The following is a 252632-nucleotide window of genomic DNA, read 5'->3' as shown; positions in this document are numbered from 1 at the left end:
CTGCTCTAAAGACTCTCAGTGTCTCTCAAAAGCAGACACAGAGAGAAGCTGCAGGAGCCACAGCTACCTCACCAACACCTCGTTGTGCTCAGTTCACAGAATTTACAGAAACATTTATGTCCCAGCCTCTCCTTTCTGTGTCCCAGCTGCCTTGGGACAGTCCCCTGCAGGTCATTGCCCAGCCCTCCCGGGAAGTTTGGAATGAGAAGGAAATCTCTGCATTGCCCCTGATTTTCCCCACTTGCCTGGGATGAGTTTCATCCCAACATTCCCCATCCTGGGGGCACAGCACAGAGCCACATCCCTGCGTGTCTGGGGAGCTCCTGCCTTGTCCAGCAGGGTCCTGGTGCTGCTGTCACCCTGGGGTACCCTCAGCCCCCCATCCTGGCCCGTTACCTCCACCTGTGTGTGCCTGTCTCAGCCCCAGGGCAGCCTTCACATCCTCAGGGCTCCCTGAGTCCTGTTCCCTGCCCCAGCCCAGCCCTGGGGAGCAGAGGTGTCCACAGACCCCCCTGTCATGCCCTGAACAGCCTTTGATGCTTCCCTGCTGCTGGGGGTGCATCCCCAGGGGGTGCCCTGGCCCTCCTGCTTGCCCCTGTAACTGTACAAGAGGTGTGCAAGGTATTTTGAACATCCCAGGAGAGGGATGTTGAAGATATCTCAGGGAAAAGGGCAGAACAAAAGGATGAGCGCTCATAAAGATTCTGACAACCAATTCTTGGTCTCCATGCCATGGAAGCTGCTGCTGCTGCTGCTGAGTTTATGCAGCAGCACCTCAGGGCTCCCCTTGTCTCCCATTGTTGTCTTCCCTCCTGCCTAACTGAGCTCTGCTCACTCATAAATTCCATCCAACTTGGAAAAGGGGTCAGATATGAGCTTAAAAAGAAAGTGTTAGACTGAGACACAGCCTGGCCAGGGAGTGGTTTAGTTTCCAGCAATGGATGGGTAAAGTCACCTCCTGGGGATGTCAGCACTTCAGGTCTGCTCTGCTTGTGCCACTCCTGGATTCTGATCCCCCTTTGCCCTTTGTGTCCCCTCTCTGCTCCCTGCAGGGTGAGGGGGTCACCATCAGCCCCCCTTGCAGGGAGCAGCTGTGCAGGTCAGATGGGACGTGGCTCTGAGCAGCCTGGTTCAGCTGGAGATGCTCCTGCTTGTGGCAGGAGGGTTGGACTAGATGGGCTTTAAAACTCCTTCCCAACCCCAGCTATTTCAGGATTCTGTGCTTTTCTGCTGTTCCCAATTACATTCCTAATTATTCTTGAAGGAGGGCTATTATACCTGAAAGCTCATCCACTTTTTTCCAGCTGTATCAACTCATCTAATAGAAATTATTATTGTTCTCCACGGGCCTTGCTTTTTTATCCCCTTAGATCCTGCCTACAAAAGGATCTAACATTAATGCTAATTATCCTTAGCATGCATTTGTCTGGTGGAACAGTGAGCAGATGCAGGCACGGAACAAGTGGAGGAAGGCTCAGATCTCTTTCCAAGCACCAGTTAACAGCCAGGGCTCTCCTGACAGGCACTCAGAGCTGTGCAGGGCTCCTTCTGCAGGGGCTCACAGACTCTGTGCTCCCACAAGTGCCCAGAACTGCCTCGGGGCCCTGGGGCTCTTTAAGTCCCCTGTGATTTACTCACTACCAGTGCTACTTGTTTTCTGTAAAAGAAATAAACTAATTATATGGGAAAATTATAAATAAAAATTACAATGAAAAAAAATCTGGCTGTTTGTGCTCTGATACTCACCTGCAACATTTCTCAGTATTTCCTAGGGCAGAATACTCTCCTCCCAAGTGGAGAGACATCAGATATATATATACAACCAGAGCAAAAACCAACCTCTGGCTCTGGTGGCTCCAGGCTGCAAAGGCTGGAGTTAAGAGCAGCACTCAGGAGTCCTGGGTAAAGTTTTTCGGCAGCCCAGAAAGGGTCTGGCCACAGGAACAGTTTCTCATCTTGAGGGCAGAAGAGCTCCAGGCTCATTTCTGAAGGTGAGACCTTCTTGGAGTCAAAGCACCTTGAACTGGCAGGGCTGCTCCTGGGATATACAGCTGGGACCCCCGGGCTGCTCCTCTGTGCTCCCCCTGCTCCTGCTGAGCCCACAGCACCTCCCACACACAGGAACACTTTCCCTGCCTTCCCCCTTCTGTCCTGAAACTCAGCTCAGCTGCAGGGCTGGCTCAGAGACACAGGAAATGCTTCGGAGTGAGCAGGTGATCCCTGGTGCCCCCACTGCTGCCTGCAGATGTGGGAGAACCTTCCAGAAGGGCTGGGAGATCTCCAGCACTGGGGTAGCACAGCTCATTTCTCAAATAATCCTTCCTAGGCTTGAAGGCTGGGAAGGTTTCCAGGGGCTCCTTTTCTTGGCCCAGACCACTCCAATCAAGGGAAGTGGTTTTGGAGGGAGAGCTCACACGGTGTCATTTGTCACCAGGGTGGCTGCCTGACAACGTGTGCTGAGCTCAGCTCCCAGTTTGGTGTCCCTCATTTCTCACTGTCTCAGCTGCAAGTGACAGCAGCCACTGCAACAATGTGAGCTCACAGGGAATGAGCTCTGAATGCCAATGTGCATCACCTGAAGTGTGGAAGGGACAACCTGGCCCTGGCCTCAGTGGCCACAGCTGTGAGCAGCCCCCAGGAGCTCCTGTCCACCTGGCACAGTGTGGCCCCTCAGGAGGAGCTGAGGGGAGGCTGAGGCAGCCATCCAGATGTGGCAGGAGCACAGCTGGCTGCAGCAGAGCTGTGCACTGCCATGGCCCAGGTGCTGCCTGTCCCTGTTCGATCAGGTCAGTGCTCAGCTAGGGTGGAACAGGAGGATCCCAGAACCAAGCAGGGACAGATCCCAGTGGGGCAAACTTCACATTTCCCCAGGGAGCACCAGGAGTCAGGCCCAGCTAATGGGGAAAAGCAACCCAGTCTGGAGCTGGGGCCTTCCCTTCACCTCCCCAGAAAACTCCTTTTTGCCCAGGAGTGTCGCTGCTCTGGATCCCTGCCCTGGCTGGCCCTGCCCGAGGCAGGGATTTGCTGCCGAGTTACAGCCTCAGAGACTCTTGGGGCTCAAGAGCAAAGCGATGAAGGGCTCCTCCTTCTGCCTCCCCTTTCCAGAGATTCCTGGGCTGTGGGAGCCCGTGGCTCTCCTCTGCCCCTCCAGGCTTGGGGAAGGAATGGAGATTTCTCTAAATGCTCTTCTCTCTAAGAGAGACTTAGGGAGTGTCTCTCCCTCAGCAGGGGAAACATTCTAAACCTTTCAACATTTTTGTGAAGGTGGCTTTTATCCTGCAGCCAAAACAGGATTCAGGAGCTCAAAACCCGGGGCTCCCACAATGGTTTGGAGATGACGGTGAGAAATTATTCCCTGTCTGGACCGAGGTGATGCCTCTCATCTCGGGTGTTTCTGTGCTCCAGCAGCCTCTGTGGGACCCTCCGAGCGGCTCGGGCTGACACGGGGTGTGACAGGCCGGGTCTGCTCCGGGATGGCCTCTAAAGCTGATCCTGTGGCCAGCAAAGCCCGGGCACCTTCAGCAGCGCCAGCCCAGACTGGTGTGCTCAAAACACACAAAACACACTTTCTGCAGCCAGTGAACAGCTCCTGCCCACAGCCCGCCAGGGAACTGCTGCCCGCTGTCCCTTCTGCCCCTCCCGTCCCTGCTGTCCCCGCCGGCTCTGGCAGCTGCCTGGTGCCATCTCGTGGTTAAATCCCTGTTCCAGCGCTGCCTCCTGTCCCCTCGAGAGGAAGGAGCCGCTCCGGCCCCACTTCCAGCGGAATTACCGGGTCCTTCCCAGGCTGTGGCGGGCCCAGCTCGGTGCTGCCCGCGCGGAGGAGCCGAGCAGGGAGCGGCCTCCCCGGCCCTGCTGCCCGGGGTGAGGCCTCACACCGGCACCACCTCCCGTTCCCTCAGGAGAAATCTCCCGTTCCCGCAGGAGGACACCTCCTGTTCCCTCAGGAGAAATCTCCCGTTCCCTCAGGAGAACGCCTCCCGTTTTCTCAGGAGAAATCTCCCGTTCCCTCAGGGGAAATCTCTCGTTCCCGCAGGAGAAATCTCCCGTTCACTCAGGAGAACACCTCCCGTTTTCTCAGGAGAAATCTCCCGTTCCCTCGGGGGAAATCTCTCGTTCCCGCAGGAGAAATCACCTGTTCCCCCAGGAGAACACCTCCCGTTCCTGCAGGAAAACACCTCCCGTTCCTGGAGGAGAACACCTCCCCTTCCCTCAGGAGAAATCTCCCGTTCCCGCAGGAGGACACCTCCCGTTCCCTCAGGAGAAATCTTCCGTTCCTGCAGGAAAACACCTCCCGTTCCCTCAGGAGAAATCTCCTGTTCCCTCAAGAGAACATCTCCCGTTCTCCCTCGGGAAAACCTCTCTCTGTGCTTCGCTCCCAGCTGGACCATCTTGCCCTGACCCGGGTCAGCTCCACCTTGCCGGGCAGCTCCGAGGAGGGGATGGGAAATGCAGCAGCGTTCCATGAACTGGGAAAGGTGAACGTTCCCAGATCCACGGAGGACAGACGCAGGCAGAGGAGGGCCCTGTGTGTCCCCATTAAAAGTGACTAAGGGAAAGTTGTCCTGTAATAATCTCCCCTTGCCCCCTCCCCTGTTTCATGCAGAGCCCGGATTTTCATCCTGGGTTTCCCGGTCCCAGTGTTCCACAGGAGCTGGAACCCAGGGTTCCAGTGCCCTTTTCTGGGTCAGATGTTGACTGGGACTGCAGTTATCTAAACAGTGGGTGTATGTGAGGAGCTTTTCTGAATCCCAACCAAAAGTTCCCTTCAAGCCTTAAAAGGAGAGAACATTCCCAGTGAGCCCCTGTTGTGTTAACCCCTCTCAGCTCTGGCAGTCCCACATCCCTGCACTCCCAGGCAGGGTCACAAAGCAGATTTTTCACTCTGAGCCATCCCCTACATCCCTCGGGGTGGATCCCGAGGAGCTCTGCAGAGACAGCTGACAGCACATCAGTGCTGAAATGTGCCTCATGAGCAGAGCAGGTTCTCAGTGGGAATTTTATTGTCCTTTTAAGGCTGAAAGGGAACTTCTGGTTGTAATTCAGGAAAGCTCCTCACACCTCCTCGCTGTTTAGAGAGGGTTTGCATTACTGTGTAGGAGAGCACCCTAAAGTTCACATGGAGCAATTAATTACTTGATCTGCCTGCACTAATGAGCTTAAATCACCAACCCATTTACCCTGAGTTTTGTTTTGGCTTGTGTTTCTTAGCGATTGTCCTGGGAAGTTCAACTCCAGTGGATTTGGATCGATGGACAGCAATGAAACATTCATTGAGTGGCAGCACAGATCAGTCTTAGTACTGAACAATCTGTTTCTCCCAAAGTGAAAAAACCATTCCATCTTTATGGGTAAGAAAAACAATGTAGAGATCTCACCAAACTGCAATTTCTTTTTCTCTCTCTGTGTTATTAAAAAAAAAATTACTGTATTTTCCCCCCATAGTCAGGAGCTGCATTCAAATGGAATTTTGGTTCAAGTACTGAGCAATGATGTCATTCACCAGAAAATGAGAGAGAATATTCTGGACATACGCAAGCACTTGCCAAGATTTGGGATTTCATCTGAAATGGCTGAATTCTGAGTTCTTGCTATCCAGAGGTATTAAAAAGTCAAAACTGCAGCCACCTGCCCTAGTCCCCCCCACCCAAAGGGCTCAGGGTGATTTCAAAGCCCCCTATGCTCTTTGTTGGAGAGGGATCTGGGGGCAGCTGGGATGGGCAGCACGTCCAGCACCCTTTGCAGGAACCCAGAGCCCAGAGAGGGGCTGGAGGGGGCTGGGGAGGGGCTGGAGCCCCAGGAGGGGCTGAGGGAGCTGGGAAGGGGCTCAGGCTGGAGCAAAGGAGGCTCAGGGGGGCCTTGTGGCTCTGCACAGCTCCTGACAGGAGGGGACAGCCGGGGGTGTCGGGCTCTGCCCTCAGGAACAGGGACAGGAGCAGAGGGAACGGCCAGGGGAGGTTCAGGGTGGACACTGGGGAAAATTTCTTTATTGGGAGGGTGGCCATGGCCTGGCACAGCTGCCCGGGGCAGGGGGTCCCTATCCCCCGAGGAATTTCAAAGCCAGGTGGATGCAGCACTGGGCACAGGGGGCAGCGGTGCCCGGGCGGTGCTGCTCGGACCCGATGGCTTTAAAGGTTTGCTCCCACCTGAGGGACTCAGACCCTCCCTGTGGGTGCGGGCGCACAGGGAGCCCTCTGAGATCCAATGAGAGCCATCCCACCCGAGGCCCAGGCTCTGTCACCGGGGATGGGCTCCTCCTGCCCCCTCGGCTCTTCATTGACTGAAGGAGAAACTTCGCTTCCCCCACTCCCACCTCCCACACAGCAGCTGAGGCTGGGCAGGAGCGAATCGCTCTCCTTGGTGCTGTTTCCACATTAGGAAAGAAAAAGTGACGAAGGCAACAGCCTTCCAATCCTGCAGGAGATGCATTTTCTGATACTGGGTAAGTGTAAATGCCAAAATTAATTTCTCTGGAAAGAATGAGCAGCACACGATCCTACAATGTTACAACAGAGAATGACTTGATCTTGCCCTCGCATCTAGAACTAAAAGCAGCTCCTTTTAGCTCATTGAACATGGAGGAGGATCCATCGATGCAGCAGCGTTCAGCTGTTTGAAGGTTAAAGAGGCAGCAGGGCAACCAAGCCACACAAAACTCATGCAAAACACCTGATTGAAATAAATCCGATTGGAACAAACTCTGCTGTGCCCTTTGTAGCTGCTGTTGTCCTTCAGCACTCTGAAAGCTGGAAAAGTGCCACCATGTGTTTGTGCCAGAGGGATCTCTCCCACAAGGATGGTTCAGGATTGTAGTGGTGTTTGCAGTGGTCTTAGGATGAGGGAAGAGACGAGAATGTTGACTCCATGTTTCAGAAGGCTTGATTTATTATTTTATGATATATATTATATTAAAACTATACTAAAAGAAGAAAGGATTTCATCAGAAGGCTAGCTAAGAATAGAAAAGGAATTATAACAAAGGTTTGTGACTGAGATAGTCCAGACAGCTGACTGTGATTGGCCATTAATTAGAAACAACCACATGAGACCAATCCCAGATGCACCTGTTGCATTCCACAGCAGCAGATAATCAATGTTTGCATTTTGTTCCTGAGGCCTCCCAGCTTCTCAGGAGAAAAAATCCTAAGGAAAGGATTTTACAGAAAATATCATGGCTACATAGGATGGGCTGACTCTTGAAGATGAGGTGACCCTTGGTGCCAGTGCCACCCTTGGAGCTGCCTCTTTTCACGGGTTCCCCTGCCCTTGGCCATCTGGGGGTGAATGGGCTGCTCTGCTCTGGTACCACTGCATGGGGGGTCCCTCCTCATGTGGGCAGTGCCCAGCAGTGCCAGAGCACCAGGAGGGGTGTTTGAGTGTCCCTTGGGCAAACAGAGCTCTCAGTGAGCAACCTGGGGGCTTCCTTCTGCTGGAGCACATCCGACATCCACCATCCATGCCTGGGTGCTCTCCTGCAGCACAGCTCAGGGACATTTCCCCCACTTAACCCATTCAGGGCTATTTCCCCTAATTAACTCGTTCAGAGCCATTTCCCCTAATTAACTCATTCAGAGCCATTCCCCCAGTTCAACCATTCAGGGCCATTTCCCCTAATTAAGTCATTCAGAACCTTTTCCCCCAGTTAACTCATTCAGGGCCATTTCCCCTAATTAACTCATTCAGACCCATTTCCCCCAGTTAACTCATTCAGAGCCATTTCCCCCATTTAACTCATTCAGAGCCGTTTCCCCCCAGTTCACCCAGTCCCAGCAGTGTCCCCAGTGCTGCTGGCACAGCTCTGACCCAGGAGCACCCCTGTGTGAACACAGCACTTGTTCCTCCAACACAGATTTTCTCTCCTCGAGGAGAACAGATGTTCTGGGTACTTAAAAAGGATCTGTTCATTTGCTGTGACTTACAACCCGTGCAATTTAAAACCAGCTTTCCTAGAGCTGCAGCACTCAGCCTCAGGAGCTTTCAGCTCATCGATCACCCCAGGGGAAATGTGCAGTTATTTGGCTGTTCATCTTCATAGCCACATCCCAGGCTGACAAATGTGCCACGGAGAGTGAACAACTGCTGCCTCCATCACCTCTCTGGAAATGAATCTGGGACCTGTTTGTGGCACCAGACAGGAGGGAGCTTGGCCCCGGCCCTGGGGGAGCAGGGGCAGCCACGGGCAGGGGCTCCTCCAGGAGAGCAATGGGAGGCTCCAGCAGGTTTGGAAGTGGGGGATGCTGGAGGTCCTTGGGAGATTTGTCTGTGCTTGGTGCTGAGCAGGCACTTCTGGCTGCAAAATTCCCAGACAAAAAAACCCTAAATCCAAGTGCAGAGGCAGCACCTGCCTGACTGCATCCCAGCGGGGGAGAGGGAGGAACAGAATTATTAGAAGACACAAAAGCACAGGAGATGCAGCTCTAGAAGTGTGCAGAGGACTTGTGAGAATCTGGGAGATTGATGGTTTAGTAATTTTTATTTCATGTTTATTTTCCAGTGCAAACCACTTCACACCAGTCTGTTCTGTCAATATTTCACTATTAAATGTCCTTTAAAATGATTCTCATTCCCTGTTTGTTCTTCTTCGCTGTTTTGTGGGGTGTTCTTGCCATGAGAAGGGATCCTGGAACTGGTCCGTGCTCTCCTTCCTGAGGAGCCAGGGGAGGAACTTGACGGGGAGCAGGAGCTTGCAGCAGGAGCATTGCCCAGCTCACAGCTCAGCCTCTCAGGGACCCAGAGCTCTGGCCCTGCCCAGCCTCACCTGGGGCATTCCCCCCTCCTGCAGCCCCAGCTCAGCTCTGGCCCTCAGCCCTGTCCTGAGTGATGCTGCTCCCCTGGCTGCCCTGGGCTCTGCCTGCCCGCCCAGCTGCAGCTCCCCTGCCCCATCCCCACGGAGCTGCTGGGCTCTGTCTGACCCTGCATCCCCTCTCCAAATCCGGGCTCTGAGCTGCAGATTGATTCCCTCAGGACCTCAGCCCTGCCTGGTTGGGAAGGATGAAAGTTTGACAAGAAAGTCTCACAGATATGTATGCTTGGCAGAAAGATTTTTAAATGTAGAATCTGAAGAAGGAATAGAAATGACAAGAAATATTGATATAGAAGAAAAGAACCAAGGAGGCAAGGGGTATGTTAGTTAGCAGGGGTTTTTACGGCTTAGAGCAAAGGATAAATCCACCTCAAACAAGAAGATGTTTTTACCAAGCAGAAAGCACAGGGAAACAAGCCTGCTGATGTAGCAAGTAGAAAAAAGTTCTCAGAATTTTCCACTGCAAGAAAACTGAAAAACAACTTCTAGCTTAAACTGTAATGTACTGACTTTGAGTGATTGGAGAACAGTAACATGAATATGGTAATTACAGTAGTTATGATAGACTATAGGTAATAGTTAAGGTATAGATTGGTTCTACTGTATTCAGATGCTCAGCAAAGAAAAGTCTATAATGCATTGTAACCAAAACCAAAGGGTCTCCAGGCCTGCCGGCAGCTGGAGCTGACAGCTGTGGGCACAGCTCTGTCACCCAGGACCCTGGACTGCTGTAACCTCTTGGATGGAATAAACTGCATTTTGTATACAATAAACTGCATTTTGGAGAGCTGCCTGGAGTCCTGCATCTCTCATTCAGGCTCTTACACTGCCCCTCATGAAAATCTCCATGAGCTTGCCCAGGGATCTGACTCCTGGCTGAGCCTGCCCTGCCCATCCCGGGAGCAGCGAGGCCCCCTGAGCCCCCAGCGCCTTCCTTGGCAGAGATGGTGATGGAGAAAGAGCAGAGGCAGCTCCAGGGCAGAGCTGTTCCCTGGTGGGGGTGGCTCGGGGGGCGCTGCTCACCCAAACTCCAGGGGCACAGGGGCCACCCCAAGCCCAGAGCCACAAACACACCCGGGCTGCTGCTCGCTGCTGCTTCCCACCCTGGTCCCACACAGCACCTCGGGATGAGCAAACTTCCATCAGAGAAAACTCTGGGTACCTCGAGCAGAGCCTGAACTCAGAGCTACCAGTTCCTTTATTGCTAAAGCTAAAGGAGTTTTCTCCTGTTAGGGTAGAAATCAGGGAATCAGGAAACACAGCAGGATTAGCTTAAGCCTCTTCCACTCCCATTAGCAATCTTATTTATCCTTTTAAATGGCTCCAGCAAAAGGAACAGTTGAGTGCTGGGAGCTGCTGGCATGCCAGGGATCCCATCTTCTGGGCCTGTTGGCTTTAAATTATCCACTTTACACATTTAGATCTTCAAACAAATCCCAACTCTTATCTAGTAGCACCTGAGGGCATCTGATCTGTTCACCGAAACCTCTGCTACAGCAAATCCCCAGCAAAGTCTCAGCCATTCTCACCATCAGATACTGATAGCTCTGTTTCTTATTTTGGTTTATCTTCACATTTTACCACTAGACAAGAATTTATCCAATGGCCAGACCCATTGTCATTCCATGTCTTTGGCTTTTGCTTTTTCCCAAGGCACAAATTCACTACAAATTCACTAATTCTCCAGCAAAGTTTTTCTGATTTTTTTTTTTTTTTACTTGTGAGTGAAGGGTGGGTGCAAGGTTAGAAAACTCCAAAGGACATCAAAGCAGGCCAAAGAAAAGGACACATGGAGGGTGTGGGAAAATGGGATTTTCCAGTGTGAGGCCTGGCCTCATCCTGGTCTCTGTGCTTGTTTCCCTTGGGACAATTCCTGGTGGTCTCTGGTTGGTTTGGAGGTGGGTTGGAGCTCCAGAGAGCACCAGCAGGTCCCAGTCCCAGCTGTCAGTGTCCCCTCAGCAGCACATCCCTGTGACACCAGTCCCTGGTGCCCCTTTGGGCCCTCACCATGGGCACTGCCAAGGGCTGGTCCTGGGAGGAGCCCAGTGCCCACCCAGCCCCCAAAGCCCCTTCCCCCAGGAGAAACCAATCCCAGCTGGAGCTGCTGGCACAGGTGGGATCCCTGAGCAGAACCTGGTGCTGGCATTGAGGCTGCTGGCACAAACACCCTGAGCTGGGCTGCACCTCCTGGTGGGGGAACCCCAACCCCAAGGGACAGCTGGGGGCCTCTGTGCCGCACAAAAACAGAGACAGGAGCAGTTCATAGCCCTGGCAACTGAGTGTGGGCACAGGATGCTCTAGGAAATGCTCTGGGGGGATCTGAGTGCCCCAAGGATGTGGGATGTGGAGCTGTCCTGCTGCCCAGTTCATATGGTTGAGGGCAGGGATGGATGGGATATTGGGAATTAGGAATTGTTCCCTGGGAGGCTGTGGCTGCCCCTGGATCCCTGGCAGTGCCCAAGGCCAGGCTGGACAGGGCTGGGAGCAGCCTGGGACAGTGGCAGGAGTGGCACTGGATGTCCCCTCCAACCCAAACCATTCCATGATTCTGTGGGATCCATCAGACACCCCTGCTGGGATCAGGTCACTTCCATGGATGTTTCCCCCCCTCACAAAGGCACTGGGGATGTCCCAGTCACAAGGCTGAGATACAGGAAACACAGAAAAGCCCAGACACTTTTTTTTTCCCTAAAGGTTGTTTTATTGTAAAACCATAAATACAACACTGACATGAAAATCCTCAAGCAACGGATGCTTTCTTACAGTTACAGTTTGTCTTCTGCCTTGGCATCAATTCTGAAAAGAATGTTGCAGAAACATGTCTCTAAGGTATTTCCAAATAACCGAACTCTGGCCTGGAGCTCGGCCCCTTTGGAAGCTAAGTGGAACTATTCCTCCTCTCGTGGAATATTTCCATTCAGACAGCAACAGACTTGTAAAAACAGCAACATTTAAACACCTTGATATTTTTTTTCTTTAATAATCCTTTTCATTTGACGTCAGTCTAAGTTTCAAACAGCACTGAATTTATTTAGCTGAAAAAAAAACCCAAAACAAAACAAAAACAAAACAAAATCCTAAAAAGAAAAAAAAAAAACCTCAGAACTTGAGTTGGCCTCAAGCGTTCGCATATCACAATGAAAATCAGCAACTCAACCCCGTGCAATATTGCTCTCTAGTGAGTCATTTGATCCACACCAACAATACATGAGACTTCAAACAGGTTTTGTTTTGTTTATTAACACAGCAAGTGTGACATTAGATAACCTTTTAAATACAGTACATGGTACAGCGCGGGGCCAGCTGCCCGCACGTTTCCCGTTATGAAGACAAAGCCAGCGGTGGCGGTTTATAAAAATATTGTGTTGCTACAAAAGTATAAATTAATGCTACCGGTATTAAGAAATATTAAACACATAAAACTTATAAGGATTAAGAAAAATATTCATTAATACCTGTAGAAAACTCTGGCCTAAAAAAGATATTTTTTGTATATTTTTTGTATATTTTTTTTTGTATTTTTTAAGATGACATGGTCGCACTCGCAGCGCGGGTGCTCTGTGGTATTGCCTAGAACATCTGCATCTACAGAAAGGAAGGAAATGCACACGAGTTACTGAGGGCAGGGAGGGCCAGGAGGGGCAGGAGAACATTAAATCCTTTGCTTGATGCAACGAGTTCAGCTCCCAGGAGGAGGTTTGGGAAATGGAACTCACGAGTGAGGAACAGCTTCTCTTTTCAGACTGGCTGCAAACAAGGATCTCCTGATGGTTGGCTGTCACCATGACACTGTCTGGCTACGGCGTGGACCACAGTCCTCACGGCCTGGGCAGAGTGTCCCCCCACCGACAGCCTGGGCTGCCGCCTGCCACTGCTGGGCAGGTCATCCACTACCAGCTTTCCTTCAAACAATTCACAAAAAGGAGTATTAAAGTACCAGCAAGCTTCAAGGGACCATGGAAAACAGCTCCTAAATCTGCTGCTCCTTCCAGAACACATCTCCTTCCTTGAGGGGGAAGGTCCTTCTACACAGCAAGGGGAAAAGTTATCCCTTCTCCCACACCCCCAGCCCACTGAAGAAACAATCCCAGCCTATCCACAGACACTGCAGGGACTGCCACCCCTGGGAGGTGAGAACAAGGATTTGAGGCCAGTGAGGCTGGAAGTGCCTTTTTAAGGAGCTTTGGTTGTAAAAAGCAAGGGCTGGACGTGTCATCAACAATATTCCTACAATATTCCCATCATTAAGCCTGAGTTGCTCATCTGGGTCCCACTGTCAGGGATGCTACATAAAATCCTGCCAGTCATCATTCCTTGTTTCAGGAGCCAAAAATCCCAACTCAGCTGCCTATGGATAAAGAACCCCTCAGGATCTATGGATACACCGTTGTCTGTGTGAGCAAAACTCTCCTGTCGAGTTACAAAGGACTCAGAACAGGAAAAAACCTCAACTAAGCAGCCAAACTAAACCTGAAATTAAACAGAAATCCCACAAACATTCAATAGATACAATTAAATTTCAGGGCAACCCACTGTCATTGGTTCACCATTTCTGGCCTAGCATAAGCAGACTGTCCCAGGAGCTCAGCTGGCCTCAGGGTTTGCTCAGGGACACTTCCAGAAGCGCCAGGAGGTGACAGAGCAGTGAGGGGACAGGTCCCACACACAGGGAGTTCTTATTGCTACAGAGCGACAGCATCAGGTCTGACATGGGCACGGGGCTCAGCTGGAGGCTCTGGGCATTCCCAGGGGATCCCAGGCCATGGAGCAGCAGAGGAAGCTCAGCAGGAGCAGCAGACACTGAACACCCTCCCCACACTGATCCCACAGGACATTTGCTCCTCCACTGGCAGCTTCCCCTCTGCCGCCTCCCTCCCTGCAGGAACTGGCTGAGGGAGGCACTGAGAGCTGGCAAGGCCTTGCTGCTGGTGATGAGTGGGAGGATGGGGAGGAAAAGGCTCTGTGAACCCTCCAGGAGGGCTCTGGGCAGGAACCTGGCACTTCCCACCCCTACACCCAGCTCCTTTTCTCTTGGCAAGGTCCAGCCAAGTGTTTACAGAGCGAGCTCCACTCTGCAGCCTCTCAGCAACAGGGCTCAAAACCCCTTCCCCTGACAGACCCCTCCCAGAGGAACAGAGCTCTCCTCCCTGAAGAGATTTCCCAGAATCTGCCTTCAGTATCTTTTTATTTTCCCATTACTCCTAATTACTCCACAGGGAACAGCTTGTCCCTCCCTGTGTGAATACTCACAGGACCCCTGCCTCTCCCTCAGCCAAGAGGTGCCATCAGCAATCCAAGCCTCTCCTCAGCACAGAGCAGCACTCCCAGCCTTGGAGCACCTTCCTGGCTGCTCTTTTAATGCATTTTGATTCACCAGTAACATGGTGCTGCCTGGAAATGCCCAGGGCACTGTGGGAGCAGCAGGAGGTTCCAGTCCCCTGTCCTGTGCTCACCATGGCCAGAGTGGAACTGGTTCCTCTGAGCAGACTCAGCCACCAATACAAACATATTTGGTAATTCCTTCCCATGCTAAACCTTCTGGGTTATTGCAGACAGTTGGAGAAAAACCACCCAACCCACCTGAGCCATCTCACTGGACACTCCAATGCCACCATTTAGAGCTCAAGTCATTTCCAGAAGTGTCTCCCCTCTATTTTCAGTCATTGCCAGGTTCTGAGAGCATCTGCTGCAAATTCATTTGCAAAAGTCACATAAAGGTCATGACTCCCTGAGCTGCTGCTGGACATCCTGTCTGCCCAGCAAGCACAGATAAACCAGTGCAGGTGGTTTGGACACTTAAACCAGTCCAGCTCAAGTTAAACTGGCTTAACCAGCAATGAAGGAACAACTGAGTTAGACAAAACCTGAGCCCACAGTCAGCTGTCACAGAAAGTTTTACAGATTGCACCAGTTCAAACCCACCCACAGCAGTTTCCTCAGCACAGACAGAGAGCTTGGGCAGAAAGGGAAGTTCACCTCCATCTCAACTCAACCCAGGTGCAGGACAGCAAGCCCATCCTGCAGGCCAAACACAACCACTGCCTACTGAGAGGCAGGAGAGCTCCTTCCTGACCTCCTGGCTGCTGCTCCACACAGAACAACCTCCTCAAGAGCTCTGCCTCTGTCCCACCCTCTTCGCTAACAAGGATGTTCAGACAGGCCCTTCCCTCTTGGGGCTCACCTGGTGGTGCTTGTTCCCCACCTGAAGGTCAGAATGATCCCAAAGCAAACTGTGAAGCCAGGAAGAGTCTGCAAGGTCAGGCACAGTCAGCAGCAGGAACAGGTGGATGCCTGGAGGCCACACACCATTCCTGCACCCTGACACTTTTCACAAGGGAGATTAAAGACAACCAACAAGCAGAAGGCAAGTTCTCAACATGACCAACCAGAGGATGATCCCAGTTCTGAGGACCTCTCCTCCCAGCTCAAAGGGAGCAGAACCTCACAACAGCCCTGGCCAAACTCAGAGCCTCTCCTGAGCAGTCTCCCAGCCCAGGACCAGCAGAGCTCCCTACAACACCCTGGCTGCTCCTCACCTCTGGGGCACCACAGAGCAGGAACTGAGAACTTCCAAATTTCGGACATTGGTAAAGCACCTTTGCTCCTCAAAATGTGAATTCAAGCCTAGAAGAAGGAAGAAGAGCAAAAGCTTGGCATTTAAGGTAATTGCATGTGCTCCAGATGTGCTCCTCTGCTTTTACTGAGGCCCAAGTGACCCAGAGAGAGCCTGGAGCAGGCCCAGCACAAGCAGCTCCTCTGAGCTGGGCACCCTGCAGCCATGTGCAAGTCAGGAAAAGCTGCACCTTCCTGCACTGAGTCTCTGGAGAAGGGGCCAAGCAGCCCCTCTCCTCACCACCTCTGAGAAGGCTCCACTTTAGGCCCTTAGGTTTTCTCTTGCTTTTGCAGCTGTTGAGTTTTTAAGTCTTTGGGAGAATCTCATCTGCCTGACATCACTGCTTAACACCCATCATTAGTGCAACTCCAAGTGAAGTTGCCTCAGAGGGGCAGTTTTTGGGATGGGGGAGAGGGCCAGTCCATCCCTCTCTTTGGTCAGCACCACCAGAAAACGCCAGCTCTGGTGCCAAACCCACAGTGTGAGAAGGGAAAGGGGAGGTGGGATGGGAGGTAGGGGTGGCTGTGGCCTTCCTGCATGCAGGCCCTCAGTCTGCACCACTGCTGGGCACAAATCCCTGCACTTTGCCCAACTCAGCTCCAGGGATTTACAGCTGTGCTAGCTCTGCCCACTTCTCACCAGACAACGTGAGCCCGAGTTCACAAATTCCACAGAAATCATCTACATGTCCCTTAGTAAAGGAGGGCTGGGAGCTGGAGCTGTCTTTCCAAAGGAATCCAAGGGCTCTGCATGTTCCCCTGAGCACCAAAGAGCTCTCAGGGTCTCAGGTGAGCCACACAAAAAGGTGTAACGTGCCATTAGGAGAAGGAGCTGCCAATCCTGATCCCTGTGCCATCAGCTGAGCTGTGTGGTACCTTCTGTGCCCACAGCTAATCTTGCCTGGGGACATGCACCAGCCAAGTTTTCCTGCTGTCAGGTACCAGTGGGCCTGGCACACATCTCACTCACTCAGGGTTCATTTCTGTCTGCCACAGGTTTCTCCTGCCCTGCAAACTGATGTGCTACCACTGCTGGCTGGGCATGCAGGATTGGTACAGGAGAAAACAAAAGCAGCAAGAAGGAAAGCTGGCCCTACAGCAACCCCTCCATCAGCCACTGACAGGGAAATCAGGAGTCCAGGAGCCTCTGCCTTGGCAGCTCCTGTTCATGTGGCAGGCCGTGTGCTTTAGGCAAAAACTTAACATTTTAGGAGACAATGGTTTTGGTCTGATGGCAGTAACAGTGCTGAGAGGTCAACCCAAACACCAGCCTCAAGGCAATGGAAGGCTGAAAGGGCTGGAAAGGGCAAGACAGCTGGTGCCAAGGTCTGTCCTCGTGAGCCTGGCGTGGGGAAGGGTCCAGTGTGCAAACTGTGCCCCTGAGTCCTGTGGCAGTGCAGTGTCAGGGAGTGCCTGTGAGGTTCAAGGCATCTGCACACAAAGCCTGAGAGATTGGGTTTGCTATTTCTCACGTCTTGCAACTTGCAACTTCTCTTACAGCCAGAGCTGGGCAGGTGGGATCCTGGTTTAACATCTGCTCAACAGCAGCACTGCAGAGAGGGTCTCCAGTTTCCCCCTGCATTGCCAGCCAGCAGCAAACTCCCCGTGCTGCTGAAGGGCTCCAGCCTGCTCTCAGCAGGGCCAGTCCCTCCTCCTGACCCTCCCACACCACTGGGACCGCAGCTCCAGAGCTCCTGGAAGCCCAAGAGACTGCTGAAAAAAGAATTTGCTTCAGTTTTCCTCCAGGAGACAAGTCCCAGCAGTGAAAAACGCACAGTTTGGCACCACAGGTTGGGAATTGCCCAAGAGGCACCAAAGCTGGCAGAGCCTGTCCAGCAGCCCAGGAGCTGTGCCTGCAGGAGCTCTGGCCTTGGGGACAGCAGAGTGACCAGATGGTTTGGGGTTATGGGGATCTCTAATTGCATTTGGGGTGAGCCAGTTACGTGTGAACGTTTCGGGGCCCGTGGCCTTCCTGGCCAGAACAGGTCAGCAACAGAACAAGTAGTGTAATGCACTGTAGGTATCAAAAAGACATTCGTGCCACTAGAGGAAACCATTCCAAACAAAAAGGGGAAGATATTCTTTGCACTCAATCAGGAGCACTTACATTCAGAAGGATCTTTGAGCCCATGCACTTCTCTAAGCTTCCTTCAAACCCCAGTTTGACAAAACTGGTGAGCTTTGTTCCCCTGAAAAATCATACACCTTGGTTTGTCCTTGGCCTTGGGAAGGGTGGTTTGTGTGTCACTGAGACACCTCTAAACAAAAATCTTTAGGTACAAGGGTTCTCTGGCAGACCTGGCAAGCTCACTGGTGGCCCACAGCCACCTGTGCTGTCACCATTTGCTTTTCTTGGTTTCTAGGCTTTGCCACATAAACAACTGCTGAGGTTCCCATAAGAACATCATTTAATTGCAAATGGACTACTCTAGAACAAGTCTGAGAACACTTGATGTACAAAATTCACAGAAAAGATAATTAACACCAGGAGTTCAGAAAAGAAGTTCTGCTGTAAAAAAATATAAAGCCAAGAAACGTAACAACTTCTGACAGTTTCTGCCATGAACCATTTCTCTTAGTTTGAAATCAAACTTATAATCACTTGCTGCCATGTTAAACTCAAAACTGGGAGTAGAGACAGAGGAGTAACTTTTGTTTTTTGGAAAAAAAAAGGATATGGAAAGGTTAAAAATAAAATCAAGAGTCAGAAACCTTAAAGCCTCCCTTCCTGATTTCTAAAGATGCCGGTGTTGGTGGAACACAGCTGCCCTGATTCACGCACCATGCCAAGAAGGCTGTAGCCAAGTGCCCTCAAGGTGTACAGTTATTCAAAGGAGCAAAGTCCAGTGCAGAACTGGTCTGGTCAATGGAGTCTGATTATCCATGGCAAGATGGCCCAGGGGACAAGAGGAAAGGTGGGGTGGAGGAGAAACAAAAGAAACTTCAAGTCACTTTAGATCTCAGCTGCCTGAAGACTTTAGAACATCAGCCTCCCATTCGTCTGCCCACTTGAAAACATTAGAAAGTCTGTCAAGTCCACACACTATCTATGGAAAGCAGCACATTCCTGGCAGAGGGCTGTCTCTCTCCTGTGCTCAGCTTTCCTTTCAAACTTAATTTTATATATATTTATATTTTTATATATATATAAAAAAGCACTTGGTTTCCAGGGGCATTCATAATGAGGTCCACAGTGTTTAGAACTTAAATTTCTTTTTCTTTGTTTGGAACAGTGTTTTAAAGTTTTGTTAATTAAAGTCTTAAAGCATGTTGGACTTCAAAAACATGAGTTTGTTCATGTCTTCTGGACTGAGTAGCCGCCTCCTTTTGATCAAGAGTGCCTGCTCACACATATTTACACATTCGCTCCTGGCACCCACAGCAGGCACTGCTAAGAGCCAAAAGGCCAGCTTGGCTAGTTTTGTATGCTTTTGGGTAACACACGACCAGTACTGAAACAGGTCAGGGGTGGCCTGGAAGAGAGGTTCTTGCAAATAATCATAGACTTCACTTTTCCCAAACCAATCTTCTTCCTGAGCTGCTGTGGCCTCCCCTGCTGCACGAGGCTTCTTGGTTGAAGGTTCAAATTCTGCTTCTTCTGCCCAGGACTCTTTCACCTCATTGATGAGCTCGCAGACCTTGCCAATGATCTCTTCGTGCTGGTAGGGCGGGACGGGCCGCAGCTTCTGCTGAGGGTCCAAGATCATGGCTACCTTGTGTGCCGAGTGAACTTTGAAGTTCTCCTTCAGCGCCTCCAAGAAGAGGTGACAGAGTTTGCTGACCACGCCAGCATCGTTGGCTTTGGAAGTGAACAGTTTCTCCAGTTTGACGTAGGTGGGCAGCACCAGCTGCAGCGTGGGCCGGCTCTCGTTGCTCAGCTCGATCACAGCCTGTTTCACCGGCGCCAGGATGGCTGCCAGGTTGCTGAGCAGGTGTTTGTTCAGGTTTTGGATGAGGTTCATCTTCTTGGCCCTGCTGTAGAACTCGCAGATCTGCTCGTAGCGCTCGTGGACGAGCAGCAGGGAGTCGGTGACCGAGTTCCAGCAGGGCGGCGGGGAGGTCTCTTCCAGGGAGCCAAAGGTCTCCTTTGAGAGGCCCGTGGACCCCGCCAGGTCTTCACAGACATTCAGGAGCTCGATCACCTCGTGCATGTTGCGAGCCTGCAGCGTTCTCTTGTTGAGCACGCTCTGCACCACCGAGTTCAAGGCACAGGCCGAGCAGCGCAGGCACATGCCCGCCTTGGAGAACGCCGAGGAGTTGACCTTGCAGTCGGTCACGTACACCGTCCTGATCTCCGACATCACAAACTCCGACAGCACGTTCTGCACCCAGTGGTGGATGAAATCACCGTTGTCTCGAAGGTCCACGCCCTTAATGCCCAGGACGTAGCTCTTGATGTGGTTGCCCTCCACCTGGTAGGCGGTGAGGATGTAGCAGGAGTCGGGGCCGACGCTCTGCGAGTGGCAGGTGACCCCGATGCCGAGGCAGGCGTTGCTGCCCAGGGCGCAGGTGACTTTCACCTTCACCTGGTTGTACATCCGAGGCAGGTGCTTCAGAGCCAGGGTGTTGAAGTTGCCCAGGATCTCGGTGACGGAGAAGGCACCGTAGCGAGCCCCGCTGTCCACCAGCGTCTGCGCCAGCTTGATGAACTCCTTGCCGCTGAGCACGCTGAGCGCGCCCAGGTCGGTGCACATGACCCGCAGCAGGCGCTCGGCGATGTTCTGCCGCTCCTTCTCCGGGATGGCGCTGTTCCCCAGAGAGCCGCTCGCCGGCGCTGCAGGGAAACACAGCGGGCACAGAAAGGGCCAGGTCAGCAACACCGCGGCAGGACAGAGCACAAGGCACAGAACAATTGTCAGAGCCCCCAGAGAGGAGGGACATGCCCAGATGATGGAAGAGACATCTCCAACCTTGGGTTTGTTCCCCCAGGGTTTCTGGACTGAGGAACCTCCAGAGACAGGCCCTGCTCCTGTCACAGCAGCAGGGAGGAGATCTGCATCCTGTCCCTGCTGTGGGGATGGTCACAACTCAGCCCAGATGGAAAGATGGACATCAAATCACAGATTCCCAGACTGGTTTGGGTTGGAAGGGGCATTAAAATCCATCCATTCCCACCCCTGCCATGGCAGGGACACCTCCCACTGTCCCAGGGTGCTCCAAGCCCTGTCCAACCTGGCCTTGGGCACTGCCAGGGATGCAGGGGCAGCACAGCTGCTCTGGGCACCTGTGCCTATGTCACACCATGATGACTGGATTAATTTTTAACTCCAGGCCAGAAAGTCTGACCTTGGATCAGAAGTTACCTTCTTCCAGGAGCTACCAAATGCTTCTTCCTCACAAACCTTTCCAACCACCCCAGGGTTCTTTGTTGCACTCCTGTAGTGGGAAAGGGTGCTCTGCTCTGCCAAGCAGGACATGATTTAAGGTGAAATCAAATACAGTTTGGTGAGGGCAAGGGCTTTGTGCAGTGTCCATCACTGCTGCTCCCCTGAGGCTCCTGTTGGACAGGGACAAAGTGAGAAGCTGCTACGTACTGTTGTTGGCGTTATTTCTTTGGAGCTGTGGCTTCCACTTCTCTTCAACCACGGGGAGAGGTGACCTGGGCTGCTGGCTGGAGGCAATGTTGTTCTCATTGTCAGCTGCGAGGCAAGAGACAGAGAGGGGTTAAAAGCACAAAATAATGCTTAAAGCGCAAAGAAGAGGAAACCACTCAACTGCTCAGCATTTATGTAGGGCTCCTCTAACTAAGGGGACAACAACCCACTACACTCTCTGTGGCTTTTAGGCAGCTTTCAGTGAGCTCACACAGCCCCCTCAGGCTGGACTCACAACCTATCGCTCCCCAAAACGTGGCTGAAATGTGCCACATCCTGCCACATCTCTTCCTGTGCACCAGGGACGTTGATGCCATCAGCACACCCTGGGGAATGTCTCCTCAGGAGCTGAAGCTGCAGACCAGGAGCAATGGAAGCTCAGCCTGACTTGGGCCATTCATTTGATTCCAAAATGAGGTGGAACAGACACTGACCCATCTGTCCCCTCCCTGCCTCTTCCTGCACTGCAGGTGGCTGCCCTGTTCTCTCTGGGAAGCACTTTGGTTTGCAAGCTGTGCTCAGCTCTTCTGGATCCAAGGGTCTCACTGCAAACTTCAGGTCTGGTTTCTTCCCCATGAGGCAAGGGCCCATCTCCTCTGGGGCTCTCCCTGCTGCAAACACAAAGCCAAAGTCTCTGGAGTGTGGGCCAAAGACCATCCCACCCTGAGGCTGCAGACACCAAGTGCCCCCAAAGTCTTTGTGTTTGTGCTCCCACTTCTGTGTGTGTAACTGGGCTAAACATTCTGGCTGCCAGTCTGATGGGATCTTACAAGAAAATGCAAGCAAGATCAGTCAAGTCTGTATTGTATCAGTGTTTTCCTCTCCTGTGCCCCAAGAATTTCTCCCCACCCTCCAGAGGAAATTCTCTAGTTCTTAGTGTGCTTCAGTATGAAATGGTGCTGTGAAACAGGCTGTGAAGGAACAGTGCACAGTGAAATGGGCTGGAAGAGGAAGCAGGAAGACGGAGAGACTGATGACCAGGCTGAGCAGAAGGATGGAAATAAAACCAAGGAAAAGAGAACAGGCCATTTGCTCATCACAGCTGGACTCATCACACTAATTCTGGACACCTGTCAGACACACCTCTCTTTGAGGTGGCCCATTAGGGCTCCTTTTACACTCAGGGGTGCCACTCATTCACCCAGGCAGAACTGGATCCTCTCCTAGAGTGAGAACCACCTGAACTCACCTGGAGTCACTGAGTCTCCAGTGATTTTACAGGGAGTGCAGACTGCCAGCTCAGGTGGCAGCCCCTGCAGCCTGGGGACAGCAGCACAGAGTGCAGTGACCCTGCCCTGTGCCCTGGGCACAGAAACACGAGCTGGAGCAGTGCCTTGAGGCACCCACAGCTCTGCCAGGCTGCTCTGGGGGCAGCAGGACACACAGGACAGGGCAGAGCTGCCCTTGCTCTCCTCCATGTGTGCCAGCAGCCTGGGGGAGCAGGGACAGCAGCAGGGCTGTGATGGAGCTCCAGGGCTGGGCTCCTCTCCAGGTGAGCAGCTCTGCCCTTCACTGCAGGCACTGCAGAGTGCCCAGCACCTGGCACAGGCTGCTCAGTGGGCACTGCACTGGCACAGGCTGGGCAGTCCCCCAGTGACAGGACATGGCCCAGGACAGCCTCTGGCCCTGCCTGGGCCTGTGTGTGCCCGGGGAGCTCCCTGGCCAGGCTGGGCACCCAGGGAGTGCTGCCAGGCCCAGCTGCAGCCACAGGCTGAACTTTGCAGGTGTGCAGAGATTGAAGAGCACGAGGGGCCTCAGAGGGCACCAGTGACCACGTGGGACACATCACCTTTCCCCCAGCATCTGCCACACTAATTGCTCTTGAGCCAATGTCACCATTGTCCTCAACTCCAAACATCTGTGCGTGGGCAAAGGAAAATGCTCGATAACTTTGCCTGCTAACTTTGCTCATGGTTCAGGCCCTCCTTGTCTTGGTGAGGGATGGGTAGGGGGAGAAACCCTCTGTATTTCCTCACCATAACTCTTTTATCTATTTCCTAATAATAGGGGATTTATTATATACAAATATCTGCTGGCATTCAGAGTGGCATTAATGAGATTTGTACATTTCAGCCTCATCTTCCTTATCAGGCAGTCTGTGAACTACACAGATCATGGTTCTTAATTTTTCTTCATGCCTCCAATCCTTTAATCCAGGTTCAGCCTAGTCCTCCTTTTGTTTTTTCAGGCCTAGATTGTAGGAAGGGCATTATATGGCAGCACTCGACCTGAACAAAGTACTCTAAAGGGAGTCAAAGCTGTATATTGTTCAGTGTAATTACAGAACAAATTCCTCTGCCTGGTGTTCTGCTGTTCTATTTCTGCCTTTCAGCACCCAATTTACATTCTAATTGCTTCTCCTCACTGTGTAGCTGCTTTATGAAGCTATAATCTCTCCTTATTACCTTCCAGCCTCTGGGCTCAGCCCTCTGAATCACTCAAGAGCCAGAATGTGCCTGATTTTGCTTCTGGAGGCCAGCAGCACGTTCCCTGCCTTCTGTCCCTCGTGAGAAGGGCCCAGGGGAGGCAGCACAGCCACTGGAAGAGATCAGCCCTTTGCATTAGACAGGACAAAGCAACCTGGGCTGCTGAACATGTGAACTGAGGGAGCATTTGACCCATAGTGGCCTCTCTGCATCCAGAAATGAAACATTCCCTGAGCAGGGACAAACCACTGCCATGCCTGAGTCCCCAGACCCTGCACCCTGTGCCACCAGCTCTGCTGACCACTGCAAGGCTCCTGCACTCCCACACTTCAGAGATGTTGGGGCAATGCTGCTTCTTGGATATGGAAACCCCAGAATCCCAGACTTGTTTAGGCTGGAAAAGACCTCTAAGATCATCCAGTCCAACCATCAGCCCAGCCCAGCAGCACATTCACCACTGATGCCACATCCAGGTGTTCTCTGAGCACTCCAGGGATGGTGACCCCACCCCTGCCCTGGCCTCAGGCTGCTTGAGAACCCTTCCAGTCTAAACCTCCCCTGGAACAACCTGAGGCCATTTCCTCTTGCCCTTCTCAGTTGTTCCCTGGGAAAAGAGACCGACCCTCACCTCACTACAGCCCCTGTCAGCCTGAAGGCACAAAGTGCTGCCAGGGCACCTGCAGGCCCTGTGTGCCCTCAGTGCTGTCTGCAGACACAGCTCACCCAGAGCTGGGCACCCACCAACGCTGCCCACAGGCTCCTGCCTCTGCTTTGGCTCTGCCCTCATCCCAGAGCTGGACACGGGGAGAGCTGTGAGCACAGGGCTGCCAGGCACCACCCCCGAGGCCAGGGAGGGGACAGCGAGAGGCACTGTGAGGCACAGAGGGGACAGTGCCTGACACGGGCACAGCCTTGGGGGCGCTGCAGGAAGGAGCTGAAGGAGACACGGACACCTCGGACACCTCCCTGTCACTGCACCAGTGAGACTTCAGCAGGAGGAGCCAGGCACAGGAGGGGACTTGCAAACAGAGCAGGGAGCAAGGAGAAAACAGAGTTTACAAAGAGAATTCTGAGCTAGACAGAGGGGATTTACCCATTCAGAGCTGTGATGTGACAGGAGCCTATCACAGATACTGCTCCCTCCACCCTGTTCTGTGGCCAGAGTAACCCAGGTGAACAACCACAGGATCCCAGACTGGTTTGGGTGGAAGGAACCTCAAAGCCCATCCAGTGCCAGCCCTGCCATGGCAGGGACACCTCCCACTGTCCCAGGCTGCTCCCAGCCCTGCCCAGCCTGGCCTTGGGCACTGCCAGGGATCCAGGGGCAGCCACAGCTGCTCTGGGCACCCTGTGCCAGGGCCTGCCCACCCTGCCAGGGAGCCCTCAGCACCACCCCCATGGGTCACTTGTAAAGAAGAGACAAGGAGGAAGCTGCAGGTAGCACCAGCTTAAAATGTGCAACAGCTCAGCCCTCAGTGAGCTGCCCCTGTCCCCTCCTGTGCTCGGTGTCACCCAGAGCTGTGACTCCACATGCTCCATCTCAGTGCCAGAGCCCAGAGCAAGAACAGCATGGTCAGAACAGTGTGGAGGCAGCAGAACTACCATGGACAGCAAGGACAGAGGCACAGGCAGGAGTGAGGGCAGCCCTGCCCTGAGCAGAGCCCACTGCTCCTCAGGGAACACAGAGTCCCAGTACTGCACAGAACCCCAGTGCTCTACCAGAAACACAAACTCACACCTTCTGCTCACAAAGCCTCGTGTAAATCACACAGATGATAAATAAAGTAGCTGCTGAACAACACACAAAGCCTGCACTAAGATTTGCCAGCAGGAACTAAGATGGAATAGAGGAACCTCATGGATGAAGAACTCAAGTGACACTATGAAAATTAGAACTAAAACTAAAATAAAGAGCAAGATAAGAACTTTGATTAACATTATTACAGAAAGGAAAATATGCTTTTCCTCAAGCCTCTTGTCCTCCCATGCCACTTTCCTCAGGGCCTGCATCTACATCTCAACAGAGCAGCTGTCTGTTGGAGAACACAGGTCTGTCAAAGGATTTAATTGTTCTTATAACCATGTTAGTTCAATTGAATTCAAGAGGGAAAAAAAAAGAAAATAAATCTGCCAATATAAAATGAATTCTGTTTCTACATGTTTGAATATGCTGAGTGCTGTCTTTGAAACAGGTTTGGCTTTGAAATTTTAAAACCATCTCTTATGTATCAAGACAGGAAACAAAAGCAGTGACTTAGAAACAAAGCACTGGAATGACTCTTAAGAATTCTCATTTGTAGGTAGCTGAGAGGGAACTGAACACAGCTGCTGAAATGGCAAATTCTTCTTCTGAGAACACATCTCAGTCCTTTGCAGAACTCCAGGAGACACAGGCACAGGACAGGACTTGTGTGGGCAAAGGCTCTGCTGCCCTGCTCCATGAGAGCCTCCCCTTTGGCATGAGCGGGATTTAACCTGCTGGAGGAGGTTACACAGTGAGGATTCTCTGCTGGCTCTGGATAAAGGCAATGAGCAGTGATGGACTCTGAGCTAGTGTGGCACACTCCCTCTGTCCCTATGGAAAGGAGCAAAATGTACAACAGACCCTGAGCCTCTGCTCCAGCCTTTGAGGGATGACTGTGTTTGTTGCAGTGAAATGAGGGGGCTGTGGGAATGGGGAGCACTGAGAGCCCTACAGACACACATTGGGGTCAGCACCAGGCAGCAGCACAGAATTTATTCTCTGCTTGCAGCGAGTCCAAGTGCCCAGCTTACCTGCATGGGACTGCATGTGCTCCAGGAGATTGTTATAAAACTGGAACTGGATTCCACAAGCTCCACAGGTGTAAGGCTCTGTTTGGGAGAAATCAGTTCAGAAGAATTACACAGAGTCTGCAGGAAGCAGCACAGGTGCATACCTCAGTGTGTAAGCTGTGGGCACAGCGAGCGGGGCAGGGCCCGGGCACGGCTGGGCTGGGCTGGGCTGGGCAGCTCCTCCTGCTGCACTTCACTGCCAGGGCACGGGCAGGGCACTACAGGAAGCCCCTGGGGCCATGGTGGGCATCTCAGGGTCCTGCACAGGTTTCTCCTGGAGGCTGCCCACTGGCCAGGGCGTGCTGGCCCAGGCTGCTGCAGCCTGCCTTGAGCGTGTCCCTGCTGCTTTGTGCTGGGAGTAAAGCCTGCTGGGCTCATCTTCCATCCAGTTCTGTCCACTCCAGTGTCTGCTGCCTGTCCTGAGTGAGACAAGGAGCACTGGGCTGTGACAAATGCTGCAGTCAGAGGCTGGGGGTGGAGCAGTGCCATGGGGGAACTCAGCTGGGGCTCTGTGGCTGTCACCAAGTGCAGTGACACCAGGGACTGGGTGGCAGCAGGATGCCAGGGAAGCAGAGGTGGAGGGCAGGAGCACAGGAACCAGGCCTGTGCCCGAAGGCTGAGAGCAGAGCAGGAGAGCCATGTGCCAGAGCAATATGGACGAGCTGGAGTGAGGAAAGAGCTGGGTGCAGAGCTCCCTGGTGAGCTGGAAGATGCATTTAACCCTGTTCTATGTTGAAAGTGCATTTCTTCCACTGAATTAACCTAAAAGCAAATGTTTGCAGTTGCCTGTCTAAACAGCATCAGTAGAGTGCATTGGTTGACAGATGTGATCCCAAACTACAGTGCTGCAATTTGGGAACAGGGCAGTTTGCCTCTGTCCCTGCAGCCACAGCAGCACTGCCATCTCTCACTGGGGCATTTTGTCCCGGAGCAGCAGAATGGACACACATGTGGCATATGAACAACTGTGGATACAAATGCTGGGCACACACATGGAGCAGAGTCTATTGCTACAATATTTCAGGAGTCTAGATCTGAGTTTGAAGAGAAAAACATATTCTGAATCAATGAATAAGCAGAAGTACCAGCACCCAGGACAGAAGAACCAAAGCCCAGGGAAGCACAAGGCTGCCTATAGCTTGTGGGAAGTCTGTCTCAGAGAGAAAACCCCAGAATTCACCTCAAGGCTATAGGAATCCGTGAGGAAAAACATAAAAGAGAGCATGAGCAAGTCTGATAAGCTGTACTTTTATGCTGTGAGAACCTAGAGCCTCTGGAATGATGGAGCCAGCTCTGCCTGGAGTTGTGCTCAATGCTTTAACACACTGTGTCTGCTTGTGATGCTGCTCCTGGGCTTGCTGCAGCATGGAAGTTTGGAAATTTGGTACTTAGTAACTGTGCTTGTGGAAAAAAGAGAAGATTTGAACAACTGAGTGGCACATGGGGATTTCAGTCCTTGGGAATTAGCAGGGACTGGCTGTGTCTGCTGAAATCATCAGCAGTGAGGCAGTTGTGGTACAGTGCCACAAGAGGTACAATGCAATCCAATTGTTTCCACTTGTTTTTAATTGTCAGAGAGGAGAAGGCTCCCTGTGGGTGCAAACCATCCCTCTTGGGCTTGTATTTCAATGCCAAAGAGCTGTGTTACAGACACACCTGTGTGCCTGTGCTGCTCACGGAGCCCACACTGCTCAAATGGGAATGCCTCAAACCCAGGGGGCCCAAGGGTCAAAATTAACCTGTGAATATTTCAATGAAAGCAGCCACACTTGTGAGAGCCTGCTGCCTGCTGCTGACAGGCCCCTGGCTGTGTGCCCCTCTCTCCCTGCCCCTCAGCAGAGGGCAGAGCAGGCCCTGCTGTACCCGTCAGTGCTGCCAGCCCAGGTGTCACCCCACGGTCCCCTGGGCACTGGCAGCTCTCCTGTGCCATGGACACCTCAGCACTCACTGCTCTCCCTGCTGCCCCCCTGCCTGCAGTGCAGAGGGGAGGCAGGGCAGGGCCAGGGCCCTTCTGTGCCCACACAGCCCCAGCTGCCCTGGGAGCAGAATCCAGCACAGCTCAGTCACAGCCCCAGCTGCTCTGGGAGCAGAATCCAGCTCAGCTCAGCTCAGTCACAGCCCCAGCTGCCCTGGGAGCAGCTCCAGCACAGCTCAGTCACAGCCCCAGCAGCAGGCAAACCCCCATCAGCCAGCACTCTCCAAGCTGCACATCTCCCACACTCATTTTGCTCTCCTGCTGCACTCACATTTCCTTCTCAGCTCACTTTGTCTCCCTGAGCTGCTTCACCTCCATCCTGCTGTATTCTCAGGTATTGTATCAGCACAAACCTGAGATATCATTCTAGCTCTCTCCTTGCCTGGCTCCCCCTCACCCCTGCCCAGTCTCTTCTGGGTTCTCCCATCTGCAAAACCAAGTGCCAATATTAAAATCTGAGCACTCACTAGCCTAACTACAGCATCTCAGAAAACATATTTCCTGTCAAACCACCACAATCCAGCAGGCTGTGACCACCAAGGTCTCCACAGCTCTTCATCTCAAACTCCTCCCTTTGGCACCACAAATCTCTGGCTACCCAGTGAACTGGTAAAATCTCTCATTTGTGATTCTTCTCAGAAAAATTGTGTTGATTTTCATCTCAGTTCCAAAAGATACCCCTTCTGTTCTACTCCAGAAATGTCCAAATTTGGAAACAAAATCACCACCTATTTCAAAAGCTAATGTCATATTCTGAAAATGCCAAAGCATTTTCTAAATAATTCTGACACAAAGACATACAGAAGTCTAAGTTTACCACAAATAAAACTGAGCTACATTAAAAATAAGCATAACATTTAAATTCACCCAACAATTCCAAAGTATTTCCTGGGAGCAGGGGAAGGGATGCTTGGGAGGATGTGCAGAATCCCCAGGGCAATGAATGAACTCACTTCACTTCCCAGAGCTCTCTGAGCCCCTCATGCTCCAGATGCAGAGCTGGAACAGTCAGGCTGGCTGCAGGGAGGGTGGGATGTGCCAGGGCTACAAGAGCAAGAGGGATCTGGAAGGTGGAGAGAAGAAAGAGGCAATCTGTATCCCAAACCAGGGAAAAGTCTGCTCACCTGGGCTGCTAATCCAGTCAATCCTCCTCCCTTTGATTTCTCTTGACCATGAACTGGAAAAGTTGCCCAAACTGCTTTGCACACCCACCTGAGCCACAGCTGTGCCCCATTCTCCCTCTCTCCCACCACTGCTGGCCCTCTGCTTGTCCTTCCCCTGGGAATTTCAGCTCTTCCTTACTCAGCCTTAGGGATCTGCCCTCCCTTTGCTGAGCTCAGCAAAGGGCCCCAGCTCTCCCCTTTTGTCCTCTGTCCTTCTGCTCCCAGCTGCTGGTGGCACAAGGGAAGCCCCCTGTGCTTGTGGAGGGGTTTTCTGGGAGCAGTTTCAACCAGCAGCTGTTAAACCTCTTCAGTGTCCTGAGCCACACAGAACTGACACTCACATCTGGCTGCACAATTTAAAACATCTTTCCCCAAGGCTATAATTAGAGCCTTTTAGCAGTGCTTTACCCAGTGAGCAAGGCCCCAGCTGTGTGAGGCAAGGCAGAGCAAAAGCAGTGCCTGTGCTTGGGTTAAATAAATCACTCTAATTGCCATGTTAACTCTCACTGCCACATCTAAGCCAGGGAAAACAGCAGAGCCTGGTCTGAAGCCAGGAGTGAGCAGGAGTTGAGAGCTTTAACAGAAAGTTTCAGCAAGTGCCCTGAGGTGCTTGTGCAGTGACAGACACCCAGCAGGGTGTCACCACGGCTGCTCTTCCCTCAGCACTGAAAACCCACATTTCAACACTTCTGTCCACATCTTGGTGAAAAACAAATGCAGAACAACTGTGAGGAAAACTTCTCAGCATTTCCACCCAATATTTCCATTGGCTTTAGCTTTACTAGCAGTGAATTGCACCTTCCCTTTGACACAAACCCACGAGACAAGGCAGGAGAACCAGCAGCAGGCTCCTACAAGAACACCAGCACACCCCAAAATCAGTGGAAGCTTCTTGAAAACAGACCTTCTGTCATTTCCAGCCAGCTCAAACAGCAAGAGGTAACAAGGTGCTCTGGAGTATGCTTGCAAAAGAGGAGTCCCAAATTCACCACCCTTGTCAAATATCTGGGCATTAATTGGATTTCTCTTCCTGCATGAACTCATGTTCTCAATAAAGCCCTTGCTTCTCTCTCAGGTTTGTAAGAGGAGGAAGAACAGCATCCTCCTCCTCAGGGTGTGGCACTCAGGGCTGGCCCACACCACCAGGCTGGCACAAATCACCCCAAAGCCAGTGCCAGCAACCAAACACACTGCAAGGCAAGGGAAGAAGCTCCACCTGCTGAAACATCAAGGCCACAGGGCAGAATCTGCAGCAGACACCCCCTGTCCACCCATCCCAGCCCTGCTCACTCCCAGGGTCCAATGCCAGGCCACTGGAACTTTACTGAGCTGAGCCCTCACCACAAGTTTTTCTGTGTGCAAATGTAACTCAAATATGGGGCCATTTTCAAATCTTGACCTCAAAACACGCTCACAAAAAACTCCCTGAAGACTGAACATGAAGTGATTTGGCAGCCCCAGACTGCACAGAAACACCCTGGAGGATTTCTGTTGCATTTAAATCTGACATCAGAGCCACAGAAGCGAGGCATTTTATTCTCTGACACCTGGACTCATAATAAAAAAGCATTTATTAATGAAAATTGCTCAGAGGGCAGGGCAGCAGGGCTGCAGGAGGGCAGTCCCTGCCTCTTGCACCACAGACATCCATCACACTTACTTCGTAAAAGCGGGAAAGGATTTGAAATCAGGGGACTTGCGGTTTCTGCAAAAAAGAAAGAGATTTAAATATTGAGACTGGCAGAGACTGCATTCTACACAGCTCTGCCCATCTGCTCCCTGCTCCTTATCCCTACTCCACACTTCCAGAGTTATCCAGGGCAGGGCAGGATGGGAGATCCATTCAACACAAAATCCAACAAGTCCAACATGTCCATTTTCTCTCCCTTGCCCAATTTCTCATGGCCAGGGTTCTGCATCTTTCCTGTCCAATTTAAAATGTCCAGAGATTTTAACACACACTCAATGCTACAGCAATGGAAACAAGGGGAGAGGCCAGCAAAGAAAAGCCATGGGGCAAGAAACCCTTTACAAAGTCTTTCTTTGGTGCTCCAGATGCAAATTCCCAGTTTCAACATGCAGCTTCTTTAAACTAAAGCTGGCAGGGAAAACCAGGGTGTTTCACTCTCCCTGGATACCAAAGGAGAGTTCCTAAGCTGTGCAGTTACTTCAGGCTGAGAATGCACATTTCCTATGCAGCACACCTTGCAGGCTGCCTTTCTGTAAAGTGTGACTGAAAGCTGGGTGCTGGCTGCCCCCTGAGCAACCAGGGTTTGTCTGCATCCAGCCCCAGTGCCCTGGAGCAGAAGCTGTGATCCCAGCACCTCAGACCATGTGTGCTTTCCTACAGTCCCCAGGTGAGGTCCTTTAGGGTCAGACCCTTGCAGAGGGGCAGGAATCATTAATTACTAATGTTAAATATTCAGTCACAGAGCCAGAGCATTTCCAGAAGGGTCCCAGTCCAAGGCTGTGAGCTGGCACATCCCTGACTGAGGCTCTCAGGGCTCTCTGACACACCTGGCCTGGTTTCCTTGGAAGGAACACCACCCTCAGGAACTGCATGGGTCAAGCACAGTGAGCCTTCCTGCTAAACATCCCCTGATGCTGAGGGGATCACAACATCACCTAAACACCACCTGAGCTGCTGGAAAGGGCTCCAGGTGGCAGGGCCAGCCCCTAAGGAATGGAGATGAAGGCATGGATGATGCTGGGCAGAGACATGACTGGGATGCATGGGGGACACCAGCTCACAGGGAATGATCACTGCACACTCTGTGCTCAGCCTGCAGGGCTCCAGCTGCTCCTGAGCTCTGCACCTGGGGCAAGATCTTCACTGAAACAGGTCCCAAACCTGGTCCTGCTGGCAGCTGAGCAGGGCAGGCTCCCCCAGGCACCCTCCTCTCTGTGCTGGCTCCCTGCCCTGGAGGTGCCCTGCTCCCTCAGGGCACACACTGTGCCCATGGCACTGCCCAGGGCCCCAGGCACTGCAGGGCTCCTGCAGCAGCCCCTCAGCCTTTGAGGGACAAACCCCAGCTTCACTGTCCCCAGAGGAGAAGCTGACCTGGAGCAGGCACAGAGCCCAGCAGGGGCACAGAGCACTCAAAGCAGCCCAAGGAATTCTCAGCACCACCTCTGGCTGCTCTCCAGCCACAAGTGCTGACACAGTGTCCTTGTTCTGCTTGGCTTCCTACTCACATGGAGAGCACTGTCAGTATGGAACAGCACCTCAGGTACGCAATACAACACTGGTGTATGTGAAGGAAGACTCTTAAGATTTTTCTGGTCTTCATATTTATAATTGGACAATTTTTTTATCCATGCATTGCCAGATCCCTGCTACAGCACAATCACTTCCACTAAAGCTACCTATCCAGGTAACAGCCATAGAAATGCCAGAGTGTGACTGATTAATGATAAATCACCTGCACTGGGGCTTTGTAGCCTTTCCCTGCACAGATTCTCCAGGCCAAATGAGAGTTCAGGATTTCCTGCCCACACTTTGCTCTCCCAGGGACTGTCCTGGCCCTGCCCAGCCCCAGCCCAGTACCTGTGCTTGCAGACTGCAATCCTCAGCCCTGGCCCTGGCTGGGTCCCAGTTCTGCTGAGTGCTCCTTGCCTCAATGCTTTCACAGGCATTGCCTCAGCTCCTCCCCACGTCCCAGGGCTCTGGAGCAATTGGCAGGATATCACCCACAGAGGCTGGCTGCTGAGTGCTTCTTTTAACCCAGATATATTTCTTCCTGTCTGCAAGCTGCCTGTTGAACATGAGAAGTCTGGAACAGCTTAAATGAATGTGGCACCAGAAATAAACAGTTCATTCCTAGAAACCTCAATTCCACACAAATGCCCAGTGGACACAGTGACTTATTTATGCAACCAAGCAAAGTGACACTTTCTCAGCTGAACCCTCCCTGTGTGACTCTCATTCTCCTGCTGGGAACTGCACTCAGCTCCTGCCCCTCCTTCTGGGCACAGCACCTCAGGCTGCTGTGAGAATGCAGCTCTGGCTATTTGTGCAATTGTACCACCCCATCACCAGCACTGCCTGTGCTGTGCACAGACTGAAGCTCACAGAAAACTCCCCCTTCCCCTTTCCTCACTCCGCAGATTTGGCTCTCCCAGCTCCATGGAGACATGCAGCAGCCACAAACCAACCACAGATGAGGAAGAGAACTGCCAGATGAATGTTAATGGAAGTTGTATTTGTGCTGACAGAGCCTAGAGGCAGCTGGGTGCACCTCAGGAGGCAGAGGCACGAGGGCTGGCTGTGCTAATGTCACACTGCAATCAGTAATCAAGAATGATTATGCCCCAAACACTAAAGCTGCACTCACCCACCAAAAATGGCATCCTAGAAGTGCTGTCTTTGCAGCAGAACCCCCCACAGATGGGCTGGGCAATGGCTGGACCACAGGGGCTGAGCAGAAGGGGATGTATGGCCACACCAGGGAAGAAAGTGGTTTCTGAAATCCATGTTTAAAATCTAGTCCTGACAACAGGAGATTTTCAGGCTTTTCCAAGAATTTTAACTCTATATCAAATGCAGAAAATCATATCTTTCCGGTCTCAACCTTGATCTCAGCTTGGCACAAACTGCTTCAAAAAAAGAAGACATTTCCATTGACCCTCTCCCCAGTCTGGAATAAACAGTGTTGGAAAGCAAAGCTTCCCTGTGCAAATAGGAATGAAAAGTGTTGACATTTTAAAAACTCTAAATGCTAAAATTTGTTGCACTGGAGGTTCTTACAGTGGTAGTTCCCTAAAGCGGCAGATGAAATGAAGACATATTTATACAGCTTAAATCAACCTTGAAAGTTCAAAATATTTCCCAATTCCCTACATAATTTTAACTGTTCTCTTTCACACCTGCAACATTGAGCCAATTCAGACTTCAACAAACACTGACAATTTCAATTAGATTTCCCCTTTGATAGCTGTATTTGAAGGTGTTGAAACTAAAGAGCTTTTTTCTCCTTTTTTGCTTTTCTTTTACTTCTTGGATTCTCACAATTCCCTTAATCCCTCTCAGCCTTTATTTCACAAAGGAGTCATCCACATGCCCCAAACAAGGGCTCAAGCTGCATTAGGCTGTGCACACTTGAGTTAGAGATGGTTCTTGTCCCTGAGGAAGGTCCCTGTCCCTGCCTGGGAGCCCTGAGGTGACCGAGGGCACCAGAGCAGGGCCCAGCCCCAGCCAAGGCTCCTCTCAACCACACATGGATGGAAAGGAAGGCAGTGATTTCACTGTGGACACAACACTCAGCTCAGCCCCTTCCTGGGGGTTTCCCTGCCCATGCCCAGGCTGGTCATCACTGCCTTTTACATTGCACAAGCTGGCCTTGAAATATTGCTTGGTCTCTTGAGAATGTAAAACCCCAGCATGTGCCAAGAGTTGGCAGAATGGCCCTCATCAGGGAGGGTTCCCTTGAAAGCAGCTTTATGGCACCCTAAGGAATAACAGCTTTTGCTGTTCATCCCAGTGAGCCAATTCCATGCTTCAGGATCAGGTCATGGCACTGCTTTCTGGCCTCCCTCAGCTCAGCAGTGAATGAACAGAAGCTCTGTGTGACTTGGGACTCTGCTGCTCCCCAGGCTGCAAAGGGAGCAATTGGAACACTTCAGCAGGATGCTATTTTTGAAGCACTGTGGATCTTTCAGGTTTCATCAAAAAGCAAGTTCAAGTGGCTGTGGAGGCCCTTTCCATGAGCACAAAGAGCACTCTCCAATCATAACATGGGTGACAGCTCAAGACCTTCCCCAGTCCCTGCCTCCAGCCCACCCTGCTGGGAGACAGAGCTGGGACTCACCTCAGGCCCAAAGCAGAGTTGGCACCAGCTCAGAGCTCTGCTTTATGGGCAGCCAATGCCAGCTCACACTGTAAGGGTGCCAGGTGCCTGCACTCACTGTGACAAGGACTGGGGTTGTGTGCACAGGGAAGTGACATCTGAAATCCAACATTTTCCATTCCTATTCCCACCCAGGACTCCCTACAGCATTGCACCCCTGAGTATTTTAGGTGGTTTTAGTTACTGACCTCCCTGTTCTGCTTGTCCTGCCCCTCACTCCACACACCAAGGGATCTGTGCCACTGCAGTCAGAATGGTGGCACAGGGAAAAAGCAGAATGTCCCCAGATGGGTGGCCTAAAAATCTCTCTGGTATCTCTGTATCCAAGCCTGTGACACAAAGCTCACACCCACAGAGAACAAGAGCCATCAGGCATTTAACAAGGCCAAGCCCCACAGCTCTTGGCTGCTCAGCTGGGACCTACATTTACCTCCCAAACCTGGTGACTGTTCCTTACAGCAGCAGTTTGGTGACAAGCAAACAGCAGATGGGAGTGGGAGGACAGAAGTGTCCATCCTTCTGTCATTGCCCACCACATTACCACCACCTGCTTCCCTGCCTGGGAGGAATCTGCTGGCTGGAGCAAAGAGAGGACAAGCCAACGGTGCCAGAATCACCCCAGAGCTCCCATCCCACGTGTGACACTGAGCCCCACGGGGTTTGTCACACCCACTGAGACACAGCCATGGGAAGAAGGAAAAGGAGGAGGCAAGGACATGGCAGCTCTTCCTTCCAAAAGGCAGCTGCAGGGAGCTCTGCCTGGACAGCTGAGCACACAGAGCCCTCCAGGCCTCTCTGACCACCAGGCACACACAGGGTGACTGGTGGTGCTCACCCAGGCTGCTGTCAGTGAGGCCACTGGGACTCCTGAGAACTGGAAGGAATAAGAGGAAAATGGCTTGGTGGTGCAAGGGCTGGAAAAGAGCACTGAATGGGAAGCAGCACAAAAACTGAGCCAAAGGGGGAAAACATGGCTGGGGAAGAAAAGAGGATGCAGGACAGATAAAGGAAGGAAAAAGGGAAATGTTTATACATCCCCATGCACCAGCCTGGCTTTCAGGAGCATGTCAGCTCCTTAATGCAGAAAGCAACTACTTCCACCAGAGCCCAACTGCCCTCAGAGCAGTCCTGGGCAGCTCACTGGAGTTCCTCAGGTTTCCTGCTCAATCAAAGGTCCAGGTGAGTGCCTTGCAACCCCTCTGCAGCCTGCCAGGCCCTCGACTGAGCCACTAAAATAAACTGACACTACACATGGTGCAGACAGAAACACTCCTTACAGGGAAACAAACTGAGCAAATCACATGAAACTTGCTACTCAACTTGTAAGAATTTCTGGTTTTGCTTTGGTTTTTGCTGTGAACTTTCACTCATGTGCTTTAAATGTGGCAGTCCAGAAAGAAACAGATTGAGGAGGATAAGTGTGATGTGAGCTGGTACAAGGAGAGTTTGGGAGATGTGTCACAGCAACAGTGGGTCAGTATTTAATAGTTCAGGAAGAACTGAAGGTTTGCACTGTTCAGCACAGCCACTGTTCGTGTTTCTTGTCAGTGCCTCCTGGGCAGGTTCATCCCCCCTCCTGCAAAACTTGACAAGAGCAGCCAGCAGGTTTGCAATGCAGCTTTCTTGGCTTCAGGAATGAGCTGTCTGATGGGAAGGAAGATATTTCTGCCCTTCCTTTGTTGGCTGTACAAGGTTTGACAGGAATAAAGTAGGTACAATCTCAGGCTGCTACTTTCCAATGGCTCCAGAGGAGTCAGGGCCCCAAGTGGTGTGTTGGCATTTACAAATGTGCACTTTAAAGGCTTTGAAACCCTTCAAACACTGACAGCACCCCCAGAAGACAAGACAGGAGCTGCTGAGAGGCCAGGGCCACGTCCAGAGCTGCAGCCAGGCTGGGAACTCTGCAACTCAGAGCCTGCACTGCCCTGAGTCATGTCTGCCAGCCAGGCTGGGCTTACTGACCAGGGCCTGGGCAGCCCCAAGGACTCTGAGTGTCCAGCAGGACCAGGGCTAAGGGCCTGAAACAGAGACAAGCTCACCTGATGGGTTCTGCTTACACCTCTTTTCTTTAGGTTTCTCTGTCCCCGAATGACCAGCTGCAATTGTGGTGAATGATGGATTAGTACAGGATTTTCCCCCAAAACACAACACACAGTATTTTAGCAACAAACAACCTTTTTCCCCATTTCCCATCACCCACCCTGCTACCACACATGGGTTTTCCAACACCACATCCCTGCTTTTCAACATGGCTCCAGAAAGCCCCTGACTTGCTTCTGAGGCAGGTCTAACCCCCAACAGACACTGTGTGACCTGCTCCAGGGAGATATCCCACCATTGCCAGCCCCACATATTCTGCTTCTCTTGGATGGGGAATGGAGGGAGGCCAGGCTTTTCTGCTGCCATGTTATTTATCTCTGCAGCAAGATGCTAAATTGATGTTTCATCTGGTCTGTCACTTTTGCTCCAGTTAGGAGAATGGTAGTGGCCCACTGGAAGGCTGGGCAATACACAGGCAGGATAAAAACCTTGCACAGAAAACTCTGTAGGTGGTGGATCTGAACAAAATTGTCTAGGCCACTGGTTATGTTCAGTTACTACCACATGGACTTAACACTGCAAGGAAACTGCACAAGTGGAGGGGAATTTCATTTCTTCTAGCACACATATTTTGGTCTCACATCTGATTCACTGTGACCTCCACAGTGACTGCAGAAACAGCTGGACTTTGGTTACAGCGACATTTAAATAAACTGTCATGCTCAGCATCACTGTAACCTGCAAACTGCTCTTCTATCCACAGTCCTCAAACTTCTGCTGCTTGCAAATGGCTTTGCTCCAGCAGGACTGCACTGATAGACACAGCACAAGTGCTGCTTGATCTCCATCCATCCTTTTTCCACATCTTGGCTCCCCTCTGAAAAATCTATGCTCAAGTGCCTGGTCCTTGGCAGCAGGAATCCCCCATGGCCTGTGTGCCAGGGCTGGGGTGCCAGGAGCCTGGGGAGGAGGGAGGATAAGGCACTACCCCAGGAGGGCTGGCTGCCTGTGAGCCTAAACAAGGTACCCCACAATACATCCACATCCACTGACACAGCTGGGTCCTGCTTGGAGAGGAACATGGAAGCAGCAGGAAAGGGTGACCACACTTACCACTGGAGTTCTGGGAATTGCTGTTTGTTTCTTCAAAGTTGTTTTGCACTTTGCCTTCCACTCTTCTGCTGAAAGCACTTTCTGCTGGGTGGAGAACAAAGCAGGAATGGTGACTGGTCAACACTGATGCAGAACCAGGCAGACAGGAGGCAAGACATGCTCCTGTGCCACACAATCACAGACCCTGAGTACAGCACAAAGGTCAAATACCTCATTTTGGAGGCAAATGGGCCAGATTCAGTGAAGGGATAACAGGTGGGGATTTTTCTTGAATGCCTTCTGGTTGAGGGGCCTGGATTGGCTCTTAGGGAGCCCATGAACACCAGTCCTGACTGAACCAGAAAGGTCTGAAAAAAAACCCAACCCTTATCTTACTGTTCCTTAAGGCAACAAGCAGCCCTTAACTCCTGTGACCAGTCTGAGACTGAGCTTGGGGCCTCACACCACACCAAAGTGTCACCTACAGAAGCCCTGTGCCAGCTTTCCCTGTGCTTCCCAGCCACCTGCACTCCCTAAACACCCTCCTGGAAATGCTGAAGCAGAGGCCTGAAGGGTTGTCTCAGAGCCTGCCCACCATATCTGGAAAAGCTGTGGAAGATCCTCTGGCTCTGGGCTTCCCAACAGTGCCCTTGTGTTCCCTGAGCCCCCCTGAGCTCCTGTCAGGGCCCTCTCCAGCCACAGCACAGGGCAGGTCCCAGTGACTGCACTGGGAGGCTCCTCCAGGGCACCCAGGTGCTTCCTGCCCCTGGCAGTGGCCACAAGCCCCGAATCATCCCTGAATCATCCCTGAACAGCACAGCTCGGGGTTCCCACCCTGCTCAAGCTGCTGTCCCTCAGCACCAGCTCAACAGTGCAAGGAGGTCCTGTCTCACTTCACTGGGCCTGCAATACCCAGGCAAATGGATTTGCTGTGGTGGCTCAAAGGATAAGCTAGAGATTAAACAAAAATGAACTGGCCAGAGCAATGTGTATGTGCTTTGCTGCTCAGGCCCTTGGCCTGCACTCTCATTCTGGAGCCCACTGTCACCCAAGGGTTTCACAGGGACACGGCCTGGCTCTGCTGGGCACAGCCTGCAGACTGGGCAGGGCTGGGGACACAATTCTTTCACTCAGGAGTGATGGGGACTCCTGAAAAGTGCTGCCACACCATGATTTTATTCCTGCAGACCACTGGAGTGGTCAGAACTGCTGTCAGGACTTGTCAGAGGCCCCGGGTTCCTGCAGCTCCCAGGGCTGAGGTGGCTCACACACGGGGACTTTGGGGCTACCAGAGACCTGAAGTGAAGGAAGAGCCCAGCCCGTGGAGTTTGGCCCAGCCAGTCCTCAGTGGACCCTTCCATGTCCTGAGCAGGCTTCTCAAACTCTCAATCAACTACACTCCTGACTCTCAAAATTCAGGAGAACAAGCAAACTTGGGAACCAAATCAACTGAAACAGAAACACATCAAACAGGGCTGAAAAGGAACTGGAAACATTATCTACCTAGGCCACTTGATAGATAAATAATAGAAACAAGAGGCCTTAAATAACAGAAAATCAGACAGTGACAAAATGGTTTGGGTCAACCCACCCCTCCCAAGAGACCCAGGTTCAAGTCCTGGCTTATGTCACAAGTGGAAGGGAGGTGCAGATCTCCAAAAACCTTTGTAAAGAATTTGCATGGTGGTTTTGCCTTCATCCCTTAGCTTCCCCCCCAAAACTTCCCCCAGGTCTGGCAGCAAGAAAAATCTGGTTTAATGCACCTGCTTGGTCCTACTGTCCCCCTCCCACACTGAGAGGGCAGCTCACTCTGTTCTCTCTCCTTCTATTGGAACCTTTTGAAAGTGAAGTAAAATTCTCTGTATGGAGCAAGTCCTTGGCAGCTGTGGGTATGTGTTATCCAACAAAACCCATCCTTGTTCAGCATCCATGGCCTCTCTCACCACAGCCACCTCTCAGATGCTCTCATACTCAGCATCTGTCCATGCCAGACATTCTAGGGGTGTTTAAACACCAACTGACTGACCAGCCCTTCTTCTGCACCCAGATGGGATCTCTACCCATCAATCCCACAGTGGACTGCACATGGCACACTATGTTTCACACCCTATTTATTAACTGTTATTTTTCAGTAGTCTTTGCTTTCTTTCTTCTACTTTTTTTTTAGGCTTGATCTTGTTTGGAAGGAGGAAATTGAGACAGTGAGAGGATCAACCCTAACTTGCATTTTCTAACTCCTCAGTAATGGTTCTGTAATACTGATTTTTCTGTTTATCTCTGAGGTTCTTATGGGGAATGGAGCACTGTGAAAACACCTGTACTCCATTGCACTTCCAAAGGCACAGACCAAGCCCTGAGAAAAACAAACACTAAATGCCAAACAGTGCTGAAATACAAGCAAATATCCCCATTCCTGACAAGTCATTACATGAATCCTTGTCAGGAAGCTCTTCTCAGTTTGTGACACCAGGATTTGAAACAGGGTCTTTTGCACCTTGTGGTTACCACGATGTTTAACAAAACAACTTGTCACTGGGAAGGGATTATAAAGGATCAACTGCTCCTGGGAGCAGCTTCTGTGGGCCAGCCATGGATGGAGCAGACTGAGGCCAGGAAGGGTGAAATGGCAGGCCAGTGAGGAGCTGAGCAGGCTGAAGGGCAGCTGGTACCTGTGATGGCCTTGCTTCCTGGGGATGCGGAGTTGGGAGCGCGGAACATCTGGGCCTGGGAGGCGGGCGGGACGCCGGAGGGCGCGCGGTGCAGGAGGCTGGAGCAGCGGTTTATGGACGCCGGGGACTTTTTGCTGGACTGGCTCGTCTGTGTCTTCACTGCCACGAAGAGTGGAGATCGAGAGAACTCTGGATATGAACACTCAGAACTAGTGCCTGCACAGCCAGGGAGCTCCCAGAGCGGGGCCTGCTGGAGCTGCTGATGCACCGAGCCCCTGGGCAGAGCTGGGCTCCCCCTGGGGAAGCTCCTTTGTTCCCCTGCACACCTCTAAGTGCCACAGGACCAACCCATTCCTGCTCCTGCAGGAATCACCCCATCCATCCAGGAGCACTGTGTGATTGCCATGGCCTGGCTGGGGGCACCTGAAGCTCTGGCCTCCATTTCTATGGACTGAGTTTTGGGAACAGGTTTCTAAAGTACTCAGATCTCTGAGTAGGGACAAGCTTTGTTTCTTGAGCCTCGAATAAATCCTAGTGATCTCCAGCAACATTCCTTGTCTCTTTGACCAAATACAAAAGAAAGGGCAGTGGTGGGAATGGAATGGGATGGAATGGAATTAGGAGGCAGAGTGAGTAAAGGCTTTTGGTCCCATCTCCAGACTGGTGACATGTGAAGAAATTCGGAACATTACTGGGGTATGCTCTTTGAATGCATCGATATTTTGGTCTCTGCAGCACACAGTGAGGATCACCAGGAATTGTCAATGCCAAAAGTCATCTGAAACACCTCCAGGAGGACAGCCCTTTGTCTGGGCCACATGGATTAAATGAACCATTACAAAAATGGAGAAACTGTCTAAGAAGCCCCTTCACTCATAAGGGGCCTCTTCTATGGAAATTTGGATATGAGTCCTGAAGCACCAACCCCACTCCAACCACCTGTCATGAAAAATCACTAACAAAGAAGGTTCAACCAACCCACAGTCCCAGCTCCCTGCCAGTGATTTCTACAGTGATTCTGTGGGATACCTAAAGGTGGAGGGACAACAGCAGCCCCTGCACATCCTACCCAGTGTGAGTGAGAAATACTCATCCACACTGAGCAGCTCTCAGGGGAATGCCATGGCAGCACCACAGCCTAACTCCGAAACAGGGGAGAAGTCCCCTAGGCTGGGATGGGACACTCATTTCCAAAATCCCAGGAGACTTCACAGACCTTGGCTGTGACTGGCTCTCCCCTTCAGCAGCAGCACTGGGGACTGGGAGTGTGTACATTCACAGGGCATTGCAGTTCCAGGGGTTTTGATTCACTTGCTCTGACACACAGCCCCAAGCTGACATTTCCTCACATGTCAGGGTAGTTCTGCAGGAAATTATGCACTGGTTTTCTCAGTTTAGTCAGGATACTTCTCTGCTTGGTCTCCAGCCAGATAAATAGGCAGAAGGCTTGTTTTGCTCTCTATGCTTCCTTTCACTCTCCATGGATAATCCTCCTCCAGCTGCTGCCAAACTGCCAGCAAAAATGTAGCCAGATATGAAAATTTCCAGCTTGTGGATTGTCTGCTTTCCATGAGGATCATTCCCACCAATGTCTGCTTTACCTCCCATCCATGCCATGAGAAACAGCCATCAGCAACTCTTCAGTGCCAGACACAGGGAGCATCACTGCACATCCTCTGCAGCCCAGATACTGCCCTGGGATGTGACAACAAAAATCTCAATGCTATGATGACCTCCAAAATGTCTTCTTCTTCCTCCCAATTGAAACAAACAGTATGTCTTCAAACTGAGAGCCCACAGAGAAGGCTGCTTCAGCTGACACTAGGCAGAGAAAGTTTTGAGCAGCAATGCAAGACAAGGGAATATCAGTTCTAGCAGTCTGGAGGAAGCTCACAGTTCATTGGGAATAAAATGTTCAGTCTGTATTTCATCAGATGCCAAATTCCTTCTGAAGGCTGAGCAACACAGGTAGAGAGCATCATATGGCTCCTCTGCTCTGCTCTGGAAAAGTCACCTTCACTGTGGAACTCACGGCCTCAGGCTGATGAAAAGGCCAAGATGTTTCTAAAAATGAAAATCCTGAGTTGCTGAATGGCCACAAAAACCTCCTGCCTCAAAATCTGCAGCAAGACTGGGGACAGCACCATGGGAGCTGACCTCATAACTGCTGCTGTGGAGCTTTTCAGACCCTCTCAGAAGGCAGCAGACCAGCCCCAGTGGGAGCTGCAGAGATGTGGAGGGTGATTCTCCCTGCAGGGTCTGGGTCACAGCTTTGTGCTGCAGCCCTGCAGTGTGGCCCAGCCTGTGCTGAAGGACACAGCTGGTGCAGGAGGTGCTGAGGACACTGGGGAAAGCCTGGTCACTGCTGTGCTTGGCTGCAGAGGAGCTCCCAGGGGGATGCTGAAGAGGCTGAGGTGCTCCTGGGGGAGCAATCAGGAATTTCCAAGGGGATCAGGAAGGCAGTGCCAGCTCTCAGATCCTTCCTGAGCCAGGGCTGGTGCCTGCCCTGCCCAAGGGTGGACAACAGACTGGAGAACTCAGAGGAGGAGACAAAAGGATGACCAAGGGCCAAGAACAGCAGAACTTACAATGGAAACACAACTCCTGTGATTTAACCAGGGTCTGGAGAGCAGGCTAGGCCAGGTCTGGAAAGGACAGAAGCTCAGTAACTTAGTCCTTCTTCACTGAGCACACAAGGTTATAAATAGGACAGTGCTCAAAGCTACAGCTGGCTAATTTTAGTCTTAATTTAGTGGAGGCAATAATTCATCAAAATAATTACCTTATGTGATTGCTGCATTTTCTGTCACTCAAAAGCAAGATTAGATGTCTCTCTAAAGCATATCTTTGTGCAATTCAATCATGGCAATCCTACAGAATGTGCTTCTCCAGGCAGTCCAGAGATCACAGTGGTCCTTCCTGGCTTTTCTGGTTTTGGGAAGACCTTAAAGTTCTGTGATTGACAAGCTGTGGCAGCAAGGAGAAAATCTGGCACACAAATCCACACACTATCACAATGCACCCCCACAACAGGGACCAGATTGTCTCAGCAACATGACTTTTTCCAGGTAAAAATTCTGGTTAATAATTTGTGTATGGTGTTTGTTTAGAAAGATCTAGCCAGGATGGGTAGGGAACCATTTTGAAGGTTCAGATGGAATTATATCATCACCTATGGAGAAAAAACTGACTTTACTGAACGTGTTGGAAAATGATTCCTTAACAATGGCCTGAAATTCCATACTCTGAGCAAACACCTTGGCTATGGCAAACAGATCTCTCCACAGGAAAACCCCTCTGCTCAAACCTATCAAATTTTTAATGTGTGTCTTTATACACATGAACAGGTGGAGCCTGTTGCTAAAACACTGTGGGATCAGACTGGGAAAAGCACCTGAACTCACAGATTTCCCTCACTGAACTGGTGGAAGCAAAGACACACCATCCAACTGGAATCTGGAGCTGTTTTTTCCCTGGCTAGGCAGGGTCTGTGTGGAAAGCAGCTACCAAAATGGCAGCTGCCTCAATGAAACACTGCTTTTAAGCACTTTGGAGGAATAAATTGTATCCAGTGTGCATCCAAAGCTCCAGAAAGGAGCTGAGCAGCAAGCCTTGGTGAACTTCCTTGAGCATCTCAGGTGTCAGGGTGGGTGTAGGTCTGTCTGTCCCCTGGAGAGCCAAGAATGATCCCAGGTATGGAAAGGGCCATCCCACAGACCCTGAGAGGAGGGAGCAAGGCCCAGAGGTGACAGCCAGCTTCCATCATGAAGGTCACAGGGGAGTTCATGGCAATGAGACAAGTCAATCCACAGGCCAGCAGCAGGATCAGCTCTGCTGAGGTTAAGCAGGACCAGTGATCCCAGCGAGGTCCAGGGTGCCCAGACAGGGTTGACATCAAGGTAGGAATGCAGTTGTGGGTTGGGTACAAACCCATGGGACCCACAGCCAGGCATGGGCACGTTCACAGCTGAACTGAGACCAACTTCTACAGAGCAGCTCAGGAGCGTGTGTGGCTCAGAGCTGGGCTGGAGCAGGAGTGTGGCTGTGGGCACAGCCCCTTGTGGGGCTGCTCAGGGCCTTGCAGAGCTCTGAGTACTTTCAGGGTCCTGACATGACCTTAGATTTCCATGCTGGAAGCAGAGCCATGGAGGGCTGTGCTGGTTTTAGGGCTCTCTCCCCACACTTCCATGACCCAGGAGTCTGAGGCTCCATCTGCAGGCTCCAGGTGAGTGCACACTCCTGAGCCCGACTCACCAAGCTCAATCCCACTCCTGGGGCATTCACAGCCAGTTCACATCCCAGGTGCCCCAGGTTCCCTCTGCACTGCAAACTCATCACAGAGTCACAGAATGCCAGATTGTTTTGGGTTGGAACGGACCTGGAAGATCCCCTTGTCAACCCCCCTGCCATGGCAGGGACACCTCCCACTGTCCCAGGTGCTCCCAGCCCTGCCCAGCCTGGCCTTGGGCACTGCCAGGGATCCAGGGGCAGCCACAGCTGCTCTGGGCACCCTGTGCCAGGGCCTGCCCACCCAATTCCTAACTGGATACTCAGAATTTCTTCCCAAAATCCCATCCAACCCCGTCCTCTAACAGTGTGAAGCCATTTCCCCTTCCCTTGTTCTGCCACTTCATGCCCTGAACAGTCTCTCTCCATCCTTCTAAACAATCCCAACAGCCCAGCCCCAGCAAACATGGTTCCATCAGCTCAATCTAACAGAGCAGCCAGAGCCTGAAGGACGACAGGAACATCTCTGAACCCTTCCCCATGAATCTCCATTCAGAAATGTTTCTAAAACTGGGACAATGAATGTGCCTAAAATCCACTTTTATTTTTTGAAAACAGCCTCTGACAGCCTTCTTCGAAAGAGTGAATACGTTGACAGAAAGAGCGTAAGAGTATTATTTTTAAAGAGTCATAACCCAGTTCTGATCTTATGAAAAAGCCCCTACTCCTCACTCAGAAAAGGGAACTTTGGAAGGAGACATTTGGCATTAACAATTCCAGGGAAGCCCACAGTAGAGCTCTTTTCCAGACAGCAGCTATCCAGCAGCTCTGACCAGAAATTATCCTGCAAGATGCTATAGAAGCTGCAGGATATAATTCTTTCTTTTACCCATTTTCAATGACTTTCCATTCATTATGACAGAAAACCAGAAACACAGGCTCTGGAAGGGAAGCTTGCACTCCAGCAGAGACCCAGACAGCTGAACTGGTGATGCTGAAGGGCTTTCCTCACTAGTCCCACTGTGACTGAATTTTCAGCATTTGTCTTACACCAGAAGAATGAGACCAGGGTAAAGACACAGTCTCAGCTTTAGTTAATCTGACTGCAAGGACTCAAGAAGAGCCAGCTGTGCTTTCCAAAAGTCAGGTGTTAACAGCTGCCCCCAGGACCTTGGATTTTGGGAGGAACAGTCTGGGCAGCAGAAATGTGTGAGATGCACTGGCCTTGGGAGCTCATCATGCCCTCTCCTATATCCTCATCAGGGTTAGTGGCTTGTCACTGTAAATCATAAATCTTACTGGTCATGGGAACTAGGAGAGGAAAAAAGAGGTTAAAAAAAAAGGAAAAAGAAAAGTTTATGAAAATTCTGATCTTGAGTGTCCTCATAGCTAAAGATACTTGAAAGGACTGGAAACCCACCTGCACAGCTCAGGGGCTGCTGAACTAGCCTGCAGCAGGGGCAGTTTCTTTTCTTTTGCTGCAGAAATGATGGTGCAAGAATGGCCTCAAGCCCAGCACTCAGAACATGCCTCCTCCTCCAGAACTGGGGCAGAGCCTTGGGGGGCCACTGGAACTGTAGGGACCCCAGGGAAACACAGCTGGGGTTTCTTTTATCCTGGAGAGCCTGGGCTGGAACCAGCAGCTCAGCTATTACTATGGCTGGTTGGGAAGGTGAAGACATCAGTGGCAATAAATCACCTTGAAGTGGGAAGCACTGGGAAGGTAAGGATGAGCTAGAGCTGAGCAAAGCCCAGTGCTCACTGCACCCTGCTCCTGAGCTCTCTGCAGGGCACAGAGACCCCAGAGCCCTGCTGTGGCAGCACATGGACCCACTGCTGCTCAGCAATGTTTGCAGCCTGAGGGCTGACAACACCTCAGTGAAGAGGTGGAGCTTGCATGGGCAGGCAACCACAGAATAACTGCAATGTGTGCAATCAGAAGCAATGGGGCAGGTCCTTCAGCAGATGGCAAATAACAAGATTAGCTTTGTGATGTTGATGTATTTGATGCCCTGCACCTTCTACCATGGTCCATATCCAAGAGAACCTGCTTGGCACCTGTCAAGAGCCACCAACGCTTGAAAGCGACAGTCGGGTGGAGCATGTTCCCATAAAGCCAAGGGTACCTCACTAGAATCCCTTAAAAACCCGAATCCCGGGGATTTTGGGGCGGACGCGCCCCCTGCCGGCTGCAGCTGCTGAGCTCGGCTCGTCCCTCATCCCATCCCTCATCCCATCCCTCATCCTCCTCTCCATCACCCCAAGCCCCGGAGCAGCACAGCCCGGGCACCCAGCAAAGCTCAGGGCAGCGCTGGGAAGGGAGCAGGAAATTCAGCTGTAAAGAACTTCTCTGCAGACTTTGAAAGTATTCAAATCCAGCAGGTAGCAAAAATTTCTCTCAACATGTTTAGTCAAATTTTGCACTGAATTACACTGAACTGCTTGCTAAAGCCTCCTCCCCTCTGTGTGGGGAGTGCAGACCACAGTGCTGTGCAGTTTGCTGACAACTGCCTTGTTCTGAGCTCCCTGAAATAAATCATTTATTGAATGTGATTCAGTAGCAAGCTGCTGAGGTCATTTAAGTGATTTTGAAACCAGTTTTATCTCACTGCTTGAAGTAATTCCCCAGAAGCTCATAGAAAGATGCTTCTTCTCTAACATGTATGTTCATTTATTATTTAGGGGAGTATAAAAATGATGTGCATCTCTTCAGTTAAAAAAGAGCCAAAACCATCAACCCCACAAGGAACATGTGTAGAATTCCATGGGCTGGGGTAGGAGCCCAGAGACATTCCAGACCTAACAGCGTCCCTGTGAGAGGAGATCCCAGCTCAGCTTTACAGTGCCTGGTGCTGCCCAGAGCCCTGAGGTGCCAGCCTGCAGAGGGGCAGCCCTGTCCTGGCAGCCTGGTGCTGCCCAGTGCCCTGAGGTGCCAGCCTGCAGAGGGGCAGCCCTGCAGCAATACTCACTGATGGGGGCGTGCAGAGCCACGTGCTCTTGGTAGGGAGTGTAGTACTTGTACTGCTTGCCACAGAACTCACAGGTGTAATTGCCAGTTTCTGTAAAAGGAACAAGGACAAAGGTCAGGAAGGAGGCCAGGCCTCTTACACAACTCCCAGTTTCTTTTTACAGAGAAACTGGTCAGTCACACAAACATTCCTCCTGCATGTGGAACTTGCCTGCCCTGTAATCCACACATCCTTTTCCCAAGAAAGGAAACAGTTCAAAACAGAGGGATGGACCATGCACAAAAAGGCCAGTAGAACTGAAAAAGCTTCAGAAGATTACCCCAAAATTACAACAAGTAAGTGTGCAAAACAAGGGAGAAAATCCAGTTCTAAAGTCTGTATTACAGGTGACACAGTTCTGTCCCCTGGTTACAGAAGGTCTGGGATGTGTGGACAACAGGAACAGTCAAACCAGGAAACAAACAGGTACAAGTATTAGAGAACTTTTATTTGGGATTGTGGAGCTCTCTTGCAGGAGAAGGGGCTCTTCTGGAGTAATGTGCTCATCCCTGCTTTGGGGATACTGGAAATAATGGAGTGTAACCACACACTGACACTTCCTCCTCTTGCCAGTGCTGGGAGTACAGAACTGGCAGCAAGCTGCAAGATGAAGGAAAATCCATGGATAATCAAATGTTTCCAAAACGGAAAATGCAGGGAAATGCTTTGGCAAAACCTGGTGTTCTCTCTGTTTCTCTCTGCTCTGTTTGGGGACCCACCACAAAGACAGTGAGAATGAATCACCTGCCAGCTCTCAGTGCACCTTCAAGCCCTCTCTCATCCCTGCCAGATTGCTTCTCCCTGAACTCCCCTCCCCTTCTCTTTGCAGAGCTCTTGAGCAGAGCACATCACACAGCTGCAGTTCTTAGGGCCAGGGCTGTTGGTGTTTGATGCTCCTTTGAGGCTGAACACACCTGTGAGCACGCAAACCCCAACCCTGCTGTGTAACAGTGCTTCCTGCTTTCTCTGGAGGTGCTGCAGCCAAAGGCAGTGAACCCCTGAGCTCTCCTTTTTATTTGACACAATAATAACTCTTACTTGGCCCAATCTTCTGGAAGGGTTCGGGCTCCTCCTCCTTCACCTCGTCGGCGGCGATGACGGCCTGGTCATAGGGGTCTGCAAGAGAACAGAGCCACAGGACAGCTGACAACACCTCAGCTTTGCCTTCTACAGCTGCATGGGCACTGAATGCTCCTGCACCTGTAATCACATTTCCATCTGTAACAGGACTGGAAAACAGGAATGATAAACCAGTGACCCTCTGTCTGACCTGTCCCTCCTCCTCTGCCTCAGGTGCCCCAGGATTACCCCTGCTCCCAGCCCACTAACAGGCCTTGTAGGAATTAATGCTTAAAAAATGCAGAGAAAAACTGAATGAACACATTGCAAAGTCTGATCCATATTTCCTGATTGTCTTCCAGGGAATCTCCCCTCTAATGCTGCTGAACTGGCTGACAGCAGGCACAGCAATGCAGTCTGCAGGCACATCACCTACCAAATACCAACCTGGGACTTCTACCAGCTAACAGCACAGCTAGCAACAAATCACAACCCAACCCACCTTAGAGAGGAATTTGGTGTATGCCTTGAACAATTTACAAGATCACCACAGACATGAAACACCTGCTTCTTTGCTTGTCTGAAGCCTGACCAAGTGAATGTACAACAAAAGCCTGGTATCTGCTAGGGCTGGGCATCAACCTACTGGCTGTAGACACTGGGGAGGGAGAGAGGATGCTCCCTGTCCCACTGCAATCCCTGACAAAACTCCTTTGACTCTAACCAGTTCAGAATCAACCTGCTGTGTCTGAACTACTGAATGCTTGAAAAGGTTTGTGAAATAAAGCACACAAAGGAGCTCGGCTTACCTGCCCGGTTTTCTGGGGCCCCTTCCACACTAAAAACTAACACAGAATAGAAGAAGGAGGGGAAGAAACAAAACAGAAATTAAATCCTCTTAAATGGTCTTGTTTTCCTCCTGCAATTCACACACTGCTGCAGCACATTTGAGCCCCACTGAACAAACCAGGCTTTGTGCCCCAGTCCCTCCTGTTCCCAGCAGCATCCTCACAGGACCTGGTTGAGCATGCCCAGCCCTAATTCACACAGATGCTCAAGGCCTTTGTTCTGACCCTGACACAGCCCCAGGTGGAGTTCAGGTGCACAGCAGCCCCAGGGAGGAGCTGGGACAGTCCTTGCACACTCATGGAGCCCTTCCCAAGCTCTCTTGTGGCCCCTGGCAGAGCTCCCTGAGACATTTCTGACCGAGGCAGCCACATTCCCCTCACACTGACTGCCAGTGCCACTAATTTTCTTCTGGCTCCCCACAGGAGGAAGGGAGCTGGCAGTGGTGCCCTGCAGGAGAACACTGGCTGTCCTTAGAGCACATTCAGATGTCCACACTTTCCAGGTAAACATAAGCCTTTTTTTGGATAATCAATCATGTATTGTGAAAAAACACTTGCTTTTCTGAGACAGCCCAGCCATTCAAAACCTGCTGCTCTCCAGCAGCCTCCTTCTAGAACTCTCCTTGGCCAAGTGAGGAGCAGTACTGCCAGGCTTGCAGAACACACAGGGAAGGTCTGGAGTATCTGTGGGCTCCCAGGTGAGGAGCTTTAGATGTTCAGTAAGCAGGGGGCAAGCCAGCACGTTGATACTTCATTTTCCCCAATGCAGAATAAAGAAACACTGCTTCTGGCAGTGGGTGTCTGCTTCTGTCCAGGTGTCACCAGCCTAGGCCACATCTACAGTCACCCTTTAAGGGCCACTGACAACTTCACCAGCTCACTACCACAGTCATAAACAAAAATGAAAGTTCCTAACTCTGAAATCTGGAATGCTTCACAGAGAAGTATGTTGGGAACAATCCTGTAAGTTCAGAAACCAAAAAGCAACCAACTTCTTCCCAGCAAATAATCAGGCTGACCATTTACCCTGAGGTACTCAGTCCCAGGCTCTCCATCCTAACCATGGACCTCCCTGCAGACACACTGCAAGGTCCTGGTCCCAGCACAGGTGTTGTTTTATGCACACAGAGAGAATCAGGCACAGCAACTCCTCCCTGCAATGCCTGTAGACTGAGCCTCCATGGCAAAGAGAGGTGACCCCTGCAGTGCCATGTCCTGCACAGCACAGGCCACATGCTCCTGCAGAGCCACACTTTGCTTCCCCAAAGACTTCTCAGCCTAGTTCAGGTGTCTGAGTGTCAAAACATTACTCACCATCCACGGCATGTAGGTCTCTGTGCTCTTGGAAGCAGCTATAGTATTTATATTTTTTCCCACAAATGTCACACGTGTACCTAAAATTGTCTGTAGGAAGAAGAAAACAGACCAGTTTAGAAACTCTGAGGTGAAAGGAAAGCACTGTAATCACACTGGTCAATCAGACACCCCTATGCACTGACACATCCCACGTGCTCTGTCGGGTCTCTAAGGCACACAGCCAGCCACTGCCTCACACTGTTCCCCCCTGCCCCACACTATATGGCTTGGGCCATATTCTGATTTATTTCCTCTTCACACAGCTCTGCTCTCCAGGGCAGACCCCACAGACCTCACAGCAATGAGGATGCAGGGCAGCAGGCCCTGCTGGCATCTCCTTTGGAAGTTCAGGGAGAATCAGCTCTTGGTCAGGATGGGGACAAAGGGGCAGAACTAAGCACAGAGCAATGTATGAGCACACACCTGCTTCTCACTGTTTACTGATTCCCAGCTGCACCCAGGATCTGTCAGAACCAACAAACCCAGGAGACCCAACAGCCCAAGGCAAGCAGGACAGTAAGGAGGGCTTGGTGAAGCTTGGTTTCATATCCATTTGTTCCCTACACCCCATCCCTTCATCCCAGCATCAACCAACCCCTCACCACAGCTGTGTGGGGCAGACAGATGTAAAACAGCTCCAAGTGTTTATGGATCTGGTTTGTTCTGAATAGGATCAGTGTCCTTAGCTCAGCTACCACATCAGTGCATGAGCAGGATTTCCTGGCCAGCCTGGTGGGGTTTCCCCTCTCTGCTGCCTGACACACCCTGGGGTGCCTTTCCTGAGCAGTCACCCCACCTGTCAGACAACCCCAGGCCCATGGCTTGGTGCTATGAGCCCACAGCAAAGTGGCAAACATTGTAAAGTCCATGGCAAACACAGTGAAACACATCATTTGTACAGCCACAAGGGATCCTGAAACCTGTGTGTTTCCTTCCCAGCAGGAGCAGGGAGTGCAGGCAGCAGCTGCCAGGGCTCACAAGGACCTGCCATTCAGGGAGCTCCCCTGCAGCAGTGCAGTTGTGTCCATGTATTCCCACTAGCAGCAAAGTTAAAGCCTTGTTTTTACCTCTTCCATCCTGTACTCCAACACACCAGACTGTGCACATTAAGTAAGCTCTCATTTTACTTCTCCATCACTTTACTTTTAAAACCACTCCCTATTTTAAGCTACGATATATTGGTACAGTGTAATCACTCACTTGGGCTCACTGCTCATTCCAGCAGCACTTGGGGTTCAGCACTAAATAAAGGATCACTGTCACCCTTTATTCAGAGTGACTGGAGGAGCTATGATGATCTAGCAGAGAAAACTGCCAAATCTAAATGGTGTTAAACACCTGGGCACTGGAACTTTACCTTTGTGACTAAAAACTATTTGTATTTTAATCAGAGCACAGCAGGGCTAAACTAGAGTTAAGGGGGTTTTAGAAGTCTAGGTTGGACAAGCAGGGAGAAAAGGACTCTCTGCACAGACAGCATGGCTTGAGGGAGAGGATGAGGAGCAGCAGAACACACCTGTAAGAACACTTCAGTGGCAAAAGCACTGGCAAGGCACATTTAACTGTGTCTGTTCCATTATGTGATCTTGTGCAGGCTCCTTGTGTGGTCAAAAAACGGGGCTGAGGGCTTCCCTCTTCCCTGGGCCCTCTCCCACAATGAAGAGGATCAATGATTGCTGCTGAGTATCTGTGTAGCTGTTGCAAAACCCCCCCAGACAATTAGCACAGTCAAGTAGCAGAGAAACTCCTAACTTGGCATCAGTCCCACCTCAATGGGTGTCCCCAAACCAAGGAGCCAACCTCCTTTTTGAAGTGCAATGAGCTCTACAGGACCAAGTGAAGATTAACTCTCCAAAGCAGTCCCAAAGACCGGGCACTTTCATGTTCACAGAACAAAAACTATCATGACCTTACTTTGGAAGAAAGGAGCTCAGTAAATAACAAGACTTGTTAGAACAGAAGAAAACTAACACACCATTTCACAGGGCCAGGCATGGCTACCTGTGGACCTGTCACACACAGGGATCTTACTGTCCCCAGCAGAGCCCATGCTGGGTATGGGCACTTCTCCCCTTGGCAGTGCAGGGAGCATGGAACATGTAACAAGTGCCACCAGCACAGCCCAGAGCACAGGGGTTTGCTGGTGTTGTTAGGGGACTGTCCCCACAGCAGAAGGATCTCCAGGGATTACAAAGAAGCAAGAATTTGTTCCAGCTGGTCCAGCTTGGCACTGATCTCCTGGGCTCTGTAGGACAGAACACCCAGCAAGCAGTGCCCAGCCTCAGGGACAGGAGCTTTACAGAGAATTCCCAAAGAGCTGCCCATGTGCAGCCAAGCTTTACCTCTCTGAACAGCAGTCCCTGCTGAGGCTGCTCCCCAGAGCCAGGATTTCTCCTCCTCATCAGTACAGCCATCTCTGCTGACAGCCTCCCAGCACTGACCCAGCAGACACTGCTTTCCCAGCCAGAACCTCCCTGGGCAGAACTCCCTGCAGCACCACTTGGAATCACAGGATCTCCTGGGCTGGAAGGGACCCACAAGGATCAGACACCCCAACAATCTCAGAGCATTGTCCAAATGCTTCTTGAGCTCTGCCAGGCTGTGCTCACAGGAAAGCTGTTCCAGGGCAGTTTTCCTAACTCCTACCCCAAGGTGTCCAGCTGGGGCACAATATCCAGTGCCTGTAACACAGCTTGCCATGGGAAGAGCTGCAAGGGGCTTCAGGGGCTCAGGTGTGGCTGCAAACCAACACTGAAACCATCCTTAAACCTCTGCAGAGCTGGATCCAGACAGCCAATGCTACCTAGGCAAGTTTGCTCAGATTCAAAGTCTCTGCTGTCATCAGGGGCTGCACCTTAAGGCTCCACCCAAAGCACAGCCACAGCAGCAGGCACTGTTAGGGCAGGGAAGGACACTCCTCAGCCCCCAGAACATGCTGGTTCTTACTGGTATTCAAATCCTTGCTGCCAGCTGAGCAATGACCCTGCTGCAAACACAGACCTTCAAAATGCTCCAAAGACATCTGCTCAAACCCAGACTCAAGTATCATTCTCCTTCATGCTCAGGAGCCTTTTCAACAGCAGCAGGGATTCCAGAGAGAGGTCTAGTGAGTACCAGCTGTACTTATTTAGTCAGCTCACAATTCATCTTTAACACACAGGCCAAAATAGAGCACCTTATCTTGCTGGTAGTAGAAAAGGGAAGGCACAGCCTCATTACAAGGCAGCTCCTCAGCTGTGAAGGACTGGCACACTCAGATGCCAAATGAGCAGGTTTTTCAAGTACCCCAAGAAATAACTGCAAGGGGACTGAAAGAAGTTTTGACCACTCTGCTTGCAAGTGGATCCCAATAAAAGAATGAGCTGCTCTTCTCTCCCATCTCCAGGAGCTGCTGCCAGCTGGCTCTGGTGGTGTGTCCAGCACTCACTGGGACTGGCTGAACTCCCTGCCCCAAGGCTGAGCTCAGCTCTCTTCCCAGCAGACCCTGCATTCAAGATTTGAAGAATTTTTGTTGGTTTGATTCACATATTCCCCAGAGAAGGAAGCACATATTTCATTTTGGCAGGAAAGAGAAGGCAGAGAACACATGCCCAGCAGTGGCAGCCAAAACAAGACACTTCTTTCCTTAGGACACTTGGCCTCTGTGGATTTTGCTTTAGAAATCCAGGAAGGGAATAAGAGCAATCAGAAATGTGTTGAAAGGTCAGGAGCTCTGTATCACTAAGAATACAGCTAGAAATACAGATCACCCTCCTAAGTGCAGGAATACCACAAAAGCTGGGTACACACTGAGCCCACTGGGCTCCAAGAGCTCTGCACAGCATCCCAGGAACCCACACTGGAAACACCCATCCAGCTGGCATCCCTGCCAGCACAGCCCATGCAGGGTCCCAAACCATGGGCTCTCCCCACAGCACCTGCAGGAGCTCCTCAAGGACCTGTCCAAGGTGAAGAACAATTTCCACCTGGCCCAGAATTCACCCAGAGCTTTCAAATGGCAGAAATCACAAAAGGTACTTGATAGAGGAGCTCTCAGCAACTGGCACCCTGCAGACACCCTGAATCCTATTGATCTCCTCTGGCAGAGCACTGCAGGAACAGCAGTCTAGCAGGGACATTCTCCACATGTGGAAGGGCAAAACTGCTGAATGTAAACAGATCACAACAGCTTGATGAATTCTTCCTAACATCCAGAAATGCTACAGGTCCCAGTCAGGAGAAAAGCAGGAAGATTAGAAGAGGGCAGTCTGGACAGCACTGCTTGTCCTGCTCCATGAGCAGGGCGTCTCCTTTGCACCAGCAGGTTTGGGAATGGCAAAGGAAGCACCCAAGGAATTCTATTCTAAATCCTAAAGGAATCCTAAGGATTCTAAATCTAAATCCATAAGGAATTCTATTCTAAATCCTACATTCTATGACAATTCCACATAACTCATTCACCTTGACAAACAAGGTTTCCCAAACATAAAGTCCAGGAGCAGCTCTTAAAGGGGAGGGGCTGGATTTCTTGCAGCTGCATTACATTTATGTCACAGCTTCTGTCTTTGAGGCTGTGATGTTTCTGGCCCCAAAAAGGCCTTCTGAGTGGGGTTTAAGTGACCACAAAGGATCAGCATCATCCCTCCAGCTTTGGCCAGTGGATCACAAGTCAATGACTTGCTCTGATCCTTGGTTTCACATTCCTTGTTTCCTGAAAATCTGCTGGCAGATGCTCAAGTCCTGCTGATGACAAACCCAGAGGGCTGGAGCTGGGGAATGGCTCTGTGGCAGTACCTGGAAAAAACATCACCTTTCCTGGGATATCTGCCTCACTGGAAGGAACCATGAGCAACACCAGCACTCTTCAGGAAGAGCCAGTCCCCATGACTAATGCACCTGATGCACAGAAACAGGAAAGGATGGCATTTTCTGAGGACCATGCTGCATGCTTCCCACGGGGAAACACCTCTCCAAGCTGTGTCCAGGGCACACTCCACCTGAGCAGCCTCCCTGGAAGACCCAGGGTGCAGCTAATGCTTCCTTACAACACATCAGGGAAAAAACAAAACATCTGGGACCCTCACTTGTTTCTGTGGATTCCACCCAGGGCAGCACAAAGACAGCTCTGGAGAGAGGCTTCTTCTCCCTTTCCGCAGCCAGAGGGGCACCTAGATGGAAAGGAACACATTTATGGCTTCCTAAGCTGGCAGAACATTCCCCGCGCAGGCTCACAGACAATTCCTTTGCCCTGAGCCTTTGGCATCTTCTGAGGATTCCTTGCAGACTGGCAGTGAGGAGAGGCAGGGTCAGGGCTGCAGGCAGGAGCACAGACCCCCCTCTCCTCCCCACTGGAACTGTGCCTTGCACACAGGTTACAGCTTTACAGAGGCATTTCACAGCCAGGGACAGAGCTGCCAGTAAAATCAGCTTCAATTTACATCAGAACTCTACTTAAAGGTGTCTAATGGCAAAATTCCTTGAAAAGGGAGCAGGACTGAGCCCAAAGTCAGCAGCAAACCCTTAAGAGGATTAAAGTACCCAGAGTTACATTAGTAAGGATTAAATAATAATAAAATCCAGAATTCTGGAAAGGACAGAAATTCTCTCACACAAAGGCACAAGCCAGATCCTAAATGGGGGTAAGGAAAAAAAAATTCCCTGTGGGCAAACTATTCCAAGATCACTCAGTTGACAATAATTTACTTCCTTCCCACAAACATTTGGCCTCTGTCAGGAACACAGGAGACAATGAGGAACACACTGGGTTAACACTGTGCTTGCCATGCTTCACACAAGGGCATCCTTGGGATGCAAGCTGCCAAGCCAGGAATAATCCCAAACCCTCACAGGGAAGGGTCAAATCCCCTGAAATGACCCAAAAATTGGTGCAAGGTGCTGGCTCACCTTCCAGCTGGAAGGGGCCCCGTGCCAGGTGAAGGGCATGGAGCCACAGGCTCGTGCTTGCCTTCTCCATGAAGGATTCCAGGGCCATTCCAGCTCCTGAGAAAAGCTGCTGCAGGTGCAGTCAGCAGCTACAGGGCTGAATTACCCACAGCAATTTTTAAGCTTTCAAGTGGGTGGCCAGAGGAATCTATAAATTCTGTGATACTTTATTGAAACCATGTGTCAGCTGAATGGATCACAATGGAGATTTCAATGCACAGCATCCAGGCCTGGATGTAATCCTACCAGGTTTGGAAACTTGATGCCAGACTACCAGGAATTTCCCTACAGAGGGGAATATCCTGGTTTAATTTCTGAGAGAATGAACCCTGGTTCAGAATAGTCTGATGGTCACAAACTCTATTATTAATTTTTAAAATGTTTTTGGGAAAAGGTGTTTTGGACACTACTTACTGAATGCTGAGAGACACTCTCAGGATGTTACACATCAAAGAATTTCCCTCTCCCTCAATTAAAAGTATGCTCAGGTTGAATCCAAACAGACAGCAAGTATCAGCCATTTAAAGAAAAAATATTAATATTTTACAATTATCCCCCAAATCAGCATCATGGAGTAGGATATTGAGGATCCAAGGTAGAATTCAGACACATGAGACAAGGTCACAACATGAGCAGATCCTGCCTGATTCTGGTGTCACTTCAGGGCAGGGCAGGGCTCTTTTCTTGTAAATTCAAAGTGTGAATAAGGGTAAGACAAAGAATGGTCTAATCAGTGTCTAAAGGTGTTACTCCCAGCAATCTGGCAATGAACTACCTCAATTTGCACAATTAAAAAAATAGGTCTACTTGAACCTACACAACCTGTAAATGAGGAAAGATTTATCTTCCTATCAATAAGGATCTGAAGTTCCATCTCAAGTGGAAAAGTCCATTAAGCTCACACTGTGGAGTTCTGCATAACACACAATAAAGACAATTTTATTTTAAAGCCCCTTCTGGAGTAAAAATGGCTTGGCTGGGAACACACCATTCATCTATTTCACAACTGCTTGGATTAAATGATGTAGCACTGAGAGTTTCATAAAAGAAAAGCAAACCTCTCTTGACTTTTTCCTACTCATTTGTCCAGGACTAGAAATTCTGCTCTTACTGTGATTTCCAGATGGGAATTCAGATGGATTATCACTGCCTGGTTTCCAAAGTGAAAAGAAGAAGTGCTACTTAAATGACTGAGCAGCATTAAAGAAGAGATCTTGACTCCATAAAACCTCTTAATGAACAAAATGAAATTAAATTAAGCCAGGGGGATGCAGGACCCTGCTCCCCAGAATCACCTGAGGCAATCAAGAACACCAACCCTGCTTAGACTGAAAGGAAAAGGTGTCAGGAAGGTGATCCCTGGATTCCTCTGCCTTCCTGGTTAGGAAGATCCTCAGGAGGGAAGCTACTGAGAATTAAAATACAGAAGGTGTATGGGTTTGTTTGCTATTCAGGTTCAACACTGCTGAGATGCCAACAAGCAGCTGAACAGAAAAAGGTCAGGCTGAAAGAAGAATTTGGAATAATCTCTGGTATGGCTGTTGCACACCTTTTCTATTGCTAAATTCCAACCCACATGGGAAGGTGCAAAGTGCATCACTCACTGGATACCACCAGGGATATATTTCTGCCTTCACTAAAACTCTCCTGGCATCTTGAGGACAAACTGAGGGATGACCAGAACAGTCTGGGATTACTAAAATTCTTATCCTCTTTTTATTGAAATAAATATATTTTTCTATAATTTTCCTGCCTAGGAACTCTAAGAGATTTGTTTCCAAATATTAACATCCAGATTTCTGTAAGGATGGTCTATTTGGGCAGCAATCTGAGAAAGAATTGAGAAAGAAATATTAGCAATTTTCTACATAATATCATCTGAAGATCACAGAATTTTAGGCAACATGAAAGCCTCCTCTTGTAAAATCTCTGATTAAAACTACCCAGAGAGACACTGCTCCTCTCCAGAGCTATGGAACTGCAGGGCTTGCAGCACATCAAAGCCTCCAGTGTGTGTCCTGTTCCTGAGTGTATCTTTAGGACTTGGATGGAAACACACTGGATATCCAGGAGCTGTTCCCAATTTCACCCACCTCAGACAGAGGACAGGTCACAGAACTACAAAATGTTCTGGGTTGGAAGGGACCCACAGGATCCCCCAGCCCAGCCCCTGTCCCTGCCCAGCCCCCCCAGCCTGGGCACCCCTGGCAGCGCTGCCCAAAGGCTCCTGGAGCTCTGGCAGCCTCGGGGCCGTGCCCATTCCCTGGGCAGCCTGGGCAGTGCCAGCACCCTCTGGGGGCAGAGCCTTGCCCTGAGCTCCAGCCTGACCATCCCCATATCTTGGGATAACTACCTCCAATACCTTGGATTTAAAACTCAAAATTTGTCCACACTGCAAATTCCTGAACTAAATTTCTTATTATTTTCTTAATTCTTCCTCCTCCACTGAAATTTATCATCCTTGGTCTCAGCCCATTGGTCACTTACATGTGCAGATCTTGTTTGGCAAATGGGAATCTAAAGAGACTTTGCTTACTTAAAATGCAAACACATTAGGAAAATAAAATCCATTTTTACAGTTTTCCCCAAGGAGCAGGAGAATTATTAAATAAGAGCACTGGGAAAATGAATCAGGCAGTTGTAAATGATTCACAGGTCACCATGGTGGCTGCACGTGGGTGTGCACACACACAGCACTCACTGTATCACACTTTTCTCTGGGGAAGTGGCAATGAGCACAACAAAGCAACTTCCTGGGCTTTGCTCTGCTACCCCCCAGAAAAGTAAAAGAATTCAAAAGTTAATTTACTTTAAGGAAACATTTATGTTGCAAATTAATCAAGAAGCAGAGATGCTAAAGGTTCTTCCTCAACCATAAATTAACACCAGCAAACCACCTCCACATCTTCCCATCCCTGTCAGAACTTTACAAACACCATATCCTGTATGAGTAAGGTGTGGGCAAGAAAACCTTAATTTTGACGATATTAATTTCATGGTTTAAATTCACAACCCTCCAAATGTTTTTGCACATGCAAGGCGTTAGCACTGTGCCTCCACAGTTAACATTTGCAAGGCATATTCCAGCCCACATCCCTGCTTCTAACCTTTCACTGCTTTTCCAAATAAATTCCTTCTCAGGCTGAACTTTCTCACACTTAGTCAGAGCCCAAAGGGGAATATGTTTTTAAAAGATCAGATCAATCTTTTTTATTTATGGAGTTCTGAAATATTTACTCTGTATTCCATCTTGGAAAAAAAAAATAATGCCACTTCCTTTTTTTTCCTCACAGTAACTGCAGTGGAAACACAGATAAACATGGATGTACATCTGTGCCCAGCTGGTGAGTTTGAGGGCATCTGGCTGAGAAACTGGAAAAGAAAATGTTCTGTTTGCTGCCTGCATCATCCTCAGACCCAGTGAACATTAGTGACCCCCTCCCACCAGCTGTCCTGTCTTAGCCCAGCACCCAGCTACACACAGTAAGTAAGAGCAGCTACAAATGGGGAAGAATAAAGTAAATTCAGGATGTATTGATTTAAATATATATATAAAATCAAATTTTCAAAAGTACTTCTTCTGAAGATCACTTTGGCACCTCTTGCCACCCTATTTATCCTTAAAAGCAGTTCTTTTTAACCCTGTGACACTGCAGCAGGTGCTGTGCCATCCCTGCCTTCCTTGGGATTTGCTCCTCAGCTGCTCATCAGGCTGTGTGGTGGCATTGTGTGACAAATTCCCACATTTTGCTTCTCCTGCAGCCTGAGGGTGGTCTGAAACACCCAGATATCCTCACCTGTGAGATGGTATTTGTGATTTTCAAAAATTACTGCTAAGCAAGGAAAAGGGGCCTAAAACAGAAAAGCCAAGAGACACAAAGAAAAATCAGGTTGTGTTATTTGGGATCAGTGGGGGTTTTGTGGGATGTGGCCCGGGAGTTTGCAGTCTGTGGGGCTGGTCACAGTGAGCAGGAATGTTCTCTGACAGCTGCTCCTGTTTATGCCAGGATTTCAGGCACAAGAGAAAGAGGCTGTCAGGGATGCTCTGGGCTTACACACAGGATCTGTAGGCTGGGCTCTGAAGCATCTCCCAAAATGGGGAGGTCACTGGAGAGCTGGGCAGGATTCACCTGCTGCCAGGCTCAGCACTGGGATCTGCTTTTGAGGAGCAGCACAAAATCCAGCTGTGCCTCTTGAACAGAGCTGCAGGTACACAGGAACAGGAAATGGAGACAGAGGGGCTGGGATCTACCAGCAAACCACCATGAGTGGAATTCCAGCAAACCACCATGAGTGGAATTCCAGCCTCCAGCAAATGCACCTGGATTGCTATAGGAAGAACTGCAGCAGCCCAGGCATGGAAGCAAGCAGAGCAGTAGAACTGATTGCAGTGGAGCTCTTTTTGTAGTGGAGCTCTTTTTTAGTGGAGCTCTTTTTTAGTGGAGCTCTTTTTCCACGCTGTGTTCCTGCCCATCCCCTGTATGGTGTCACAGTACAGCCTGGGAGCACAGCCTGCTTTAAACTGCACCTTGCTTGTGATGGCCCTCAAAAAAGGTGTCACCAGGGAAAAATCACACTCAACCCCCACTGTCAGCAAGCTGTCCTGATTCAGCCAGCCTGACTGACATGCTGGAGATCAAGGCTCCTGAAAGCACCACATCCTGATTTTTCCCACTTTTAACAGTGCTTTATTTAAAGAACTCAGGCATGGCAGGGCTCTCCCCTAGAATATCAATCAGCACTGCTCCCCGAGTCTCTGGAATTCTCCCCTGGAAGAAGAACACTCATGAAGTTGCAGACCCTAACCAGACATACCTGAAGTTAATACATCAGCTGTATTTTGAGGTACCTTCAGCTTTTAGCAGTCCTTCCCTGCCCACTTCCCTGTGCATTTTCTGGTTTCTTTCCCAGGGCACAGAACTGTAATCCAAGCGTTGTGCCCAGCACTAACTGGGCTGCAAGCCCAGGGACCTGCACTTTATTCCACTGACACTCACCCATTTGTTGCCTCTGGCAAATCACTTTCTTTCTGTCCTTCTGCTTCCTGCCTGCCTACAGAATTCCAAAGTCCTCTGGGGAGTGACCCCAGGCTCAGCCAGGCAAAGGGCTTAGAACTGCCATGGACTGGGAGCACTACCTGCTGTCTCTGTTAACATTTGGTATTTTGGTATTGAAAGGCCTTTGCTGAGGTGAAATGAGGCAAGTGTCATATAAACATTTGCCAGAGCAACCTGAGTTCTGCCCTGGGCTGGTCTGAAGAGGGAGAGCACTGTAAGAAAGAGCAGCAGGGAGCAGGCAGAGCAAAGCTCCAGTACCTACACACACTCAGGGGAACTTCATGGGCAACCCTAAAACTCAGCTCCCCTTCAAGCTCTGCAAGCCAGTTATGGTTACTCTGAGGATGCTCCTGTACATAAGCTCCTCTTTTCTGCAGAAAAGGATGGCACCACTCTCCAACAGGCTGAATGTTGCAGCCACAGAATCACAGTCCCAGATGGGTTAGGGTTGGAAGGGACCTCTAAAGATCACCTTGCCATGGGCAGGGACACCTCCCACTGTCCCAGGCTGCTCCCAGCCCCAGTGTCCATCCTGGCCTTGGCATCCAGGGGCAGCCACAGCTGCTCTGGGCACCCTGTGCCAGGGCCTGCCCACCCTGCCAGGGAACAATTCCCAATTCCCAAGATCCCATCCAGCCCTGCCCTCTGTGATTCTGTGCTTCTGTAGCTGTGTCCCCAACCTGGGACATGTCACTGGACACCACCCACTGAACACAGCCCACCCCAGAGCCTGGCACAGTGCAAACACCTGATCAGGTGAGAGGAGCTGCTGCCTCTGCCCTGTCCCTGCCCCCACAGGGCTCTGGCCCCCCTCTTACCCTGGGTTTATTCAGGACCTGTCCTGGTGCCAAGAATGTCCTATGGAATGTGAGCAGCAGGAGGGAGACTGTTTGTTCCAGTTTGTAACTCCCCTAAACATGACTGGAATTCTCATGGAGAATGAGAGCACAGACCCAGCCCAAACACCTTCCCTGAGCACTTCCCAGAGCCCAGAGCAAACCACACAGGCATATGAGCATCTCAGAAAAGATTTCCAGACTCTTCTATGGGAACAGTCAGTGACCAGGTGTCAAACTAGCCACACCTGTCTGGAAAAAGATATTAAATTGAATTTTTTTTTCAAAATCACCCTCTTCTCTTCCTTGTCCCTGCCAGTTAAAGTTGGTAGCAGTCAGACAAGTCTCTTTAACGCATTAGCACTGTGGGTTGCATTGTTTTATTCTCTCTCATGTGGGAATTGTGGTCTTGGACCATGAGCCAAGGCTCAAAAAGGAGCTCCCAAAGCCATGCAGCCATGTCCCTGTGAGCACATCCTCTCCTCACCACCACAGAGCTGTGGCTCTTCAAGAATGCATCCAAAAAAATAAAGGGAGTCCCAGAGACACCATCTATTGACTATAACTCCCAAAGACTGAAAATAACCAACTAAATGCAGCAGTTTTTCCTCAAGTGAGTTTTCAAAGTGCTTTCCCAGCTGGAAAGTCTAAACACCACTGTCTCCTCTTTAGGCAGGCAGTGAACAAACAACAGCTCTCAGCTGAGTCCCAGCTGGCCCCACAGCTCCCTTCCTCCCTGGAAGAAAAGGGCAGGATGGGCCCTCCCCAGGAGCCCCTCAGAGCTGAAGGCCAGGGCACATTCCAGCACAGCCTCACCTCCAACAGTCCCTCATCCTCCCACAGCCCAGGCTCACTCACACACCCAGACTTTGCTTCCCAGCACAGCTCCAGGGCAGCCCAGGGAGCACAGCACAGCAACTGAGCCACAGCCCAGGTGCTCTGCACAGGCAGCAGCTGAGATGTCACCTGGCACTTCACCAACACTTCCCGGGTGACCACTGGTGCCTGTGAGTAAGAGCTGCCTCTACCAAGTGACCATGGAGAAAACCTGATCAGCTTTTCCATCCCTGCAGTTTGTGATGTGCACACACATCACAAATGTGTGTAATGTGCTGTAATGTCGTACAATGTAGTTATTGTGTGAACTAATCCAGGGCCCCACTGCTGGGCAAGGGACTCCTCACTCACAGGTTCAGGATGGATGTAATCCATGCCCCACAGAGAAGCACAGGAGAGAAAACAACACCTTCCTGTATCCCTTAAATACTGAGAAATTTTGGGAGAGGGCAGCAAACCATGCCTGCAGAGACCATGAATATAGAGGTTCCCAATGAGATAGAAATAGCAGAGGAAGATTGGAACAATGCAGACATCTGTAAGGGAGAGGGTGTAAACAGCCAGACTGGGTCACAGAGAAACAGCAGTGCAGCAGTGGGCAAAGCAAAAATAGCAGGAAAGCAAAGATAAATAAGAAATTCCTAAAATATAATGAGGAGCAAACAGACTGACAAGGAAACAAGAGAGCCATTGAGTGGAAAAATGAGAAGAGACATGCAGAAGCAACGAGGGTAGGCCAGGGATTTAACCCAGCCTCAGAGGGGAAGGCACAGGGAGAAAAGAAGAGAGCTGAGTTGTTTCACTGCAGCATGAGGAGGGAAGAGGAAGATGGCTCTGTCAGGAAATTACAACCATGTGCACTTAGGCACAGCAGCACTGGCCCAGCAGTCCCACATCCACTCTGCAGGACAGGGGACATGTCCAGGCTGTCCCTCCAGCAGGGCATGGCCATGGTGGATCCTTCTTCCCCTTTCCCTACCCCACCATTCACCAGCTCCCAATTCTGCTGCCTGGGTTTTGCCTCCATCTCTTTCAACTACATGTGACTATTTTGGGATATGAGTGTGGCAGGTAAAAAGTAATTCCTGCACAAAGATGGAAGCATTTCCTGCCCCTCCTACTGCTCCATCTCCAGTGCCACCACAGCATCTCCTTGGGAGCTAGGAGTAGGGAGCAGCTGCTTCTTGCTTTTCTCTCCCAGACTTCTGTCCATGATGTTCCCTTCTCCCCCTCTCTCCAGGACCCAGACACCACAGAAGAGGCATTTACATCCACAGAAATCCTTCTATAGCTCCAACAACATCGAGTCTGCCCACACAGCAAAGGTGTGAGCCCTCATGTCTTTTTCTCTCTTCATGCCTCACTCTGCCCTATCTTTTCCAGCCAAAAAAGTTCCCACAACAGGTGGGAAGGGGAGAAGCTGACTTACAGAAAAAACCCAAATCTCTCTTTGCACAAGGTGGTTCCCAAGCTCTGTCAAAACTACCCAACACTCAATCAGCAAGCCCAGGATGCACACAGCCTAGCCCAGAACATAGCCATGGCTGCCAGCAAAATTCAGAGCAAGGGAGCCAGGAGATGAGCCTGGAAAGCCTCAAAGTAAGTAAAACACCAACAGGCAGCTGAGCAATGACTGCAAGAGAGACATCAAAGGAGGTGACAGGAGCCTGGGAAGGAGTTTCCATGCACAGAGCTGGACTCTGTCAAGGGAATGGAGAGCCCAGCCTCCCCTGTGAGCAGTACACTGTGTGTACACACTGATGTGGGATGGCTGCTTGCTACTGAGATGTTTCAGCTCAGGGCTGAGGATCTCCATTCCCCACCTGCAGTGAAGTCAGTCCTGCTTCCTTTTGCAGACAGAAAGCCAAGACCCCCCTATGCTAATGCCAACTGTTCACCTATCACAGAATACAGTGAAGAAAGAGTTCAGAAAAGGTAGTCTGGTTGTACTTTTTATTTTTCTTTACTATTTATCTAACATTTCTGTACCCACCCAATGTAAGTTTGGTGCTTCCAAGCTGCTGTCTGCAACCACCAATGTTGGGAACTTACCTTTCCAGTGGGAACCATGGCTCTCACCTAACACATAGCAAAACCCAGGTGGGCAGAGGCCTCGGGAGATCTCTGGTGTGACCTCCTGCTCAAAGCTGAGTCTGCTCCAAGCTCAGTCCTGGTCACCTGGGACTTTACCCAAACAGCTCCAACCTCTCTTCTCTCCATTCATGCCCACTATCTCTCAGTTCTCCTGTCATCGGGATCTGCCCGGCTCCACCATCCCACCCCTCACGGCGGCCATGAGCGTGTCCCAGCTCCCTCTGGTGCCACCTCTGCCCCGGCCCTTTCAGCCCCGGGCCGGCTCTGGCTCTCCCTCCCCGGGACTGGGGCACGCACCCCAAACTGCAGGTTTAGGGTTTAAGAACCATACAGGGCTGGACGCCGCTAGAGGCTGGCGGTGCCCTGCCCTCCCCGGCAAAGGAGGCAGAGGGAGCTCCGCTCATGGTCCCCTCACAGCGCTCACCGGGCAGCTCCCGGGGCACCGCACCCCCCTCGCGGGCGGGACAGCGACAACCGTCTGAGCTGGGCCGTGAGGGGCGCTCCCGTGCTTGACAGACCCCCAGGCCGTGAGGAGCGGCCCCGCCGTGCCGTGAGAGACCCTGAGCCGTGCCCGCAGCCCCGCCGTGCCCGCCCGCTCTGCCCCGCCGCCTCCCAGCGCCGCCATCTCCGCGGCGGCGCCGCCCCCTGCCGGCCGCCTGCGGTACGGCCCCGCCGCAGCCCCGGCCCCGCGGGGCCCTCGGGGAGTGGGACCCTCGCCCGGCCCACCCGCGTCCCGCTGTACTTACTGCCTTGTGAGGCTCCTTCCCCTGAGGCAGCTTCGGTGTCTGCAAAAAGAAAAAGCAGCGCTTAGATCCGCCGGCCGCGCTGCCCGGCCCCCACCGCCGCCCCGCTCGCTCCCTCGCTCTCCGCTCCGCCGCTCTGCCCGGCCCCTCACGGGACGGAGCGGGCCCTGAGGGGCTCACCGGGACCGCGAGGGCAGACATGGCCAACAAGGGCTCGTGGTCATATAATGCTCTGGGCTGGAAGGGACATTAAAGCCCATCTCGTTCCACCCCTGCCATGGGCAGGGGCACCTTCCACTGTCCCATGCTGCTCCAAGCCCCAGTGTCCAGCCTGGCCTTGGGCACTGCCAGGGATCCAGGGGCAGCCACAGCTGCTCTGGGCCTGCTCACCCTGCCAGAGAACAATTCCCAATTCCCAATTCCCAATATCCCATCCAGCTCTGCCCTCTGGCAGTGGGAGCCATTCCCTGGGTCCTGTCCCTCCATCCCTTGTCCCCAGTCCCTCTCCAGCTCTCCTGGAGCCCCTTCAGGCCCTGGCAGGGGCTCTGAGCTCTCCCTGGAGCTTCTCCTCTCCAGGTGAGCACCCCCAGCTCTCCCAGCCTGGCTCCAGCCCTGGAGCAGCTCCGTGGCCTCCTCTGGACACAATTTTTTAACAGGCAAGTGCTGTGAACCAGGAAAGCGAACAGTGGACAGTGCCCCCGGCTCAGCTCCCGTTGGATTTGGCACAGCCGGCTCCACCACCGTGCCTGCCCTCCACAGGCAGTGATGGCAAAGACTCCACGAGAGATGGGCCACAAGAATTCCCCCAGGGTAATTCTATCCTGAAGGCAGGCTGATTCTATCCTGAAGATTCTATTGCTGAAGGCAGATGGGAAAAGAAGGGAGAGAAAGCTCCCTCCACTGTCGTGTGTGGGACTGCAAGAAGCACGCAGCAGAGATCATGTTCAAGCCCTAAATGAATGCAACAGGCAAAGCTGCGAGCTGGAAAACAAACCCCAAAGTTACAAGTCAAGTATCATAAACAATTAGGATTTCCAAGCCAGTTTGAAGTGTTTCATATTCATCCTAAATTACATATACTGTATGTCACATTATCTAATAACTGCGTTGCAAAATATTCCATATGTCTGTTGGAATGATGCTTGCACTGCACTGGAAACCACAGCTGCAGAATGGCACAGCATTTTTGAATTAAAAATTTTCAACCTTAAGTAATGAGCACTGTTTGCATTTAATTTCCTTATTTCTTCAAAATAATAAAAACAAATGATTGTGAGTTTGTGAATTTGTACATTTCTACTTGATTAACCTGCCTGATTAGATCATTCTTCTAGGCAATGGTATTAATTTGGCACGACTTCATAAACTCAGGGGCCAGATCAGAAACCCTCAGTGATACTGCAGAACCTCGAGAGCAAAGCCCAGGATTTTTCCACAGTTGCTACTTGTTTGAATTCTCACCCACCATTCAAGGAAAAGCAGCTATGGCACAGTAGATTTATGCAAAATGCTGTCCTGGCGTTCACAAGCAACACCAGGACAAATCATAAAAGATATGCACTATTTAAATAGCTTTAAAAAGTACTTTAGTCAAATTTAACAAGAATCAGGCAAGACACAAAATTTGAGGAACAGCCATTTCTGAACTGTGTCAAGAAATGTTGTTACTCTTAGTCATAGATAGACTAAAGTATTCATGAATTTAAAAATTACCAACTAAAAATCCCCTTACAGCCCACTCTATATCACCTTTGAGGTCAGACCAAGTAATTCCAGTTGTGAAACAAAAGACAAATTTCTGAGAAAGTTGCAAAAGTCAGTAAGAATAGGGAGGTGGGAAGGGAAGCTGGAAAATGGGCCAGTTAACTCCTCTGTCCCAAGAAGCTTTCTTCATTTCATTTGAGTATCTGCTGCAGACTGGGAAATGTGCACAGGAAAATGGCTCTTGGGATGCAGGGCAGAGGGCAAAAAACCTCCCCAAAATAATCTGATATTCTCAGCAACAAATAAACAAATGAACCTCAACTTTCCATGGCTCAGGAACACCATCTCTCCTCTAGTTTTCTAGTCCTCACCTCAAAATCCTTTCAGTGACAGAACCACTTTAACTCAGACTCCAAAAAATGTGCGCTTTGGAAAAAAGCGTTTTTCCATATTCACCATTTGAATGAGTCATCTTCCTTTTCATATTTTTTGAATTGAGCAGAACCCATTCTTGGAAAACATTAATCTGAAACTTGAAAAGCTTTGAGAAGTTTTTTAACTGGTGAAACTCAAAACTTGGCCTGAAGAATCCAGCCCTGCTCAGAGCATCCAGGATCTGTTCTGGTGAGGGCAGCTCAGCCCTCGGCTGGCACAGCCCTGTGGGGAGGACATGGAGAGCTGAGGGGCTTGGAGGGAGGCAATCCAACAACTTATAATGTAAATAAGTAATAATGGAAAACAACTTGAGCAAAATCATCAGTCAGCCCAGAAAAGCTTATCTGGAAACAGAGAACTTCCACCAATTCTTGGGTTAGAGGCGATATATCCTGCGAGGGTTAAACTTGAGCCTTGCTCTTTTCTTTCTTTGCTTTTGGAAGAATTCTCCTTTGGGTACAAATCTCCCTTGCTTGGCCTCAGCCCAGAGGTTTATAAATTTGCTGTTTGAAAGTCTAATAAAGCAATTTCAGCCTTTTTTTTTTTTTTGGTAGTTATCTAAAAGTGAAATAATTTTCCTGACTCAAAACATGCAGATGCTTTGCTGCTCATGTTGCTTAAACACCACCCAACTGTACAAAGCAGAACTTTCTAGCTGACTAACTCCTGAAGGCAATCCAAACCTTTTAATGACCTGAAAAACCCCACACAGCTAAAATAAAAGCACCGTAAGCAAAACATTTTGAAGCCCTGGGTTGCGTGTAGGCGAAGCAGTAACATTTGGGACAGAGCCTTCCATCGGCACCGGGAACGCGCGGCCCCTCCGCTCCAGCTGAACTCCAGCAGGAGAAGGAGCCGGGATCCTGCAGGGCTGCACAGCAGCTCACAAAGGAGCCTTTCAGCTCCACGACATAACTTTTTTGTTGGGTTCCTTCTTTATTTCATTTGTGAGTTTTGGGGAGGCAAAGGGGAAGGAACACAACCTTTTCCTTTGTTCCTCGATGAAACATAGCGGGGAAGTTTCTTACCTACATTTCTGGTTCTTTGCAGAACCCTTACACGGGGATTTCTGTGCCTGGATCTCGGCTTTTGGGGGAAAGCAGAATGGGAACTTGTTCCTGCAGGGCAGCACGTCCTGAAGCAGAGCTGCCTCAGAATTCTGCAAACTGCCAGAGCACTCGCTGCCTGAATTCTCCAGCCAATGCTCAGCACCACAGGGAAGGCTCAATAAACAAAGAAAATGCTCTGTTTTATAACATAAACTCCCCTGCTTCTGAAGGCAGACAAGAAAAGAAATCAGCCTCAAGAACACGGGTCACCTCCAACGCAGCTTGTCTGCCACAGGGAGCTGGAGTGGAGGCAGGTGCAGCTATAAAAAAATCCAGAAAATTTCTCAAAAAAATGCTCATTGCAAAGAAGAATGTGATGTTGCCAGGGCGAAACTCTTCATGTGGAACTGAACAGCTCAAAGGATGAGAAGACAGTAAGTTCTGCACAGGGCAAAACAAGCAGTGGATAAGGACAGATTGACTGCACGAGCAGAGAGGGTGACAGACCTTCCCCCTGCTGTAAGGCTCAGGTGGGCCCTGGACACAAAAAACAGCTCAGAAATAACCCAGATCAAAGCAAGGACAACTAGAGGCCCCCAAATGTTGCATTTTGTGGCACTGAGTGGTGACAGACAGGCTGATGACACAAATGTTTTGTTCTGCCACAAAGGTCCAAAGCAGATCAACACCAGTTTCTCTGCTCTCTCCTGGCCTGAGCCTTTTCTGTCTCCTGCTCTGTCACCTGCAGCACCACCCCAGGGCCCATTAGTGACACAGGAACCACACAGACAAGCAGAGAGCAGAGGGGTTGGGGTGTATCCTTCAGCAAATCACAAACAGCAGCTATTGCTGCTGGAATGGCCAAAAAACCTAAAGAGAAGAAAGGAGCCTCAGTTTGTTCTAGCTCCTGTGATGCTGAGCTGGGGAGTCTCCCAGGACTGGGAAAGATGTTACGTGACTGACGGGTGGCCAGACCTTGGGAAAACCATGGCTGGCACCATCCTGCCAAGAGGGAATCCAGGTTCTGCCACTGCAGTCCAGCTCCCCCCTTTCTGCCCAGCCAGAAAGAAATGACTGAAAGATTCAGGACTGGAGTTTCTGGCAGCTGAGAACTGCACGGGCTGGGCCAAGGGAGCTCACATTGCAGTGCTTCGAGGAAAGCAGCCCTGGGAGAGCTGGCTGCCAGTGCCCTGGCACTGGATCTGAGACACAGACTGGAGATCACTGGAGAACAGCAACGTGCAGGGTACATCCTCAGTGCAGCCATCCCACCATGTTATCCCACGTTTGTCCCCTGGGGCAGCACCAGCCCCTTCTCTCTGTGAAGCCTTGGGGCAATAAAAGCATCTTTCACAAAAATCCCCTTCACTCCCGCAGTCTTCTGCCATCCCAGCACCATTCCTGGTCCAGTCCATGCACAGCTCACACTGGATAATACCACACAGGGCTTCCCTCCAAAAAATCCTTCCTTCTTTTTCCTACCCGTCCTTAACCTTTCACTGCAGGTTATTCCTCTGCAGCCAGGCACACTCTGCCCACTGCCTCAGCTCCCCACTGCCAGAGCTGCATCATGTTTGCAGTTTCCTTCCTTGCTGAAGAGTGTAGATGAACAAATAACTCATTTGTATTTTTATTGTCTTAAAGCAATTTGAATGCACTTTAAATGTAACTACTACATGAATCCACTTACAGTAACATAAACCAACACTTTCTGAGTATCACAGATATAAATTCTGCTTCTCCATCACTGATGTGAGAATTAGTGATAAATTTCCACATTCAGAATTCTGAAAATTTTCATCTTCTGCAACTACACATGACAAAGACCTTGGAAGCAAAAGGTAAAGTCATGTCTCCACTGAGTTCATGTCAAAACTATGGATATCAAATGTACAGGTCTATGATGATGCACCCATATAATTTAATATATTGCTTAATTTTATTATCAAAATATAAATGAATACAAATTAATTAGATCACACACTAGGAGGTGACATCATACTAACAGAGTTCCTAAAATTCCAGCTGAATTAAAGATCCCATGGTGCTTGGGGAAGAGAAGTAAAATAAAAGCAACCCTTGTCCCACATTTAAATACTACAATTATTATTGCAAAATTGTTGCAATGCTGTGATGTAATGGTGAAGCATATCCCTGTTATTTTAGGTTTTTTTCCTTAAGCCTCAGAGTGAAGCTACTTGAACTACATTTAAAGGACTTTAAGGAATTTTGTTGGTATTTGGAAAAGAAATACCAGCATGGAAAAACAATTCTGTGTATCCTGAAGTACAGAAGCAGCTCTGTGATATTAAACAGCACACAAGGAATATGCAGCCATGCAATTAAGGATGTGTTATGAGACTGTGACAAACTCTGAACACTTCTCCGCTGTGCATGTGCTGACTTTTGAGAGTTTGAGCATTTAAAACTTGATATTAGCCTTCATTATTCCTGGATTTTCAACCACTGGTTACACCTGAGGAGCTAAAGCAGGTGCTCCTGCCAGCCTGGCACAGTGACTCCAGTGCTCACCTCAGGGACAGGAGACAAACCCAGAGAAAGGCTCAGGAGAAGCTGGTTTGCAGTCCCTGCTGTTCTGGTATTTCAGAGCTCCAAATCCTGCAAACTACACTTTGATTGAATAAACCACCTCAAACTTTCACATTTCTGCAATTAAGCAACATTGGATTGCTCAGTCTTACAGAAACCCCAGATCAAGCCACTCCTGACCAAGCACGAGACCTTTCACACACACAGTGCATTTGGGAAGTGACCTCAGCTGACAGCAGGGGCACAGGGGCAGCTCAAGGAGCATTTTGATTTGAACATAAAAATACAGCAGTCACAATGCCCATATCTGATTTATATCCTACCAGGCTGACTTCTCAGGGCTGGATGGAACTCCCAGCTGGGCAGGAGTACAGAGCACCTCAGGGAGATGCCACCACACTGCTGGCACTGGGACCTGCCAAGCAAAACTCTGTGATCTGAGCACACAGAGATGCCCCTCAACAGCCCTGGGCAGTAAATACTGCCCTGAACACAGGAGCTGCTCCTGACCTGGGGAGAAATATTGCTGGAGTTAAGAGCCACAAAGCTGAGACAGCCCCAACGTTTATCACTGGGCCCCTCTCAGTGGGAAGCCCAGAGAAGAATTACTGGTGGCCAGGGAAGCACCAGAGCAACCTTCAGGACCTTCCTGAAAATAGACCTAAAAACACAGAATATCCTGGAGGGGACTCTCCAGGACCATCCAGGTGTCCAGCCCCTGTCCCTGCCCAGACCCCAGCCTGGGCACCCCTGGCAGCGCTGCCCAAAGGCTCCTGGAGCTCTGGCAGCCTCGGGGCCGTGCCCATTCCCTGGGCAGCCTGGGCAGTGCCAGCACCCTCTGGGGGCAGAGCCTTGCCCTGAGCTCCAGCCTGACCATCCCCTGAACCTGCATTATCCCAGGATTCCCGAGATTGCAGCAGGACTGAGATACCTCTGTGTGCTCGCACGTGGGTCTGGAAACAGTTGTAATACTTGTACTTCTTCCCACATATTCCACACTCGTAAGACCCTGAAAAACAAGAGAGAGAAGCACACATCACCATGAGAGATCAGGGAAAACAGCCTCCCTGCACACTGGTCCATAAACTGCGAGCAAAAGGGTGCACTTGACAGCAAAGTCATTTTTGGACTGTTCATGGAGATAAATGCAGGAAATCACTCTCCCAGACACTATTCTGTCTGTCAGCCTTATTTAAGATTCCTTGGCATATTACCCTGAACTTACATTTTCAGTGTATCTTTTTAACTTTGCTAACGTGAAAGGGCCCCTCTCAAAATAGCCTGACTTATAATTTTATAATAATGACTAATGTTTCCTATGGACAGAAATAACCTTGAATTACTTTTCAGTAAGTTCCTAGTAGCTGGGAAAAAATCCTTTTCAACTGAAAAAAGAAGGCAATATGTTATCATGAGGCCTGGAGTTTTCAAAATTTCTCAAGAAATGCACAATGTACAAATTTCCCAAGAAACCCACAGAGATTTGGTAAATATCCACCCCGAGGAAACCAAATAGATACAAATAGAACTTTTGCCCTTTTTAAGGAAAAGCACATGACCACAGTAGTCCCTCTTCTCAATTTGTGTCTCTAATTCCAGAAAACACACATCTGCAAACAGTCATTTGAAATGAAACCAGAGGAAAAGAGCTGGGAGAACCATTTGTAATGATGAAGTTATGCCATGAATTTAGACTCTTTTGTTATTGAACAGGCAGACAGAAATTTCCTTAGATTTGTTACTTGAGTTGATTCAATCTCTTTTTTTTCCTACTGGACTTTGCTGCACAGTCTATAAATTCACTTTCCAGGCTCTTATTTGCAGAATGCACTGCATTTCTTAACCGTCCACCAGAGCTGTGGGACTGGGATCCCCTTGGTGCTCTTTGGAGAGGGTGAGAGCATCACTTGACTGAAGAGGAGGTGGGAGAAAAAAGGGCTGAATTAATTTGGTATGAATGCAGAATTTCATTTCCATGCACTTTTCCTCACACGACCTTGAAACAATCTTTTCCTGACCATGCCAAACAGCAAAACTCAGGGAGGAGCCCCAAACAAGAACAAAACCATTGACACACACCCAGATAAACATTCCCAAATGCATTTCACGGCAATACTCACCTGGAGCTACTCAAAGTGAGCTCTAGCCAGGAACTAGCCAGGATGCTGTCTGAACACACAATGCTCATTGTCCTTTTTCCCCTTCCCATGTCCCATTCTTACATTTTGGGAAGAAAACACCCCCCTGAGAGTGTCAGAGCCCTGAACTCCCTGCCCATCACTGATAGCACCACCTGGGGCTGTGTCCTGGGCTGGGGAGGCTCCTTTGTCACTGATGCTGAAAGAGGCCACTCGTCACAGTCCGATACACCGGAGTACCCAGCTGAAAAAATGCTCCCATACTCTGATAGCGCAGGCACTTGGCTGTATCTGATCTGCTCCAGAGCATTTTTATTATCACAGCTCACTGTATTTTATAAAGATATCAGCTGTGGGACAGTCACCACCTGTGGTCACTCCTCACAGGCTGCCTGGTGAAACCTGGGCTGTCAGCAGGTCAGCAGCGTCTGCCAGCCCTCACTCACTCCCATGCTCAAGGACTGATTCTTTTCACCACCAAACTCCACAATTCTCTTATGAAACTCTTGGAGCTGGAGCCCCAAAGCAGCAGATGAGAGCACTCACCATGCCCTGGGCCCTGCAAACAGGAGCCCTGAGCACAGCTGAGGTTCAGCTGAACCAACAGCAGGATGTCACTGATGCCCACCCACATCCCAGCAGTGCTGGCTGCACATGGAGCACTGGGAAGAGTGGGAATGGCTCCAGAGGAGGCCACTGAGTTAATCACAGGGCTGGAGCCCTCAGAGCCCCTGCCAGGGCCTGAAGGGGCTCCAGGAGAGCTGGAGAGGGACTGGGGACAAGGGATGGAGGGACAGGACACAGGGAATGGCTCCCACTGCCAGAGGGCAGGGATGGATGGGATATTGGGAATTGTTCCCTGTGAGGGTGGGCAGGCCCTGGCACAGGGTGCCCAGAGCAGCTGGGGCTGCCCCTGGATCCCTGGCAGTGCCCAAGGCCAGGCTGGGCAGGGCTGGGAGCAGCCTGGGACAGTGGGAGGTGTCCCTGCCATGGCAGGTCCCTTCCAGCCCAAAGCATTCTGTGATTCTGTGAGTTGGTGCAAACAGGTCAAAAACAGTGAGGGGCTCTAGGCTGAATTTTCTTTTCCATTTTTATTGTATTTCCTACTTCCTCTGGAGACAGTCTATGGCACAGAAATGCACTGTGCAGCTCTCCAAGAAGGTCAGCTGTGCAGGTAACTGTGCAGTGCCTTCCCTCTGCACTGTGAACCCAAGCAGGGGCTGCAGCCCTCGTGCAGGGGCTGTGCTGGACACCAGGGGCAGGAGCTGAGGGACCATGTGTGCCAGGCCAGGGCTTCTGTGCAGGTGTCCTGGGGCTGCCAGGTGTCAAGTGGAACCCAGGGAAGGTTGGATTCAACTTTAAGGGGGACACCTGCACTAACCCTCTTCCCACAGGTGGTAGAGCAGTGGCCCAGGAGCACAGGGACTTGGGGAGGGTGTGAGGGAGCTGTGTTACAGACCTGAGGCAGAGACACAGCTCAGCAGCCACAGCTGTGTGCTCAGCTCACCACAGGCCCTTATGTTAGAGAAAGGAGGGGTGACTTGCCAAAAAAAATGGGTTGTTAGAGGGGAGGAAAGGTGAAGAGGAGGAAGAAGGACATCACTGTGTGTTAAGGCCTTGCAGAGAACATGCCCAGGTGGCCTTGGACACCAGCAGTGAGGTCCTTGTCACTCAGGGTGTGTCATGCAGGTGGGGAAGGTTTGGGGTTAGTTGGTGCACTCGGGTGGGCCAGGCTTTTCCTGAGCCTTGCACCTGGAATCTGGGCAATGCACCCATTGCTTCCAGAGCTTCCTTTGCTCCCTGAGCCCTGGTTAGACTTTCACACCCTTCCATCACATACCGGACGTGTATCTCAATGCATGGTCAAAAATCCAGGTCCCTGAATATCGATTTCGTGTATATCCAACGGAAGAGTCACGTTCCACTGCTTTTCCATCTAAATTGTGCAAAAAGAAATCAGAAAAAAGCCCTTAAAGTGGATGCATTTCCAAGGAATAATGATGGCTGAAGCCTATTAAAAATTTCCAAGACCCATCTGTCCCTGTGGCTTCCTGACAAGATGTCAGAGGTCTCACAGAATTTCTTAAGGCTTCTGCAGTACTATTTTACCTCACCAGGGAGAATCCAAAGTGCTCTTGAATTTCATATGCTGAGCAGCTCAGCAAGTGAAATATCAGCACCATGGCATGAACCCAATGTGTGCATGGGAGGTGGACAGAGAGGCTCAGAGTAGAAGGATTCTCTCTTCACTCTGTCTCAGAAACATTTCTGATTTAATGCATTACTGGAAAAGTCCTCTCCAAAATGTTCCTTGTAAAGCACCAGATTGGGAGAGCAGATTGAGAGCTTAAGGAGTCTTGTATCAAACTTCTGATCAGCTCACAGATAACTCAGCCTTCCAGGACACAAATACTGATCTGATGCTATTCCCAACAGGAGGAAATGATCCACATGTGATAAACAGTCTCCCCCTCTTTTTCCCCAGTTACAACACAAGTGCCTTTGCTTTTCCTCTCCTCTCCAGAAAGCTCCATGGGACTTCTGTGCCTGTCTGCCCTGACTTCCCTGCCCTGATAAGTATCCTTGTGCTGGGGCTCTTTAAGTGCCCCTGGCCTGAGGTCAGCACGTGAATCTTGCCAGAAGAAAGAAGTGAAGAACAGGGAATGTGGCACCCCTGAGCTGTGCAGGGCAGGAACCCCCACCCCAGGGCTGGGACACCCGGGGTACCCTGGGGGTGCAGGGGATCCACAGCAGCTGCAGCTGACAGGAGCCAGCTGAGAGCCAACCTCTCCTCTTGGGATGCCAGAGAGGGACCCCACAGGACTGAAAGACTTCTGTGGAAAAGCAGCTGAAAGGAAAATGGCCCAAACCCACCAACAGCTCTTTGGCTGGGGACTGTGGCCACTGTCCCCAACCATCCCACCCAGTACAGCCCCTTCCATCCCCCACAGGGTTTGGGATGCTCCACATGGATGGAGGCAAAGTCTGGAGTGCTGGGAAAGACAGGAGCTGGTGCAAACAGGAGGCAAAAAACACAAGGCCTGGTTTGATGTAAACACTGCAAGGGAATAGCAGCAACTGAGCTGGGAATCCCTTTTATAAATTGCTCCAAGTAACAACTAAAATATAAATAGAGCAGATGTGTGACTCAGAAAAGAGACGTAAATCTTGTAATGTGCATTTCAGCCACGTCCCAAGGCTGAGCCCTGCAGGAAAACTGTCACTTGGAGCCACATGTGCCCCTCAGCACCCTGGTCCCAGCTCAGACACATCCCCCGTTTAACCAACTGTCCCCAGCACCCCCTGAAGGGAGACAGGCTGGGGGTTGGCAATTCCACACAGGAGAGGGGTTCATTCACTCCTCCGTCACCACTTCATCAGGATTTGCTATTAAAACAACCCTTTTCAACACCTCCAGTCTCAGCTGCCCCAATGAAGGTGAATAAAATCCTACCAAAGCCTTGCCTGTCTGCATGGAGGAGGGGATTCAGATCCAGGGCAAGGACAGCTCCTGGAAGTGCTGGGAGCAGCAGCAGAGTCACAAAGCCTTTGCTCCAGAGGCAGGAGGCACCAGCAGCATCAGCAGGTCACACTTCTGGGCTGCAGCAGCTGGAATGGCCAGTGGGGCAGCTGGAATGGCCAGTGAAGAGCTGGAATGGCCAGTGAAGAGCTGGAATGGCCAGTGAAGAGCTGGAATGGCCAGTGAAGAGCTGGAATGGCCAGTGAAGAGCTGGAATGGCCAGTGGAGCAGCTGGAATGGTCAGTGGGGCAGTGGCACATGAGGCACATTCCTGGTGTGAGGTAGCCTGGGGTGTGCAGAGATGGGCACAGTGCCTGTGTGTGATGCCACAGGGGACAGAGCTCAGCAAACACAAGGAGCTGGGCACCACGGGCTGGGCACACAGCACAGGACCCAATGGCCAGACAGAAGTTACTCAGAGCCACTTCCCCAAAAACGAGGGCCAGGTCAATGGCAGACAGGGGCACCTCCAGGGCTCTGTTCACAAAGGAATTGGCACCAACCCCATCACCTCCACACCAAACTGCCTTCAAAGAAGCCCAGGCTTTACAATGACCAATACAACGTGTGTTCCACTAGAAAATGCCCTTCCAGACAGAAGCTCTCCAGTTTATCTAGCCTTCAACCACCACTTGTGACTGGTCAGTGAATCTGTCCGTCTCCCCACAGTGTCCATATATTGTGAGTGTCCCTTCACACCAGTCTGTCCCCAACACTCCACAGGGAAAACACAGAATCACAGAATCATGGAACAGCCCGAACTAAAGGGACCCACCAGGATCCCCCAGCCCAGCCCCTGTCCCTGCCCAGCCCCCCCAGCAGCCCCAGCCTGGGCACCCCTGGCAGCGCTGCCCAAAGGCTCCTGGAGCTCTGGCAGCCTCGGGGCCGTGCCCATTCCCTGGGCAGCCTGGGCAGTGCCAGCACCCTCTGGGGGCAGAGCCTTGCCCTGAGCTCCAGCCTGAGCTGCCCTGGCCCAGCCCCAGCCGTGCCCTGGCTGCTGTCACAGAGCAGAGATCAGAGCTGCCCCTTGCAAGGAGCTGCAATCCTGCTGAGCTCTGCCCTCGCTGCTCTGCTGCAGCTGAACAATCCCAGTGCCTTCAGCAGCTCCTCACTGCCTTCCCCTCCAGTCCACCCAAGTCAGCCAAGAGCAAAAGCCCCCTCCCCACTGCACAGCCAAGCTCAGCTGGAAACCAGCACTGCCAGGGGACACTGACTGCAGAGCAGCTGCTGCTGCCCAGCCAGGAGCTGTGGGGAGAAGAGGGTCCTGTGGGACAGACACCCAAGCTGCAGATGCTTTCTCCAAGGGCTGGTGGCCTTGGCTGGAGGAGAAGCTCCCATTGCTGCCTATCAGTCATAGCCCCACCTCTCCCTCCCAGGGCAGCAGCAATCAAGCTTTGCCCATGTAAGGATCAAGAGTTGCAGAAGCACAAAAACTCTGAAAATACACAGAGTATTTCTTCCAAATTGTAAAGTCTTCATGTCAGAAATAGTTCTGGACTTCTTAGGCTTTCCCTAGACCTGCACAGACAGCACTGACCTCCTGCCCTGCTGTTCTTAGTGGCTGTCCTGTGGTGGAAAGGAGGACAGGAAGAACAACGATGCTTCTGAGACCATCACCAGCTAAGGACATCTCCTGGGTTTCCTTCCAGCAGTAATGATAATGTTGATAATGATCAACAAAACCCAGGAGGAAATCCAACATCAATTCCTCTTTTCTCTCCTCCTGCAGGACAAACCAACCCCAAGTGCAATGCTGGCAGCTCAAATCAGCCTTCTCCTGAGTCCCTTAAAGGAAACCTGGTCCAATTGCTCTTCCTTTTTATTCGCAAGTGTCTTTGGATCTCAGAGACACTGCAGGGACCTGCTCCAGGCCAGGGACAACAGAGACAGGGCAAGAGCAGTGCCTTGCCAGGTTCCCACAGGAAGCCCCTTCCCTGGAGCAGGAGGAGAGGACAGTTTGATGTTCACAGAAAAAAGCAAAAGCTTCTTCTCATCACAGCAGGAGGTGGGGTGGGGACAGGAAGCACTGTTTTGAACAGGGCACACCACAGCCAGCCCAGAGTCAAAAGTATTCCCACAACTGAGAAGTGATCAGGAAAACAAACAAACAGCAATCTGTAAAACCTGCTCTTGAGCTCAGACTCATTTACTGAAAGCATCCACACTCCTCAGAGCAACCTTCCTCAAAACATGCCGTCAGGTTCTCAGGCTTTCCTTTCCAAGTTCCTCATCTGTGTCACACACACCCCCAGCTCACCAGGTGCTGCAGGTGACTGATGGGCAAGTCCCTGAACATGCCAAAAGAAGAGAGGGAGCTTTTTGTTTCAGATCTTGGCTGAGCCTTTAGGGGCAGCCAGATGCAAACAGACACAGAAGGTCAATAATCCTGAGCCAGGACCCAAGACTGATGTTCACCCTGGAGCTGAGTGTCCAGAGCCTCCCCCTGTCCCCAGAGCCCCTGAGGGATGGTGGCCCGAGCCTCACCGAGCGTCTGCTGGTTGCGCACGCCGCCGATGACCACGCAGATCTCCGCAGGCACGTCCCCCGGCCCGTCCTTGATGTTCTTCTTGGAATCTTTGGTGTCATCCTGCCAGATCACCTCCTCGATGTAGTCATCTGGTACCTCTGTCTTCACTTTCACCTCAGTCATCATTCCAGCCTCTTCACTGGGGGAGGACTGAGATGTCACCGAGTCGGAGCCCTCGGCTTTGGGGCTCTGCGGGCTCCTCTTCAAACACTCCCTGAGGGGGAAAGAGAGGAGACAATGTGAATCCTCAATGGCAAATGCTCTTTTTGTCATCACCAGGACCTAATTCAAGGTGCTCTGGTTTATGCAGGTTACTTAAAAAGAAGTATATTAATGTATGTCTGCCATACATGATAAGTAATTAAAATTTAACTGGACAAAAGCGGTAAAATTATTTGCTAGTAATGAAAATAACCTTAATCATCACAAACAACAGTAGTGCTCATAAACACACTGGACCCCTAAAGAAGAGCACAGAACTTGCCCTGGTTGCCAGCAGGCCACGGGCACAGGTCCAGCAGTTCTGCCTGCAGGTGTTTTGCCAACACAAGTCCATACACACAAAGCCATATTCTCTGTGGCACTTGGGGACATGGGTCACTGCTGGACCTGGCACTGCTGAATTCAGTTTGATTTGATGATCTCCAAGATCTTTTCCAACCTAAACTAGTCTATGATTCCCTGACATTTTTAATTTGGAGCAATCTCCACCCTCCATCGCATCCTCTCTTTTATCCCTTCAAGCAACCTGACATGCCCTGGTATTCAGAGGCTTTACTGAACATACACAGTGCTGATCAAAGGGGATCATCTGGAGGATGAGGATATTTAGGGAAACTACCACATTATGGACAGATACAATTGTTTGGGATGACAGGGAGAGCCTGATAGAGGGGGAAAGGCAGAGGGGCTCCACTCTGCTCAGACCAGGTTAAAGAGCATGTGTTTTCATCTGGAAAGAAGAGCTGGGAATTTCTGGGAGAAAACAATCTAAAATATTCAAAACTCTTTAAGAAAAGGAAACTGGACACCTCAAGGCTGTAAAACAACATTATCAGGTGCTGTGTTGGGAAAAGGCAAAGGGGGCGTGAGCCCACTAGAGAAGGATGTGGAAATAAGCCAGTGGAGCTCCTTTAGCAGCACTCATTATGGACCCCCAATTTTTTATACTGGTTATTAATACACTCCACCATGCAATACAAAGATAAAATAATTGCTGGTTCAGTTTGTACAGAAATCAGAACTAAATATATAATGGCTCAGACTAGCTAGAAACAGAAACCACTGTGACATATTTAGAGTCATGTAAACACTGGGAACAGCCAAAGGCATTTGAAAATGTTTTAAGCAGAAGTAACAAAATAAAATGAAAAATAGGCTGAACTTATAGATGATCATTAGATTGTGCAACAGTGACAGTGAAAAAAACCATTTTTTGGAACATCATAAAGTTTGTCAGGGCAAAGTATGAATTACAGTGTTAGAGAATTACACAACTGTCAGTGGGTTCTGACACAGATCATGGAGCTTGCAGAGGAACCAGGATGGTGCAACTGCAGGTGAAAGTGTGGAGCTCCTGGGAGGTCAGGGATGAGGGGAGCAGAGGAACAGAGAGAACAATCCTCCAGTAATTACTGCCCAACCTCCCACACGGACATGGAGTCACTATTTCAAACTGGGTCAGGCACATCCTATTGCCAGAGATTTTATTATTCATCCCTTCATTCTCATTATGGAATGAAATGTACAATTAATAGCCCCAAACAGAGAGAATTAGCCTTGACCTGCCTTCCCACTCATTTCCTGCCTTCTCACATATACTCCCCCCTGCCATGCTCCCAAAATCATACAGGGCTCTTACAAGTGAGAAAGATGGATTGAGACAGAGAAGATGTGGTTGAGATCCAGACAGGCTTTATGGTAATATTATTGGGTGTGCCACAGGCCCATCCATCTCAGCCACCAGGGCATGGCTCAGCACCCTTCCAAGGGAAGGCAGTGAGCACAGAATACTCAGGGATCAGCAAAGCGTGGGATTGATTGCAGATCAATCAAACCCAGAGGGTGTGAAATGCAAAACACTGATAAAGGCAACAGTAAGGTAGATAGGAAAATGTTTCCTTCCTCATTGAGGGCTGTGGAGGAAGATCAAAGGCAGCCAGGGCAGTTCCCTGGGAGGCTGGAGGTGGGAGAGGCAGTGAGAGCTCAGTTATCCATGGCACAGCCAGGGACCTGCCAGTCCTGGGCAAAGCAACAGGAAAATCCAGGCATGAGCCAAGTGATCTGGGATTAGAGCTGATACCAGCGAGACTGAGGCTAGAGCCCTCTGAGGAGATTATAAAAGGGGCGAGGATACAAGGACTTTCTGATGATGCCAGCTTTGCATGGGTCACATTCAAACACAAACCAAATCAGCAACAGGCCCTATGCTGCAAGGCAAAGCTGTTCTCCATGTGCACTGCTCCTGAATAGAGAGGCATTTCCACAGGACTCCTGGAATGGTTGATGTGGTATAGATTTATTCATGCTCTGGAATTAAATTAACCACCACTGTAGCTAAAAATGATGGGTGGAGCCATGGATGGTTGGTTGGAGAGCAAAGCTGTGAACAGGACACTCCACCAGTGGATCCCTCTCTCCACAGCTGGCTGTGCCCAAGACCAGAGGCTGCAGCACAGTCAGACAAGTCCAGGACTGGGGATGCACCCCCATGGTACTGCAGCCACAGAGAGCCACGCTCTGAGCTGAAGGAATGACCACATTTTCAGTTCAGGTGCCCAAGATGGAAGGAAGAGATCATTTTCTCCCTGTCTGAAGCTGTGGTGAAGTCACTGCCCATGTGCTGCAGACACAGTGAGCAGCTTCAGGTTTCAGAGGTGATCAGGAAAGCTGAAGAGGTTCCAAAATGCAGCACTGAACTGGTTCAAGACTGGGAAAAGACACTTTATGACTCTGTGAGACCAAACTGCTCCAGTCTGTTTCTCACACCAAAAGGAAAACTAGAAGATTATTTGATTGCATCATCTTCATAGGGAGAAAATACTGTCTTGTCTTGGCAGGGAAGAGCTGAGTGCAAACTCATTGCTGGAAGCTGGAACCAGCTGAAATGAGGTCCCTGGGCTCAGTACAGACGTGCACTGGCCACACTTGGTCTGGAGCTGAGGAATATATAAATTATCAGACCAGACCAATGGACCCTCAGAACCTTTTCCCCTCATGCACGCTGATTTTGTGGATCCAGCTCTGCCAAGAAAGGAACTTCCCAGCTGGAATGTCTGCTCCTGGGTGGGACCTAACCCTGCAAATACTAACTGACAGCAATTCATTGCCCCATATGTTCTAACTCTGAGCAGATACCTGATGTGCAGAAGGACACAGCCCCAAATACTTCAGCACCTTTCTTCTACATGATTCCACGGCTCACAAGCCATGAGAGGAGCCTGCTGTTCCCCTCAAACACAAGTGAAACCATAAAACCAGCAGCACTGACACTCCTGGGAGCAGGGCTGAGCTCTCCAAAAGCCACTTGGTGCCTTAGCTGGGGCTGCACAGCTTTGCAGAGGAGGAGGAGGAGGCAGCAGTGGTGGAATCCAGCTCTCCCAGCAGGAGCAAGCATCACTTTCTTGTGGTCCCTGTGAAATCCAGGTCGTGCTTCTGTGGCTAGAGCAGAACCAGGACCAGTCAGCTCAGTTGCTAAATGGGATATAAATGTTCCCAAGGGTCCAGAGGAGAGCTGGGCTCAGGGATTGATCCTCATGGCACAGCAGGTCGAGTCTGAAGCCTCCTGGTTAGGCTGGGGAAAGAGTACCAACATCCCAGAGCAAAGCAGGAAGGAAAAGGAAGCCACTGACACTGGAAAGCTTCAGGCAGGGTGGAAAGGGGGACGTGCACAGCCCCAGCAGGACTGGTTTTCCTTGGAAGAGAGGAGCCATCACAGCCTCCCCCACACACAGCCTCAACCCACACATGCACTGAGCCAGGGGAGGCGACCCAGGGAAGCTTTAAGCTTCATTTCATTCCCACTCCTTTGGTCCTTGCATCAGCCCTTGCAAGCCCATGATGCTGCACTTGCTCAGTGTTGTGCTGAATTTTTACCTCCCCTGCTACTGAGCAGCACAAAGAACCTCCACTTGGAGATGAGGATAAAGCAGCAGGAGATCTGGGACATTCTTGTTCTCCAGAAATTCCCCAAGAGACACAGGGGGGAGAGGGAACATCCTGCCTGGGGGAGGGAAGACATCAGGCCTGGTTCTGCCACTCCTGTGCCATGGCAGCTCTTCTGGAGCTGACGCACAACTGCTGGGAAGGCTCAGAAAGGGGATGAGCAACACCAGGAGTGAATTTTCAGTTTTGCAGCTCCCAAGGCTCCAAGCAGGTGTCACAGGTTTGGGTGAGGGCACGGAGGGAAAAGAACTCAAAGCTTTCAGGGTGTCAGGTAAGTTCAGTGTCAGTCCTGGGGGCAGAAGGACTCCCCAGTGTGACCCAGGCAGTGCCCACGTCCCTGTGCCCACACAGAGACCTGTGCCAGCTGCCAGATCCCTGCAGGGCACTGCTGGGGCCACACTGGGACCAGTGATGGCCAGAGCCTCCACTTGGTGGAGACAGCAGCGCACAGGAGCCAAGGGAGAACCTGCCAGAGTCACCTCCCACTGCCAGGTCCCCAGGCCACCCTCTCCTGGTGGCTCTGAGCTCCGTCCCCAGCCTCATGCCACCACCCTTCTGCAGGAAACAATGCAGGTTTAGTGTTCAGTGTGGCCTTCCACCTCCCTCTGCAGGTCCAACCTGCATTCAAACATCCATGGGCTGCTGTTCCCTGGGAAGAGAATATTCCTGCTCTCCAAACACAGCACAAAAACTGCTTGGAGCCATCAGAGGAGCAGAGTGCCCAGGCAGAGCTGGCTTAAACCCCATCTCCTTCCACAGGGGGATCTAACTTCTTCTCCAGGGCTTTGCCCCTTCCTGGGAAATACCAACCTCCTTCACTGTTCCATGCCCTGTTTTTACTGAGCTGTGGGCCCTGGCAATCCAAGAGGCTCTTCCATGCTGAGGAGAGGAGGCAGAAGCCTTGGGATCCCAGTGCTCACTCCGTGCCTGGCTGCTCCTACAGGTGAGGTCCTGTTCCACTTCCCAGAACAGACTCTGTGATTTCCAACATGAAAGAGGCAAACAGACATTGCACTTGCATGTATCACTGCTCTCACTAAGTAGGCCACACAGCCAATTACTGTAATACCAGCTCTGCCATCTCACAATGCTCATTTCAACATTGCTGCCTGCTTTGATCATCAGACTTTCATCTTCCGATGACGTTACGGCCACTTTCATGTCAGACACAAGTGTGTGAAGGCAGGAGAGATTTCAGAATGCCTTAATGAAGCCTCAGCATGAGGAACTGGAAAGGCAGGGGTAAAAGTGGGTTCTTGGACCCATTTGGGTACAGCTTCCTTGGCCCTACACTGTGGCAGCTCCTGAAGGCCTCAGGCTTTGGCAGAGCTCAATGATGCAACACAAGAACGTGGGCCAGAGCAGCTCTGGGTGTGAAGCCTCACCAGCATCAACACAGGGAGCAACATGAGGGCAGTACCATGAGGGCAATGCCAGGAGGGCAGTGCCAGGAGGGCAATGCCAGGAGGGCAATGCCAGGAGTTCCTCCCAAGGGAAGCACAGAAAGGAAAGGCTGGGTGCTGACACCAGTCCCCTCTGCACGGTGACACCAGCCACAGATCCAGCAGCCCCTTCCAGCTGATCTCCTGTGGCAGGAGGGGGAGAAGGGATGAAGGCTGCAGCGTGGGGCTGTGCTGGTCCCTGCAGGGTCTCCCTGGCTGTGATGAGCAGAACTGCAATGAGTGAAAGCAAACAGGGCCCGTCAGCTGCTGCAGCCACAAGGAGCTCGCGCTTGCAGTTTGCTGTTTCTGATCTGGAGTAGCATCCTCATAAATAATGAAAGTGACTAAAAGCTACTTAAAAAACACACACTCCTCCCTTCTGAAAGAATGAGAAAAAAACCCCAATTATAAAAGGACATTTCTTCCAGCTAGGAATAATTTGTCATGTAATTCTCTGAAGACAGCAACAGAAACATGCGTGCTCCGTGCTCCCTTTGAGTCATCTGTGATTGCACATGTACTCAGATGGCTTCTAATGAGGCTATTTTTACAGCACACATCCTGCTGAGATTTTGGGGAGGGGCAGAGTGAGATCAGTGAAGTATCAGTCTTCAACATCAGCTCCTCAAAAGGAGAGGAAAAGGAAACATGTGGAGGAGGATGCACCACTCTGAACCAACACCTACAAACAGCTCTCCTGCCCCAGCAGCGAATGTGGAGCATCTTTTGGTTTTTTCTAAACAACACTCAGGCTGGAAAACCCAGAGATCATTAGTGCCTTGATGATATCAATGATGGCCAGGGCTCTCTATGGTGGAAGCTGTCCCTGCTCATGGCAGGGCTGGAACAGGATGGGTCTTCAGGGTCCCCCCAGCCCAACCCATTCTGTGATTCCATGGTGACACCTTTGGCAGAGCACAGGGTGGGCCCAGGTAAACTGAAACACAGTTTGGGCACTCCTTGGAAGGCTCTTCTGGTCTGCAGCACCAAAGAGATTCAGTCAGGACCCCAAACCACTCATGGGCACCAAGCAATGGGCTCCTCTGCAGAGGCCAGCAGGACACCAGCACCAGTGGGATGTCCCAACTTGTCTTCTGGAAACCAATGTGCAGTTGGCTCATCCAAGGCTAAATCAAAAGGCCTCAGCTGTCAGAAAGTAAAGGAAGCAAAAAATGGGGGAAGCTGAAACTGGGCTCAATTTACAGATGTCTGCCATGGTTTTACAAGAACCAGAAGGTTCCTGTCATGACTGGAGCTATGGGAAGTGGAATAGACAGAACAGATGTAAATGAATTCTCATTTTACATGGAGATGATGAAAGAAGAGACAAGAAAAAGAAGGATGTAAGTTGAAAATCTGCTTGTCTGATAAATTAGCTGTGGTGGCCTTCCCACCCCTCTCCATGGGTCCCATCTGCTTCCTGGGGCAGCCCAGGGGTTGGGCCCTGTGCCTTACACCAGGAAGAGGTGGAGAAGATCAGGAAGCAGAGGAGCTGCCTGGTGTCCTTCACTGGGGACATCTTCTGCAGACAGCACCAGAAAATCTGACAACAAGATTTTCAAGTGCAGAGTTAAAAGACAGAAAAGCAGGAGCTGTTTTCCCAGCATTACAACTGAGCTCCTGACTCCTGGCTCCAGCCCCAGCTTCAGATGTTCCCTCACACCCTGAAAGGCAAAGACACCACCCCAAGCTCCTGTGTCACAGTGTCCAGAACTGCTCCTCTCCAGGAGACTCAACCCCCCCTCCCTGCCACAGCTCCCAGAGCCTCTGCCAAAGGCCCTCTGCAGCCTGAGCCTGCATCCTTCAGAGGGGATGTCCTGCTGCTGATGTGTGAGGGGCTGCAACAACCACCCCATCCCAGATTCCTCCTCTGAGGGATTATTTTCTGGAACAGGCACTGTACTTCCAGTGTAGACTGCTGCCTCTGGTCATTGGGAAAGGAGATTCTCTTACTGACAATCTCCCCTCCACAGGAGAAAACCTCCTCTGCTGTCTCTGAAGCAAACACTTCCTTAATGTACACCGTGTGCACACCAAAAATATCCCTTCTGATCCTTGACTCTTTCCATCTGGGAGTCTGTCCATATTCCAGAGCATGGATACCCAAGGGTGCCACCAGCACTGTGGGTGACACACAGAGCCATGTGCTGGTTCAAACTCCTGAAACCCAAATTTTCCCTTGGTCACAGAGGTGTTCATGGTCATCCATGTTCCACCAGGAGGTTTCAGTTCTCTTCACAATCTTCTCCAATTCCACTGTGAATTCCCAAAGTGTGCACTTTAATTCCGAAAGGTTCCAGGAAAACCTGCTCTCTCCTGTGCTGATGGTATTTTAGGCGATGGGAAGTCCCTCCCCCCTCAGCAGTACAGAAGACTTTGCTGAAGAACAGAAAAAAAGCAAAAGCTGGTCAGAGCTTCTGGGCATTTTCCACATGCAACCTGCTCTTGAGAACCTCAGGATTCACAGGCTCCAAGGTCCCTGCAAGGTCACACGTGCTCCTGTGATCTCTGTGCTGGTTCTGCCCATGGCCAGGAGCTGCATCCTTGTGCTTGGCTGGGTTCCTTCACGAGGCTGCTGGGTCCCCTACTGGCATCCACCACCCTGAACATGCTGCTCCCTCCCACTCTGACCAGGGATGAAGCTGCAGCTCCTGGAGGCTCTGAGGCCCTCGGGGACATGAGTTGGACCTGGGGACATCAAACTAACTGGGCACACAAAGGAAATCCCTGAGGCAGGAGAAGCAGCCCAAACCCTGCCCCTACCTGGGACATATTTACATCCTCTGCTTTCTCCCTCCAAAATAAACTGAAATCAGAACACGAGGCCATGTCCTTCTGCAGGCAGAAATGTGATAGTAGCTGCCATTCAGGCTTTCCTGGGAGAAACTTGCCCAATAAATACCAATATTATTTAGGAGTTCATAAATTTAAAGACATGAAGGTTTTGTAGAAGAGAGATGCCTCAGGGAAGTTCACCCCCTGCCTCTGAGGGCAGCCAGCACTTGAAAACAGAGGTAGCAGCTTTCAAAAACCCCAAAATACATAATGCAGCACTCGGTGGTGTGTGTGGTGTCAGTGCTCAAATCTAGGGAAAACAAACAAACAAAGCAGAATACTTAATTTTTGCAGCTATCTGGGTCTAGTAAAACACACAACCTTTCCTGACAGCAAACTCTGCTTCAGGAAGTCCAAGAGGAATTTAATCGTGCGTTCATTCCTCAAGGGACACTCGGCAGCCCCGAATCCTTCAGAGAAGGTAAACTCCAGCACCAATCAGCCTGCCTCTCCTCTGGAAATTAAACATTCAAATACAAACCAGAACAATAGTCAAGAGCCACAAAGAATTCCTAAGGTATTAGCAAAACAAATTCCCTTCAGTCCTTATTAGGAATATCTTGAGGATGGTTTGAAGAGGAAAGTCTAACCAAATATAAAAAAAATTTGGCTTATCCAACAAAAAACAACCGCGCGCTCTTTGCCAAAAGCAAAAGAATTCAGTCAGATAAAAACGGCGACACACAAATGATGCAGGTTAAAAACTGAATTTAAGATGATAATGGAATAGCTGCCAGCGTCTTTAAATTTTCAAGCGTGGAAATGTCAACAGAGACAAAGAAATTCAGGGAAAAACAAAGAGAATAGATTAAGGATTTATTTATATCAGTGAAAGAGCTCTGTGTTCCTTGACTAAGAAATAACTGAGGGGGTGAGAACTGAAATGGCCACAGGTCTCCAACATGCCATGAGGAGCGAGGGGGTGACCCAGGGATCTCCTGGTGGCTCAGCTCTCCTGAAGGCTTTAGAACTGCCACATCTGGTACTTTATGGCTCCAGAAAGGGACGTTTCTCCACCTCACACCACCCAAAGCTCTCCAGGACTGGGCAAACTGGTGTGGTTTACACAGAAAACACTCCTGTCCCTCGGAGCTGGGATGTGTCTGAGAGCTCACATCTCCTTGTACATGGACATTTGATCTTCTTTTGGGTTTCAAGGAAACCTGCCTGGGCTCCCTACAGCTTCTGTCCTGGTTGTTGTATAGAACTGAACTATCCACAGCTCTAGAACTGGCCAGAGGGCACTTCTGAGGGGTTTTGTGCTGGTTGGTTGGTTTGTTTCTTTTTGAAGATGGCTGGAGAGAGCCCTTTGGTGGGCACCAAGGCTTATTAAATTCCTTGCCTAATTAGTAAGAGTTTTCTCATTTTCTGATGCTGGATGAGTTGGAAGCTTCTTGGTGCTCTGGGACTGAAAATCCCACAGGTTGCCTCTTCAAGAAAGGGAAGACAATTCAAATAATTTTCTTTGGAAAAAATTCCTGGAAATACCCAGTCCAGGCCTGTCCCTCCACAGGGTGTAGAGTTTTCTCCCGAGCTTCAGAGGACCACAGCCTCAGGAATTGTCCTTCCCCAGTGCTGGGGGCCCAGAGCTGGAAGAGGAGACTGGAGGAAAGCTGGTGCCATCCCAGGGCACTCCCTTGGGTGACAGGAGCTGCTGGGGAGGATGTGTTCACACAGGACAGAGCAAGGAATGCAGGGAAGAGAGGGGAAGGTGCCACCAGAGAGGCTGGAGAAAGGTGAACTGAGAAGGAGCAAAGTGGGTGCAACCCTTTCTCAACAGCTTCTCTGCCACAGTGATTACAAGGGTCTTCAGGGTGAGAGAGAGACGAGAATGTTGACTTCATGTTCAGAAGGCTTGATTTATTATTTTATTATACATATTACATTATGACTGTACTAAAAAGAAATAGAAGGAAAAGTTCTCAGAAGGCTAGCTAAGCTAAGAATAGAAAACAATGAATAACAAAGGTCTGTGTCTCAGCAGAGAGCGAGACCCAGCTCTGCCATGAGTGGTCAGTAAATCCAAACATCCACAGGAGACCAATCACAGATGCACCTGTTGCATTCCACAGCAGCAAATAATCATTGTTTACACTTTGTTGCTGAAACCTCTCAGCTTCAGCAGGAAAAATCCTAACGAAAAGATTTTAATGAAAAGATGTCTGTGACACTTCTCCTCCCAGGGCTCCCCAGGAATGGTCCCAGCCCCAAGAGCTCCAGGAACATTTGGACACTGCTCCCAGGAATGCCCAGGGTGGGATGTTGGGGTGTCTGTGCAGGGACAGGCTCAGTGATCCTGGTGGATCCTTCCAGCTCAGGGATTGTGTGATTCCATGGGCATCACATCTTCTATGGCACAGACTGAAGCACTGAGACCCCTGAGGCACCACGGCTTGGTCTGAAGTACCTGGGAAAACTGCACCATGGCAGAGCTGGGAACCCCCAGGCCAACCCAAGGCACCCCTGGGAACTCCTGCCCTGCTCCAGCTGGGCCAGCACCCAGAGCCTGCTCTGGACCTGCAGCTTCCTGAGCCCTTGTGGGAGCTGCAGCCCAGCGCTGTCAGCACTGCCCTAAAGGAGAGGCAGCCCTGCCCTGGGTGCAGCTGCAGCCCTGGACTGCCCCAGCTCCAGGAGCAGAGCTCGGAGCTCCTCCACAGCTACATCTGTGCTGCCGAGAGCCCCGGGCTGAGCTCCCAGCTGGCTCCGATCCCTCCAAACAGATGCAGCTCCTAGAGCAGGGCCTGATTTATTCAGCAGGAGTCTCGCACATTAAGTGTAGTTAAGTCTGAAAACAAATCTAATGACTTTAAAATAAATAGCCAACAGAGGACTCCAAACTGAAATTCCTCCTTCCTCTGACACCCGCCATATAAACAATAATAATTATATAAAACCGTGTCTAACACATGACTACACAAGGCTCTGGTGACCAAGAAAAGCACACGCTGCTTGTCAGACATAATTGCACATTTGGTTTTTCAATTATTTCTTGTCAGGATCCAGAGCCCACCATCTGAACGCTGACATTAATTATTGGGAAGTTGTTAGTGCTCCAATAGTCCTATGGAGACTCCCAGTGCTCACCCTGAGCCCAGAGCTGCCAGTGCTGCTCCCACACTGCCCTCCTGTCCCACCAAGCCTGGGACTGTCACACACCACACAGGACACCCGCCCTGTGCACAAGGGGCTTCAGAAGAAGCTTAAAGCAAGTCTCCAGTGGACACCAGCAAGGAACTGATCCCCGCCATGTGCTCACCCACAGGATGGGACCAGACCATGTCCAGCACTGGGGCCTCCAACACAAGACCTGGAGCTGCTGGATGAGTCCAGAGGAGGCCATGGAGCTGCTCCAAGGGATGGAGCCTCTGCTCTGGAGCCAGGCTGGCAGAGCTGGGGGTGCTCACCTGGAGAGGAGAAGCTCCAGGGAGAGCTCAGAGCCCCTGCCAGGGCCTGAAGGGGCTCCAGGAGAGCTGCAGAGGGACTGGGGACAGGGGATGGAGGGACAGGACACAGGGAATGGCTCCCACTGCCAGAGGGCAGGGCTGGATGGGATATTGGGAATTGGGAATTGTTCCCTGGCAGGGTGGGCAGGCCCTGGCACAGGGTGCCCAGAGCAGCTGTGGCTGCCCCTGGATCCCTGGCAGTGCCCAAGGCCAGGCTGGGCAGGGCTGGGAGCAGCCTGGGACAGTGGGAGGTGTCCCTGCCATGGCAGGGCTGGCACTGGATGATCCCTAAGGTCCCTCCTAACCCAAGGCAGTGTGGGATCCTGTGAATCCAGCCCCTGTCACCCCTGTCACCATGTTCCTGCTGATTCCATTCCCAGCCCCTCTGAGCAGCTCCTGCCATCACACTCCCATCACATTGCTGCCCATCATGCAGGAAAACATCCTGCCTTTTACTGGCTTTTAATTTGCTGCTTTTTAATTTTGTTGACTGTCTCTTTTTTCCTTGCAAAAGGAAGAAAGAAGCCTCTGATCTACCTTTTCTGGAGTGTTCAAAAACAAGCACAGCTTTGTCAGGTTGTCTCTTAGTTGTCATCTTCCCCAAGGCAAGCAGCCATCTCTCTTCTGGCTGCCTTCTAGGAAGAGGGCTTTTTGTGCTCCTAAGAATTGTCTTCACCTTTTAAAATCTCCCATTGCTGAGCACTCAGTGAGGGGCAGCAAGCACACAGGAGTCAATGGGGGAGGAGAACAGGGAGTGCTCTCTGCCACCAGGAGCTGCCAGCTGCACACCCTGGCCCCTGCTCTTCCAAAGGCAGCAACAGGCCTGGGGCTGGGGGTGAGGGGAGCACAAACCCCTGGGCCTCCAGAGCTTCCAGGCTTTGCTTGAAACAGAATAAAATCAATTCACTGCAGTAAAAAAAGAAAAATAGGATTGACCCAATATCACAGTCATCACCTTAGAGCAAGCCTGCTACTGTGAAAAAAAAAATATTGCAGGAAGATAAAATCCAGGAAACTTATATTATATTATATTAATTACATTAGACTATATTATATTATACTATATTCTATTATATATTATTTTTGCTTGTATTTTTACTGATACAAATTAATTGCTAAAAGCTTCCTCGATAGTTTGCAATTAGTGAGGGTTTTAAGCAGCAATGGCTTTGAGAAACATCCATCTTGTGTCTCCATCCACTGATGACCTCACAGATTCAGTCAGAGCCACATTTCCACCTTCAATCACTGACACAGCTTTCTTGAAATATTACATTTTGATTCTGTTTTATTATTTTTAAATGGACTTGGTCATTCTCCATTTTTTGATCACGTTTTGTTCAGTCAGGTAGATGACAAAGTGGGTTTTGTTTCACCTTTTCTACAAGGAAAAAAGCAACAGCCAGCCTCACACTCCTCTGGACACACAAAGGAACAGGGAGGGAAGTTCTCCCACCTCGCCTGGAGCTCCATCCCTGCCCTGGAAAGGGCCATTGCTCACTCCTGGGAGGATGTTCAGCCCCAAGGGCAGCCCAGGCAGGTGGGATGGACACCCCAAAGGTGAGATGGATACTCCAGAGGTGAGATGGACACCCCAAAGGTGAGATGGACTCCCCAAAGGTGACATAGACACTCCAGAGGTGAAATGGACACTCCAAAGGTGAGATGGATACTCCAAAGGTGAGATGGACATGGACACCCCAAAGGTAAGATGGGCCCTCCAAAGATGAGATGGACACTGCAAAAATGAGATGGATGCCCCAAAGGTGACACAGACACCCCAAAGGTGACATGGACACCCCAAAGTTGAGATGGACACTCCAAAGGTGAGATGGATACTCCAAAGGTGAGATGGACATGGACACCCCAAAGGTAAGATGGGCCCTCCAAAGATGAGATGGACACTGCAAAAATGAGATGGATGCCCCAAAGGTGACACGGACACCCCAAAGGTGACATGGACCCTCCAAAGGTCAGCTCCCACATGGAGGATGCACTTGCCCACCTGCTGTGGGAAACCCTCCAGTGAGAGCTGCAAAACTGAATTAAAGATTGGAATAAAGAATCCAGGGGAAGGAAGTGATGCCTGGCTCCTCTCCCCTTGCTCCTCAGCTTGTGCTTTCTTTCCAAGACTTCCTTCAGGCTGACTCTCAGTGAGCCAGCACTGCTGGGCCACAGGGGAGCCACCCCAAAGTGAGACAGAGAAGTCTCCTGTGACAGACACCCAGTGTTCCTCTCTGCCCAGCTCAGGGGCACCCCAGACGTGTTCAATGCCAAGCAGTGCCAACTGGACAAAAAGCTGCCAGGAATGAGGGGATTGTGTCCTGAAATGCCATTGGCAGAGCTGGGGCACTGGGCAGGGACCAGCCAGCATGGTGGGACCATCAGACCCAGCAGGGGCTGCACGGTCAGCAGGGGGAGGCAGGGAGGGCATCAGCACCACAGCGGTTCCCAGATCTCTCTGGATGTGCTTTCACACAGCAGGATCAGTTTTATCTAAGGAATGAAACTTTCACAGGGCTTTCAGGGCCCTGGAGGGACAGGAGGAGTCCCCATCCCTGGGTGTGTTTAACAAAGCCTGGATGTGGCACTGGGTGCCAGGGTTGAGTTGAGGTGTTGGGGCTGGGATGGACTCGATGATCCTGAAGGTCTCTTCCAACCCAGTGACTCTGTGAGGCCACAGCCCAGGGCAGACCCACCTCAGCGTGTCCCTCTCCAGAGTGGGAGCAGCAGAGACATCTCTCAGTGGGACCACAGGGGAAGGGGGTGGTGGGACACCTCTGTCCTCTCCTTCTGAAGGACAGAAGGGTCTGCCCAGCCCAAGGGGGCACTCAGCTGGAACTCCCCACAGCACACACAAACCACCTCTGCTTTCAGTCCCCAGTGCCAGGATGAGGCCAGCCTCCCACACCATCCTTCCAGCCATATCCAGAGAGGGCTGCATGGACACAGCTCTGACACCCATCCCACCTTTGGCCACCCCATCTCCAGGGTGGAGAGCACAACTGAGCAGAGCTGACCCACCCAGCACATCCCAGCCCTACCTGCTGGAAGAGCTCCTCCGCCCGCTGCTGTTGCTCTCCTCGGCCTAGGAGATGAAAACAGAAGAGCTGGTTAGGTTCAGAAGGATGAGGCTGCTCTCCAGCCCAAACCTGGGGTACCCCAGAGCTGCACACACACCCCAGGCCCAGCTCTGAGCAGGCTCTGAGCCTCCCCAGCCCATCCCCACCAAGTCTCCAGCAGTGATCCCTGGCATGCAGAGCCAGGTGGGAAATCAGGAATGGCCAAATTGTCCCAATGCCATGCAGGAATGGCCCCTCCAGGCCCAACACCTCCCCTCATTAGCCCTGTGCCCTAATTAGCCCCTGCAGGCCCTGGCAGGGCTGAGCAGGGAGGGCCCAGGGTCTCCTCTTGCTCCTTTCCCAGCTCACTGATGAGAGCCTTCCTTGGAAAGACAATATTATTCCAATCCCAGAAATTTTATTTCTGAATTTGTGCAAATACAAGTTAAAAGATATTAGCTGCATTTCACATTTTGTGCAAATGGCAGAAACAGGCAATTCATGTGCAGCAGGATGGGGGCCAGCCAACGATTTCGATAAAATAAACCCTTTTTTAATTTAAATGCTAATGCACTGAATTAAAATTTAATAACTGAGGAAATTGAAAAGCCGAGCAGGAATATTGGAAATAAATCCAAGCAGAAACAGCTGAAATTAAAAATTCTAGAGAGTGGGAGGATAGCAGCTAAGCTGTCTTATATGATTACATTTTTTTTATATTTTTTTTTTTCAGAACGAAGGGGGGAAGGAAAAAAATCCTATCTTTGGCTGGCTGTAGGGCAGTAAATCGAGAGTGCTGTGATTTATTGCTCAATTTTCCTGAGGGAAAAAGGCTTTCTTTCATGCTGAAATATTTCATAAATTTCAAGCCAGCATAAATTCTTAATTTAAAAGTTATGGAGGTCACATTTAGTGCACTGGTGCAATTCTGAAATCTTAAAGGAATAGCAACAAAAAAAAATTGCAATTTGGTTTTATTTTTTTTAATTCTTCATGTAAAATTTTCTTCAAAGGGATTGTCCAAGTTACACAAAGCAGAAACGCAACCTGGTTTCTGAAGGGATATAAAATCCACTGGAAATGAAGAGATAAAAATCTAATTCAATTACAAAAAGGTATTTTGTTATGATGATTATGATGATGATGATTATTATTATTATTATTATTATTGTGAGCCACTTGAGGAATTTCTGTTAAAAAATTTCTTCTCTCCATTGCCTGGGAAAAGCCAGAAGGGAGGAGCTGACAATGTAATTGCTTCTGTTAGATCTCCAATCTTTTGTGAGCACTGATATGTTCATTTGTTATACAGCTGTTCAGCTACAGAAAGGATGTCAGAGCACCCATAATTCAAAGCAATCAATCAAAAATTAATGATTTGTCATGCTTACACAATGGAAAAAAAAAGGAAAAAAAAAAGCTTTATGGGTTCCTGCAACTGGTAGATTGCTCAAACCTTTGGGGCATTTTCTAGAAGATTAGATCTGTGTACAAGGAAAAGGGGGGAAAGGGGAAAAAGGAGATTTAATATAGAACCAGGGCAGAAACCTTGTTGGGGTGCTGGGGATCCCAGAGATGGGAATCTCACAATTCCTGCCTGTACAAAGGGGTTTGTGCACAACCCAAGCTCACACAAGCCAAGAGCCACATCTTGGATCACAGGGACCTTGTGAGGCTCCTGCCATGAGAATTCCATGGGAAAAGCACCTACTGAATCATGGAACCATGGAATATCCAGAGCTGGAAGGATATTCTGAGCCATGAGGGTGATGGAAGCCAGCCCTGGCCCTGCAGACACCCCAACAATCCCTAGTGCTGGGGAGTTTCCTTATTTTGAAAGAAAAAATGAGGAAAAAAGGGAACCACAGCAGGTAAGGGCTCTCATCTCAATGGCTTCACCAGGCAGGTTGCTCCTGGAGATGATCCATTAGACAAAAACACCAAACTAAGCCTGAATGAGATCAGATCAAGCTGCCTTAAATGTTTCTGGATGCTGAAATAAACAAATCCACAGAATCCCAGACTGCTTTGGGGTGGGAGGGACCTTAAATCCCTTCCCACCCCTGCCATGGCAGGGACACCTCCCACTGTCCCAGGTGCTCCCAGCCCTGCCCAGCCTGGCCTTGGGCACTGCCAGGGATCCAGGGGCAGCCACAGCTGCTCTGGGCACCCTGTGCCAGGGCCTGCCCACCCTCACAGGGAACAATTCCCAATTCCCAATATCCCATCCAGCCCTGCCCTCTGGCAGTGGGAGCCATTCCCTGGGTCCTGTCCCTCCATCCCCTGTCCCCAGTCCCTCTCCAGCTCTCCTGGAGCCCCTTCAGGCCCTGGCAGGGGCTCTGAGCTCTCCCTGGAGCTTCTCCTCTCCAGGTGAGCACCCTCAGCTCTCCCAGCCTGTTCCTTCAAAAATAAAATCCATTTAAACTAAAATATTCCACCTAAATTCTAAAAAGTGGCATTTGAGGAATAAAATACCAGAGGAATTGGAAGAGTGAAAGGCTGGAAATCACTGTTTAACCAGAATGTGCCAAAATGGGTCAGAGCAGCCCCAACAAAGCAACACCTTTGTGGAGGGGAACAGAAATCTCCTGTGCTCCTTTAGAATCTCCTGCACTCCCATTTTCCCAAAGAATTGATTTTGGTGATTTCCTAATTTCTGATTAAAAAAGGAGAGGAGCAGAATTTTCATCTGCTGATGCCAGGGAGGCCGGATGTGGGGTGCTGGAACAGGCTGGAGAATGACACACAATCTGCCCCATAAAATCATTTACAATTCAAAGTGTTACTCCCTGAAGTTGCTTTTCTACATATTGGGTGCGTTTAGGGGAGTTTTGTTTAACTAATGCTAATAAATATCCTTTAAATGAAAATGCACACAAGCAGAATGTGGTTTCAGGCCATATGCTCCTCAGCTCGAGTTGTAAGCAAAAAGTAAATCATGTGATAATTAAGAAATGTATCAGTCAACATCTCCTAACAGGATAACATGTCAAAAAATAGGAGACCAAGCAGATGTAAAACTGACCTGAGAAATCCATGTTTATCAAGAGGGCTACACTATATTGGGAAAAAACCCCAACATTTTAACAGTTACAGCAAAACTAAAAAATAAGTTAAAGCAATAAAAATGTGAGATGATATTTCAGACGATTTAAGCACAGGCTTTTTTGCCTGATCACTTAAATTCTGATTAGAAACAATCATTCCAATCCCTTGGAATTGCATCCATGCTTGGATCAGCTCCCATGGATGGGATGGGGGCACTGGGACACTCCCAAGCACTGCCACAGCCCTTCCAGGGGGAAAAGGGGCTCAATCCGTGCATTTATTTATTTATTCAGACACAGCCACCCCTGTGATTTGCCTCTGAACCCCATCCCAAAGGGAGAGGTCGCTGATTCTGCCTGGGGGTTGCAGAAGGAGCAGACCCCACTTGCCCCTCTCCCACAGCACCTTCCCTCTGCAGAGGGAAAAGGGCAGAGTTGTTTGTTTACCTGAGGAAAAAAAAAAGGAAAAAAACCCAAAACCCCCACCCTGCTTCCCCCAAATGCCTTCCCAGGGACAGCCGAGTAATTTTTGTCCAAACACAAACCACAGATTCAATTTTGGAAGGAGCCAGCAGCACCCAGCATGGAAAATTTCACCCCAAATAATTAAAATTTGGCAAAGGAGAAGCAACTGAAAACAGGTCTGACACAGGAATGTGCCATAAAAATAACTGCAGGCCTGCTACCTGTGCTGTCTGGGGTTATTAACTTCAGAGCCACAGAAAATGCAGGAAGTGCTTTTTTTTTTTTTCCCTTTTTTCTCTTCTTTAAACAAAGGGCAAGACACCGGCAGTTTCCTATTTAATTTTTATTAAATAGGAGGAGGAAAAACAGCAGAGCAGCTCCACATCACACCAAAACATCTGCAGAGCACAAGGACCCATAAATGTGCCCGTGCCCCTTTTTAATCTGGATTTTGGCTCCCTCCTGCAGCACAGAGGATGCTGAGGAACCCCAAAGAGGGAAACAAGGCTGAGCCAGGGCTGGCCCAGGCAGAGCCGTGCTCCCAGAACCATGGGATCCTTGGGGTTGGAAAAGCCCTCTGAGATCAGAGTCCAGCTATTCCCCAGCACTGCCAAGGGCAGCACTAACCCCACATCCACACTGGAACCTTCCCTGTCCCCACGTGCCACATCCACACTGGGACCTTCCCCTGTCCCCATGTGCCACATCCACACTGGAACCTTCCCTGTCCCCAAGTGCCACATCCACACTGGAACATCTCCCTGTCCCCATGTGCCACATCCACACTGGAACCTTCCCCTGTCCCCACGTGCCACATCCACACTGGAACCTTTCCCTGTCCCCATGTGCCACATCCACACTGGAACCTTCCCTGTCCCCATGTGCCACATCCACACTGGGACCTTTCCCTCTCCCCATGTGCCACATCCACACTGGAACCTTCCCTGTCCCCAAGTGCCACATCCACACTGGAACATCTTCCTGTCCCCATGTGCCACATTCACACTGGAACCTTTCCCTGTCCCCACGTGCCACATCCACACTGGAACCTTCCCCTGTCCCCATGTGCCACATCCACACTGGAACCTTCCCCTGTCCCCACGTGCCACATCCACACTGGGACATTTCCAGGGACAGTGACTCCACCACTGCCCCACGCAGCTGTTCCCATGCCTGACCACCCCATTTCATGAGGAAATTCTTCCTAATATCAAACCTACACCTTCTCTAGAGCAATGTTTCTTCTGGTTCTCAGAGCCAGGGCAGCCCCTGCCTGAGGGACAAAGATCTCCTCTGCCTTAGGCTGCTGTGGCTCACCCCCTCCTCATCCTTTGCCTTTGCCAATCCATCAGGGCAGCCTCCAAAAGGGATGAATTTTCCACTCGGGAACAAGACAGTTCTTGGAGCTGGAGGAATGTGCTGCCTATTTCCTCAGCTGCAGCTTCCCCTCAAGAAACAACCAAAATAATAATAATAATTAAAAAATATCTGCAAGGAGGAAATGGGAGCTCTCCCGGAGGCATCTGCCCGGTCCCACAGCTGAGCCAAGCCCCAGAGTGAGGGTTCCCCAACCCCCAAAATCCACTGTGGGGTCTGCAGCCCCCCCATGCTGGCCATGGGGCAACACCTGGGGTGGGGACACTGGTGGCAGCCTCAGAGTCAGAATTCCTTGGGAGCAGCCAGGGGAATCTCAGCCTTGTGCTCAGCTGCAGCCTTGTCCTGGGAAAAGCCAGCGCTGTTCCCTGTTCCACCACGAGAGCCCAGCAGGAAACAGCAACATCTGAAAGTTCTGGACCCCTCTGAGATGAGCCCATGGAGGGTTTGCTGCTTGAGGGCAGCAGAAGGCAAAGGCAGAGACTCCCATGGCAAGCACTGAGGCTTTGCTGCCAGAGCCAGGGGACATCTGGAACAGGATGGTCCCAAATACCCAGGGACATCCCTGTGTGACTGCTGCCCACACCTGGGCTCCAGCACAGCTCCAAGGGCCATCCCTGTGTGACTGCTGCCCACACCTGAGCTCCAGGGACCATCCCTGTGTGACTGGTGCCCACACCTAGGCTGTAGAACAGCTCCAGGGACCATCCCTGTGTGACTGGTGCCCATACCTGGGCTCCAGCACAGCTCCAGGAGGGTCTGCAGTGCCAGAGGAAGGTGCTCACTACTCCTGGCTATGCCCATCACTTAGACCAAGCTTCAGAAGAGTAAAAATCCATGGGATGCTACAGAAGAGTTGCTGTGAGACCTCCAGGCAAGTCCATCCATGGAAGGCACCAAGGTGACTGTGACCTGCAGGGACACAATCTGTCCCCAGCACCCCGGTGGTGACACACAGAGCATCCCAGTGCTGGAGCCTGGGGACACGGGGAGCCCGGCACGTCCCACGTGGTGCCTCTGACATTTTGTGTCTGGGGAGTGTCTGAGCACACCAAAATCCAGGTTTGGACTGAGGTTTCTGAGCATCCACCTCACCCCTATGAGCAGCTCCACCACATGCAAACAAACAGCTGCTGGAGATGTGGCTGAGGCTGAAACAAATCAGAGCAGGTTCTGGCTGGGAGCACAGCTCAGCCCATGGCCCTGGCCACATCCTCCTCCTGTGGGTGGCCACCACCCCCAGGGGGACACGTGTCCAGGGGGACCCAGAGCCAGGGAACACCAGGGAACACCACAGAGCTGTGGCACTGCAGGATCAGCACTGGGCAGGGCCACCCAGCACCTTCCCCTGCAGCCCTGGGCAGGCACCCCAGGGTAGGCAGGGCTGGCCCCAGCCCCAGCTGGGCTGTGCAGTGCCCCTGCTGCAGTGCCATCCCTGTGCTAATTATCCCTGGGGATCATTAACAGCTGCTCCTGAAGCCACAAGGTGCCCCCAATTACTAATTAAAAAGAAACACTAATGACAAAGCCAGTGAGGGGGTGGATTAGCCCAACACAAAGGTCAGCTGGGAGCAGAGGGTTCCACTGGGGAAGCCAGGATGGGAATGATCCCCTCTGCTCTGGCTGTGACACTTCAGACCCAGCCCAGGGGCCCTTGCTCTGGTGATTTCAATTCTCTTTGTATTGGCAGGAGAATTATTTTTCTTTTAAATTTTTCTTCTTGCTTTGCTTTGTTTTTCTGTTTTTGTTTTGGGTTTTGTTTTGTTTTGGTTTGGTTTTGGTTGGGTTTTTTTGTTTGGTCTTGCAAACTGGGTTCCCTCAGGCTTCTCCCCACATTCTGCTCTGGGACAGAACAAGTTGCACTGTGCATGTTAAAACTATAGGTAGGCAAACAATACTAATAAAAAATCACAAAGTCTAGAAATTCTTCTCATTCAGCTTCACTGGATTTGCTTCTTGTCTACTGTTTATTATCTCCCCATTTTATAACCTTCATTTCCTACCCTGGGTGTGCTGCCTGCATCCACCTCATTTCTGAGCTGCCTCTGTAACCCAGAATTAAAAGGTCTTCTGGAGAGTTTTTAACAGAAAAGGTCAAATTTCTGCTGGAAAAGGGGCTGGAACTTGGGGGGAACACCAAAATCAGCAAGGCAGGGAAGAATCCCAGCAGGATGGCCTGGCCTGGGTGGGTGCTGAGCCCCAGGGAATGGCACAGTCCCACCCCAGAGCACCCAGGTGTCCCTGTCACCCACTCCCACACTCCAGAGAGCCCCAGAAAGGTTTAAGGGCTGTGAGCAGTCACCTCTGAGTCGAGGGAATATTCATATGAGTAATTTTATGAAATTGTTGAAAGTACTGGCAGAATTTGTGCTTTGAATTTCAGTTTTTCTCCCCTGGCAGCCCGGGGAGATTCAAGCAGCACATGCCAGCAGAAGTAAGCGAAGAAAGGGAACATTAAATAAATTTTAACCTAAAACTACAAATGTTTAAACCAGTATTAAAAAGCTTCAACCTCGTGTACTTTTGTTTTTCCCTGCAACAGTCATGAAATTAAAATTATGAATAAATCAATGCAGCAAATTGGTCTGGATTTAAAGAGTTACTCCTTGATTATAAGCAACTGAAAAGTAATCAAAATATTTTTTCCATCTCCTGTTGCTCAGTGCTCTCCTTACTCTGTTCTTTATGAGAAAAATAATCAAATTGAGGGTGAAGAGGAGAAAAGGCATTACTGATTACTCTGAACTCTCATATTATAAAAGCTGGAAAATAAGAGTGACCGGGCAAAACAACAGAATTATGTGCATTGAGCAGTTGTTTACAGATGGTATGAGTTTCCCAGCTAAAGAAACAGCTGGAAATATTTTTAAAGAATAAATGTATATGGAATGAAACCTTGGGGGGGAGGAAGGTATTGTTGTTTTTAATTTGGGGGGAGAAAAAAGGGACGAAGGAGCCATGAGATAGCATTTCAGAAATCCACCCGTTTTTCCAGGCTTCCAATTTCACAGGAAACTCTCAGGAAATCAATTTTTTAAAAAATCCCGGGCACTTCTCCAAGCTGATAAAACAAACATATCTAGCAAGCTATGAATGCACATGGGGGGAAAATATTAAAATAGGACTTATTTATCCAGGGAATCCCAGTCTTGTTCATCACATTTTGTTTGCGAGTTCTGCACCTCCGGCCTCTGCCATGGAACATCTGACAGGGCTGTGAGGGCTCCACTGCACACAGGGACTGCCAGGAACCTTCCCCTGGCAGCTCCAGCCCTTCCCAGCTCCAGGATGAAGGGATGGGTGGGAAAGGGCTGGAAATTGGGTTTGGGGGAGCCACATCCCCAGCAGAGCGGGCTGGGAGCACAGGCACAGGCTCTGCCTGTGGCCAAGGTAGGGATTAGTTCTCCTCATTCCTCCCACCTTCCTGACACCCCACCTGGAGCTCTGTGCCCATCTCTGGGGGCCCTGCCACAGGGAAGTCCTGAATCCAGTCCAGAGGCCATCATGGAGCTGCTCCAGGGCTGGAGCCAGGCTGGGAGAGCTGGGGGTGCTCACCTGGAGAGGAGAAGCTCCAGGGAGAGCTCAGAGCCCCTGCCAGGGCCTGAAGGGGCTCCAGGAGAGCTGGAGAGGGACTGGGGACAAGGGATGGAGGGACAGGACCCAGGGAATGGCTCCCACTGCCAGAGGGCAGGGCTGGATGGGATATTGGGAATTGTTCCCTGTGAGGGTGGGCAGGCCCTGGCACAGGGTGCCCAGAGCAGCTGTGCTATAGTGAGGGTGTCCCCACAGGAGGTTGGAAGGAGGTGATCCCTAAGGTCCCTCCCAATCCAAAGCAGTCTGGGATTCAATTATTCCCTCAGCACAGCTCAGCTGAGGGGAGGCAGGCCAAGGAGCCCCCTTCTCTTCATGACCAGTTCCATGTACACAGAGTGAGTCTGGGCAGGGCAGGGCTGGGACGGGCAGGGCCCTCAGGCAGGGCTGGGGACGGGCAGAGCCCCCAGGCAGGGCTGGGACGGGCAGAGCCCTCAGGCAGGGCTGGGGATGGGCTGGGGACGGGCAGGGCCCCCTCAGGCAGGGCCCCCAGGCAGAGCCCTCAGGCAGGGCTGGGATAGGCAGAGCCCCCTCAGGCAGGGCTGGGATGGGCAGCGCCCCCTCAGGCAGGGCTGGGGATGGGCAGAGCCCCTCAGGCAGGGCTGGGATGGGCAGCGCCCCCTCAGGCAGGGCTGGGGATGGGCAGAGCCCTCAGGCAGGGCTGGGGACGGGCAGAGCCCCCAGGCAGGGCCCCCAGACAGAGCCCTCAGGCAGAGCTGGGGATGGGCAGGGCCCCCTCAGGCAGGGCTGGGGACGGGCAGAGCCCCCTCAGGCAGGGCTGGGGACGGGCAGGGCCCCCTCAGGCAGGGCTGGGGACGGGCAGAGCCCCCTCAGGCAGGGCTGGGGATGGGCAGAGCCCTCAGGCAGGGCTGGGGACGGGCAGAGCCCTCAGGCAGAGCTGGGGACGGGCAGGGCCCCCTCAGGCAGGGCTGGGGACGGGCAGAGCCCTCAGGCAGGGCTGGGGATGGGCAGGGGACAGGCAGAGCCCTCAGGCAGGGCTGGGGGAAGGGAGGTGGCAGCCCTGGAGCTCAGGGGGTTTTCCTGAGGTGCAGCCCAGCCAGGAGAGCCTGCAGCTCTCACAGAGGGGTGGCCAAAGCCCAGCACAGGCAAGGAGGACACAACCCAGAGCAGCCATGCCCTCAGCAGCTGACACACCTGGGAGCTGGACAAGTTCTGCCAGCAGCACTGCCCAGCACAGCCGAGCCCAGCTGGACCTTGAGCTCCTGCAGAGGCTCCAGTCCCTCTCCCTGAGCCTTACAAAGGATCCTGAGAAAAAGCCAGGCAAGCTTGTGTGTAGAAAATGCAGAGGCACCTCCCCTCTGCTCAGGGAAGTGCCCTGGGTGCTCCCAGCAGCACAGACACAGACACTGGGATGGGTCTCTGGGAACAGACCCAGCACAGGAGGAAAACTGAGAGCCTGCCCCAGGTGGTGCCCAGCTGATGCTCAGAGGGCAGGCACTGGGGACATGCCCATGGTGGATCTCAGAGCCACGAGGGGCTGCTGGCGAAGAAGCTTTGATAAGGTTGGGACTCTGCCCCTCAAACCTGCAGAGGCTGTGGAGTGTCCCCCAGGGAGCTGCTCCAGCTCCAAGCTCAGCCATTTGGGTGTCAGTGGGAGCCATGGCACACCTGGGCAGAATTGCACCTTTTGAGGTTGGTTTTATCTCTTTTTTTTGGTCAATTGTGAAGAACGCTTTAGGTCCCTCTGTAGCAAACAGCACTGCAGAGATGTGTTGCAAATGTTCAGCTTCAGTCTGAGGTAAGCAATGAAAATTTAAACACTTGAAAATTACAATTCAAGGCAGAAAATCTGATCTAGAATAGAAAAAGAAATGCATAATTTGATAAATATTGCAGTGAGAAGGTGTCAGGAACAGCACCATGAGGAGGTCCAGCTTCAGCCAAGGATCCCCTCCAGGGCTGGCACAGATCTCCTTCCAATGCTTGTGGGAAAGGCTTTGCATTTGCAAAACATCAATTTTAACCTTGTAAAATATAAATTTTATCCTAATTAAAAAAAAAATTCCTATGTAGCATTTATAGACAGCTGTGAGGTTGAAACTAAAACATTCTCCACTGGATGGGCAACTGTGGGACTTCACCTTCTCTCCCAGTTTTGTATGGCTGGTTTGTTGAAATAGCATGAAATGGTGGTAATTTTACTTTGGAAAGGGAAAAAAAAAAAGTCAAACCACATTGGTCTAAAAGTAAAAAAGGGGGAAGGCACACAAAGCTGGGTAATTTCTTCAAACTTAAAAAAGAGCAGTAATTACAGGGGGGAAATTCAGAAAGGGTTTAGTCTGCCCGGCTCCATCAAAAACCAAAAAAATAAGAAAAAAAACCAAGTAAAAAATAGTAAAAAGAGAAAAAAGAGATGGAAGGGGAGGAAATGAAGTTGGAGAAAAAGCAGGCTGAAAGTAGAATTCTTAGAAATTCTGCTTGCAAAATAACTCCCATCAGCCAACCACAAATCCTATAAATATCACCAGATCCACTTCCCGAGCAGATCTAAATCAACAAATAAACAAACAAACCTCCAAGATTTAAAAAAAGTTTGAAAAAAAAAAAAAAAAGAAATCTAAATAAAAACTACCAAAAACCCCAGTAAGGCCAAGCTGGTGTCTCCAGGGGAGGGTGGCTTTGCTGGCTTCCCAAGAATGATGGTGGTTTGGAAAGTAAAGAAGGAAAACAACATTTCCTGGTCCATTTGAGCTGTGAAAGCTGCAGCATCATCTCCCCCTGCCCAGACACCCCAAACACTGCCCCAGGCACAGGGATGGGACCCTCAGCCCTCCCCCAGAACCCTCCACACAAGCATGGCACTGGGAAGAGCAGGAGGTCACCAGGCACCATCGACCTGCACCTTCTCACTCCCAAATCTCCACCTCTGAGCAATTGTTTGGGCTAAGGAAAGGGATTTTCAAGCAGTTTGTGGGGGACAAACATCAGTGGGACCAACAAGGGTGACCTTCCACTCTCCATCATTCCTGGAGCTGAAACAAATGAGGGCACAGAGCTGCTGGGAAATTATTTCCAGCCCAAAGTGGAGCTGCAGTGAGATCATGGCATGGGTTGGTAGAATTTCTGCTGCACCATTCACACAGCAGAGTAAGACACTGATTTTAAAAAACTGGAAGTGACACAGTCCCTGACATTTAAAATTTTCTGATTCATACAGGCAAAATACATCCTATATGTATTTTTAAAGCAAGAACTGTAAGATGTGCTCAAAATCTAAATGAAGCACTTACAAGCCCCAGATTCTGTTTGACTTGAGCCTATGAAACCCAAATAGATATTCCTTATTTCCTGGGCAATAAAAAAAATTCAAATCAATTTATTTTTCTTCCGGCTCAGTCTGAAAAAGAATTTTTCAATTTTTCAGAGCTTCAGGAAAACCAAGAATATCAATTATTTGCACAGCCCTGCAGAGTGGACAGATTTGTCTTGGAAAACCTCCAATGAGATGCAAAAAAAGACACAAATGTTCCTACAGGATCCCTTTTGGGGCTGAATTTTGCAGGCAGCACTATGAGCCCTCTGCCCATCTGTGGGCCAGCAGCTGCTGCAAACCCTGAGGAAGAAAGCCAGAAAGTGAAATTGGATCCCCAGAATTCTGGTGCAGCCCAGGGTTGGGTCAAAGGATGACAGAGAAATCCCCAAGGCCACCATTAATGCCCAACTCTCAAATGGAATCTGGGGTTAGGCAGCACAGGCTGGTGCTGCCAGAGCTGGGCAGGGCTGGTTGGGTTTCCAAGCTGAGAAAGGAGCAATGAACTCATGGATCTCACAAACAAATATCAGGCCAAGGGCTGTTCCATCCCCCAGATGCCCCCAGAGCGCCTCTGGACACCAGCCTGCTCCAGTGCCCTGGGAGCACCAACTGCAGCTGGGCTGGCAGAAGATAAATGTGTGCCACATTCCACAGGCTCTTCTCAGGAAAGAACTGATGCTCACCCACACTTCATTGCAGACACCTTGGTGCTTTATCTGCCACCCAGCTCATGGATAACCTCAGCAGCCATGGATATTTTCTAGATGCATGTTTGTACCCAAGGACCATGGTGTATCACTGATTGTGGGACTGGCTGAGAGCATCTCCACTGAATTACTCAAACGTGTGAGAATTTCACCTAAGAATTGTTTCTGCACATAACACTCCTAGAGTGGATTCAGTGTATGGGAAGCTGTGACAGTTCAAAGTATCTGTATAAAACAGAATACTGGGGACTGTTCCCCAATCCCCAAATTCCACAGTTCCACCCTGGGTAAGGGATCTCTGCTTTGATGCACTTTGCCTCCACATGGTCCTAAATACAAAGGAGGGCACAGGATGTTCCTGAGTTATGGAGAAAGCCTCTGGAGGGAGCCTGGAGCACAGTCCCAGGCCCAGGGAGGATGGGGAGCCTGGGAGAGCTGCACCATTGCAAACCTCCAAAGCATCTGCTTGTGTTGAAATAAAAACTGAACTGGGGCATCTCCAGCTCCTCACAAATGCCATGAATCACCTCACCCACTGTGCCACACCTCTGTGGGGTGAGCTGGAGCCAGGCTGGAGCCAGGACCGCGTTTAGAGCTGCTCTGAGGTCCTGGCAAAGCACCAGAGTACGGGGCTTTGGTGGAGAGGGAAGAAGCAGGAAACCTATGACCAGGCTGCACAGGTCAGATTGCTCCAGCCTGTTTGGGCACAGGCTCAAGAGCCCAGCAGTGTCCCATGGACAAGCTTTACCCTGCCAGGACCCTGACTGAGCTGGGACTGGGGATAACTCAGGGTGTGACACTGGAAACAGTCCCTGCTCTCCCACCATGGGGCAGTGTTGGCTGGGCAGTGCTGGCTCCATAGCTGGACTTGGAGATCTTAGGGGGCTTTTCCAATCAAAATGATTCCATGGTTCTGTGGTGTTTAACAGACATGCAATAGATGCTGCTCAAACAATAGCAACATCCATCCATCCATCCATCCATCCATCCATCCATCCATCCATCATCCATCCATCCATCCATCCATCCATCCATCCATCCATCCATCCATCATCCATCCATCCATCCATCCATCCATCATCCATCCATCCATCATCCATCCATCCATCATCCATCGATCCATCATCATCCATCCATCCATCCATCCATCATCCATCCATCCATCCATCCATCCATCCATCCATCCATCCATTCATCCATCCCTCAATCCATCCATCCATCCATCCATCATCCATCCATCATCCATCCATCCACCCTCCATCCATCATCCATCCATCCATCATCATCCATCATCCATCCATTCATCCATCCATCCATCATCCATCCATCATCCATCCATCATCATCCATCCATCCATCCATCCATCCATCCATCCATCCATCATCCATCACCATCCATCATCCATCCATCCATCCATCCATCCATCCATCTATCCATCCATTCATCCATCCATCCATCATCCATCCATCATCCATCCATCATCCATCCATCCATCATCCATCCATCATCCATCCATCCATCCATCTGTCCGTCAATCCATCCATCTGTCCGTCAATCCATCCATCCATCCATCCATCCATCCATCCATCCATCCATCCATCATCCATCCATCATCCATCCATCATCCATCCATCCATCCATCCACCCATCATCCATCCTTCCATCATCCATCCATCAATCCATCCATCCATCCATCAGTCCATCATCCATCCATCCATCCATCCATCCATCCATCCATCCATCCATCCATCCATCCATCCATCCATTTCCTTATCTAGCAGTTATTCCACAGATAAAAGGCCAGTAGCCAATGAATCACACGGTATTCTTCTGCCAACAGCAACCCTCCAAGCCCGTTCCTGGGAAGGGACCATGATGAAGCTGCTGCTCCTCACCAGAGCCAGGTGGGTTCTGTCACAGGGGACAGGAGCCCCCAGCTCTGAGCCCCCGTCCCAGGAGCCCCAAACTCAGGCCAGGCTGCTTGGAGGCTCCTGCACTGTGAGGGAAAACAAAGGACAGGGGAGGTGAACACACAGCCCAGAAGCCAAACACATCCTGGGCTGATCCCCAGCACTGTGGGCAGCAGGGCAGGGGGGGTTCTGCCCCTGTGCCCTGTGCTCAGGTGAGACCCCACTGCAGAGCTGCCCCAGCCCTGGCCCAGCACAGGGAGGAGCTGGAGCTGCTGCAGAGATCCAGAGGAGCTGCTCCAAGAGCTGGAGCCCCTCTGCTCTGGAGCTACGCTGGGGGAGCTGGGGGTGCCCACCTGGAGAGCAGGAGGCTCCAGGGACATCTTACTGTGGCTTTTCAGTACTTAATGGGGGTTTATAAGGAAAAATGGGGACAGAGTTTTTAGCAGTGCAGGGGGGATAGGACAAGAGGAGATGGTTTTAAACTAAAAGAGTGGAGATTTAGATTAGATATAATGGAGATGTTTTTTACAATGCGGGTGGCAAAACACTGGCAGAGGCTGCCCAGAGAAGCTGTGGCTGACCCTGGATCCTTGGAAGTGTCCAAGGCCAGGTTGGACAGAGCTTAAAGCACCCTGGGATAGTGGAAGGTGTCCCTGCTCAATGCAGGGACATTGGAATGAGATGGGCTTTAAAGGCTCCTTCCCAAACTATTCTATTCTATTCTATTCTATTCTATTCTATTCTATTCTATTCTATTCTATTCTATTCTATTCTATTCTATTCTATTCTATTCCATTCCATTCCATTCCATTCCATTCCATTCCATTCCATTCCATTCCATTCCATAAAGGACAGCAGAGTCCACAGCTCTTTGGGCCTGTGCTGCATCCTCAGCCTTTCACCAGCTCAGCTCAGAAAGGCTCCAGCCAAGCACTTGGCTGCCCCAGCAAGATGCCAAAGCAGCTCCTTGGCTCCAAGCTCCGAGGGGCTTCACAACACTTTGTGCCTTGCAGACAGATTTTTGTGGATGTTGTGTGCTCTGCACAAAACCACAGCAGTTCCCCAGCCCCACAGCAGTTCCCCAGCCCCACAGCAGTTCCCCAGCCCCACAGCAGTTCTCCTGCTCGCTGCCATGAGGGTACAGCCACCCTTGTGCTCCTGGAGGAGCCTGGCAGCCTTGCCTCAGCCCCACTGCAGTAATTCCATTGGTGCCCCTTCCCAGAGCTCGCTCATGGTGAGCAGCACCACACAGCCTCACACTCGGCCTCTGTGAGTAATTGCAGAGGGAATAAAAAAGAGAAAACTCTGTCAGGCCACAGCTACACAGCCAAATATGAAGTGGACACACTCTGGAGTCCCCTGGGATGCCCCAAAATTTGTAGGGTTCAGAAAAAGGACATTCAGAAGGTAAAAGCCCACAGTGCCCATGAGGCTCTTAAATGTGACCTCCAGGCTTCCCAACAGCCTCTAATGGGCCAACTCTGCACTCTGCACAAATTATCACGAGTATCAAAAATATCTTTACAACAGAGCTTTTATTTCCCTATATTTGAAGCTGCTTTCCCCTTTTGTTTCTTCTCTAAACCGGTTAAAATGAGCATTAAGGGATATAATTATGTTGTTAGCTTAATTGCCTACTTAAAGCAGAATCTACAGGGGTTTAATGCAAGATTTGAAAAGGGGGGGAAAAGGAAATTGGGATATTAATGGATACAATTTTTAAAAGGAACCTCTTCTGGGGAAAAGTCAGTTTGGGGCATGGGACAAAGTGTGAGGAGGGAGGAGGTGGAATCAGGCCCCATCAGTTTCTGCCATAAGGTTTTGTCAAAATGCAAAGTGCTGGCTCATTCCTTCTCCAGCAGTCTAATTTTGGAGAATTTGACCTAATTAATCATTAACCACTACACACAAAAAAAGTATCCCTCCTTCAGTTTGAAACCTTAATTCTATTCCTGGAGTGACACACTTCAGGCCACGACAGGGGTTGGCATCTGGAACGTGCCCCACACTGAAAGACCAGTCCAGCTGGGAAAACTCTTGGTCCCAAATCCCCAGCAGAAAAACAACCACTCCCACAGGCAGAGGAGCACAGATGGGAGAAAACAATTAGTGCCCAAGCCTTGCTGAGGTAACTGCTGTCTGGAAAAGCCATGGGTGTCCGTAGGGATGCTCACTGTCCCTATGTGCCACAGCTCCTGCACAGCCCTGCTTTTGGATCTGTGCAGAAACCACAGCTTGTATGCCAGAAACAAGCACAGGGCAAAGCCTGCAGAGCAGAGCAGGGCAGAGCAGGGCACTCTCAGAGGCTGCAGCACCACCCCATGTTGTCAGTGGTGCCACCACTTCCCTGCTGTTCCCAATGGCACCACATGGCTCTGGATGTGGAGAGACTGGAGGCATCAGCCAAAGTCTGTTTGGTGCCCTAAATGCCTCCAATTTCCACAGCTTCTCTTGTATTCCCACAGAGTCCCCATGGCTGGTGCTGTCTCTGGTGTCCCAGCATCCTTTGGTCTCCTCTAACCAAACCCCAGAGATTTATCCTCAGCAGCAACAGGGCTTGTCAGACCTGGAATTAACCCAGCTTCCTGTCCCTTGATCTGCTGCTCTGAATCATGTACAGATCCAACCAGAGCTACATCCCACACCTGGAACCTCCAGTTTGACTCACAAATTTGCTTTCTGCAGGTTTTTGATGACCTTCCCCTTGTCCAGTGTTCACCACAGAACTGAGGTGTACAGGGAACACAAAATTTGGGGGAAACCCCCACTATCACCCCTTTCCAAGGTTTCCCTTGCTGGCCTGTATGACCCAGCAAGGGAAAACAGACACAAAAATCAAATAAATACAGGTGGGAAACAGTTTTCTGTTCCTGCAGAGATGGAGCAAAGCTTCATCCAGAGCATTTGCTCCAATACACCCATGCAGCAAAACCCTGCACCACCAAGGTCCCATTTCTCCAGGAGGAGAAACAAAATGCTGATCACAAAAGAGATGCTTCCCACCCAAAACAAGAGCCCTCCCAGGCTCCTCTCCCTTACCTGCCTCCTAAAACCTGATTTAAATAAAATTTTAAATCTCTAAGAAATTTTTTGTGTATTTATTATATTAACCAGATATTAAATATCCAGTGTGCTATTTCAACTACATTATATACTGTATTATATAATATATAACACATATAATAAAACATTTCTATAAAATATATGTATTTGAAATCTTTAAGAGAACTAGTTCCTGTGAAAAGCAGCTGTTTGCCTCCAGCCCTTTTGCCAGGCCTGCACAAAGACCATGCCTGGGATTTCAGAGGCTGCTGGTGTTTGATGTGTCCACACAAGGGAACATCTCACAATCCCTGATAAATTATTGGTGTACTTGAAAAAAATCAGAGAATTAATGTATTTCAGGGTCTCCTTGGAAACCCAGAGGAAACGTGCATTGTTACAAAGTTGGATGTTATTAGCAGGAATATGTATGGCACAAATTAAGGACTTCAGAGGAGAAGCCACCTTGGATCGTTTGATTAATACAGTAAGTACTTCCTATACCAACATAAGTGGATTTCAAACAACTTGAACTCAACATAATTAGATAGATTAATAAAGCACCAGAATTAAGGCATTAGGTTGAAAGGAAAAACGTGAAAGAATCTGGAAATTAGCAGATAAAGTGAGAGAAAGTAAACAAGAGAAGGCATCAGCCCACAGCTCATAAATCCCAGGGAGTCTGACAGACCATGGTCAGCACCATCAGGTGATGCCAGGATTAAAAACCCATCTTGGAAACAGAACCTTATGCAAGGTTACATTAAAATCAACACTGAAAAATTAACACTATTGCAAAATCAGAAAGTCAGAAACTGCCAAAAAATTTGTGTGGAATGCACCCTGTGTGACATGCCAGCAGCCCTGAGGTGCCACCAGCCCTGAGGTGCCACCAGCTCTGACCCTGAGGTGGTGAACACACATCACTCCTTCCATGGGACCCTCAATGTGTCAAGCATTCCATCTGATTTAGATAAAAATTAAAATAAGGGGGAAAAAAATTAAATTTCTAGCAGCCAGACTGACTTGGCTGAGTTCTATCAGGCCCCCATTTTATTTTTTTTTATTTTGAATTTTTAGAATATTTTCTAGAAATTATTATTATTTTCTCTTTTTTTTTCTGGTTGGGTTTTTTCCCCTCCCATATTTGTACTTTCCTTGCTCCCTGTGTTTGGGCAGGGATGATCTGCTCAACACCTCAGCCAACACTCCTTCACTAAAGCAAAGAGCTCAGTGATGGTGCCAGCCCCAAACCCCTGGGACATTTAACCACATTTAGGAGGGAAGGACTCAAACCCACAACAATTCCCAAAGATCAGGAAAATGCAGGAAATCCCCTCTAAGGGCTCAGAAAAGCTGAGTTCCTCCCCATCCCCATCAATTTTTGGGCTCACTGTGGGCAAACCCTCCTTCCTCTGAGCCCATTCAGCAGCCAGGCCAGTGAGAGGTTTTGTGCAGCTTCTCCAAACAAATTTCTTCCTTGGGCAGACACCTGGTTTGGAAAATTTCAGTCCAAACACTTTAAAAAGTTTTGGCAGAGTTAGAAAGAGTCAGAGGCAGGGGCTGGTTTGAGCTGGGCAATCCTCACTGCTGCCAGCACCACCCCACTGAGGCACAGGCCAAAATGAAAATAAATTTAAAAAACAGTAAAAAAAATAGGAAAAAACCCCATCTGAATGAGTCATTGTTCGTCAGAGGAGAGGAGGAATTGGGATTTTTTGTGTTTGTTTGGGAGGGGGTGGTGCAATGGAGATACTGAAGGAAGAAAGGTTGTTTTGTTTTGCTTTGTTTTACAGCAATATCACAGGAAAAGTCTTGTTGGGAGATTAAGTTGTGCTATTAATGACAAGTAAAATGGCTGTCAGCTCCTGCTTGGGGTGGGAACACACCAGGAGCTTTATTATCCACAAAAATAGAGCAGGGCCTCCCTCCCAGCAGAGCCAGCCCAGGGCTCTCTGCAGCCTCACTGAGCAGGACACAGGGCTGGAGAGAGGATCCAGGGATGGAGAGGGCACCCAGGGATGGAGAGAGGATCCAGGGATGGAGAGGGGATCCAGGGATGGAGAGAGGATCCAGGGATGGAGAGAGGATCCAGGGATGGAGAGGACACCCAGGGCTGGAGAGAGGATCCAGGGATGGAGAGGGGATCCAGGGATGGAGAGAGGATCCAGGGATGGAGAGGACACCCAGGGATGGAGTGGGGATCTAGGGCTGGAGAGGGCACCAAGGGCTGGAGAGAGCACCCAGGGTTGGGGAGGGCACCCAGGGCTGGCATAGGAACCCAGGGCTGGAATGGGAACCCAGGGCTGGAATAGGAACCCAGGGCTGGAGAGGGCACCCAAAGCTGGAACAGGAACCCTGGCCTGGCACAGGAACCCTGGCCTGACACAGGAACCCAGGGCTGGCACAGGAGCCCAGGGCTGGCACATCCCTGAGCCCTGGAGCAGGTGCCCAGCACAGAGGGGGCACCCAGCAGCACCCAGCAGTGGGTCAGACCCCCATCCCCATGTCCTGCCCCTGCCATGCCCTCAGCCAAAGGGGCTGCACAGGTGAGGGGTTAATCCCAGCTGAGGTGCTGAGGATGGCACAGCCAGTGCTGCTGGCGTGGATGGCACAAACCAACTCCAAATGGGCCTTTCTCCTGCTGTTCATAGGAAGTTTCATCCTTTTTTGATGAAATGAAGAAGAAATAACATCAATGAATCCTGCCCATATCACGTGCCTGGTGGTCTTGTGGAGTCCCAGCAACTCCCACACATTTCTTTTCAAACAGAACTAGGAAATAAGTATAAAGCAGCACTAAGCCATGTCCTCCTCAACACTGCTGTCAGCAGGACACAAAGCAAAGGCTTTGGGACAATGAGGAAGTTGGGAACAATTTTAACAACCAGCCCCAGTCAAACCCATGTCCCAGCAAGCTCCAGCCCCAGGCAGCCACCACACAGTGCTGCCAAATCCCATCCCAAGGCCAGCACATCTGAAATTTTGGGAAAACCATCAATACCTCATGCTCATAAAGACTTGCACTAAAAAAAGTTCAAGAAAACACTTAGGGGCTCTTTTAGGGCTTTTTCGGGTAGCTCCTATTAATGTTTTAGCAAATACACCAAAATAGGAGACCTGGAGCTTCAGCTCTGTGGAATCTCCATGCATGGATCCAGGGATGTGTGCACTCCCTGACTGACACCTGAGCAGAAGTGCAGGGCTGCTGGAGGAGAACTCCTGCCCTGCCTGATGGAGAGAGGAGAGCCCTGTCCCTGCCCAGGGCCCTGCATGCCCCATCCTGTGCAGGCCAGCTTTGGGGACCCCCGAGCATGCCAAGAGTGGATCATTTTCCAGCAGCCCTTGCCAGTACCACAGGCATGCCAATGTCATGAATCGTGCCCTTCCTTATAATAAAAGAATTAAACATAAAAGTTTAACAGTGAATTTCTTGACCTACACAAGGAGAACTCCCCATGGCAGACAATGCTGTTAAAAAGGCTGTGGAGCCAGCACCACTCATCATGATATTATTTTAAATTTCCTCTTGCATTGCCACCAATAACCTGAATATTAAGGTGACCTTCCAGCAGTTTTTGAATCAAAATGGCACAGAAATGGCATCAAAATTGTTTTCCTTTTTTTTTTATTTTTCACAAAACATTTTCGTGGTGCATCATGGGCTTGATTTTGTTTTGGTTTTTTTTTGTTTTCAAGAGGAACTAATCCATGGAGCCTCCCTCCCAAGGCAGCAATAGTTAAGCCCGTGCTAATAGAAGTGCAAATCAAGACTGGGCCAAGCAACATAATTGCTTTCCAGACGGGTGAGCTGCCTCCGATGGAGCAGCCCATCTGCTGAGAAAACGACTGCAACAACTGCTCCAATTTTTTTTTTTTTTTTTTTCCAAGCAAAGGTGCAGCAACAAACCCACAAAATAGGTTTTGCTTCCAGCAGCCAGCACCTCGGAGCCATTTTTATAATCCTTGTTTTTCTTAGATTATCCCAGTGTGGTTTTGCCCGTTTCCTTGTTGAGCACTATTTAACCAGCACTAAAGTCTGCAATCATTAAACCACGACACGGAGCCGGCTGGGCAGCAGGAAGGGCCAGAGCAGCAGCCAGGCAGTGCTGCAATAACTGAATTCTTGGCAAATCCACACAAATAAAGGGCCTTTGGGGGTGTCAGCTGAAGGTGCTGCTGGCTGGGTGCCCCAGGGGTGGCTCCTGCATGGGAAGGTGGCTGAGCTGCACTGGGTCCCCACCTCAGGCTCCTGCACCCTCCAAGAGCATCAAGAAGATGTAGATATATAAGAAATAAATAATTATAAGCATCTTTTAGCAACAATCAATTTATTTAATAAATAAAAAACATCTGCTTGGAGGCCTGGGCCTGTGAGCTGGGGTTGCTCTTCCTTGTGAAAAGCAGACATGCAAGGAGCAAAGTCTGGCTTTAAATGAAATCCTACAAGTGAAGGCACCCAGGCCTTGCCCTCCATCCACCTGCTGCTGTGCCACCCCAGGTGCCACCACCTGGGCTCAGCTCCCCAGTTCCTCCAATTCCTGTCCCAGTCAGACTCTGTGAATCTGCACAGAGGACCAGGGCCCACCCTGCTGCTTTGGGGAGCAAGGTGGGTCAGCCCCAAGGCCTGGAGCTGCCCCAGGGCTGCTCCCTGTGCTGGGATGTGGGATGAGCTCCAGGACAGGGTCCCTTGCCCAGGTTCAGCTCTGTGCTCACTCAGGCATCCACTGAGCCCAGCCAGGAGCAGTCCCAGGCAATCATTAACCAGCACCCACCTGCCTTGCCAAAATCAGGTGAAAGAACACCCTTGAGGAGCCTGCACCAGCCCAGAGAGGCTCTGATTTACTGATAAAGGGCCCATTCCCATGGAAAAACCCAAGCACAAACATTGCCTGCTCCTGAATTTAAAAGATGTGCTGGAGGCAAGAGGTGAGAGCTGCCACAGCTGGGACTGCTGCCCTGGTGAATGTCCCTGTGCCACCCTGCCATGGTGACTGTCCCTGTGCCACCCCTGCCATGACTGTCCCTGTGCCACCCTGCCCTGGTGACTGTCCCTGTGCTGTGGCTCACCCACAGGGAGCAGAGCATTCCTCAGCCATGGGTTCCTGGGCACCTCCCCTTTCATCAACTCATCCTTGCTCTGCACTGGTATTTGCACACCACAGCTCCAAGACTGGAAGGTCAGAAACCCCTTGGCTTTTACTAAAGAAAACATCATGGAATCACAGAGTGTTTTGGTTTGGAAGGGGCATCAAATATCATCCAGTGCCACCCCTGCCATGGCAGGGACACCTCCCACTGTCCCAGGCTGCTCCCAGCCCTGCCCAGCCTGGCCTTGGGCACTGCCAGGGATCCAGGGGCAGCCACAGCTGCTCTGGGCACCCTGTGCCAGGGCCTGCCCACCCTCACAGGGAACAATTCCCAATTCCCAATATCCCATCCAGCCCTGCCCTCTGGCAGTGGGAGCCATTCCCTGTGTCCTGTCCCTCCATCCCCTGTCCCCGGGCTCTGAGCTCTCCCTGGAGCTTCTCCTCTCCAGGTGAGCACCCCCAGCTCTCCCAGCCTGGCTCCAGCCCTGCACTCAGGTATTTCATTTTTAGAACTTTTCATCATCACTCTGCATGCCTGCACAGAAACCAGTTTTGAAATGCAGTGGAAAATACAACTACCATGAAATCACCAATTTTGTTGTCTTGCTTTCAGTGGAACAACGCCCAAAATGGAGGCTTTGCAATTTCTCAAATACAGAATTTCAGTTCCCAAGAGATTTTTAATTTTTGTTATTAAAAATAAAAATGTATCAGAGTTATTTTGTAATGAAAATATTGAACATCCAAACTAAGTCAAAAGTTAAACATGCCACTGCCAAACTGCTGCAAGGCTCAAGTGCTATTTAAAGAAAAGAGTTCATAAACCAAACAAAACTCCAAACAACCTAAGGGCCATGATAACCAACATCCAACAGCAAGACTTCTTTTGCTATGTGTAAATTTCTAATTATAACCACACACAAAAAAATTCCTTCCAAATCCAGTCAGAATCTTTCCCACCTTGTCCCTAGAGACCAGATTTACCCAATCCAGTTTTTAAGAATTGTTTCCATATGTTAATTATTTCCTGTAAAATATTAACTCCTTTCTCTTTTGTGTTAAATCTGTATGAAGGCCTCAAGTTCAGCCTCAGCTGAACACCAAATTATGGGACTTTTCCATGTTTCAGGCCCAAAATAGAGGCTCAAAAGCAAAACATAACCTTGAGCAAACTCCTACCCAGCCAGGGCTGTCCCCATCAGACGATGGAGCCAAAGTCTGTTTAAATGTTCAGCTGGGACAAGGAGGAACGTTCAAGTGTTCATTGATGCTCACAAAGAGGAGGATGTGAGAACCTTACTCCAAAAAGCAAATAGTCTCTTTAATTTAGTTCCAATTGCAGCCCAGGCTGTTCAGGCACTTTCTGGAGGATTCATCTCATTCCCACCTCTCGTGCCTTGCCCTTCACTCCATGAAGCTGCTCTGCAAACCCAAGCACTCCCTCCAAGCTGGTGTTGCTCTTTGAAACGTGTCCTCCAGCACCCTGACCAAACCAGCTGGGTTTTCCTCGCCCACCCAACTGGGTATTCATGTCTTTCTTTCATTTCATTTTTTTTGGTGGTCTTTCACCTCCATCCTGAAGAGTAAAAGTGACCTCAAGTCCTCCTGCCTACTGAGAGATGGGGACTGGAGAGGGGCATGGCTGGATTCTGCTCCCAGCAGTGGGGAAGGGCTCAGCTGCCCCCATAAACTCCAAGCAATCCATAAGAGTGTTTGCTTTGTCAGTATGAAAGTGCAGCATAAAGCCTTCAGGCACCAGTTAAATCTCGACATCGCTGTATTTATAGTTATGAATAATAAGAGCTTTTCCCCAGCACTACAGCAGCAAGGCATAATTCAACAGAAATTCAATTTTTAAAGGATGATGAATTGTGATACACTGAGATTTTTATGCTCCTATGACTATTAAGAAGTCCATGATATTCATTTTAGTAAAAGAAGTAAAAATTGAATAGGGCAAAGTATTGTTCACGGCTCAGGTAAGAGCACCAGTCCCAGCATCTGTGCTGATCTCCAGCAGCACTGCAGGGGATGGGGCAGCTCAGATCCCTCCTGGGCTCCTCCATCCTTGGCGTTGAGCTCCTTCAGAGCCTGGGAATGCCAGAGCAGCAGCACCTTCCTGAGAGCTCCCACGAGAGGCCCCCGCCGCTCTCCTGCGTCACTCCACACCACACTGATGTTGCAACTCTCCTTTTCCTGGATTCTTCTGCATTTCTCCCTCTGATTCATCCAAAAAACGCTCAAAGCCTGGTTTTGAAGCCTTCTCCAAGCTCCTAGTCACCTATCCCATCTTGCTGGCAATGTCCCAAGGAGCCTGACAGTAACTCCCACACAGACTGAGCTGCTGGACACGGATCTGAGCTGTGACCTGCTGCTCCTGGAGAGCCACACCCAATTTCTGCCATGAGGGTTTTGTGTTTGCTCACTCTGGGTGCCTGATGTGCCTCTCCTCAAACCAAGCACTGCTGCTCCTCTGCAGCCCCAAACATCTCCCTTTGGTTCTGTCTCTCCAGCCCACGAGCCAACCATCTCCTCCTTTAAAGCATCACCAGAATATCCACTGGTGACACTTTGTCCCCTGGGGACAGAGGGACAGTGGGGACACCTGGCAGCAGCAGAGATGATGCCCTGACTGTGGCAGTGCTGTCCTGAAAGGCAGAGGGAGGCAGAGAAATTCTGAAGTGAGCGATTACAGCCCATCCCGTGCGTGAGGATGCTTCTGCTTAATTTGATCAGCTGGGGCCTGGCTTTTCCCCTAAACTACAGGGGTTTCTCTCTAATAAAAACCTTCTACCCGAGCTCTATTAACCACAGAGGCTTTCAGCATCCAAATAAAGATGTTTTAAATTTCTGATGCTCTTACCATCACTGATCTCGAGCAGCAGGCTCCAGATCTACAGCACTGTATGTGATTTTAAAGGGGCTGATTCACCAAGTTTCATCTTACCCATAAAGGCAACAAAAGATTTCAGCCCAATGCAGGGAAAACAAATGCTTATTCACAGACCCTCACACACACTGGCTTGTACTTCAGCCTGGCCCCCCACTGCCAAGCTCTTTGGTGCCTTAGGTCTGACTTAAACCTAGAATCAGGCCCTGGACTGACTCCTGGAACATTCACAGCCTGGCTTAGGGGCAGGGGCTCACCATGGGCCTACAAGGACACACACACAGCCCCTGCAGGACCTGGACCCCAGCACGGGAACTGTCACACCTCACTCTGCAGCCCCCAGCACACCCGGCCCTCCGGCCCCTCCACAGCTCAGTATTTGCCAGGGGCAGCAAACACAGACAGGACACACCCAAAATACCCTCAGGGCAACACTAAACAGGCTAAATGAGAAGCCTGATGAGATATGGCCCCTCCACTCTCCAGCTTCTCATCTTCCTCCCAGCCACAGCCATGGGGTGTCCCCTGGCACCCTCTCCTCCTCCTGCCCCAGAGCTCAGGGCACACACAGGTGTCTCTGCCTCCAGCACCCCCTGACCCCCAAACCCATTCAGACACTCTGAGTCTCCTATTCCCCTCTAAATCTCATCTTGAGGCTTTTCAGCTTATCAAGTTTGCCATTTAACTTCAGTGGTCTTTGGAAAAGCTCCTGGACCCCTTAAGGATGCTCCAAGGCAGAGGCAGCTCTGGGCTAACACAAACTTTTGTAGGATCTGCTGGTGTGACCACAGCATGCCCTGGGACCAGTGACACCCAGGGGATGTGGGACTGTCCCTGTGGGTCAGACATCAGCCAGCTCTGACACGTCCTTCTCCCCAGGAAAGCACTGCAAGGGCTGCAAGAGAGGCCACTGACTGCTGATTGCCAGAGCCAGAGGGGAAATCCACTGAGGGGGGATGGTCCGTGACTGCCAGGCACACACTGATGGGCGCTGCCAGCACGGCTGCAGGGGGCGCCTCATTCCTGGGCACCCCATCCTGACACACCACAGTGACAGCACAGTGACAGTGCAGTGACATCACAGTGATATCACAATAACATCACAGTGACAACACAGTGACAGTGTAGTGACACCGCAGTGACACCACAGTGACAGTGCAGTGACATCATGGTGACATCACAGTGATATCTCAGTGACACACAGTGTCATTGCAGTGACACCACAGTGACTTGCAGTGACATCATGGTGACATCACAGTCACACAACAGTGACATTGCAGTGACACCACAGTGACACCACAGTGACATTACAGTGACACCACAGTGACACACAGTGACATTGCAGTGGCACCACAGTGACATTGCAGTGGCATTGCAGTGACAGCACACTGACACCACAGTGACACCACAGTGACATCACTGAGACATCACAGTGACACTACAATGACAGCATGGTGACACCGTGGTGACATTGCAGTGTCACCACAGTGACATCACAGTGACATTGTAGTGACATTGCAGTGATGACAGAGTGACACCACAGTGACACTACAGTGACACCACGGCGTCACCACAGTGACACCATTGCAGTGACACCACAGTGACATTGCAGTGACATCACAGTGCCACCACAGTGCCACCATCACAGGAGCCCATTCCACAGCCATGGAGCAGGGGCCGATCCCTCTGTGGCACAGCCTGGAGCACCTGGGGGACCCCACCCCTCCCCTGGCCCTGAGCGATTCCCATCCAGGTCCCCCTCCCCAGGGCCCTGTGACACTCCCAAACCATGTGACATTTCCTCCCTACCAGCAAACACAGCCATGAGGAGATGGCACTCACTGGGTGACACTGCCAGACAGGAGACAGAAGCTCCCATGCTCGTGGCAGATACAACCACTCACCTCACACACAGAAACACAGGGAAAGGTTTCAAATGAATTTTCCTGCAGGTGGGAACCCCTAAGTAAACCTGGATGAAAATGGTGTGGCAAGAAATTCATCCTGGATGTCTTTATGTGGGAAAGAAGAAAGAAAATCAGCCCTGTCAAACAGACTTTGAGTTACTTCCTGATAAGATTTATGGGTTTGGTTGAGAAAGATAACTGCTTTAGCATAAGAGACTTAGATTTCTGCACGGCTTACTATTGCACAAGATGTTGAGTCAAAAAAATAAATTAAAAAAAACCCAGCTCTAAAAAAGAAATCAATGTAAACACATACTAAGTGGATTAAAAAACAGCTATCTGATAAATTTTGAAAACCAGCTGTAATGAGAGAATCCTCATTTCTTCCAAGAGAAAGCAGTCTCTGAAAGGATTCAATATCTATCACTGATTTACAAGCAGCTAGAAAATCATTCGCAGTCATGTTTGCACAGAACATAAAATTAAAAATTAGTTGCACATAATTAAAGAGGACAGGTCACTAATACAATGCCATCTGGATCGATGGGTGTGCTGCATTCATTTAAACAAGATGCATTTTTAAGCAGCCAAACTGTGCAAGTAGGAAATAACCAAACCCCAAACTAACGAGCAGCAGAAGGACATTAGCCTGGAAAAAGGGCTGGAAGACACTTATGCCACTGAGGAGGGGCACTCCTGCTGCACCTGAGGGGCCACAGAGGAGGCCAGGGGGGTTCCCTGAGGATGAGGAGGCTGTTCAGTGTGCTGACACCACCAGTGACATCTTCACTTTGTGCTGGTTCCATTTTATGTGCAACAAATGCACCCAGGATGCTGAAGGAAGAGGCTCCTCATGTCCCACAGCAGGAATGTGAGATGTGCCCATCCCTCCTCACAGGCTGTGACAGGCCTGGGTGATGAGGAGCCCTCCCAGGCTGGACAGGTGGACAGAGCATGGTCAGGACTCCCTGGTGCTGCTCAGGCTCTGAAGTCAGCCCCAATTTCCTCCCTGCCTGGCCTGGGTGACTGCGCCAAGAGCCTCTGTTTATTTTTGCTGAATTAGTCAGATGGGTTCCTGTCAAAAACAAAGCTCACTCTCCAGCAAATCTGATCACATCTAACAAAAATCTGCATAGCTTGGACCCAGAGATCCTGACTTACAGCTGCAAAACCCAAAGAAAGAAACAAGGAATGAGGCAGCAATTATTTTCTTCCCACTTTACGTCTTATAAACCCCTTTTCCTCCTTGGCTGCCCAATTTATTTTTGATGACTGCCCTCGATGGCAGCTCCAGAAATCAAACACTTAACCTCTGCAAGTTGCTTCCCTTAATGAATACACAGCAGTTTGCTATTCATTACAGGCAGAAGGAAAAGCCAAATGTGTTTGTGCTGCATTAGCCAGCAGGGCTGTTAAAGCCAGCATGGACAGTAGCCATGGCGACCCCCTCGGCAAGGAACACCCCACTTTCCAAAGCCTATTGTCAGGGCTCAAAACATTAAACAGAAGCAACTTTTTATTATTACTGTTAGTATTATTTATTGCTAGTTGGGAAGAGAATTCACCATCTGTGAAAGATGGCAGCCTGGCAGCACTACAGGAGTTCACCCACAGACTGAGGGTTAAAATAATAATAAAATACTCAAGGTGTTCAGAGTTTATGTAGGGTACCTGAGCTCTGACCTTATAAAGGTGCAAATGGGCACCTTTATAATGGCACAGCAATTGATCTCCAGGCACACCAAACCCCTGGCACTCTGCTAAGGGCACTGCCTGATGCTCCACTGCTTATCCCCAGCACACAAAACCCCACTGAGGTCTGCCAGGACAAAGCCATCCTGGAGCAGACACAGTGATGTATTTCTGTCTCTGAACAGGAGAAGGACAAGGCAAAGGATGAGAGCTTCTATGGCAAGGCAGCTCCAGAGACTCAAGCAAACCTCCCTCAGTCACTGTAAACACTCAAAGCTATGAGAAACGCCATCCAAAATGTCTAAAACATCATGCTGTGTCCCAAACACCAGTTAGCATTGACAATTTTCATGTGAGCTGATAAGTAATTTCTCTTCATTTCTTGAGCTGGAAAATCTGAGACAGATCATATAACCTGCCCAGAGCCACAGGAGAAGATTTTGTGAGAACCAGGCACTTATGTATTGAATTTCAGTCTTGTTTTTTATTCAGAAAATCATTCCTTTGTTTTGGAGAGGATATCCAAGTGCCAAGGGTCATCCCCAGACTCTTCTGGATAGTCAAAACATCAGAAAGCAGATAGAGACAACCTGGGCAGTGAAAGGAACAATGTTAAGGGCTCTTCAAACCACTTACTGCCAGTGCACTTATGATTAAAGGAAAGCAGGGTCATTTGATTGCTTTTCAAAGCTAAGAAGGTTATTCCAGCATGGAGGGATGCAGGCAGTGAGCTCCCACTATCCAGGGAGTGTTTATACAGACTGACACACAAATAACCAGGGACTGCAGCAAATAACCAGGGACTGCTCTCTGGGGTCTGTTCAGTGCTGTCCCTGAAAACGCTGCAGCTCCCATGGGCAGGGGACACTCTGGGACACGGATCTGTGAGCAGAAACACAAACCCAACAGCAAACCCTCCATCAGAAAGCTGCCACAGCTGCCTGCTCCTGCCAAAGGGGATCTGGTGAAAATCCACCAAAGCTCAAGGGCCAGCAGCCTCTTGTGGTCTCTCTGCCAAGGATGCAGAGCCCAGGGCTGGCCCTGTCCCCCAGCCCAGCCCTGTGCTCCCACCCAGCTCTGCTCTGCCAACAGCCCCAGACCAGGCTCCAGGCACTGCCAGCCCTGGCACAGCAGCCTCTGGGGACACAGGGACACGGCCCACCCCACTCCAGCCATCACTCAGTGCCTTTGCTGTGCAGGCACTCCCTGTGAGGATTCCCCAGCTCCAGCCCAACCACACAGAGCAGCTCTGAGCCCTTGTGGCCACAGTGCCAGCAGGCAGTGGCACTTGCAGAGGTGGCTGGGCAGCCCAGCACATGCCAGGCACCAGTGCTGGCCACCACACACAGTCTGGCCTCTGAACTGCCAGATCTGCTTCTAATCTATGTCCTTGCAAGGCCAGTGCAACTACTGCCCCTCTCCAGCAATAAAACGTGGGCTCAGCTGAAGTCTCAACCCCACCTGTGCTGGGTGGATACAAGATTTACTTTTCTCCAACCATCTTCCACAGCTTTGAGCTAGATGGACACTGCTGAAGGCTCTAACATTTCCTATTCTCTATGGCTAATACAATTTTGAGGGGCTACAACTCTGGGAGTCATTCATTAAGGTCAGTATGAATGAGCATTAACTTGGTTTTTAATGAAGTGTAGAACATACCAAACAGAAAATAAACTGATTCAAAGGGCAACTAAAAATGTCCCAAGACCTTCACTCTTCCACATCTTACCCACAAACTGATTTTCAGAGTCAAGCACTTACTCCATGTTGCATTTTTATGTATTTAAATTAGAATATAGAACACAATCAGCAAGGTTGGACCTGTAAGATCACCTGGGATAATAAAAGGTGTCCCTGCCCATGGCAGAGGAATGGGATGAGTTTTAAGGTCTCTTCCAACCCAAACCCATCTAGGATTCAATGACTGAATCCATAACCAACCTTTCTCTCCTGACTGAGGTGATTGGAGACATCTGTGCAGAATGAAAGCTGCTGGGTCCAGCTGTGGACACAACATCAGCCCCTGTTACTCCTCCTGGACACAGAGGGAGGCTTGGGCTCTTCACCTGACCCCAGCAATGCTCTCCAGGGGCTGTGAGCAGAGCAAGGGAAGGCATGAGGAGCTGCACAGCCCAGCACAGTGGAATGGAAAACACCTCCCTGGCTGTTCCAGCAGTCCTTGGAAGAAAAGAGCCCTTCTCAGAACAGGGAGCACCATCACTGCTCCATGGCACAGGTAGAAGGCTGGTTCAGGCTGTCTGGCAGCAGTCCTGGCCTGGCTCCAGACCCATCAGTCCTCACCCACTGAGTGTGAAACGCTCTGGCTCCTGCATCCTGTGTTTATCACTCAGCTTCATGCAGGATCAAGCCCTTGCAAAAATGGAAAGCAGCTGGTCCACTCCTGTCAGAGTGAAAGCTCAGCAGGCTCAGACCATGGGTCCACAGAAGGGTTAGAAAAGTGTATAAAACCAGGAAAAGTCTAAGTGCAACATCATCATCCTAAGTGCAACACCTCCAGAATCATCCCCCATCCTTCACTGAGCCACTGAGGGGCTTCACAGGAGAGAGGGGTTGTCTTTGTGCTTGGCTGTTGGCAGAAACTTCTTTCATTAATTTATCCAGTTGCTGCTTTTTTACTATTCTATAAACATAAAAGATAAGACCAGGCTCTCACACCAACCAGGATGGAAGACACCAAGCATTCCTACCAAACCCATGCCAAATGCTGAAGTGTCTCACATCACACACAAAACAAACAGAGCAGCTACTGGAAGGCAACTTGGAGAGAGCACAGAACCAGATTCAGTATGTCACAGAATCATTAAGGTTGGGAAAGACCTCCAAGATCATCAAGTCCAACCTTCAACCAAACACCATGTCTCAGGCTGCAAGGTGCAGCTGGGTGTGTGTTCTATCCCCATCTGTCAGAGCTGGGGCAGTTCTCTGCTGTCCATGGGCAGTTGTTTCTTTCTCTCTCCCACACCAACCCTCCCTCCAGGAGATCTCTGCTGTCCATGGCCACTGAGTGTCCCTGCAGGGCTGATCCCATTCCAGCATCCCATGGGGAGATGCTGCGCCCAGGGGAGGAGCCAAGCATTCCTACCCGGATCCAACCTGAGCCTGGCACAGCACAGCAGCCTTTGCCCCCTGCATTGCCAGAGGAGCAGCTTTCTGCTGCCCTGCACGGCCAGAGGGAGCCCAGGCCCATCTGCAGCAGCCCTGGAGCTGCAGAGGAAAACTCCCCCCTTGTGCAGGATCCCTGCTGCAGCAGAGCCACAGCTGGCACTGCAGGAGGGCTGAGCCCCCATGGGATGGGGCTGGGACACCCCCTGGCACACAGGGGGCAGGGACTGCTCTCACTCTGGCAGTGGGGTTTTTTTTGTACTATTGCATTTGTATTTTTAATCTCCCTAGTAAAGAACTGTTATTCCCATTCCCATATCTTTACCTGAGAGCCCCTTAATTTCAAGATTATAACAATTCAGAGGGACGGGGTTTGCATTTTCCATTCAAGGAAGGCTCCTGCCTTCCTTAGCAGACAGCTGTCTGTTCAAACCAAGACACACCACCATTCCCACCAAACCCTACCACAAAGTGGATCTCAGAGCAGAGCCAGCACAACACATTTCTGAGCACCTAAATGATAAATCCTGCCCACACCCAACCCCCAGGTCCCTGGCTGGGGGCATCAGCAGCAGCATGAGCTGATTCTCCAGGAGCAGCTCCATGAGGAGGCCCTTGGGTGGCTATGGGTGAGCAGCCCCAGGCAGGGCTGCTGCAAGGATGATGTGCAGCCCTTCCCTGCCTGCTAAAGTCACCCTCAGCCCAGAACCAGGCTGAAGGCATCTTCCCCCTGCCTTCTGCACTGCTCCCAAGCCACACATGTGGCTCTGCCACCTCCCGGCACAGCTGGGGATTCCTCAGTGTGCCCCACTGTGAGAGGGGCGTGGATTTTGAAAAACAAACCCAAAACTTTGTGGCGCCCTCGACTGTTCCCAGATCCTGGGGACGTGTGGGAAGTGTGCTGAGCAATGTTTCTGAAGCAAAGGTTCAGCTTCCAGAGACCATTCCCAGCTGGATGGGAGCCACCAGCACAAGCCAAGGCATGGAGCAGCCTCAGCCCCGGAGTGTGCTGTTAAGTACCACAACTTACAGTAGGCTCCAAAAGCCAAAAATTAGGAAATTTAATTTTTTTTTGAGTTTTAAATTAACAATACAAACTCAATGACATGAAACTTTCTGCCCTTTATTTATTTACTATTATTTTTTAAGGCTCAGTGTGATAGCACTGCACTGAGCAAAGTGTTTGCTGAACATCTCATGGCCTGACTGAGAGAAGAGCTGAACAGACCAACAGGAGAGCAGGGTTTAACCCACTATCCAGCATTTGGGCACTTCAGAAACAGTGCCAAAGAATTTAACACTGCACATTTCTTATTTTAGAGTAGCTGGCGGTGCAATTTGCAAAATCTATTTCAAAATCTATTTCTCCTAGAAATATTTTCATAATTTAATAAAATTAAAAGGAAAACTGGGTATAAGTTTAAGTATTGCTTTCACATTGCAGCCTCCAAAATTTTATTGTGCTGCGGTGTGGAGGAGAACCAGACAATGAAAAGGAGAAGTGATCTCACCCTGGTTTCATTTGTGAAAGAGCCACAAGTGAGATGTTTATAGGATGGATGTGTTGTATCACTTGGTTTTAGGAACCTCTGTCTCTGCCAGCAAGGTAAGGAAGGAGCCCAGAGCACTTGAGAGTTGGCTTTTCTTCAAATAAATCTGCATCTCTGAAAGGGTCGGTGATGGCCAACCATGACTGTCCCTGCCCCATGTTCCAGCTGCTCCCCATGGCCTGGAGAGCTTGGGGTGCCTGGGAAGGGCTTGGGGTGCCCATGAAGGGCCTGGAGGGCTCGGGGTGCCCGGGAAGGGCCCAAGTCCTGGAGGGCTCGAGGTGCCCAGGAAGGGCCTGGAGGGCTCAGGGTGTCACAAAAGGCTTGGGGTGCCCAGGAAGGGCTCAGGGTGCCAGGAAGTGCCCGGAGGGCTCGGGGTGTCCACCAGGAAGGACTTGGGGTGCCAGGAAGGGCTCGGGGTGCCCAGGAAGGGCTTGGGGTGCCCGGGAAGGGCCTGGAGGGCTCAAGGTGCCCACGAAGGGCCCAAGGCCTGGAGGGCTCGGGGTGTCAGAAGGACTTGGGGTGCCCAGGAAAGGCCTGGAGGGCTTGAGGTGCCCAGGAAGGGCTCGGGGTGCCGGGAAGGGCCTGGAGGGCTCGGGGTGTCAGGAAGGGCCTGGAGGGCTCGGGGTGCCCAGGAAGGACCCAGGGCCCCAGCGCTGCCCGACCCCACCCAGCCCTGCAAGGTTTGGTGGCCACCAGTGCTGAAATGCAGGGCCCGGTGCCAGCAGGGCTGGGCCTTTCACAACAGCAGGGACTTTCATGAAACTTCTCTCCAGAATTTGTCCACTCATTATCTATTACAAAATATGTTCCTGTAGCTAAAGGGAAGCCCCTTTAGGGGCACAGACAGAGGAACAAGCTATGGAGGCCAAGCATGTGTGATTCCTTGTCTGCTCACCATGGAAGCCCAGGCAGGACTGGCTGGGAGGGACCTCCAAGCCCATCCAGTGCCACCCCTGCCATGGCAGGGACACCTCCCACTGTCCCAGGTGCTCCAGCCCTGTCCAGCCTGGCCTTGGGCACTGCCAGGGAACAATTCCTAATTCCCAATATCCCATCCAGCCCTGCCCTCTGGCAGCTTAAAAATATTCCCCCATGTTGTGTCACTGTCTGCATATGTGAAAAGTTCCTCTCTCTCCTTTTCACAAGCCTCCTTGAGCTCTCCCTGGAACCTTCTCCTCTCCAGGTGAGCACCCCCAGCTCTCCCAGGCTGGGTCCAGAGCAGAGGGGCTCCAGCCCTGGAGCAGCTTCATGGCCTCATTCCAAAAGTAACAGATCTTGTGCTGAGGAACCCAGAGCTGGAGGCAGAATCATTCTATGATTCTATGAAAAAATCCCATAACCAGAAGCATTTAAACCCTCATGTGCTGGCCCTGTGCTAATCCACATCAGATAAACACCTTTTGCAATCCCAGACCTCTGTCCAGCAGCTCCTGAGCAAAATCAGGTCCACATCATTGGCAGTATCTTGTGGGGAACACAGATTTATTGCTCCTTGTACACCTCCAAGTCCTGTGGACATTCCTGCACGTCCCAACATCACCAAAACTGCAGCAGGGCCTCAGAGCAGCCAAGGAAATGTAGGAGATGACAAATAATCAATTCCCCCTGGAGCAGGAGGGGAATCATTTATTTCACAGCTGCTTTGTACCTGTAGAGAAGTCTTGGCACAGCATCTTAACTGCACCTTGAATGCTCCTTTGAGGCACTGAAGGTGCTCTGGGGGATCATGCAGTGTTAATATAAATATATTAAGGAAATAAATGAGGAGCTGCTCCTGCAAGCTGCAGTAACATCTCATGCAGTCCATTACAGACTGCTAAATTCAGGAAAAATCTTGAATTTTCATCAGAGACAACCAAAAGGTCAGTCTTTCTTATGGGATTTCAGCCATTTGAGTGCCCTTTTGAGCTACAATCTTGAAATTAGGAATAATTCATTCATTACAGACTGCTGATTACAGGAGGGGGGGAAGGAAACAGAAATTTGACATTTCTTTCCAGTTCACCAAAAGGTCAGTCTACTGATTTACAAAATTTATATTAATTTTAACTCTGAGTCTGTCACACTGGGCACGAAGCATCCAATTTGGGGAAATTAAGGTCATTTAAGGTCTCCAGTTGCATTTATCATTTAGAATGCAAAAAAAGTTATCAAAGGCAAAGCTGAGGGAGACAATGGCCAAAGTCACCCAAATTTGGAACAGCTGCCAATTTCAAAACACTAAAATGCATTTCAAAGCAGAATTAAAAAGAAATTAAAAAGATTTTAAGTGTCTTCTTGCCACATACTGCCAGACACCAGCTGCCATTACTACAAGACAGAAAGAAGCTAAAATTCGGGAACCATCTCTCATGGCAAACCCATCTGTCCTCAAGCCACACTGGACTCATCTGGGCTCACACCATCACCAGCACTAAGGCCAGCAGGGTCCCTTGCCACCAGCAGCCTGCTCACATCCTGGAAATCCTCCTCTGAGAGCTTGAAAACACTGAGAGAGGAGGAGGAGGAGGAGGAGGCAGCATGGAAGTCATCTCCTGGAGTGGCTGGAGCAGAGGAAGGAATGCTTCAGAACTGACTCAAAGGTCATGGGGAGGAGGGTGGGAGGGGTCTCCCACAAATTTGGAAAATGTTGCCCAGCTGCAGAGCAGGACCCAGCCTGGGAGGGCCCTGCTGGGGCTCCCCAGCCCTCAGGACAGCCCCTGCACAAAGCTGTGCCATGGCAGAACCAGAGAAAAGACACAGTCAAGAGACCCCTGCCCACAACCCCAAACACTGTGAGCCCCTTGCTGAGCTCCAGGAGTGCTGTTATTGGCAAATAAGTCACTGGGGAGACCCCCAGCCCTGTGCAATGGCAGGGCTCAGGCTCCCTCCCTGCCTCCCAGGGAAGTTCTGCTCAGCAGCTCTGCATCCCAGGGCATGGAAAAGCATCCCAAGGTTTGTGTGGAGCAGCAAGGACACAGAGCAATCCCAATGCCTGCTTTCCTGCCCTGACCAGCCCAGCCCTTCCCTCAATGGCTCTCAGGGCAGGGCTGAACCCTCGGCTGCTCTAAACCAGCCAGCACTGCTGCCCTCCATTCTTTTTTTCATGGAAATTTCACTCTTTTTAACAATTCTTTATAAAAATTGCAAGGAGGTCTGTCCAGGCAGGAGGGTGCTCCTGCTGTCACAAACAGGACCTGTGTGCACTCAGGCTCTGCCACTTCACACTGACTGTCTATGCAGCAGCCTGACAGGACCTTCTTCTTCAGACACGAAAAATTAAGGAAACCATCTTGGCATTGAGGTAATTTTGTGCTCCAGCCATAACCTCTGCCCATCAAGCCTTTGTTCACTCTACCCATGTTTATGCTGTAAGGAGATTTACCTTTTCGAGCTTCTTAAACACAGAAAGTTGGATTTGACCACTTTCCCTCTGAGAAAAAAAAATAAAAATCCGTGCTTGGTTCTGTTTTAAAAATTGGCCTTGGTACAAGATTTTAAAATAAATTGCTACTTTCTAAACTATTTGCAAACACTAGTTCCTCTTTGTGTTTCATTTCTTCAGGGGGAAAAAAAAATCTAAATCTAATCCACAATCAGACATTTTCCTTTTTTTTCCTCCTTTTTAATTTAGTAACTTGTGAATTCATGCATTGACCCAGCTGAACAAAGGGCAAAGACTGTTAAATTCCAGAGCCCAGGAGATATTCGGTTACTCATTCAAGGCCTTCCACAGAGTTTAAAAATAAATAAAAATGAGCCTTAGCGAGGAGGAGTGGCATATTTGGAAATGACACTTTTAAATTAACAACTGAAAAGGGGAGAAAGGTAAACTGGGAAGAGATTAGCTGCTCGCTGTGCTGTGAGGGAAAGATGGAGTGGGTTGGAACTCATTAGCCCAATTACATAATAGATTGTTTTGGCCAAATTCAAAGGCAATAAAAGCAGAGAGAAATGAACATTAGGTACCAGCAAAGATGGAGGAGGTGGGGGAAAGAACAAGAAAAGGCTTTTTATGATTTTATTCGTGAAGCTTCTTTCAAAGGTTCCATTTCAGCAGGGAAGCACCAAGCAGAGGCAGGAATTTGGTAAATAACCAAAATCAGGCTGGGGGTGCCCAACGCCAACACTACAGTGGTGGGGAGGGAGTGCTGGAACACCAACCAAGGGAGAAAACAGAACTTGAAATTTCCCCGTCTTCCCTTCCTCCTGGCCCTGAAAAATCACATTTCATTGAATTCAAAAGCATTCTGAAATTTTACTAGTTTAGGAAAGATTGAATAAGCATGTAATTAAATTAATTACAGAATCACTGCTCTGCATCCTACTGCAGGAATAGCAGTGAATCAACCAAATGGATTCAAAATCACTTCCTAAATGCTTTCCAGTCAAATAAAACTTCAAGTGCAGCTTCAAACCACTCACAGCACAGTCCACAAAAGCCCAACCTCTCCATCAGTTTGCTCCAGCCATACAGGACACGCTCCTAAAGAGCACGACCCGAGCTGGAGGATTTCCTTTCCCAAATAAACAGCAGCTGCTCAGAGCTGGATGCCTCCTGTCCTGCCTGCATTCCCTGCCTGCATCCCCTGCCCCACATCCCCAGTTCCCATGGACAGCCACCACACCCTGTGCAGGATCACAGAATCATTTAGGTTGGAAAAGATCTCCAAGATCAAGTCCAGCCTTTGACTGATGCCCACCTCATCAACCAAACCAACTTCTTTTTCCAGCTTCTCACCAGTCCTGAGCACAAGGAGGAGATGGAGAAAATCCCTCTGCATGTTCATGGCTAAAGGATGCACACAAAGTGCGTGCACTAATTGAGGATGAGAGCCTGGTTCCCACCAGGAAAGTGCCACCACCATCCCCACAGCCTCTGCAGGCCCAGAGCTGAGACTCCAGGGCCTCAAATGAGGGTTCTGTGTGGCTCACTCCTGGATGGACTAAGACATCCAGTGCTGGCCTACAGAAGAGCATCATTCCCTTTGCTGGGGCTGTCTGAGATCAGAGGAGCCCCATTCCCCCTGTGGGAAAGCAGAGGAGCACAGCCAGAGGTGGATTAGCTACAAAAGGCATGAGCTGCACCCCAGCTCTGGCAAACAGGAGCCCAGGAGCAGCAGCACGAGCACAGCAGTGCAGGAGCAGGCACAGGCTCCAGGAACACGGGCACAGCCTCAGCCATCACCCACACAGCTGGGGGCAAGGCTGTTAATGCTTAATGGGCAGCCTGGGCCGGCAGGGCTGGAGGCTGCCAGCAGCCCTGGCTGCAGAGGGACCGTGCTGGGGCACCACAGAATCACAGAATCATGAGGTTGGAAAAGACCTCTAAGATCATCAAGTTCAACCTATGCCCTAACACCTCAACTAGACTATAGCACCAAGTGCCATGGCCAGTCGTTTTTTAAACACCGAGATGGTGACTCTACCACCTCCCTGGGAAGAGTATAAAAGAAGGAGGGGAGAGCACAAACACAGTCCCCCACTACCACAAATGATGCAGTTGAGTTCCCCACATTTGGGGAAATCGCAGGGGTCAGCATACCCAGAGTGCCAGGGATGAGCCTGGCCCTGGGAAACCCACCTGCCTGACTGTGGTGTCTCCCCTGCCAGGTAAGTATGGGGCTGCCTCCCCCCGGCAGGGAGGAGGCCCATGGGTTTCTGGGGGAGCAGTTTGATGGCCTGGGGGGAGCTCTCTCTCTCTGGATATTCCTCCCCTTTCACACAGGAGAATCTGCAGCTCCTGCTCCCACTGCACCAGCACCGACCCAGCCACCTCAGCCCTGCATCACACACACACAGTGTCCCCCTCCAGGAGGGCCTTCCAAAGGCACACACCAGCACAGGGGACCTGTCACACTGCCCTGAGCACAGCAGCACACACACTGCTCCAGGGAAACCAAGTGCAACTGCTGACACAGCAAGCAAACACCAACGCTGACCTGGGGGACTTGGCACAAATGAAATGAAGGAAGTTCCTCCACCAGCAGTGCTGCTTCCAAAGGCATGTTCATGCACACTCTGCATGGCTCCAGCAGCAAAGGCAGCAGCCAAAGGCAGCTTGCATTCCCCACCCTATGGGAGACACAGCTCAAAATCCCTCAAGTGGTGCCAAAGGTGGAAACAGCCAAGCAGGAAACCCATAGAAGGGTGCTCAGGCAGCAGGACACCAACACCACCTCCTGCTTGCCCAGACAGAAACACTTACTAAAAAATCCAAATAAGAACTCCAGGCCCCACACCATGTTCAACAAGCTGATGGTCCTTTTGTCCAGAGAGAATCTCACCAGGTTCCCCCAGGCCTGATGGGATCATACAGGATCCTCACCTCAAAGCAGAGTGACCACCTGGTAAAGCCAGCTCCAGCTTACTGTGTATGCAGGGTTGGGCAGGAGCAAATACAGGCAGGGGTTTTCTCAGACTCTTGTCACTCAGGAGGACCTGCAATGTCCCCAAAAATGCTTTAATGCAGACTTTCTCAGAGCTTCTCACACTCTTGTCACTCAGGAGGACCTGTTATGTGTCTCAGCTGCTCTTGTGTCTCAGACATCTTTTTGTGAAAATCTTTTCTTTAAGACTTTCCTGCTGAAGCTGAGAAGTTTCAGCAACAAACATAAACAATGGTTATCTGCTGCTGTGGAATGCAACAGGTGCACCTGTGATTGGCCCATCTTGGATGTGTATAATTAATGGCCAATCAAGAACTGAGCTATCTCAGTCTGAGAAAGCTCCTTTGTTATCATTCTTGCTATTCTATCCTTAGCATAGCCAGCCTTCTGAGAACTTTTCTTTCTATTCCTTTCAGTATAGTTATAATGTAATATATATATCATAAAATAATAAATCAAGCCTTCTAATCATAGAGTCAACATTCTCATCTCTTGCTTCACCTGAAAACCCCTGTGACCACTGTCACAATAATGTCCCCAAAAACTGCTTTGGCTGCTGAAGTACCTGCCAGCATGTGCAGCCACACGTGCTGCCTGACCTGGGCAAGGCCAGCCCAGAACCAAGAGCTCAGTGATGGGATGGGTTCCAACTCCTCAGCTGACCTTCCCTGACCCAGCCAGGGCTGCAGGAGCAGCAGGAGCTCCAGCAGCACCCTGGACAGGCTCAGAGCTGGTGCTCTCCCAGCTGGCAGGGGCGTGGGGCACCCAGTGGGCACCGAGCTGTGCCCTGACACTGCATGGACACCTCAGCCCCCCAAAGGCATTTCAATTACTGCATTAAAAGGTGTGAAACGCTTCCTTCCCACACACTCTTGGCCATCTCCAGGGGCTGGGAGCCAAACCTCTCCTTGGCAGAACTAAAGCAGGCTCCAGAGCTCCCTGGGCAGTGATGGTCTGGGGCTCTCTGGGGCTGGTGCTCCCCTGGCTCGTCCCTGCTCTGCCCCCTCACACCCACACACATCAACCATGAAAACATCACCACAGATCTCTGCAACACAGCTTCAGAGGGACTTGGATAAACTGAGCAGTAAAAACCTGCCAAGAGCAGCTGGGACTGAACAAAACCTCCCAGAGAAAGCAAAGCTGAAATGGGTGAGGACCCCTGTGCTGACCACGCTCTGAGGAGGGGCCTCCCAAGGAGCCTCTCACAGCTCTGCAGGGGGAAATGTGCAGAAACCACTAAAATCAAGGAAACCACTCAAATCAGAGTAGAATTATAAAAAAGATCCAATAGACCCATGCTCTGTGTAAGGAAGGGGCTGAACCTGATCTCAGCTGCCCTTTACATGCAGGGAAAACATCAGCACAGTACAAGTAACCAGCAGGAGAAGAAAGGGAAGGGAAGGAATTGTTTAAAAAGGCAAAATAAACAGAAATCACAATTGTGCCATGAACCCATTCCCACCACAGTTTGCAGGCTTGGCCATCCTGTCCCAAAACTACTCTGGGAGCAGTGAGGAAGAAATGGAAATCCACCAAGTTTCATTTCACTACTACTTCACTCCAGCAGCACCAGATGTGGTGCCAAGATTTGTGCCAGGACTGGGGCAGAGGCAGGGAAGCACATGGCAGTGGCATTTCAGGCAGAAGCTTAAGGTAACTTGGGAAATGGGGTACAGAGGTACCAAATGTGTTTTCTTAAATATTCGTATTGTTTATTTAACTTTTTTATTATTTAACTTTTAAAAAAATTATTTAACTTTGAAAAAAGCAATCTTTACATAGTAGTACTTCAAGCCACTAATATCAACTTACTTATTTTTCAGTTGAGCTCCAAAGAATCCCAGCAACAGGGTAAACTCCTCATGGAAATTAAAATGGCTGAAATTGTCTCAAACCATCAGAAATAATAGCAATGGACCAGCCACATGTAACTCCGGGCACCAACATTTTATGAGAAAAAAAATTGAGTGTGCTTTATTTCAGAATTCAAGGAGGCCAAAGGTCCTTTACCTCCACATCCAGTGCTCAGGGCCAGCAGTCCCTGTCCCATGGACCAGGGAAAAGGAAAGGCAGATCCAGACTCTGCCAGGCTGAGAACACACTGTCATAAATTCTCACTGTAACAGAAAACCCAGCTGGTTCATTCACAGCAGTCCCCACAGCAAACAGAGCAGTTTGCTCACAAATGACTGTGGTCCCTGGTGGAATTAGGTGCTGCCCTCCATTGCCACTCTGCTGATCAAGGAGTTTCACGTAAAGAAAAACAGAATCACAGGGAAGCTGCACATTTGCCTAATTCTGGGATTTTACCCTTTTTCCTGAGGTGGTGTGCTGACCAATTTCCTGTCACCAACCCTTTGTACCCCATGGTGAGCTGCACCTTGGGAAACCTCTGCAAATTTTGGAAGGAATGGAGCATGAGAGGGGGAGCTGCTCAGTGCATCCCTTGTTCCAGCCCCTTGGGACAGGACAGGTCAGACCACAGGACATCAGTGCCCCCTCATGCCATGGCTCTGGATTCCTGCTGGCACTGCAGGACAGGGCTGCTGGGATTCTCCTGCCTGTGGGGTCAGGCTGCCCAACCCGAGCCCTGCTGGACCCCAGAGCTCTGTCTGAGCCACACTGGCCAGGCACTCAGGGAACTGCTCAGGAACCACACCTGTGAGCAAACAATCACCCAAAGCCAACATCCAAAGGGTGCAGCAGGGCTGCAAGGCTCCTGGAGAGGGCAGAAGGCTGGAAAGGGCTAAGGGAGGGAGCCTGAAGGTTTCCATGTGTCTTCTCAGGAGCCTTCTAGGACTGCCCTGGAGCTCAGACCTGGCACACACTGCAGGGGGAAGCACTAAGATGAGACACAAGTATTTTTATATAGCATGTCCTAAAACAGAATTCTCCATTTGGCTTCATCCTAAGAGGAAGGTCCACCTGCTTCTTGGAAAGGAAGGGCTCCCATGGCCACTGCATGGCTCCAGCTGCAAGGCAGCAGCTCCCCAAGTCTTCAGGCATTAAATACAGTTATAGAGACAAAAATGCAGGGGAGGCCTGGCAGCAGCTGGAAGGGTGGGAGCACTGCTCAGGGGTGTTTTTGTTCCAGGGCTCAGAGCCATGGTGGGAGCTGGTGTGGGGTCTGGTCCCAGCCCAGTGGAGGCAGGGCATGGCAGGGGGGCATGGCTCTGCTCCAGGGCTCAAACCCAGCTCCTGCTCCTGTCCCTGGCTCTGCCACCCTGGGAATGGTTTATTCTTCAGCTACTCATAACCAGGCTAGACACTGACTCACAGTGCCCAGCTCCACCAGGGCTGACCTCAGCCAGCAGTGCTGAAGAGCTGATGCCACACAAGCCAGAGCCACTGCTATCAAGGCATGTGAGAAAGCCTGGTCAGACCCCAGAGTGAGCACAGGGAGATGACAGCTCCAGATTTGGGGCTGAGCTGGAATCACACCATGCCTTAAAGCATGAGGGGAGCAGAGCTGAACCCTGAAGGGAGCTGATGCTGCAGCCACATCCCCACCCAGGTCACAGCAACCCCACTGCAGTTCAACCACGTCCCCGTGAGCTGCTGCTCACACCGCAGGGAGAGCTATTGAAGGGAACTTCTCCCTTCACACCCACACCACTGCTGAACTCCAGTGCTCTGGTTCAGTGTCACAGTTCCCATCCCCTTATACCACAAGAGAGGTGAGCACCTGAGTGGCTGCAGTGGTCTGATGGCACCGTGTGCTGCCTTCCTCCTCACACCCATCCAGCTCCTCTTTCTGTTTCCTGCTCCCCACTCACTGCTCCCCTCCACAAGCCAAGTTACTCACCAACCTGGCACAAAGCCCTGCTTTTTTTTTAATTTTTTCATGTTCTTTTCCAAGGTTAGGGACATAAATCTACCCCCAGAAGGCTCCAGCTAACACGAGCCCGTGAGATCGGCAGCAGATGACCACAGGCAGAAGGCAGAGGACCAGCACTTTGGTCTTTTGGCAACAGCGTGTTCTTGGCCAGGCTCCCTTTCCCATCTCTCAGGCTCTGCTTGCCACCCACTCCTCCCTTCCCCAGGATGACTCTCAGTGTCGTTAACATCCAACAAACGAGGGCTGAGGGAGTTCACACCTCCAGTTATTCAGTAACGCCGCCGGCAAACCCGACACTGTAACGTGCTGCTCTGCCTCCAGCCTGCGCTCGGAAAATCCTCCTCATAAAAAGCACAGAGCTATTTTTAAAGGAAATCCTGGATGCCTCTGAACGTGCAGGCAGCAGCAGCCACAGAGGTACAACAAGCCAAGGAGTCTCTGGGCTGGGGCTGCAGTCTGACACCACATCTGCAGCGCGGCCAAGCAGGGAGCGAGGCTGCAGCGCCGGCCAAAGCCACGGCGCTGCCCTGGGTGCCAAGAGACACAAGAGTGAGCCAGGAGCATGGCAGGAGGATCTCGGGGGATGCAGCAGCTGCTGGTGGTGGTCAGTGCTCCCTGCCAGGCCCAGCACGGCGCTGGCTGTGGTTACACCCCACACACACCACGTCCAGCAGCGCACCTGAGGGCAGGTGTGGCTCCAGCGCTTGTTTCATCAGAGTTGATGCAACCAGGTCATCCAGTGAAGGCTCACTGGAGGGAGAATTTTACTGAAAATTGCATTACTCAGCCTTTAAAGACTCCAAATGATCCTTTCAAGGAAGTGAAGAAAAAAGTGAAGGAAAAGGATTAATTTCTCAAAGTTCAAAGGACAGAATTTATTTTTGGAAATAACGTTTCACTACAAATCCTGCAACTGAGACAAATCAAAACCAGCAACACCACAAACTAAATCTGAAGGACAGGACTGTTGGAAAATCTCTCTCCAACAAAACAGAGGAGTGACACAACAATTCATGGAGGCCACCTTAGGGAACATCTTGGTCTCATCCACCACTGCTCCTACAGGCAGCAGGTCCACACAGCTACCTCTCTGCCAGGACCTGAGCTCCAGGGACACATTGTCCCAGAGCAAGGGCTCCTGACTGCAGTGAGTCCCAACAGTGTCCTGCATCCCATTCCCACCTGCCATGTTCCCAAAGGCTCATTAAGAGATGCCATTCAGCCCCCCTTTCCTTCCCCCTTCATTTTGAGCTGATGCCACCCAACCACAGCATGGGGGAACAGAGAAGCCAGGATTTGAGAGAAGCTCCAGCACAGCTCAGTGCAGTAACATCTCACCAGCAAACCCTTCCCTCCACCAGGATTTCCTACTTTTATCTCCTCTTTCTCTGGGCTACTGGCTCCAGGACTCCATAAACCTCTTTTTCTTTTCCAGTACAAGATGAAACTTCTTTTGCTGCCAATTAAATTTGCTGATGTACAAAGGTTCTCAAGATCTATGCAACTTCTGCACAAATATCTCCCACACATTGGTTTTGGACTTTAATTAAACTTTTCTCCCCTTGAATCAAACTACCATTTTCCTCTGATCATAATTTGGTTGGATGAGATACAAAGTTGGAGGATATCAGATTTGAGGGAAGAGGAAAGCAGAGCACAACACAGACGGGGTGTGCTTGTCTTGCTTTATCTATTTCCCATTCAGCCCCACAGACACCCTGCTCTCATTAGCACTTAAAGCAGGTGAAAATAAAGAGGTTTAATATTAAAACAGCATGGGCAGATGGAAAAACATCCACCTGGACCTGTTGGAACTTGCCCAATATCATTCCCAAGCTCTTTCTCTACACAAGGAGCTTTTTCACTCCTACAACTGTAACTCCTTATGTGGGCTAATAACATTTAGTATGAAACCTCTCAAATCCCATTTGAAAAAGAGAAAACTTAAGTATTCAATAATTAAGACATTTCTCCACTCCAACAAAAACCTAACAGCTCAAAGACCATCCTGCTGCCATCATGGAACCAGGCTAACCAGGTCTGCTGCTTCCACCTGAGCCCCAAGGTGTGAATCCAGGGGCTCCTGCTCTCCCACCCTACAATCTCTTTTATGCCAAGGAAGGGATTTGCTACCTCACTGCCTGCAAAGAAAGGAAGGGCTGTGCAAGAACAACCAGGAGTCCCTCTCTGAGATAAGGACATGGCCTGTGGGGCTGTGCAGAGAGTGGCACCAACGCTGGGCACAGCTGGGCACCTCATTCAGGCCGATGGAGTTGGCAGCCCCCAGCTCAGCACACGGGCAGGGCTGTGGGTCTGAAACGCTCTGTGCAACTGGTGTGATGCTTCAAGGGACAAGTCCTAATCCAGGAACAATGGCTCTGGTGGCATTCCCAGCAGGCGAATTCCATCCTGCAGCGAGGATGTGACACCAGGCACGCGGCGCTCGCTGACACAGAACCGGCCCTTGGCGAGGCACTGCCCGTGCAACCACAGCTCCCCGGGAGCAGCCTGCACAGCCACACTGCAGCCCCTGGGTCACTGCTCATTTCCCTCCAAACCTGTTGAAATCCTCACTGTGGTGGTGGCTGCGTGAAGAGCATGGAGGGATTCAAGCTCCAGCAATGTCTGTGAGCAGACAGCGATGAGGCGTTGGTGGAACCAGGAGGAAGTGCCCACTGCTGGGAAAACCTCCCTGCCCCAGGCTGTGACAGCTGATCTGGTGTGGGAACACACAGAATCCAACCTTACAAACACAAAATCCAGAACCAAACAAGGTCTCCTGGCATTGCTGATCCTCCCCTCTAAACCAGGGTAAGCAGGTGGAGAGGAGCCCACTGCATCAGCCACCAGAAGAATCCCCAGTTTTCCCAGCCTGTAAAGTCAACCCATTTTTCTTAAGGAAACATTAACCACAGTGGGATATCAAGATACAAGACTGCTTTTAATTACATATACAAAGGAGTCCCTAACACTCCAGCTCTCCACAAGGGCAGCTTGCTGAGAAAAGCAACTCTGATCAAAGCAGGAAAATCTAAATCGGGTGAGCTTAGCAAGAAACTGCATAAATTGTCCCCAGGTTTTTATGCACAAGACTCATGGACTTCCAGCCAGAATGTGTTTCAGTTGTGGCATTATCTGAGTGCCTGCTGAACATAGAGAGGGATTTGTCCCTCTGTGTTCTGCACTCGTGAGGCCACAGCCCGAGTCCTGTGTCCTGTTCTGGGTTCCTCACATCAAGAAGGACATTGAGGGGCTGGAGCGTGTCCACGGCAGGGAATGGAGCTGGAGCCCCAGGAGGGGCTGAGGGAGCTGGAAAGGGGCTCAGCCTGGAGCAAAGGAGGCTCAGGGGGGTCCTTGTGGCTCTGCACAGCTCCTGACAGGAGGGCACAGCCAGGGGGGTCGGGCTGTGCTCCAGGGAACAGGGACAGGAGCAGAGGGAATGGCTCAGGGTGGGCCAGGGGAGGCTCAGGATGGACATCAGGATGAATGTCATCATGGAAACGGTGGTCAAGCATAGGGACAGGCAGCCCAGGCAAGTGGTAGAGTCCCCATCCCTGGAGGTGCTCAAGAAATGACTGGACAGGGCACTCAGCGCTCTGCTCTGGTTGAACTGGTTAAAGATCTTCTTCTGGAAAATGTACCTTCAACTGAGAGGTCTTCTCCAACCTGACAGTCATGAAGGTCCTCAGAGAAATCTTCAGGCCTGGCTGTGGCACAGGGTCACCCCCACATTCACAGGTTTTTAGCTGTGTAACCAAAGACCTCAAGACTTTGTTTAGAAACAGCATCCCCACAAGGTGAAGGAGCCCAAGGGTTCTGCAGCTCCCTGTGCTGATCAGGGCTCCCAGCACAGGACACAGGCTGGGTCTGACACGGGCACAGCCCCAGCCAGGGGCACCCCACAGCTCATTCACAAACACTCTTCTCACATCTCCTGCTCCAATCCCTGGCATCTCTTCAGTGGACAAGTTTCCTCTGCTAGCTTCTGTCTGCTCTGAATATATCTAAGGAACTCTTTGAAGTCAAAATATTCTTAGCAATTAGATCTTCTCTACTTCTTTTTGCCTTCCTAATTATCCTTTTAACTGCCTTCTGCTTATTTTAATAGATCTTCCTATCCTCCTCCTTACCAGACTGTTTATACTTTTTAAAAGCCTACTGCTTACTGCTCCTAATACTGTTTACATCTTCACTCAGCCACCTCAGCTCAGTTGCTGCTTTTTTTGCCTGATTTCAGAGTCAACCAGGGGAAATTTCCTCTCTGATCTCTGCAGCAGTTTGTAAATATCTCCCATTTTGTCTACAAGAGCTTTTCTACAATAGGTTCTCTTTTCAACAACAGGTTTCCTCTTGGGAGAGGGAATGGAGTCTCCTCTAGACCACAAGTGCTTCCATAAAAATCCATATTCTTCTATATTGCTCTAAGCACTCTTCTCTCTGCTCTCAGCCCATTGCTTTTGCATTAAAAATATAAAGCAGATTGTTTAATGACTGAGCTCCATGTGTTCCCTAACTACCTTATTCATTATCATTTCCTGCCTCAAAAAGTAAACAAATATCCTTTTGTGTTCAATGTTACAGGAGATTACATATGAATTTCTTTAGTTATATCTATTCTAGGGGGAAAAAAGCCACCTGGAAATACTTTGACTTCATGCAAGGGCTTGCACCAGGGTGTGGGTGATGGTCTGGAGGGTTTGGAGCATCCTGTAGGGTTTGGAAGTGAGAATAATTTAGGGTCCATTTGGTGGAACCTAGAGAGTAAATTAAAGGGAAGCTGACTCAATATTTCCTCTGTTCCTTACAATCCTTCCCCAACCATCTGCTTTCAGACACTGGGAAACAGGACACCAAAGCAGAGGCAGAAAGTGGGATCTTTTGTGAGGCACAGAATGGCCATTCTATACACCATAGCACAGCTCTGCCCTGGCTCTCTGCTCTGAGCCCTATTCCACAGACAGAGAACAAGCACCAGCACCAGCATGCTGCACCCACAGCTCCCCTTGGCAGCTTGTTCTGACAGCCAATCTGCCCTGCTGCTCAACATTTCCACCTCCTACTTTTAGAAATGCTTTTTGCGTCTTCATTTTGTCATCTCAGTGTTTGGATCCTGCTTCCAGGTATTGTTTCTTGCTGTGCACTTTGCTAAAACCAAGGGCTCTGCTACCTGCTTTTTTAATTTTCTGCTTTTTAAACCCATGGAGAACTGGCTCCATGAAGATAAAAATCAACGAGTGAGGTTTTTTTTTGGCAGAGAGTTTCCCAAAATACAGTGCACGTCCCCAAATGTTTAACAACAAACACTAAGGAGTATTTTCTTTGACTCCTCAAACTGCTTCACTCCACTCACATGTTCTGTGTCTTCTCCAACTTTTCAACATCTCTGAAGGAAATGAGGGAGCTGAGAATGGGGATGCTGTATTAAAGCACAGGAGCTGTTCACACACGGCTCCCTCACTCTGCACACCATGGCTGGCATCCCACACTCATTGCCACTGCTCACTCTGCAGCATTTGCCCCTTTCCCACCCCACAGTCTGGTTTGGCACCTCTGCTCCTCTCTGCTCTCCCCACACCAAGAGCAGATGCAGCCCCATCCCTCCAGGTGCCCAATCCTGAGATCCAAATCAAAATTCACTTGATGAAGATGAGTCCATGACCCAAATCCCTGTGGGCAGCTGCAGTCCCTCCTTCCTTTCTCCCTCCTTCCTCACCACCACTGTCAATGCCTGTGGCCATGCCAGACCCTGTTTGCAGCCTGCTTCACACCAGTTTTTTGGGGAATGACCCAAAACCAGCCCTTTTGGCCAGCTCAGGACACACGCCCTCCATCCTTTTGCTGGAGAGCAAACCCAGCCTGACATTGCCACCAGCTCCTCCCCTGTGCTCCCTCCCCACCCTGGCCAGGCCAAGGCAGCACAACAGCAGCACCACCAAACCTTCTGCAATATCCTCACTGTATCCATCCAAACCCTACAGGAGCCCAATATCTCAATATCCAAATCCTACAGGAGCCCAGTATCTCAATATCCAAATCCTACAGGAGCCCAATATCTCAGTATCCAAATCCTACAGGAGCCCAATATCCTCATTGTATCCAAACCCTACAGGAGCCCAAAATCTCACTGTATCCAAATCTTACAGGAGCCCAATATCTCAATATCCAAACAGGAGCCCAATATCCCAATATCCAAACCCTACAGGAGCCCAATATCCTCAATGTATCCAAATCCTACAGGAGCCCAATATCCTCAATGTATCCAAATCCTACAGGAGCCCAATATCTCAATATCCAAACAGGAGCCCAATATCTCACTACCCAAACCCTACAGGAGCCCAATATCCTCCATGTATCCAAATCCTACAGGAGCCCAATATCTCACTACCCAAACCCTACAGGAGCCCAAGGGCAGAGCCAGCAGGAGTGCCCAGGGAACATCACCCCAAGGAGCAGGGGAAAGCCCTGCCCTGCTCAGCCCCTGTGCACATGGGCTGAGAGTGGATCATTCCTCCTCCTTACAAATAGGGAACAGCAATATTTATTAAACATGTCTAGTTTTTCTGCTTTATTATGCATTTTACCTCTCCTCAGCCGTGATAAGTCTACACAAACCATTATTAGAATTTCTTTTGTTCCTAATACAAATACTTTCTTACTGTTCCTTGCACTGACAGTCACAGATTTTTTTTCCCTTGTGTTTTTAACTTCCTTTATCCATTTTCTGCACTTGATAACTTCTAACTCAAGGATAACTGTCACCTCTTCCTCTTAATATTCCTTTTTTTCCCTTTTATTCTGTTTTATTTCTACCCTGCTCACAGGAGCTCAGGCTGCAAGGAAGGGAGGGGAGGCAGGGAAAGGGGGCTCAGGTCCTGCCGCACACCAGCTGCACCCTACATGGAGACCAATTTTAAGCCCAGACTATGGGGCAGTGACCACACTTTGGTAAAAATGCCTGCAAATGGCACAGAGGACAGCAAAGACCCAAAAAGTGAAACTCAGGACCTTCCTGTGAAATCCCACCTGTAACCAGGCAGCAGGGTGGGAGCTGAGGAGGGCCTGAGCCAAAGGGAGCCCCTCTGAGTAAGCCAGACACCATCAAAACCAAAGTGAAAACAGATGCCAGCATATAAAACCTATTTAAACTAAAGCCTGAGAAAATCAAAGTTACAGGAACATCCAGTGTAAGTGAAGCATTTTCTATTGATGAGGTCATAAATGTTCTGTATCCCTGAAGAGCCTCATAAAATTTCAGGTAGGAGACAAAAGACTCAAGGCATTGCATTGCAGATCCAAATTACATGGGAATGATGGAGCTGTGTTGACAGAGAAGCAAAGTGCAGCCCAAGAACTGAAACAAGATTATTATGACAGAAGGTAGCAGAGAACCCTGATGGACTGGGAGCCCATCCCAGAACAGCAGAGCACAGAGGGATGCTCAAAATGCCAAGGAACACCAGAGAGGCTGCAGCTCTCTGCCAAGGCAGGAAACACAATTTCAGTCAGAGGAGAATTCAGACAATTCCACAGAGACTTGCAAATGTGAAAGGCAGTTTGATGCAAAATGGTGCTCAAGGTCCCACACACAGCACTTCTGTCCCCACACTGTGTCCCCACACATGGCACATCAGGGAATCCCTGACTAGTTTGGGTTAAAAGGGACATTAAAGCCCACCCAGTACCAGCCCTGCCATGGCAGGGACACCTCCCACTGTCCCAGGCTGCTCCAGCCCTGCCCAGCCTGGCCTTGGGCACTGCCAGGGATCCAGGGGCAGCCACAGCTGCTCTGGGCACCCTGTGCCAGGGCCTGCCCACCCTCACAGGGAACAATTCCCAATTCCCAATATCCCATCCAGCCCTGCCCTCTGGCAGTGGGAGCCATTCCCTGTGTCCTGTCCCTCCATCCTTTGTAAAGAATCTCTCTCCATGTTTCTTGCAGGCTCCCACAGTGAGGTCACCCCAAAGCCTTCTCTTTTCCAGGCTGAACAATCCCAATTCTCTCAGCTTTTCCTCACAGGGGGAACCATTCTGTGATTCTATAAACAGGAAAATTTGTTAAGAGTGTTAATGGAGCAGCTAAAAGGCCTTGCAGGTGAGGTGGAAAACTTGGAGATGATTATCACCTACCAAAGGGGGTTTGTTAAACAAAAATCATAGTTTAACAGCAGAGTGGAAAAGGCCATTAGAAATAAAAAGTCACCCTCAGAAAGAAATCCAAATTAGGAAATTATAAACTCAAGGAAGCTACACTTTAAGCCATAAAAAAGTCAATCCAGAAAAAAATTTGGAGAAACAGGTCACTGAAGAAAAAAAATTAATAATCAAACACACAAGCAGCAGAAATCTGCCGGATTCTGATATAAATCAAGTACTGAAGAAAGATAAAACCACAGGATAAAAATTCAACTTCTTTGCACCAGAGCTCATTTCTGACAGGGCTCAGTACTTCCCTTCCTGGACTCTTCCTTCATGAGGAATGAGGGGAGCATCTGCCTCAAACTGCAGGAAAAGCTGCAGACCTGCCTAGCAAAACTAACAGCAAAAACCTAAAAATCTCCAGGGCCCAACAGCATCCAGCCAAAAGTCCGAAAGGCATTAAGCTATTAAAATCACCCAGCACCCCCAAAACCACTGCTGTCCACCTATGACCCAGCCAGCACTGAATGTGACCCCCACTGTTTCAAAAGGCTCCAAGGAACTGCAGAACTTCATTTTTGTGGCAGAAAAATGACTATAAACAGTAATTAAAAAAAAAAAAAACAAAAAAACAAACAAACAAACAAAAAAAAACAAACAAAAAAAACCAAACAAAAAACCCAGAATAATTTAAAGTTTCCCATGGATTAGAAAGGAACACCAGGAGTCACTCTGGTTCCTGCAGCCATCAGAGGCAGCTGCAGGTAGAACAGGGCGTGGTGCACCCAGACTTCCAAAAGAGTTTGCTCTGCAAAGGCTCTCGTGGCAAGTGCACTCACAGCACTTTCACATGCACAGGATGAAGTAAGAAGTCACCTCATTGATTAACCACTGATTAAGAGAGGGAAAATAAAGGGCAGGAACAGTTCATTATCACAGTGGGGTCCCACAGCCATCTGCTCCGAGCGCCGGGTGGGGTTTGGGAGGGAGCAGAGCAGGGAAAGGAGCTCCTGGAGCACACAGAGGTGCCCAAATGTGCCACCAGCACCCATCAAGGTGCCCAAATGAGCCTCCAGCACCCACCAAGGTAAGGCAGGAGGCTCAAGGGCACCTCTGCAGCAGCTGGGAGCCTCTGATGGAACCTTGGGAGGGAGCAGAGCAGGGAAAGGAGCTCCTGGAGCACACAGAGGTGCCCAAATGAGCCACCAGCACCCACCAAGGTAAGGCAGGAGGCTCAAGGGCACCTCTGCAGCAGCTGAGGGCCTCTGATGGAACCTTGGGAGGGAATGGAGCAGGGAAAGCAGCTCCTGGAGCACATCAAGGTGCCCAAATGAGCCATCAGCACCCACCAAGGTGCCCAAATGAGCCACCAGCACTCATCAGGGCAAGGCGGGAGGCTCAGGGGCACCTCTGCAGCAAGTGAGGGCCTCTGATGGAACCTTGGGAGGGAACAATCCAGGGAAAGCAGCCCAAGCACCTCACCAAGGTGCCCAAATGAGCCACCAGCACCCACCAAGGTGCCCAAATGAGCCACCAGCACCCACCAGGGCAAGGCAGGGGCTCAGGGGCACCTCTGCAGCAGCTGAGGGCCTCTGACAGAACCAGCTACTCATTATGGGCCTGGGGACAGAAATGTGCCATGCACAAAGCCTCGCCCACAGCCCCAGTGATCCACCTGCACAGAGACTGCAAAATAAAACCAGGGAGCAGACCAGGGCAAGAAGGGTGATCCAGCCAGGCAAACTCTCCTGTGCCATGGACAAGGTGGCCAGAACAGCCCCAAAGAGCACCTCAGGGAAAAGGGACACCAGGATAGCTCAGCTTTGCTTCCCAAAGCACAAAGCTAAACCCTAAAAATAAATCCCACAAGCAAGCGAAAGCAAATATTTTTCAGTCCCCTATTTGCCTAAATAAATTGCAGATGCTGCAATTATCCAAATGATTGCCTTGGTGGTGGGTAATGCCAGGCTATGGAAAATCCACATCCCAAGGGGCTGCAGCACATCCTGGGACAAGATCCGAGGAGCCTCCAAAGTGGGCACAGCACTGAGGTGAGCAAGAAACTCACCTGAAGCAGTGGAAAATACAGCTCTGACAGTAAATCATGTATCCCATAGCTGGAGCTACAAAGAACCTGAGTATGGGACAGCTGGCAAGGCTGCAAGCTCACAAGGAAACCCCAAAACCAGCCTGCATCAGCCTTTTCTTCTTCTGATTTATGGGGTTGGTCACCCCACAACACCTGGTGATGGAGAACTGGGAATGAGAGCTGCTGATGGCCTTTGAAAAGGCATCCCTGTGATGGAGAGGGCACAGAAACACCCAGGGAGGGCAGGAGACACCAAGGAGCCCAACCTGGGAGAGCAGAGAGCTCCTGCAAAGGGACAGAGCTGAGAGCAAAACTCCCTGTGCCCTGAAACAGAGATGGGAAACACAGCAGAGCAGCAAAGTCAAAGGAAAATACAGGAGGAGAGACTTGTGGAGGTGTCCAAGGGGGGAAAATGGTTATGATCCAACATCTCACCTTGCCCATGCAGAATTATCAACAGATCTTGCACAGAAATCAGGAATGAAGGCAGCATGTTTGCTGAGCCCTCAGCTCTTCCATCCAGCACTGGGCCACCTCTGACAGCCCTAAATAATCTCCAGGAAGAAAGAACAGTTCCAAATTCTTTGAGCTTACCAGCCTGAAGCTTGGAAAAATGTAACAAAAATAATTGGACAAAAAGTTGAAAACTTCTGGTGTCCCAAAAAGAAAGAAAAAAAAAAGTTTCTGCAGTTTGCTTCTGAAAAATTTCCTACTGCTTTTTTGGGTTTGTGGGATCATTAAAATAGCTGAGCTGGGAACGTCATGACTTGGTTGGTTTGGCTAATAAAGAGTACCTTCTGGGCTGGAACAGTGGGGATGTTTATGGGGAAAAAAGGCTTTTTGTGAAGAAAATGGAGTCAACTATTGATATGCAAAATAGACCAAATTATTATTTATATAGGAAACTATCCTAACGTGATCAAACTTTAAATATTAAAAAAAAAACCAACCCAACACTTTGGCAGAAAAGGAACTAAAAGTAGTATTGCTGGTGCCAGAATATTGCTTAATGAGAGGTTGTAATAATGGATTTGTATTTCTTGTGTGAGGCCCTCCTGCCATAGAGACAGCTCAGGTAGAGGGATGGGGTGTTTTGGAAACAACATTGGCCAAACACTTGAAAATTCCATAAATCAAGCAGAGACAGATTTTTTTTTTCTATTTTTGGGTGGGAGGAAGGAAGAGCCTTGAAAAATGTAAATATTCAAATGCAATTTTTTCCTCCAGAATGCCGTTTTGCTCATGATATTCTCCTAACAAAACAAACCCCTCCTGTCCTGCAGAGGCAAAGGGACAGGCTGGAGCCCAGGAATTAGGGAATGTTTCACTGACTTCAGTCAGAGCTGCTTGTAGGGAAATTTAACCACAAGCCTAAATCCCCACAGGACTCATCCCTAAGTGAATTCCAAAGCAGAACAAAAATTAGAGATTGAAGATTAAAAATAAAAAAAAAAAAATCTAAAAAACCCCAAACCACATCTCCTATGAGGAAAAGTCAAGACAGAAATGGAAAATTCCTTGCTGGCAAGGATGCTAATTGCATACCTTGTGCTAAGAGCTGAATATCATAAATTTCTACATATATATTTAATTAGGTTAATTTGCAAACCGTAGACATATGTCTGCTTAAAGCAGACAGGAACATTTCATTTTATACATTTTAAATCTCACATAATGAACTCCAATCACAAGCAGTGTTTATGCTGCAGGAGGACGGCCAGGAGCTCCCTGTCAAAGGAGGGAAGCACAAACATTTCCCACTCACACAAACAAACAGCCACAACGTGGGACTTATCTCCTCCACCTTATCAGGAACCAAAAGCAAACGCAGCAGCACTCTCAGCAAATCTACTTGCTGGCAACTAAACCAAATCAGATTACATAAAAAAAAAAGAGAAAAAAAACAACAAAAAACCAAACAAACAAGAGAAAAAAACCACAAAAAAATTTAAATATGTGCAATATTTCAAGAAAAGGGACCTCACTGAATTTTGAGGTTTTTTTTCTCATTTATGAAGGGCACTGCTATTCCCTCCACGTGGATCACAGAGAATATCCACAGATGGAAGAAATCCACAGGGATCCCCCAGCCCAGCAGCCCCAGCCTGGGCACCCCTGGCAGCGCTGCCCAAAGGCTCCTGGAGCTCTGGCAGCCTCGGGGCCGTGCCCATTCCCTGGGCAGCCTGGGCAGTGCCAGCACCCTCTGGGGTGCTGTTCTCCAATAAATGTTCCAGGGGACTCTCCCACATCCCCTGGCATCTGCCAGCAGCCCCAGGAGCAGCACACAGCAGGGCTCCCAGGCCCCTGGGGATGCACTGTGGCTCTCTGGGTACATTTACGTTTTTTTATTTCTCTTTTACATTTACATTTTTTATTTCTCACCCAGTGCCCTCCCCAGCTCCAGGCACAGCGGTTCCCCTGCCAGGCTGAGTCTCTGGCACGTCCTAACAAACCCCATGGAGCAGAAATGCCAATTCCAACTGCTGTTATCACCAACCAGCCAAATTTATAGGCCTCTAAAATAAAGGCATGTAAGAAAGTAAAAGTATCCTGCCCTTGGAGTTAATGTGCAGTAACCCCAGCAGTACTAACCATAAACAGAGAGATGCCCTGAAGCCAAGTCACAACACATCCCAGGGCACCTTCCTGGTGGTCATTCATTAATTCCTTCCCTGGTGAAGTCCAACTCCAGCCCTGCCAGTCCAACCCCAAGGCCACCAAAGGCCAGGTCCCAGGCTGTCCCCTGGTGTCACTGCCACTGCCATTGCCCCTCAGCATCTTCAACAACATCCCCTGACTACAAAGAGAAATCCTAGTGATTCCCAAGGGGATTTTCAGAACCCCCTGCCACCAGCCTGATCCAAATCCAGCCATCCCTTCCTACAGAGGTTTCCAAAATGCATGCACAAATTCAAAAAGGTGTTTTATTCCCAGCCAATAATTATTCTGCCTTCTTACAACTCTCTTCCCACCCTCAAAATCACAAATATCTCACAAATGCCAGTGAAAGCTCAGGATTTGCAGCCCACAGAGTAAGGCACATCAGACCTCAAGTGACAGATTTACACCCAGAAAAGCAGGAGCTATTCTTGGGTTTGGAGCCAGAGCCCTACTGGGGCTGCCTGCACGCTGTTCTCTGGATGCTCACAGCTCCATCCACCAGCCTGCAGACTTAACTCAAGAAATTGTACAAATCTGCTGGAAACTGGTTTCATTCATTCATCCTCTCCTTGTGTAACTAAGTAAATAGAATAGTAGTAAAAAAGAAATCTCACCAAAACACAGACAACTCGATTTCCAGGGTGCAGCACCCACACCCTGCCCTGCTCCCAGCCCACGTCGCTCCAGGTTTTCCTCCAGGTTCCCCTCCTGGCTCTCCCACACCAGCAGAGCTGCTGGCTTTGGATGCAGTTCTGAAAACTGAGGTTTAATATTTCTAAAAATAGGTCTGAAGCAATTAAATACTTGCACTAAAATTGTTCTCAACATACTGGAAGCAGTAAATGACGGCCCTTCAACGCAAGCACACCCAACTCCTGCAAACTGACTTGTGCTGCTATTTTCAGGCAGGAAAGGATACCTACACCCACACAGAGCAAAAAATGAACTTCCATAAGATTACTGCTGCCTGTGTGTATCTAGTAAAATGAAATCACAACAAATATTAAATCCTGAAGAGCCTGGAGACACAGTGGTGCCATCGGGACACCAGCACTGGCGTGTGAGCACATTTGGCCACCCAGCCTGGCTCAGCTCACTGCAAGTAGGAAAGTCTGACATACCTGGCTGCTCTCACTTCTGTCAGTTGCTGAGATATCAAACCTTGTGTGATAATAACCCTGATTTCTAAACCAGGGCAGAAAACACCACAGAGCTCCTGTGATCCTGGACCAGGCACAGTATGCACCCAACATCCCTCACAGCATCCCAGACCCACCCAAGAGCCTCCCTGCATCCTGGAGTGTCCCAGGCACATCCACATGCACCAACACAGCATTTTGATCCCTCAAATACCTATGGCAGCTCCTCCAGGCTCCAGCAGCTCCTCTCTGCTCCACACTCTGACATTCATGTTTCCCTTTGTCAGCCCCTTATCAGCGCAGGCAAATTCTCCAGTCTCTACTTCTCCACTTCCAGCCTTATTTTCCACATTTCACCAGCCAAATATAGACATGAAACAAGCAGGAGTGCTGGGAATCACAAGCAAGGAAAGCCTTGCCTATATAATTAAATCTTTGCAGGTACAGTACAGCAGAGAAACCTTTCTAAGCACACTCTGGAGTGCCTTGGAAATACAGGTGAGGGAAATAAAGGGAGGGACACTGGAGTGCCTTGGAAATACAGGTGAGGGAGGTAAAGGGAGGAACTCCCAAAGAAAGCTGTGCTAGCAGAGGAACTGGTGTGGTGACACTGCTCCCACCACCAAAAAGCACAAAGCTTGGCCACCCTTGGCCCTTGCCATGGGGACAGCCCCATGCCAGGCTGACCCAGGGCTCTGCAGTTTCACCCCACAAGAGCCACATGGCCTGCAGCTTCTCCTGAGGCAGCACAGCTCCACAAGTGCCATCACCTGCCAGGGTAGGACTCTGCCCTGGCCTGGGCCAAGAGTCACCTGGGCACAGCCAGGGAGGCACAGGCAGGGGGTGCAGCTGGTCTGAGCCCATCTGGGCAGGCAGAACACGCCCTGTGCCCCCCAGGCTGCCCCAGGCAGGATCCCAGCTGGAGCAAGAGCTCCCAGCGTGCTGGCACAAGCCCTCGCAGCCCGGTCAGTGAACCAGAGCTAACTGCCACTCAAGTGCCAAAAATCTGGAAAACACACAGCACAAGAACTCTTCTCCATGGGTACAGAGGGGGTTTAATTAAGGGGATGGATTCTAATCTACCTGTGTCACTGCCATGCTGCTCATGCCCTCAGTGCTGCCTCCTTGCCCAAATGCACCACTGAGAATACAAAGCTTCTCTGCACTTCCAATGAGCACAGGGGAGAATTTTCTTGATTTAATCTCTTTTTTCTGCCACTGCTCGCTTTGAGAGAATCCAACAAGTGAAACCCAAGCAGCTTGGCCAGCACCGCCCTGTGCATTTACACTCTCAGCAGTGCTGGAGTACAAACCCCACATTTCAGGAGGTGACCTGTGTCCATCATCTGGGCTTTGACACGCATGTTCCAGCATGAGCAAAGCAATTTCAGTGTGGAAAGAGCCTCACTGCTGAGCCCAGCCCAAGGGATGACCAACACTGACACTGAGCATCCTGCCCCACCAGCAGCAGGGGACAGAAAGGTCCAGGGATGAGAGGATCCAATGGACTCAAGGTCTGACCATCAAAGCTCAACCAAGGGACCACTGTGAGTGTACCTTGGAACACCCAGGAGAGAGTGCAAGGCAGCTTTGATGTCTTCAGCACATCCTGGGAAGGGACCTCCTGTGCAGAGAGAGCATCTGCTCAGCCCTTCCCCTCCTCCAGAGGAGACACAAGTGAGCAGCAATGCCTGCCACATCCCAGGGTCACCTGAACAGCCACAGCCACATCCCAGGGTCACCTGAACAGCCACAGCCACATCCCAGCTTCCCATGGCCAGCAGGGACAGCAGGCACCAAACCCTGCTCCATCCAGAGCCCTCCAACAGCTGCAGCCACAGGTTTGGGGAGAAACAGCTGCTGCTGAAGCCACCATCATTTTTGATTATTAAATTCTGCATCCTCTTGGTTCTGTTCCCATGCTACAAGCTCTATACATGTGGTGTATATTATATATCACATATTGTGTACTACACAGACTCGTGTTTTTCCACTCCCTCTCTGTTCCAACTTTACCCCACTGTCACCAGAGCTAACCAAAGCCACCAGCAGCTGCTCCTACACAGGGCACCTTCCCCACACAGCAGGAGCCGCTGCCTACCCCAGCCCTTTTCCTGGTGCCATGGTTTCAAAATTCAGCTCTCATGTGACGAGGCAGAGCCACTGTGACAAGCTGCACCAGAGCCCTGTGCCCCTGATGAAAGGCACATTGCAAATGGTTATTTTTCATATACTATCCATGGTAAACAGCAGCATTCATTTCTATTCCCTTGCTCCAGACAAATCAATGATTGTTAATGCAAAGTCAACACGTCCAGATGTAGTTTGCATACTAGTTAACCACTAAATTGGCATCACATAGTACAAAATAATCAAGAGACATTCAAGGAACCAAACAAAAGCAAAAAGGAGGCAGATGACTAGCAATTAATCCATAAAAGACCTTTAAAAATTAGAAACTTCTTCCCCAGAAAACACGGTATGGCCAAATGGAATCCGTAAATGTGAAATTCCAAATATGCACAATGCTGGATGCACAGAAATGTGGAAATTGCAAGAAATAAATATCTCCTGGGGCCATTTCCCCACATCCCTTACCAAGAACACACACAGCCTCCAGCAGCACTGGCAGCCCCTGCCCAGGCACCTCTTCCCCTCATCCCCCTTGGTACATGATGTACAAACAGTGCCTGATCTGGCACACCTCTGACAAAACTCACATTTTGGGGTGGCTCCCCACACCTGCAGGAGCACACAAACAACCACCTGCAGGGACCCAAGCATGGACTGGAGCAAGCGCAGAGCCCAGGGTAGCACCCCCAGGGAATGGGGCATGCAGCAAACCCTGGGGATGTGCCACCCTTGTGCACGCCCTCACCCCACAGCACCCCGGGCAGGCTGGCACACTCCCCTGTGCCAGTCTCAAATCTGAGCCAGGCTCAAGCTGAGGATGCTCAGGTAGAGGCCACCAGAGACTCCATGGGCAGTGCCAGGGACCCAACAGTGCCACACACCCAGAGCCAGTGTGGCCCTGCAGAACCTGCCCATGGGGCTGTGCCATGGGGGCTGTGCCTGTGCCATGGGGCCGTGCCATGGGGGCTGTGCCATGGGGACCTTCCATGGGGCTGTGCCATGGGGCTGTGCCATGGGGGCTGTGCCTGTCCATGGGGGCTGTGCCATGGGCACCGCATCCAGGAGCAGCATCCAGGACCTCATACCAAGTCCTGCCATGCCATGGTGGGAAGGTCAAAATCCTTGAATGGGCACAGCATCCAAAGAATTACTGACCCACGGAATATCCTCCTGAGCTGGGATGGACCCACCAGGATCCCCCAGCCCAGCCCCTGTCCCTGCCCAGCCCCCCCAGCAGCCCCAGCCTGGGCACCCCTGGCAGCGCTGCCCAAAGGCTCCTGGAGCTCTGGCAGCCTCGGGGCCGTGCCCATTCCCTGGGCAGCCTGGGCAGTGCCAGCACCCTCTGGGGGCAGAGCCTTGCCCTGAGCTCCAGCCTGAGCTGCCCTGGCACAGTAGGCACAAATCCTGACTCTGTATCAGCATGACTCTTAGAGCAGGTTTCAACCCTCCCCCCTGCAAAATAAAATTAAAATTAAATTAATCTAATTTTTAGAACACTAATTCCACTCTAATTTCACTCCTGCACTTGCATAATTGCAAACTTGACTGTGCCACGTGACTGCACCCGTGAACTGAACTATTCCCAGCGTTGCATTATGGCAGTGATATATATTTAAATTATCCTGGAGTCATGCAATAACCTCCCAAGGTTTTATATGGCATTTGTATAAATATTATCTACTACTTTAATAATATTATGTCTGTTTTCATTCTGGGATGAAAATATGTCACTGAAAATGAGGTCCTGGAAATTTTTCTTTTTTAAAAAATACATTTCAGTTATGTCACAAGAAATCTGTTGGTATCACTCAGCTGAGCTCCCTCCCTCCCCTTCCCCTTCCAGGCTGCCAACAGCAATTTTGAAAAGGATAAAATATTGATCAACTTTCCAGAAGAAAAAAAAAAAAAAAAAAAAAGGGAAAAAAAAAATCCCCCTGAAGGCAGACTGCAATGAAAAATTATGAAATCTTTTCCAGGCAGGAGCAGGTTTGTGCTGGAAGGAGAGGCAGAAAGGTGAGATTCAGACCCATGAGAAGGAGCTGGTGCTGGAAAGCTGCAGCTCCCCAGGGAGTTGAAGCTGGGCAGGGTTGCAGCTCCCAGAGCATCCCCGTGCAGAGGACACGGGCTCGCCCCCAGCGCTGCAGAGCTCACACAGCACCCCCAGCACAGCCGGGAACTCCTCCAGCCAGGCCTGCCCTGCTCTGCTGCACCACAAACTCAAATGGCATCACTGCCACGCTGGGCACTGTCACCCCAGAACTGAGGCTTGCTCGTTAATTTAATTAAAACGCAGCACCCATCGGTGCATCCTCCCTAAATCCCAAATCCCAAATCCACAGGGATGCTCCCCACATCTCCGGGAGTGTGGCAGGGCTAAGGAAAAGCAGCACCAAAAGGTCTGGTTCACAAAAGAAAAAAATGTATGAAATCTTAAAATTTAAAAAAAAAAAAAATTTACAGCTAAATAGTTTGTTGGGGTACAGTGATATTGTAGTAAAAGTTCTGGGGTGCAGCTCAAGGAAGGGAAATCTTGGAGGGTAAGAATATGGAAACGCCACCAGGCTACAGCTTCCTGGATGAAACCATGAATAAAATATTCTCTGGGATTGTTTAATCCAATTTGGAGCATTGTGTGTAATTTTTACCCAGATGTGGCACCCGGCTCTAAGTGCTCCACTGCCGGGCTGGCACCGGCCTCCCGCTCCATTGCATTTCCATTATTTGCTAAAAAAGGGATTCAGGAAGAGGGTGGGTCCCTTTCGGGGGGGCTGGGGGCAAATAAATGCAAAAATAAAAATATGGAGTTGACATTTCGGAGTATTTCTTCCTCCACCCAAGAGTTATCCTGCTTTGCAAATTTTTTCCATTTCCCCCCCCCTTTGAAAAACTCAAAACATGAAACAAATAAAGGGGAGAAAAGTGAAAACAGCCCCCGAACCCTGAATTCACCAGCCATTCCTTTCTGATTTCCATCAAATATCAAATTACAGGGAAGAGAAAATCAAAACCAAACAAAAAATCAAAATTAAAAAAAAAAAACTTTTCAGGGTTTTGAGATTCAAAATTAAAAATTCATTCTGGTTTGAAATTTAATTTTATTTTGTGCAGCACCCAGATTTCAGCCTTTGCTAGTGGGTGCCCGGCAGCTCCAGAAATTCACTTTGGAGTTTAAAAATTTAAAAATGCTTTTTTTCAAAAAAAAAAAAAAAAAAAAAAAATCCAAACTGCTGCAGCTGTGGAGCCAGCCATCTTGCTATTTTGTCCCCATTTTAGAGAGGATACTGTGTCAAGGTTGGTAAAACTCAATGTTGACCTAATCTTTCCTTTCCTCTCCCTCCCCCACTTTTGGGTGGAAAGGCCATGTAGCTCTCCTAGATTGCTTTTTTCTTGAAACAATGCATGTTTCAGTGCTCTTTTGTTATTTATTTTTAAAAAGATCAATACCAAGACCCCAGTATTCAAGGGCAACCCTACAATAATAAACCAGTGTGTGCAGAGTCCAGAACTCGCAGGCACTCTGTAACAGCAAAATAATATGGATAGGACAGCATTTAAAACAAACAAACAAACAAAACAATTAAGAAAAACCCCACCAAAAATAATAATGAAAAAAAAAATTTCAATTCAAACTCCAGCAAGGCTTTAACAGTCAAGGAGAAAAAGGATTTTGAAATTCCGAAAAATATCATGGCTGAGCCCTTTAAAGGCACTTCAATTTGAAAAAAAAATGAAAATCACAAAATCTGCAATTATTTTTTCACAATATTGTTAATTATGCATATTCATAATATCATGGCGGACCTTATAATAAACCTGTGTAAATATTAGATTTATGTGAGCCATAGGACATGGAGTTATTACAGTGTGTTTAAAAAAAGAAAGAGGGAAAAAAACCCCTAAAAACCATAGTATGGAAATTTTCTTCTCTACAAAAGAAGTAGGAAATTAAATACTGGAAACTGTTTTAATTATGCCAGGAGAAACCATCCAAAAAGCCAAGAAATTCTAAAATAAAACTGACATTCGACTCTTAATTTTGCTTGTCCTCGTGTTTTCTTGGACTGTGTTTAGAACCTCATTGTTTAACAGCAGTTTTGCATGAAATCCAAAATCACAAAAAAAAAAAAAAATTTTGGGTGTGTCCACAGCAAATTTTCTGGGTTCTTCATTTTCCTGCAAAACTCCTCATTTCAAACAAAATAACTTTATAAGCACTGCAGCAAAAAGGAAAAAAAAATGAACCCTGAGTTTTGGCAGAGCTTGCTGCACAAGTTCAAAATTACAATGAAGCCCAATTCCTAATTGCTCCGGAACAGCAATTCTCCCACTTTCCCAAACTAATCCCTCCCTGCAGCTCACCCGGGGGGGCCCACCAAAAACTTGACTCACTTTCCTTTCCCAGCACTCTGCTGCTCCCAGGCTCCGTTTTTCTCCAGAAAATGGGGGTGGAGGGAGAAAAACCTGAATTCATTCAAATTCCTGTTTAATTTTCATTTCCATGAGCTGGGCTTTGGCTCCAAAAGCGACAAATACGAAATTTGCGGGGCGCTGCGGAAGCTGCCGGAGGAACCCCAACATGGGGAATCCAACCCCAACTTTCTGGGAAAAAATTTTAGAAATAGCAGAATATTTCCTTTTTTTTTTTTCAATTTTAATTTTTTTTTTTATTTACGAAATAGTCTCCTCTAGGTGGCGTCGTTTTAATGGAAAAAAAAATGGGGGGGAAAAAAAACCCAAAACGTTCTGGAGGAAAAATTAAGAGAAGGAGGAAAAAAAATTAAAAAAAAAAAAAAAAAAAAAGAAAGAAGGAAAAGAAAAAGAAAAAGGGCCGGGAAGGGGCGCGGGGCGCGGAGCGCGGCGGGGCCGGGCCGGGCCGGGCCGGGGAGCGGGGCCGGGCCGGGCCGAGGGGCGGCTCGTCCCCGACATGGCTGCTGAGCTCCGCTTTGTTTTCCGCCGGTCCGAGCGGCCGCGGGCTCCGGCACCGCGGGGTCCGAGGAGCCGCTGCCGGCGCTGCCCCCGCGCACTGCGCCAAAGCGCCGCCGGGGCTCCGCGACGGGGCGGCTGCGGCTGCCGCCCTCCCTCCTTCCCTTCCCTTCCGTTCCCTTCCTCCCCGCTCCCTCCGCCTCCCCCCGGGGACACGCCGCCCGGCCGCCGCGTACCTGCGCTGCCGCCGCCGCCGGAGCGGAGCCGTCCGGCTGGTTCATGGGGCTGGGGCGGGAGCAGGCGAGCCCCGCGCCGCCGCGGCCTGCGATCCGCCCGCCGCGCACAAAGCCGCCGCCGCCGCCGCCGCTGCCTCCTTTCCGCCCTCCCAGGAGCGGCGAGTGGGGGCGATGCCCCCGCTGCGCGGGTGGGCGGCTCGCCGGGCTGCTGCAGCCCCCCTTCCCCCCGGGGCATGGGCCGGGGCGGCCGCCGCGGGCACGGGCGCTGCCGCTAGCGGCGCGGCGCGCAGGGCTGGGCGGGCGCCTCCCGCTGCCGAGCCCGCGCCGCCGCCATCACGAGCCGCTCTGGGGGCAGCTCCAGCCGCAGCGCGCTCGCAGCCGGCGGCGCCGGGAGAAAGGGGCTGAGTCTGGCCCGGCGCGGGAGCCCCGCCGCCCGCCCGGCCGGCCCCGCGCTGCCCTCCGCCCCCGCGCCGGGCACCGCGCAGCCCGGCCCGGCCCGGCCCGGCCGCCGCCCGGCGGGCGCGGGGCCGCTCGGCGCCGTGGGGCCGCTCCGCGCTGCGGCGCCCCCCGGGAGGTGTCCCGCGGTGGGTGGGGGTGCGGCGGGCTGCGGGCTGGGGACCCGGGCCCCGGGGACCCGACCCAACGTGGGGAGAGCCCCCGGGCCGGGCAGGGGGCGAGAGCCCGGCCGGTGGGAGCTGCGGGCACAGCCCGGGTCCCTCACGGCTTCCCCAGGCCTCGCACCCCTCGTACACCTCACTGAACACGTGGGGAAGGGTCCAGGGATGAAGCGGCATCCGAGGGGACGCGGGGTGAGAGGGGACAGAGGGCCCGCCAGAAAGGACACGAGGGAACAGCTGGAGCTGTGTCAGGGAGGGTCAGGTTGGACCACAGGGCAAGGCTCTGCCCCCAGAGGGTGCTGGCACTGCCCAGGCTGCCCAGGGAATGGGCACGGCCCCGAGGCTGCCAGAGCTCCAGCAGCCTTTGGGCAGCACTGCCAGGGGTGCCCAGGCTGGGGCTGCTGGGGGGGCTGGGCAGGGACGGGGGCTGCACTTGATGATCCTTGTTGGTTTCTTCCATCTCAGGAAAGTCTGTGATTCCATGATTATCCGAATGGCTTGAGCAGCATCACACCTGCCTCCTGTCCCCCAACTCTTTCTTCCCCACAGCACGCCCATGGCTGAAATCACCCCCTGCCCTTTCAGCCTTGTAGCTCCCAGCTCTTGGTCCTCTCATTTTTGAGAGTTCTTTTGCCACAACACAAAACAGGGGAAAGCCTTTCTCTACCCTCACACAAAACTCATCCCAACACCCTGTTTCTCCACAAAGAGCTTCTCCTCACCACATGCTCACAACGCTCACTGCTGCTCAGCAAACTTTCTTAATTTCGTCAGCAAACTTTGTTAGTTTCCTCCAAAAAGAAAGGCAGAAAAATCAGTGCTTTTCTTCCCCTGGAAAGCATGCAGCATTAACTATAAACATAATTACATCTTATACATACCTGGTGTTTTCTTCCTTGTGAACCAGTGCCAAAAATAGTTATTAATAGTATTAATAAAATAATCTGAACTTGTGAATTTTCCTGCCCCAGCCCATGAAACCGTCTTTCCCAAGAGCTCCACAAAACCAAGGATTTGTAGAAAGCCAAATGCTGATTTTGCTCTTGCTGCCCAGCCTAAAGATATCTTCAAAGATATTGCAAAACACAGATTTATTTTTCTTAATATCTTTTATGCAGATTTCATTCCAAATCGCTGTATGGTCAGATAATGTAATTACAGAGCTAAATAAAAACAAAGGGGCAGGGGAATTGGTGGAGACGTTGGGCAAGGGAAGATGTTTTCCGAATGAGCTTAGAAGGGATGTGGGAAGTCAAGAGCAGAAACCACTCACGAGGTTTGAGCCCCAGCGCTGGCATGAAGCACAGCCAGAAGGAATCCCCCGTGGAGCAGACTAAAGCAAAATTTGGTGTTTAACAAATGTTTGAGGAGGATTTGGGGGAAAATGCCATTTTGACATGGAGTTTGCAGGATGGGGAGAAGCTTGGAGATACCCTCAACATCACTGTGTCTTTGGAAACCTGCTCACTGACCTCCAAAAGCCTGGAGGTAAAAGATGCCTGCCCCGCTGTGTCCCTGGTGGCTGAGGGCACATTTCAAGCCATCCCTGGGTGCTTTGGAGCATCTTCAGCACTGGAGAACCCATCACAGCTCATGGTGACTTGGCCAACCATGTGTCACCTTCTCACTTTGAGCCTGACCCTATTTTGCTTCCATTTGATCCATTTGTAACATGGAAAAACCTCCTGCCTGCCATGTCCATGATGAATCATACCTTCACCTTCTTTGGGGACCCTCTTCCCTCTGGAAGGACAATGTTTGAGCTGTCCAAACTTCCTCAGGCCAAACCTCCCATTTCTTCTGGTCTTGGAGACAGAATAGATGCAGAAAAGGAGTGCCAACTGTGAAATCACAGAGACCCCAAGCAGATCTTCTCTGCCCTGCGTGTTTCTGCAATGGCATTGCTGTCTGCTTTGACTGCCCAGCAAACACAGACGTCGCTTTGGGTGGAGGGGTTGGGGGTCCACAGGGGGAGTTCCAGGTTCTGGTCAGATCTCAGAGTTCAAAGCCTCCCACCTGAGGGATTTGGCTGCTGGTTGGTGCTGGCTTTGTGAAACCAGCCCTCAGAATCCTCCTGTGTTACTGCTGCCAATCTCGTGCTGTTTACACACAACAAACACCATCACTGGTGACCCCTCCTGCCTGAGGGACAGCCCCTTCTCCTGTGATGGGGTGAGGTCTGATGCAGAAATTCTGCAAGTCAAGAAATCCTTGAATAGGAAATTTCTATGGATTAGGTCTGGGAAATTCCAAGCATGTTTTATTCCTGACAGAGTGAGTTCACTCAGGCTAAAGTCCCTTCTGATGAGGTGACCTGTTTGGGACTGATGTTTTAGTCTTGCCACTCCCATAGCATCCAATGGGCTCCTCTGTACTGACTGGTACCAAATTTTGGCTTTGTCTCTCAAAACTTCCTCATGATCAGTGACCAAAGCCTGAAAACCCACATCCTTATGTTTGAAGTGCCCTCAGACCTTCCCTGGGTAACAGCGACTGACGGGCCCATTGCAGCCAGGAACTCTCCAGACCACATTTCAGAACACAGTTTCCAAGAAAAGTCAATCACTTTTCTTACTCCAGTTTCTGGTGTCTGCAGGCAGAGAGGACAGTGGTGCTCACACCTCTGTGGGATTCCCAGCCTGGAAAGGTTGAATTCTTCCTGGGACATCAGCATCTGCATGGCACTGGGCTTGCCAGAGGTAACTCAGTGACTTCTCCCTCCTTTCTTACCCTTAAGATAAAGCAGCAGCAATGCTTTCACCTTCCCAGGGAAGCTCTGTAGTCATCTCAGACTGGGAATGCCATCCTGGTAGGACACCCACCTCCCATGAGCTGGTAAGGGTGTCCTGGCTGCAGTAATCCTAAGTGATAATATGATTAAAGATTGTGACAATGCACATACATGCAAGGGCTGGTTCTGCAGGCTTGAGAATCTTTTACTGTGCTGTATTCTCCTGTATTCCCCACAGGCTGTTTGTCAGGCAGGCAGCACTAACAGTTGCTACTCTGTGTGAGTGTCAGAGCCTGCACAGCATCCATCGCAAGGTGATGGAGTGTCCTGGACTTTGCTTGCAGCAGCCCAGACTTCTGCTCGAGCTGTGGGGTCAGGGATGGTGGTAGCGGGGACAGCTGCTGGGCAAACGAGTCAGGGGCAGATGTCACTTAGCCGGTGGAAGGGCATTGCAGTCCACAGGTAACTCCATTTTGGAAAAGTTGGGAGGTTTAGGTTGGATATTAGGAAAAGGTTCTTCCCCCAGAGGGTGCTGGCACTGCCCAGGCTGCCCAGGGAATGGGCACGGCCCCGAGGCTGCCAGAGCTCCAGGAGCCTTTGGGCAGCGCTGCCAGGGGTGCCCAGGCTGGGGCTGCTGGGGGTCTGGGCAGGGACAGGGGCTGGATTGATGATCCTTGATCCCTTTCCATCTTAGGATATTCTGTGATTCTATGAAAGCTCACCTGAGAACAAAGATACAACACAGTGGAGGCAAAGCCCAGCAAGGTGATGAGGATCCTGCATAAGGCACTCGTGCTGATTCCAGTGAGAAGCCTCTCTGTGGGATGTGTGCTCAATAGTCTGGAGGAGGAAATTATTGGTAGCAGTCTTCCTAAGTAAATCTAGAGCTCACAATCCCCTTCATCCATCACAGCATTCAGACATCTGGGGCAAAGGTTATCCCTGAGGGATGTGGGGTCCCCTCTGATCCAGTGCCCACTCTGAAGTTTGGAATCTGTGCCCAAAAGCTGAGGTTGAACCCCATGCTGGGGCAAAACGCTGAACACTCCTCATCACTGCTATAAATAAGGAAGAGTCGGCAAACCACGCTCAGGAAATGGCCAAAGGACTATTTATAATCACTGCTATCTGCAAAGATTTGTGAGACCAGCAGAAAAAAATAAATCCCCACTTCACTCTCCCTGACCCCGTCGCTGTCTGTTTGCTTCGCTCTGAGGCATTAAAGCTCATCAGAAGTGTTTGCCAATGGTTATACAGAAAGGAAGCGTTGGATTGTATTTGTTCTTGTCAGCACTGGGCTGCTCCTTCCTTTTCCAGCTGTGGTCACTCTCATCCCCTCCTTTGCCAGGACCATGTGCACCCTGAGCCCTCGATAGGATCTGCACCAGTGTGAGCTGCAGCACAGACTGGGGATCTCTGCAATGGGCTAAATGCACAGAAAACCAACTGTGGGCAACAGCAGCTCCAAAAACATTCAGATTCAGGTACAAAACCTTTCCCTGCTCAACAATTAATAAGTCCTTCAAGTGCATCAAAGCCTTGTCAGAAATGGCAGTGGCTGAGTGGTTGGGATGGGCTCTGTTTGGGTGATGCCAATAAAGCCATGTCCTGGGGACGTTCCAGGGAGAGCCCCTGCCTCTGACTGTGGAGCTGATGGTGAGAGCTGCGATGCAGGGGGGGCTTTGCTCCTCCTGAGCAAAGAGGCTGGAGCTGTGCAGGGCTCAGGATGCAGCTGAATTTCAGGAGCAAATGCCAGGGTGTGGGAGCATTTACAAGCATGTGAGCGTGTATTTTACCTGTATAAAACAAGAAACCTTTGGTTTTAAAAGCATTAGGATTGTATAAACATGACACTCTCCAGAGCAAACTACAAAGCAATAAAATCCCAAACCATGGGACACCTGTTCCCCACTCTTGAATGACCACACAACACATTTCTGCTGACAGGGAGAGGTTTATTGCTACAACAAAGAGCTTCCTTCTACCTCCAGCAAATAATGAAATGGCCACCTCCCAGTGTTGGAATCTACCCTGCCTTTACCTTAGAGCCCCTTGCAGGGCCTGGAGGGGCTCCAGGAGAGCTGCAGAGGGACTGGGGACAGGGATGGAGGGACAGGACACAGGGAATGGCTCCCACTGCCAGAGGGCATGGATGGATGGGATATTGGGAATTGGGAGTTGTTCCCTGTGAGGGTGGGCAGGCCCTGGCACAGGGTGCCCAGAGCAGCTGTGGCTGCCCCTGGATCCCTGGCAGTGCCCAAGGCCAGGCTGGACAGGGCTGGGAGCAGCCTGGGACAGTGGGAGGTGTCCCTGCCATGGCAGGGGTGGCACTGGATGAGTTTTCAGGTCCCTTGCAGCCCAAACCAGTCTGGGACTCTGCCTGGAGGTGCAGGGCAGCAGATCCTCACTTGTGGGTTCACCATGGGGGGGTTGCAGCTGCAATTGTTTGGCCACCTGCCCTTATGGCAGGAGGATGCTCAGAGCTCCCTACCCTCCCAGGGCCACACTGGAGGTGTTGTTGGGGTGGTGGAGCTGCTGGCAGAGCTTGTGCAGCTCTGCTTTCCTGTGTCTGAGAAATACACGCTGGACTGAGGGAGAACATTGGGAGGAAGAAGCCCCTGAGTGCTGCCCCAGCCTGGCTGAGAAGCCTCAGGGACATTCTGGGCTGGCACATCAGGCAGGGCTGTGTGCTTGGGCACAGCTCAGGCTCTGCATCATGCCCACAGCTGTGCTTGCCAGGAAAAAAGTGTCCAAGAAAATTCCGACATGGAAGCAAAGAACCTTAATAAATGGGATTTAAATAATAGATTTAGCTGAAAATCCCCAGAAGACGGATTTTTTATCCACACATCAGGTGCTGTAAGCTTAGAAAAAGATAACAAAGCATTCCTCAGACAGAAAAGGTTGAATTTCTGCTTTAATTGAAAAATCATATGTAGTTTTGATACTCCTAGAGAGATGTTATGTTAAGAAGTAGTTTATACTGAGAGATGTATCATCACTATTTTGGGGTAAATTAGATTAAAGTGATTTGCAGTTATCCCCATGCTAAGCAGTATAAAGGGAAGAAATGGGAAGTTAAAGTTGTACTTAGGAGAAGTGCTGGCAGTTTGCTGAGGAAATCCTGACTCGGCTCTGCCTTAACAGGCAACTGTCAGCTCAGTATTAGAGAGGAATTGTAGCTTTCTGGACCCATAATCAGATTCATCTGTCTCTTCTTTACAGTGGCATGGCAGAGCAGAATTAAGAATATTTGCATGCCTTAAATTGAGTCTTTCTGCTTTAATTGTGTAATTATGGAAATCACTATTTAGGGATCCATGCTGAATTCTGCACTTGAGGCAGGCACACAATCCCCTCGTTAAAGAGTTCTCCCTGCAAAATCCCAGCATCCAGCGTGGAGTGTGCAACACATGTCCTGGGTATGTATTTGCAATTTCATTAATTAACTTATCAGTTCAAACTAATTAAAAATTGGTTCTTTAACAAATCTAATACATTGTGGCAGACCTGTCTTTTTTTTCCTGGAGATCCTATTAGCAGAGTAATGCAGACCCTGCAACCTTCCTGTGTAATTAATACTCACGGAAATCTTTCGTATGAATTTCACTGGCAGAATTTATTTGACAATGGTCTCTTACGAGATTACACTTCATAACTGGAAGTTTATTAAGCAAGGCTCATTTGCAGGGTTTTCCTTCAGTTTCCCATAAGGATTTGCCTCCCTTCCAGCCCTCATGGTCCCGTGTCACTGGGGCTCTCACACTGCTCTGCTGGGGTGAAGCAGAGAGCTTGGGAGGGTTGTACCAACAGGAAGCAGCCCCACACATGGGAGAGTTGGCCCACAAGCCACGGGTTGACTAACAAGCATAAACTTGTCTTTTAAATTCATTATAACCCCTTTAGTTCATCTCTTGTGGGCCATGGGGCGGGAGGATGAAGAAGAGAAAAATTTCCTGGCTGTTTGTCAGCATCACAAACAGAATATACTAAATAATACATGACTGAGTGGTGTGATTAATTTCATTTGCACTCACAAACCATGCACTCCCAGCTTCCCTGTGTGTGAGTAATGTGTCCCTGCCAGACACACGCCAGGAGAGCCCTTTGAGCCGCCCCACCGCAGACAGCATCACCCCAAAACCACCCCACAAACTTCCCTGGGCTCAGGCAAGACAAAGAGCCTGACCAGAATGTAACATGCTGTCATTTGTAATCCTGCCACAGCTGCTGACCCACCTCGGGTTAGTCTGAGCTGTGCCCAGTCCAGTTGTGCAAGGAAGCCGTGGATCCTCATGAAGGGCACTCAGGAAAACTAAAACTGAGCATTTCTCTGGCACAGGTAATTACAAACAGGAAACCTAAAACTGGGCATTTCTCTGGCACTGGTGATTACAAACAGTGGCTAACACAGCTCTCACTCAACATCAGCAGAGCACTGAGCTCTGCACCCCTCAGAGATGAACTGAGAACTAAAACAAGGTAAAATTGAGTAAGCAGGAAAGGGCACGCTTAAAAATGCATTTTAAAACGGAGGTGGCAGCGTGTGGCTGTGCTGAGCTCTGGTAAAGAGTGTCCTGTTCCCTCCCCACGAGCAGATGTGGATCTCCCTCCCCAGGACAGAGCAGCCCCTTGGGCACCCGGAGCCCCTGGCTGCCAGCTCCTCCCGCTGAGCCTCCGCTCGTAAATTAACAAATTGCAAATACAACGTTAAATAATAGCAAATGCATCCTCACAAACAAACAAATAAATATTTCCAGTGCTTTATTAATAGAATTTTGACAGCTTCATTAGGTTGGTGAAATTTCAAGATACTTAATGAAATAATGCTTCATCCCTTGGCTTGTGATATAAATTCTAATGAAATGCGCAATTCCAATTCATCCCCAACAAACTGTGATGCTCTGCTCACAAGGCACTATCATACTGCCAAGGTTTTTATTTCCCTGACATTATGATCTTAACAATTTTATTTTAACAGTTGGAATGGTAGTGCCTAATAAGTTAAACAGCAGAATAAAAGATCCCTCTAGAAGGAAAAAAAAAAAGAAGTATATGTTTAGGTGGAAGAGACTTCAGAACAGATTATGGGTTGTTTTATATTCTAAATATGACACATTAATATCTACTCATTTAATACTGTAATTTTTTTTAAGTTCTTTTCACTGAAAGATGATCTTTATTTCTCTGAAAATTGCCTGGTGGAATCCCCACTTGTGCAAATGATAAGTGACTGCTGCACACCACGAGCTAAATGCTCCAGAGCTCAGTGGAGCTGCCCTTAAATGAACAAAGTAAATGGAAAAAAAATTAAGTAGAATTAATATTATTAAAGATAATAATATAAATTATTAGTAGTATTCTATTAAGGTCAGATTAATCCCACTACAATTCAATTGGAATAATACGTGCAATTTATGCAATCACAAATGTTTTAACATTTAAATTACCTTTCTGGCATTCTGGAAAGCTGCATTTTGCATTCCGGAGCATGGCGAGCCCTGCCCGGAGCGGAGCGCGGAGCCCCGACCCTGCAAACCCCGAGCGCGGAGCGGCTCCGGCCCCCTCTAGGGGCTGCGGCCCGAACGGAGCCCAGCGCTCACCGTGCCCGGGGAGAGACCGCTCCGGGAGAGCCCAGAGCCCTGCCAGGGCCTGAGGGGGCTCCGGGAGAGCTCAGAGCCCTGCCAGGGCCTGAGGGGGCTCCGGGAGAGCCCAGAGCCCTGCCAGGGCCTGAGGGGGCTCCGGGAGAGCTCAGAGCCCTGCCAGGGCCTGAGGGGGCTCCGGGAGAGCTGCAGAGGGACTGGGGACAGGGGATGGAGGGACAGGACACAGGGAATGGCTCCCACTGCCAGAGGGCAGGGCTGGATGGGATATTGGGAATCAGGAATTGTTCCCTGGCAGGGTGGGCAGGCCCTGGCACAGGGTGCCCAGAGCAGCTGTGGCTGCCCCTGGATCCCTGGCAGTGCCCAAGGCCAGGCTGGACAGGGCTGGGAGTACCTGGGACAATGGGAGGTGTCCCTGCCATAGAATAAGATGTCTTTCAGGTCCCTTGTCACCCAAACCATTCCATGATTCTGTTGTTCAGTCACCCTCTGGATGCTGAGTTTGGTCCCCCTTGGCTCTGGGCCCAGGACACCTGAGGGATGGGGCCTTTCCCTTCCCTTCCCTTCCCTTCCCTTCCCTTCCCTTCCCTTCCCTTCCCTTCCCTTCCCTTCCCTTCCCTTCCCTTCCCTTCCCTTCCCTTCCCTTCCCTTCCCTTCCTTCCCTTCCCTTCCCTTCCCTTCTCCCTTCCCTTCCCTTCCCTTCCCTTCCCTTCCCTTCCCTTCCCTTCCCTTCCCTTCCCTTCCCTTCCCTTCCCTTCCCTTCCCTTCCCTTCCCTTCCCGACTGGGAGGGATGGGGACAGGCTGGATGGATGGGATGAAATCAATTGTAGCAGGTTCAACAAAGCAAAATGCCAGATTCTGCACTTTTTGGACCGCAGCAACCCCAGTGCAAGGCTCCAGGCTGGGGCAGAGGGGCCTTTCCTCCTTTTCCCCTTGCTGGAGACACTGGAAGCTCTTTGAGACCCAGAGCATCTAATTTGTGCCAAGGTCCCCAAGGGAACCTCCTGATACTGTGGAAATGCAAATGAGTAAGAAAGACAAGTAAAGGTTTGACTCAAAGGGGGTTTTGTGGCTGGCTGTGGGTGCAGGATCCACCTTCACCCATTTTGCAGCACCGTGGTGGGACAGTGACACCGTTGTGGGCTTACAATACAATTCCCAGCCTTTGCAAGCTCCAGGGACTGTTGTGCCAGGTGTGTGTAGGAACAGCATTCCATCACCTGGAGGGGCTCTGAGCCCTGTCACTGTCCCACCTGGTGCTGACCTGTCCTCTCCTGGAGCTTGGAGCTCAGGAATGAGGCCACTGCCTCCCTCCTGGAGGTGAGCACAGGGTGGAAAACCTCCTCCCAAGCTCAGGTGACACTTGGACATGGCCAGAGAGGTGCTGGTGACACAGCTGTGGCATCACTGGGAGCGGGACCATCCTGCTTGAGACAATCCCTGCATCCCACCCACGTGAGCTGATCCTGTTCTCTCCTTCATCACTGCCTGAAGCATGAGTGTGTCACAGGCTGCCAGGGGTCCAGCTCTTCTCATAATGCTGCTTATACAAATAATCTCAGGTTTCCATTCAAAATAATCATGGTTCTGATGGCTTTCCCCCAGTGTTTGCAGCAGCAGGCCATGAGCCAGCAGCTGTCCCCAGATAAGATCTACAGAGTAAGGGAGGGCAATTGGCCATCATTTTTAAGGACATTATTTTTGAACACTGTGAGAGCAGTGACAGAGGAGAGGCACAGAACAAAGGCAGTTTGTGGCCTGGGTCAGCCCTGTGCCCAAAGGGGGGAAATGCTGGGTTTCAGCAAGCCCTTGCAGGATGCAATGGACCATTTGCTGCAGTGCCCCAAAGCCCTCAGAGGAAAAAGTCTCTTGTAGATTCTCTAAATTTAAGCTTCCTCCAATGCCCTGAGGAGTTTATGAGCTGCTTGACCAAGATAATGACACTCTGACATTTTTGGATCCTCTTGGTGACACTGTTATTAATTTTACTATCTAATTTTATCATTTTATCATCTTTTTCCTGTAGAAGCAGGGACCACAATTAGGGTTCTTTTTCTTGTTGATAATAACAGCTCTTAGTTCCTATAACTCATCAGCCAGATTTTTCTTTAATCCATTTGGCTTCCCTTATCAATTTCCCACCACTCAGAAATGTTAAATTATCCTGATTACTAGTTTTTCTCTTTCCCCCCCCACCTATTCTTTATGCACTGCTTCTTTTTCTAATTGCTGCTTTCATTTTCACCTAGAGAGATCTCAAAATCAAACACCATTCTTCCAAGATTATGGCACAAATAGAACTTTTTTGCCAGGTTGAGAATTCTTAGTGGGAACTTTTTATTTTTCACTCATTTACGTTCATGTTTATTTTTCTTCCCAGCGAGTTTTCCTCACCTCTTTATTCAGCCTCCCAGATCCAGGGAGAAGCACCAGGTATATGTTACTGGTTGGGACTGTCTTTTATTATCCCATAATTAATGCAATCAGGTCATGATCACCGGTCTCCAGGCAACCACCGATTTCTAGTTCAGTGATCAATTCATCTTTATCCATCATAATAAGATCTAAAATAGAATTACCTCACGTTAGGTGCCATCTCTTTTGTGTTAGAAAATTATCATAGATAATTTTTAGAGATGCCACTGATGTTTTATTACTGCCTGCAGGAGGTCTCCAGCATTCACCTCCCACAGCAACGTCCTGCAGAAAAGGAGTTTCTTTGGGCACCCCATGGGCAGTGCCCCCAGCTCAGGGTATGGTGGCACAAATGCAGGAAATAGAATTGCCACTACTTCTCTGTTCATGGGATGGAAGGCACCTGAAAGCTTCCCTTCCCTTCCCTTCCCTTCCCTTCCCTTCCCTTCCCTTCCCTTCCCTTCCCTTCCCTTCCCTTCCCTTCCCTTCCCTTCCCTTCCCTTCCCTTCCCTTCCCTTCCCTTCCCTTCCCTTCCCTTCCCTTCCCTTCCCTTCCCTTCCCTTCCCTTCCCTTCCCTTCCCTTCCCTTCCCTTCCCTTCCCTTCCCATCCAGTGCCACCCCTGCCATGGCAGGGACACCTCCCACTGTCCCAGGCTGCTCCCAGCCCTTCCAGCCTGGCCTTGGGCACTGCCAGGGATCCAAGGGCAGCCACAGCTGCTCTGGGCACCCTGTGCCAGGGCCTGCCCACCCTCACAGGGACAAGTTTCCTCCTAACATCTAAGTTTCTCCTCTTTTCGTTTAGAACTGCCACCCCTTTTTCCATGTGCTCATGTAATAAGTCCCTCTGCTTTTCACAAACCCCCTTCAGGCCCTGGCAGGGGCTCTGAGCTCTCCCTGGAGCTTCTCCTCTCCAGGTGAGCACCCCCAGCTCTCCCAGCCTGGCTCCAGCCCTTGGAGCATCTCAGGTGTCTCCTCTGGATGTCTCCAGCATCTCCAGGTCCTTGCTGTGCTGGGACCCAGCTCTGCAGGTGGGATCTCACCTGAGCACAGGGGCAGAATCTGGGGGTCAGCCCAGCACGTGTTTGGCCTTCTGGGTGCCAGCACACACGGCCAGGGCAGGTCCAGCTTCCCCCCCAGGAACCCCCAGGTGCTGCTCCAGAGCTGCTCCAGGCAGTTCTGGCTGTGCTCATGGCTGGGGTTGTGCTGACCCAGCTGCAGCACCTGCCCTTGGTCCTATCAGACCTCATCATTTTCCCATGGGTGACCTCTTGAGCTTGTCCAGGTCCCTCTGTGTGGTGTCCCCTCCTTCAGGAGTGTCACTGCACCCTCAGCTTGGTGCCACCTGCCAGCCTGCTCTCCATCTCAGTGTCTGTCCTTCTGTCCTTTACGGCCAGAGGAGATATCCCAGCTATTCCTTCTCTTTATGTCTCTCCCTGTCTTGCTTCACACACTCCTGAGCTCCTGAATTTATTTTTACAAAGAAGATCCTCCAGCCCCTCCTAAGGCTGTCCAGCTCATCCATCCCCCTGCCTGTGCAATTCCAGGGGGGCAGATACTGTGTCCCCACTGGAATAATGTAGGGAATCCCATCCAGCCCATATGCAATTTTTTAAAGTTATAAAGATATTTGAAATATTTTTGGTCAATTAGAGTAATTCAGAATTTTGAGGAGTGTAATGAAAACTGGTGATTTAAGAAGTCAAGTTTATTGAATATGACTGACTCTTAAATCAACATTGTCATTATATTTCTGTCCTATTTTATTTCCTCTTGGTTGGTTTTAGGCTGAAAATAGACTGAATTCAGTTTTTCAGATGGCATCTTCTATCTGTGCAGATCCTGGGAAAGAACTCCTGGTCCTGCTTGGCACATTTCAATGGCATTGCAAGGGAGATGGTGAATAAATCTGTAACACTCAGTTCCAGAGGGAGCCCTTGGGTGTCAGCAGCAGCAGGGCTGGGGCAGAGCTGGCGCCTCCTGAGGGCTGGGATTCATCCAGAGCTCTCTGGGCCACTGTGGACAGGGACACAGGAACCCTGAGGAGCTGCTGAGCCCTTTTGGGCTCTCCAGATTCCAGAAGGTTCCTCCCAGCCTGCAGAGCTGCCATGAGCTCTGGCATTGCTGACAATCTGCAGAGTGCCCTGGCAGCCCTGGGGCAGGGCTGGACATCTGGAGGGTTCCCTGTCCCTCCCAGGGTCTCCTCCAGCCTTGTGCTGCCTCAGTTCCCCATCTTCCAATGGAAACACTAAAAATCAGCCTCTTGTGTGGGACTCTGCAAGGAAATGCTTTCAGACTGCCTGAGGAGAGGGAAGGAAAGCTAGCTGGATGGTAATAATTAGAATAATTATTTGAAAATCAATAGCTGTCTGAAACAGCAATCAATTAACCTGAAGACATTTCAAAATGAGATCTATACTGACTGGGCAACTGAAGCCCAAATAATGACTTGGAATTTGCTCTGGATAGCCTTAAATTATCTTTTGCCTTAGGTCCACTGCAGTCACAGCCACCCCTGATCACCCCCAGCCCTGTCCCTGAGGTGGCCAGCCCTGGGATGAAGGGAGCATCCTCTTCCTCAGGGCTCTCCCAGGTCTGTCCCTGCACACAAGGCATTGGAGACACCCCTGCATGGAGAGAAGTTCTTAAAGCAGGGTGAGAATTTGTCTCCTTGTTCAACAGAAAAAAACCCTGGAAAGAGATTGTAGGGCATCTGCCTTTGAAGCCCCAAAACAGGGGCAGGCTGGATCATGTTTACTGCAAAGCAGAGTTGTTTGGGGGGCTCCTGGAGGCAGATTGCATCCCACAGAGCCCTGGAGAATCATCTGGTTTATTTTTGAACTGTAACAGCTTTCTAGGAAGGGATGACTATTACTGGGGGCTGTTTTCTCAGATTTAAAAAAAATAATTAAAGATTTCACAAGTGTGACTTTCTGTGAACTGCCTGCATGAAAACTACATCTCCAGCCTTTAAGATGCTCAGCAAAGCCCTGCCCAGAGCTCTCCCCTAGATCTGGCTGGCCACCAAAGGCAGTGAAGAGGCAGGAGCAGCCCAGCAACCCCAGGCAGGGGCAGTTTTGGGCTGTCCCTTGTGCTGCTGAAATTCCTTTTTCCCTTTGCTCAGTCCCTCGGGTGCTCCTGCTCTGTGCTCAGGTGCAGCTGCAGACAAAGCTCCCCACAGCCCATGGGACAGCTCCAGGTGTGACACCCTGCAGGGAAGGGATTCCTGCTCTGTGCTGAGCTCCTGGATGCTTTGGGGTCAGGTGTGGGGTATTTACAGCAGGGAAGGGGCAGGAGGAGCAGGATGGTGCCAGCTGCTCTGCAAGTGCAAGGAGCCCCCACACTCCTCACCCTTTCACATCCTTCTCTTTTCCATGTAATTCCAGCAGAGAAAACACAGGGATGGACCAAAAATAATGTTGCAGAGAGCATAATGTCCCCTCTAATCCAGCAAGCTGGATCAAATGAAGAGTTTTAACCCATTTTCTTGTGTAGATGGTCCCTAGTTAGTCCCTCAGCAGGTCCTCACGGCGTGAGTTATGGTGCAATAATTCACACTGAGCTGCATGGATAGCCCTCAGCTCCCAGCCTTGTGCCTGACACTGCTCCAGGCATGAATTATTGTCCTATAATTCACACCTTGTCATATCTTATTGCCGGAACATCCCCGAAATGACAAAGCTGGAGTCATTAAGGAGAAATTCAGTCAAAACTTGGCCAAGGCAGTTGATGGCAGGAAGGACCACGTACTTAAGACTGATGAGGAACAGCTGAGGGAGCTGGGGGGCTCAGCCTGGAGAAAAGGGGAACTTTCTCACCCCCCACAACTCTCTGACAGGAGAGGGCAGCCAGGGAAAGTCAGGCACTTCTCCCAAGTAACCAGTGACAGGACAGGGGTGAATGGCCTCAGGTTGCACCAGGGGTGGCGTAGGTTGGAAATCAGGGACAATTTCTTCACTAATGGGCACTCAGGTGTTGGCAGAGGCTGCTCAGGGCAGTGCTGGAGTCAGCATCCCTGGATGAGTGGATGTGACACCTGGGGACCCGGGTTAGGGGTGACCATGGCAGTGCTGGGTTGACCGTTGGATTTGATGACCTTAAAGCTCCTTTCGAACCTAAATGATTCTGTGATTTACCTGTTTCATTCAGGCCACACAGGAAGAAGCCCAAAGAATAAACACAGGGAAAGATCTGTGTGCATTCAGTGCTACGTGTGTGTGACCATCCTGGGGGTAATTTCTCCAAGTAGAGAGATGGCTTTTCCAAACTGGTTGCCTGTGCTCCACAGGTAGTGACCAGCAGGTCCATGAAAGTCTTCCCAGCTGTCTGGGTTTTCCATACAGACAAATAGTTTGCTTCAAGGGGATATTTGCAGGTAGAAGGTGCTCCTCAGGTGAGCAGGAGTCAGTAAAGCCCTTCACAGACCCAGCACAGATGTGTTCCTGGGTACTGTGTTCTGTATATCCTCCTCATCCTCCTCCTTTCCCTGCCCTAGGTCCCCAGAGGAGCCTTGGTGTGTGCCAGGGCTCAGCCCCAGGCCATGAGAGGGGAGAGGTGCAGCTTTGCCATCACTGTGTGCTGAGCCCCCTTCCCTCCCTCCCTGCAGCCCAGCTCCTTCTCAGCTGGATGGGGACAGGTGTCTGGTGCCTGGCAGGAAACACAGACAGCTCCTGCCTGCCTTGGGAAGGCACAAACCAGTGTGGCCTCAGAGCAGATAAGTTTTGTGCAGCCTGAGCTCGTTGGAAGGCATCCCTTGAGATAAAAATCAGATCTGGGGGGGAATGGCTGGGTTTGATAAGCACTGGTGGGCAGGTGGAGCAGCAGCAGACCCTGGGGACAGCCTGAGAAGGAGACTCTGAGCCCGTGGAAGACTCTAACCCTATCCCTAACCCTAACCTTAAACCTACTAACCACTAAACCTAACCCTAACCCTAACCCTAACCCTAACCCTAAACCTAACCCTAACCCTTACCCTAACCCTTACCCTAACCCTAACCCTAACCCGTGTCCCTGCAGGGGCTGTGCCAGTGCAGCCCTCACAGGAGCCTTGCTGCTCTTGGGGTGCTGGGGAGGAGCCCCTGCCAAACATGCAGGTGCTCAAAGCAGCACCAGGCATCTGCTGCAAGTCAGGTAATTCACACCCTTCGTGCCCACTGAAGTTTGAATCATTTCAGGGGAAATGTTGCACTCTGCTGAGCTGAGAGCAGGCAGCACAGAGTACCCCTCTGTGCCCAGAGGGTTTGTGGGGCCCCTCCTGCTGCCCCTGCAGCTCTTCTGAGCTCCTGGCACAGTGGGAGCCACTTTCAAATGGACAAAGAGGCAAAAATGTGGCCACTTCCCCAGCTGTGTGCTCCTGCTTATCAGCCAGGCCTGCTGGATGCAGGGACACTGGGATCACCCCAAAGGCACTGCAGGGAAAGCCACTCACACATTCCCTCTGTGCCACAGTGGAGGGACAAACAGGGCTGGAGGTGGCAGGGCCTCCTCTCAGAGTCACTGCAGAAACAGGGCAGGCACTGCTCAGGAGCTCTCGTGATGACAGCCAGTGCTTGAAATGTGGAACCTGGGTTTGAGAGTGGATTTTGGGGTGCTGTGGTGGATGCCCGCCCTGCAGAGATCTGGGGCTGTGCCCGGCAGGAGCACCTGACTGAGCCCTGGGCTGCCACTTCCAACAGGACTCAAAGAGCAGCACATTCCTTGGACTTCAGTGCCCTCCTTGGAAGTGCAGAGGGACATTTGGTGGGACAGGCTCCAGACCGTGCTGAGGCCTCAATGATTTCACCTTAAACCCAGAGGAGCAGTGCCAGTGCCAACCTGCTGGCACTGAGCTCGAGGGGTGGAACACTGCACACAGCACAGGCCCAAACCCACCAGCCTGCCCAGGTCCCCATTTCCCAGGACACTGCTGCTGCCCTGAGTTGAGACGGCACCTGGAGAAGGTCAGGACAGCCTGTCCAGGCTGGCACCCAGGCACAGGGCAGGAGCAGGGAGGTGTTTGAACAAGTGTATCACAAATTCCATGGCAGAAGCAGCAGCCAGCTGGCTGAATCCCCCAGGGAGGCCTTTTTGGACTTGCTCAGTGAAGATATCAGCAAAATCCCTCGGGCAGGCAGTGGGGATGGCTCATGCCAGGGTGTCCCAGGGGATGACACCCTGGACCACTGTGACCCTCTGGGCCATCTCCTTGCCAAGTGCTCGTGCCAAAGGCAGCAAACTCAGTGGGAGCCACATCCCAGAGAAGGCGGCAGCCCCACCAGCTGGCACCGTGCTGCATCCAGCTGGCTCCCAGGCTGCATCCAGCTGGCAGAGGCACAGAGCCCTGCAGAGGTGATGCCAGCCAGGGAAGCCCAGAGCCCCTGTCACCCTGGCAGCCCTGGCAGTGTTTGTGCTGGCACATGGATTCACTCAGTGCTTCCCAGTGGCTGCAGCACCTCTGAAGCTTCGGTGCCCCAGTGCAGGCAGTGTTTGCTGACAGCTGGGAGCAAACATGCATTGCCATTAGTTATCCACTAATTAGTGGACTAATAACCTGCTAAACCAGCTTGTTCTTTAGCAGGTGAGTCTTTCCTGTCCTTCTGGATTATTATAATAATGACAGTCACTCTGTGTGTTCCTGCAGGGTCACTCACCCAGAAGGGACCATAGGGCAGCCTGCAACTGTCCAGCTGCTTCTGTCACCCCCTGCCAAAGCTGGAGGCAAAATACCATAAACTGCCACGAAACTGAGTGTTGGGGGAGGGTGTATGTGTGTGAAGTCCAGAAATCTTGCAGGACGGTTCCCTGTCCCAGCCTTGGGTCAGACCTGCCTCAGGTGTGAGATGTGGCAGAGGAGCAAAGAGCTTGGAGCAGGTGAAACAGGCCCAGCCCAGCAACCCCAAGTGCAGCACACAGCCAGCTGAGCTTTCTGACCACAAGGAGCACTTTAGCTTGTTCAAATCCCCTTTGGGATGTTCTCTGGGCTTGTCACTGCAAGAAAACAGCCTCTTTCCTCCCAGATCATTGACGTAGCTTATTACTGAATACTCATCTGTTTGCAGATGTTCTATATTTTCCTGACATGAAGTTTCTTAACATCCCTTTTAAATTGTCTTTATGCTCACAATGTTGATGCATAATCTCTTTTTTCCTTGAGAAGTTCCTGTAAGTGCCTCGTGCAGTGATGAGATGAAAGCTTTCTTTGTGTTCCTGCCAATCCAGTTTGTATGCCTCTGTTTGTCACCTGCAGATAAAAGCTCAGGGATGTTGTTTGGAGCCAGGCTGTGAAGCAGAGACTCAACTGGAGGCAAGGACAGGAGGAAAATATTAGCAAAGCAACCACCTAATTCTTGACAATGGCAGCACCAGCCATTGTGAACCTCTGCCCAAGCAGGAATCCCTTCCTAAAGCCTCTTAGAGTACATTTGACTTCAAAGAGGGTATGCACAAGACCAGCTCAGCTGACGAGAGGGAACTCATTAAGCTGCAGTAATTTGGCAGGTCTGTGTTTACTTCTGCTGGAGCATCACATTTTGTGAACCATTTTTTTCCATCCCAGAAGGTTTTGAACTGTGTTGAGCTGATGAAACCCAGTCACGTAAACCATTGCGTGGCTCAAAACCCTGTGAGTGGTGAAAGCTTCTGAACAGATCCTTTCATTAAACAGGGAACCAAGTTTCCTTTGGTTTTAGCCAGCTAGAAATGGTTATGGCCGAGGCAAAGTTGTGTTTTGTTGTGACAGACTCAGAGATGAGCTCTGCTGTGTGGGCACACCAGTGACAGTTTATATCCCAAGTCACCCATGAGAGGGGACAGCTGGAGCTGTGTTCCCTTGGGGGTTCCTCTGAATCCCTTTCCACATCCCCACACCACAGCCCATCCCTGGGAGCTGCTCTGAACCCCTCCCTGCTCTTCCCCTCTGACCTTTGGGGTTGCTGTGTTAGTATCTGGTTTGCTGGGAGAATGCTCAGCGTGGATCCAGGCACAGCCTCCAGTCCTGAAACCCTCTGGACAATTCCAGGATCAGCAGGTGAGCTCACTGATTGCCCAGCTGTGGGAATGTGCAGCTGGAAGGAACCTGCTCCACCTGGGCCTGTGGAGGTTTGTTTGTCTGCTCAACAGTTTCTTTTCTTCTCTTGATGGATCAGCTTGGTGGCCACCAAACGCTGTCTCAAGGCTCAGCCCTCTCTGCTCTGCCTCCTCTCCATCCCTGCCCCTTTGCTGCTCCTCTGCATGGGCTGGGTGGGATGTAGGGTCAGGATTGAGGAGCTCCTTGCATTGGGTGGGAGAGTCACAGAAGCAGAGGCACTGAGGTTGGAAAGGATCTCTAATGTAGGGGTTTGGGGGCTTTTCCAAGGTAGGAAAATAGTACAATTTTCCTCTTCTCTCCTAATGCAAATGTGGCCAGATTGATTTCCCTCCAACTTTCCACAGAGCAGATTCATTCCAAGAGGAGAATTTTGGGAAAAGGTACAAGTTTGTGAAGACAGAGTGTTCTCGTGGAGGCTGAAATAGTCACTTCAGCTGGAACATTTGTGTCACATGGCCACAAAGGCAGGGTGTAAAACTGGGGTAGGGAATATCTCTGGATGTAATCCCAGAGGAAGGAGGGTGGCAGCTGAGGCAGGGATTCACAGGATTCAGATCAGCCCTGGATGGAGCAGCCAGGGTGGAGCTCTCAGAGCTCAGTGACACACAGAACCACGAGTGTGGGCTCTGGTAGAGCCAGGGTCCCTGCAGGGCTCCAGGTTGGCTGTTTGTGCTGGGTTTGTGTCCACTGCAAGGCCAAGAGGCACAGTCTGGGCTCCATGTGGGACTGGAGATGTCCCCACACCCCCAATAATGAACACAGGAGAGTCAATCTCAGGTAGGTGCAGACCCAGCTTTGCTCCAGGTGCTGGGGTGAAGATGCTCAGGGTTGGCTGATGTTGTTCCAGATCTTCTAATGAGGGCCTGACAGTTTTATTTGCTTTGAGTTTTCTGCAGCAAGGTCAATGAAGAACCATTGCAAATCAATGTAAACAATGGTGCAGGAGCAGATAACTCTGAACTCCCAAATATTTAAAATAGCTGCCACATCCATAGTGAGGAACAGACTGAGTTACTCAGCTCATCTCTGTCAGCTGATGAAACTGCCCCCATATGGAAATGTGCTCTTTTTGCTGAGAACTTGTTGAGATTAATATAGGCCAACTCTGTCTTGTTTCAGTTTTCTTTTGAATTATCCTGAAGATCTGTTTGTTTACAGCTGAGTATTTGAGTGCAGCCCCTTGGTGTCTCTGCAAACACCACAGGGCTGGACACTGCATGGACAGACCAAAAACTGAGAGGGCACTGTAGGAATGTGCCCCTGTTGATGGAGTGACTAAATTATTCTTTGCTTAAAAAGGCAAAAAGCCCAGAAGTTTCTCTCCCAGTTTGGTCCAAAGAACCTCATAGGACCTTTGGGACTTCACCTCAAACCTGGGGCTGTCCATTGGACAGAGGCCAAGAGGTCCCACCTAGGTAATTCACTAGAAAGGGAACAGAACAAAGGAAATAATTGCTTTTGTGGGGTGTTTTAGCAGGAGCAGGAACCTCTTGCCCCTGGCTTGGGTTTTTCTCTGTAAGAGCTTTGTTATTTTTGTCTTTTATTAAATCTTTTTCTGTTTCCAACACTGCCTCAGAAGCCATCCTGCTCATTTTATGCCATTGGGGGTATCTCAAGTGTGATAAGTTCTCTGAGAGCTCACAAAACCTGGCTTGAGGAGAAACCAATCAGGGCACCACAGGCATGGGGTGGCCAAGCTGTGAGGAAGCCCTGGCTGGGAGCACAGGAGATTTTACAGTTTCCACAGTAGTACCTAAGGGCAGCAGAGTGTCAGGGAGGTGATTGCTGCTTGTTGAGCCCCGAGTTTGTGTGGGAGGCTGGAAGGACCTTACAGGACCTTCAGTCTCATCCAGCTGCACCCCCTGCCATGGGCAAGGACATCTTCCACCATCACAGGCTGCTCCCAGCCCCATCCAGCCCGGCCTGGGACCCTGCCAGGGATCCAGGGGCAGCCACAGCTGCTCTGGGCAGCCTGAGGAGCAGGATTTGCTGAACACCACATCCCATCTCCTCCTGCTGGGAGCACAGGGCTGGCCAGAGCTCAGCCACATCTCCAGGAGCCCTCAGCAGCTCAGGATGCTGCTGGAGCCCCTCTTGGCTGTGCCCCTGGCTGTGTGTGGGCAGGAGCAGAGCAGACTCTCCTCGGTGCCATTGCAGGGGCAGATCCACCAGCTTTGCTGCAGGTAACCTGCTTGATGGGACTTCCCAATGCGTGCTGGGGTTTTCCAGCAGGGTGGGGTTCACTCCTGCTGCTAAATTGTTCCCCCAAGGCAGAGGGTGCATGTGGAACCCTGGAGATCTCAGGCTATCAGACACTCGAGTTCTCCCATGATGTGCTCAGCCCAAGCTGGCCCAAATCTTGGGCCCTACCCGTGCACTGAGGGATCTGCCTGGGCTCTGTCTGCCATAAATCCTCCATGCCTTCAGTAGGGACAGGCTGAGGCTGTTCTCAGGCTGGTTTTGGGAGCCCTCCTTGAGGCTGAGCTGCAGTTCCCTGTGCTGAGGCACACGTGGATCATGGCCATGGGTGAGGAGCCTAATGGAGAGTCATTGTCCTCACTTTCAAAGTCAGAATGATGGCACCAGAGCACAGGACACCATTCAGCTGCCATGGGGCACAGCCCTGCCCCTGGGCTGTGCAGTCCTGCAGACATGGGCTGGGTTTGGCTCCCCTTCCAGGAGAGCCTCAGGAGCTGCTAAAGCTGCAGCCCATGGGTCTGGTCCGTCCCCAGGAGTCCATCCCTGGCACTGGGCTGGGAGCTGCAAACCCTCCTGCAACACAAAAAGTCTTGTTCAGCCTTGCTGGAGGTGGGGCTGTGTCCTGTGGGTGGCTCAGCTGTTTCTGGGATGCATTTTGAGCTAAAGCTCTCCCTGACCTACTGATGAGCAGTGAAGTATTGTTGGTAGAAGTGCAATGGGCACCACCAGCTCTGATTCTGTTCAGCTGTGCCCTGGTGAAATGGGACTGAAATCTGGGCTGGAGCACTGGCCCAGGGCTGGGGTGAAGGGGCACCAGCAGCCCTGTGTGTGCCTCAGCCCCTGGGGGTGGCACATCCATCCTCAAGGTGCCCAAAAGACACCAGGGATGCACCAGGTCTGATGGAGAGCTCAGAATTCAGTGTGCAGGTGCTGCATCAACACCAGTCAGAGAACTTGGCCCACAGGAGTTGGTGCTGAGGTGTGAAAGCCTCTCAAGGAGACCCTGCTGAGCAGAGTGGGGTCAGTGTGGTTCAGCCCTGCAGCTCCTCAGGACATGTGGGACTGGAAACCCAGCATGGACCCCCTGGAGGAGAGACAGCCCAGCCACCCCTGGAGAGCAGAGCCACAGCCACTGTGCAGGAGCCAGCGCTCCTCCATTGGGCCCCCAGTGCACACACCCAGGGCTGGGCCAACAGCCACATTCCCAGCACACACTCCCACAGCTGTGCAGTCACTGCAGACACATCGTGTGTGGGTCAGGACTTTGTGCCTGGCTTCGTGTGACAGATGTCACAACACCAAGAAAAAGCTGTGAGGTGCTGCTTAATGACACTATGCCTCTATGTCTCTATGGTTCCATGATTGTCATTCTATAATTCCATAGCTCTGTGACTCTGTGATTCCATGACTCCATGATTCTGATTCAGTGATTCTAGGTCTCTATGACTATATGATTCTATGACTCTTTGATTCTATAATTCCATGATTCTGTCATTCTATAATTTCATAACTCTGTGTCTCTGTGATTCCATGATTCTGTTTCTATGGTTTTATGAGTCTATGTCTATGATTATATGGTTCTATGACTCTGTGATTCTGTGATTCCATGGCTCTATGATTCCACAATTCCCTGATTCTGATTCTGTGATTTTATGACTCTATGCCTTTATTATTCTATAATTCCATTATTCCATGGTTCTGATTCTGTGATTCCACACCCTTGCCCATCTGTGACTTGCAGCTGCAGCAGACGGAGCCATTTCCCCACTTTCTCTTGCCCAGCCTGTCTCCCCTCTCCTGGGTGTTTCACTGAGCTCCCTGAGGTGTGCCCTGTCCCCTTCCTCTCTATGGCCTGTCCCCATTCTCTTCTTGCCCTATAACCATAGAATCCTGCTGAGTGCAGGAGACCTTTACCAGGCAAGAGGAGACACTGCCTGAGAGTTCCCCTCCTGCAAAGCCTGTGGGGTGGGAGGGGAAGTGCTGAGCTCTGTTTCATGGTGTGGTACCAGGACTGGGCTCCCTGAGCTGCTGGAGGGACCCCCTGGAGCACAGGAATTGCCTTTGGCTTGGTGGGGACAGCCCCAGCTTTCCCTGCACACCTCCAGGCTGTTCCCCTGCTCACAAGGCACCAGGTCTGACCTCCCACACCATGAGCCTGCCCTGACAGGATGAACTCCCAATTTTCTGTGTGTTTTACTGAGCTGGGTGGTTCCCACCCTGCAAGAAGGGGCACAGGCCACAGCACTTTCTGAGCTGTGAGCCAGGAAACACAGACAGAAACACAAAATGTGAAAGACTTGGATTGGGAATTTCTGCCAATCTGAATAAAACTGCTTTTCAGGTTTCATGCTTTATCATCTGGATTTGCATCTGGCAATTCCAGGAGCCACTTCCAAGCAGCCAGAGCTCTGCAGATCCACCCAGGTGGGCCTGCTCCTTCTCCTGCTCCAGTTCCAGCAGGGAGGCCCTGTGCTCTGTATCCCTGCTCTGCCCATCAGATAAGAGCATGAAGTACTCAGCTAATGCAAATGTACAGTAAATCAATAACAAACCACTGCTAATACACCTTAATTAAAGCACAACAGGTTGCAGCTCCTCTGCAATCACAGGTGTCTTAGTTTGGAAAGCCAGGAGTCTGCTAAGGAAGGCAGGAGCCTCCCCTGAAATGGAGAATGTAAACCCTCCCCACCCCTCCCAATTGCCATTAATTTTAAATTAAGGGGCTCTCAGGCAAAAAAAAGATATACGGGAGCAGGAATAACAGTTCTTTATTAGGGAAGAAAGAAAAAAAGCTAAAGGATAAAATAAACAATGCAGTGCACTAGAACAACACTGACAGAGTCAGAACCCAACCTGACACCCTGTGGGTCAGGGTGTTGGTGCCAGTCCCATTGGAATTGTGGCTGCAGCCCTCCTGCAGTGTCAGGGGTGGTTCTGTTGGAGCAGGGATCCTGTAGAGAAGGATGTATTCTTCCTCTGAAGATCCAGTGGGAGAAGAGGCAGCTGCTGTTCCTCTGGGAATCCAGTGGAGAAGACGTGCTGGTGTCTCAAAACCTCTGGATTATATCTGGGTAGCAATGCTTGGCTCCTCCCCCTGGGCTCACATCTCCCAATGGGATGTTATAGTTCTTATCAGCCATGCAGTGACATTCAATGGCTGTTATCAGCAATGTCCCCTCCTGAGGGAGGTGTGAATGTGGTCACTCAGAGAGATAAGGCAAACTGCCCCCTTGACAAAGGCAATCTGCCATACAGATGGTAATGGAAAAATCTTGCATTGCAATCTGGAACAGGCAAGGAGAATTGCCTGATGTGGCACCAGGAGAAGGCGGCTCAGAGTTTGGGGACCAAAGAAAACTTGTCCTAGGAGTGGACTGGGGAGTGGGAGGGATCTGAGTGAGGAGCGGTGGAATTCCAAGGGGAAGGCAGGGGCTGGGGAACAGAGCTGAACTGCTGCTGCATGTGCAGAGAACAGAAACATCCCTTGGGATGGTGGGGTGGGAGAGCATTGGGGAAGGTGGTGCCTTTGGAAGGGAGGTGAAATGGAAGGTGACACAGCTGCTGCAGCTGGGACCTGGAAGGACTTAACAAAGCTCCCTTCATAAGGCTTTGGTAAAACAAATACAAATGGTGAATGAGACAGCGCCAGTCCAACAGCAAAGGGAAGTCAGGAGCTGAAGGGATGGACTGGAACTGTGGCCATAGCTCTGCATGCCCCAGGCTGCGGCAGGGCCGTGGTGCAGCTGTGCCCTGTGGGCAGCATCACCCAACTGCTGGCCCAGGACTCCTGTTGTCATCTTATTGTAAATCTTCCATACCTTCTGGGTGATTTCTCATGGACATCTCCTCACAGCACTGACTCCTCCTTCACAGCACAGCCAACAAACTCCAACTCTCCTCAACCAGCTACCCCAATCTTTTGTAGCACTCATTTCCTTATTGGACACAGCTGTGGCCTATTAAGGGCAGGCCTGTTCCTAATCTTTGGCAATTAGTACAGCTGCAACTCCTCAGGTGTGAGATTGCCTTCTGCACTATTTTCTTACATTCTATCCCTCCACAGACTCCTGCAGGCCAGGGGTCCCTGCTGGGATGGGGACTCCTTCTTGTCCCCACAGCCCTGCCAGAGCCACACACAGACCCAGCCATCACCAGAACAGCCCTTTTGGAGGTTTGCAATGGCCTCACAGTCCCACAGTGAAGGACCTTGGGGTGAGCTGCTCATCTCTGTGCTTTAATCCAGCCCTCCTGGTGATGCCGTGGCAGAGAACACTTTGCTCAGATCTGTTAATTGAAATTTAATTGAAACTGGTTGACTGGGAGTTCTCTGAGGGCTTAAGGATTGGAGGAATGACAGTCCACTGAGGAGAGCTCTGCACTGCAAGACAGCAACCCAGGCTCACCAGGGCCAGGGCTCAGGCTTGAAATAGTCACCAATTCTCTGAAAGCAGGCATGGCAAGGGTATTTGTGGACTGTGCTTCTTTGGGAAGAGCACAAGCAATGGACACTGATGGGATATTGGTGCAATAATGAGCAATGCAGGGACCCCAGGCAGAGCAGAGGAGAGCTCTCCATTGCCAAAACCCTGCCTTTTTCTGCTGGTTTTCTATCTTAGAACCATGTTCACATGGTTCTGAGGCACAACAGGCCCAAGTGCCACACACCAGGATGTGCCCATGCAGCAGGCACAGCACGTGTCTCAGGTCTTTCATGTCTCTGTACCCCTGTTCCAGCTGAGTCACTCTCCCACAGTTCCCCTCTCCCTAGCCCAAGTAACAGGTCAGAGCCATGGTACAAGGCCTTCCCTTACAAGTCAGCCTTGCTTGTAAGTAACAGGATTTGAAAGGAAGGAGAGAGAAAGGAGTTGTCTGGATTTTTCCTCTGTGCTTTGGAGGGAACAGTGGGAGACCAAAGTTCTGCCTGGGTGAGAAACCAGGAGTCAGAGCTGAGGAATGGTCCGAAAGCAAGGAGAGGTGGTGGGAAGGTGGAGATAGGTTTGCAGGGTGACATGGTTGCAGGAAAGGGGGAAAAATTTGGGCTTGCATCCCAAAGAGGCACAAGAGCACAGTGCCCATCCATTTAGGGACTCAGTTCCACTAGAAATATCCCATGCCTGGGAGTTTTACTGGCAGTGTTGGAACCATCAGACCTGAGGCTGAGGAGTGTTCTGTGGCTTTCTGTGGCTGTTGATTCAGCCTGGGAGGTGAAGTCTCACATTCAGCCCTGGCTCCCTCCCCATCAGCATCTCCCTTCCCCTGTGTGGGAATCATTTCCCAGCACAGCTCCAGCTCTGGGAATCCCTGGCAGATTGCAGCTGGCTCAGTGCACAGGAGAGGTCACCTGTCACTGATAGCCCACCCTGACACCTCTGAGGGATGGAGGTCCCCTGTTCCTGGCTGCTGGCTGAAATGTTCCTGCCTGTTCCATGAAACCCCAAGTAAATAACCCAAGCAGTCACAGAGTAGGATTACCTTGAAATTTGTTTCCCTCCTATCACTGTGATTTGGTTGTGTATGGGCATTAACTCCACATTGTAATAAGCAAAGCCTCTGAAATACCTTAGTGAGAATTAGGGTTCTATAAATTAACTGATTACTGATAAAGCCTAATTATAAATTAGGTCTTATTATCAGAAGCTTGTGAGCGACTCTGAATGAATTAAAGCTGTAGGAGCAGGAATATTTCAGTTAACTGTGTGAACTCTGATAAAGGTCTGAAGAGGGGCTGTGCCCTGCTCTGCTCCCAGGGAGCTTCTACAGAAGGACAGCCTGAGACAGCCCCTGCTCCCTGAAGTCAGTTCTTTGCTCCTTTTCCATTTGACTAAGGAGTGAGGAGATCTCTCCTCCAGGGGGTAGATCACTTCTCACCTGGTTCAATAACACCCCAGGCCCCACTGCTACAAGCAGAGGTGCTCAGGGGATGAAGCCTGGGAGGCAGTGGGCCAAAGGGCTCACAAATAGCTTTGCTCTAACTTTCCATGGAAAAAATCCTAATTGTCACCAGCCACTCTCTAACCCTCATCCTACAAATCCCCACTGTGACCTCAGTGCACACAAACACCTTTCCAACACTCACCTGCCATTCCAGCTCCCCTGCCCATGGATGAACTTGAAATCCATGAGTTATGTCTTTTGGACTGATAAAAAGGCTGAGTGCCTGTTTTGGATTATAATGCTGTTTCCCAGCCTTTGAATGATTCTCTTTCTCTCCCATCTGTCCAACATGCTGGCAAATTTTTGCTAGAGGAATAGGAAATGTTCCCAATAGGAAATGATTTCCAGTTGTGGGGTCACCAATTACAGGCAGGTTGCAAGATCCATAGCTCTGGAAACAATCCACTTTTCCCACTCCAGAGTGGTGGTTCCCTAAAGGAAAATCAGGAATTCTGGCTGTGAGTCAAGGTGGAATCACACATCTGAGAGAAACTCAAGTTCAGCTCAGCTGCCCTGATTTACTCTGCAGCCGAGCACCTGAGCAATGATCCCAGTGGGAATCCTACAAAATGTGATGGTCCCTTCCAGGAAAAAGGCAAAACCCAGACTCCTCTCAGTGCAGTTTGTGGTCTCCTGGGCAGTTTTGTTGCCTGGGGAAGGGTCATGCATTGGGTGGCTCATGTCCTTCGGCTGTGGGAAGCAGAAGATTTCGTGTGTCCCTGTGGAGAGCAGGACATTGCTTTGTCCCCATGGCCACCACTGCCCACAGCCACCCACACCTCCCACAGCTCTGCTGGAACCCAGGGGGGCAGACCCCACTCCTGATGCTGCCACAAACTCCATCCAGCAGTGCAGGAAAATGTGCAATTCCCTTGGGAAGGGCACGTTCCCAAGCAGGTGATCCCTGGACACCAGCTGGAGAGCAGGATCCAATGCCTGTGAGAAGGAACATGGAGAAAATAACACCCATCTGCTCTTCCAGCATGGAAAAATTGGCTTTTTAAGGACAAGTTCCATGTAAAGCTATTTTGATTCCTCCACAGCACAGCACACAGATGGAATGGAATTGTTTTCATGATGGCAAGGATTTGCTTCTTCTATTTGCCAGTGCAACCAAACATTTAATTATAAAAGTTCCTGAAATTAAGTAGATGCAAAAATTAAGATGAATATGCTCATTTTTGCCAATCCTGTGGAATGCTTTTCCTCTGAAAGACTCATTCCATTACAACACAATGTAGCAGAAAGTTAACACTCACATAATGACCTTAAAACCTGCTTCGAATGCAGAAACAGGTCATTGCTGCTCACTGTCATAAGAAAAGTTATAAACCCCTAAAAATTGAGTCTGCAATGGAAACACTGTAATTATAGAGCACAACGTGTGACACCAGCATTCTGCAGCTCTGGGTGAAGTGTCTTCATTGCAGAGCACTTACAGGATACTCAGCTGCCTCAAGGTCACTCAGGGTGTGCCCTTCCTTATTTCCCTCTGCCCTGGAGCACTGGGTATCCCTGGCAGTGCCCAAGGCCAGGCTGGACAGGGCTGGGAGCAGCCTGAGACAGTGGGAGGTGTCCCTGCCATGGCAGGGGTGGGATGGGATGGGATGGGATGGGATGGGATGGGATGGGATGGGATGGGCTTTGAGGTCCCTACCAACACAAACCAGTCTGGGATTTTGGGATTTGTAGGAATAGAAATTCCCACTTAGGAGGATTCGGATAGGTGCCAGCACAGGGAGCTGAACTGATGCAGTTGAATCCATTGGGCCAAGGCAAAGGCATTTTTAGTGTGGTCCCAGTCTCCTGTTTCAAATGGGCTTCAGCTTCTTCCTGCTGGAGCCCAGGTCTGGTGGAAGGAGATGCATTTGTTCCAGATTGCAATGCAAGATGTTTTCAGTTACCCTCTGTATGGCAGATTACCTTTGTCAAGTAGGCAGTTTGTCTTATCTCTCTCTTTGAGTGACCACAATCACACTTCCCTCAGGAGGGGACATTGCTGATAACAGCTATTGAATGTCACTGCATGGCTGATAAGAACTATAACATCCCATTGTGAGATGCCCCACCCAGAGGGAGGAGCCAAGCATTGCTACCCAGATATAATCCAGAGGTTTTGAGACACCAGCACGTCTTCTCCACTGGATTCCCAGAGGAACAGCAGCTGCCTCTTCTCCCACTGGATCTTCAGAGGAAGAATACATCCTTCTCTACAGGATCCCTGCTCCAACAGAACCACCCCTGACACTGCAGGAGGGCTGCAGCCACAATTCCAATGGGACTGGCACCAACACCCTGACCCACAGGGTGTCAGGTTGGGTTCTGACTCTGTCAGTGTTGTTCTAGTGCACTGCATTGTTTATTTTATCCTTTTATTTTTCTTCCCTACTAAAGAACTGTTATTGCCTGCTCCCTTTTTTTTTTTTTTTTTTTTTTTTTTTTGCCTGAGAGCCCCTTAATTTAAAGTTTATAGCAATTGGGAGGGGTAGGGAGGGTTTACATTCTTCATTTCAGGGGAGGCTCCTGCCTTCCTTAGTAGACTCCTGGCTTTCCAAACCAAGACAGCATTCTACAGATTTCAGTATTCTGTCTCCCCAAATTCCACAGGGGACTTGGGGGTGAGGGCCTTACCTCGGGTGGCTGTGCCCTCCAACCACCCCCACAATGGCACAACACTGGGACATTGTGTGGGTCCAGTGCCACCCAGACACAGTGCAGGGCCAAGGAGAGCAGCCTGGAACAGCTCAGCTCCCAGAGCCTCCTCTCTTTAGGAGAATGATGAGGAGACCTGGCAGGCAGCATTGAACAGCTATGTTGGGATCCAGATGTTCAATGGGGATGAGGCCTTCTGAGCCCCTCAGAACTGCTGTGGCTGCTCAGGGAGAAAAGAGAGGGGGGTGTTGGCCCCAGCTGCACTGTGCTCTGGAAAAGATGTGGGAGCCATGGAACATGGGGATCAGCAAGCTTGGAAAACCTGCAGGGACAGCACCAGGCTGTGGGTCAGGGGGTGCCAGGTGTTCACAGCGGTTCTTGGATGAGGGAAGAGACGAGGATCTGACTCCATGTTTCAGAAGGCTTGATTTATTATTCTATGATATATATTACTTTAAAACTATACTAAAAGAATAGAAGATAAGGTTTCATCAGAAGGCTAGCTAAGAATAGAATAGCAAAGAATGAATAACAAAAGCTTGTGGCTCAGCTTTCTGTCCAAGCCAGCTGACTGTGATTGGCCATTAATTAGAAATATCCAACATGGGCCAATCACAGATGCACCTGTTGCATTCCACAGCAGCAGATAATCATTGTTTACATTTTCTTCCTGAGGCCTCTCAGCTTCTCAGAAGGAAAAATCCTAAGGAAAGGATTTTTCATAAAAGATGTCTGTGACACTGGTGTCACTTGTGTGACCACAGACAGGAAAAAGGAGTCAGTGGGGCTCCCTGAAACAATCCATCAGCAGGGGGAAACACTGGGGGACCTGGGACACCTCTCAGATGTGAAAAGGTGCCCACCCCCAGCAGTGGAAATTGTATGGGTGGTGTCACATTCCCTCCTCCTGGCCTGGTACCTGGAGCAGGGTCAGGCCTCTCCAGACCCCTCAGAAGATACATTTGAGCCTTCTGTGCTTGATATTTGTCTTCAACATGTTCAGAGGCCACCAGGCTCCAGCTGAGAGCTCCAAGGAGCTGATGGTCTGTGCCAGCAAGAGGATGGGTGTCTGCCAGGCTGCCATGGGCACCTCCAGCCCTTCACTCCTCCCCAGGTCTGGGAATCCAGAGCAGGCTGTGGCAGTTCAGGCAGAGCTGCCTGGTGCTCTTCCCTTTCCAGCTCTTCCCAGGAGCTGCAGGAGGAAAATGTCACCAGCTGGCTGGAAAACCCTCCAGAGGCCATGGCATAGAGAACGCTGGCCCTTGCTTTGAAACTCCCTCGTTAAATAATGAATTTCCTGGCAGCAGTGTCTCAGAAAAGCTTAGCATGAGGGTGCCAAAGAAGTGACCTTGTGTGACAAAGCAGCTGGAAAATGCCACAAGAATTAGATCAATCAGTCTCCTTAATTTGCTACTGAAAATACAACCTTTGCAGCAGGATGGAGAGAGTGCCAGGGCACCTCTTTTCACCTGGATCTTCAATCAGCACCTTCCTGTGCTCAAGGAGGGAAAACTCACGAGGAGCAGGAATGCAGAGGAGCTCAGGGTGCCTGTGGGAACTCAGAGCTGTGTCCAGAGTTGTCGAGAACCTCATCAGGGGGCTCAGAGACCCTGGCACACAGCCCAAAACACCTGGGGATTTGATTTTGATCCTTGGAGCAAGTTACCAGCTTTGTATGACGACCTGAAAATCACACAGGTTTGACTGGTGTAATAATAAACTATACACAGAAAATGTAGATTTTAGGATTTTTGGTATGGGGGTTATGGGGACAAGATGGAGGAACTTGGACGTGTCCAGCCTTTCTTCTTCTTCTTCTTCTTGGTCTCCATTTTCTGCAGTGCTGTTGGCACTTTGGGATGGGTTTAGAGTAGAAGTGCACTGTCTAACATAGGTGATAGGTATTGGGAATTTAGTGTAAATATGTTATATGCAGTTTGTAGTATAAAAGGACAACACAGAGTGCCTGTGGCTGCCCTGCTGAGCAGATCTCGGCTGGGCAGAAAGAAAATTTTATAGATAAGAATTAATAAACAACCTCAAGACTGAAAAGTGAAGAGTCCAGACTCGTTCTTCAGCTGTGTGGGCTGAAGCAGAGACACCCTGCACATCTGGGGCAGCAATTATCAACCAAAAACCCGAGAGGTGCGCTTGCAGGTGAGGTGCAGGGAGATGGGCCTGGCTCAGAGGGCAGGAGAGGGCAGAACCACCTCATATCAAAGAGCCAAATAATTGGCAAATGTCCTGTGCTGCCTTCCTTTGCCACAGCCCATGGCCCAGGGAGTGGTCAGGGAGGTGGAGGGAAGGGAAATGTGCAGACGAAAGGCCCAGTGGTGCTTTTAGGAGTTTTCTTACAGACACCAAAGACTGAGTACAAAGCAGACCACCAGCAGGTGCTTTCTTCACCTTTCTCTGTTGTTTTTAGATACATTGTGGCTTTTTATCACTCTAAATCAGCAAAATATTGATATTGGAGTCCATAAAGAGCAGGAAAATAGGACCACCCATGAGTGCAATCAGGCTCCCACCCCTGACCTTTCCAACATCTCTTTCCAGCTTTGGACCTGCACATAGCTGGAATCTTGGATTGATCTTTCCTGGGCTCTGTCTCTGCTTACAGGTGGTTTTTATCACAAAAACAGGGTGGGTGGCATTAGGTGTGAGAGAAAAGAGTGACTCCCTGCCCCTCACAGAGCTGGGAGTGGAGAAATGGGCTGGAAGTGGCAAAAAGTTGAATGCTAGGCTGAAGGTCTGTAAGTTGTGGAAAATTTGTGTCAGATCCAGCTGAAGTCCCAGCAAGTCTCTCCAATGTGTTGTAAAACACATGGCTGATGTTTCTCAGTTATTGGCAGAGTGGGTGGATGGGGCAGAGCAGCCACAGCCTGGATGGGGGTGGGTGTGAGGAGCTCCATCAGGGCTGCCAGGATTTTACCTTGTTGCTAAAAGAAGCAAAGGAAGGCTCAGAAAATGCAAGCAAGGTTCCCTTGCAGGCTGTTCTCATGGGGTTTCTGCCTCCTGAGCTGCTCCAGGGGGGTTTGCCCAGCCTGGAGCTGCTGATTGACCCCAGCTCCGTCCAGCAGCTCCTGTTTGCTGCTGGCCACCCTCCCACTTGGGGCAACGTTTGAATTTTCTATTTCAGACCACAACTGTCAGTCCTGAGGGTGCCTGGTGCACACAGAAAGGGGAATCCCAGCACTGGCTGCTGCATAAATCCCTGGGCACAGCAGGAAAGGCTGAGTTACTGCAGCTTACACAGAGTTCCTTGGAGCCTCTGCCCCTTCCCCAGAGGCTGTGTCAGGAGAGCAGGAGTGAGGCAGAGGATGCTGTCACCATCCTGTGGAGATCTCACCGTCTTTAAGAGCTTTCCAGCACTGGGATGGGAGCTCAGCATCCCTTGGCTGCCATGGAAGATCCCTGAGGAACCTTCCAGAGCCCAGCTCAGGGAAGTGTCCAGGTGAGCAGTGGGCTCCTCTCCATGGTCTGACTGATGAGCCAACACAGCACTGTGGGAGGACAAAGAGGGAGAAGTGGAGGGAAGGCAGAATAAAAGGAAAAGGGAATTGGGGTGTCCCCACACCCTCCTGACCCAAGGGGAATGCAGAGCTGCTGGGATTGCTTGGCACCTGGGGCTGAGATTTTGTCAGTCTGGGTTTGTTCTCCTCCTCCAGTCCAAGTGCCCTCCTGACAATATTTCTCCTCTTCTTCAGCCACTTCCATGGGTTTTCCACTTCAGTGTTGCTGCACAGCTCACACTTATTTTGTAACCATGGTCAATACACCCATCACTCTGCTGTGTTATTCTGCAGTGATTTGGATCTGTTCTATGTGGAATCAGCATTTCCTCCCACAGCCCAACTCCTGGCCTGAGGATGAAGGAGTTTGTTGTGCTCCAATCCACCACTGCACATTTACATGCCACAAACCTTTACATTTCCCCCATATTTGTAGTAAAATACTGCTGGATCTTGGCACCTGGGCTGCCAGGTATCAGAGCTCCTTAGTGCTGTCACTGTAGGCAAACACAGCCCCAACCATGCACCATTAGCACTACAAAGTGACACAGCTGTAGCTGTAGCTGTGCTAATGCTCTGCACTCTATGATAATTACAAATGCTTTTCATACAGACACTTCTTTTTTTAAGAGAGAAAGAGAGAGAGAATCCTGAACAGACTCTGAGCTGGCAGCACTGCACGAAAACCTTCTGTTCCAGGGCCTGAGAATCAGGGATCCCAGATTGGTTTGGGTGAGAAGGGACCTTAAAGTCCATCCTGTCCCACCCCTGCCATGGGCAGGGACACCTTCCACTGTCCCAGGCTGCTCCAAGTCCTGTCCATCTGGTCTATTTGTTATAATATTGAATAAAACCAGCAAAACATTTCAAAGTTTCAGCCCCACCACCTGCCCGTCTGACCTTACTCAGCTGAGGCAGCCATGGTTTATAAATAAGGAATTAATAAAATACACACAGAAAGTCTCCAGCTGGGTGCTCTCCTTTGCAGACACCCAAAGCAAATGTGCATTTGAATGGCAAAATGGCTCTTGGAGAGCACGAGGGGGCACTGAGCCCCTCAGTGCCAATGCTTGTCAAGGCATGCAGATATTTTTTTTCCTGTCCTTTGTTATGGCAGGATAATATTAAGCAACATCTACGAGATCCAAACATTTTAACATCATACTTCAGCCTCCTCGAACAAGACTGAGGAGATTTCTTATACTCTGATGAGAGCTTTCAATCCTTGTTGGTGTTCAGGGCGGGGTACTGGGCTAACATCAGTTATTTCTAACTGAGCCTGGTGTAGTCCTGTGCAAAGTAATGGTTCCACCACAGACTGAACACCTAAAAAATGTTTGTCCATGTGGTTTCATAGCAGTTAGATGCTGTCCAAGAATTCAGATTTCCCTTTGTGCTGGAGCTGGCAGTGGCTTTGGGAAGCAGCAGATGTTTGCAATGCCCCTGTCCAGGCAGCAAATTGAGTGCCTGGGATCACAGGTAGGGATGTGAAGCCAAGTGAAACTTGTCCATCCACAGGCAAAAGGGACCTCCTGCAAAACAGTGGGGCTAAAATGGATTAAAGTCCTCTGTGGGCAAGTGAACAAATGTGAGCTGCCAGTGCACCAAGAGTTAATGCTCTGTTAACACACGGACAGGCAGGGGAAGATTTCCTCCCTCCACATGGAAATGCTCACATCAAACCTGGATTAGGAGATGCCAGCCTGGTGTTTGTGCTTGTAAAAGGGAACAGGAACAGGAGAGGGTTCAGAAAAGAGTCACAAAAATAATTTGAAGTCAGGAGAAATTGCCCTAAAGTGAATGATTTTGAAAAGCACAATCTGTTTAGATTGTGGAAAGGAAGAGTGAGAGGTGGCTTGAGTAGGCTGTAAGTACCTGCACAGGGAGAAAATACCAGGTACTAAAGGGCTCTTTGATGTAATGGAGAAAGACATAATAAGAACTAATGGCTGGGAGCTGAAGCTGGAGAAATTCAGACTAAATGACCCCCAAGACTTTAACAATGGAGGTGATGAAACCCTGGCACCAAGTCCTGAGGGAAGTGAGTGTCCCCTGTCTCCTGAGAGCTTCTGTTCAGGCCAGGCTTCTCTTTTGGAGGACACCAAACATCCAGGATTTGCCTTTTTGCAGGGGTAAAGCTCTTTCTCAGAGTGAGGAACAGGTCTCAACAGGCTGATGGCTCCTCCTGGATGAAAACTGCCCTGGAGAATTGCCTTCCCACCTGAGTGTTCCAAGGGTCAAGGTGAATACCTTTCTTCCAATGAAAGATATTTTATTACCACATTAGGGCTTCTGGAGAGGCTGAGGAGCTGCCAGCCCAGGGCCTCAGCTGGAGTGATGCAGTTCACCCTCGCTGACCACAGGGGCTCTCCCATGCCCTTGGTACCTCATTTTTCACCCCTTCTCCAGCTCAGAGCTTCCCCATGCACTGGCAGATGTTGCTGTCAGGGCTTACAGGGAGGTTCCTGCTCTCCCACCCAGCAATGTTTGGTGATGCTCTCCCTGGGATCTCTCCCTGAACTCCACAAGATGAACAAATGCATCCCCTCCCACAGCTTCTCTGGGCTACCTGTGTCAGGGCCTCCCCACCCTCTCACAGGGAAGAATTTCTCCCCAGTATCCCATCTAAGGCTGCCCTTTAGAAGCTTAAAACCATTTTTTGTTGTATATATCTCCACTGACAAAAATATTCCATTTACATCTTTGTCTTGGTTTGGAAAACCAGGTGTATGCTAAGGAAGGCAGGAGCCTCCCCTGAAATGGAAAATGTAAACCTCCTCCCTCCAAATTGCTATAAATTTTTAATTAAGGGGCTCTCAGGCAAAAATATGGGAGCAGGAAATAACAGTTCTTTACTAGGGATGAAAATAAAAATATAAAGTAAACAATGCAGTAAACCAAAACAACACTGACAGAGTCAGAACCCAACCTGACACCCTGTGGGTCAGGGTGTTGGTGGCAGTCCCATTGGAATTGTGGCTCAGCCCTCCTGCAGTGTCAGGGGTGGTTCTGCTGGAGCAGGGATCCTGTAGAGAAGGATGTATTCTTCCTCTGAAGATCCAGGGAAAGAAGAGGCAGCTGCTGTTCCTCTGGGAATCCCGTGGAGAAGCCGTGCTGGTGTCTCAAAACCTCTGGATTATATCTGGGCAGGAATGCTTGGCTCCTCCCCCTGGGCTCACATCTCCCAATGGGATGGTGCAGTTCTTATCAGTCATGCAGTGACATTCAATAGCTGTTATCAGCAGATGTCTCCCCTGGGAGAGGATTGATTGTTGAAGAAATAAGGAAAACTTCCCACTTAACAGAAGACAGCTACCATACAGATGGCAAATAGAATACATCTTGCCTTGCAATCTGGGACAATCTTATTGCTTTGTCACTTCAAGGGCATTATTTCCAGATTCTCCACTTCCCTGGGAATACTGTCCCTCCATCCTCTCCACTGCATCTGATTCTCCTGTGGTTCCAGCATCAGGAGTGGATCACCTGTGAACAGACTCATGTCTGGTACTTGGTCTCCAGGGTTAATCCTTTCTACTCCTCAGGAATTTGATACAGGTAAGCCAAAATTTCATTTCCTAATATTAAAAATATAAAAGTAGAGGTGCTAGAATAGTTCTCTCTGGTGAAGCTGGTTAGGGTTCTGATCCTCACAAAACTGTTAGAATCAGTTCTCTGCAGAATTTCTTATAGTGGTTTGACTCAATTTTTAAATTTTCTTTTGCTGGGAAAAAATATTGGCAAGCCACCCAAATTCTCAAGCAATCTTTTGAGAAAGCTGCACCATTTTCTTGGGGGGATTATTTCTGATTTGTCACATTCTTTCCTAAGAGTTTTTAACAAATCCAACCCAAGCAGAATAATTTTTTGTTTTCCAGTAAGATTTGGATTTCTGCTCTGTTCTCACACTCAGAAGGTGGCTCTTGGTGTTGAGTGAATTCAGTGGGAATGGTCTGAGTGAGCACCAAGGGCCCAAGGAAGACCAGGAGAGGAGTTTTACACACAGCTTAATTTGCTAATGAGGGTGGGATGTAGTGAGATCTCAGCAGTACAACTTCCAAAGTGATGCAGGTGAAGTAGAAGCCTCCAAGCACTTACCTGAGCAAACTGTGTGTGGGATCAGGATTTGGACATGAATGGAGTAAATGTTTGGAATTGGTGGAACATGGCCATGAGAGGTTCCCACAGGGCCAAAACAAACAGTTTCCTATAGGCCAAAACAGACCTTTGGTGTTTAAGAATATCCTAAAATCCCCCAAATAGCTGAACCAACACCACATACTTAATATAGCTGTTGGAATTTATAATTTTTAAAATTAAGACAGTTGAACGGTAGACTCAACTCTAACAAAAAGTATTGACTGAACAGGTCTTGTTGGTACCTGGCAGAGAGAAGGAATCAGTGGGACATGCAGAGAGAATCACAGTGTCACAGTCACAGAATCACAGACCCAGAATCACAGAGTTGCAGTCACAGAATCACAGTCACAGAATCAGAAAATCAGTCACAGAGTTGCAGAGTTGCAGAATCAGTCACAGAATCACAGAATTCGTCACAGAATCACAGAACCAGTCACAGAATCAGTCACAGAATCACAGAATTTGTCGCAGAATCACAGAAGCAGTCACAGAATCACTTCACAGAATCACAGAACCAGTCACAGAATCAATCACAGACTCAGTCACAGAAACACAGAATCTGTCACAGAATCAATCACAGACTCAGTCACAGAATCACAAAACCAGTCACAGAATCGGTCACAGAATTACAGAGCCACAGGAGGGTTTGTGCTGGAAGGGCCCACAGTGGGTCCCTGGTGTCACCTCCTGCTCCAGCAGGGCCATGGCAGAGCTCAGGGCACAGCAGGGTGTGCTCACAGCTCTGGAACATCCCCAGGGAGGAGCTCCCAGAGCCTCCCAGGCTCTGCTCAGGGCTGGCACTGCCCAGGGCAGCAGTTCTGCCTCCTGGGCAGGGGCAGTGCTGGGCTCAGGCCCTGCCCGTGGCTCTGGGGCCATTGCTGGGCCTGGGGCAGAGCCTGGGGCTGCCCTGACCTCTGCACACAGGGACAGACAGACAGGGACAGACTGGATCAGCCAGACAGGGACACACAGGAACACAGACAGGGACAGACAGGGACACACAGACAGACAGGGATAGATAGGGACACACAGATAGGGACACATACGGACATTCAGGGACACCCACAGACATCCAGGGACAGACAGAGACACTGAGGGACAGCCAGGGACGGATAGGGACACCCACAGACACTGAGGTACACCCAGGGACAGACAGGGATACACAGGAACAGACAGGGACACCCACAGACATCCAGGGACAGACTGGGACAGACAGGGACACTGAGGGACAGCCAGGGACATCCAGGGACAGCCACAGACACCAAGGGGCACCCAGGGACAGACAGGGACAGATGGGCACACTCAGGGACACCCAGGGAAACACAGGGACACTCAGGGACACTCAGGGACACAGAAGGCTGAGGGCCCCTCTCAGGTGGGGCTGCTCCCCAGGCTCCCTCACCCACACCAGGGTGGAATTCAGCAGTGACAGCAGAGCAGCTGCAGTAGCTGAGATGAGAACTCAGAGACCCCAAAGGCCAGGAGGTGAAGAAGGTCACAGTGCCAGTGAGATCAGTTCTGTGCATGGAAACCTCGTGGAGGGTGGAAGGAAAGGCCTGGTGGCTGTCATGGCCCATGGTCGGGACAACCCCAGCATGGTGACAGAGCGGTGTTAGCTGGTTCCTGGGCTGAAAACACAACAATAAGAGTAGACTCTGATTCCCCCCATGGTGATTGGTGACTGCTACAGAGGGCTGAGGGGCTGGGACTCCATTTTCAGACAAAAAGTGCTGCTGCTTCCAGGGCAGGGAGGAGGAGAAGCAACTTTTGATTTAGTGTGCAGCAGTCCAGGAATCCTGGTTCAAGGGGAACCATCAAAACCCATCCCCACACAAGAGTGACCATAATAGACTGGAGTTCAATACTTGACAGGAGAGGGGGGAAAAAGCAGAAACCACTGTGATAAAGTTTAAAGGGAAACTACAAAAAAAAAAGAAAAAAAAAAAGAGGAGACTAGTTAAAAGGGAATTGAAAGGGAATGGCTAGAAGGGTAAAGTGATTGAAAGTGGTTGGGATACTTTTGAAATAAACTGTATTAGAAGCTCTGGAACATTATTAGAAAACTTTAAATGGGCAAAAGTCATTCTGGCCATGGCTATAAAGTAGCATAAAAGAAGCAACTCGAACTCAAAGGATAACTCTGGCAAGGTAATGTAACCCCACATTAACAAGGGCCAAAATTGTGCTTGAGAAAGAACTTGCTCAAGACATTAAAAGTAATGATAACCTTTTTTTTTTTTTCAAGCACTAGAAGGTAACTCTGCCATGGTACAGCTCATGGAATATCAGGATTCAGTGGGAGAACTGTGAAAGGGCACAGCAGGAAATTTAAATAAACACAGGAATTTAGTCATGTTCCCACATGGGGAATTTTCATTACCAGGGATAAGTATGAGGAACTGTTTTATATTTTAGGCTTGAAATTAAAAATTGAATAATAAAAATTCATCAAGACCAGATGGTACTTTCCAAAGCGCAGCAAAGGAATGAAAAAATGAAATTCCAGTCTATTAACTATACTGGGAAATCTGTCACTTCACCTATGCATGAGAAATTAGAAGGTTGAGAATTTCTTGCCAGTTTATTAAAAGGACTTGAAGGAGAAATACAGAAAGCTGTGAAATGGGAACCCTGGGTTTTTAAAAGGAAAGCTGGGAGACCCCATAATAAAGTACAAAATCATCAGGGCTAAGGCAGAACAAGGTGTTATCTCACCAAAAATTGACCAACAGGGCAATTCTACATCCTGGAGGAAAAAAACAAAGATGTAGCTTTGTGTATTTAGATTTCCAAAAAAGCTTTCAAATAAAGTTTTCCCAGTCATGAGATAACAAGAAAGGCCCTTGTATGGTGTAATGGCCACAACAGGAGAAAACAGGAGATAACTTTCTGCATCTATAACTCCATGGAATGACCATATTTTGGGTGTTATGCACATTCTTGAATATATTCCTATTCAAGAAACTACCACAAAAAAAAAAAATCTGTAAACTAGAAGAGCTTTAGAGATGGGCAGGAAGGGTAACCAAAGATTTAGAACAACTTTGAAATAATTTTAACACCTCAGCTTGGATGGTTGCATAGGGAGCAGAATGATTGTGGCGGACAGAGAGCTACAAAATCATGAGCGACAGAGGAGGAGTGAGTTGAGATCAGTTATTCCCTATTTTCCCAAACACAAACCACTGCAGTGAACATCTCAAATCAAAAGGCAAAAAGTTTAAAGCCAGCAAAGGAAAGATCCCTGAGAATGCACAATTACCCTTCATAACACAGGGGCTGAGCAGGTCATGGAGCCCAAAGGGACAAACAAAAAGCAGGAAAACCAGTTTATGAAAGAGAAAGATTTTGAAACACAGTGATGTAGAGGAGCAAAATACCCTGGAGCCAGACTCTGTTGGAAGCAGGGAGACTCCTCAGGGAAAAGTCACTCCAGGGTCCTCCTGTTTCTTCTGGGCACCCCATGGTGACCACTGGCAGGAACAGGGGATGAGGGGGTGGATCTGGCTCAAGAGGTCCCTTCTTCCATTCTTATCCCATCCTGAGGAGAGTTTGGTGACTGCTCCAGTGCAGGGATTCTCAGCTGGAAGTTTCACACAAGCACCAGTTGCACAGTGGACAGTGGTGGATTGGGAGTTCTGACAGCAAAGGGAAAAGCTCATCTTTATTCTGTTCAAAGAACTAAAAATACCATCAGCCTTTTAAAAAAACTGGGACACGTATTTGTCAACAATTTTTTAGCATTAAAAAATGCACCTTTTAAAATGCATGCTGCTGCCACCTCTGATTCAGCAGTGACATCAATGTGTTCCATGGGGTGGAGGGGGTTTTTCCCAGCAACTCCACGTTCTGATGAGCTGATTGGGAGTCACTGACCACGCATCACTGCCACATGCCCTGAGGACAGTCCTGCAGCCCCTGACAGTCCTGCAGCCCCTTGGCTTTGCCCCTCATTCCTCCCTCTGTTTGTTGTATCAGAAGTTCCTCCCACCAGGCTGTTTGACCCTGGAGCAGTCAGGGCTGCTCAGGAGAACACTTTGTCTTGCATAAGCCCATTGTAGCTTTAATTTTAAGAGTTTGTCACAAAAAATTGAAAAAATGTGATGTGTTAGGACACAGAACCCACCAAACCCACTTGGATTAATAAAGGGTCAGAGTCTTGCATGGCAATGTAGTGGTCTGTGGTTCTTGGAGGCAACTAAACCTGTCCCAGAGAGCTGTCTGTGAGGGTCTCAGCTGCCTGTTGGCCTGGGCTGGGTGAAGCTCCTCAGCTGCAGGGGTGACTCAGTGGCACAGGAGCAGAGCTGCACCCTGCACCTGCCCTGGCTCTGCCCAGACCCTCTCACAGTCCCCTGGCCCCACTGAATGTCCCACCTGGGCCTCCCCAGCTGCAAAACCCATCGTGATTTTTGTGCTTGGAGGTGGGAACTGAGCTCTGTGGAGATTTGAGCTGCTCAGAGCCTGGGCCAGAGGCAAGACAGACTGGTGAGAAGGGGGAAGGAAGAGCTGGAAACACTTAGATAAGCAGGGAGATGCTGCTGCACACATGCATTGGATGCTCAAAGTCCTGGCTTAGGAAGTTGGCTTTGTCAGGGCCAGGCTGGATGGGCTTGGGACAACCTGGGATAGTGGAAGGTGTCCCTGCCCATAGCAGGGGGTGGGATAAGATGAGCTTTAATGTCCCTTCCACCCAAACCCTTCTGTGAGTCTATGATTCAACATCCTCTGCACTTCTGGGCCACAAAGACAATTTTTCTTTGCCTAGGAACACGGAAATCATCAGTGGCCAACCACTGGAAGACGGGAGGGCCCAGGAGCAATGTGAAACCTGCCGGGCTGAGAGCTCTCAGCAGCTTGCAGGGAAACCCTCCTGCAGCTCCTCGGGGAACGGGGGTGAGAGCTCTGGCAGAAAAAGGGGAAAGGACTGCCTGCGTGGGGTTTTCAGTGTTCCTCCACCCTCCTTTCTCCCTGTGCTGAGCTGGGTGAGGCGCCCCGGGAAGGGGAAAATCCCCGTTCCCAGAGCCAGGGAGCTGCGGCCTGCCCGGCCCCGCCCGGCCCCGCTCGGCTGCTCCTGTGCTAAATTAAACCGGATTGTGCTTTTCCCACTTTAGTCATTTAGATAAAAGTAACATTTTGTTTGAGAGCAGCAGCAATTATACCCTGGGGTTTGGGATTAACATAATTAATACTTTCTCCATCTCCAAACGGCTCCTGCTGCAATCAGAGCTCGGCTGTCGGTGATGCTGCAGCCCAGAGTGCTCCCCAAAAAGGCACACGAGTCCTTCTGAGGGAGCGTCGAGTGTGCTTGGCAAGGAGCATCTCGGAAAAAAAGGAAAAGAGAGCCGTATCACCCTGCATTAGTGTCTGCAGCACATGAAAAGCCTGTCACTCCACCACCCAGGGAACTAATGAAGATCCCAATTATGCAGCAATAAAATATACATACGCACTACACAGGGCCTTATACATTTTTAATTTTTTTTTTCCAGAGCCAAATTCAGAGAGAAAATTCTAATTAATGGTTTTGTCATTTTTAAATAAAAAGGTACGTGGCTGCAGGAAACAGTGGCAGAGCATCCCCAGCAGAGCCATGCAGCCAGAGTCTGGGTATCCACCACCACCCCAGCACTGTCCCCATCCCTGCCCTGCCTGCAGCTCCCTGATTCCCTGAGACCCTGGCAGGAGGAAATCAGCTTCCAGCAGTGATCCCAGTGATGCCCACACTCCCCACAACCCAGCCAGGCCATCCCCTCTGGAGTCCCCTCACTCTGAGGGAGCTCTTTGCTGCTTCCATCCCCTTGCCATTGCATGGGAACGTTTTCCTTTTGAGCCCAGGGCTCTGGGGGATCCAGCCCATCTAGGGAGGTGACAGCAGGACAGAAATGGGTGACAAGGCAGCAGCTGCACCCTCCAGCTTGGGTTTGCTTCTTCTTCATTCCCAAAGCTGGAGGAAGAGCAGTGGATGGCCCAGCCCAATTCCAACCCACCAGGGAAGACAGGTGCTGCCTGATGAGAGCTGGAAAAGAATGGGATTGGAGCTTCAGCAGCAGAACCAGCAGCTCCCAGCAGAAATCACAGAATCATGGGATGGATCTTTAAAGGCATCTGGTCCTACCCCCCTGCAGTGAGCAGAGACACCTTCAGCCTCTGTTTTCTGCCTGGATCAGAGCCCTGCTGATACCAGGGACTGGAGATTGGTGTCCCTATTCCAACATCCTTGGGAAAAGGTGTTTGGAAGCAGCTCAAGTGGAAACTTCTGCCTTTTCTGCCCTTGGTGGGCCAGGAACACCAAGCCTGCATGGCAGAGCCCTACACTGATCCTCCCTGAAAATCCCACTCCAGCTGTGTCCCTGCTGCCCTAGTCCTGCTGGTTCCACCCTCTGATGGGCTGTGGGGAAATGATGCCCATCCTCAGCCCCACAGCATTCCCTGCCCTTGGAAACAGGGACAAGACCCCAGCCCAGCCCTGTGACAGCACCTGCAGCACAGCTGGGCTTTCAAACACTTCAGCTGCATCCTCATGAACTTCCAAAATAAATCAGAATTGGTCTTTCCTGTAGTCCATAGAACTTTTCAACCCGGTTGTTGTCCACAGCAATAATATCCCACACACACTGCCAGCCCTCCCAACCTTCCAGTGCTGCTCCCAGCTGGGAAGGGATCAGAGCTACTCAACAAAAACAACTTCAAGAGCTTTTCAACATTAGCTTAGCAATATATCTCCCTTAACTGCATCCAAAGGAATGATAGACCTATTTGAGAGTCAGTTTCCCAAAAAGTGGGTATAAAAGCATCCATCTGAAGCAGCAACTCAACTCAGAAAGTTTCTGACAAAATGCTCAAGGCTTGGCAAGGTTTTAAGTGATTCAGAGCAATGTTTTAAAACGGAGCTGTCAGGAACCTGAAGCGTAAAGCAGTTCTGTCAGCTCTTCCTGTAATAAAAATAAATGACCATTTGTTGCTTTCTGAACTCTAATATGCAGATGAGTGAATATATTATGCAATGTCCAATGTCCTAAACTCCATCTTCATTTAATTTTTGAAGTCACTGCAATATGGTGCATAAATATAAGGGTAAAAAAATAACTCCTGATGGGAGCGTGATGCTGAAAAGTTCCCAAGCATGCAAAAAGCCCAGAAATTGTTATTTTGACATTAATCAGTGAGGAGGCTCTGAGCACAGCAGCGCTGTGACAGACATTGGATCATTATCACCAGACATGGCTGGAGCTCTCACCTGCAGTGGAACTGTCGGGCAGGGAGGGAGAGGGGAGAGGGATCCTTCATTTTCCACTACAGACCAAGGTCAAGGTGTAGAAGAAAAGTTTTCTGGGTCAAATTCACCCTCATGCAGCTGAGATGAGGGGGAGCCTCAGTCGTGGCCAAGAGGGTGCAGCTGATGCACAAATCTCCTGGGGATTCCCTCACCTGGATTGAGGGACACACCTGGAACCTGGGGATTGTCCTGCTGAGTTTCCTCTCTGCTGAGTCCCTGCAGATGTGGGCCCCTCTCTGCTCTCCTCCTGCAGTGACCCAGGTATTTTAAAGCTGCTTGAGCCCTGAGGAGAATGGAATGGCTCACATAAAGCTTCAGCAGCAGAAGCAGCAGCTCCCAGCAGAAATCACTGAATCATGGGAGAGTTTGTGTTGGGAGGGACCTTTAAAGGCATCTGGTCCTACCCCCCTGCAGTGAGCAGAGGCAGCTTCAGCCTCTGTTTTCTGCCTGGATCAGAGCCCTGCTGATACCAGGGACTGGAGATTGGTGTCCCTAATCCAACATCCTTGGGAAAGGCTGTTTGGAAGCAGCACAAGTGGAAACTTGTGAGTTTGTGGAAACTTGCTGAGTTTCCTTTCTGCTGAGTCCCTGCAGATGTGGGCCCCTCTCTGCTCTCCTCCTGCAGTGACACAGGTGCTTTAAAGCTGCTTGAGCCCTGAGGAGAATGGAATGGCTCAGATAAAGCAGCCCAGGGTCTCTGGTTTAATGTTTTCCCTCTGCAAGTCACCAAGTTCATCTGGAAATCCCAGTGTACACCTGGCTGCCTTCCTAATTACTGTTATCTTCACTGCTAGGCCAGTTTTAAATTGCAAGCTGGACTGGAATAAAAAGCAAGGAAAGTTTAATTAATTGGTTAATTAATTATTTTTCCCTCTTTTAATAAGGAGATAATATTCACAGAGACAAACAGGGGCACAGATAGATCCTGTGGCTGGTTCACTGCAGGGCTGCTCCTCATTGCCAGGAGCTGCCCTGGGCTCCTGAGCCCTTGGAATCTGAGCTTTTTCTCCAGGTTCCTTCTCCTTGATCCTCTGCTGCCTGAAGGAACTGCTTCTGAGCTATGAGAATGCTCCTGAATTGGGTAAGGGGTGTCAGAGGGCCAGCACTGACAGAAAGCTTGGGAGAAAACAATCCCAGGGTAAAAAATAACATTTGGGCTTTTTTTTTTCTGACTGTTCTTCAAAATCTCACGATCACTCAGGGCTTTTCAACTCAAAGTTGAAGTATTGGGCACGAGGTTGTCTAGGGGTTCTATTAGCTCAACCCTTTGCAGAAATTAATGGTCCAGAGGAGCATTTTGGGTGAGATGTTCCCTAGCAATTCCACCAGAAGGACCTCAGGGCCGTGGCACCAAGTGATGGTCAGTGAACCCTTGGGAAATTGTGCCCAGCTTGAAAACTCCAAACCCCCAGATTTTATCAAGGAGCTTGTGGAGCTGCCCTGCAGCCAGCCCAGCTGTCCAAAGAGATATTTAGATGTCAAAATACTTGCAACACTGATACCCAGAGGTTGAACCTGACAGATTTGGAAATAGAATTTTTGGGGGGTTCTCTTTTCCATCTCAGGTGACTCCTCAGCTCCAACCTCTGCAGCAATGGGATATTTCACATGGAGATCCTACAATAAATAATTTGATCAACTTTTCCTGAGGACAGTGACTCTAAATTGTGAGATGATTAGGGACAAGTGTTCCTGACTTGTGTTTGCTGGGAGGATGACCTGGGACAGGGGTGGGCACTGGGGGAGTATTTCAGCAGTGCCAACAGAGCAGAAAAGTTCCTCTCCTCTGCTTCTCAACTTGCTTAAAAATCCCAGCAAAGTGCCCCAGCCAAACCCCAGCTGGCAGAGCTGGTTTTCCTGTGTGCCCCCCACTGTCCCCACAGCTGGAACCCATTGGTGCCTCCTCAATTCCTTGAACCCCCTCTCTCCTGCCTCTCAGCTCCTTACACAGCAGCTGAGGAGCACAGAGCAGCATTAGCTTTTTATCTGGAAACCCACCTGTCTCAGGAATTTACCTGTGCTTTTCCTCTGTTTCTCCGATGAGAAATTAATGTGTCTGTCAACAAGTGCTCTTCCATTAAACCTGCACTTGTTTATTTTAAAATAAAAGTAAGCTGCTGCACCGAGCATAAAAACATGCAAGGCTTTATGTGGGAATCTGAAAGAATATTATATTAACATGCACATTTTTTTGCTTCTTTTCTGAATCCCAAGAGACTCTCTTCCAGGGAATTTCAGCTGGCAGCTGCTTTCTTCTGCATTAATGTGAATCAAACCTTTTCAACTATAAAAGTTTCTTCTGGTAATACACAACCCTTGTGTGAAGTTTGTTTTAAAATAAACAGTAAAACAGTTCCTTGGGCCACCTCACCCACAAGCTGCAGCTGCACACCCAGGCAGGGTCAGGGAAATGAGGCTGAGCACAGCATCCTGAGCTGATGGAGATCCCCAGTCCCAGAGGAGGGAGGGTACAGGGAGGATCCCACCCACCCCAGCACTTCTTTGCATCCCCCCTGGGCTGAGCTGGCTGTGGGGCAAGTCCCAGGCTCCCAGCACAATGTACCTGCCTGGCCCAAGCTCCCAGCACAATGCACCTGCCTGGTGCTGCCATGGAATTGGATCATCCATCCTTGTCAGGCCTCGCTGGCAGCCCCACACAGGGGGCTCCAGACTCTGCTTTCAACCCCAGTGGCCGTGGCTGGATGGGCACATCCCACCCTGGGGTGCAAATCCTGCCCAGAAATGCCCCTGTGATGGTCCTGCTGGGGCCTGCAGGACAAACCCCAACAGCTCCTCCAGGGCTCTGGCACACAGGATGGCTGGAAGGCTGCTCATGCCCTGCTTTCAACATTTTCATTTTATTTTTTTTTCTCCACAAACTAAAATATCAACTTTATGCTGATCCTCTGCCCTGTCAGGCCACACTCCCCAAAGGCTCCTCAGTGCAAATCCAGAGGAAGCAGAGGCCGGCAGGGCCTGGATGGGAGCAGCAAACAGCCACTTGTCAGGGAAAAGCTGTGCTGGGGCTCAGCCCACGAGGCTGCTGCAATTAGAACTCCTCAGAGGGATTGTGGCTGACCCTCCCCTCCATCCACACCGGGATGTCAAATGTCAAACTGTCTGCCCAGCTCCCGAGTGGCCTGATGAGGCCGCGCTCTATGGGGACAGCTGGCATTCAGCATAATTGTTTATGAGACACAACTTGCCAGCAGCAGCAGCAGCAGCAGCAGGCCAAATTGGAGAGAACTAATGGCTAAATATTGGGGAATTATCTGGCTGCAGCAGCACGGCCCAGCCTGGTTAATTAGGAGCTTGCAATGAATATAGAATTGCTGTTAATTTTAACCCACCGTGCCTTTCCCGAGGCAAAATAGGGGAGTATCAGTATTGTGTGATTTGGTAAAGGGTGGAAGGGAATGTTTAATAATGGTGGATTTGCTTCTTTATCTTAAGTGCTTCCCCCTTCACGCAGCAGACATATCCCCACTGCAGCGAGGCAGAGGGCAGCACACACCCCAGAATTTGCCCTTGGCGCCTTTCCAGGGCAGAATTCCTGCCATGGAGGGAATTCCAGAGCCTGCCCATTGCAGATGGAGCATCATTGCCCCCAGCCCCACCCCGTGTCCCCAGTCCCTGGGGACAGCAGTGCAGCCCAGTTCTAGCAGGGACCAGGGCAGGGATGGGATGGGGTGAGGATGATCCTGGCCCCAGGGCCTGCTGCTGTGGGCAGGACAGGCAGGGGACATCTCCTGGAACCTGGGGCAAGGGGGCAAGGGGGCTCTGTGGTATTTTTGGGGTCCTCAGGACGAAGGAAGGAAATAATGAATCTAACTCCATGTTCTTAGAAGGCTAATTTATTATTCTACTATTATATTATATTATATTATATTATATTATATTATATTATATTATATTATATTATATTATATTATATTATATTATATTATATTATATTATATTATATTTATAATAATTTAATAATATATTTCTATATTTTATATATATTAGATCTTAATATGTATAAATATATGTTATATTATATTATATTATATTATATTATATTATATTATATTATATTATATTATATTATATTATATTATATTATATTATATTATTATAATATTGAGAGGATACTTACAGAAGGCTTAACAACATACTAATAAAAAATCTGTGACTCTCCAGAGTCCTGACACAGCCTGACCATGATTGGTCATTAAGTAAAACCAATTCACGTGTTGGATAAACAATCTCCAGCCACATTCCAAAGCAGCAAAACACAGGAGAAGCAATCAGATAATTATTGTTTTCATTTTTCTCTGAGGCTTCTCAGCTTCCCAGGAGGAAATCCTGGTGAAGAGACTTTTCAGAAAATGTGACAATGACAGGGGAGCACTGGAGATGGTGGCAGGGGAGTCCAGGAGGACTGAGGGTGCTGGGATCCATCAGAGCAGGGGTTTTAGGGCAGGACAGGAGTGTGGTGAAGGGGACAAGGCAGGCTGGAGGATGGGGTTTCACTGGGGACACTGCCCCTGGACAATGCGGTTCAGGGTCAAGTGCTGCAATGTAGAGGAACTCAAGGGATGGGATTAAAAATACACCAAAACCATCCTGTTTGTGTCAGGGAGGGGAAGCTGTGACACTGCTGTGACACTGCAGGTGCTCTTGGGTTACTCCACACAAACACTGGCTAAAGGATGATGAGGAGCCCACCAAGCCTCAGCAACTCCTTCTGAGGCCTCTTGGACTCGTGTGTGACCTGCTCAGCCTCACCATCACATTTGTGTGGCCCCTTGGGGTAACTTGTGTCAGGTTGCTTTCAGTGAGATGGCCCAGCTGGTTCAAGGTGAGGACAATTCCCCCCTTGCATGTTGTGTTCTGCACTAAGCCACAAATGGACCCAGTTCCCCTGGAGCAGGTGACTGCAGTGAAAGTAAAACCATCTGCAGATGTTCTAAATAAGAATCCAGCATCACCTGCAAGTCCATTCCCTCAACAGGCCAGATGAAACCAGGTGGATTTTAGACCTCCATTCAAGCTTTCAGCAAGGCCTGGGGCACATTTTGGTGAGACAAGCCTGCACTTAGCATTCTCTCTAATCAGCACTGATTTGGGCAATCAGGTTCATACCTTGGCCACTGCTCCCATTCCAGGGTGGGATGTCTTGAATTTCCATGTTCCCCAATGCACCCAATGTTCCTGAACTGCAGCATTGATGCCTCTGTACCTGCTGGACAGTGACTCCAGTATCAGAGAGGGGTGGGCACCAGGGCACTGAGGGTAGCACTGGCTGCTGGCTCTGTTAACTCACCTATGGGACCTCCAAATGCTCAGGAGAATTCTCCAAGTCACTCAGCACATCCATCCTTCATTGAACCACCCTTTAGAGAAGTTGGCTTTAAAATAAACACCAAAGCACACTTCACTTTTCTGAGCAATGTCTTTTCATAATCCAGGGGAGCTGACCTGAAATTTTGTGGAAGAAGGGCTTTTTCTGCAACAGTAACATTTCTTACCTCATTTAAACTTAAATTTATTCCATATTTCAAAATCTGAATGCTCCTGCCTGTAGAACATTTATACAGACAACAGGAAATTGAGTGTTGCAATGAACTGCACTTTCCTTATTATTTGTGGCAAAATATTTTTAGTGCATTTACTGGAAATTTCAAAACATGTCTGGTAGGACATCACAGCTCCTGGATCTGCTCAAGTGAAATAAAGTACTCTGGGTTTATTAATAGCTGTGAAAATTCTTACCAGGTGTTAATAAGTAGGAGAAAAATCTTTTCTCTCTTTTTTTTTTCCCCTCCAAGGAAATAAATTACTATGTCAGAATGTAGAGGAATTTAGGAACTAAAAATGCAGAAAGGTCTGGGTGGGGTTTAGGAAAACACCTGAGTGTGAAATAAACCTTGGCTCCCCCTTGAAGAGCTGTTGCAGTGGTACAGCCACATTTTATACAATTTGTACAACGTTATCTTTCTTCTCAAATATTTAAAATCCCGTGACGCCGTTTGGAAAGCTCACTCAGGGATGTGTCATTTTAGCTTTTCATCAAGCTGCCATGCATGGCTTTGTTAGTACACATTTTAAACCAAGCAAGCATTCCTCATTCACCTGGCATCACTTAGAGAGGGAGAATTCTTTCCTCTCCCTCAGAGCAGCCTCAGAGGCAGCACAGCTCAGGACCCATCCTTGCTGCCGTTCCATGAAGCAGGATCACTGACATTGGTAAATCATCAGCAACCACCAGCTGAGGGAGGAAAATGGTGCGGGAAATGGGGTGAGACCTGCAGGTCACAGCTCAGAGCAGCTGAGGAAGCTGCTGCTGCTGCCAGGAGCTGCCCAGGCCCCTCGGGCTGTTTGCTCAGGGACACAAAGGGAGGATCTGGCTCACACAGGGGAGGGGGGGTTTGGATGCCCCTGGTGAGGACAGGGCAAGGTGACAGATCACCTGGATGATGGAAACCCCACAAAGAGAAATCAATGCAGAACATGCACAGAGAGTGAGAAGATGCCATAAAATGAAATCAGGGGGTGCTGGGGTAATGGAGGATCTGAGCAGGCTCAGGGTGTTCAGAGAATCCCAGACTGGTTTGTGTTGGGAGGGACCTTAAATCTCATCCAGTGCCACCCCTGCCATGGCAGGGACACCTCCCACTGTCCCAGGCTGCTCCCAGCCCTGCCCAGCCTGGCCTTGGGCACTGCCAGGGATCCAGGGGCAGCCACAGCTGCTCTGGGCACCCTGTGCCAGGGCCTGCCCACCCTCACAGGGAACAATTCCTAATTCCCAATATCCCATCCATCCCTGCCCTCTGGCAGTGGGAGCCATTCCCTGTGTCCTGTCCCTCCATCCCTTGTCCCCGGGCTCTGAATGGAGGAGCTCTCCCTGGAGCTTCTCCTCTCCAGGTGAACAGCCCCAGCTCTCCCAGCCTGGCTCCAGAGCAGAGGCTTCAGCCCTGGAGCAGCTCCATGGCCTCCTCTGGACTCTCTCCAGATGTGTCTTTGAATTCATTACATCAGTCCAGGTATTTCTGACCTTGTAGGTGTGTCCAGGTTCAGTTGGGCTGACAGGATCCCTGGCTGTGATCCCACAGCAGGTTTTGAAAAATGCAGCCCAAGAGTCCTCTCAGACCCTCCTCAGCCCTGTGCCCAGCTGCACATCCTTGCTCCAAAACTTGGTGCCTTTCCCAATACCCCCAGCCCTAAACCCCTCACTGCAGAGCAGAATGAGCCTCACTGGAGCTATTTGGGAATGCTCAGAGAGTCTTGCTTTGTGTCTGTCTTGGTTTGAACAGATAGTTGTCTGCTAAGGAAGGCAGGAGCCTCCTCTGACATTGAAAATGCAATCCCCTCCCTCCAAATTATTATTATAATTTTGAAATTAAGGGGCTCTCAGGCAAAGATATGGGATTAAGAATAACAGTTCTTTACCAGGAAAATTAAAATACAAATGCAATAGTACAAACAAACCAAAAGTACTGCCAGAGTCAGACCATGCCCTGCGCCCTGTGTGTCAGGGAGTGTCCCAGCCCCATCCATGGGGGCTCAGCCCTCCTGCAGTGCCAGCTGTGGCTCTGCTGCAGCACGGATCCTGCACAAGGGGGGAGTTTTCCTCTGCAGCTCCAGGGCTGCTGCAGATGGGCCTGGGCTCCCTCTGGCCATGCAGGGCAGCAGAAAGCTGCTCCTCTGGCAATGCAGGGGGCAAAGGCTGCTGTGCTGTGCCAGGCTCAGGTTGGATCCAGGTAGGAATGCTTGGCTCCTGCCCTGGGCGCAGCATCTCCCCATGGGATGCTGGAATGGGATCAGCCCTGCAGGGACACTCAGTGGCCATGGACAGCAGAAATCTCCTGGAGGGAGGGTTGGTGTGGGAGAGAGAAAGAAAAAACCGCCCCATGGACAGCAGAGAACTGCCCCAGCCCTGACAGATGGGGATAGAATAGACACCTTCATTTCCAACCTGAGACAGTGCCCAAGGCCAGGGAACAGCACAGGTGAAGCAGAGGGACCATTCCGGTTTTTCTGCCCCTCAGCTCCGTGGGGATGAGCTGCAGCTCCCATTCCCTGTCAGGTCCCTGCCCCAGCTGTGCCAGCAGGGCCTGGGCTGCGATTCCCCCTCATTCCCCACAGCCCTGTCCTGGCTCTCACAACTGTGATTACAGCCTCACACATCCAGGGGTGCAGTTAACAGCCTGATTAGCAAGATACCATTCCATTTTATAATTAGATTAATGAGAGCATTCATTCAGAAGTTGTTATCTCACTTAATAATGACCTCACTGATTATTTTATCTCCTTTAACTCAGTGAGTGATTTTGATTAAAATAAATATAGCTCACAGCACCTGGAAATTCATTCTTCTCTTTAGATGGAATCTGATGGAAAGAGATTCCCTTTTAAGAATTTCTTGAGAGTGATTAAATATTTTGGTCCTCCTGAGGCTGAATTTTCATGTTTTTAAAGATGACATTTTTGAAATATTTGATGATAAAATATTTATTAAGCCCTGTATTTATATTTTCAATACATCTGTTTCTGCTTTGACTGTTTGAACATCATTTCAGCAGAAATATATATTTGCATGCTGAGCTGATTTAAAAAAACACCCGCAAGTGCTTCTACACACACACACACACACACACACATTTGCACACGCACAGGCCTCACACACTGAGCTGCACTCTTCCTTTCATCCTGGCCCTCCCAGAATGATTTCTGATTTAAGGAAAACACTGCCAGCAGTCATTGAGCCAATTGAGTTTATCAGATCCCTGCTGCTCATGATGTTATTTTGTGTATTAATCTATTTTCTAAGAGTGGGAAGAATTAGACAGCACAGCTGCTGAGGACTCCAGTGGGAAAGAGGCAAACGGGAGGGCAAAGAGCATTTGGGGTTTGCAGGACAGGCCAGCCACGGCTGATTCCTGTGGGGCAACAATTAACCACAAAATCTGGGTGCTTTGGGCATCCTCAGCCATGCCAGCAGCAGAGGGAATGTGGCCATGGGGTGACAGCCCCTGGTTTGGGGGTTCACAGCATTCCAGACTGGTTTTGGTGGGGGGACCTTCAGTGTCATCCCACCCCTCAGAGCCCACTCTGCTCCTGCCCCATGGCATCCTTAGAGCTCATCTCACACCCAGCTGCTTCTGATACAGCAAGAGCAGCTCTAAATAATGCTGTGCTGCTCCTCAGTGAGCACCCCAGCACCACACATGGCCCCAGCTCTCAGAGGAGCTCAGGGCACAGCAAAGCTCTGGAGGGGCCAAGTGCAGAATGGGCAGAGGGGCTGGGAGCAGCTCCTGCACACCTGGCAGTGTCTGCACAGCTCAGGGCCAGCAGAGATCTTGGTTTGATGGTTTGAGCTCTCCAAGGTGATGGTTTGGGCTCTCCAAGGTGATGGTTTGGGCTCTCCAAGGTGATGGTTTGAGCTCTCCAATGTGATGGTTTGGGCTCTCCAAGGTGATGGTTTGGGCTCTGCAAGGTGATTCACGGTGAGGGATGGATGGAGGGACCCAGCCCAGCTGGGGACATCATTGTGCTGTGGTTAGTGTGACCATCCCAGTACTGACAGCAAATCGTCATCATCAACCTCCCCATTTCCTGCAGCAAAGGCTCAAGAGGCAGGGCGGAATTACACCTCTGCTTCCAGGGGGCTGGAATGCTTCCAGTGGGGCAGGACTTGGTCTCTCAGATGCTGGCTGGAGCAGGCAGATAGAAGGGAACGCTGAGATTTTCACTCATTTAGCTCATGCTTCTTATTTTACAGGTTTGAATGTGTTCATTCTACTTTCTTGCCCTGCTGAAGCCTGTAAAGGTTGCACGTCAGAAATGAGTGCAGGAGAATGTCAGTCCCAGCCAGACTCTGGAGATGGAGATGGTGTTTGCTGACCTGTCTGCGAGCAAAAGACAGGGACAAGTCTCATCCTGCATCTGCGGGTATGGAAGAAAAAGCCTTTTACCTTTAGAACAAGTCTGAGCTACAGCCTGAATTCTGGGGAAAAAAATGACTGAAGGGGACCTGGCAACCTTTGGTATTTTAGTTCTCATTTTACAGTATCCATAGGCAATTAACATCCTGCAACCTCCTTTAGAAGCTCTTTAGAAATACTCATGTTCCTTTTGGGAAGCTGACAGGCTCTGCCTCACTTCAATTCAAAATGTTCAGAATTGCTGTTACCCAGTCAGGAAAAAAAAATATATATTCAAAAAATCTTGTTTCTGAGGTACAATCTAGCTCCAGGGGTATTCCTGTAGTTCTATTCCTGAAAACCCCAATAGATAATAGGGATTTATCCTGTAGGGTGGCATTCACACAACAACGCCTTGGCCATTCAAAGGTGGCAAAGGGAAATAAATCTGCTGAAATAAATTTGACAAATATTTTTGGTGGTGCTTCGGTTTTGCTTCTTCTGCTGCCTCTATTTCAATTTTATATTAAAAAGTCAAGTCCTGTGTAACCAGAAATATCCTCTGGGGCATTTGGAAGCAGCTCAGTAGGTGAGACAGCCAGGGAATGGAAGGGGAGTGCTCACAAAGAGAGAGCAATGCTGAAATGTTGTTCTGTGTGTACAAATAAACTCAGCTGGGCACTAAACCTTCAGATGGAACAAGAGGAAATGTTTATTTCTGTAAAGAGAAAAAAAAAATCAGCTCTTCTTTCCCCCCAGCCCATCTCTCTGTCACTAAATATTTCTTTTTATGTGGGTCAAAGTGGCCAATGCTGTTTCTTTCAGGCTTTGAAAATTTCACAGCTCTGAGAATTTATGGGCAATATTCTGCAAAGTCCTTGTGAAAAGGGTGTAGGGAAAAGCCCTGTGAATCCCAGAGTTGGTAAGTGAAGAAGAAAAGCCCTACAAGAAAATAAAAACTGGAAGTGAGCATTACACACTTCACATTGGTTTGGCTGAAAATTAAAATCACGTGGGGATGCTGCAGAAAATTCTCTGTGGATAATTTATTGTCTGTTTTCTCAGTCTGGATGATTCTCCAGGATTAAAACAACAAATCTGGGAAAGCTCCACAGCCCTGGGGCAGGTTTGGTGAGACGGTTGTGGCTCCAGCTTTAGGATTTCTTGTTGTGTTTGCCTCAAACCAGGAGAGGAGTCCTCTCCAACACCCCCTGCTCTGCAGGTTTCTCAGAATTTCTGGGTTTGGGTGATCACAAATAAATCCCTTTATTTCTGAAGGGCCACTTTTTCCTCCAGCTCTGCCCTCCTGCCCAATTCACTCAGAGCTACTGGAGTCTGACATCCAGCAGAAAATTCCTGTCCACCCTGATTTCCTGTGGCAGCTTTCACTTAATTAGGTCCTCATTACAGTGTCTTTGTCCAGAGAGCCCTCAGTTCCAGGCACATCTCCTGAGCCACAGTAAATGGATTTTTAACCTTTGGGTAAACATTTCTATATATAAAGAAAAACGCTGGGGAGGGAAATGACTTTTGAAGCTGAATTGAAGGGCACTGAGTGGGCAGAGGAGGGAGTTCAGGAGATTTCAACAGCAGCCTCTGCAGAAAGTGAAACTTTGCTGAGCCCATCACCTGCAGCCAGCCTGAAATGTCCCAGGGAGCCCAGGAAGGGAGAGGGAGAAGCTTTCATGTGGCAAATGGAAAGGCCTCAAAGGAAATTCAGACCCTGCTGATGCTGACACTCACCTTGAAGCTTCTGCTCGTTCCTCTCCTCATTGGCTCAAGTATTTCTGATAAAATCAGATCAAAGGCTTTTGTCTTCAGTGGCTGCTCTGCTCCTCTCATTTATTCTGACTTGCTGGAACTGGCGAGGAAGTGCCCCCAAAATCCAATGTCCCTCTTTTCCCTCTGCCTTTGTGCTACAAAAGGGCATTTTGGCAGCTCAGGGCAAGCAGTGCAAGTAGGAGTCAAGGATTCAGGGACAGAGATGGATGGGATGGGTTGGAAGTATTTAAAAGTGAATTAGAACCAGCATTACTCCCAGTGTGTTTTGTATGGGTATCAGAGCCACAAAGGGAAATTCGAGCAAGGGGAAAGCAGGAATGTGAGGAATGTGCGATGTCAGGCATGATGGCATTTCACATTTGGTGATGCAGTGTGAGGAGAGGGGATGGGGCAGGAGCAGAGGGAGGGGCTCTCAGAGCTGTTTCCAGCCTGCCCTGCACAGATGGGGACACAGGGGCAGCAGCAGCACCTGGAACCCCCTGAGATGGGGGTGATCTCTCCAGCAGGGCAGCACCAGCTCAGTCTTTGGGTTATCCATGCTGAGATGGATCCTTCCAGCAGTTCCTGTTCCTCAGAGCACTGGTGATACAAAGATAAGGCTGGTTCAGATGTCAGATGAGATAAAGACAAGACTCAAGCATCAATTAGTCAGGGATGAAGCTCTTTTGCAGCCCTTGAACAGAACCAGAACGAGGGCTCTGCATTTGTCTCACTGGATTTCAGAGCTCCCTTTAGGAGGAGAGACTGAGGTCAGCCCAATGTAAAGAGCAGATTAAAAACCTCCAGCTCAGCATCAGCATCTGTCTTTAAGAATAAGGAGAAACCATCAGGTTTCTGAAGCAGTCAGACCTAAATAATGAATGTGAGTAAAGAATGGGTCATCAAAAATGCTTCAGATTCTGCATCTGAAATACTCCTGTGTCCTTGTCCTGTCAAGGATGTTCTGCTTGGCCTGCCTGTGCTCTGCAAAGGATGCAACTTTCTCTGGAAATGTGTAGAATTCTACAATAATCTCTGTGTTTCTGCCAAGCAGTGGCTCAGTGTTTCCTGGAGTCACTCAGATGCATTTTCACCGTGGGCCAACAGCTCTGCCCTTGCTCCTTGCACTATCCCCGCCCTTCTTCAGTCCCTGCTGTGAAAGTGCTGCCAATTTTCTGAGCTTTCATTCCATTTTCTGCTGCTGGACAGAGCTCTGAGCTGATGTCCCAGACTTTCCTGCTGGTGGAGACCACAGAGAGCTGAACTTGAGCCACACAGGCTCATTAAGGTTGGAAAAGACTTTCAGGATGATCAAGTGCAACCATCAGCACCACCAAGTTCACCACTAACCACATCCCCAAGTGCCACATCCCCGTGTTCTTTGACCACTTGCAGGATAGTGACTCCTCCACTGCCCTGGCAGCCTGTGCCAACTCTTTCCATGACGAAATTTTTCCTTAAATCCAATCTAAACCTCCCCTGGCATGACTTGAGGCCATTCACTCTCTTCATGTCAAGACATGAAAATGTGGCAGTGATTCTGCACAGAGAGGGAACACAGAATTCCTGTCACAGTACTGTGGCAAACAACCAAGAGCTTCCCAGTTCCAGCCAGGAGGTCACTGGTGTCCTCCCAGACCCACCTTGTCCATCTCTCTCCTCTGGCCAGGTCTGTGTGAAACTCAGGTATTTTTATTTCTGCAGGACAGAGGTGCTGATCAGCCTCCCACAGCTGGTGTGCTTGGTGATCCTTAGGGAGGCTTTCCCAGCACCCAATCCAAACATCCCTGAGGCAAACCCAGCCCCATCTCTCACCCTGCCTGCCCCAGAGGCTGCACAAGACCTCTCTGAAGATGCTCTCAGCACCAACTTCTCTACTGTATCTTAAACAACCCACAGCTCTCTTGGCTTGCACTCACCTCCAGCACTCACTGCCAGCTGTCCCATGTTGTTCCTGAAATGCAGAGCCCAAGCCTGGATGGATCCAGCTCTAGCAAGAACCTCAGGCTTGTTGGTCCACATCCAGCAGCTGATCTATTCTATTCTATTCTATTCTATTCTATTCTATTCTATTCTATTCTATTCTATTCTATTCTATTCTATTCTATTCCATTCCATTCCATTCCATTCCATTCCATTCCATTCCATTCCATTCCATTCCATCCATGGCAGGAGCTCAGGTGCAGAGCTGGGATCCCCTTTCTGATAAGGCCCAAGCCCAACACCTCAGCAGTTACCCAGAGTCAGGGCCATGGCAAGGCCAGAATTCCTCATCCATTTAAAATGACACATCTCCTTTAGGATTTCTGTACAGCTGCTTTAATTGGCCAAAACTCCTGCCTCAAAAATTCAGGAAGTTTTGTTTCAGGCCCTGCTTTTCATGTTTGATCAGTGCAGGATAACCTGGAGCCTTATCCATGAGGATAAGCAAGCAAGAAAAGAGCAGGGAAGGCAGCCCAAAAATCACAGAATTGTGGAATCATTCAGGCTGGAGAAGGTCTCAAAGGTCCAACCATTCCCTCAGCACATGTCCCCAGGTGCCACATCCACTTCTTTTTAATCCCTCCAGGGATGGTGACCCCACCCTTCCCTGGGCACCCTGACCATTCTAGATTCCCTAATATCCCACATGAACCTCTCCTGGCCCTGACAGGAGTGAGAGGGGTGCCATGGCCCTGGGGGAGGATGCATCCAGCAGCTGAGCACCAGGTTCAGATCCCAAACTCCTCCTTCCCTACAAACTCCTGCTGCCCCCAGGTCTGAGTGTGGGGTCAGGACGGTCCCTGAGGGCAGTGAGGGAGCTGTGGGCACTCAGGATGTCCCTGGCACTGCCCTTGCACTGCTTCTCCTCCTGACACTTTTCTGGCCCCAAAGCCTGCTAAGAGAATGGAAATCAGGTCCCTTGCAGGAGTAGCGAGAGTCCTTTACTGCAGAACCCACTAAATACAGGGAGGGTTCAGAGCAAATCACTTCCACTCAAATCAGCCACAAACACTTGAGAGGTTTGAGGAGAGTCTCACCCCCTGAGGGCAGCATCAGCCAACACAGCCTGAGCAGAGGACCTGACATCCCTTCTCTTTCTGCTGCTGAGCAATCCAGGAGCACAATCCTTGCTGCATTTCCATGGGACTCACCCAGCAAATGGCAAATGTGCCACACCACAGAATCCTGCAGCTGACAGAGGCTCTGCTGCTCCCCAGTCTGGGGGGCACAGCCTGCACTTTGTACCCAGTTTGCTGGGAAGAAATTTGCCTGGAGGGAATGAGGGGCTGCAAGTCTGCCCATCACAGTGGGGCACTTCACTAGGCCCAAAGCCCACAGGAAAAATCCTTTTTCCCCCTTTGCATGAGTGCTCTGTTGTTGCATGGCTACTGTTTAATTCAATCACTGGGTACACTGTCCAAATTAACTTCCAAGATCAAACTGCAAATATTGAAAATAACCATCATTGTGCTTCCCAGAGCAGCCCATGGCTAACAAAGGACCCAACCTTCAGCTGGATGGGGGGATCTCATCTGAAGTCAGCCGAGATGTGCTGATTTATACCAAGGGACTTCAGCAGCTCATTAATTTTGCAAATCAAGCATTTGGACATTGGGAAATGCCTTTAGGAAATGTAACCAGGTTTCTGGTGCACCTTAATTGCCTATGTTCATTATGTTGATTGGTGAACAGAGATGCCACTGGAGTAAAGGCTGAGGCTTACATAGTTAAACAAATGAGTTCTTCTGAAGTCTCTTTTATATGGAAAATTGATCAGGATAATTACACCACCGGTATAATTTTACCAGTACAGCTCCCACTCACATCCCTGCCTACAGAAGCTTTTTAGTGTCCCTGCTTTTCCAGAAATGCAACGGGAGATAAAACAGAAACTGTGCTGCAAACAAGTGTGAGGAGTGGAGCCTGTGGGAGGATAATTGCCCTGCTGGAATTAAGATGCTGATTTCCCCCTGCAAGCAGGCCAAAGCCATGTGCCTACATCCACGTGTGTCCCTGAATTGCTGGGGATTTGCAGGAGCAGAGCTGAGGTTCCTTCTGACTTGGTGTTGCAGCTGAGACACTTCCCAAGCAGTGATGTCCACTAGAAAGGATAAATTGCCCTGCTGGAATTAAGATGCTGATTTCCCCCTGCAAGCAGGCCAAAGCCATGTGCCTACATCCACGTGTGTTCCTGAATTGCTGGGGATTTGCAGCAGCAGAGCTGAGGTTCCTTCTGAGGTGGTGCTGAAAGCACCCTCAGAGGGAGAAGCAGCTCTCAGCACTGCTGGTGTTACTGGGGAGCTGCTTTGGAGCCCAGTTCCAGCTCCAGGGATCAGTTTGTGCTTTTCTAATGGACATCACTGCTTGGGAAGTGTCTCTGCACCACCAACAAGTCAGAAGGAACCTCAGCTCTGATGCTGCAAATCCCCAAGAATTCAGGGACACACGTGGATGTAGGCACATGGCTTTGGTCTGCTTGCAAGGGGGAAATCAGCATCTTAATTCCAGCAGGGCAGTTTGTCCTTTCTAATGGACTTCACTGCTTGAGAAGTGTCTCAGCTGCCTTTGGAGGTCAGGAGCCTTCAGAAAAGCAGATTGAACATGTTTGAGAGAAGTGGGATGTGCACTGAAACTTCAGCTGAGGATACACACCAGGTAAAGGGGATCTCTGCAGCTCACAGCACTGGCAGGCAGCTCAACAGGGTTCTAAAGGGTCACATCCTGCCACAAACAATGGCCAAATATTGGACAAACTGAGGAAAATAAAAGTGTTCTCCATTACCCAGCCCTGCACTGTGGGACTGTGTGAAAAGGAGAAGCTGAAAATCCCAGCAAGGGCAGCCTGGGGTTTGAGTCTTTCTGAGTATCACAGAGTTCTGCTCCAAGGACTCACCCAAAATCAAATCTGGCTGACATTAGCCCAGAATCCTATCTGACACCAGCATGCACTTTTCATAGCAAGTCAGGTTTGGAGGATCCATGGAGTCTATGTGAAATCTCATCCTTCACTCCTGGGTGGGGGGCAGAGAACAAGGGGTCTCCAGAGAACAAAAGCATGTGAGAATTGAGGTGCCTCAGTCCTGGAGGCTGCAAGGAGCTCTGCAGATCACCCAGCCCTGCTAGAGCAGGAAGGGAGCCTCTCCCTCCTGCCTGGGCTGTCCCTGATCCCTGGCAGGGGCCAAAGCTGTGGAACTGGAGCAAAAGCATCTCAGGATCTTTTCTTGCTGCCCAGTGAGTGTCCTGTGCAGTCCACACTGGCCTGTCCTCACCAGGGCACCTTCCAGGCACAGAAAACTCTGTTTCTCTCTCCTCTTGGGTCCAGGGGCTCCTGGTCAGCTCTTGGCAGAGCAGGGAAAGGTCTGAGCCTCTGGATGAGACCCAGAGAGCTGAACTCAGGTTTAGGGCAGGAGCAGATCCCAGTCAGGGCTGGGAGCAGAGAGAGGAAGAGCCCTGTAAGGCCAGGCCTTGGGAAGGGTCAGCCCATAAAGCACAGAAGGTCCAGGTCCCTCCAGGAGAAGATGACTCCAAATGGAGCATTAAGAAATGTCAGGGGAACCTCTAGGTTTGATTTAAACAACTCAAGAGATATTTAGGCACCAAAACCCATTTGTGGAGGCAGCTGAAGCAGCCATAGCAAACCTGAAACAGGAGATTGCCCCCACTGCTGAGCCTTTGCACAAACAGCAATAAATATTGCAAATGAGGCTGGAATGGGAGAGGCACATTTGTACAGATCTTCTGTCTCCAGGCTAAAATGGAAAATCTGGTGTTGTGTGGCATTGTGAAGTCTCCACTCATGGCAGTGACACCACAGCACGGCTGGGGTTCTCCAGCCAAAACACCAAAGAGCAGGAGAACCTCCCTGCTGCCACTTCCACATCCTCTGGTGCTTCCCTTCAGAGCCTCACTTCCCTTTTAACATAGTGTTTGGATGGATTTCCTGATTTTTAAAGCATCGTGGAGAAAAAGGATGTGGAGTCATTCTTGTCTAATAAATTCCCAGAGACTTTACCCCCAGCACTGATCCACAGCAGCAATTTTTCAAACCCAGTCTGGAGCAGACCTTGGCTGGGAGAGCTGCAGCCCAAGTGAATTAAAGTAGCAAAGTTATCAAAAAGTGAGAACTGAGACTCATAATGGGAACTGTCAGCACATTTAGGCATGGCTGCCTGCAGTTATTGTTGCTTTCTACCTCCAGCCTGCTCACCTGGATTACATTTATTGCTGGCCCACTTGCCTGGCTTTGTTTAGTGAATTTTCTTGAGCTGTCTGCCACTTATCAGCACTATAGAATTTTTTTTCCTCAATGCAATCTATTTCTCAAACATTCTGCTGCATCTTGCTGCCTGATACACTGAGCATTTAAAGAGCAGATTGAATTATTTGTAAGGCAACTTCTTTATTGTACAGAATGCCACCACACCTTTAACATTTCTTTCTCTCTGGTTTGTTCTAAAGCCTGACCCTTTCTGAGCTCAAGCTGCTCCACTGTGTGCCCCCTCCTTGGTGAATTTGATGTTCATGTGCACTAAAAGTCCTCAGGGGTCTTTGATTCCATACATCAGCACTTCTGGAGTTGTGGCCACTCCCAGGTCTCTGGAATACCCATTCCAAGGCCACCAAGCTGATCTCAGTTCCTCAAACCTCCTTTTGGAAGGTGTCCTGGATGAATTTGGAGCTGGATGATCTTTAAGGTCTCTCCCAAATCAAAGCATGAATATTTCTGGGACTCTGAGAGATATTTCAGCAGGACTCTACAAATCTGGAGCATGAGGAGATTTCAGCCCTGGTTTTTCACACTGGGGGTGGCTCTTGGGGCACCTTGAGCTGTGGATTCAGCCTGAGAGAGGGACTGACCCTCCAGGCTGGCAAACATCCCTTCTCTGGGGCATCACCCCAGCCCTGGAGCTCACCCACATCCACCAGCCCCTCCTTTGGCTCAGGGACACACCATCTGTGCATCCTGCAGGGAAAATGGGATGGAGCTGGCTCAGCCAAGCACTTGCTCCTTTTGCTTTGAGCACCTGCAGTTCTGCACATCTTTCACTGCACAGGTGCACCTGGGGGAACTTCTGGAAGGTTGACAAGCCTGGAAGGGTGACAGAAAACTGCACAGGAACAGAAACTGCACAGGAACAGAAACTGCACAACAGCTCCCAGTGAGGAAAAGTCTGATTTTCCTGGTGGAGTGATCATGAAGTGGAAAAAAGCCCTGCCATTATCTCATCAAAGAAATCTGATCAAGCAATATCCTGAGGTATCCACAGATGTTGCAAGAGGGGAAAAAAAAGAAGAAACAAAAATTGTGGGATAAATCATTTGCCCAGTTCTGCTGGCAGTGTGACACCAGATCACTTGGAAGCCCTGGGAAGTTTCCAGGCAGGAAAAACAAGTTTGTTTTATTTGAGATTCCAGCCTGGATTTGAACTGACAGCACTTCACAGGAGAAGCAGAGCACTCAGCCACCCTTGCAGCCACCACTGCTCTGCAGTTTGCAGTTTATTCTGCACACTTCAGTTCTGTGGGTTGGGAATAAATCTGGCTGTGCTAGAGGGGCCCTGTGGGGTGTGCAGGGGCAGGGGCTGCTCACACAGGGTCAGTGATAAGAGGGGGTTTGTGATGCTGATAAGGATGAGCCACAGTGCCCATGAAGGGACCAAACCTGATCCTGGTTCAGGACTAGGGCCCAGGGTGAGGGAGGGTTGAAGGTAATGGGGTGCAGCTGCAGGATATTTATGGCTTATTCTTTGTCATTGCCATGAGGGTTAATGAAATATTTGGGGTTTTTCCCTAAGGTTGCTAATTCAGTGAAAGAAGAGCTTTGCCCTCAGTGAGTGTCAGGGTGAGCAGCATTCCCTGGGCAGTCTGGGCAGTGCCACCTGGGCAGTGCCAGCTTGGGCTGGCATCAGGCCTGAGCTCTGCCCACATTCCTGCTGGATTATCCAGGCCCTGTGACAGGGATCCTGCTGGGGCACAGCTCCCAGCAAGGCTGGGGGAAATCTGAGCCATCCCTGAGTTCTGTGCCAGCCCAGGGGGCTGCAGGGGCTGCTGCTGAGCATTTTGGTGGAAGGGCAGAGGATTTACCATCTCCAGGTGCTCCAACTCCTCCTCAAGGAGGCTCAGCCAGGGCAGTCCTGAGCTCTGCATGGCTCAAACACAGGGATTGCTCAGATGGGCTGGAGATGCTCCAAAAGGCCCTTCTGGTGCCTCTGCTCCACCTCAAGGCCGCTGTGACCTTGCTTTCCACACCTCAGGTCAGAGGCACCAGAGGTGCTTCCAGCTCCATTTCATTCTGTTTGGCATGAGGCCCTGCTGCAATTTATGATGAAGGTGATCATCTCTAAAAGGGAATTTTTACATAGAAAGAGCAAAATATGTGCTGATAATTCTTCATCTTCAGCCCTGAGAGGAATCTTATGGGCTGAGGGCCCATCACAGGCAGAAAATGGGATGGCAGCAGGGAAAAGGTAAGGATGGGTAATTTCCAACATGAATGGATTAGATGGATGGATAATTTCCAACATGAATGGATTAGACCAAGGTCCATCCAAAATACCCACCTGAAGTTCCCAGCTCAGCAGGTGCTAAGCACAGGTGCAGTTCTTTAAGCAATTGACACAAATCCATGGCACAAACACTGCATTGGAGCAATTCCTCATCATTAACCACTGCTCATTTTCCATGGACCTTAAAGGGACACCAGGAGCTCCCGGGAGCAATAAATTCTTTATTGCTCCTTCCCATGGCTCTGGATTAGGAAAGGGAAGGTTGGATTCAGTTCTTTGGATTGGTTACCTATGGAAATAACAGTTCCATGCTCTCCCCACAGTAGGACAGGGACTGAAGGACAAAACTGCCCTGAATTAAAGGGTGACAGGCAGGGCTGGGCAGGAATTTCCCTTTCTGACCTGCTCAGCCTTGCAGCCAGACCCTGGCACCCAGCTGGGATATCTGATGGCTGTGCCCTCCCCAGCAGCAGGGGACACCCTCAGTGTCCCCAAAAGAGGAATTACTCAGTAATGGTGTCTTTTCCTTGGCACCACCTCTGTGCTTCTGCTCTCAGGCTGAACAGGACTTTTCAGGAGCTCCCCCTCCCAGCTGGCCACAACTCCCAGCTGGTTTGAGGTTGGATGTTCATGCTCTGAACTGGAACTGTTCCAGACTGCTCAGGTTTCTCCTGTGAAGTGGCCATGTCAGTGTTTTGTGTTCATACAGGAGCAGGATGCTCTGAGACACAGCCAGGCAGGCTTTGCTCTCTGTCCCAGCAGAGGCTGCAGCAGAGCAGCCCTGGTGCTGTTCCAGGTGAATGAGGCTCCCATCTCTGAGGTGAAGCTCCTTGTCTGTGCCCCAGCACAGGTTAATAACCCCTGCTCTCAGTGGGCTCTGTTGTATCCTGACTTGACCCTGCCTCAAAAGGCACCATTTTTATGGCTCTAGATCAGTTGATGGAATTTGTACAGACTCTCAAATGAGCTTCAGCCTCCCTCACAGCAATCTGAACATCTGTTCCTCATGCCAAAGGGACAGGGCAAGGTGAAATTGAGGATGATGTCCACACAAAAGTGCAAACCTTTCAAGTTTCACCTGCTGGAGTCTCTGACTGCAGAAATTATCCCAGACCACACCCTGGGAGATACCTCCATAACTCCAGAGGGTTCCTGTGTGTCCTGAGCTGCTGCTGCCTGGAGGAGGATTTAAATCCCTTTTTAGACAGGAACAGACTCAATTCAATAAAGCAGGGCTGGAAAATCTGCAGGCTGGTTGAAAGTTTGTGGTTTATGTTCAGTGAGCACAGTCCAACACAGCTCTTGGATGCAGTTTTGCAAAACCACCAGGTGTGACAGTGGATGTGAAATCCTGACCCTGCAAGGGGCAGGAAGGATACAGAAATTAAACATTTCAAAAGCAAATTAAACATCGCAAGCATCTCCTGCCTGCAATGTTTGGTATCTCTTGTGAATCTTGCAGCCCACAGACCCTGACTGTCTTTTCCAGCTGGGATGTCCCCACTGGTGGTGCTGTCACCAGTGCCACATCCAGGTCCAGGTCTGCTGCCAAAGCCTGAGAGCAGAATTGCACATCACATCATTTAAACAATATTTTAGGAGAGCAGTTCTCACTCCCATTCTCTCCTGTCTGTGGGAGGCTGATGATGCAGAGCTGCAAAACTCTGATTGTCACTGATGTCGCTGATGTCACTGCTCGTGCTTGGAGTCACATTTGAGGGCAGAACCTGCCCCGTGGAAATGCTGCATTCATTAAAGTGCTCCACTGCAATTAGTGCTTTCACTCCTCCTGCAGGAGCAGATCCCTCCAAAGCTGGGGTTTGTTGCTCTTCCTCAGTTTATCAGATTATTCCACAACAGAGAAACCTTGAACATTTTGTGTTCTGGCCTTCACTATAAAATACTTGGAAAATATTCATTTTCCCAGCAAAAAGCCACAGAACTGAAATAATTCAGCCACACAGCAAAATAAAACCCATCAAGTTAGATTGGCACAATTTGTGTTTTAACAGCCCTGCTGTTCATTCCTGATTGGTGTTGGGTGTTGCATTCTGGTCTCCTCTCAGCAAGTTTTGTTAAGGGTGCCCTGCTGTGCCCTGAGAATTGCTGTGCCCTGAGAATTGCTGTGCACTGCTCCCCCGTGCCCTGATATTTCAGTAAAAGAGGTTTTACAACTCCTCCACAGGATCCAGCCCAGCCCCAAACCATCCTGATATCCTAAAGACAGCACAGTGGTTTTTTCCTAAAAATCATTCCACAGCAGCCATGAGAAACAGCTGATTTCTACTTTTTTAGACTACAGGAACACCATTCTTTTAACATCTCTTCAGATGTCATGATTTCCAGCATCTCATCACTTTTGCTGTTCTTCCCTGGGTTCTCTCAGATGCTGCCACTCCTCCCCTGACACCTCAGGATCTGTGACTCACCAAGTGCTCACACTGCACAGAGGGGATGTCACAGAACACCCCAGTGCCACCCTGTGAGCTCTGAGGAAAATGGTGCTGAGGGTCAAACCTGGCCATTCTCCTGGGAACTCTGCTGCCAGTGCCATCCCTGGGAGAGGACACCCAGCCTGGAGGAAACCCTGACCTGTCAGAAGTGCACTCAGAGCTTCTGATGAGAGGTTCTTATTTGGTTGAAGGAGAAGAGTAACCTCCACAGGCATGAAGATTAAAGGACATTGCAAGGAGAAAATGAGGATCTGTCCAGGGAAGCCTGGCTGCCTTTAGGGCTTGAGTTTAACCCTGCCTGTCAGGACAGTCAGGGGATTCTGGAGTGGGATCCTCCAGGAGCTCCCTGGTGCATTTTGTGCAGGGGAGGTGTCCTGGTTTAGGGCAAATTTGGTAGAGAATCTCCAAAGTGAGGGGCCCCTCCAGAAAGCAAACCCACATGATCCCTCCCTCCAACTGGATCGGGAAGGATTCCTTGGAGAGAAGTGGAAAGAACCTGTTTATTTAACAGGCACAGCACCCCCAGCACACAAAACCTGTTTATTTAACAGGCACAGCACCCCCAGCACACAGAATGAACAATACCAGGTGACACCACTCTGTCACTGCTCTGAAAAAGATGACAAATTCAGAAAGTCTCTCTGGGGGTGGTCACTCTGTTCTCAGTCCCTCCTGTGCTGGGGCAGCTGCTGCAGCCACAAGGTGCAAACTCTCGGTGTTCCCAGATCCCAGACTGGAGCAGGCTCGAGTAGGTCCAAAAAAGGGAAAGGAGAAACAGTCCAGGAAGAAATTTGGACTGTTTAGCTAAACTAACTAATGAGCAGAAGCAAGAGCAGAGCAAAAAGCAAAAGTAAAAAAGCGAAAGCAGCAGCATGTACTGCCCTGTCTCTGTGTCCCACCAGGCTGATAAGAAAACCCAAACAAAACTTTCACTCTTCAGAGCCAGTCTTGAAGGCACAGAACAGATATCCAGCATAAATAGAACACATGAATGGAGATACAAGCGTCATAATGTCACCCTAGGACAGGAGGGAAGAGCCCATGGCTGTCCCCTCATCCCCACAGCCTCCCACTGCTCAGGGTTTGCATTCCCAGGAATCCCCTCTGGCTCTGTGTGCTCTGCAGTGATGGTGCTGGACAAAACCCACCCTCCCTGCTCCTGCTGGAGCTGCTGAGCCCCCACAGCCTGAATTAGCCACACTCATTATTTTTATTATTATTATAATTATGCCTTGCTGAGCATCCCTGCTGGAGACAGCAGCTCTGGAGACTTTGCTCTCCAAATGGATGTGCAGGCTCTAAAAGCAGCTCCTGGACAGGGGAAGGGCAGAGATGGTCACACACAGCCTCCATCACCCAGGGCATCACTGTGGGGTGCAACCTGCTCTGCATTCCAGGCTATTAAAAATATCCCTGCTCCTTTTGCCTCAGATTTTATGGCCATCAAGGAACTCTGAGGTGAGTTTGGAGGCATTTTTGTCAGGCTGGATGAAGGCAATACTCCTGAAGGGGTTAAACCAAACCTTTATCAATAGATAACAAATTCAATTCAATCTTAAGGAATTTGGGTCCTCAGTAGGTCTGGTGCTCTGAGCTCCTTCCTGCTCCAGACTGGCAAATCAGAACAATTCAGCTCCTTAAATACATGGAAATGTGCCAGCAAATGGCAGAAGAATATCAGAGTGCATTAAAATCAAAATAAGTAAACATCAGAATGAGTTAAAATCCAAGTGAGTTATTGCTAATGGCTTTCAACCTTCAGTTTAGTTTTTCTTTAAAAATAACTATAAATGCAGAAGCTTTACAGGAAACTAAGTGAATATGAAACTAATCCCCTGAGATTGGCTTGAAATTTCAGCTCAATCAATCTCTTTTCTCTTTTTCGTATGAAATAAAGGAAAAGGAGCACGAAACAATGGATACACTATGTGTGATTTTTCCCCTCATTAACACAGAAGTACTCTGAGTAGATGCCAAAGCATCCAGTAAATAAAAATTTCAAACTTTGGTTGTTTTCAATTTTTTTCCTTCGTTTTTGCAGTAAAAATTTGGAGTTTTAACACTATTTTTTCCTTTGAATGACTCAGGATTTGTGATTTATGACCTCATTCCCCTGTCTTAAAACTGTGGGAAACCAGTTCTGTTTAACACTGAGGGGAATGAGGACCCCAGAACAGGGGAACAGAGCTCTGGATGCATTTCCAGGGAAGCCGCTGCTGCCAAGTGGTTTTGACCCCAAGCACTTCCCAAAATAACAGGCAACAGGAATTTTTCCCAGATTAAAATATTGATGATTTTGTAATTTGGATGGACCTCCTGGTCAGAAAGAGATGTATTCTCTTAGACAGGAGATTTTAGCAGGGATTCCCTGAATCTGCAACCTTAATGCACAAACATCTCTCAAATGCAGGTGCAAAATAGTTTATAAATTTAGGGTTTTGGGAACGGTTCTGCCTGATACATACAAGATATGGAATTATTTGAAGCCACACGATTCTACCACATTTTGTAACCATTTAGCCCAGACATTCACATTTTGGGAATGACTCTGCTCAGCCCACACAGCTCTGAAATTCATCCTGTGCACATCCTTAAAATACAGGGGGTGTAGGAAAACAACAATAGGGAAAGGAGTAAAGGGTTCAAATTAAAAGAGGGGAAATTTGGGGTAAATAGGAGGGAAAAAACCTTCCCTGGGAGGATGCCCAGAGCAGCTGTGGCTGCCCCTGGATCCCTGGCAGTGCCCAAGGCCAGGCTGGGCAGGGCTGGAGCAGCCTGGGACAGTGGGAGGTGTCCCTGCCATGGCAGGGGTGGCACTGGAAGAGGTTTCAGGTCACTTCCAACCCAAACCATTCCAAGATTCTAAATAAAATGAAGCCAGGCCTTGTGAAGGAATGATGACTTTGCAAATACCTGAGTTTTTATTTCAGCTCCAAGTTGAAGGATTTGATATTTTCATTGCACTCCCTTGAAAGCTGACTCTGTGTCCCAACAGAGGGAAGTTCTCCAAATGCAAAACTACCAAAATGTTCTTCCCAAAATGAGCTGGTTTGCTTTGATTGATGAGATTTTTCTTCCCTTTACTAAAAACTCCCCTGCAAGTAATTTTGTCACTGAACCACATGACAATGAAAAACCAGAAATGCTCTGATTTTTCCATCCATTTTCACCCATTCTTATTTTGACAGAATTGACTCTGGAGCACTCTGAAACCAGATATTTGGATTAATTATTGGTTGTTTATTAATCCAGATAATGTCAGTCTAAATTTCAGGAGACAGTTTTAGGTCCTGCTTTTCTTGTTTTTTCACAACCCACTTCATGCCAGGAATTGCTGTTTTTGTAGAAACAGTAGCTGAAGTTTATTTTAAAAGCAATTATAGGACACATATCCTCCAAACTGTCTAGAAAAATATTCCTGCTCACAGCCAGGCCAATTTCTCCAAGGGTTTTAGACTTCAGAATAAATCTACGAATCCCCATCAAAAGCAGCTCAGATATTTTTAAGATCTTGGCTTATCAAAACTGCACTTTTCTTTGAATTCTCCAGCTCTAGGTTTCTATTTGGCTTGTCACGTTGGGGAACATCAGTGGCAGGAGTTTATTATTGAATGTAACACAATTTGACTGATGCAATATGATGTGATAGGTCACAGTCTGAAGTTTCATCTCGGTTATTAAAAATGCTTTGTGGGGCTGCAGCAGAGGAAAGCCCAGCCTGAAAACGAGGACTGATGGCTGGAATTAGCCTGCTCTGGTTTTATTTTTAAAACCCACAGCAGAAATACAGATTCCAGCCAGCTTTTACCTCCCTGCAAGCCCAAGAGAAGGATGTGACACGTTCCAACCCATGCAGGGCTGGAAATGGGGGTGATAACCCACCCAAAATCCTGAGTCCTGCTAGGGGCAGATTTTGTTGCTTGTCAGCAAAGCAAAAGCCACAGGCAAAAAAAAATGCTACAAGAAGGTTTTATTCCTCTAATTTTCCTCTATTCCTCTGCACCTCCTCACCCTCCGTTTGTTTTTTTGTTTGGTTTTTTTTTTTTCCCAAGCTGCAATTTCCAGCTTTAAGCCTGTGAAAACAGGGATTTGCCAAAGCTTTTGGAAGGTTGCACCTTTTGTATAGCTTTCCTAGGACCGAGCCACAAGGGAAGCAGGATTCCTCCAATTCCTACATAATTAAGAGGAGTGCTGCTTTCCTGCTCAGATAAAGGAACTCCGGGTTTCCTTTCTCATGCAGGTGATGTTCCCTCCTCAATCCTGCCCCTCTGGCTTTCTCAGAATATTTTCTTTCTGCAGCACTGAAAATCTTTTGTTTTTTCCTCTCTTTCTGGCTGTGTTGGTTTAATTGGGGTTTGGTTACCATTGACTGGAACAGCCAGGATTTTCCTTGAGCTTGGAAATAAATTAAAAAAAAATATATTTTATACTCAGCCAAATTTTCTTGCTGGAGTTGTACAACCACTGATGGTGACAAAGCCCAAGTCTTAGAAATAAGTTCAACTTCTCCTTCTCAGGTACATTAATATCAAATCAGATGAGTGGAATGGTCTAAACAGGAAAGGGGAAATTGGAGAGATGGAAAATATTTAGGAATGGGAGATTCCAGAGGGAAAATCGAGCCCAGGGGTTGCCAAAGGCCATGAGCACCAGGGCTCACAAGAGCTCACAAGTTCTCAACAGCAAATGCTGCCTTTGCCTGGTGAGAAAAATCCCTCATTTTGTCTGCAATTTCTCGGGTTTTGGACAACTTCTCTGCTTTTTAAGGGAGGGAATATTTCAAAGAATTTTTCACACACAGCTGTTGTAGGGAAATTACAGATTCACTTTGAGAGCGTGTCCAAATGGACTCGATGATTTTCTCTAAATGCCTTTTGAGTGATATTTTTTTGGAAAAACTGGGGGGAAAAAAAATAAAATAAATCCAAAGGACATCCTAAAACCATTGCCCAGATTGTCTGTGTGACATCCCCACGGCTGCATTCAGCTCTGGGCTTTCAAATGCACCTAATGGAGCAGTACAAGCCCCGGCTTTTCAAAAGCATTTAGAAAGCTCATTCGCCTCAATTTCGGTGGAATTTAGATGTTTAAACCTCTTTGAGGATCAGCCTTAGGCACCTCTGAATAGCAGAACTCCCTCTGAAAACAGGTATTACAGAGAGAAGGGGCTCTTGTGAAGGGACTTCAAAGATGGGGGGTATTAAGTGTTGAAGGAGAGCAAAAGAAGTGGGACCAGGGAAGGGAATGGGAAATAATGAATGGTCTGGAGGAAAGAAATAATTTTCTGATTCATTATTTTCATATTTGGAACAGCAAAAGAATATTCTCTGAAGTTGAATGACACGAAATTTAAAACTCCCGAAAGAAAATGCAGTAAATGATCACTCAGAGAGACTCAGCGTCACAATTTAGCCTCGGGGCCAGGATTTTCACAGGCTGCAGTGCAAGATGCAGAAAACTCTTTTATTTTGGGTTTTTTTCCTTTTTGTCTTTTTCTCCAAGGAAGAAGCAGAGTCCCAAGAAATTATTTGAAATGAGGAAGTGAAGAGAATTTCTTCATCTAATGTGAAAAATAGCTAAAATTTTCTTTTGAAGAGTGGTGAAGTTCTCGTTGTCAGCACAGAAAGAGCGATGGAAGATCCACTTTGCTACTGAAAAATGAGACTTGGGGGCAGGAAAAGACCCTCCCCTCCATCCCTGCACACCCCAGAGAGCCTCAGGGAGATCCCACTGATGCCCTGGGGGTCACCTCACCCTCCCATAGGCATTTTCTGGAGTTCTGTGAATATTCTGCACCCAAAAGTGCCCCCATTCTTGCTGAACTATTCCATGGATCCACCAGAGTTTGTAGTGCTGGAAGCAAAAGCAGCCAGAGAGCAAGAGGGGGTTCTCCATCAGGATATTCCTAACACAGGGTTGGCTTCTGTTGTATTTTAAAGTAAAAAAGGGAACAAAAATTTCTTTTTCCTGAGAAAAACATTTTCTTCCCTGAGAAAAAAATTTCTCTTTTCCTTTGTGAGCATGGAGAGGCAGCTTCCCCTCCAAGGCAGTGATGCAGAAGATGAACCCAGCATTTGGGAAAAAGCAGGAGCAAAGAGACCCTGTCCCAAAAGAGTTCCTTTATCCTGACCCCTGTCTCAAAAGAGTTCCTTTATCCTGACCCTGCCCAGATTCTGTTTCAGTTCCACCTCTCTGGGCTCGCAGCTCATCCCACCACACAAGGCCTGGAATTCTGGGTGCCCTCAGGACAGGCCTCTGTGTGCTCTGCACAAGTTCAGGGGGCAGCACCTCCTCCAAGAGCTCTTCCCACCCTGTGCTGAGCCCCTCATGAAAGGAAGTGCCAGGAATTCTCCAGCCAGAGCCCCTGCAGTGGGTGGGATTCAGGAATCACTGCTGGCCACTGCTCGGTGGGGCTGGAACCCTGCCTGCACCCAGGGGAGGTGGGACACCCTGCTGGTGCTGCTGGAGTTCCATCTCTCTCTCAATCACATGGAAATGTCCATGTCCAGCTTGACAGAGACAGAAACCAGCCTGGAGCAGGTTCCTCCCCATCTCCAGAGCAGCTGTGCTCCCGTTTGAGGGGTCCATCCCTGTCCTGGGGGCACCAGGCCCAGCTTGAGCAGCCAGGCCAGGGAGGGATTGTCCAGGGCCAGCCTCACCTCAAGCCATGGGAGCAGTTTGGGCACCTTGATAAAATGAATATATTAAGGCATGAGAGAGTGTCCAAAGGAGGGACACAGGGATGGGAAAGGGTCTGGAGGGGTTTGTGAGGAGCAGCTGAGGGCTCTGGGATTGTGAGGAGAGACCTCACTCCGAGGGACAGAGGAGGGACAGCTCCCATCTCTGCTCTGGGCCAGGGACAGGAGCCAGGGCACGGCTGGGGCTGGGCCAGGGCAGCTCAGGCTGGGGCAAGGCTCAGGGCAAGGCTCTGCCCCCAGAGGGTGCTGGCACTGCCCAGGCTGCCCAGGGAATGGGCACGGCCCCGCGGCTGCCAGAGTTCCAGGAGCCTTTGGGCAGCGCTGCCAGGGGTGCCCAGGCTGGGGCTGCTGGGGGAGCTGGGCAGGGACAGGGGCTGTTCTCAATGATCCTTGTGGGTCCTTTCCAGCTCAGGGGATTCCATGATTCTCTTGGTTAACAAAACTGGAGCCCACTGGAGAATTGTTGAAAGCTTCAACTCTGAAAAGACTGTTGTTCCTGCGGCCAAACTCATTCTGCAAACACCATCAAAAAACCCAATCCTGTGGCCCAGGTAAGACCCAAACCTCACAGAGCTCCAGGAAGGAGCCCCCAGCTCCCCTGAGACTGCAAATTGACCCAGAGATTCTTGCATGGCATTTCCATGACAGCAGAGTGGGGTTTCACAGGGCTGCACTCTGGAAATCACTGCCTTTCACACTGCAATGAGGAAATGGTGTCATTTCCACCCCAAACTCGTGTAAGAGAAATGCCAGCGTCCCAAATTCAGCTGCTACAGAATGTTGGTACGTTTGCTACACACATTTTTCACAAGTAATAATGAGTGACAAAAATAACTGACCTACTTCTAACTCCACAAATACCTGTACCTCACATTTGGAGGCAGAGAAATCAGCATGGAGACATTTAGAACAAGTCTATTCTTGAATGCCCTTTTTTAACTCTCTTTAAATTATTCCAATTTGGACAGTTTCTAATGTAATTTTTTTGTACACCTTGCAACTCCCTGGAGCTGTTTCTGTAGTTCCAGGCACGTCTGCACCGAGCACAAAACCCTGGTGATCATTAATATGAAATGATTTGGCTCCCCCAGTAGAGGAGAACCCATTTCTGCCATCACACCTTCCTTGATGGGGCCTGAGGGTCTGGGCAATGCCTCACACCAAGCCAAGCTTCTGTTAAAAGCTGATTTTGCCCCTTCAAGCTTCTCCCAACAGTGGCAAAGTGGCCTCTGAATGGTTTCAGTGCTGAGCTTCTGCTGCATTTTGAGGATTTTTAGGGTCAGAGTCATCAAATGCCTCCTCCATCCCATTGGATTTTGCCCTGCAGGTGATGGGAATTAGGTGAATTAGGTGCAGGAGCTCCAGTGTGAAGCCAAGTGCAGGTCCTGTGTAAAACAAGACAGGAACCATCTCCAGTTGGGTCATGCAGAGCAAAGCCCAAACCTGTGGCATCACGGAGCTGCAAAACACCCAGAGAAATCCTGGTTGCTCCACCCCAGGATCCTTTTAAACCTCCCCACATTTCTTGGTCTCACTACAATTTTCTGTCAGAAAAATAAAAGTTTTTCATTTTTATTGGGGGTTTTGTGTTTTGTTCAAGACAGCTTTTCCTTCTCCTTGGATTTTCTGTGGATCCAAGCACACTGAGCATCTCCTGCTCAGGATTTTTAGGCCTTTTAACAGAATTATCCCAAACCTACAGATTGCTCCAGACAGAGCCCAAATGCTTTAAATTTGTTATTGTTTTAAATTTGTTATTGTTTTCTCACACAGACAAGTCCCAGCTCTCACATTAATTATCATTGCCAGGTCCTTCCAGTCTCCATCCTGCTTAAAATTCCTCCCCAGCTGCAAAGCCACAGGAGTAAAATGCAGATATAAAACTGATATCCTTCAAAAAAACCTGATTTTGCTGCTGCCAGACCTGCCTGGTGGCACCAGCTGCCCACTGCAGTCTGGCCCTCATAGGTGAAATGGCAAAAATAATCCCAGCCTGTTCCCTGAGTGGGATTTGATCCACTGGGACAGAATTATTCCTTCAGGACAGAGCTGACCAAAGCAATGCCCCAGGGGGGTGGGATCTGACTTGTGGCATTCAGCTCTTCCTGGAGGAGCTTTTGGGGACATGAAAACAAAATCCCCCAGCCCTGAACACATTGACCAAAATCTCAGTGAGAATGGGCAAACCCCCTCCTCTGAGGTGATAACAGCAATCATAAATAGGAATATCAGCACTTCCAGTGCTGCCCAGGGATGGCTGAAAGAGTAAAGAGCACACTGAGAGTGTTGCTGAAGGAAAATAATTGGTGAGGGTGTATTTTCTTCAGTTTTGGGCAAATTAACAAAGGTTATTTGTGGCATTTTGGTGCAAAAATCAGAGAAATTTTTCAGCTCTGCCTTCCCACTGTCCAAAATCTGCTGAAATCCAGGGTTTCATTCTTCTGGCAAAAGCAAGAATTACCCCTGAACACGTTCCTGCCTCAAAAATCTTCAGACAAACCTTCTGTTCTCTGGCAATCTGTTTGAAAGAACAGGATGTTGATGCTTGAGCCATAATCAGATTTTATTGAATATTGAGTGTGTCTAACACTGAAGGCAGATCCTTCAAATCTCATGTCATGTGTTTCAGAAATTTAAAAGCAGGATTTTTTTAATGCAATTGTGGCCAGCTCTGCTCTCCAGTCCCTGCTTTCACCAGGGCTCAGCAGCTCCAGGTGAAATAAATGTCAGGTCCTGTGTTCAAGTGACGTCGGTGATGTGTGAACTGAATTTCAAACCCTTGTTTAAATGCTGAGAGGAAAATGTCTTCTCAGATGTTGCATTTTTAAATCACTGCCTGGCAGATTCCAAATAAAAGTTATATTGAAGTCTGTGCTATTAATATTCCTTCTGATATCAGTTTCACTTTGGCTGGAAATGGAGTCTGGTCCATCTTCTCCAGGAAATCCCAGCACCCCCAGGGTTGTTCTGGGTGCTGATGGAGGTGTGTATTCACATGGAGCTTTTGGGAAATAAATCTTAAAAAAATAATTTCTCTGCTTTTGTTAAAAGATCCTACAAGAATAGATTTTTTTTTAAAACTGCAGAAGTGAGAAGCAAATTGAATTAAGAAATCAAATTAATGCCACAGAATACAGGGTGGGATTTTTGGGGTGTCCTGAGCAGGGCCAGGAGTTGGACTCCGTGATCTTGATGGGTTCCTTCCAATTCAGGATATTCCGTGATTCTCTGACACAGAGATCAGATTTTTGTATTTTGGCTGAACAAAATTTGGGTATTTTGCACTACAAGGGGCCTTTTAGGACAGATAATTGCAGAAAGTATTTAAAAAATCCATTATCTAAAAGCATTTAAGTCTCACCCTTCCTCAGCATCTCTGAGGAAGAGATGGAGTGGGCAGGAGTGGGATGAGAGCAGGGGATGGATCCAGGGGTGTCTCAGGTTGGAAATGGGGCTGTGTGTTCTATCCCCATCTGTCAGGGCTGGGGCAGTTCTCTGCTGTCCATGGGGCAGTTGTTTCTTTCTCTCTCCCACACCAACCCTCCCTCCAGGAGATCTCTGCTGTCCATGGCCACTGAGTGTCCCTGCAGGGCTGATCCCATTCCAGCATCCCATGGGGAGATGCTGCGCCCAGGGCAGGAGCCAAGCATTCCTACCTGGATCCAACCTGAGCCTGGCACAGCACAGCAGCCTTTGCCCCCTGCATTGCCAGAGGAGCAGCTTTCTGCTGCCCTGCATGGCCAGAGGGAGCCCAGGCCCATCTGCAGCAGCCCTGGAGCTGCAGAGGAAAACTCCCCCCTTGTGCAGGATCCGTGCTGCAGCAGAGCCACAGCTGGCACTGCAGGAGGGCTGAGCCCCCATGGATGGGGCTGGGACACCGCCCTGACACACAGGGGGCAGGGCATGCTCTGACTCTTGAAGGATTTTTTTGGGGTTTTTTTTCAGTTTTCCTAGTAAAGAACTGTTATTCCCATTCCCATATCTTTCCCTGAGAGCCCCTTAATTTCAAATTATAACAATTCAGAGGGAGGGGGTTAACATTTTCCATTTCAAGGGAGGCTCCTTCCTTAGCAGACACCTGTCTGTTCAAACCAAGACAAGGGGCAGGGATGCACTTTGGATCCCAGCTCCCACCCCTCTCCTCCTGCCTCATCAATTCCCCTTCCCTCAAAAGTGCTCAGGCAAACACAAAGGAGCCCACACGTCACCACCATCAAGCATTTCAAGCCCAGTGCTCTCTTCACAGCTCAAAGCAGGGAGACTTGCAAACATCGACTACAAGTAGGAAAAATGAATAATATATGAAAGAAAAAGCAAGAACCAGGAAACAGTCACAAGTGTGAGGCGTTAATTGCTGTACATCCCCCACAACACAGGCAGGGAAGGGTGGATGGATGTGGCAGGGAACACCTGACAGCAGCTCCCTGCACGTGGGAATGGTGACAGTGACACTGTTCCGTGCCACAGAGGGCAAAGCACATCCACAGGTGGATTCAGTTTGATAAAACTGGGGACAAGGTGATACAACAGGAAATTTCATTCAGTTCTGGAATTTGGGACTGTTCTCCACACAGGCAGGTCCTCCCTGACTTTCACTCCATCCCTGTTTCCTCTCCCTGCTCTTTACCTGCTGCTGGGGGTTCCTCCTCTGTCCCAAAGGAGAATAACCCAGGTCTGGGCCACCACAGACAGGATCTCAGAGTGCTCAGGCTGGGGGGAACCTCTGCAGCTCACCCAGGGTCCCCTGGAGCACACTCAGGATTGTGTCCAGATGGTTTGAGCATCCCCAGGAGGAGACTGCAGCCCCTCCTGGGCTCTGCTCAGGGCTGGGCACTGCCCAGAGCAGAAGTTCTGCCTCCTGTGCAGGGTGAATTGCTGCAATTTGCCAGGGAATGCCCATTCCTGTGGTGCCACTGCTGGAGCAGATCCTGGTCCTTGCCTGACCCCTCCCTGCTCACAGGGCAGCCACTGATAAGAGCAAAGGACAGTGATGAGATCCCCGTGGGAGCCACACGGCAGACACAGCCCTGTGGCCACCTTGCAGCTCCCCTTGTCCCCACCCTCAGCCCTGGGGACAGCTTTGCTAAGCTGGCCTAGGGGATGCAGGCAGGGAAAAGCCTGGCTTTGGGGGACTCATGATACTCGGGACAAGACAGGTGTGGAATTTTCAGGGCATTTCAGGGAATTTTCTGGGAATTTTCAGGGAATTTCTGAGGATTTGGCACCTTTTCTGCTTCAATTCCACCTCCCTTCTGTGCCACATCACCCCCAGCTCCTTCCTCAGCATCACCCAGAGCCTTCCCCTCCATGTCACTCCTTCCCCAGCTCCCCATCCCCTCAGCAGCAGTGCATTTGTTAGTTGACAGCTTTTATTTTATATTTCATTTGCCATTTGTCAGCCGGGGAACACGGCTTCGAGTCCCTGTTTGATGTTTGCATGTTATCTCCAAACGCTTTAAAGTGGCAGCGCTGGGCTCTCAGCAGCACAGGCACCCCCCTCTAGTGGTCCAGAGGCAAGCAGAAGGAGCTCTGCAGAAATCAGAGATTTTTCAGGGCCTGAGAGTCCACCTGGGTCCCACAGGCAGAGATGATGGCAGGGAGATGAAGCTCCATCCTTCTGGATGCTGAGACCTCGGTGGGGACACTGCCACAGCTTGTCTACCTCAAATGTCACCTGGGGAATATGGAAGTAGGCAGGAGATGTCCCCTGTTGAAGCCAAATTGTGTCCCTTTTGCAGTTCTGGGAGCACAAGGCTTGGTACACATGGAATAATCTCATTCTGCTTTGCACTCACTTGACTGAGGAGTTAAAGAGTGATTTAAATACTGCTAAGCTGGGAAATTGAAGTTAAGGGTCTGTTAAAATGACACAGCCATGGTCTCTGTATCTGGATTTTATCTTCCTCCGGTATTGCTGCTAATAAATGCCGTGTTTAAGGACGAGAAGAGCAAAAAGCAGTGGCTGATTCCTGCCCTGCCTCTGCCAATGTGCTGTGCCTGCTCCTGGAGGGTCTGTCCAGCACTGGACAAGGTGGGTGAGGGACTGAAACAGGAATGGTTGATTTAAAATCTGTACTGGAAAATCACTGCTCACTCAGGGTCTGATGGGTTTGTCAAAGTTTTGTTTACAGATAATCTCAGCTGTAACTGCCCATCCCATGGCAAAGCTGCATTAGGGAGATTTGGGCAATTTGGACAGACTTTTGGTACTTTTCTAATATGAAATCTTCCAGGGTCTAAAGAGGGATTAGAAGAAGGCTGGAGAGGGACTGGGGACAAGGGTTGGAGGGACAGGACACAGGGAATGGCACCCACTGCCAGAGGGCAGGGCTGGATGGGATATTGGGAATTGGGAATTGTTCCCTGGGAGGGTGGGCAGGCCCTGGCACAGGGTGCCCAGAGCAGCTGTGGCTGCCCCTGGATCCCTGGCAGTGCCCAAGGCCAGGCTGGACAGGGCTGGGAGCACCTGGGACAGTGGGAGGTGTCCCTGCCATGGCAGGGGTGGAATGGGATGGGATGGGATGGGATGGGATGGGATGGGGTGGCATGGCATGGCATGGGATTAACTGTTCCTCCCCACCCAAAGCCAGCTGTGACTCCCTGAGCAGTGAATTGTAGATCTCCTTGTAGCTCTCCCTAAATCTGTGTGCCAGCACTCAAAGTCAGCACAAAATCCATTCAGGACTCTCTGTAAAGACAATTCCAGAGCTCAGCCTGGAAGCTCTGGTGACCAGAACATGGCAGAGAAGCATCATCTTACAGAGTACAGAGTGGAGATCAATGATCCTATTAATAGAGGGAGCCAGGTAATTCTGGGTGGAAATGACCACTTTCTGCATCAATTAGTCATGGAAGCAGTTAAAGGTGGATGCTATTTTAGCCATGGTTTTGGCAAGGGGTGAAGAGTCTATAGAGGAGGTGGTTATAGAAAATAACCTTGGATTTTCTGACCAGGGGTTGATTCAGTCTGAATTAAAGGGAAAGGGAAAAAAAATCCCAACCAACTAAGCCTGCAAGTGGGGGTTGGTTTCGTAAAGGGCAAGTAAGGAGAAATGGAATAAAATTATTTAGTGAAGTCAGCTGGCCACAAAAGCCCAGGGAACTGAATGTAGAGGTGTGGGATTTTTTAAGCCAAAGGGGCAAAACCGTGGAATTTGCAACTCAGTACAAGGTGAAGGGAAGAGTAGGTGGGGGAAATTCCCAGGTGGCTCCACAAATAACAATCTCAGGAAGGATCAGAGCAGTGATGGTGAGGTCTCAGGGTGGGAGCAAAGGGCTCAGCTACAAAGGAGGCTCTGTGGGACAGGTGAGGAGAGCAGAGGAGGATCCTGTCGTGTTGTGGGATCCTACAGGAAAAGGTGGAGTTGGGTTTATGGAGAAGAGGGATGAGGATGGACATGGGATTACCAGAGAGTCAGCTGGGATCAAAGCTTAAAGTGATGAGGTGCAGCAGCTCCACAACAACAGAGCAGCTTTAGAAAAGGCTGATGGAGGAGGGTTTGGCACTGGACAGTGCCATGCTCGAGGAAAAAGCCTGAGTCAGTGCATTTAATACAGTGAGATTCTGTGTGATCTGCAAAAGGTGGTGTGCAAACAGCAGGAACAGCATTTGAACCTGTGGGAGTTAAAAATTTCCAGAGAAAGATGAAAGAAGTGAAGGTAGAGAGTAAGAGGGAACAGGACAGGTATTTATCCTGGGCAGATCAAGGCAGGCTCACCCAGTCCCCTCCTTCAATTAAATACTAGATCCTGCAGGCAAAGGCAATGCAGATCCCTCTGCATGGACTTCAGCAGAGGATCTGATTCAGTTCCTCCTGGGAAATTATTATTTAAGCTGGAAAAGATGGGGATTAGTGCAGGAATTGCAAGGAGCTAGACTGAGCCAGGAAAATCAGGCACAGCCTGTGCTGAGAGGGGTCTGTGGGGCCTGGGGAGGGCACAGGGGGATTCAGGACTCCACCTTGGAGCAGATCACACTGATCTACTCTGTGACCTTGGAATGAGCTCATGGAATTACTGCTGCGACAGAACTGGTAGGTGAGTGTGGTTCAGTGGAGAATCTGACAATTCTGGGGACTTTGAGGACTAAAGCAAGAGAAATGTGAAGAAAGTCCCAAGTTAGGCTTTGGGTCCTGCATTTGAGGGCCAGGATTTTACTTCCAACTGGGAGGTGGAGAAATCCTGAAATGCAACCATGGTGTTGCCACCTTTGTGATGAAACTGAGAACTGTGAAAGGTTTGAGGCAACAACTGATCAAATGTTTCCGCAGAAGTTTCACATGTTCACACAAAGTGCTGCTCAAACCTCAAGTGAAAGAGCTGTGGTTTGAAAAGGGGAACAGAAACTGCAGGGAGGGCAGTGAGGCTGCACAGAGAGTCTGTGCTGCTGCAGGGGACAGAAAACCTGGGCTGTGGAGCCAGGCTGGGAGAGGGAGGGCTGCTCTTTTTAAATTAAACAGCAGGGCAAACTTTAGGGGAGGAAGGGATGTCCCAAGAGCAATGATGGCTCAGACACAGAGCTCTGCAGGCAGTTTTGGGGTTGTTCTGGGTTGTAAGATAGGTGTGTGTTCAATTCCTGTCAGAGCTGGGGCAGTTCTCTGCTGTCCATGGGCAGTTGTTTCTTTATCTCTCCCACACCAACCCTCCCTCCAGGAGATCTCTGCTGTCCATGGCCACTGAGTGTCCCTGCAGGGCTGATCCCATTCCAGCATCCCATGGGGAGATGCTGCGCCCAGGGGAGGAGCCAAGCATTCCTACCTGGATCCAATCTGAGCCTGGCACAGCACAGCAGCCTTTGCCCCCTGCATTGCCAGAGGAGCAGCTTTCTGCTGCCCTGCATGGCCAGAGGGAGCCCAGGCCCATCTGCAGCAGCCCTGGAGCTGCAGAGGAAAACTCCCCCCTTGTGCAGGATCCGTGCTGCAGCAGAGCCACAGCTGGCACTGCAGGAGGGCTGAGCCCCCATGGATGGGGCTGGGACACCGCCCTGGCACACAGGGGGCAGGCATGGTCTGACTTTGTCAATGTTTTGTTTTGTTTGTATTACTACATTTTTATTTTAATTTTCCTAGTAAAGAACTGTTATTCCCATTCCCATATCTTTCCCTGAGAACACCCCTTAATTTCAAAATTATAACAATTCAGAGGGAAGGGGTTTGCATTTTCTATTCAAGGAAGGCTCCTGCCTTCCTTAGCAGACAGCTGTCCAAACTAAGACAGGGTTTGGGACAGAGTCCTGATTTGCAGGAGGGAAACACCCAAATCTGTCAGAGGAGCTGTGGGGATAGGATGGTTTTCACAGACCTTGAGACACTTGGTCCCTGTTAAAGGGGTGGTTGGAGACAGGAGAGGTGGGACAAAGTGAGCTGCACCTTCTTTTAAAATACACTGTGGAAAGTATAGGCAAAGAAGAAAATCAAAGTTATTTTGCAACTCATATCTGACTCAATACCCAGTTTTAGATGGATGTTTCCTGATGAACATAAAGAAATTTTTTTGTCTCCTTAAGGAGGCCACAATCAAAGGGTGTCATTGGGGCCTCTTTGCCTGTCCCATATCCCATACCCACCTGGAGACACCACTGTACCCAAAGTGACACTTTGGGAGGGGTTTGCCCTTGCTCTGTTGTTGAGTCTGAAACCAAACCTGCTGCTTGTGTTTGATTTGCTCCATCCCACCCCTCACAGCCCAGGGCCAGCCCCAAACCAAGGTGAGCACACAGAAATCTGGGTGCTTCCTTAAAGGATGGTGTTCATGAGAAGGGAGGTTCCTCCATCCCCCTCAGGGAGTGCCAGACCTGCAGGTCACCTCCTGTCCCCAGACCTCCTCCTGCACCTCCCCTCCTTTCCCCCTTCATTCCTCCAGATTCCCTGGGACTGGTGTTGGCCCAACCACATGAAGATATTCCCTGTCCATGAACCTGATCAGATACTTCTCCTTTCCCAATAAAATCAGCTGCCCTTTGTGCAATAATTGTTATTTCTGTACCCAGACCCAAACCCCTCTGGAGAATCAGCCATTATCTGCTATCACATATCCTGCAAATGCTCCTTGCTCTAATTAAGCAATAATTAATGGCTCCAAAGTACGAGGTGGATTCCCAAGTTCTCTGCACTGCTCAGTAAGTAGCAGGGCTGTTTTCTGCTTTTCAATTTCAATTAAAAAAGCTCATGTTCCCTTTTAGTGTCCTTGTGTCTGCAGTCAGTGCTCAGCAGATACCACTATTCCAGCAATATCTTGTTTGTTCCTCTTATGAAATTATACTAACAAAATTAATTAATGTCCTCTTCATTTATTTTTTGGTTTTTTTCTCTGCTATGAGCTCCATACCTAAACCTAAGGAAGAAAACTATTTTTAGATTGTTTTAGATAGACATTTTAGATAAATGCAAGTGAGATCCCCACCCAAAGCTCTGTGCAAACTCCTTGCTCTCAGTCCCCAGCTCACACCCTGCATCCAGGGCAGGATTCAGGTGGTTTCTGTGTAGCATGGAAAATATAATTTTTCATCTACACATTGTGTTTTCTTCACAGTTCCTAAAAACAGGGGGCTTCCTACTGAGGGAATTTAGCTCCAAGTCTCTGCTGCCTGTAGCATATGGGCTAAATTTGGTTGCAATCCTCACACTTTGCTTTTGGCAGGGACAATGTGTGAAGCCTTTAAATGAACATTCTCTCCTTGGCGGATTTTTTGCATCTGTTTGGACAAGGCAGGGGAAGGGGAAGCCCAAGCACCTGACAACACCTTTAATGCTGTCCTGCAGGTCTGACAAACCCAAGGGGCTGAGGTCCTTTAGGGGTGTGAAACTCTTCCCTTGGTGCTCCTGCCCTGTGCTTCCCCAGCCCAGGATCTGCAGTGCTGGGAACATTCTCCCTCCTGAGCACTTTGTGAATGAGTTTCTGTGCCCTGCAGAGCTCAGGTCTGCTGAGAGAAGCCCCCATGGGCACCAAGCCAAGGGCAGCAGCCATAGCTCAGACACCCTGGGCAGAAAGCAGAGCTCCCTGGAGGGACACAGGGCTGGCTTTGTCCCCTCCTGTCTTGGTTTGGAAAGCCAGGAGTCTGCTAAGGAAGGCAGGAGCCTCCCCTGAAATGGAGAATGTAAAACCTCCCAACCCCTCTGAATTGCTATAAATTTTAAATTAAGGGGCTCTCAGGCAAAAATATGGGAGCAGGAAATAACAGTTCTTTACTAGGGAAGAAAGAAAGAAAATAAAATGATAAACAATGCAGTGCGCTAGAACAACACCGACAGAGTCAGAACCCAACCTGACACCCTGTGGGTCAGGGTGTTGGTGCCAGTCCCATTGGAATTGTGGCTGCAGCCCTCCTGCAGTGTCAGGGGTGGTTCTGTTGGAGCAGGGATCTGTAGAGAAGGATGGATTCTTCCTCTGAAGATCCAGTGTGAGCAGAGGCAGCTGCTGTTCCTCTGGGAATCCCGTGGAGAAGCCGTGCTGGTGTCTCAAAACCTCTGGATTATATCTGGGTAGGAATGCTTGGCTCCTCCCTCTGGGCGGAGCATCTCCCAATGGGATGTTATAGTTCTTATCAGCCATGCAGTGACATTCAGTAGCTATTATCAGCAATGTCCCCTCCTGAGGGAGGAGTGATTGTGGTCACTCAAAGAGAGAGATAAGGCAAACTGCCCACTTGACAAAAGACAATCTGCCATACAGATGGCAATGGAAAACATCTTGCGTTGCAATCTTCAACACCTCCAAAAGGCCAGCCCCCAAGGACAAGGTGGCTGTGGCTCAGTGCAGGCTCCAGGGGACATCCCCCTCCCTGCAGAGCAGGGTCTGAGTCTGGCAGAGAGGTTTGAGCTGGGGAGTCTGCCCTTGGGTTCTCACTGCAGCCCCAGCATTTTTGTGTCTCGAGTGCCTCCACCTCGAGGGGACTCAAAGCAGGTCTGCTTGTGTAGATTGTTTTCCAAATGAATCAGAAAATCTCCATGTGGGCTGCTGGGAACGCTGCAATGGCTGATACAGTCCTTATGTTTCTGCTGAGCTGGTGGCAGCAAGATGTTATTTCAGAAAACAGCAGCTATTAGCTTTAACCACAGAAAACTTACGTTTGGGGACTCTATTTTTACCATTCTTATCACTGTTCCTACCGCTGATTTATTGACATGGGTAGGGAAAATGTTCCCTGAATTGGAGCTGTTGTGATGCCAACACTGAGTTCATGTTGGCTACAACTCTAAATATGGAGTTGCTGTGTCCCATTTTAGCTGGATTTCAGCTATAAAACAGCACAGGCAGCTGAGGTGAGGGAACAGGGAAGGTGACTGGCTGGTCAATGGTTTTCAGTGAAAATAAAAGGGCTCAGTTTGCCTGAATTTTCTTTTGGGAAACTGTGAGAGTTACTCATATTTGCTAAAAACATCCCAGCAATGCCTGTGGCTTTCATAGAAAGGACAGTGAATTCCTGAAGTTCCCCAAAATTTTGGCCTGAGAGTTAATTCTGACTTAAAAGCTCCTTATTTACTATTTCCTACATTTCATTCACTGGTGTCAGGGAGAGCCTGAGTGCTGCCAGTCTCCCACGCTCCTCAGCTCAGCCCCTGCTTCCCAGACTGGAAGTTCTCCCAGCAAATGCCAGATGTGCCAGATGCCAGGCAAAATGAGCCTCAAAAAAATGAGGGTATTTTTGAAAAGGCACAGCAGAAAACTGGAAACAAACCCTAGCTGGAGCTAAAACTTCACCTACTTTTTAGCAAAGGAGTTGTTGATATTGTTCATGATGGAGCAGGGGATTGATCAGGTCTGCTCTGCCCTGCTGGTGTGGCCTCCTGTCACCTGCACGGGCTCCTTGTGTAGGAAAGGCAGCTGAGGGCTGTGAGTCCATCCTGACCAGAGCCACAGAATCACAGAGTATCCTGACTGAAAGGGATCTGCCAGTGTCATTGACTTCAAGCCCTGGCCCTGCACAGACACCCCAAAAATCCCATCCTGTGCCTGGGAGTGTTGTCCAAGCCAAAGAGGTTGAATGTCCAGCACAAGGAGCTGCTCTCTCCTGGCTCAAGGGGTCCCTGGGCAGCCCCAGGCTGTCAGGAGCCACATCTAGAGGGTTTTAATCCTGCTCTTACCATCAGCACTGCCCAGTGCTGGGATCTCCTCTTCCCCAGGACAGAGCTGGGGTGGGATGTGGACACAGCCTGTGGTCACACTGCTGGAGGTGAGAGGTGGCCCAGCACACCCTGAGCTGCTCCTGAACATTCCATCACCTTCTGAGCCTGTGCCTCCTCAGGGCAGCTCAGGCTGGAGCTCAGGGCAAGGCTCTGCCCCCAGAGGGTGCTGGCACTGCCCAGGCTGCCCAGGGAATGGGCACGGCCCCGAGGCTGCCAGAGCTCCAGGAGCCTTTGGGCAGCGCTGCCAGGGGTGCCCAGGCTGGGGCTGCTGGGGGGGCTGGGCAGGGACAGGGGCTGGGCTGGGGGATCCTGGTGGGTCCCTCTCAGCTCAGGGGATATTCTGTGATGATCTCCTGTTCCATAGGACAGCCCAAGGTGCAGATTCCAGCAGGGATGGGTGGGGCTGGCCAGGCTGCCCTCAGCAAGTCCAACGTGCTGCAAGGGGAAACTGCAGCACATCCCAAAGGCAGAGTGTGAGCTCAGTGACAGGAGTGGGGTTGGACCCCACCTGGGGAATGTGTCCCAGTGCCCCTCCTGCTGGGCTCTGCAGTGGAGCCCAGCTCAGTGCACAGTGTGGCACTGCAGCTCCTTCTGTCCCATTCTGATGTCCCCCCAAGGGGCTGAGAGCTCTTTGCTGGGAGAAGGGAGGTGGGCACATGGACACTTCCCTACTCACTGTTCCCAAGGCTCTGCACTCCCTTCCCCAGTGGGATGGTGTTGGGCAAGATGAAACAGGAAAGCCGTATAAATATGATTGCCTGGCAAAAGATTTTGAGAATATGGAAACTATAAGTGAGATTGAAATGAAAGCAAGCTTTGAGATACCTCAGTTACTGAACAACTGGAAAACAATGGTGTGGCCAGCTGAAGGTGATCTCCTTTTGATGGAACAACACCCTCTGCTTGCAGACAGGTCCAAGGGTTTGAGCAGACCCTGCAGCTTGGCAGAAGGGGCCCAAAGAGGAGTTTTTAGGGTTTAAAATGCAACACAGTCTGGTAATGTAATGATTCTTATAGGCTGTATGTAAATGCTATAGGATTTGTATCTTGTACTAGATTGGTTGGTGAGAATCAGAATACTCAACACAGAAGAAGATTTATGGTATTGTAATGGGAACTTTGCCTCTCTTACTCTCTTACCTTTTTTACTCTCTTTGCTCTTGCCCTTCTTGCCTCTCTTGCTTTTATGCTCTTTACCCTCTCATCCTCTCTGCCCCTCTCTTCTCTCAGGCCTGCTCTGAGCTGTGTTTGGCAGCTCCCAGCAGGGCCCTGCACCCAGGCCCTTTGCAATAAACCCCAAATTCCATGACCTGGCTCCAGAGATCTCTCGTCTCCATCCGTCCCGACCGTCCTACCCCTGACTCTCCTACAGGATGGCACTGTCACTCAGAGTGGGAGCTGTGCTGGCTCCTGTGCCAGGTACAGCCTGCTCCCCCCTGCCTTCCCACCCCACTCAGAGCACTGAGAGCCCCAGAGGGGAACAACACCATCACTGCTCTGTGCTGGGCCTTTTGTCTCAGGGTTGCTCTTCTGGAGAGCATTAGATCAAATTCTCATGGACAATTAGAACTGGGAGAATATTAACAAAGGAGAAAATTATGCATTGAACATTTTGCTTGCAAAATTCACTGAATAAATTATTCAGATTTAATGTGGAAGAATAATGGAGGAAATAATTGAATAATGAAATATCATAAAATTAATGGACTATTCTATTAATAATTTTACATCTCAGTCTAATACAATAGAACGGGGAACAAGAAGAAGAGAAAGAAATAAATTTGGCATGTTTGGATGAAAAGAGAGGAATGGCTCTGTTTGTGACACCACACACAGCACTGCCAGAGCTCATGAATTTATCATTACTCCTGTGCTGCAAAGGGCCTGTGCTGAGCATTCCAAGGCCACAGGCAAATCTCCAGCTTCCACCTCTGGGATGACATCAAAATAATCCAATCACCTGAATTTGGCCCAAAAACCACCTCACAGTACCCAGGGGTTTGTAGGGCTGTCTCAGGATCTCTCCAAGCCCGTTGCCATGAGATTTAGGATCCCACTGGCAAACCCTGGGGAAGGTGAGGGGCTGCCAGAGCACCTGCTGCCCTTGGGAAATGGAAAATGCCCCCAGGGTTTGCTGGTGTTGGATTGGGCAGGTTGGGTTATCTCCAGAGATCTGAATGTGGGGAGATGAATCCCACCTTGGAAAACTCAACATTTCACCAAGAGCCTTCAGAGCAGCCACAGCAAACCAAGGTGGGATCTGAGCACCAAGAGTGGGATCTGACCAACAAGGGTGGGATAATGACCACCAAGGTGGTATAATGACCACCAGTCGTGGAATCTGACAACCAAAGTGGGATTTGACCACCAGGGGTGTGATCTGACCAACAAGGTGGGATCTGACCACCAAGGAGGGATCTGACCACAGAGGGTAGGATCTGACAAACAAGGTGGAAAATGACCAGCAAAGACGGATCTGACCACCAAGGTCGGATCTGACCACCAATGCTGTGGTGTGTTTTTAGCTTCCGGGTCCCTTCCTCAGGTGTGCCAATATTCCCTTCTCCCTTCCCCCTCGCCCCTTGCTGAGTGTGCCCTGTCAATCAGGCTTAACATCCCAGCAAGGCGTCATGTGGTTGGTCAATTTCAAAGGATGCTCCTCAGGCCTGGGGGACATTGGACCGTATAGGTGTCCTTAGTCCCTTGAGACCCTGCCCCTTTCACCTGGTTGGTAGCTCACCTGTCCCCTCCCCTTCCCCTGTCCCTGGGCTTAAAAGGTTAATCAGACCATGCGGCCGGGATTCTGTTGGAGCAGTTGCCCCGGTTCAGACCTCTGTAACCATGGAATAAACATCTGGACATTAACCCTCCAGCAGAATCCTCTCCTTTCTCTCTTCACCATCGCCAGAAGCTCTCTCTCCTGAGGTAAACGGAGTTCCTGACAAGCCTGGACTTGTTCAGTGCCCTGCTGCAATCTCCAGCAGCCAAGGTATCTCTGGGGTGATTTACACCACAGTGCCGCCTTTGGCCCAGCAGCGAGGGTCAGACTGGCCCAGGCACCATCTAACTGGTAATATTGGGATTCTTATTCCAATACACCAAGGTGGGATCTGACCATCAAAGTAGGATCTGACCACCAAGGTAGGATAATGACTACCAAGGAGGGATCTGATCACCAAGGGTGGGATGTGACCACCAAGGTGGGATCTGACCACCAAGATAGCGTCTGACCACCAGGGGGGGGATCTGACCACCAAGGTAGGATCTGACCACCAAGATGGGATCTGACCACCAAGGTGGGATCTGGCCACAGAGGGTGGGATCTGATCACCAAGGGTGGGATCTGACCATCAAAGTAGGATCTGACCACCAAGGTAGGATAATGACTACCAAGGATGGAATCTGACCACCAGGGGTGGGATCTGACCACCAAGATGGGGTCTGACCACCAACCTCTCGTCCCCTCCTCAGCTCCTGGGCATCCCCACCCTTGGATTTTGCCCCCTGAGGGGGTTGTGGGTGCTGAGTTTTCCATCATTTCCCCCGGAGCTCCCAGGGAGGGGGCCCTGTCTGGTCCTGCAGCCCCCCCAGGCTGGCGAGTGCTCCCCTCATTACCTCCCAGAACTGATGAACCCACGGAGGGTCAGAGTGTTCTTTAGCAATTAACAGAGCTCCAGAGACTGTAATTTGTCTTGTTCATGTTACAGCACCAAATGAATTTCCCTGTGTTTAATAATCATTCTAAAAGCAGATCACAGAGCCGGGAGGGAGGGCGAGATTGTATCAATCATTTGTTTTCCAACTCTTTCAAGGAATTTCCTACTGTGTTTAATTTCTTGCTGCTAAGTCCTACATGAGCCTCGGGAAGGCGGGCACTGCTATTATTATTCATTTTTAATCATCAGAGGAAACTATTTAGCTGCTCTAGAAAATTAACATGCTTCCAAATTCAGGAGGAGCCAACAACTGGGAAAATGCAATT

The 252632-nt window shown here is 50.0% G+C and overlaps 1 protein-coding gene and 1 non-coding gene across 4 annotated transcripts; both read right to left on the bottom strand.

Moving 5' to 3' along the window:
* Window positions 1-11477: 11477 nt before the first annotated feature.
* Window positions 11478-161321, bottom strand: ZNF618 (zinc finger protein 618). 3 transcript variants are annotated; one of them, XM_064727377.1, is made up of 16 exons: window positions 161076-161321; window positions 95870-95913; window positions 80899-81155; window positions 76735-76830; window positions 73688-73765; window positions 67022-67060; window positions 51488-51577; window positions 50135-50170; window positions 49305-49382; window positions 48228-48317; window positions 41032-41220; window positions 38384-38467; window positions 37270-37326; window positions 26208-26285; window positions 20947-21051; window positions 11478-20186 (listed from the first exon to the last, which is right to left on the bottom strand). In XM_064727377.1, exons 1-16 carry the CDS (start codon window positions 161118-161120, stop codon window positions 18673-18675), a joined length of 2880 nt encoding a protein of 959 aa, XP_064583447.1. In that variant the 5' UTR covers window positions 161121-161321; the 3' UTR covers window positions 11478-18672. The 3 variants fall into 3 exon arrangements, with proteins under 3 accessions (XP_064583447.1, XP_064583448.1, XP_064583449.1); XM_064727378.1 differs by lacking the exon at window positions 76735-76830; XM_064727379.1 differs by lacking the exon at window positions 76735-76830 and having other exon boundaries at window positions 38384-38464.
* Window positions 134986-135149, bottom strand: LOC135455177 (U1 spliceosomal RNA). The gene has a single exon (XR_010442272.1). It is a non-coding gene; the product is annotated as a U1 spliceosomal RNA (small nuclear RNA).
* Window positions 161322-252632: the final 91311 nt, after the last annotated feature.

The sequence above is a fragment of the Zonotrichia leucophrys genome, chromosome 17, assembly GCF_028769735.1.
Source record: "Zonotrichia leucophrys gambelii isolate GWCS_2022_RI chromosome 17, RI_Zleu_2.0, whole genome shotgun sequence".
Classification (NCBI taxonomy): Eukaryota; Metazoa; Chordata; class Aves; order Passeriformes; family Passerellidae; genus Zonotrichia; species Zonotrichia leucophrys.
This window is presented reverse-complemented; position numbering and strand designations above follow the sequence as displayed.

Bases quoted from the DNA above. Each gene is read 5' to 3' on its own strand.
- ZNF618 (XM_064727377.1), bottom strand. From the start codon at position 161,120: ATGAACCAGCCGGACGGCTCCGCTCCGGCGGCGGCGGCAGCGCAG. The intron at 51,578-67,021 runs GTAAGTACAGCG...TTCTTCCTACAG, and splicing joins GGAAGGAGCCTCACAAGGCA to ACAATTTTAGGTACACGTGT. The intron at 26,286-37,269 runs GTGAGCTTGTCT...TCTCCCAAACAG, and splicing joins GTGTAAGCAGAACCCATCAG to AGCCTTACACCTGTGGAGCT.